General features: G+C 39.8%; 14 protein-coding genes across 26 annotated transcripts; 5 read left to right on the top strand and 9 right to left on the bottom strand.

The window, feature by feature from the left end:
* Positions 1-4,913: 4,913 nt before the first annotated feature.
* On the top strand, positions 4,914-7,800 carry tmdd1 (transmembrane and death domain 1). Its single transcript, XM_026154610.1, has 5 exons — positions 4,914-5,028; positions 5,400-5,591; positions 5,897-6,016; positions 6,858-7,001; positions 7,482-7,800. Exons 1-5 carry the CDS (start codon positions 4,959-4,961, stop codon positions 7,715-7,717), a joined length of 762 nt encoding a protein of 253 aa, XP_026010395.1. The 5' UTR covers positions 4,914-4,958; the 3' UTR covers positions 7,718-7,800.
* A 6,949-nt stretch (positions 7,801-14,749) lies between these two features.
* On the bottom strand, positions 14,750-23,893 carry LOC113013939 (solute carrier family 26 member 9). Its single transcript, XM_026155183.1, has 21 exons — positions 22,832-23,893; positions 21,847-21,973; positions 21,500-21,639; positions 21,264-21,374; positions 20,942-21,117; positions 20,675-20,839; positions 20,436-20,588; positions 20,224-20,306; positions 19,982-20,129; positions 19,783-19,896; positions 19,585-19,662; positions 19,383-19,478; positions 19,185-19,291; positions 19,028-19,097; positions 18,849-18,941; positions 18,621-18,758; positions 18,221-18,472; positions 17,645-17,699; positions 17,146-17,282; positions 16,341-16,400; positions 14,750-15,260 (listed from the first exon to the last, which is right to left on the bottom strand). The coding sequence occupies exons 2-21, from the start codon at positions 21,969-21,971 to the stop codon at positions 15,237-15,239; spliced, it is 2,325 nt and encodes a 774-aa protein (XP_026010968.1). The 5' UTR covers positions 21,972-21,973; positions 22,832-23,893; the 3' UTR covers positions 14,750-15,236.
* A 418-nt stretch (positions 23,894-24,311) lies between these two features.
* On the bottom strand, positions 24,312-27,804 carry slc48a1a (solute carrier family 48 member 1a). Its single transcript, XM_026155075.1, has 3 exons — positions 27,080-27,804; positions 26,364-26,531; positions 24,312-26,203 (listed from the first exon to the last, which is right to left on the bottom strand). The coding sequence occupies exons 1-3, from the start codon at positions 27,207-27,209 to the stop codon at positions 26,067-26,069; spliced, it is 435 nt and encodes a 144-aa protein (XP_026010860.1). The 5' UTR covers positions 27,210-27,804; the 3' UTR covers positions 24,312-26,066.
* A 1,510-nt stretch (positions 27,805-29,314) lies between these two features.
* Positions 29,315-56,693, top strand: rapgef3 (Rap guanine nucleotide exchange factor (GEF) 3). Of its 5 annotated transcripts, none has more exons than XM_026153143.1 (28): positions 29,315-29,422; positions 31,576-31,661; positions 35,992-36,036; positions 40,141-40,247; positions 40,327-40,448; positions 44,366-44,543; positions 44,694-44,778; positions 45,103-45,163; positions 45,508-45,584; positions 45,689-45,835; positions 46,003-46,109; positions 47,207-47,295; positions 47,404-47,482; positions 47,692-47,842; positions 47,960-48,039; positions 48,141-48,171; positions 49,318-49,393; positions 50,368-50,505; positions 50,723-50,820; positions 51,564-51,689; positions 52,454-52,635; positions 54,825-54,915; positions 55,024-55,074; positions 55,187-55,274; positions 55,359-55,423; positions 55,528-55,582; positions 55,752-55,823; positions 55,966-56,693. In XM_026153143.1, exons 2-28 carry the CDS (start codon positions 31,599-31,601, stop codon positions 56,082-56,084), a joined length of 2,583 nt encoding a protein of 860 aa, XP_026008928.1. In that variant the 5' UTR covers positions 29,315-29,422; positions 31,576-31,598; the 3' UTR covers positions 56,085-56,693. The 5 variants fall into 5 exon arrangements, with proteins under 5 accessions (XP_026008928.1, XP_026008926.1, XP_026008929.1 ...); XM_026153141.1 differs by lacking the exon at positions 29,315-29,422 and adding an exon at positions 30,960-30,999; XM_026153144.1 differs by lacking the exon at positions 29,315-29,422 and adding an exon at positions 31,343-31,450.
* A 27-nt stretch (positions 56,694-56,720) lies between these two features.
* On the bottom strand, positions 56,721-92,108 carry itga5 (integrin, alpha 5 (fibronectin receptor, alpha polypeptide)). The gene is made up of 30 exons (XM_026153140.1): positions 91,635-92,108; positions 80,916-81,046; positions 76,397-76,497; positions 75,715-75,838; positions 75,492-75,553; positions 75,349-75,394; positions 75,109-75,234; positions 74,978-75,022; positions 74,696-74,739; positions 74,425-74,481; positions 73,757-73,809; positions 73,464-73,669; positions 72,411-72,602; positions 72,273-72,318; positions 71,890-72,003; positions 70,504-70,559; positions 69,950-70,107; positions 69,622-69,759; positions 67,215-67,282; positions 65,654-65,804; positions 65,456-65,548; positions 64,815-64,894; positions 64,584-64,664; positions 64,376-64,481; positions 63,921-64,079; positions 63,219-63,326; positions 60,484-60,597; positions 59,776-59,877; positions 59,525-59,647; positions 56,721-59,398 (listed from the first exon to the last, which is right to left on the bottom strand). The coding sequence occupies exons 1-30, from the start codon at positions 91,841-91,843 to the stop codon at positions 59,315-59,317; spliced, it is 3,177 nt and encodes a 1,058-aa protein (XP_026008925.1). The 5' UTR covers positions 91,844-92,108; the 3' UTR covers positions 56,721-59,314.
* Positions 92,109-116,425: 24,317 nt separating this feature from the next.
* On the bottom strand, positions 116,426-125,650 carry csrnp2 (cysteine-serine-rich nuclear protein 2). The gene is made up of 5 exons (XM_026153895.1): positions 124,623-125,650; positions 122,947-123,120; positions 122,569-122,831; positions 121,402-121,692; positions 116,426-119,539 (listed from the first exon to the last, which is right to left on the bottom strand). The coding sequence occupies exons 2-5, from the start codon at positions 123,104-123,106 to the stop codon at positions 118,598-118,600; spliced, it is 1,656 nt and encodes a 551-aa protein (XP_026009680.1). The 5' UTR covers positions 123,107-123,120; positions 124,623-125,650; the 3' UTR covers positions 116,426-118,597.
* A 32-nt stretch (positions 125,651-125,682) lies between these two features.
* tfcp2 (transcription factor CP2) lies at positions 125,683-137,645 on the bottom strand. Of its 2 annotated transcripts, none has more exons than XM_026153896.1 (16): positions 137,227-137,645; positions 136,724-136,920; positions 135,630-135,781; positions 135,409-135,485; positions 134,619-134,724; positions 134,258-134,364; positions 133,830-133,982; positions 133,582-133,692; positions 132,983-133,071; positions 132,781-132,829; positions 132,218-132,311; positions 131,847-131,937; positions 131,615-131,727; positions 130,729-130,871; positions 127,037-127,088; positions 125,683-126,893 (listed from the first exon to the last, which is right to left on the bottom strand). In XM_026153896.1, the coding sequence occupies exons 2-16, from the start codon at positions 136,843-136,845 to the stop codon at positions 126,856-126,858; spliced, it is 1,497 nt and encodes a 498-aa protein (XP_026009681.1). In that variant the 5' UTR covers positions 136,846-136,920; positions 137,227-137,645; the 3' UTR covers positions 125,683-126,855. The 2 variants fall into 2 exon arrangements, with proteins under 2 accessions (XP_026009681.1, XP_026009682.1); XM_026153897.1 differs by having other exon boundaries at positions 131,621-131,727; positions 137,227-137,644.
* A 2,290-nt stretch (positions 137,646-139,935) lies between these two features.
* Positions 139,936-152,180, bottom strand: pou6f1 (POU class 6 homeobox 1). 4 transcript variants are annotated; one of them, XM_026154110.1, is made up of 11 exons: positions 151,812-152,180; positions 151,050-151,142; positions 149,926-150,118; positions 149,632-149,768; positions 148,852-149,077; positions 147,180-147,439; positions 146,965-147,093; positions 146,013-146,246; positions 145,736-145,871; positions 145,484-145,652; positions 139,936-142,385 (listed from the first exon to the last, which is right to left on the bottom strand). In XM_026154110.1, exons 2-11 carry the CDS (start codon positions 151,101-151,103, stop codon positions 142,040-142,042), a joined length of 1,884 nt encoding a protein of 627 aa, XP_026009895.1. In that variant the 5' UTR covers positions 151,104-151,142; positions 151,812-152,180; the 3' UTR covers positions 139,936-142,039. The 4 variants fall into 4 exon arrangements, with proteins under 4 accessions (XP_026009895.1, XP_026009893.1, XP_026009896.1 ...); XM_026154108.1 differs by lacking the exon at positions 151,812-152,180 and adding an exon at positions 151,442-151,645; XM_026154111.1 differs by lacking the exon at positions 151,812-152,180 and adding an exon at positions 150,456-150,535 and having other exon boundaries at positions 151,050-151,112.
* Positions 152,181-154,110: 1,930 nt separating this feature from the next.
* dazap2 (DAZ associated protein 2) lies at positions 154,111-157,765 on the top strand. The gene is made up of 4 exons (XM_026154112.1): positions 154,111-154,290; positions 155,776-155,894; positions 155,994-156,242; positions 156,344-157,765. Exons 1-4 carry the CDS (start codon positions 154,278-154,280, stop codon positions 156,470-156,472), a joined length of 510 nt encoding a protein of 169 aa, XP_026009897.1. The 5' UTR covers positions 154,111-154,277; the 3' UTR covers positions 156,473-157,765.
* Positions 157,766-160,466: 2,701 nt separating this feature from the next.
* LOC113013968 (glycophorin-C) lies at positions 160,467-164,989 on the bottom strand. The gene is made up of 6 exons (XM_026155240.1): positions 164,935-164,989; positions 164,529-164,563; positions 163,510-163,569; positions 163,303-163,362; positions 161,400-161,447; positions 160,467-161,300 (listed from the first exon to the last, which is right to left on the bottom strand). The coding sequence occupies exons 2-6, from the start codon at positions 164,533-164,535 to the stop codon at positions 161,128-161,130; spliced, it is 348 nt and encodes a 115-aa protein (XP_026011025.1). The 5' UTR covers positions 164,536-164,563; positions 164,935-164,989; the 3' UTR covers positions 160,467-161,127.
* A 9,223-nt stretch (positions 164,990-174,212) lies between these two features.
* bin2a (bridging integrator 2a) lies at positions 174,213-181,086 on the bottom strand. Of its 3 annotated transcripts, none has more exons than XM_026155041.1 (13): positions 180,877-181,086; positions 177,770-177,877; positions 177,581-177,661; positions 177,331-177,385; positions 177,149-177,243; positions 176,897-176,992; positions 176,624-176,731; positions 176,448-176,533; positions 176,238-176,313; positions 176,077-176,159; positions 175,140-175,728; positions 174,999-175,046; positions 174,213-174,862 (listed from the first exon to the last, which is right to left on the bottom strand). In XM_026155041.1, the coding sequence occupies exons 2-13, from the start codon at positions 177,851-177,853 to the stop codon at positions 174,842-174,844; spliced, it is 1,422 nt and encodes a 473-aa protein (XP_026010826.1). In that variant the 5' UTR covers positions 177,854-177,877; positions 180,877-181,086; the 3' UTR covers positions 174,213-174,841. The 3 variants fall into 3 exon arrangements, with proteins under 3 accessions (XP_026010826.1, XP_026010828.1, XP_026010827.1); XM_026155043.1 differs by having other exon boundaries at positions 174,971-175,046; XM_026155042.1 differs by having other exon boundaries at positions 180,826-180,888.
* Positions 179,726-182,503, top strand: LOC113013848 (uncharacterized). Its single transcript, XM_026155044.1, has 5 exons — positions 179,726-179,996; positions 181,094-181,199; positions 181,447-181,553; positions 181,774-181,946; positions 182,033-182,503. The coding sequence occupies exons 1-5, from the start codon at positions 179,840-179,842 to the stop codon at positions 182,309-182,311; spliced, it is 822 nt and encodes a 273-aa protein (XP_026010829.1). The 5' UTR covers positions 179,726-179,839; the 3' UTR covers positions 182,312-182,503.
* A 1,707-nt stretch (positions 182,504-184,210) lies between these two features.
* On the bottom strand, positions 184,211-193,975 carry racgap1 (Rac GTPase activating protein 1). 2 transcript variants are annotated; one of them, XM_026153720.1, is made up of 17 exons: positions 193,765-193,975; positions 193,341-193,448; positions 193,032-193,234; positions 192,771-192,913; positions 192,460-192,529; positions 191,400-191,453; positions 191,229-191,306; positions 190,921-191,038; positions 190,430-190,572; positions 189,714-189,878; positions 189,507-189,602; positions 187,997-188,195; positions 187,542-187,647; positions 186,154-186,286; positions 184,950-185,085; positions 184,738-184,837; positions 184,211-184,478 (listed from the first exon to the last, which is right to left on the bottom strand). In XM_026153720.1, exons 2-17 carry the CDS (start codon positions 193,423-193,425, stop codon positions 184,403-184,405), a joined length of 1,905 nt encoding a protein of 634 aa, XP_026009505.1. In that variant the 5' UTR covers positions 193,426-193,448; positions 193,765-193,975; the 3' UTR covers positions 184,211-184,402. The 2 variants fall into 2 exon arrangements, with proteins under 2 accessions (XP_026009505.1, XP_026009506.1); XM_026153721.1 differs by lacking the exon at positions 193,765-193,975 and adding an exon at positions 193,579-193,713.
* Positions 193,976-194,687: 712 nt separating this feature from the next.
* LOC113013101 (inactive dipeptidyl peptidase 10) lies at positions 194,688-220,694 on the top strand. Of its 2 annotated transcripts, XM_026153718.1 has the most exons (26): positions 194,688-195,574; positions 201,007-201,121; positions 202,453-202,548; positions 202,728-202,822; positions 204,356-204,427; positions 208,313-208,365; positions 208,962-209,043; positions 209,506-209,626; positions 209,706-209,860; positions 210,147-210,244; positions 210,412-210,535; positions 212,841-212,882; positions 212,963-213,067; positions 213,689-213,780; positions 214,599-214,646; positions 216,618-216,736; positions 216,829-216,876; positions 217,177-217,275; positions 217,356-217,409; positions 217,550-217,616; positions 217,753-217,947; positions 218,047-218,101; positions 218,196-218,295; positions 218,404-218,462; positions 219,202-219,274; positions 219,373-220,694. In XM_026153718.1, the coding sequence occupies exons 1-26, from the start codon at positions 195,323-195,325 to the stop codon at positions 219,588-219,590; spliced, it is 2,637 nt and encodes an 878-aa protein (XP_026009503.1). In that variant the 5' UTR covers positions 194,688-195,322; the 3' UTR covers positions 219,591-220,694. The 2 variants fall into 2 exon arrangements, with proteins under 2 accessions (XP_026009503.1, XP_026009504.1); XM_026153719.1 differs by lacking the exon at positions 217,356-217,409 and having other exon boundaries at positions 194,689-195,574.
* Positions 220,695-224,071: the final 3,377 nt, after the last annotated feature.

The raw sequence follows: 224,071 nt of genomic DNA on the forward strand, positions 1-224,071 counted from the left end.
GAACGAGTCACTCTGTCCAGAGCTATCTGGCCCACACCGAACACAAAGGTAAAACACGGCCTGTCTCTGGAGAACAACAGCTCATAACTCAAAGATATTGGTGTCCTTGTCAATAAAATCACACATAAAGAAGATTGGGCTCAAATGAATGTACTCTCCAGAGGAATATCTTGTCAGGTGAGGCATGGTGCAGCTCTCTACCTCAGGAATGTCTCAGTGCTGTGTTTCCTCACCCATCCCCCACAACTCTGCCATTGTGAGTTGAGGGAAGGAATGCTTTTCAAAAAGTTCACAGTGACGGATGGCTGGTGTCGCCCCGTTTTCATCTAAGGCTAAACGTAGGGTACGTACACCAAGCTAGGAATCTCTTGCTAAGAAATGCATGCATGCTATTCAAAAATTAACTAAAGTATGCATAGCATACAGTTGTTTTAATCATCTACTGTTTTGTGGTTCACAATGATCTTAGAAGGGACTGATCATCAGGAACGTGACTGTAAAGATATACACATTTAACTAATTCCAAAGGCTGTTTTTCTTTCTTGCCATAGTTGCATATTATAATTCAAATACTTTACTATAATGGCTCAGAGATGCTCTGGTTTAATGAAGAATGTGGTTTACTCTAGAGGGTGAGATGAAAATGAGCAAATTACAGCAGAGACTCATCAAATAATGAACACAAAGCCCTTAATATTACATGAAATCCAGTCTTTCATTTGTAAGTTTTTTTGCCTCCCTTGGGGGCTTCCTTTAAAGCCTTTGAAGTGAATAAGATGTTATGTCTATTATGTTAATAACGGATCTAAAATATGATGATTTTACTAATACTGTTGTAATGGTGTTCACATTTTGGATTTGGGAACTTTACTTTTGATTCTGTGTTATTATTTTTATTTGGTTTCTTTTTTTCTGTTCTGCTTCTTAACTCTTGGTAATACATTGTAGCACATGGCAGGGTGTGGCAGATTTTTTATGACTGAGGAATAGGTGGTCCTACTCAGGTGCTTGAATGTTATTGGTTGGGACAGTCCTCTAAAACACCAATACCTGGATCAGGTAGAGAAAAAAGTCAGAGGGAAGCCTAGTAGCTCTTTGTCAGCTGCACCTTCACTCCTTCCTGAAGACTTCTTTGAGCATTTTTGTTTGATTTGCTTTCCATTCACTGAGTCACCAAGGAAATGAAGGAGCAAAAGGGTGAGTGATGAGTTTAAGGCAAGGTACAGTATTATTTTATTCAATGAAAAAGCATTTTAAATTCATTTCATATGAATTTAGCTTCTACTACTGCATATCATAGCTAGTCGCTTTTACGTGCTTGTGGAATTAACCTGGAGACATCATTTGTGTTAAGGTCCAGCATAATCAGCAGAGATTTTTGAATATAAGAAGTAGTAATAAAAGTGTGCAAGACTAAGTGCATAAAAGAGAAAAAAAAGTACTATCAGAAAGCTTCAGGTGTGGAGAGTGAACACTCTGTTTCCCCAAGAGCAGGACTCTGAGGTATACAGATAGCACGGCTGGCCACAGTGGGCTCGAGGAGACCTGTGCTGCAGTTGCATCAATGATGACTAAACCGTCATTCAGCTCAGGCCTGTGATAACGTGCCAGAGCTAAGGATTTTAACAGCAGCCTGAAACCCTCGAGCCACAAAGAAGGGCAGGCCTGGTCTCGCTCAGGCTCAGGCTCAAACTTAAACTAAGGGAGAGGCCAACATCCAATTCCTGCCGCACTCATTGCCACCCCCTCAACCTCGGAGGCTTCCTCATAAATCTCACAGTCCCAATTGCATGCTCTGCACCAACTTCCAGGTTCTGCCTCTATCTTGAAGCTTAACAGTGAAAGTAAAGCTCAAGGCTTTCCTTAATGTAACTTAGGAATCAATGTTCCTGCAAAAACACACTGATTTTGGTATATTACTTTGGGGAAACGGATGAATCGGAGCCAGAAAGAAATTCAGAGAAGAAGGTTGAAGAAAACTGCGCAGTGTTTTGGCAATGTACATTTTTATCTTTAATTTCAGACGCTGCCAGAATATTCCATGTGTTCTATCCTTCATTCCACCGGAGTCTGTATCTGTATTTGACCAGATTTCAGTGGTGTGAAGTGTAAGAGACATGGAAATACGACTTCAGTCACAACAGCAGAAGGCAACTGAGTCATAGGTTATAAACGTGGCAATTTGAAGTTTCTCAGTTTCTACCTGCTGTTTTATGGTTTGCATTTTCAATGTTGGAAACTATTAATTTCTTCACAAGGTGCTTCCATTTATTCACTGTTGTATAGTATAGTTTATGTACTTTTTGTGTGAAATAAGCTATGCATACTTTTCAATCAATATATACTGCATTGAAAAACTGTTTAATATGAATAAATTTTCCAAACCTTGTGCCCAGTGTTTCTTTTTTTTCTAAAAGTGCAACATCTCAAATCATTACAGAGCTATTATACCACCCACACCCGAGTTTCCGTGGTTCTCAGCCCCAAAGCATGATTTTTTTTCATTAGCCAACATGGAGAATTTAAGACTCAGCCCACACAAACAACCTTTACTGTTTGGCAAATGAAGCTTATTAACAATTTAAAACATGCCCTCACTGTAGCCCACACATTAAACATGTTTCTTGGTGCTAGAGAGATGCCTCTCCACTACTCCCATCACACTTCTCTCCAGTAGCGCACATTAAAGGGAAAGGCAAAGATAATAGTCTTTGCTGCTTTACTTTTCCATTCCTGAGTGTTACTCTGTGCAAGATTTCAGCATTTTGTGATGCAGATTCCATGTGTGGGCTATGCTTTGCAGCTTTTATAAAGTCTATAACTACAGGGTTTTCTTCTCTCTCTTTTTTTAAACCAGACTTGGAGATTTTAAGAACTGTGTCATTTAAAATAAAGCATTGCATCTCAAGGTTTGTGCTCATCTGTCTTTATGGCAGGGGTCTGTCTGAAATAATAATAACAAAACAGAGCTAAGCAGCATGTTCTTGGCTCATGGTTATGCATGTGGGTACATGCATGTGAATATAAACTCAACAGTGGCTGAAGCTTTTCACAGTGGCTTGAAAAATATTAAGATTTTTTCCAAGTGGCCTCTAAAAGGTTTTAGACATTTGCACTACCAGGCTTTTAAGTGCATTGCTACAAGCAATGTGGGGGTTTTTTCAGACAGCAAACAAACACAATTGGGACAATAAAAAAATGTGCAAGCCCTGATGAAATGCCCCCAGACACAGACGAATAACAAATCAAAGGAAATTCATGAACTCTTGACCTTTACAGTGAGGGGATCCGGTTCCCTGTGTTTTGGTTTGGGGGCGCATCTCACTGGGATTTTTTTGGTTTCAGCATTTTCCTTTAGAAGAAGCATTCACACCTAAATCAATGCAAATTAGTTTTGAGTCAAATCCTATTTTCCTTTGAATAATTATTTTTATACTAATGGGAGTGGTCCACTCCAGGATGACAATGTCCTTGTAAACAGGACACAAGCAGTCTCTAAAATGTTTGATGTGTATGAAAATGGCAATAATGCAGTGGCTGAATCTTTTGCCTATGCACGAAGGCACGAACGACATGTTACACCATGCTCTCCATACTGATGTTGCCCGAGTCAACAGGTAAGTAATGTGAAAACACACCCCTTGTGTGAAGCATGCAGAATTCATGTCACTATGGTAACAAACACAGCTCAAAACAGTAAACCAAAGAACAAACTAACAATACTCACATGGCTCCTACATCTCCCCTACATCAGAGTTAAATCCTGTGAAATCTTGTGAGTCAATCCATCCACTATGTTGCTACAGGGAAGCGGCATCTCCTTATGCACGCTTATAAAAGAGAGTGGCCAACTGACAGTTAAAATCATCATAATGCGCTACATTTTTCAAATACATTTCAAGCAATTTGGGTTGTGATAAATGCAGGACATTTACTTATAAGATAGGATTATTAAGTTAACAAAAAATGTGTGATTACCAAAAACACATTTGGGGTTGGGGGAGGGTGTAGGCTTCATAGCCAGCTTGATAGGAGGTGTTCAAGTTGGAGCTATAATAAGTGACAACATCCATAGATACAGCTGTAACAGGACGATGTGAAGGGCCAGTGAAATGTCATCCTCTGTTGACCTTTTTACCAGTAAGAAAAGAAGTATTAATGTAGAGAGGAGGGACACCTTTTCTGTTCAGTGCTAGGACCAACTCCTCAAATCACTTCATAACAAGTGAGGTCAGAGCCACTGGGTGATAGTCATTTAGTCATTGTATCTTTTTTCAGCACAGTGCTTGTGATAGGGCTGTCCACAGGCTCTTGCTTCCAACAAGCCAACTTGTGCGACTGTCTTCCAATCAAAAGTTGTAGCCCTGAGTTTGAGGATGTTGCATGATCAAGGTTGTCATTCATTTGTAGCCATTGTAATAAGTTTTAAGTTTGTTTTTGTATTATTCCTGTTGAAGTTTGGAAATAAACTAAGATGGTTTTTAAGAAGTGGGGGGTATGTTTATTGTCTGTCCCAAATGGGAAACAAAATAAATGACCTGTAGCTGCAAAACACCTGAAAATCATGCCTAATAAATCTTCTAATAAATCGAAAGTATTTTTTAATACTCTTTTTTTCTTGTTAGAATTTTCCATTTCCCAAAATGATAAGTTGTTTTTACTATTGTTATGGTTGCCAGGACATCTTTGTAAAATAGATTTTGTAAACTCAATGGATATTTTTGCTGTTTAAATAAAGATTTTTTTAAAAAAGTTGTTAACTATAACCCTTGACATACAATAGATATATTACTAATCCAAAGATATTAATGAATGATTAACAAAAAATAGATTCCAGTCATATTCAAAACAAAACTGACTCAGCTACATTGTTTACATTTGAATTCTAGATCATTTAGACTTTTTGGAAATAAACATCCTTGATTGTTAGCAGCATTAAATCGGTCTACACAGCTGACATGGACATTTTGAAATTTTGTTTCTCTTTCTTCTTTCTGCTACACAGTTCAACAGTCGGAGAGGACACAGGTGAGAGAAAATGTTCTTATGCTGGGTTCGTATCCATTAGCAGACAGCAATACTGGAGCTGACACAGGAAGTATGAAATTTGTGATTTTCCTGTTCTCTGTTATAAAGTATGAATTATTGAGTTTCTATGCACTGCAGATGAGAAGGATAAAATGACAGTTTCACGCCATAAAAGCGGCACTTGTTAATTGAAAGCACAGCCGTGCTGCAGAAATGTTCTGTTGTGTCTGCACCATGCTTCATTAAGCATGACATTTAATGTGACAGCAGCTGATTTCAGTGTAGGGTCACGTTGCCATGTTGTTGGTTAGACTGGTGGTCTTCCTTGAGTTTATGCACCGCTTTTAGTAGTTTGTGTCATGGCTGTTTAGTGGCGGAAGACATTGATGTCCAACAACTGGAACGTTTAGTGGAGATGCTGACACCTAGGGAGTGTGAGGACCTCCTGTCTGCCCTCTCTCACCCAGAGGAAAACATATTTGAGCACCTTCAGCGCCTCTCGCCAGAAAAAAATCTCCTAGGTCTCCAGCCTCGAGCCAAGAGAGAGACGCCTTCTGCTCTAGGTTAGCTAAACTTCTACATCTGAGGACGACAGCAACACATAAGTCACAAGCTTCTTATTTATACATTAAACATTAAGTGTCACTCTTCATTTCAATGCAAAAATAAGTTATAGAACAAATAATGCAAAGTTAACTTTTTAGCGAGAGATGAAAAGATGCTATGAGCTGTAATAAGGTATAAAGACAAAGCGCACCTTGAAACCTGTCTGTTTCTCACACAGCCAGCTCAGCTTAGAGAGTTTCTGGCAGCAAACTGACAGTCAAAGAAAAGTCTTTCTGAGGGCTATATGTTTTGTGTTTACTAGATAGTGAAGCCCAGTGCCAAACGGCCCTGACAGACTGGCTGCTGAGGTACGGCAAGGAGACCTACTATGACAGGCTTTCACGTGCCTTGCATCACATCGGCAGAACAGACATCGCCACTGGTGAGAATAATGGTGACTCCTGCCTCCTGTAGCATGGAATCATTTATTTTTAAACAGAACAACTGTGTTGTGCTACTAATGTAGTGGTTTTCAAATTAAAATGGCTGACTTTTTATACACAGTACAGTGTTGTTGATAGGAACAAATCCCTATGAGCAGACATCACAGCATGTCCCTTGACAAAAGGAAATTAGAACAAAGCCTCATTTGGGTACATGGCAGTGTATTTTCAAAATTGGTTTATTTCGGTCAAGAAGGCCTCCTCAAGATTTTAACAACAGTGTATAATTGCTTCATTACTCTGAGATTTATTTTAATTGGAACTTCAAAAGTGGCATATTTTGCAGAATGCCAGTCGTTGGCATGTGTTGCAGTCCAGTGTGCACACAAGTCCACAGCCGAGTGGCGTTGGGTAGAGGGAGGTGTAAATGATCTGACAGAGGACTCAGTGGAGCTGACACCAGCCACAGAACAAACCATCTGCTCCTTTCATCAGCAGCTTTGGAGTGAAAAAAAGACAAGGAAAGGATAGGAAGAGATGAGCTGGAGTTTGGGGTGGGGTGGAGTGGGGGCCTTGATGGAAAAGCCTGGATGCAAAATGTAGCAATTATCTTACACTTGATTGCATTTCTGAAGAGATCTACTCATACATCGAAACCTGAGAGATTCATTTTGTTTTATTCTGAAGGACAGCAGGAGCTCTCCTGCTAGAAGTAATTATGGTCATTGCAAAAAAACAACAATCAAATCCAATTTTACAATCTTTTATAGGATACATAAACACATTTATACCTTGAGATGCAGAGAAATAACGATCGCTTGTGTTATTTTGTCTTCACAGAAGTGGGGAAGAACATCAACCAGGACAAAGCCCTGAGCCTGAAGCGCTATGTTGAAGATTATCACAAATATGTCAACTCTTTAAACTTTGTTTCAGACACAAAACACCAAAAGCGCGGACACCAGAGGGTCAGAAAAAGAACGGGTATGATCACTTAACTCAAAGCTTGAATTTTTCACTTTTGAGCTTGGTAGATCATAAAACAGGAAAACATGATAGACAACTAAGTCTTAGCATCTGTGTCCATGCTAAGCCCAGATCTGTGACTACAGATGTCCAAAGGAGATTTCTGGGTTATTCCTCTGGAGACTCCATGAATGACAAATGGTATAATGTTTCACTGAACCCTGAATCTATTAAGTGTTTAGATGAGATGACAGATTAGATTTGGTGGTCGTGGGCATGCTTCCAGCTCATTACTTCTCAGTATCAACACTCTCGCTATACAAGTAATATTTCCCAGGACAGTTAGGAAACCCAAAATGTAATTATCACCTGTCCATTTCGTCAGTCTCCTGGGTGCTTCATTCAAGTTAAAACTTGACAGAAATGCTCCCATAATCCTTTGAGATGGTAAGTGTGTCTGTCCTGTTTGTGCTGTGTGTGTGTCTGTGTGTCTGTTAGTTAGCGATCTGACATGGCGTGACCTGGATCTGATTGTGGAGCAGGTTCGCGTCCCTCCGTACCAGAAGGGGCCTTTGGATGTAGCTATGCCAGTATTGTACGGTCTTCTGTTGGGCTTCGGGGGCACCTTGCTCATAGGCACAGCTTTACTCCTCGTCATTGTCCACATTTCTCATGGAAGGCTTCAGAACTGTCACTCCAGAGCCACCAGCAGTTCCAGCAATAAAGCCATGTAGTTTGGGGAGCTTCTGGAATGTCAGATGTAAACATTCCAATTATCAAAAATGAAATAAGTGTACAAAAATAAAAGCTGAAAATATTTTGTCTTCTTTGGTTTTGCTGTTCTGGTAAGTCCTGCAGAGAAATATGCCTGAAACATTCAATCATCACCAGAACCAATGCAGGACCTAAATATCGATTCTAAATCACTACTGCTAATTATGATAAATGTGACAAGCATAATGTAGTTTGAGATCAAATAATTATCCTTGTGTGTATTGCTAGACTGGTAAGTGTTATTGTCTTGCCAGTGGGTAGATGACTGGTACTGTGACAGATGCGCTGGAACCCAGCCCTTACACCAAAGGTTGTTCCGGTGTTACTGTGATAGTGATGCCACCTTCCATTTCCCCTCCAAGTGACGGCAACGTGCCCGTCTGGCATCGAAGAACAACTAATTATCCAGCCTGGCGCCTGCTTCCCCGGAGCCTGCCGATACCTCCACAGGCAATCCAAAAGACTAATAACAATGACAATGCTAGCAGACAATGGAGCACTCGTTGTGATGGCAGCTTCCAGCGGGTGACAAAGCCAAACAGAAAACACAGGGCTATATTTTTTGAAAGTGTAAAGTGGGAAGGACTCTTAGCAAGCTGAAATAACTTGATATTTGAGATGCAGTAAGTCAGTCCAGAATTTGTATCGGAAGACCAACAAAATACAAATGTCTAATTTCAAATTTACTTTGTTGACATGTGCAAGTTTTAATTAAGAAAAGCATTTTCTCAGAATATTTTTTTTACTTACTCTGCTGAGACAAACAGTTTCATAATTGCAAGATAGAAAACAAGCTCACGGCGCTGGAGTACTTTCGAGCTTCTTGTTTCTTACTCTAACACTACTTTCTTCGTCATAATTGAACTAATTACTTCATTATACAAATCTGGCCTAATGTGCTTCAGGAGTCAGACAGCTTGGATTAACAGTGGCACTAAGTAGCAATTACCGACTATTAGTTCATAAATCAACATTTAAACAAATTATAGTGCCAAGCAAAGCTGTATGAGCAAAGCTCTAAGACCAAAAGTGTGTGCGGAGTTTTGTTGTATTACCGAAGCACTGGCCTAAAATCCTAGAACATCGTAAGGGTTCCCTTTACAGTGATGTCATTTGAATTCGAATCTTCTTGGTTTGCCATAATATTCAAATGCATAAGGCAATTCACACTTCTTTGACTTTGATTTTGAAAATAAAGATGCCTTACATTGCCAGAATGTAGCCTTAACCCTGTAGCATGCAGTAATGACATTTTGTAACAGTTTGTCTTTCTCGCCATGTGTCTTTAAACAACATTGTGTTTCACCTTCGTCGCTTAGCTTCCCAGGTGGCACAGTAAAACTCTTCATGACAAAACTTCCTCTGTCCTTCAGTTTTCCCCTGCTGGCTGTTAGGATCTTGCAGGTGCTGAGTATGACAGGTTCACCTGCTGTGGGCTCACCCGTATTTCTGTAACCAGTGGAGAGGAAAGCCAGAGTTCTGTATGCCTGAATGACTCACAGAAACAACATGTCACAAGGGGGCCTGCATCATAACTGTGACACTCTTTAGCATAGAGAAGGTCCCACCAGAAAGCTTAGTTTCTAGTTACTTTGTCAACTAAGGTTGACAAAGAAAGCTATGAGCACACCATAATCTTGTTGAGGCATCCTTCATAACTGTAAAAGGATACAATGTGGTGCACCATTTTAGATTCTATAAAGTAAAGCCTGATCATGTGATTGGATTCAACCCCATCCTTTAAGATTCATGTCATTTCCAGAGATCCGAAGAATAGGCCAGCGTTCATTTCAAGCCATTCTCATGCAAAGGATGTAGCAATCACAGATAGCATGGCTGAATAGAGAGAGAATGTGACATGAAATTGACATTTGCAGCCAAGACGATGCCAGCGTCTGAAGGTACGGTTTCCAGGCATATCCATTCTCATGTTAAACAGAAGGAGGGTTTTTTTCCTGTGGTTTCTTTGGGTTATTTAATAGTTTGTGGACCAGCTTATCAAACTGGATTCTCTGAGGAGGACACATCTGTCTCTTGTCATTGGCTCAGCTTGGCATAAGGAGTCAAGTGTTTGTCTGGATGAAAATGTAGACGGACTGGATGTAGCGCGTGCCAAGGGGACGCTCAGACAGAGGGCTGCGTCCTTGATGTGCTGAGGCTGAGCGTTCTGCACCAGGGCCTCTGGGGTGTGCTTAGTGTCACTAAAGGCTTTAACTTCCCCCTCCCTCCATTTGCATCTTCATTCATCTGCAGGGCCACTGAGGTGCTGCAGTCCCCACTCAACCATCACTCTGCCTTTGCTCAATATATATGGATCACAGGAAACAAGATCACAACACCAGCTCTTTTAAAGTCATACTTTTTTTAATCGCCTCGACTTCAGCTTTCACAACTTTACCTTTCATGGTTTCCTTGGGGGGGGGGGGGGGGGGGGGGTGTCTGAGACTTCTTCAAAGTTTCTTAGTGCTGATCAGACAGGAGGATTTTCTGGGTTGACAGATATAGCCACAGTGCCATCCTGTGGTTATGGCACGTCAATACAGGATTCTGCATGATCATTTGATTGCGTTTGTGAATGGGGTTGAACCCTACTTATGAGCAATTTTTAATGGCTATAATAAATGTCCATGTTATAAAAGCAGAAAATAATGCATATTGTCATTTATCGTTTTAAAGTGAGTTTGTATATTGCGTTTATTGCTTTAACTCCGAGAGCAGCCATAGAAAAGCAGTTTCACCTGCAGTTGTCATCTAATAAAATGCAAGAGAAAGGTGAACAGATGGTCATAATGTGATGCAGTTAGAGTTTTAGTGAGTCAGGCACACTGAATCACTAAGCAGTACTGTGTACTGTTGTCACAATAAAACGCCTCATATGCCTAAACATAGTAAATGGCCAATGCTGAAACTTCAACTTCCACCATAAATCTCCCTTTATTTTATTTATTTATTTATTTATTTATTTATTTATTTGTTTTTTTTTTGGGGGGGGGGGGGTGTTAAAGAATAAAAAATATCTGGTTGCACTATTCTACTGTATAGAATAGTGCATTGTGTGCAGCAGTTTACATGTTAAGATAAGCATGATGCTTTCAAATCAGGGAATGTTAATACATTTTACAACAGATTAAGTTATTTTAGCTCTAATTTAAGACTTTAGAAAAAGTCATCCCAAAGGTAGGTTGAATTCCCCCAAAGAAAGGTTATGAATAACCAAGAGGTGAGCAACAGCAAAGTCATGGTAACATCTGGTAAAGGGTTTTCAGTAATGGCTGCTTGGCTTGTCTACTTGTGGAGATAAAAGCAGAAGATTTCTCCTGTGTGTTTCTGACAGGTGTGTTTCCTCTGAGCCAGAGAAAGGCAGATTTACCCATGAGACATCAGGCATAAAGAGAGCAAGCCAAACTGGTCTCAACTGGTCTGGTATTGAAGCCCATTCCTATTCCTATTCCTATTTTTCCTATTTTCCCCCTTTTTTCAGCTTTCAGACTTGCATTTATGGAAAATTTTATGGATCACTTTCATGTAGAACTCACTGGGATGCTAATATGTTTGTGTTAATGATTCTGCTATATTATGCAGCTGAAGCAAGTGGCAATTTCACTAATGCTTATGCGGTTAATGGTCTCAGCATACTCCATGTGACAGGCATTTGTAGGCACCCAGTTATGCCTAGTGATGGTCTCTAAAGTCAAGTGTCTGTTGTGCTGAACAGTTCGGTTCTAAAAGTCTGAACATACAAACACTCCATCAGTGCTGATGGAGATCTTCTAAATTGGGCTGTGAGCTTATCATTCAATTCTCAAAATAAATGAAATAATTGTACAGCAGCGATTAAATTATCATTGTGTAATAACACTCATAACACCCCTGATGACATGCTGCAAAGCATCATGTGGCTCTGTTCTACACTCTGTGTAGTCTTCTAATGACTTCTCCCAGCATTGCACCACACTGCGTTGTTTTGCATTGTCTTGTCTAATTTCCCCACTGATACTGAAGGGCTCAGTAAGGAGCCAGAATCTATAGTCATCACTTGTTTTTTGGCAGGGGGAGGGGGTTGGTTTTTGTTGCGTTGTTGTTGTTTTTAATCTAGTAAGAGACAGGAACGCAAACAGCACCCCCACTCTGTTTAATGACTTGATAGGATGATAAAACACCTCACTTGCATACCTGTCCAACACAATAGCTGCAAATCTGTCTTGATTAGCAAGGTCAAATTTGTGTATCTCTCTAAAGAGTTATCTTCTTGTTGCAAGTTTGTTTATGATACTGTTTATGAAATTGAAATCACACAATTAAGTTGTTAAAAACAAAAAATAAAGCCAACTCTGAGTTTTCAACAGAAAAATTCTGCTGTTTGTAGTTTCAATCATTTAATGAAGGTCAGTGGCTTTTGAAATAATTAGTTAGCATTGCTTTTGCTTTTAATGCAATAATGGTAGCGTGTAAATTCAGTGCATCTACAAGTTGATATAGGAGGAAAACAAAAATGGCAAGAAGGTTGAACAGCATCTTCAATCAGATGTGGGGTTCTGGCTTAATTCAACTATAAATAATTAACCATCTTTCAGTTAGACACGCAGACTTAATGATTTTATGCCTTAATTAATCACAAGAGAACGTTCCATTGTTGGTGCATTTAGTTGCTGCTGAACTACTGGAATGAGACAATAGGCAGCATTAATTAATACCAGATATCACTGGTCACATTTGCTCTTTGCAACTCTGGAAACAAACCCTGTCCAAAGACAATTTGCTGACATTACACAATCAAGATTTATGATGCCCCAGCTTAAAACTAGTTTGTTAATGATGCAGAACAGATCCCCAAACACAGGCCTGTAAAATGCATATGCAAAGCACCAACTGCTGTCAATTGATCAATGTCAGACAACAATTATTTAAATTTACAGAAGTGATATGTTTTTTCTCCATCATCCTCATTTCCTCAGATGAGGCTCACAAGCCCACATCCAATTTGCACAACAGTCTTTGGCTTCCTGGGTCTTTATCCAAGCGCTCCAATTTTAAATCTGATTTTGAAAGGTCAGAACTAAATATTTTCTCAGGGAAGGCGCTTCATAAAAGTACACGAGCGCTAAATGACAAGGTCCCATAACTCAATGAGAAGATACCCTCTGACACCATGCAATTAGTCTCTATAGTATGAAACCACTGGGCGTGTAAACAAATTTAATACATAAATCTCTTGGTCTCAGATTTCTAAAAGGAACCTTGTTAATTAAACCATCATGGTCAATGAATGTGCAAGGGGTGTAAAATTAATTTTTATGTGAACTTGCTATTATAGGATTAAGAAGCTAGTCCATTATAACAGCATCTCATTTGAAAAGGGATTTAGCTGGAGGTATTTCATAGTTCAGTGTAATCATCGTTTGACCTCCAGAAAGGTTTGGTTTTTTTCTACCTATTGCTTCATTGATAAAGAGTAATTATGGAGTAATGTCACAGTATCAAGGGGGTCCGATTGAAAACAGAAGTAGTCCAAAGTCTGTTGTTCAATTTGAATACGTTAGAAAGGAATAAAATATGATGGTAACTGTAAAGTTGTAACAACACCAAATAAGAATAAACAGTTGCCCAGAATTCATGGGTGGGTGCATAGACGATGTGAACCAGTGGCTTGGGGGTGTTACAGTATTTTAATCCCTTTCACTCTGAACAATTCACAAAAAGCTGCAACCACACGATTTCAAAAGCTATGACTGACATGTTTCTGTGATCCATATATTTATTGCATACATTATTTACTGTATTCTGTTACTTTTGTTTTTTACAGTATGGAAGCAAATTAAAAGATTCTCCTAAAGTGCAAGAAACTACTGTGTATTAAGTCACCTGGTGTTTTTAAGCTAGGCCTGCTTTACACACAAACATGTGCATAGGCCTACAGTATTGTTACTGTAAAGTAATTTAATGCTCAGTAATGACCACTGAAATTTCACAATGTTACTGCAAATAACTCGTTTAATTTCATCGTTCAATCATTTCTTTTTGAGATAAAAATAAAAACAACACAAATGAAGTAACATATTTAACTAAAAATACAAAGAAAATTGATTTAGGCCAACAATCAATATTATCAAAATTTCTTAGCACAGGGAAGAGTAAGTAATGTAGATGCTTACTAAGTTTGGGATTTCTACATGAATGTGAGGGACTTGTCTTAACAGAGTGTTGTTTTTGTATTGCAATGAAAGACATCTTGATTCATACCAATAACTAATAACTTTCATAATATAACTGAAACTCAAAAACATAACATTTATAAAAAATAATAAAATTTAAAAAAAACATTAAAAACTGGAAATTAATTGAAAGTGATTGAAATTAAATACTACAGTAATTTGAAAAATAACATTTTCAAATGACTTTATGAAGTCCTCACCAATACTGGAGCTATAGGAATTAAGAGGAACAGCCAGGTACTGCTAATCAAATGCATCTGATTAACTGATGGTCAGTAAGTGTGACTGCCTCTATAAAAGAATACATTTTGGCTGTTTATTGGTTTATTCAGGTGTACGTTAACACATTGCCACAGTCTGCATGTCCCAGCAAATTCAAAGTCAAACCATTCAATGTTCAAAGAAAATGAAAAATAACATACCAAGACCTCAGTGAGCATGTTAAATGTTGAAGTTAATGACAGCACCATTAGAAAAAAAAAACTGAGCATGTATGTTTTGGAAAGGTTGACAGATAAGACTTGAGTAGATATGTTTGACCACAATGCAGAGAGAACCAGAGAACCACGTCTGGTAAACCAAACATAGTATATCAGCACAAATGGTAAATGGACTGGTTCTTATATAGGGCTTTTCTACTCTATCTGAGCACTCATAGCACTTTATACAGCTAATTAATTCGCCCAGTCACACAAACACTTTTTATAAGCTGTTAAGTGCTCACTATCTAATATTCACACACATTCACACTCTGATGGATGCATCGGAGAGCAACATGGGGTTAGTATCTTGCCCAAGGATATTTTTGGCATGCAGACTGGAGGAGCCTGAGATCGAACCATCAACCTTCTGGTTAGTAGCTGACCTGTTCTACCACCCCAAACAACCCACAGCCAAACAACCCATACCAACTGTCAAGGGGGGTGGAGGGGTGATGATTTGGGCGCCTTGCTGTCACTGAGCTGAACTCCTCTGCATTTCAAAGGACTGCACAGACTCCTTTGAAAACTTTTTTCTAATGAGTTATCACATGTACATAATAAAAACTGCTATACTGGCTAAAGTTAGTACAACAAATGAATATAGTGGTCTATTAGCTTTTGCTAGTGTTGTGTATGGAAAATGAAAAATGACAGAGAGATTGCCTTTTCTTACACAGTACATTGAAACATTTATAGTCAAGAAAAGTAGGACAATAATAGCTCATAACCATATGTCAAACAATAGTCAAACTAATTCTTTCAATCAAAATATCCCTTAATTTAAATCAAATCAAGTCCACACAGGCAGCCTGAAAACAATGAGGCAGAGAAGAAAGAGAAGTGTAAGCTGCAGGTGATGAATTAAACACAAACACACACAGACACTTACATGCATTAAGCGATGAAAGACTTTCCCAAGGCTCCAAATTAAAGCTGATGGCCATAGAAACCTTGTAATCACTTGTGGTGCCAATTTGCTGCAGAGACGAAGGGGAGCAGAGGAGCAGATGTGTGCCAGAATACCTTAGGATGATTTCTTAATAGCGTTATAAATCCATTCATGCATCACAGGCATACCAACACCACTGACAGCCTGCTGTTAGACTAGACACCACAGGCCTTTAAGCACCTGCTACACAAACACAAGTTATCTGGCCCACACATTTCTCTTTCTTACAGTTTATACTGGCGCAAGAGGCAACAATTAAGAGTGTTATTTGGTTGTTGTAGCTCAATTCTGCCTTATGGACAGTTATGAAGACTCTGATGCTTAACAGAGTTTGCAACAACAAAGCCATGAAACTGCTGATACTATGTAATCTTCCTTTCACTTATGTTTAGCCTTTTGCAGTTCCTTACCTCCACAGGGGCTTAGCCAGACTGCTCAGCTAGTTGTAGCTCACAGCTGTGGCCATGCACACTCTCATTTAATTAAAGGAGCACTTCTGTATGACTGCGCAGTCAGCAGTTCACTCCTCGGTTATTGTAAAAGGTAGGCAAACTGAGCCCCAGAGTTCCCTTCATTAGCACTTGCTTGTTGCTAGTGTCTCTTGCGCTAGTACGTGCCACCCCCTGCCAGTGACGTGAAGTACTGGATACTGCCCCTGATTACTGATCAAGGTAGAACATAGGAAAATTTTAGATAGTCGGATAAAAGATGAAAGTTTAAGCAGAGGACGGATTTTGGCAAGAACGCATTTCATAAATTGCAGAATAATGTCAAGATTATTGACAATATCTTCAGTATGTTTCTTCTGCTCTTGTTCACTTCAAAACATTTCCTGCAAAAGTAAAGTGACTCTTAGACACAGAATGTTCGCTACAGAATTAATAATAAGTAGGTGAACCTGTCATTTTGTATCAGGTTGTGCAAACAAACGTCCGTGTACCTGTTCCAGATCCTTCTCCTCATTAATGTTAAAATCAAGTCCGTGTTTTGCTCCCTGGGCCTGCAGCCAACAACATTTCACATATTTTAGTTAAACAGGCTTGTACACAATGTGATTCTATTAATACTGACACGACATGCAGTAAGACAGTTGGCATACAATGAAATCTCCTTTAACTGTGTGAAAGCAGTTACTCCAAAGTGCTCTTCAAAGACCTAGACTTTTGCATTACAGAACTAAAGTATACTTTAAAATCATTTGTTATCCATGCTAAGTAATATTTTTTTTATCAGTAACCAATTTTTACAGAGCTATTTTACTTTCTATTTAGAAATGTACAACATAATCTATTTTATTAATCTTCTGAATTAAAAAAATATTAACAATTTTCTACCTTTTCACCTATAATAATTTGCTATTGTCTTCCATGGTGTGTATGTCATGTTAGATTAATAAAAAGGCTGCTCTAGCTCATGTGACAATGAGAAACAATATGAGAGACTAAATCAGATACAGAGCATACAGCATGTGCCATGACCTTGGTGTAACGTACAGCTTTGTTTGTTGTGGCGCTTACTCTGTCACAAAACCCTGTGATATTTCTGTTTACCTTTGCTGAACCAGATAAGGTGACAAAAGCTGTACTAAGAAGAGGAATTTTTCACTTAAGAAAAAAATATATTTTTCTCCTCTGTTTAATCTGTCCCCATATCCCTAACCTTAGAGGCTTTAAACAGCATGTGTTTGTATGTGATGTTTTGAAAAGGATTTGTCTGATAAGGTTATTTTATGCAGAGAGGCCTACCTTTGAGTAGACTTCCCTCTCTCCAGAGGTCTGCTGAGCAAACAGAATGGCATCATGAACAGAAAGAAAGAGATTACTGCGGGCAATATTGCCATCTTCAAACGCTCCCCCGGCCTCCAGTTCTTCATACACCTGGGCTGAAAGTAAGGCAACTAATATTATACAGGGACAAAGACATTGTTAAACGTAGTGATTTTGCCTAACGCGCCTGTAGTATTGTAATTACAATTCTCTAAGGCAGGAAACAAAAGAAAATTTGCAGCTTTAAAGTAATCAAGCATGATAAACTACAGTCACTGTGGATCTTCCCTTTATCTCGCTGGGAAATTGAGATTACCTGCACAAAATGTTAAGCAATGTCTAACTTGTTTTCCTCTGACAGAGCACTTCACAGAGCTAATGGACTCAGTGCTTTATGAATGATTAGGTCTTTGTTGCCATGCCAACTGTACAGAGTAGCCAACAGGTGTGAACAAATGCAGGTAGTTTAAGATTTTACCTTGAACGTTAGCCAGGTACAGTTTAATGCCCAGCATCGTGTAGCCCGAGTTCATCTGCGTGGAAAATGAAAGAAAGAAAACCTGTCATGGACATGCACATACATGAACTTACAACGAAATCCAATTATTAATGCTCTCATAAAAAGGCTCGGCTGAACAGCATCTGGCTAACTGAAAATGAAATATTTGAGAAAAAAGTAAGGCATCCTTTCATGATTCAAAAATGTGTTCAACGCAGGTTAGAAGCTCTCTTTTTCTATTTGGACATAACTGCCTCAGTCTCTTTGATATGGGAATATCAAAATGAGAAATTCTCTGAAATTATAATTTGTGTTAATTAACTTAGCTGTTAGACATCCATTTTATATTATTAAACATAATAAAACCCCTTTCAAAAAACTTTTGCTGCCAATTTAAACTATTTTCCAATCTAAAATAACTGCATCTTTAATCTTTTATGGTTACTTTCTGCACCATAAAATTTTTTTAAAAAATTTAGTGTACTTATATTACATTACATTAATCCTATATTGTATTAATCCTGACTCTGTTAGCACAGGAGAGAACTTTATAACCTTTATCAATGCTTTTATGCCCATCAGGTCTATGAAGCAGACCCCCGCCATGTCGAGGATTAGGGTGTGGAAGGGCACTGGCTGAGGCTCCAGGGTGAGAACAGGGGGACTGGATGGCTCTTGGTCAGGCAACTGCTCACCAAGTTCAATGTCATTACAGTGGAAGTTGACATAGCTTGTAGGAAGTTCAGCATTGTTGGCACTGCCATCGTTCATATCAAAGTCATTTTGCAGTTCAAGCTGAGATATGGTCTAGATTTACAGGAAACAAATACAGAAAGGTACAGAAAGGTCACAAGTTGTACTTTCAGTGAATCACCTTTAACTCAGTGGGATATATATCAACAGTTGGATGGCCCGTAAATTACATGAGTCTGATGTCATATGAACTTGATCCTACCTGAGCTTTCATGTTAACCAAAGAGCTGAGTTTCCGCCTTCTTGACGTTTTGTCCTTATCTTGTTTCACTTTTTCCTTCTGTTCTTTGTCCAAGAACTTCTGCCTGGCCAGGATAAGTTTGCCAGGGTCCAGCCCAGTCTAGGTATACAAATACTATATAAACATTTACATGTCACATGAACACATGGCCAACCTTGCCTGACGGGAAAAGTGGCCATTTTGTCTTACCTTTTTGATGACTCTCTGGCGAAATATTTCCACATTTGCAAAGTAGATTGGTGAGCAATAGTTAACTATTTTCACACCTGTTACTGACATGACCTGTGGAGTTGTTACAAAAAAATGAGATGCAATTCACCCCAAGTAATTTCTTATGGTAAAAAAAAAAAGATATATACTTAATATACCTTGCTGTACGTCTTTGGATTTCTGTAGATATCTGTATCCTTAATTTGAACAATTGTTGAACCATTGCGACTGTAAGGAAAACGTAGTTATGAAAAACTAAAACAGTAGAGCTCATTTTTGGTTCAAATGTACTACATGTTCATACAGTTTACTCACAACTGTGTCTTGAATATAACTACCAGGATGGAAAAACTCACTCCGATAGCAACACCATAAGGCAAGCTTAGAAAGAATGTGGCCAAGAATGACACAACCCACACACACTAAAAAAGAGACAATAAGACATGAAAAAAATATAGTAAAAAAACCCCCACTGCATTATGCTTCAATATCATATCAAATAATTTAAATTACACAGTCCAGTTTGCTCTTCTTCCATAAGTAAAAGGGATCAGAGAGCTGTAGGAGCGTGTTCTTCAGGTTTACTGCAATCAACGCTCCAAGCACTGACTTGGAGAAACAAAGATAACTGAAGTTACTTAATATGTCTCAGTTGTTCTCTTACGTCTGTATGTTTTGTATGATATTTCAGGTTCACACTGTTATGTCCACTTACTTTTGGGAGTGGCTTTAGATAGATTCCCAGGGCGAGCATGGTGACCATTACTACTAGCATTACACACAGACTGGCAAACTACAAGAGAGCAGTAGTGCAGTAGTTAGGGGCTTTGGTAAACATTTGCTGTATTTATAGTCCATACTAAATCTTCCTCAGTAGGTTCTTAGTTATAATTTGAGTATGATCTGCACTCACTTGTGAAGTTCCTCCAGCACTGTCAACAGCCAGCGTTACAGACAGAGCACAGCAGATCACATGGATCTTAAAGAAAGACCCAAGGAAATTGCTGCAGCCTAGAGCCAACATTTCCTATTCAAAAAGACCATTTCAGTGTTGACAAAAGTGAAATAAAATACACTTCTTACATTTTTAAGAGAGATGCAGTTTTTCAAACCTGGTTGGGATTCACATCATAGCCATGCTTAGCTGCCAGTGTCCTGCCCATAGCTAAGTTGATGACGTATCCGACAATAGCCAGAGAGAAAGCTGTGCTCAACATGTCTTCCCACTGACTCACTGTTGGGAGGATCGGTGCAGGAAATCTAGAAAACAGAGACAAGAAACAAATCAGAGTTAAACATTCTTTAATGACTTTCATGAATAACAGTAGGACAAAAAAGCTGATGTCTGCTTTACCCCAGAGGAATATTGCCCACAATGTCCATGTGGTAGATCTCAGGAAGATGCAGCGGACCTGAGATGGCTGTGGCCACCACCACCTGTGTAAAACAGGAACAGAAATCACGCTACATTCTATTATATACTGTTAATTCTCTTATGTGCACCCAGAAAAACATCTGTGCAACAGCTATCTCAAATATCTAAAAGAAAAAATTTTAACTACTTACGACGATGATCTCAATAGGAATAGGGAAAGGAAGTTTATGACGAAAGTGGAAACCTAGTTCTTTCACCACAATCAAAACTGCACTGCTGACCAAAGCAAAGACTAAGGAGGCTATATTGGTATCAGGAAGGCCCAATATTATATCCTTGAGAGTCTGTTTGGAAAGAAATCATTTTCAGCAAATCATAATTTTGCAAAGTATCCGATCATATTTTCTTTAATAATGAATGGGTAACTTACATATATAACAGCCAGCGGACCACTGTAAGATGGCACTGTGATGCCAAAGATGTACTTGAGCACTGAAATTAAGATTTGCAGTCCTGCAGCAGTCATGAAGCCTCTGACAAACGACTCTGACAGATAGATGGCTACAAACCCAAACTGCATGAAGCCAAGACCAATCTGCACAGACATAAATCATACTCAGTGTGCCACCTTTAAACTATATCCCATATTCCTTTCAGATTTTACCTTAAAGGACTGAGCTTTTAGTGGTATAAGTACCTGTATGATTGCAGTGAGACAAGCCAGAGTACCAGATATAGCCAGACGAACTTCATTCATCCTGTCAGTGTCCACTACTGTGGCATTAAGAGTGGCATTGAAATGACTGAAATCCGACTCAGGGGCTAGCCTAAGACACACGATTCCCACCATAATGCTGAGAACAGCAAAAGTACCTAGACATAGAAAGTAGGGTGTCACATCTATTTTCCTTGCCATATTGCAAAGCGGGCAAAGTCAGGCTCAGTGCAGCACCATGCAGCTCTGGTAACTTATCACTGTCATCACACAAAATTGCTGTAGATAAATCATTCTGATTTACCTGGGACCATCTGGTGAGCAGTGCCCATGAAGAAATATGGGATGAGGGGGAAGAAAGAGGAATAGAGACCATTGACAGGAGGAAGATTTGCAAGGAGAGCAAAAGCCATGCCTGGAAAGAAAAGAAGCTGTCAAATAAATAATAAAAAATAACACAAAAACTGTTATCCACTCCACCAGCTAGCATCAGTCAAAGGCTGTTATACAGAGTTATCTGAGAGTAGAAGATTGACTGACCTTGGGGAACCTGAATGGTGCCGGCGCTGACCCCACTAATGACATCACACAGCAGGTTTTCTTTTACTTTGTACTTGGGAAGCCAGCTTAGAACCGGCAGGTGTTTAAGTAACAATCCTTTGAGCCTGGGTACAGAACATCTAACACAAAAAAACAAAAAACTGTCTTAGAAGATCTCTGGTTTTCTGCTTGTTCATTTATAAAAGTCAATAACACACATGTAAACTTGAGTTCTAGTTATGTATCCCCGTGCTTTTGAATATAATACAGAGGCTTATCAGAAGAGTTTGTGTGAGAGAAAAGCACGTTGTTCATGTTGACTGTGCAGTAAGATTGCAGTTCGGTACCTGAAGAGTTTCTTTACTTTTTCTCCAACAGGGAACTGTCGACTCTTTTTGTCAAATTCTCTGTCAAAGTCAGGGAGGTTATATGCCGGCCTGTCAATCACATAACGTGGGCTTTCCTGTTGCATGGCTACAACATAGCAAAATATATTAAGCAGGCAGATATTTTATGCAATGTCTTCAAAGTGAAATTTAACACATTAATATAGTAAGTCATTTGGTGTCTTTTTTGTTTAAATTTGTCATTAATTCATGAAAGTATCCATAAAAACTCAACAGCATACCTGGAACTTTATACTTCACCTTTCCCGATACTAAACCTGGCCCATATTTTAAGTGTAAGGTCCTTATCTAACCTTGATGAATGAAAGATCAGCCAAAACTTCACGGGACTAATAAAATGTTTGATCTACACTGGGTAAATAAAAGATCATGCACAAGTTTATTCAGTCCTCGGTAATCCTTTTCTCCATGCAGGAGAAAAACTTATGTTATTTTTCACCAGAATGACAATACAATACATTATGAATACACAGATATTTTTACTTTTTATATTGAACAGATGATCCAACAGCTGTCAGTTGTAATTGTTGTTATATTTTTATAAACTGTTAAACACTAAACAGGAAAAGAAGATTTTAAAGAAATAAAGCTAAAAAGAGATATAACTGCATTAAGAAAATGAAATTAGATTTAGCCTTTTTGTCTAATAAATAAATCTCCAATATGGAAATACTGTGTGAATAATATATCTTATCAATATCACAACCTAGGGATATTACATTACATCTCTTACATATAACCTGTTAATGTAAATAAGCGATTCCTAACAACTGGTGTATGCCTGTAGTGTGACTGATTGCAGCTGACTAAAATGCCGTGTGTAAAGGCAAACACAATTAGACAGATGTTAAAGCTCAACATAAAAAAAGAAATTTTGTTGTACAATGTTAAATAAAAAACAGAAATTTTAAGACACTGTACTTACTTTTGCCTTGCTTACTCTTGAAGCACGTCTGCAGATGTTTGACTCAAATGAGACTTGTTTGATTACTTTTGAAGTAATGCTAAAGACCTTCTACACCTGCTGGGTGGAGCTTAAAAGGATAAAGCCTGGTGCTGTGAAATACACTGCTCAAAAATTTAAAGAAACACTTTCAAACACATAATGAAATCATAAGGATGCCACATCATTTAATGAAAATTATCATTATCAAACCATAGATGGCTGAATTCAAAGACAACAAAAAAATCAAAGTGAAAAAATAATACAGCATGCAAGTCCATTATGCTGAATTTTCATTGTAGCAACTCAAAATTGTATTCAGATGTATGTGAAGGCCCAAGATATGCATACGTGACAACGTCAGGGGATGCTCCTAGCGAGACCATGGATGGTGTCTTCTGGGGATCTCCTCCCATATCTGGACCAGATGACTAAGCTACTGGGCAGTCTGAGGTAGCATAGAATGGACCAAAACATAATGTCCCAGAGCTGTTTTACTGGGTTTCAGCCAGGCGAGTGTGAGGGGCAGTTAGCTGTTTCAGTTCCTTTATCTTTCAGGAACTGCTTGCATACTCCTGCCACGAGGCCAAGCACTGCCTAGCCAGTAGAGGTCTGTCCGTCCATCCACAATCAAACCAGTCATGCTGAACAATGTTACCAGAAAAATAATGTTCTCCATGGCATCTCCTGACCTTTTAACATCTGGTCTCATCTATTAAAAGTACAGGAACCAGTGCTGGACTCCCAATTCCGGTAATATTTGGCAATATACTAATCAGGCTCCACAGTGTCAGGCAGTGAGCACAGGGACCACTAGAGGGCGTTGGGCCTTCAAGCCACCCTCATGAAGACTGTGCCTCATTGTTTGGTCTGAAACATACACACCAGTGACCTGCCGGAGGCAATTTCATAGGGCTGCAGCAGTGCTCATCCTGTTTCTCCTTGTACAAAGAATCAGATACTGGTCTTGCTAATGAGTTAAAGGCCTTCTATTGCCCAGTCCAGCTCTCCTAGAGCTTACATTCTCCTCCATGCTTTGGAGACTTCCCTGACAAAGCGTTCTAGCAATGTCACACACTGATGTGCTGTCCTGGGAGAGTTGGACTACCTGTGCCGACTCATGATACCAGTAATGATGCTGACTCTAGCAAAATGCAAAACCAGTGAAAAAAGTCATCAGAAGAGATGAGGAAGGAAAAATGTCAGCTTCCATCTATAAAAACATTCCTGTTTGAAGGCTTGTCTCATTGTTGAATTTCACTAAAACAAATTAAATAAAACTGATTAACAATCCCTCTGCTACTTAACTGACCACATCAATGTCCTAGAAATTTAACTGACTTGATGGTATACTCTGACTGAAGTGTTCCTTTAATTTATTGAGCAGTGTAGTTAAATTGGTTAAACTTCTGATTGCCAAATGTGCCGTTTCATCAGTGTGCTACCGAGCAAGGACACAAGATGTAATTACCAATAAATGTATTTTAATAGGTTCAGTTTCTATATACATGTAGCATCCTGATATTCATACTTATCAACAGAAACACACAAACAAAAATACTACTTTACATATGTTATGGGAAAAGGGTAGACATAAGATAGAGCTGGAACTAAACCAATTACAAACCAGTTTAATTTGGCGAATACAAGTAATCCTGCTAACTGCAACAAAATGATACATACAAACACCTTCTTTTCACAAAAAAAGGGTGAGACAGACATGACAATGTGTAACACATGATTTTGTCCCATTGTATTAGAATTTGTGTGCAAAACAATGGCATCAATATCATAGACTAAAGTGCAATTATATAGTAGTTCCATTTGTGTTTTCTCTAAAAGAGGAATGCCAGACTTCAGATAACCTCTCGACATAAAATGAAAGTCTCCCTCTGGTGGAACAAAAAGAAAAGCACAAACTTCACATGAAGGCATCGCCTTCAAGAATGAGAGAACAATAGAGCACTTCTTCCTTTCTTACAGAAGCATGAATGCTCTTAACATTTCACATGACAGAAAGCTTTCGATGAGAACACAAAACTTTATATCTGCAGCTAAATTTCCAAAAACATAGTTCAACGAATAAATTGACAATGACAGAAATGTTATGAGAACCAGTCATTTTCCAAACAAAAACTGTGAAAAGCTGAGAGTACTGTTTGTGAATGGTGCCAACAGTAGTAAAATGCTGCAAGTACTGGTGATACGTGGCTACATGTAGCAACATGTACATGGACTTGTAGGGGAAAAAATATAAAGAAGTGAGTGTATACATTTTTTCATGAGTCTGTATAAAACCAATGCCGCAGAGGATTTTCATCAAAAAGTAGGATGCACATAAAACATATTTAACTCATCTAAGACAGACATTTGTATCTGTACACAGAAGTGAAGGTGAACAAGTTTCAGTTAAGTTTATATAAACAAAACGTTCTCGATAATGTTGCCATTTTTGTTAGTGCACTGCAACAGCTTGATCTTTGTAGTAATGCTTCACACATAATGTTTAGTCGTGATACTAAAATAACAAGCGCCAATAGCAATAGCAGAGTAGTGCAGCAGAATAAAGAACTTGGTATTGAACAGTGGTATTGGTATTGTCTAGCAAATCCTGGACTATAATAACTATAAAACACTTCTCAAACATTAAGTCAGTGACTATCAGGAGATATGAGTATTCTGCAGTTGAGTGCTGACTGTTTGAGAGCTAATTTGGATGAAAACAATCACTCGCTGTCAAGCTAGTATAACTTTTAAGGTAAATGGTTTTAATTTTGGTTTCGATTTTATGGTTGAGTATTTTAACTTTCATTTGAAACACTAATCACTGGATTAAAAGCCTGTTATGGAGGGGATTTTCTGACTGTTTAAAAATGAAACAATCCAAAGATGTAGCTGTTTAAAACCACCTGCACGTCTCAAATGTCCTCCACAAATTCATTCAAAAGCAGCTGACGTTTTCAGAGGTTTACAATTTCTACAGGACTGTAGCACGTAGGCCATTAAAAGTGGGAGAACAGGTTACTATGCAAATACAGAGCTTGTTAAGCAAGTGCAGCAAATGCAGCACCATGTGATAAAAGTCTGATGATTTTTTTTTTTTTTAAATCTAGCCATGTCTGCTTTTCCTCTTCTTTATTATAAAAGCTCATTGTCCATCTCCCGCTGGCAGCCTAAAACCCCTTAAGTCCACCAAAGTCTTTAAAATGAGTACTGACTAAAAATCACTGAGGATGCTGATGTCCGCAAACTCCTGGCGGTAATTGTATGAGTAGTAGGCCAAGAGGGAAGACCATTTGAGGGTCAGAAAGCTCCACACACAGGAGAGGTAGAAGCTCTTCGGGTCAGTGAAAGCTGTGGGACAGAAAAAACAAGGTGGTTACTACTAGAGTTACAACAATCCTCACCTCTCTGAGTATTTGAATTGTCAGTCACTTATTTTAACATAAATGAACAACAATACAAAATTCATTAAAAAAAAAAAAAAAAACAGGAACAGAAAAGACAAGATTACATTGCTTCTGTGCGATGGCCATAGTTAGGAAGATAATAAAGGCAGCCACAGCCAAAACTGAGAAGAATACTCCAACAGCGATGAAGAATCTAAGACCCTTGAGCCAGGTTCGCCAGTAGTCCTGACGGTACATGATGTGTGTGATGAGAGCCCAGAGCGCTAAAACTCCTGTCAAGACAGAAAAACACAGATTTCGATTGAGTATGATAACACTGCAGCCTGAAGACTACAGAAAACCACCACGTGACAGTAATTTATGGAAATTACAGTGTTGTAATAGAATGTAATAGACTACTCCCATACAAAACAAGAAAAGACTACTATTTTAGAAATTTTCTGCAAAAAAATGTGTTTTAAAACAAAATTTACATGATACTCAGAAATGCAAGTAAATCACTTAAATTACTCAATTATTGAAGTTAATTAAAAAAGAACAATACGGTTTTTCTACTTGAAAGATAAATAATTATAATTTAGCATTAAAAATATCATTACAATTTTTTTTTAAAAATCATAATGTACCAATAATGCATTGTATCTTATAAAGATTTCAGTGACGGACTAAATTTTAAGAGTCGTTATATGATTATGGCGCTTAACTGTCCAGGCCTACATCGCGATTAGGATGCCTGACATGGCTAAATGCGCCGATATCCCGTGATAAAGTCATTAACTGTTTGCAGTGTTTTTAGTTAATGCTATGTGTTTCAACATACCTGACAGGCCTCCCATAGCCGCCGTCCATGGTTGTTTATATGCGATATTCCAGACCAAGAAAGCCGACAGTCCAAACACAGTACCAACAGTAGCATATCCTATTTTAATGTATATGTTGGTGACTCCCATGTTGGAATATTGCTACTGTTAGCCAACGTTAGCACCGTCGTCGAAGATAAAGGAGTATTTTTTTCCCCTCAAAACAAACTATTAATAGGTTAAACCACAGCTTACTGCCACATTATGCAATACCCTAAGCTACAGGAAAAGGACGAAATGAATTTCCCCTCCGCTAAAGAGGACCCAGGGAGAGACCGACAGCTATCCCTGCTAGCAAAACTCTATTTCGAAATAGAGATCAGTCACTTCATGTGCCTTGTACGTAATACAAAGACGAAAATGGCGTTAAGATTTCCAGCTAGCAAGCAACATCAAAATAACAACAGACGAGCTTATCCGATGTACGCCGCAAAGATGTTAGGCTATCATCGAGAAAACAAAACCACCCCGGAGAGCTGCCTCTTCATCCGCAGAGGAAATATTTATTTCAGTAAAAAACTTTCGTTATTGGTCTTTACCTGCCACTCGCTGTTACACGACAAAGGACAAACAAATGAACTAGCATTGCTAATTCAGGGAAAAAACGAATTTCTATGCTCTGTTTACAAAAATTTGCCATACTATCACCTCCCCTTTAAATATCTTTGTACAGAGGAAACCCCCTTCTTATCGACACACCGCCCCTAGTGGAGCAAAGAGAAACAGCATTTCTCTTAGACTTCTCTAATGGAGCTTTGTAGAATTAAATGTGTTGTGCAAAGTTGTAGGCACTGAAAACAAAATAGGAATTTATAAATTTTTAATTTGTTTATTAACTTCAACCCATTGCCTTTAGTGTTTGTGTGCGCTGCACTCTCTGGGACTTTTGTTTTGAGCACCTTAAAGACCTTTGCGCAACTATTCTGCAAATTTGAACAGCTTTAATGTATTATAATTTAACAAATGTCAGAGGTGATTTGTGAAAGAAGGACAAAACCAAGAGTGAAAGGGAGGGTTTACAAGATGACAGTGAGACCTGCAATGATGTATGGTTTGGAGACGGTGACACTAACAAAAAAGACAGGAGGCCAAGCTGGAGGGTGCAGAGCTTAAGATGCTAAGATTTTCACTGGGAGTCACCTGGATGGAGAGGATAAGAAATGAGGATATCAGTGGGAAAGTTTAGGTTCAACAGTTTGTGGACAAAGTTAGAGAGGCAAGGCTGGGTTGGACATGTGCAGAGGAGGAATATAGGGATATTTGAATATGAAGCTGGTAAGTAGGATGAAAAGATGAAGACTGCAGAGAAGGTTAATGGGTGTATTGAAAAAGTACATACAGGGGGCTGGGTTATCAGAAGAGAATGCTAGGAATAGGGGAAGATAATCCACCGTGGGGACACCTGAAGGGAGCTCCGAAAGAAGAAGTGTCATGATTACTTGATCAGGTCTCTGAAGACAATTTTATGTTGAATGCTTGATGCTTGAATGCATGATGCTTGATCAGATGTACTTTTGATAAATAAGAATGTAAGCATCTAAAATCCCTATAACTTATACAGTGCTGTAGTGCTGTTCATACATTTGCATTTTGGTCACACACAAAAAACTAACTGACCTGAGATGAATTTTTAGTTTGTCTCTTTTCTTTCTGTTTAATGCATTAGAAGTTTATGAGTAAAATGTCAAATGTTTATGTGGTCATAAGGTCAGACAAATATATCACAGTATTTTCCTGCACAAATGGACATGTGTTAATGCAGCTGCACACAGAAAAGAATAACACCAAAGACTGTATTCAAAGTAAATCATGGCTCCTGGCTAACAGTGGCAGGCATGAAGCAGTTTTCCCATGGAAAAACATAATGTATTTATAATCTCACTATGAATGGAACAGTGATAAGGATGTATAGTAAAGCGTACTGACTTTTTTTCTCAGAAGCTGAGCCTCATAGATTTCCTGTGGTTGTCTGCAGCTCGTCTACAGTCGAGACTGTTAAACAAGAAAACCACATAACCTAGTTCTGATGAACTGCAATTCACATTGCTTAGATTCAAATTCTGTCTTCATATTCTCACATACATTGCCATGTATCAGTGCTGTACTAAGCCCATGCCCCCGGGCACTCTTTTCAGGACCAATCAGAAAGACACAGGAAGCTGTGTCCAGTAGCACTCCCCGTAACTCACATAAAGTACCCTGACTGAGAGACATATGATAGAAGCGAAGGCTAGAAAAGGAAAGCAGACAAATTAAAGAACTGAAGTAATCAAACTGAAGAATCTTATAAGACTGCGACATTGGTGAGTTACTGATTGCAGAGGAAAGGATTGTGTGGAATTGTGGCAGACCATTTGGTTCGTTGTGCTAATTAATGAATATTATATGTCTATTTTAATCATAATATCTTGTGCTTTACAAAGCCCCTGCTGATTTGTCTGACAGGGTTTTAAGGATAATTTCAGTCTATAAAGGCACTTTTCCATCACAGGTGTTCAAATTCTAGTTTTTCTCCAAATAATATATTTAAATTGTTACTTTTTAGTATTTGAAACTAAGTCGGTAATGTAAATGTCAACATGTGACTGCACAGCGGGGATTAGAAGTGAAAGAACGTGGTTGACAAATGTGAAAGTGTTGCAGTGGGTGCAGAAATATTGTCTCCAACTGCTTTAATGTCTTTGCTTATGTGTGCTCTGCTTTCTGCTTCAGCCCTCAATAGACCATAAGGTCAAACAGATCAAACACGTATTTCCCTGTCACTGCTAACTGGCTTGGATAAAGGAAGGAAAATGTGTGTATGTGCACGGACATGTGTGTGTTTATGTGTGTGTGTGTGTGTATGGAGAGACACTAGACAGTCACAACAAAGACTACTGGCAAAGTACATTCCATGGGTGTGTTGCAGGAAATCCCACTCCCATTCCCGAAGGATCTAAATAGAAACACACGCACACAAATAAATACAACTTTAGAGATAGAAACACAGAGAGAAGCGCTGCACATAAAACAATCCATTATAGTTTGATGCTGTAATAAAATTAAGTCTATAACATTCTATAACTAATGCTTGCATTTTTTTTTTTTTTTTGTTTCATTTTGAGCATTCTTTATAAGAAACTGATCAGCGAGTTGCTCAATTTCTAAATACCCTGTGAATTGCTTTGCAGGGCATGTGCATCATCAATAGGGGGCAGCATTTATTTTCAAAGTGCCAGCCTGGAATGTGATACGCAATGCAGACCTGGGTCCATAAGAGTTCAAGGTGTCAACAGTCTAAATTCAGTCTACCTTGAAACTTGGAGCTTTTTGCTGGTTATATTCTCTGGAGCTAAAACAAGGTCACCTAAATCTCCAAACGAGTTAATAAGATTTGATTTCAATCCCTGGGCCAGAAAGCAATCGCCACTGCTGAATTATTAGGATTTTCAGGGTGAAAGCTGATCATAGTCTAAGTGCAGCTTAGGTCTTTTGATATTTGGTGCAAAACATCAATCCCCTGAAAGAATGTTTTCCCAGTAATATGTTGCTATTTACAGAAGACAATCAAGACAGTCACTTTTTCAGATGCTATCAACCAGACTGTAGCAATATGCTCTTCCTTATCAGCTAAACTATTGTATTTAAATTCCCCCAGGAGGTCATAAGAAGGAAAACCGGATTCCTTGGTTGTGAACATTCTTTATGTGGCATCAGAGAGCCCCTGTGAGCCATTTTCAAGACACAGAGAAACACACAGTTTAGTCAGAGAACACAAAATTTATCGACTAAACTTCAGCGGTAACTTCTGTTTGGTTGGGTTTGATTGCTTGGCTACTTTTAAGATTGGATTTTGAGACAATTGTGACTGTTGTCATGACTCGAAGGAGGTCTAAACATGGTAAGAAATCATTATTCTTTTGAACATTTGCAGCAAATGTGCCTCACGGTACCTTTTAAAGTACAGTTTTCTGTACTCCAAGAGCCACCGTTCACTTACCACACGATTATGTAACAGGGTTCCAAGATGGAAGCAGTAATGTCTACAGTAAAGGTCAGCAACAGGTGCTGAGCTTTTAATAAAAACATACAAAAGAGGCGGTTTGAACACACAGCTCAAATTGCAGCCAAGCATGGAAAACATGGATGCTCTGGTCAGTGTGTGTTGTGGAAAGGTTTGGCAAAGTGACTCAGACACTGAGGTCAGTACAGGAAGGGCTGCCCTGCACTAGAACAATAGCTGGGATTTAAACAATTCTTGCATAACTTTTCCAGCCTGCAGCACACAGACATGATCCTGTTATAACAGAACATGGGAAATTAAGTTTTTAGAAGGGTCTCCTTGTCCTTATGTAAGACATTGCAAATTTACATCTGCTTGTTTTGCTATTAACTGACAAGGGAAAACGCTACCTTCCCATTTTAGTTTCTCGACTGTTAAAGAATAAAATCATTGTGCTGTTTTTTCTTCACACAGATTTTGTTCAAGCTGTTTTCTTGATGGAGAACTACGTCAGAAACAGCAGTTTTCCACCAAGGCGGCGTACACCAGAGTTGGGGGACGTAAGTCACTTGCATCTATAAACGAACACAAAAAGCCAAAAGTGTGAACTACAGGTGTAAGGTTTGAATCACAGGAAGAAATATTGAAAAATCCATTCAAAACTGAACACCTGTTATGAATTTTATGATTTCATAAAGCTTTAATGGGTACATAACACTTCAACACCAAAGGAAAAACACCTGTGAACTAGAACTGCATAAACGCATTAAGTGTTGTCCTCAAACCTAAATTACTTTCTGCCCTTGAAGCAGTTTATCTCTGCCTACAGGCCCAGTTGAGCCAGGCAGCTGGATAACCTGATAAGTGTGTGGTCTATACAACATGCTGCAGCTTGTGTGTTTTCCTGAACTACTGTACTAAACAAACTTTATTATATAGTACCTTCATGCAACATTATACCTCCTTTAATACCCCTGACCCCAATGTTTGTGTGGATTCACCCATTTTTTTTTAACAGTTCAGCCAAGAAATGATGCAAATTTGTAACAAATAAGCCAGTTATTTTACAGAAAGGGTGCACATTTTTAGCAAATTACTTGTTTGACTAAGACTTGAGTAAGGTTTGACATCTTTGAAAATTTCATCTCTAGCATTCAAGAATGAATTTGAGTTGAAATATACACATCATATTTGTCTACTCGCTGACGTGTTTTAACAGAAGGACAAAATGTTAAGGTTCTACATGCACACGAGGTCAAGCTAAATACGTCAAACGCCGTTTTTAATTAGGTGGTAAAACTGCCAGAAGAGGCAGTCTCTCTGATGCAGTTTCTTGTGAAAAGCCAAAGAGCGCACACACGCAACGCAGCAACAGTGCGCCTGTGCCGCGAGGGATGGCTGAACAGTACACGACTCGACCTCAATGAGGCAGCAAGATCTGAGTTTGATGCAGGACCTGCCTGGAATTACTAGGAGGACAAAATGCGGAGTTATGAGTTCACATTGTCGCCGTGTTGAGTCGCCGCTGTGCAGTAATGAGTGTGAGACGGGGCTATCCAGATTACTGTGCCGTGAATAATGTGTAGAGCTGCCGAGCTGCAGATCTTCTGACTGGGAAACTTGTTTGTCGGTTGTTTTGATCCGAAACAAGATGCATCTCTTTCGGACTCACAATTACCAAGTGTTCCCGGACCGCTGCTCGGTGGAAAAACAGACAATACGGGGCATCAGCTGGGTATGCCTCTTTAATATTTATACATTTACTTAAGCGAAACGACTGCGGAATATTTCATGGAACATAAGCAAGAATTGCTTTTACTGCATGGTGTCACAATATGCGGATAAGAAGAGATGAGAATGATGACTACGATGACATCATAATTCACTGTCTTTTTATATTGATCCGTTCATTTCCAAAGTAACGTGACTTAAAGGCTTAGCGTTCATTAAGAAAAAATTAAATAACATAAAAAGCTTATAAATTTGAGGTGTTGGCACAAAATAGGGCTTCCAAGATGTCATTTGCTTTCTTGCTTTAGTTCATATGAAATCACTGCTGGTAGAGCTACTGCGAGGGTAAAAGACTGTAATCATAATTTGGTATGCAAATTGGTATCTCCTAAATGTCTGACACATGTTGCCTAAAAGGCCCTAAAAGTATCCTTTACGTTGCAAGTAAGCTTCGAGATTTGGTGCTGAAATAGGAAAGATGGAAAAGTGACAGAACATTTCTGAAGATCTGGGAGCAAAATGTGTGGTTGTGTGAACAGTGCATGTAACTGAGTACAGCCCAGTTTTGTGGCACTTCTCTGTTTATTTGATGTCACTATGCTGCCTTTCCTGCTCTATTTACTAGTTTTCCCAGCCTTACTTTCTCTGTATACTAGCCTCATTATAGAAACCACAGCAGAAACAATTGCAGCTAACAAGCCTACAAATTAGTTAGTTAGAGCAAATTAATTGACATCAGCATTTTCATGAGTCCAACTTTTCAAAATTCCCTCTGAATTATTATTATAGCTTGTTTTCATTGTTATTGATGTTGATGTTTTGGCTATTAAACAGACCAAGGAGTGTGAACCCTTCTCTTTTGGTTGTGGCTGAATGCGGTAGCATTTCTTGCCACTGTCTTAGTTTTTGAAAACCTATCATCAGTTGATTCCAGGAAAATAGATGGAATGTCATCCATTTAAGCAGCTGTTTTAGTCATATACAGAATAAATAAAATTAGCTCAGCCTTAACTATGTAAATCAGCTGGAGTCTCTGCATTTTGTAGATATTCAGGAACGCTTCCAAGTAGACTGAAGCAGGTTCCTCTATTGTTGTAGCAGTTGGCTGTGGTGACACAGGAAGGTAACAAAGCATATTTCATTATTATTATTTACCTCGGGTTATAAATAGTGCATTGTTTATTGTTCACGTTCCCTGAAACACCCTTGCTCAGTTTACAGAAGAGTTTGTAGAAGAATGCAAAATGAGGGAGGTTTCGGTTGCCAGGTCACAGGAAGACACATAACAGCGCTGAAAGTCTTCTAAATTTACCTGATTTTTAACTATCAGGGGGCCAAAGATAACGTGCAGAGACTGTGTCCCAAACTACCTGCTTTTACCAGCCAAATATCAATGTCATACTTCCGTGAACTAGTTAAAAGTTCTGCATGAACAGCAACAATTGCTTTGGATTTTTTTTTACCATAACACTATGATGCACAACACATTAATCTAGAAGTATAAAAGTATCAATCTTTTTTTGAACGTCAGAAGTATCGCTGAACCGGATAAAACCGAGGGATATCTTACAGCTGACAAATTACAGAACTTGAAAACATGCTAAATCATCCTAAATGCAAAATTGACAAATGCATGCATTCACATTGTGCATTGTGCATTTCAAATATTGTTTGTGCTATGCCAGCACATTAGTGGAATCTGACTCTGTAACAGGTAATAGCAAGCCTGTATGCTGTATTTGGTTTTACTCAAAGCTGTTTAGTTGTTTGGCAGTAGAGTGATATCCAATCTTTCTATTCATTGTCGTGTGTTATTAGTAATAAGCCCTGAAGGTTAAGCTAATTCTTTCTCTGAGCACATGAGGCAGATAAGAGCACAGCTGAGCTCATTTTTCTGTCATCATTTGCAGCATCCCTCCTGGACTTCTTGCTCCTGCATACCAGTGCTGACACATGGACACAATGCAGAAAAAATACCTCACATACATAAGGGTTCCTAAGTGTGTCTGTCGAACAGATATTGAAATGTTCTCCACATGTTTTTAACTTACGAGGCACGTTTGTTTTGATTGGCTCATAAATTAGCTATGCTATGCATAATGTTTCATGGAGTTACTGCCATTCAGTGGCAATTGGGTTACAAGCTAAATTGTGGTCCATTCAGGCTAATATCACATGATGTAGCTGCCTGTACAGCAGGCCAAATAAAACATGCCACAAAGTGTGTGTGCAGTAGAAGCAGAGAAACCGATGTCTATCTCCGATGTGAAGAATCACATCAGCTACTGTTTGTTTACATGTCTTCTATGTCACGTGAGTGCTCTGCATATTTACCTTTTTTTGTTTTGTTACAACTCTTACAATCCATCAATTCAGTAGAAAGAGAGAGATTTGTGTTAAAGTGACACTAGTAAATTATTAGAACTGTGACGCAAGTTGAAACGTAGTGTGTCCTTTATATTTTCAATTAGTTACACTGAACCCAATTACCTTGGGAATACAGACAGACAACAACAGCCGCAAGATGGTCATAAAAACATAAAATCTAAGCAACAAAGGGGAAGTCTGACTTGGGTCAAAGTACAAACGTGGGAATGTTGAATATTTTTACATGGTAGGACGTTAGAGATAGCAATGATTTGACTCTTTTAAGTGAGCATTTCAAGAGTGTAATGAAAAATCATCAATATTGTTTACCTGTGGCAGCTGCTTCAGTATTAATCTTTAAATGTTCAGGTTCAATTACTTTTTACATGAAAGGATAGTCTGTAGTTTAAAGCAAATATTTGTTTTAATGAAATTCAAAGAGTTTAACCATGTACCTTCTGTTGCCGAGGTCTAAATACTCTTTCCTCCCACTTCATTACACACACTTGACAACCACCCACACCATGTTGGAGACAATGGCACATCACAGGTTGAGATAATGTATCTGTAGTGACCTTCATACCAAAGAAAAGAAAACAATTTTCCGTTTCTCGATGGTCCAGCTTGGTTGTGTTTTTTTCAGACTAGCTACAACAAGATTGTCATCAACAACCAGCCCAGCTAGTTCCTGTGGAATGCTGCTCCCGAGCAATTTATTTTCTTTATTTTAGAGGTTTTAGATATGGAGAAACGGTTCACTGGGTATAAAGTATGTCTTTCTGTTTCTCCCAGACTCCACTGCCAGAGGCTCTGAATTCAAAGGACACTATGAAGCAGGTATGTGTGCCAACATTTAACAGCATTTCAGTGGTGCTTTGAGACTCTCACTCTGACCATAAGGAGAACCACAATGTGAGAGCAGAGGTAAGATTTAAAGCAGAGTGTAAACACCTTCACCCCTGTCCTGAAAGATAATTTAAGCACATGTGAGATCTATTGTTGGTTATCACTAATTAGCTGATTAAACTCTAGTTAGCCTTTGACAAGTTTGACTGCACTGGTGGCTTTAGTTTTACTGACCTCCAGTATAATTCAGAGTTGCAGAGCTTGCATCCTCTCAAACTGCTGAACTTGTTCTTTTGTTGTTTATAATATCCTGCATTACTACTCAACCGAGTTTTAAAAAAACACATTCCTTGCAGGGGCAAGCAGTCATAAGGAGTCTAAAGAGCACTCCAAGGCCCACAATAAATTGACCCTCCCCACTCTCCTGAGTCCTACCTAACTCAGTCCAGGCCCCTCATGTTGCTTTATCTCAGCTTCTTCAACAGCATGCCAAGTAGTGAACCTTTAAAACCCTGATAAGAAGAATTGACAGGGAAAGTGGCTTCTGTTTAGGTTCAGTGGTCTCCCTGCGACAGAAAAGGTAGAAAGCAGTACAGAGAGTGCATCTTTCAACTCCTACCCATATGGAAAAGAAATAGTAAAAACTTATAAAAGACTTGCATAAGATGTGGCCTACTTCATATAGTGAATCATATAAGGCTTATATGATTTACTCATGAAAGTGGCCACTTTCTCATTACTTTCATATATTGTTTTCATAAGTATCCAAAACATACAAGTTTCATTTATGTAATTTTTCAAGGGATCTTATATCTGCTTTTAATACAAGTTTCACACAAGACAGATACAAACTTTATAAGATTTATATATATCTTTTCCATATGGGTAAATAATCAACCCTGTGAATATTTTCGGGTTTGTAAAGACACAGAGGGAGGACAGAGCAACTGAATCTGCAGGAGACATGTGTTGCTAACCTCATTGGGGTTTTTTTTTGTTATTGTTGCTTAGCAAATGTTTGCTCCCGATTCTAAAAGTCAGTAGTGAGCATCATACATTATGATAGCACTGTACAGGATTGGTGTTTTTAATAAGCAAGGTTTGATTGTGCTCCAACATTTTCCAATTCAAACATGAAATGGAAACGGAAATCTGTCTGTAATCTCTGAAAAGCTTTTTTTTTTTTACCGTACATTTTTACCCATGTTTGTGGTATATATGTTTGCTGAAGAAGTGTGGCGTTGTTGTTTTTTCTCACAGAGAAAGAGAGGGGTAAAAATCAGCCCAAAGATGAAGCTGCTTGTCAACTCACTCTGTGCTTCTCACACAACACAGCCCACTGAGGTCAAAGAGAAAGTAGAGAAATGTCTCGCCTACAAAGGAGACATGCAGTGAATGCTGCACTCATCAATATTCCACTGAATGAGACAAAGGCATGAAATTAAACATTTTAAAAGAGCATGACTAATGGTTTTAGTCACCATCAGATTTAAGTCAAAAAGGATAAGACAGAGAAAAGATAATCCAATTGAGCTGTGATAAAGACAATTACAAGCTTTTCTCAAGCATCTAGCATGTTTGAGTAAACTGTACAACCTGTAGAACAGCTGTTCTTTGCCTGGTCCTGCAAAAATTGGCTGTAGTAATTTATAATCACAGATTAGAATCATTTCCTTGACAATTTGAGTATGATCTAGTATGGATCACGTGAGTATTATACTATACATATTCAGTCATAAATCACCTAATAATGTAGGTTCCTGACTTTAAAATTACCTAAACAACAGTATAGTGCCCTGTCATGAATATATTATGGCCGCCTGTCCAACTGTTATAGATGGCATATACATCACTGGAATATTTCTAACATTTCGAGTTATTTTCCAGTGTTAGAAAATCAGCACTGCTCAGTGTTAGCCATTGTTAATCTTCAAAACTGACTAGGTTACTTTTAAACATATAACACTGTCAAAAGTGTTAATTTAACACTCAACAGTGTTGTATTTAACACTCAGAGGTGTGGACCCATATAGACACTCTCCAGTGTTAATTTAACACTGGAGATTTTGCTGTGTATGCACGGGCTGAGTGTGTGTTGTACTCTGTGTCACTGACTGGCACACCTGTGGGAAAAATGTTTGCTCTTTAATTTCACTCACTAGAAACAGTTACATGTGTGTTGTAGTTCTCAGATAATGGGATTAGATGGCCTAGTTCAGGAAGCAGACTCAACCACATATAGTCAGCAGCAGAGGGCTCACAGTGATGTATGGCTTTTGATGTTGTTTTTGTAAGGAATGAGTTAGGTAATGGAAAGTCGCCTCATCAAGAAAATAAGTTGGGAGTTGACAGGCATGAGAATGTGACTGCAGGAGCCCCATGGGAAAATGGGCCTCTGGGAATACAAGTGACCTCACGACACACTAACTTCAGCAGGGCACAGCAGAGGCCTCAGGACGCATTTACTCTGTTGATGTCAGGTCTGGGAAGAGTCCAGTGTCAGGGCGATAGGTTAAAGTGTACACTGTGCCCGCAGCTGTTAATTGCAATTTTAAATTTGAATTAACAACTTTGTGTGAACTTGGATTTACCAAGGATGTGTTATGGCCCACTTTAAATAGGGAAAACCAGGGGCTGTGTTGGAGTCATCGAGGCATGATGTCAGCAGATAAGTCAAACAGTAGGTGTTTTTACATCCTGAATGAATTGCAGAAACCTACAGGAGACAGAAAGTAGTTTCTGTTGCTGGCTTCTTTGCATTGCATTCTTAAGAAAAGAATATAGGAAGTAATCCGTGTTGGATTTTGTGTGAATCTCCAGGTCACCACCTTAGACAAACAACAGTGTCTAGGGGAAAATCCACAGCCTGTGTCAAGCATGTAATCACAAGACCTGTGGGAGTCAACCAGGGAGGCGCAGAATTAAAGTTTGTGCGACTGTCAGTCATTGAGACAGTAAATATCGTTGGGTGGTAGTTTAAATCAATTCTTTTATGTTCAAAATACAAAGCATAAAGCATGAGAAGGTCTAAAATTGGAGAGCTGAATTTCAGCCACAAACAAAGTACATTCTTGTTACGTAAGCTTTGCCTCTGCATGAGTGGCTGGCAGGTTGTGCACCCTTGTGTGCAGGTCTTTGTGAGTTTAAGCCTGACCTCAGTGTGTTATGTGCAGCTATGTGTATTTGTATTACCAATATTGTTGGGACTATAGGGACAAAAAGAAAGCCCCCATAATCTCACTAAATTTGAAGATTTGGGTTTAGGTTAAAGTTATGGTCTAGGTTAATGCAACCCTTTATATTATGGTGTGTGTGTGTGTGTGTCTGGGTGTGTGTTTGTGTGTGTGTGGTCTGTTTGTCCCCATAACAACCCTTATAGGGACAAAATGCCTGTCCCCATGAGTTTAAAGGCATTTTTGAGACTCAAAATGTGGTTTTAGCGTCAGAGTTACAATTAGGTTATGGTTAGGTTCAGCCATTCATTTTTGATGGTTAGGGTTAGGGTAGGCGGCTATGGAAAGCATTATGTCAATGGGATGTCCCCACTAAGATATGAAAACAGGACTGTGTGTGTGTGTGTGTGTGTGTGTGTGTGTGTGTGTGTGTGTGTGTGTGTGTGTGTGTGTGTGTGTGTGTGTGTGTGTGTAGGTGTGCTGTTGAGAATGAGTAGTGGGGACATCAAAGCAGGTTAAAGGGAAACTAGTTCAGAGTTGTCATACAGTTTGTTGTTGCTCTGTGCTGGCCAGAGTCAGAAGCTGGAAAGTCAGTGAAGTTTCAGAGCATTTAAGTTTGCATCTTTAACACCTTTTCACCTCTGTGCAACCCCCAAAAACACTCCATTACACTTTGACACCTATGCAACCCCCACAAACTCTCCATTACACTCCAACACCTACAGAAGTCTCCACACACAACATTGTTCAAAACTGAGGGGGAAATTGTCTTCCTCACTTTCACAAACACTCGTTTCTTTTGCTGACTTCGGCCTTTCACCAACCCAAAAATTGGCAGAAATTGTGTTTATAAAAAACACTTCACCTAATACAGTAACTTTGCTGTATTTGCTAACTTCACCTATCTTTCATGTTTATCAAGTTTCTCTCAGATCGCGTGGTGAAGGCAGCCAGATCAGTATATAGTGTCATGATTGAGAAGAACCCTGGTCTGATCCGAGATAGAAAGCATCACCTCAAAACATACAGGTACCTATTCTGGCGATGTGCTTTAGTTCATGATTAAAAGTAACAGTGTCTCTTAATTACATGCAAATTTCTCTCATAGGCAATGTTGCTCCGGTAAGGACCTTGTTGACTGGCTGATGACCCAAAATGAAGGCCTCCAATCAAGAAGTCAGGCAGTGGGAATATGGCAGGTCTTAGTGGATGAGGGAATACTTCTCCATGGTAAGAACTGAAGAGCTAACTTTTGAAGAATTTAGTATCCATCCATCCATCCATCCATTTTCATCCGCTTTGTCCGGGGCCGGGTCGCGGGGGCAGCAGCCTAAGCAAAGAGGCCCAGACCTCCCTCTCCCCAGCCACCTCCTCCAGCTTATCCGGGGGAATACCAAGGCGTTCCCAGGCCAGCCGAGAGATATAATCTCTCCAGCGTGTCCTGGGTCTGCCCCGGGGCCTCCTCCCGGTGGGACATGCCTGGAACACCTCACCCAGGAGGCGCCCAGGGGGCATCCTTGTCAGATGCCCGAACCACCTCAGCTGGCTCCTTTCGATGTGGAGCAGCAGCTGCTCTACTCTGAGCCCCTCCCGGATGGCCGAACTTCTCACCCTATCTCTAAGGGAGAGGCCGCTTGTATCCGCGATCTCGTTCTTTCGGTCACTACCCACAGCTCGTGGCCATAGGTGAGGGTATGGACGTAGATCGACCGGTAAATTGAGAGCTTCGCTTTTACATTCAGCTCCCTCTTCACCACGACGGACCGGTGCAGCGTCCGCATTACTGCAGCTGCAGCCCCAATCCGTCTGTCGATCTCCGGCTCCCTTCTCCCATCACTCGCGAACAAGACCCCGAGATACTTGAACTCCTCCACTTGGGGCAGGAACTCATCCCCGACCCGGAGTGGGCACTCCACCCTTTTCCGGCTGAGAACCATGGCCTCAGATTTGGAGGTGCTGATCCTCATTCCCGCTGCTTCACACTCGGCTGCGAACCGCTCCAGTGCGAGCTGGAGGCCCTCACCCGATGAAGCCAACAGAACCACATCATCTGCAAAAATCAGAGATGAGATTCTGAGTCCACCAAAGCGAAAGCCCTCCGCCACTTGGCTGCGCCTAGAAATCCTGTCCATAAAAATTATGAACAGAACCGGAGACAAAGGGCAGCCCTGGCGGAGCCCATCACCCACCGGGAACGAGTCCGACTTATTGCCGGCAATGCGAACCAAGCTCTTGCGACGGTTGTATAGGGATCGAATGGCCCGTAGCAATGGGCCAGACACCCCATATTCTCGCAACACCTCCCACAGGACACCCCGAGGGACACGGTCGAATGCCTTCTCCAAGTCCACAAAACACATGTAGACTGGTTGGGCAAACTCCCATGCACCCTCAAGTATCCTGGAGAGGATAAAGAGCTGGTCCAGTGTTCCGCGACCAGGACGAAAACCGCATTGTTCCTCCTGTATCCGAGGTTCGACTAACGGACGAACTCTCCTTTCCAGCACCCTGGCATAGACTTTCCCAGGGAGGCTGAGGAGTTTGATCCCCCTGTAGTTGGAACACACCCTCCGGTCCCCTTTCTTGAAGATGGGGACCACCACCCCGGTCTGCCAGTCCACAGGTACTGCCCCTGATCTCCACGCAACATTGCAGAGGCGTGTCAACCAGGACAGCCCTACAACGTCCAGAGCCTTCAGGAACTCGGGGCGGACCTCATTAACACCAGGGGCTCTGCCACCAAGGAGTTGTTTAACTGCCTCAGTGACCTCGCCCCCGGAAATTGGCGGGTCATTCCCCTCATCCCCAGACTCTGCTTCCTCCTCGGAAGACGTGTCAGTGGGATTAAGGAGGTCCTCGAAGTATTCCTTCCACCGCCTGACAATTTTCTCAGTCGACGTCAGCAGCGCTCCGCCAGCACTATACACAGTGCAGGTAGAGCACCGCTTTCCCCTCCTGAGACGTCTGACGGTTTGCCAGAATCTCTTCGAGGCAGCCCGAAAGTCTTTTTCCATGGCTTCTCCGAACTCCTCCCACACCCGAGTTTTTGCTTCAGCCACTGCCCGAGCCGCATTCCGCTTGGCCTGTCGATACCTGTCGGCTGCCTCCGGAGTCCCACAGGCTAACCAAGCCCGATAGGACTCCTTCTTCAGCCTGGTGGCTCCCTTCACCTCTGGTGTCCACCATTTGGTTCGGGGATTACCACCACGGCAGGCACCAACCACCTTGCGGCCGCAGCTCAATGCAGCAGCTTCGGCAATGGAGACGCTGAACATGGTCCATTCGGACTCAATGTCCCCAGTCTCCCTCGGAATGCTGTTGAAGCTCTGCCGGAGGTGTGCGTTGAAGATCTCGCGGACTGGGGCCTCTGCTAGACGTTCCCAGCACACCCTCACTACGCGTTTAGGTGCACCAGGTCTGTCCAGCGTCTTCCCCCGCCACCTGATCCAACTCACCACCAGGTGGTGATCAGTTGACAGCTCAGCCCCTCTCTTTACCCGAGTGTCCAGAACATATGGTCGCAGGTCTGCTGATACGATTACAAAATCGATCATCGACCTACGGCCTAGAGCATCCTGGTGCCACGTGCACTTATGGACACTCTTATGTTCGAACAGGGTGTTCGTTATGGCCAAACTGTGATTAGCACAGAAGTCCAATAACAGAGCACCGCTCGGGTTCAGATCAGGGAGGCCGTTCCTCCCAATCACGCCCCTCCAGGTCTCGCTGTCGTTACCCACGTGAGCATTGAAGTCTCCCAGCAGGACAACAGAGTCTCCAGGTGGAGCACCCTCCAGCACCCCCCCCCCCCCCCCAGGGACTCTAAGAAGGCTGGGTACTCTGAACTGCCACTCGGCGCATAAGCGCAGATGACAGTCAGGACCCGTTCCCCGACCCTAAGGCACAGGGAACAAACCCTCTCGTCCACCGGGAAAAACCCCAACGTACCGGCAGCAAGCCGAGGGGATATTAGGATACCCACCCCAGCCCGCCGCCTCTCACCAGGGGCAACTCCAGACTGAGACAGAGTCCATCCCCTCTCCAGGAGACTGGTTCCAGAGCCCAAGCCATGTGTAGAGGTGAGCCCGACTATATCTAGCCGGTACCTCTCAACCTCACGCACTAACTCAGGCTCCTTCCCCACCAGAGAGGTGACATTCCATGTCCCTATTGCCAGTCTTGGCAGCCGGGGGTCAGTCCGCCAGGGCCTCCGCTCCTGGCCGCCACCCGGCACACAATGCACCCGACCCCTATGGCGCCTCCTGCGGGTGGTGGGCCTGCGGGAGGATGGGCCCATGTCTCCTCTTCGGGCTGTGCCCGGCCGGGCCCCATGGACTAAGGCCCGGCCACCAGACGCTCGCCCTCGGGCACCCTCCCCGGGCCTGGCTCCAGGGCGGGGCCCCGGTAACCCTATCCCGGGCAGGGTAAACTGTTCCCTCGATGTCCTTTTCATAAGGGTCTTATGAATCGCTCTTTGTCTGGTCCCTCACCCAGGGCCAATTTGCCATGGGAGACCCTACCAGGGGGCAAAAGCCCCCAGACAACATAGCCCCTGGGATCCCTGTGACACACAAACCCCTCCACCACGATAAGGTAGCGATTCAAGGAGAGGAAGAATTTAGTATTTTGATGAAAAATAGGAAGGATACTTGTCATGTGTTGGGTGAATTTAGGGCTTCTTGTGAACTGTAGATGAATGTGGAATAATGTCCAAACAAATTACTTTTCATGTATTCTGATGATAATGCTTTTGGTAGCACTTAGAAATGTCCCAGACATGCTCGAGTATCTTGAAATCTGGTGACCGAGTCTACCATGACATTTGTTTTGCGTTGTTATTTCAGTCAGTCAAGTGTTCACTAACCACTTAAGCTCTTTGGATGAGACACTGTCTTCCTGGAAGAGACCACTCCAATCAGGACAGAAATGCTTCATCATCAAATGAAGGAACTCACTCAGAAAGCATTTGCATTTATTTCCATATATCTAAAGTTTTATAAATGACTGGCATAAAACTTATCTAAAAATTTACTCATCTGCCTCGTTGTTGTTTCTAAAGCAACGTGTGTGTTGGAGTTGTCTAACCGCATTCTTGCATTTCATTTTAAGGGTTTTATTTTCTCTTCTGTGTTTTGTCTCAATCAAAGTGAAACACGAGTTGAATTTCCTCGACAAGGACACACAGTTCTATCGCTTCCAAGACTCCCAGTTTGGACTTAACCACATATTGAATGAGAAGGATTCAGAGGATGAACTAGGGGAAGCTCTGTCTCTGCTGTCTCAGCTTGGTCCTGATGCTCTGCTCACTATGATTCTACGTAAATGGTCAGTTTGTTTAGTTGTTACATGAGCATTTCCTCATGATAACCTGTATTGTTAGAAAGCTTCTTACAACAAGTTCAAGGTGCTAGCAAAGTTACTGTATTTTGTTTTGTTTGGCTTATTATGTTCTTCTTCTTTCCTTTTTTTTTACAGCCCCAGTCAGAGGAGTCCCGAGGACTTGGAGGTTATCTACGAGGAGCTGCTCCACGTCAAAGCTGCCGCTCATCTCTCCTCTTCAGTCAGTCTCTATAAACTCCCCTAACATTTTTAAAGGCTCTACATATTGATTTTTTTTTTAATGTGAACTGTTATCAAGTTTTCGTGATAGTTAACCATGGATTTGATCTGATATATTTTATTAAAATATATTTTTTTTAAAAGACACTATTCTACTTGCATACATCAACCATAATATTTTTCTTTTGTATTTTATGCCACATGAAAGAAATGTTAAAAATACACTGGAAATATGAAAGTGAAAATCAAGAAAAACCCATTTACAACAATGATAGCAAAAGGTATCAGTGCACTTCTGTCTGTTCTTGTCCTGCTGTGCCTGTAGGTGCGTAAGGAGCTGGCAGCAGTGCTGGTCTTTGAATCACATGCCAAAGCTGGAACAGTCTGTGAGTTTACACAGCTTCATTGTGTTGCTGAATCACACGATAATACGGTTCTTATGCACAGAAAATAGCATCTTTTTCTGTGAAACATTCATTGTTTCCAGAAAATAAGATTAAGACTATTCAGACCGTCTAATGTTATAATTAATTTCTTTGTTTACTGTGGATAAGAAGATCATCAGGTCTTTTTTCTCTTCAATCCTACCCATTTCTTTAATGTTAAAGCCATATTTAACAAAGTACTTTTAAGGAAGGTGCTCTCAAGGTGTGATCTTCTAGGAGTTGTAATGGTTAGAAAGATATATGACTGACTGATGTGGTTTCTTTCTGCTTGTTTTTCAATATAGTGTTCAGTCAAGGGGATAAAGGAACCTCTTGGTACATCATCTGGAAAGGCTCTGTAAATGTGATCACGCACGGCAAGGTAAAGCCAGTGGTTCCAAATTAATAAAACCCACTGTCTCTAATAAAACACGTTGCAATTGATTTCAAGTATGCTGTATAGCTCAGAGTATTGTGTGCATATAGGGTCTGGTGACTACTCTACATGAAGGTGAGGATTTTGGGCAACTAGCTTTGCTAAATGAGCAACCTCGAGCCGCCACCATCATCTTGCGAGAGGACAATTGTCATTTCCTTCGTGTTGATAAACAGGACTTCATAAGGATCCTCAAGGTTTGTTGGATTTCCTCTTACTGCATTTTTATCACCAGAAGTTGTCTGTCAGACATCAGGTGCTTACTGAACACATGTAGCCCCATGTGACAATTTAAGAGATGTGAGATTCACGCAAATTTTCAAATAACTTTTCAAACTGGTTGTCATCCTTCTCTGTCCTTCAGGACGTGGAGGCTAATACAGTGCGACTGGAAGAGCACGGAAAGACTGTGCTGGTGTTGGAAAAGAGTGCAGACTCGACTGAACAAGGAGGAGCAGGGAACAGCAGCAAGTAAGCGACTCTGACCTACTAACTTCTATAAAATACTGCAGTTAATTTACAAGTAGGTTTATGATCATGAAGACGCTTTGCCTGGGTGTGGGCTGATAATGCATGGCTCTAATACAAACACTGCATCACAATAAGTGATGATTACATAAATTTTTTTTAAAGATGTGGTTAACCGTTTATTAATGGAGTATTACCTAACACTCACATAATAGGCGGACTTTAACCCTGCCTTTCTGAGTGACGTGTTATCAGTCTTGAACCACTTTATCAAGTATGAAGGTCAATTAAGTTGATGCAGGACTCTTATTTAGATTACGTTTAAACCACTTTCTTCTCTTTACTTGTAAATCTACACAATTGAAAAGAACATTTATTCTCTGAACATTCAGTCCCTTTTTGTGCTCTCAAAGTTTTGAATTGAATTTGATTAATATAGCAATCAATTCAAAACAGTTCAAGGCACTTTATATTGCATTGTAGAGATCCTTTGATGTTGGAGAGAAAACCCAGCAATCAGACGATCCCCCATGAGCAAGCACTTTGTGATTATGGAGAAGAATAACTTAGTTTTAACAGAAACAGACCTCCAGCAGAACTATGCTCAGGGAGGGGCAGCAGTCAGCTGGCTGTGGAGGGGTGAGGGAAAGAAAAGAGGAAAAGAGGAGAGCATAAATAGACAAGAGCATAACAAAGTATGTGAGAGAGTACACAAAAGTTAATAACATGAGGTAGCGTCATGTAAAAGCATCATGAGCGAAAGAGGGGTGTGGAAATTAGAGATGTGCTGGAAGGTGAAGTGTTTTAAGCAAACACAGTAAAGCTATGATCTGAAACAGACAGAGCGCTATTGTCTACGCGGCTGTGATATACAGCTAAGAACTTTCAAAGTGTTGTAAACACAGTCTGCTAGACAAACTATGCAATGATTACGTCAAGAGACTTTTTGTGCTTCTTCTTTTTGAGGAGATAACAAGTCAACATTTACACAACAAATACTTTTTAATTAATTTATTGCTTTATTTATGTGGATCAATGTAAGGCAAACACAAGGTTTTGAAAGTTATTCTTTGTTTTTTTTTCTGTCTTGCTTTTTGCAGGTACACAGTTATGTCAGGAACACCTGAGAAAATCTTGGAACACCTACTGGAAACAATAAAGTTGGAGTGTAATGGAAATGATGCTATAGGTGACACTGTTAAGATTACAGATACCTGTTTTCTGTTGTTGAAAAATGTTCAGACCAAGTCAGTTACTTTGTAATCACTGTATTATGGTGATGATTGTGTCCCTGCAGATTCTTGTGTGAGTGACTTCCTGCTCACCCACAAAGTCTTCATGCCCTCCAGCCAGCTCTGTCCTGCACTACAGCACCAATATCCTACAGTGTCATTTATACTGACAACAGTGAAGCTAGTGTTGTTTATGAGAATTACTGTAGTCAAACAAAGCTGTATTATAGTGTATTTTTGTAATATAATGGAATTCTCAGTGCATTTTATTACCAGAATAAATTGTTATAGTTAATGTTGTTTTTACTTTGTAATTAAGGTCTTATGTGTTATACCCTTAACCAACATTGCACTTACCAGGCACAGCTTGCTGAGGGCTCAGAGCAGGAGAAGACTGCCTATGTTCTCAACATTAAGCAGAAAGTAGTAAAGTTGGTTGGCCAGTGGGTGGCACTGTTTGGCCTTCACCTGAAAGAAGACCCTATTGCCTTGGACTTTCTGGAGGTGAGATCTCAGCCCCAAAGTCATAAATTAAAATTTTAAACATATCACTGTGTGATTTTTGTGTCAGTATGTTTTTTTCATCAATCATTTTATTTTAATGTTGTTGGGTTGAAACAGAGATTAAAGAAAGATATGGCACCGAATTCACAACTGTTCAACGTGCTGAAGGACTTCAGAGAAAGGAGGAGGACAAAAGTGTACGCACTATCAGATCATGTTTCATATTTCTTAACAATTCACAAGTCATAGATATTCTTCGCATACTATTTAACACTTTAATTCTTCTATACTTTTTCAGGTTGGAGAATGGCTATCAGTCACTGAGCAGGGTAAGTTATTGAGTGTGTGGAAACAAAGTACAGGTTTCTGGCACAACTTCGCCTACTTCAAAGGTGCATGGAGAAGAGCAGATGTCTTAAGAGGCTGAAGCTCCAGCAACTCTTGTAGTATGAGGAACAACCCATTAAGTAAAGAAAATTGGCCCTTTTTCAGAGATATCATGTCCAAGAAAATTCTCTTACAGTAGCAACTCCTTAAGGTATTCCTTAACTGGATCATATTTGAGCACTTTTTAAATAGTATGTTTTCTATGGTTTTAAACCAGTTTTTTATCCTTTACCATATTTTGTCACAGTCCTGGGTCAGTGACCCAGTGTTTTGGATTTTGTATTGTTATTTTTTATTATTGTGTCTGAGTCTGTGTCTGGAGGGTCTGTCTGTGTGTTTCCTGTTTTACTTTGAGGGTCCGTGTCTCAGGTTAGTGTATTCTGTCTTGCTTCCCTTGAGCAATTAGATTCAGGTGTGTCGCCCTCCTGTGCACCACTTCCTTGTTACCAAGTGTGTGTATTTAGTGTCCGTGTCTTCTACTGCTCGTCGTCGCATGGTACCCTCACTCTAGCTGTGTGTTCTGTCTCCCTTACAGGTTTAGCTTATGTTTGTATCTCTCGGTTTAGTTCAGTTTGTGTCCAGCAATAAAGCTGTTAAAGCTCACATCTGCCCTTTTCGAGTCTACATTTGGGTCCTCTATCCCTGCCTGGACACAGCCATGACATATTTAATTTATTTTGAGGGGGGGCTCATAAGGTATAAGGCCCAGTTGGCCTTATATCTATTGGTGAATATGTATGCTGAATAATTTTCTACTAAAAATAAAATTTCCTCCCCAAAAATACACATTTGAGTGGATTGATGGATATGTATACCAGACATATATCACAGCTTGTCTTTTCTACTTAAACTCTCTACTTAAAATGTGTTCTATTTAAAGTTGTATCTGCAGTATATTTTTGATAACCCTGACAGAGGCTAAAGGCCAAAATGAAAGTTTTTCTTTATACTACAAGTCCTACTGGAGCTTAAGCCCTTTGGGATGTTTGCCAAAAAGTGTGACAGAGTGTAAGAAATGTCTTTCTACTGCCATTAGAGAGTTTAATGTCGCTGAAGTGTCACTGAGTCGCCTTTTATATTATTGGCAGAACCACCAGTTTGATTGGTTTTCAAACTTTGAGGAGTCAGTTGGGAGGGTTCAACCAATCAGAGCACATGATAAAGGTGAGTAAAGCTCAAACACTACAGCTGACAATAATCAAGAAAACCAAATCCCCATAATAAGGATAGAAGTCTAGTGGGGGATATTTAAATAAATGAAAAAAGGAAACGACCTGAAATTGATGGCAAATCATACAAACATCATACATAAACTTTTACATCTATCTTTACCAACAACTTCAAAATCAAACCTGGCTAAATTTGTGTCTGAAATATAGCTAAACAGTATAAACAGTTTTGCTAGATGTTCATGTTTAATGTTCACTAAAAATACTGAATATAAAGTTCAACTTGGTCACTATATGCATTAAATAGCAGTATGGAATAGAAAGCGTGGCAAGATCCGCATCTTCAGCACCAATGTGAAAGCAGTCCTCCTGTATGGGTCCGAGATACAGATACAGATTTTCATCAGCAAGTGCTTGCGACACATCCTTAACATCAGATGGCCTGAGAAGATCTCAAACACAGACCTGTGGAAGAGAACCAGCCAGAATCTGGTCGGTCAAGGCATCAAGTAGAGAAAATGGGGCTGGATAGGTCACACACTCCGAAAACCGTCCGACAACTTCACAAGGCAAGCACTGGACTGGCCGCCTGAATGACGTGAACCCAGCTGAAGAGAACGCCCCAGAACAGTCCGTTGGCGTGGTGTTGTTGCAGCCCTATGCTCCACCAGGAGTCTACAGGAAAATTGATTGATTGATGGAATAGTAAAACTAGTCAAAAATGTTTTAAATGCTAAGCTGAAGTCCATATCCAGGTTAGAGTTAGTTTAAATGAACACGTGAATGGCCATGATGACAGATGTTGGGAAAAGGGTTTAGAATCAGTGCTTGTGATGTGTGTGTCACGCAATATGTCAATAAAGGACAACAATCTCAGTATCCAGTAACTTAACAGGCACCATTAGTCTTTAAATTAATCACCAAATTAGCATGATGTGACATTTTATTTTCTGTCCTCTTCTGATTTAGTGTTGTATGAGATCTACAGGCCAGACAACAAACCTCTCACTCCGATGCTGCCGGTGAATACATCTGTACAGGAGATAATGTCAGCATTAGGAAAAGCTGGAGAAGATCATGTCCTCATCAAAATGAACTCCACAGGAGGTGGGAGGCATTAGTCATATGTTTTTGTTTTGTTTTCTAGAACCAACACTTATTTTTCATTAAAATAATCAGTTTTTTGTAGATTGCTAGACTAATGTACTAACAGATGAGTAATTCTGTTTGTCATCAAACCTATGTCGTGTTCACAGAATTTCAAATGCTCTCCTTTTTTTTTAATTACGGTGAAAATTACTCTGTTTCCTATGACTGCGCACAGAAAGAGCTCAGCTAAAGCTGGATGCTACTGCAGTCTACACCGCCCTGGGACTCAACGAGAGACTGTTCATCTGCACAATCAGCGAAGTGGAACAACTGGTGAGGATTTGTTTTCTTCCATAACTTCTTTACCATTTTTGGTCTATTTAGTTTATTAAAACACACTTATTAAAATACATGAACTCGTTGTCTGTCTGTCCACCAACTCCTCCTACACAATCAGGGGTTGAGCAACCAGACTTGGAAGACAGGTACATCCTATGTCCTTTATCTACATCAGATATTGCTGCCGGTTGTTATCTATGGCAGACATTATGATGTTGCCTAGCAACCAACTATCAACAGGCTAAAAGGATCTGTTTTCTGCATTTACGCATGTACAGCACCTATGAAAACATCCTATCATTTAATTTTGTAACAGTAACATCTCATTTATAGCCACAAAAGCTGAATCATACACAATATTATTATGTTTCATAGCAACTACCTAGCAGCCAAACCTAAAACAACCTATATTTTGCATTTATGTACCTGCAACACCTAATAAAAGCCTCATGTCATTTTCATCTCACAGCCAAGTTTCACCATAAAGTACTGTAGCATGGTCATGAACTAGTAACGATTAATATCATCCTATTCTATTTCATAGAAAATGAGGAGGGGATTTAACTCACGGGATATATTCTAAATATGTTTGTTGTTTATTATGGTTTTTCATATTATGGTTTTGTTGAAAGCAGCATCCCCAACTATAAGGCGAGTCATTAAATGTTCACCTGAACAACATTGTTCCTGATGATTTTCATTCTCTCTGCCACTGCGCCGTCTTCTCTCTCTGTCAGACACCTCTAAAGGAGCAGCAGGGTCCAGAGCAAGGAAGCGCTGACGTCCTTGAACAGATGTCTTCTAAAGACATTGCCAGTGAGCTCACCAATTATGACTGGGAGTTGTTCACTGCCATGCACGAGGTAACTTGGCGGCTATGATTGATGTTTCGTTTGATTTTACCAATCAACTACTTCAAAACTGCTTCAGAACACTAGAGTATTAACTAGTAATTAACTTTAATTGTATTGAATTTGATTTATATAGCATATTTTACAAAAATTGCTATTTCTGTGTACTTTATATTGTAAGATAAAAGCCCTACAACATTAGAGAGTGATACACAATGATCTGGTAATCCCCTTTGAGCAAACACAGCCTGACGGGAGTGAGAAAGAAGAAAGAACCATGCAGGAAGGAGAAGACTGTTTTGGTGGCGAGGGAACCTATAACAGCATTTCCTTTTTGGTTTTGAAGCCTTTTTGTTTCTCAACAGTGTATTTGCCTGTTGTACATTCTTTATGCATGTTCTGAAGTGTTCTGCATTTGTTTTTGTTTTTCTCTGAATTGTTGTTTTTGTTGCATTTTCTAAATGTTGTGGATTTCCCTTTGTAGTTGTGTTTTGTATCTCATGGCCACTACGCCCATAGCTGTTTATTTGCTCACTGACATACATAACCAAAGCTCAAAGTAGCATTCGTGCAACAAAGAACTTTGCATGACTCTCAAACTTTACCGCCTTTTATCTACCAGTATCATCTCTGCCATCAGATTATTTGGGTCATTTCCTGCATGCCTCACATTTCTAAAGAAACAAAAGATACCTGCAAAAGACTTCCTGTCTGCTTGTTTCACGGTGTGTTTAAATTATGCCAGTGGTTGTGACTCATTGTCTGTGTCTCTCCAGGTGGAGCTGGTCTACTACATTTTTGGGCGCCACAAATTCCCTGGAGCCATCACGGCTAACCTAGAGCGGTTTGTGCGTCGCTTTAATGAGGTGCAGCACTGGGTACTGACTGAGCTGTGCCTATGTGAAGACCTCGTGAAACGTGCTATGCTGCTCAAGAAGTTTATCAAGATCGCTTCAGTGTAAGAATTAATTGCATAAACCATACATTTAGCCAAAGCAGGTTGGCCACTGAACAAATAAGCATCTCAACAGTGAAACCTACTGACCTCACGCATGTCTTGCCTTTTTCCCGGCCCTAAAAGGCCGATGGGGTGTTGTCATCACCTTACCGGGTGGGCGGTGTGGACAGTCAAGTTTATGGTTGCGATAACTCAAGAATGACGCAATGTAGGATTTTGAGATTCATGCCATAGGTGCATCTACTATAAATCAAATCTCAGTTTAAATCTCAGTGACGTCAGCTTCAAGGTCAATGTCACATTTTAATGTAATGACACAACAAGGAAGTCATCTACGACTTTCAGAGTCATACCATAGGTGCATCTACTTTACCAGTAAGCAACTCATAGTTTAGACTTGTTGATTGAAACCTCAGATGGTTTGGTGCAAACGTTTGGCCACGGGCGACCGTGGCTCAGGGGGTTGGGAATCGCATCTGTAACCGGAAGGTCGCCGGTTCGATCCCCGGGCTCTCTGTCCTGGTCGTTGTGTCCCTGGGCAAGACACTTTACCCTACTTGCCTACTGGTGTTGGCCAGAGGGGCCGATGGCACGATATGGCAGCCTCGCTTCTGTCAGTCTGCCCCAGGGCAGCTGTGGCTACAACTGTAGCTTCCCTCCACCAGTGTATGAATGTGAGAGTGAATGAATAGTGGCATTGTAAAGCGCTTTGGGTGCCTTGAAAAGCGCTATATAAATCCAATCCATTATTATTATTTATGGTTCACAGACAAATGTGTGAAATATGTGCACATTGCTTTGTGCAGTGGAGCACAGTCGTGCAGGAACAGAAACAGGTTTTCACCAAACTGTTTTCACCAAACTGTTACCACAACATTCGAACCATTGAATTGTTACTAAGACATTGAAAATGTCTTAGTAAGCAGAAGCATTAAGGTTTTCATTCTTTGAAACTAAAAGATCCAGGCCAACTCATTTTTTATCCACTGAGGTGCGGCCCAATACTTTTTTTGTATATAGTATACATTTAGAAGAATTAGCATGGTCTTATACCAAAAAAAGAAATTGATACAGTAAACATTAATATCCTGCTTAATATCATATATTGTAATCATACAGGTATTTTCACTGTGAGTATCCGGGCAGGACCTTTGTACTTATTTCCCGGACTACAAAGCGCACCTAAATATTAGCCGCACAAGCTAAAATCAGGGGAAAATCCTGTTTTGTACATACATTAGCCGCACCTGGACCAAAAGCCGCAGGTGTTTCAATGTTGGACTTATTCATATGTAAGAGAATATGCACAAAGGGAATTGTCAGGAAAGAGATGGCTGTTGGAGACATCACTTTTATTAATATTTTGAAAAAACAAGTTATGGGTCATATTTGCACATGTAGTACATAACAATAACCTACAGCACACCAGAACAATAGATTCGGCCTACCTTTTAGGCTCAGGTGCAGTGACACAGCTTTAACAAGAAGAAAAGTCAGTCATTCACCATCTTTCTCTTCTTCCTACGCACTAAAACCACCAAAGTCCTCTTCTCCAGTGTCGGATACAAACAGGCTCATGATGGCTTCGTCATCCACTCTTCTTCTCTCCTTCGTTGTCACTTTCAAAACCAAGTCGAACACCCTCAGAAGGGCCGTGGCGGTGTCCTCCTCTCCATCATGCAGCAGTCCAGCCCTTCAAAATCCGTTGGTGATCGTGGATGTTTTCACACTATTCCACGCTGTCAGAATCCACCGGTGGAGTTGGGCATAACTTGCTTTTTGGGCATAACTTGCAAGTTTATCGCCGCTCATCATCCACGACTCCCGCTGAACGCGTAGCGCTACTTTGAAGTTTGTTTTTCGCGCTACTTCGTACGGCACTACGTTGCCTGGCGGACGGACATGTGACTAACATACCACTCTTGAACCCCGATCCTTCCGCCAGGCAACGTAGTGCCGTACAACAGCGGAACACACAAAACAAATCGTCTTACGATATGACAAAAATCACGGACAATCCATAGAAAAGCCGCACCTGACTAAAAGCCGCAGGGTTCAAAGCTTGTGCAAAAAGTAGCGGCTTATAGCCCGACATTTACTGTACTTACTTTTGTCCCCCCATCTTAAACTGTATCCATCCACTTCAAGGACTGCACTTTATTTACAGTCATGTGTCCTCTCCATCACAGATTAAAGGAGCAGAAGAATCTAAATTCATTCTTTGCTGTGATGTTTGGCTTAAGCAACAGTGCAATTCAGAGGCTTTACAAGACCTGGGAGGTGAGAGCCCCCTTGAGGCAGCAGGCATGATAATAATAAATGTTCTGCCACACTTATTAAACAAATACTTTGAAATTGACTTTGCAATCTTTTGCTGGTCTGTTACAGAGAATACCCAGCAAGACAAAAAGGATTTACTGTTCTCTTGAGAGACTCATGGTAAATTATACTATGTACTCAGCTTTGAATAAGTTTTATAAATGTCCTAAACAATAGATTTTCTTTAAGGTTTCTAATGGTCTGATTGTGCTATGCTCGCTTATTCTTTTAGGACCCTTCACGCAACCACAGGGCATACAGACTGGCTATAGCTAAACTCAGTCCTCCTTACATTCCCTTCATGCCTCTGCTGCTGAAAGGTAACAGACACCAGTAAATCGCAAATCCACTGGCAAGTCCTTATTATTAAGATACTAATTACTTCTGTCCCTTCCTATATCTAGATATGACGTTTATCCATGAGGGAAACGCAAACTACGTAGACAAACTGGTCAATTTTGAGAAAATGGTATGGAAAAGTTATTTTCAAATGTTGTTATGTAATTGTTTCCTTACAAATCATATCCTCAGTATAGACTGACTTGAAGAGTTTCCTTTCTCACCTTGTCGTAGCGAATGCTTGCCAAAACAGTGAAAATCGTTCGAGGATGCAGAAGCCAACCTTATGGTAAGTGATAGTTTGGCAGCAAAATGATCGGGCCCACTGACTTCATACCTTTGAGACTGTATGCATTCAGGAAAAGTTGGAAGTAATTCACATGCATGTTGGAGTAAACACATACAATGCAGTTTTGTGCATAAATCGGGTAAGATAATGTTTTATTTTCCCTCTGCAGTGCCTTCATCTCCACAGAGAGGCCTGGCAGATCGTATGTTTCTGGAAGGCGCTGCTACTCGCTTGTCTACATGTAAGCCACATCTCTAATGCCATTCGACAGTTTTTAATATTTTCTTCATAAGATCTATAGAAGGTTCAGTTTAACCTTGTTTCTACAAAAGTACAAAAACTTAAACATATGCAGATTCAGGCATGATTTTAATCTTTTCTAGATTCAGATCACGCCTTTCCTCTGCGGACTTCCACAAACATCCGGCACTATATCCAAAACCTGAAGGTGATTGACAACCAGCGCAAGCTTACGCAGCTATCGAGAACAATCGATTGCTAGGAAATATGACTGAAAATGTGCAAGGACTGTGAAACTGAAGCAAAATCACAGCCGAAAAATTAACTCTGTATAACGGAATAAAACCTCCAAACTCATCTCAATTAGAGGTGGGAACTGGACCTTTGGAGATGTAGCATCCCATGGAAATTCATTGTTACTTAAGGAGTTTGGACATTACTGGAGAAGCTTTCTGCACAGCAAAACATTGACAGTCAAAATGGGCTCTGTGCACAGAAATGAGCTCCAGTGGCCCTGACTCTGTGTTGACAGGACTTGTGGTTATTCAGAAAGCCTTATGTCACACTGGTGTCTAAACATTTCAAGTGATCCCTTCAAAAGGAAATGTTACAACATGATGTACAGTGAAGTATTCTTGTCTTTGGTGTCAAAATTCATTTTGTGAAGTTTTTTTATACTGCTGTCTGTGGAAGAATCACATTGTTTTTTCCACAAAACTGCCATAAGAACACAGACCTGTGCCACAATTAACCACTTTAGGTCAGTGCACAAGTGTTTTCACATTAAATATATTGTATCAGATCATGTTTGGCACTAACTGACATGCATAATTTCGTATATTATTTTCTAAATAAATTATTTTCCCACTAATGTGTATTTAATGACAGTACAAACATGTTTAAAAAGGAATCATTTTATTTAAAGTACAAACCGTAACAGGTAAAAATTGACCTTCAAAGAGCCCCCATTCCACCTGACATTAAAGGGTCTCCCCAATATGGGGTGAGGATATTCACAATTCTCCATCTTATTAATATTTACAACACCTTTTTGAAAGTCCTGGCTAAGACATGTAAATAACAAAATGAAGAAACCAGTGCTTTCTCCTGATGTAACTGAGGAGGAAGAAGTAAAATTATCCCATCATTATAAATAATGATTTTCTGTGTTTCGTTTAAAAAAAAAACAAAAAAAAAAACAATGTCTACTGACTACATTTTAGGATAAAAATAATTTTCCAAACGCAAATTTTGTGGACTATCTGGAAAATTGTATCTATCAACTACAAGGGGATTTATGAAGAGAATTTAATGAAGCAAACAAATGCATTGCAGACGGTCAGTATGATGCTGTTTGGACAGGTGCAACACCAGAGCACATAAATCACCAAACTAATTCAACATACCAGAAATGTGCTTGTATTTTTATGAAAATCTATGCTACAAAAAGTGAGATCAGAAAGGTCCTGCAGTGGTGAGTACATATGAAGTGGGAAAAATCCTTGAAAAACAAAAACTTTCACACCTGAAATAATGCTTAGTGAGAAAAAGCAAGTGAACCACCAACAAAGGATTTGGCTACATGTTCATCACCTTCACACGTAAAGGTCTGATTTATCACAAATCAATCACAAACAAAACATAAATCAAAAGAAAGCACTGTAATATTAAAACAAGTGAATATAAATATTGCACTTCCAAACAACATGTAGTTCCCAGTGCCTAGCTGTCATCCCTTTGTTAGAGGTATTTATGCTATCAATTTTAAAAGTAACGCAGAACTGGTTAAGCTCAATTATCTCAAGCTACTGATGTGATTGGCATAAAAAGGACTAGGCAGTGGGAAAGGTAATAAGGCAAAAACAAACATTCATAAATATACCATCCACACAAATGCATGTATTCATGAAATCTCGCATGTATACATGTAAACACACACAACTGGAACGGTAACTGACAAGCACTAAGTATTTACATTAAGGACACATTAAACTTATGCATATGTCAAAAGAAACCAACACGAGGCATTTTAATGTTGCGTCCCTGCAGCCTCTGGGTGTGGGATGGCTTCAGCTACTTCTCATTTTAAGCATGGGCAGCATTTACACAAAAAAAGAGAAAAAAAAAAGAATAGAAAAATACAGTATCTCACAGCAACACACATTTTATGCTGAAAAAGAATCATTCTGCCTTCAGCCTACTGTCGAGGCTACAGGATTGCTGATTGTCATGTCTTCAGTTTAAAAAATATATATATCATTATATGCTTATTTCCTCCACCGTAAGCACAATTTGCTTCATTTAGGCTTCCATCTTGAATGAACCCAATCCAAACAAAGCAGGAGTAATGACATTAAAACTAAATCTTGAGAACACTGCGTTTTGACAGAAGCACCACACTGCTTCAGGCCTTACATGAGGTTTCACAGGTCTGTGGTGGTTCCAGTCCCATCCCAGTCGACTACACAACAATGACATTGCCAGCACTGGTAACTCTCGACTCAAACATACAGGATTTAAACAAAGTGATCAGTAGGAGTCAAATTCAGAACTCAAAGGAAGGTCAGTCAGTCTTTGGTGTCTTTGGAATAATATCAGTAGATTTCCTTTGAGTGCAAAAACAACTTAACCCGGCACTGTCCACCAACCTGAGGCAGAGAGAGATCAGTTCCATGGTCGGGTGAGAAATGTCCATCTATGCATTTTTTAAAATTTCCGGAGTGGTGGAGTGGTGGAGCATATCCCAGCATGCACTGGGCAAGAATCAGCACCTCTGAATAGTTGGGATTTAAAATTACTTAAATTTTAGCAAAGGAATTGAATTACAATTAGCTATGAAATCTGAGCTTTAAAACAGGTTTTGTTGTTAAATATTTGTCGATGTAATGTAGCCTTTACTAAAGGCAGATAAACAGTTTTCTTACTTTTTGTCAATTAAATGTGTTTAGGAGATATCAGAATACTTTCAGGCCTCAGCAGGCAGCATAATTCACAGCTCCTAGATGCCACAAGCAACATGTGGCCATATCCTGTTAGAGGCAGCAATCATATCAGGTCATTAGCACCAATATAAGGCAGTTACAGGGAAATAACAAAATGATCCATACCAAGAATCCATAAAATTAAACCCATCTTCCTGCATCTGCAGGTTGACGGTAGCCTGCATTTCTTCTGCAGTCGTTTTTTGTTGTACAGTCCAATGTTAGCCTTATGCATTGACACAAGTTCCATTTGATAACAGTCCAACCCTGCCAGCAAAAAAGACATAAATTAAAAATAGAAAAAGAAAACATTCATTTGGCTTTGAGATCTTTGGAGTTTTGTCTTCCTCTAGTGCAGCACAGTGGAGTTCCAGTAGTCTTTCTTTCTTGTAACTCTTCAACTGCTTCTGTCTTTCTTTCTTTTTTTTAAATCCACTCTACATATTCCACCACAATTCTCCGTTGCAATCATATGGCCAGGTACTGTGGTTTTGGTAGCTTTGGTGGTCTTTTAGGCCTCAGAGGCAGCCTGCGGTTTGAGTTCCGCTTTCTCCATGGCAGTGCCGTAAGGGTCAGATCGTTTGAAGAAGCCCAACTGCAAGAAGAAAAAAAAACATTTCAGAAATGCAGGAAACATAAATGAGAACAGAAAACCAGCCCATTAATTGATCTTTCAGATCAAAAGCATGCTATGATTCTTTTATATCACAGCAGTACTCACTCTGTATAAGATGTATATGAGAAGAGCCAGAAGCAGTAAACCAGCCAGAATAGCCAAGATGATGATCCACAGTGGAACTGAGTTCTCAATATCCGGCTTGTTCCAAACCACTGGAGTCACCACCTGAGGATGACAAGACAAGATGTCTTCTTCCAAACTACAACAATACAAAAATATGTACTAAAAATATAGATTTGTGTGAAATGAACAAGTTCTAATAAATTGAATAACTTAATAAACACATTAAATACCTTTTTGTTTCCACTGGGAAAAAGTTTAGGCTGGATTGCATATGGCATCTTCTTCACACGGTATTCTGCCAGGCACTCCAGCACATATTGCTTATAAGCTCTCTGAAGAAGAAAAAAGAAATTACATTCAAAATGCATATAATATACTAGTTATACACTAGGTGGCGACATTGACCATGTGCATCTCCCTGCTTAACACCCTTTAGCATTCCTACCCTATGAGAAGCTGTGGTAACCAAATATTAAATTTTCAGTACATACCACATAAATGGGAAATAATCTGTGTATTTTAGACATGACAAACACTGGTAGAAGCTGCAGTATGAACACCAGTGTGGAGCAAACTGCATCCTCAGAAAGCAACTGTTGTCTCATTTGTTTAGGCAAATATGCGTAACTGGTAATACTGTTAACTGATTCAGAGCTGCTGCTGAGTACAAATTGATCACAACCAAACATGTCTTACTGACAACTCCAACTATTTGCCTTTCCTAGCAGCACATTTGAGGTCGAGTCTCAGTGTTGTTTTAATAACGCTTTAATAAAAATGGCTTCTTACTTCCTCCCAGAGCCTGACATGAGAAAATATACAGCCACTGGTAGGGGAAGATCAATTTATTACTGTATTTTGTCTTATGTTTGGAAGATATGTAAAATGTACAGTATGTGTGTGGGGAGTTTGTATGGCAAGGTTCTTCCCCCACAAACCTCAGTGAAGGTCTCAGCCCAGACACGGGATCGCATTTTAAGGATAGCTGTAGTCCCCTTCTGCAGAAGACCCACATTGCATTCAACTTTCCAGCAGTCCACAGTAGAGCAGTTCTGTGCAAACAGAGAGAATGCCATCATTATGATGTGGTTTGCGATGTTAAATACATTTCAAGCCATTTTGTGCGAGAATACCATCTGAAAAAAAATGTATTCCCACTAAACTTAAATAATATGACAAAGCCTAAATTCAAGTGGAAGTTATTAAAGCAAATCTAAAAACTAGCAGAACAGATAAATAAAAGCCGGTGGAACAAATATACAATATAACAAAGAACCCAATGTTATGATCCCTATTGCACGCCTGCTTCGAATTAGATTGAAGGAATGTCATGAGACTGTAAAAATGCAGCATGCACCACTCGCCACATTATTGCCCAACCACTAAAACCAGCCCATTTTTCTCAAGACTGTAGAGTACACAATCTTAATTAGATCCCCATAGTGCAGCTTGATACATTTAACATTTTAAAACATGTGCACACTCTGTTTTAAAGGTACTGTAGCCAGACCACCCCTAGACTGAGAGGTTTCGGCGGGTTTCCTGCGGGAACCCATTAGTTTACTTATTACACAGAGAAAGGCAAAAGTAGGAGAAGAGGGTACCCGCCTAGTTCCTTTAGGCTCAGTCTTAGACAGTCTTAATAATTATTCAGACAGACAGAGAGCATATCAGTCTGTTTCCGTTCGGTAGTCATGCTTGATGCCCAAGGGCAGCAGGGCCTCAAAGGTTTGTGAAAATGACATGCACATGGTCGAATGCCAAAGATGCCTCAGACCCAGTTCCCACATATATCCTCACTGGCAGGATTATGTGGTCAAGAGCTGGATCATGGAGGCATGGATCCTTAATAAAATGACAGTTGAGCTTGAAAACACAGCTACTGTACGGAAGCGGTCTGTGAAGTTTTACAATTACGCTTCAATGGTGCTAATAATAAATTAGGTGGTTTTGAATCAGAGTGTTGATCAGGTAAAACTACTGTTAACTGCAGCCATATTTCAAGTAAGATAATGAGAGCATTTGGTAAGGTAAAACATAACAGAACTATCAAATACGTGGAAGCCCTTTTTCATATATGACATGCTTGATGTTAGATTTATAATTAGTTAATCTTGAAGCTGACAGTTACCGTTGCTGGTTCATAAATATGGCAGTCATTCAACATTAATAAGGACAGAATTAAGACTAATACGTGTCTACAGTCAGTATGTTAATAGATTGTTAATAAAGAGGACTTTGGTTCAGCCCCTGATAAAGATAAACATCTGCCAGGTATCCCAACTTGGTAAACCCATGAGGTTTTAAAGGCCTTAAACATACGTGTAAAGCGCTCGGCCATTATTAGCCTACAAATTTTTTCCATCCTTCCATTTTCTTAGCAGCTTGTCCAATTCAGGGTAGCAAGGTGGCTGGAGCCTATCCCAGCTGTCATAAGACGAGAGCCGGGGTACACCCTGGACAGGCTTGCAGTCCTTTGAAAGGCTAACACAGAGAAACAGGCATTCACATCTACGGACAATTTAAAGTCACCAATTAACCTAACATGCAGGTCTTTGGACTGTGGGAGGAAGCTGGAGTGCCCAGAGAGAGCCCACACAAGCACAAAGAGGACATGCACAGAAACACCCCAGTCGTCTGGTATCTTTGAACCAAGAAGTCCTGCTTTTAGCAAGCAGAAAAGTCTGTAAAGTGGTTTCAAATGTATTACATGTGCTAGAACAATAAGATATACCACTATTATCTTCAAAGAGCTCCCCATTCAGTGCCACTGAATGTTGCATGTCCCACAACACAATGAAAGTGAGGCCATTTTAAATCAAAGTAATTTGGAAGTCTTTTGAGTTTTGGTGCAGTTAATCCCAGTCCTTCAAAAACTAAACAGGTCATCTACAATTCTCACCATCTCACCTTCTCTGACCACAAAACAGTAATGCATTCTGATCAAGACTCGTGCTGAATGGAGATGTCTATTCTCTCAGGCATAAGGAAAAAGTGCAGACACAAGAGAAACAGGAGAAAGGGCTGCTTCATACTAGAGTGTCATTGGACATGCTTGATAAACGACCACAGTTAGGAGAGACGGGCACAGAGACAAAGACTTCTTTGGTAGAGGCAGGTATCCACAGAGAGGGAGATAGAGCAGCTACCTACAGCTGGGTGGATCAATAGGACCAGTGTGTGGGGGCTGAGCAGGCTTATAACACCCAGAGCCAAAAATTAGAGACAAGTCTGTGAACTAAGCAGTGCATCACAGTCAAAAAGCCTCCCATGCCTTTTTCCCCACCACTACTAAAGGCTCTTTAATGTTAATCACCACAATGGGACAAGCCTGTAACCTCTGACCCCTCCCTTTTAACGACATCATAACCTAATTTCCCGTCCCCAGAGCTTCATGTAGGAGCAGGGCCAGTGTCACCAAAACAGGGTCGCACAGAAAAGCATCAAATCTATAGTTTCAAATATAAGTTTATGTGTGGTGCAAAAATGAATTTACTTCCATCATCATACTTACTCCAAACTACAAACTAAAGCTTGTCATTCCTTTGCTTTAAAGACACTATCACAATCAGTCCCCGACTGCTAGACTCCACCCTTTTGTCCGACAGGGTTCATTCATGCATAAAACATGTTGCTCTTACAGAATGTGACAATTTCCCGCTAAGTGCCTTACCAGGTTAGTCAAATGAGCAAGCTGATTCTTGTGGACGTCCCTCCTCTCGAGGCGATGCTCATGGCCCTTTAGCGCCAGAATAGGTGACTCCGTGGATGAGCGCTGGAGCTAAAGGAAAACAGAAACACACCAGCCACCCATTAGAACAACACAGATACTGACCTCACTAGGCAAAAAAAGTGCACCACCCTTTCTGTCAATATAAGACCTAATGTTAGCATGACCCTGAGGCTTTTTGTCATTAATCAGAAGCATGTGAGCTCTACTCCTTATGGATTCCCATGGAAATACACCATACTTAGCAATTCACTAGGGGGTGGGAAAAACATTAGATCACAGCTAAGACAGATGACCACTCACAGCTCTGCTCAACATCTGTCAAACGTCACATGTAAACACAAACAACCACACTAAAATGTTTTGCCCACAAAATCCCCAAGTTACAACTTAGTATGAGGGGGTGTTGTAGATGAATGAGTGTGTTGCTGGGTGAGGTGGTTCATCAAGCTGTGCTGAGCATAGGGAAGAGTTTGAACTTCAAAGCAGTGGTGGGGAAAGTGTCCTGGGTGGAGTCGAGATTCAGGGTGGAGAAGGTGGGTGTGGGCCAACCGTTGGGAATCACACAGGGAAATGATGGGAGATCTTCACTCTCTGACTTTGCCTCATTTGACCCTGAGAGGTGTTCATCTGAATGTCACTCACTTTAAGGTTTCGGTGGTTCATGTTTTTGTCAGCTGTGCAGTTAATGGGGCCTTCAGTGGAGAACTCCAGAGGGTAAAGGAGAGTTTGACCTTGGACACGGAAAGGGCAGCGCAGCTCAAGTAGGGTGTGGCTGATCCTACTAGGGCCATTGTTCACAAGCTGGAAAAAGGAGTGAAAAAGAAACATTTTACTATATCAAACATTAAAAAAACTGTAAGAGTCCCCTTAATTTTTTCATTTGTTTCTCCAAGCAGTTTCTTTCCCATGTTGAAATATTAATATCTGGTGTACTTTTTTTAATCCACAAATCCATGGATCTGCACTGGCGCAAATCCCACCGTGTGATCTGGTTTTCCTCCTCTGTCTTCCTCCTCCTTTTTTTTTAAAACTATAATATCTGCTTTCCAAACCAATCTGCTCAACCCCACTGAGCATGCACAGCTAACATCGATTACCTCATAGATGTGTTCCACGGCAGGCCCAACGTCCACCTCCACGTTGTAATTTTTGGTCAGTTTCCAGTTGGCCGGCGGAAAGAAGACCTTATCTGGTCGAGACACACTTAAAATGGGAAGGAGGGGTATGAGAGTATGTGTAGGGAGGCACTAGGGATTTAATGAAGTCACAAAAGCACGAATGGGGGAATTCTAACACTCAGCTCACCCCTGTAGAATGACATCAGCCTTAACAATCACCTCCAGCTTGGAGGCTACAACCTCACTATGGGAATTATTCTCATTTTTGCTGTGGAAACAGAGAATGGAAAAAAAAGAAGATCTGATTAGCTGATGTAATTTGAGAGTTGTGAAAATCAGTACTATTAAATCAGAAGTAGTTGATATTGTGTACACTTTTGCTATTTTTTCCTGTGTTGGTGATCACATGAAATTGTACCTGCGGATTTGCGCCTCGAACTGAATCGTTTTGTGTGTGTCCTTCAGCCGCGGCACTGTGAAACGTAGGCCTGCCCAGAGCTAAGGAAAGGAAGTTCAGACATATTAACATCCTCTGAATTTTTTCTCATTACAAGTAACAGAGAAAAGGAAAGGACCTAAAATTACTGACTGACTGCTTGAGCATGTTGCAGCACAAAAATGTGACTTCTTGTTCCTGTGCTGCACATTATTAAGGGGTCATTCAGTCAGATCCATTTACAATAAAGAAGTCTTTTTGTCGCTTTGAGTTAACATGTAGCCAACTGTCTTGCACCGCAAACCTATTAAAAACATGCTGACTTGTGACTCAATCAATAAAAAAGGGAACCAATAGAACAAATGTAGCCTGTACTTCCTGCCACACCATTTCCTGACACACGTTGACTTTTCCTGTGCTGTCCACACCCAAAATGAAGATCGCATCACTTCCTTTTTTAGTTTCTATGAACTGATAACTGATACATTAAATTTCAGATACTATTTATATGTCCTATGTAAACAAAACAAGCAAACAAACAACCTTGTTTGTGTCACAACACTTAAACTTCTTAAGCACTGAGCTAAAAGAGAAAGACAGCCAAAAGACAACATTGCTCCTACATTGGTGCCCGACTTCATTGGGTTCCCCAAATCACAGCTGAGGTATCGGGTCTGGTTCTCCGTCTCATAGCTGCAAGTCAACTGGGTCAAGGTCTGGAAAAGAGGACAGACTGGTCAAACCACATCGAAAGAAAATCATCAAGATTAAAGTCCCAATAGTCCCAAAATCAGGGTGTCAGTTTGATTGTTTCTATTCACCTCATTATTGCGGGCAATGCCAATGTAGTCAGCTTCAGGGGGCAGCACCACATACAGGTCTGCTTCATATGCCCCTCCCTCACCCTCATTCCTGGCATTGAATGTCAAGGTCAGTGAGTTGTCATCACCAAGGTAGACTTCCTTCCTGTCACTGAGGACCCAAGGAAAAAGAAATACAAAACAAAGAAACCCCCAAATGATTAGTTGGGTCACTAGATAAATACCTCCATAAATAAACATGGATTGAGTTGTTTTCCAAGTAAACAAGGGCATTCTTTGTTCCCATTTGCTGGCAGTGGAACAGGCAATAAATTGCAAATTGCTCTAATAAAACTAATATAACTGCATGCTCTGTGCTTATAAGATCGATTTTATTTAGAACCTGGCTGCAAAAATGCAACAATTAGATTAATCTCAAAATAGCCCACTTTACATAATTTTTTTCCCCATGTGATATTAAAGACATACAAAAGGCGCAGAATTATAAAGCATCTCCCAATTATTGCTTTTTCTCACTCCCTACACCTTCCTCCAAAGCTAGGCACAAAGAGAAATTCCACAAGAAGGGCTACAAGGGCACTTTTAATTAAAGTCTATTCTCATAAAAGCAAGAGACAGCAAAAGGGAGACGAGTTATAAAGCCGATCCTCTGCTGGCCAAAGATTCAGCTGGGGCCTGATTTTAACTGACATGGCACTTTTTAAAGCAAACAAAGCCTCAAAATTAGAAAACACCACAAAACCCTAAGACTTCCCTGAGGGACCCTTGGTCTAACAGGTTATGTGATTTGGCAGCGGAATAGAAAAAAAAACATCGTACAAATGTTGGATACATTTTTCTCTGAAATTCCACTAAATCATGACCATCTGATCACCCCCTCCAACAACTATTAGGCTGCCATAATTTACTGCAGAGCAGACGAAAATCAACAAAGTATAATTTTAATTGCACTAATCACACTTTCTGCGTCTGGGTTTCTATCGGATGGGGCGCAGCAGAATCCCAGCAGGTTGTTCCATATGTAATAGATAAGTTATACATTGGGAAAAATGGGGTCAGATGGTAGATAAATATAGGAATGTGAAATCAAAATGACAGAGCAGAGCAGGGAGTATCAGGGAGGCAGTTATTTTTGAGAAAACTGCTAACAGATTTCTCGAATCAAAGTGTAGCGGGGATGGCGATGAAGACAGGGTTGGGCCTCTTGCAAACAGATTCCTTTCATCTTTTCTGTCTTTCCCCCTTTAGCGTTTGTCACAGCACCTGTGGAGCTGAGCTATTTCCTGCTTTGTTTTGTTTTTAACGAATGGTGCCCCTACTGTACTTCAAAATTGTAGCTATTAACACTCACACTGTGGTTTGTTAAACTAAACAGAAAGTAGAGAACAACAATAACAGCTGTTTTTATGCTTTAGGGTCTCTTTTTGCATAGCGGAGGTGAAAATTTCAGTGTTTGTAATCCTGTTCAGGGTTCACTGTGTAATATCCATTGAACTTTATTCTATTTTCTAAAACCTATATGCTCTGGGATTTTTAGCAACAGCTAAGGAAAAAGACTCACCCGCTAACTGCCAGCTTCAAGTCAGGAACACAGATGTTGTCCTCTCCACAGTCCAACAGAATCTGTGCCTAGAAGATACAAATTGAAGATGATAAAAGTCTGAATATAGGGGTGCAGGCCAACATCACACAGTAGGTTGTGACACTTATTCTACACGTGAAGAGAATTAGGTACACAAGATAAATCACAAGCTCTGTTTAAGGAAGAGAACAAGATGAGTGTAGCAAGATGCAACATGCAGTATGACTAATATATTCCACCACCTGTCTCTGGACCACCACCCAAGATGCACACACACCTGGACTGCAACCCCTCTTATTTACAAGACATCATCACTACACATCAGACAGCTAAAAACACAGAGACAATAACTGCCTCAGTGAGGTCATGACAGCAACAGACAGCCTGATGAGCCAGCTGTCCCGGCACGCACGTGCTTTCTGTTTGCAATGTAAAACTGGGGGAGATTATAAACAGGGTGCAGATCAGAGCCTGTACAAAAGAAGATACTCCTATGGAGCTGAGCACAAAGCAGCCAGCTCCCAACTTTAACCAGTGTCCCACATCACAGCGCTATGTGGTAAACCGCGCCTTCACCACACACTACACCACTGTGGAGCATGATCAAATGTAAAGGGAGAAGCCTACAGCCTAAAGGAACTTGCTGAGACATAAGATATCTCTGGTGACCTGACAGCAGGAGGGATGGTTCAGAGATTACAGTGGAGGGAAAGACAAGAAAGGAGCAGAAACACTGCCGGATAAGTGGATGACCGCTGAACGTGTGGCAGGGAAAGCCCTGTGGATTGCTAAATTGCATCTCGCCGCGACTATGACAGTGTGATGATGTTCATGATGATAAAGACAATAAATAGAAATAGAGAAGAAGATTAAAGAGAGCCAAGAACCCCCCTTGTCATTACACCATCTAGGAGCTCTAATTATGCACACCATGGTAACCACCATGCTAACTTGGCCGCATGTGCACCCCAGCTCATATGTCTGTTTGGGGCAGGAAAACAACATTCGTACCACCATTACTGTACTTAAACAACATCAACACTGACATCAGCATGTGACATAATGAGTCCAAGTATCATTTGGCAAAAACAAAACACAACCTTGGCAATATGACTGGAGCACATTCATCAAAATCATATTCAATTGGTCAGACGACTTTGTTTTAAGAACAAGGAGGGCATTGATTCACAATTTCAGCCGGTTCCAAGTTCTCCAAAGGTGGCTGCAACTTGAATCTTTACTGGCATGCATACAAATGCATGCTATGTGCAAGACGAGCGATGCGATAGCAATTAATAGATCCATCATAATGCCACAAATCTTCACAGATACATGTGGAAAATGTTAGGGTGAGAGAGTGAGACTGCGCTCGGCGCAAAAGCTGCCTTTCATTCGCACTCCAGCTTTGAGAGAGTACGAACTTGGCAGAGTCTATGAACTGTTATATCGCCTTCCACACATTCTCAAAGCATGTGTGGAAATCAAGAGGGCATCATGTATCTATTCTAGGCCAAGGCTGTGGTATAATAGTCACCATACTCTGTTTGTATACCGTTATATTCATACAGAGTAAAGCAAAATTAATTAAATTTGTTGGCAGTCTGACACCACTCCTACTCTGCTTTTATACATTCAAAGAACGGATTCAGGTTTATGGCTAATTCTTTCTCTCAGGCTTGTCTCAAGGTCTTGGTACAGCAGTAGACCACATCTGTTGGAGGCCCAAAAGCTTTGATATTTAGGAAAGAAAAACAGCAGTGACAAGGTCCAAAAGGAAAAAAGAGAAACACACAAGGGTAGAGAACGAAAAAGAAAGAGATGGAGATCAAACTAGACTGATTGCTATTCCCCTAATGCTCCAATCTGGTGGCTGTTGCTGAATTAAACATATGGTGCGTGCTGTGCCACAGCTGAAAAGATGCCTTCATGTAGAAATGCTGAGACACTTCAACCAGAGGGGCCAACATTCTGTCCGTGCCCCTCCCTGAAATATTGACCATCCTTCTCTGCCTGCAGCTCTGAAAACACTCACCTCAGTAGCTAAGCAGGCCAAGAGCTACTCCTGCTGGGACAAGGAAACACGCCACTGTACATGTGTCTCACATTTTCATTTTGAAAACAACTTTCCAGACACCCTGGATCTCTTCCCAGCCGACAAAGAAAAGATTCACACTTTCATCATGAACGGAAGAGTCAGTAAGGAGTTGGCCAGTGATTACTGAATGATGGCGGAAAGTGCAATCGAGAGATCAGAAAGAATGAGTTGAAGGAATCTCAGTCGCACATGCAGATTATTAGTGAACTTACTATATAATAATTTAAACAGCTCTGTAGATACCCGGGTTAATTAACCTAGCTGATAGAAGTGTAGTTCACGTCAAATTACCTTTTGCTCAATTACGTGTGTGGTCTGATAGTTGAGGATGGGCCGCAGGCCGTGGGAGTCAGCTGCAGCTTTTGGGTCCAAGCTGAAGTTCAAGGCCACATAAATAGAGGAGAGTTTATCTCTGAACTCCTTCTCATCCTACAGTGAGAAAAACACATTTTGTGTCATACCACCGTGCAATTTGGCTGTTCAAAAGTGACACAGAAACACAACTATAAAATGACTACAGCTATTAGTTACACTTCACTTAGAATCATTATTGAAAAACTGCATATAAGCATTGCACAGGCTTAAATGTCATTTTTTGTTAGAGAAAGAGAGGACTTACTCTTAGGTAGATTCTTTTATGCTGGCACACTTGCTGTCCGTGGTTCAGCCTCACAGTCATCGGGAGCAAAGGCTGCTGGGAATCCAAGAACAGAGCCCTCTTCACTGCACCTTTCTGCTTGTGCTTATGACTATCAAGCTGCACCTCCACCTGGAAATCTGGAACGCATAACACACACAAATGACCATTCATGGTGTGATGAATGTTCTAGAGTCACAAAGTGACAGGTCTGAAAAGGAACTCCGTAAATACTCTGAAATACACACAACATAGTCAATGGCACATAGAGCTGTTGTGTACTGAGGGGGACTAATAAGAGATGATAACTAAGAGGTAACGAGGAAAAATGTTGAGGACAGAAGAGGTTAGATCACTCAAGGTGGATCACAAAGGACATTTGGCATGCTGCACTCCCTTTTTGTCATAACAAAGTCTGAAAATCTGCATTAGCTGCCAAAACACTTTAACCTACAGACTGTTATGGATTTAAAACATTACCACTGGTGGCTATTTGACAGTTTGTAATAAAATGCAGATGTGGAAAATTGGCTCACCTAAGTTCTTTGGAAGGTGTTTCCCATCAGCAGATATGCAGAAACTCAGGTTGACACTGTTTTGGGAAGAAAGGACAAGGACATGATGAGAGAAGCATATCCATTAATGGCAGAGACTCTGTGTAAATACTGTACACATAAGACACCTCAGATGCCCTCCCTTGTTCTCTCGCCTTTTCTCATGGGTGACTTTTTTTGTGTGTGTCAGCTCATTACATGGTTCACATTACAAGGCGTGGAGCACACTGAGCTTTCAGTGAATATTATGACAAAAACCACACATGTTTGGAGATAGGCTGGCATAAAACTACTTTTGCGGGCCAGGCTGATAAATCAGTGTGTCTCCGCTTTCCACCCGCAGCCCTCCCCACACACAAAGAAATAGCAGAGTTAAGAAGGGTGAAATTGAGCAACGACTCAGGTTTCAGTGCTGACCAGTGAGTGGCTGTCTATATAAGCCTGTAGCTCTCTCCCATGACATCAGCCACACAACATGCCGCCGCTGTCCAAGTCTGCAACCCCAAAACCCCCAACCCCTATCACTAGTAACCCCTTGAAAGAGTCACAGAAAAAAAATAATGCAAAAGAGAAAAGAAAGATGGATGGGCTTTACCGAAAAAAAGCAAAGTAACAGGAAGAGAGGTGAAAAATGAGAGCAAAAGACAGAGAAAGTGCAAAGCCTCCTTTTGAAGAGTAGCAGTAACTTCATATGAATGCTCCTGTGTCTGCCCTTTTCGGCACAACTGTGTGCGCACGCTCACGGGAGTCTACGTGTCCTGATGTTTCCCAGCTGTGTTCCACCACCAAACAATATCTCATTCAAAGCAACTGCAAAAACCTTCCAGCCCCTCCCCTCCCATTATTTCCTCTGCTCTCCTCCCCCCGATCACCAAAATCTCCCCATCACCAGGCAACGTAGCACAATCAAGACATATGTGTATACAACAGTTTCCTTTATGGATCAGCATGTAGAGAAGGGGGGGAAGCTGAAACAGGAGCACAGTGTCAACCGTGTCGAGCAGCAAGCTACCGTGGTCTCCTTCCTCTAGGGTTTTTCTTTTTTTTTGGAGCTGGATACTTTGCACAGTTAGATCAGGCTGAAAACTGCAAACAATGCTTCTATTCAACTTTTTTTCTCTCTCCACTCCACAAAATAAAGTGTGTTATATGAAGACACTCTGAAAATAGGTCAGATAAGAGCAGTCCTCAGAATACCATCACTGTGTAAAGGATATTCTTTATCAAAACTTCCTATTATGATAGAAATGTTTATGCATGGGGGAAATGGGGAAGCCCATGTCTCTGCAGTTGGGTCAAATAAATACCAAAAGTGAAGAGCTGCAGGAAACAGAGTGTTCTGTAATTCTGGACCGTCTGAATACTCACCAGGAAACGGGAATGCTGGAGTTTCCAGTGGTGAGAATGCAGTTCTTCTCCTCAGGATTAATCATGGTGGGGGAAACTGTCAGCGAGGCACTGGTGTTGACTATCGGCCGGGATCTGTAGGCAACAACAAGAATGCTGATTGAAGACACAGTCATCAGATATTACAGTTTCCACTTTAAGTGCTTCATAGATTAGCTTCAGATTTTGGAAACTCTATTTCTATGTCTTTCCTTTTGTTTTGTTCTTACACTATATCTGTAGAGTGACCAAACATTTATCTTGGCACACCAGGCAGACGAACACAGCCATGCTTTTTCCCCCAGACTTAATTTTGGAATTTGACTTTTCGATCAAGCAAAAACATACATAAAAATAAAACATACCTATATAGAATAGCCTTATTAATACCAAAAGCTCCAACAATGAGATCTGAGGAAATTAAGAAAGATAAATTAAACACACACAAAAAATAAATAAATAAACCGTTAATGATGCTCATTACAAATTTCATCCTCACTTACCTGGGTATCCGTTCATGTCCAGGTCCTTAGCACCTCTGAGAGCAAATCCAAAGCTAGCAGGAATAGTCCCTGCAGCCCACTGCCCCCTAATCACCTGAGATGGCTTTTGTCTGAGTCCTTCTGAGTATCCATTGTAAATATAAACCAGTCCCTGCTGATCTTCTCCTCCAAATGGACAGCTGATAGCCACATCTTGCAGGGGGAAAAATTAACTTATATTACCGTTGAGATTTAGAGAAAGAAACTAAAATCCCAGAGCACTTTATTTATAGTTTCAGCTGTTTTTCACTACAAAATTAATATGCATGATTTACTTAAATAGCCTACAGTATGTAGGTTTCCTTGCTCTACAAAGTGTTGCTAATGTTTTGAAATTGCACAAAGAAGCAAAACTTTTTTTCTTTGACATAAGGACACAGGGGTATTTAGAAGTCAACCTATGTGATGATGCTCTGTGTGATCTACATAATCCCCAGTTATGTAGGAATGAAACTTCCGGTCCATTTCTGTGATTAAAGCTAAAACTGAATCCTAGCTGATAAGCTCTCATGTTCATCCTCTTATACCAAGATCACTTAACATACTCATCATTGTATATACTATATCATTTATTGACTATATGCCTTACATTGTGACATAAGCAGCAACACTTAAAGTTCATAACCAATAACTGTTTTATCTTTTAAGCTAAACACTTAGTTACCATCCATAACAGTCTTTAGGTTTAGCATTATTAGTCTTCTAGTTTGGTTCATTCATAAAGTGAAATGTATTGTAGGCTATAAATATTGTTGAAGTCACCAAAGCTATTCGGCTTCATTCTTTAGAGACCATAAGTGGTTCAAGCAAGCACATTTCTACAGAGCGTCATTGTGTTATAGCGTAATCTTCGATATTATAACAAAGCATACAAGCATTCTCAAAGTGTAATGAGAAAAAAGTAGCATCATAATAGATTGTTACTAAATTTCTTTCTTTTAAATTGTCGCCTTATATATCATTTCCCCACATTACCAATTTCTGTCCTACCATATTATAATTCCCTATTCTTACCATTGAAACCATCCAAGTTCAGATCTCCCAAGGGTGCAATGGTGCTGCCAAATCTCCCAAACACCTGAGTGCCTGTTAGAGGTAGGCGGGACTCTAGTTTCAAGGGGCTACGCTGGAGATAAACGTAGACTTGGCCCATCTCTTCCAGGCGTCCATGAGAGCTTCGGACCATGAGCATGGGAGCTCCCACCAGCAGGTCAACCATCCTGCAGACAAAACAGGAACATCACAAAAAAGAAAAAGAAAGATGCACTGAAAAATAAAATAAAGAAAGACAGACAGCTACTACTCACCCATCACTGTTAATGTCAGTTGTGGCCACTGCATACCCAAAATATGAGCCCATCTATTAAAAAAAAAAGAAAAAAGAAAAGGTGTTTCCATGACTTTAAACATCACAACAACAGAAGACATGATTACAATTTAAGCAGTCCAAAATCCCAAACCCTCACACTGTTAAACTAAACTTCAGGCGTGTTTTCTCTGTTACTAGAACAAAAAAAAATCATAAAGACTCAAGAAATCACAAAGGCTTGATGGGTTTTACAGGTTGGGTCCAGTGAAGGCCTGTCGGTTCCATTTCTCGTTCAGTTTCTGTCACGATTTTCAGTCTACAAAGCACTGCAAAAGCAGTCTCGCCGTAGTGTATGCAAATTCGCTTGTGATTATATTTGTTCAGCTGAGTCAATCACCAGTGTTGAAATAAGTTGATTGCTTTTCTATTCCTAGAACCATTTGCACAAATTGCGACTGCACTTTCCCCCCCAAGAACTGAGATTTGCAGTATTGTGTTTGCTAGATTTTTGTCTCTATTGTGGTTTGCAGTAGAGGAAATTATTTATGCTTACTATGAATCAGCAAATTAAGAGCTCTCATGGGGAGCTGAGCAATAAAAACACAGAGGAAGTGGAGCATTACAGAACTTTCTGTAGTTGGCTCAGGTGGGAGTTTTTGGACTCACCTGCTCTCCAGTGTACTCAGTCATGTTTGTCAGATCTGTACCGTTCAGAATAGACACCTGCAACACAGCAAGCACATATGGGGAACTTTTATAGGGTCTAATATAAGCACGATCCATGGAAAGGAATTCACTGCAAAAATAATCCCCACTGTGACAATATCGCTAAAGTTGTTTTCTTTCTTGTATCATTCCCAAGTATAAATCCCAGGCTTCCCATTCTAAAAGCGCTTAAATGAAAGCCAAAATGAGAGTGATGATTAAGCGATCTTACCGAACCATAAAGCATGTGTCCTTTTGGAACCCCAGCAACAAAATCTGTGAGACAAAGCAAAGATTTAAAGTGGGAAAAATACGGTTAAAGCCCAGTCAGAGGATAACAGAATTTACTAAAGACATTTCCAGCTCAATAATTATGTAAAATATTGTAAATGATTTATGTTTATCTTACTACAACTATAACATTCATGTTGCTCTGTAAATGTCTTTAAGTGTTTCACTATTTGTCAACCTCACCTAATGCTGGCAGTGTCTGCTACCTGATTTGTTGACTTACCTTCTACCCCATCACCACTAAATTCCCCAGCTGCAACAGAGTAGCCTGTAGGAAACAGAAAAATTAGCTTTCGTGGCAGGTACATGACGACATGTGATTTAGCAAAATTTATAAAGTTTTAATTAGCTTACCTTGATAGCTGTCATCTTTCAAAGAATGGGCCTGTTTGGTCTGGATCTGGCCACTCACCGCCTGAATAAAATAGCCTGGATAGTATGCTCTGATAATGTCCTCCTTAGCTGCAGAGATCACTTGACCTAAAATACGATAAGATAATGATAAGAAAGAAACTTGGAAGGACATACTGAGATTTCTGTGTGTGCGTGTGTGTTTTTTGTTTTTGACTTTTGATTGATGCAGGTCCTACATACCTTGCCAGAAATAACTGCCTGGTCCTCCCAGCACCACTTTGCCATCCTAAAAGAAAAATAACACCTGTGAATTACCTCAGTGGGAAAAAATACAACTATTCAAGAAACCCGTGTTGGTTCACTGACAGAAAATGTACATTTACCTTTGTAAATTCGGCACTGAATCCTCCCTGGCAGTAACCTTGTCCTGATGGACCACTGATTTCTGAAGGACAAAAGGAGCGGTGTATCATGAAGGACTTACTGTCAGAATAAGTGAAGCATCATCAAATGATATCCAGAAACCATCCAGGAAACAACCATTGGTGTTATCCTGATATATTAAAGCATCCATGCCGATAAGATTTGAAGAGAGGTGATGATTACCTGTACGACAAGGAGCATACTCCACAAAGTTGGTGAAGTTTTCGACAGAGAGGTAGCAGCTTCCTGTAGCATCAGAATGGGGAATATCCTCCTTAGTTCTCCATGAGTAAAGTGGGGCACAAGCCTGCAGTTCACAGGAGTGGGAATGACAAGTAAGAAAAGTGGAGGATTAACAGTGTGTTGATGAACAGGGTGAGCCATTAGGTGGGAGATGTTTTTCCAGTTGTGAACCCCCCCCCCCCCCCCCCCCCCCCGTTGAACTCAGAATGGGTCTCAAGCTGAGGTCAGTGGAGTGTCTTGTGTGGGGGTAACCATGTAACTCAACCCAGGTCACAAGCCGTACAATCAGACCAAACAACAGGCAGCTAAACTTTGATGTCACATGGTGTATGTGTGTGGCTGTGAGTACAGTGAGTTGAGACTAGGGGTGAAAAGTGGACCTGAATGACAACAACTTAATGGGCAATAATCTAGCCACTTCTCCTAACTTCTAACTAACACAGGATATGTGCAATCACCCAGCCAAGAGAGTGAGTCATCACTCAAGTAAAAAGTTTCTCACAGTCGTATATCAGGCTAGTCTGAAATTCCTGATCTTAACAGCAGAAAGCAACAGCTGAGGTTTTCATCCCTTAAGGAAGATTCTATCATTTTAAATGCATCTCTTTGAAGGCTACCTTACCAGAATTGTGTCACCATGAGACCGGACAGTGGCACCAAACCATTGGTGGGATTTGAAATCAGCTTGGTAATTTGTGTCATTGAGCAAGACATTGCGATCCCCTGGGGAAATAAAGGAAGAGAGAGAGAAAAGAATTTGAGTTATAGCAGCATGATAACACATGCATTCCTTCAGCTGGACCTCAAGCATCATAACGCTGCCTGCCCCTCCCTTCCAGATTCTTGGAAACATCTGTAAAAACTGGCAGACAACATGCATTATGTTACACTTTCTTCATACAGAGATGGTTAGACTTGAAAAGAATGTTATTTCCTACTAGGCCAGTGTTCTACAGATAGTAGTTGTGTTAGCTTTTGCCAGGTTTGGACTGGACTGGTGTGGCTTAACCCTGCTGACCCTTTGCCCTGTTTGACCACCTGGACAGTATCACTGATCTCCCACTTTAGTGCTCTGACAGCAGCAGGTGATGCGACAGATGGTCTGGGGAGTCCAGTTTAAACACAACTTTATTGGAAAACAGATGCTACATCTGTGCTGCAATAAAGAACGAAATCTGAACTAATTGATTATGCAAGGAAGACACATACCGCTCATATGAGTGTAGGAGCTGACATCTGTAAGGGGAAGTGCGTATAAGATCAGCCATTCCACGAGTCCTTCACTCATAATCCCCATTCACTCAGACTTCTGCAACCACAGGTGTCTTTCTAAAGAACAGAGCTAGTGTCTGTCAGACAGAACTGGGAGATACCGGGAAAGATCAAGACCCATGTGGATGTGAGGAAGGAATTGTGTATTATATTCACTCTGTCCATGCCTGTCTTCCTCTAGTCTTTCTTTCAAGCCAACTAGGCAGCCTGGAGCTGAGGATGAAGGCCTGCACCATGTCTTTGTGGAAACAGCAAAGGGGCTGGGGTCCAAGGAAAACACACTCTGGCCTCACTTCCTCACAGCAGCTCCTCACTCATCTCTATTTAGGCACCCACTTCACTCTCCCCTTCTCTGTTGTCAGTTTCAACATTATCACTATTTTCCTATTCATTTTTCTTTCACTATCTCACCACAAGGCTCCTCAACTGCACAGCCCCTTCTCCCATCTGTTTCCAGGGAGTGATGCCTCCCATCACCCAAGCAGTAAGCAGAGAGAATATAGTTTTATAATAACCCAAATATATTTCTGTTTAATCTCCATCTCTGGGGCTTTCGTGCTAACAGTATTCATCATGGGCGAGCAGCAGGCTGCTATGATTCAAGTGTTCAAAAGAGTGATAAGAAGTGCTTTTGCTGCATGGGCAAAACCCCAACCAGTACTTCAAACAGCTCCTTGTTGCTTTAACTAATCTGCCTTAGCTGCATGGTATGTTTTTTTTTTTTTAACATTTTCATAACAGAAGGGTTTGTTTGGTCAAGGCAAATGCTAATCGGCCAGGTGAAGTTTAAGACTGACCAACATCTGTGTTGGTTTGCGTTAACTTCCCAAGATAACCAAGAGTAGCATTCAAAAAGGTGGTCTTGTAATTCATACTGTCTAACTATGCTCAGGTTATCTTGCAGGGTGACAGAAAGGAAGCACCTCATAGTAAGGACCCAAACAAGGTTAGCAAAGTCTTTATGTGGTAGCCATGGCTCTGTGTCACTATAATGAATGATGAAAAGCTCTTTTTGTTGTCTGTGAGGCGACGGAAGGCAGCCAGCTGTAATCATGTGGAATTCCTTTAAGATGAAAATAGAGGAGATTCACAGGGGAGATAAAGGGAAATCCAGAGAAGGACCCACAACAAGATGTGATCCGACCAAAGTCCCCCTGGGAGGCTTGATAGCACGGTGTGCTGATGTGATGTGGTGCCAGTCTCTCCAGGGAGCAGAGGGGCAGTGAAGGTCTGGAGTGCATACAGACTCACTGTCTACTTTGAACTGTGGGTGAGTGGAGAGCCATTAGTGTGGTCAGACCCTCTCGTTTTAAGTGTGTAAGTGTTTTGCTGTGTGTCAGTGAGGTAGAAGACAAATGGCCAAATTCACTCATCACATCAGCTGCCCCTGTGGGAGTACTGACAGCAGGAGACGAGAGGGGGACAGAAGAGAGCTGGTCTCTGGTTTCTTGGCCTTTCCTCTTTTCTCTCGTTCCCTGCCTCCCATCCTGTATGTGTCCTCTCAAACAGGATGGGAGTCTCTGGCCACTTTGACCCAATTAGTTAGGCTAATTAAGAGGTTCTGTGGCCTCTGGGTCAGAGCTCAAAAACACCAAGAAACAGGCGACCTCTGACACCACTTTGTTTCAAGAATATACAAGACACTCTAGAGCCATTTTCTTTATTATTCATACTGAATAAATTGCGGGAAAAGAAAAAAAAAATCACTAAATGTCTTTTTTTATTGCACTAGTCTTTACTATCATGATTGGCAAAGAAAATACAGGAAAAGCTGCAGTAAATGAATTGCAGCAGTAAATGTCATTCATGTAACAGCTGCTTGTCATAGCCATATTTGCATGCAGATGTTCATGGACTAAGCGTTCCTCCACAGCACTGCAGTTTTACTCTGATCCAGATGTGAGAGCTGGCACTGGCACTCTAATCTGCTCTTTCAAAGCATTTTCTAAATATGAAGGACTCTGGCAGCCCAGGAGACTAACCTTGACCGTGAGGGCTCATTGAATGTGCATGATATCACTCCGCGTGGCCTTTAGCCAGCATCCATGGCTGCACGACGCATTTTATGTTGCAAGAAAAGCAGTGCTAAAATAGTGGAGCAAAGGGTACCAAGCAGTGGCGTCCAATAGGGGGGAAAGGGGCTTGTGAAACATGCAGTGGAATATTTCTCCACTTTGTCAATTAGGGAGAATAAATTTAAGTTGGATTTCCCAGGAAAGAAGCCAGAAGTGATGGGATCCTCCTACATGTATGAGTCATACTGTTTGTGTGTTTGTATAGGAGTATGTCTTTGCTACATCATTTATAATTTGACCTGCTCATTCTTCACTTCGCCGTGGATCCATTGTGCAAAACAGGGCTTGTGGGCACTCTGTCAACATACTGAAACATGAATCCACTCTTAAGACAACCTCACACGCTTCCTCGTGTTCTTCTAAACCACTTTACTTGATTTTGACTCAACTGGAGCCTCTTTGTCAAGACTAGTAGTGTCTACCTCACCTGTCATACAAACAGGATATTTCTTTGTCCGACCTATTTGTTTATTGGTTGCTTATCTCCGTATACCTCCCGAGGCCAGGCAACATGAACATGATCTGGAGGAAGGAAGTAGTACCCTTCAAGAACTCTTTGACACCTCATTATCTTTTTATCCCTGAAGAGAAGACAAACAGGAAAAAAGGAACACCCAAAGTCCAGGAACTAATGTAGCCAACAACCACTCAATGGAGTAAAACAATGATTCCTTTTCCAGAAAGAAAATGCTCCGATTGCCTCCAAATAAATGGGCAGAGAAACAACAATACTGAATAGTTTAAGAGCAAACAATATGTCCCAACAAACAGGTTAAAGGAAAAAGAGAGTGTAGTTGCATTGCACAGATAACAGGCAGGATTGTGCAAATAACCTTCTATGAAGTAAAAAGCTCCTTTTTTTCTTTCATTTCTAACTCTGCATTATGTCAGTGAGAAACAGCTCCAGCTTTGAGCCTGAAAACACAGCACATCTTCTGATCAAACCTCATGGTTGAACAGAAGAAATTTGACATAAAGGGAGGGAGAAGGCAGAAAAAAATTGTTTGTTTCTGTCACGGACCCAGTTCCAGGGATTCGGGGTCCGTGAGCAGTCTGGACTACTATTGTAGTTATTATCATTATTATTGTGGTTATTGTTATTATGGTTGTGTCTGCTGTCCTGTTTTCCGTGTTGGTGTACTGTCAGGTGTTTATGGGTGTGTGAGGGTGCGGTCGTGGCAGGCACTTCTAGGCCTGGTGGGTGTGGCCCTGCCAGCTGACCGGTCCCACCCAGGAATCCACACACACCTGGCGCCGATCAAGCCTCGTCAGAGGAGCTTCAAAACAGTGTGGCTGAGAGCTCCTCGACGCTGGATCGTTGAGTGACTTCCCATCAGTCTTAGTTTATCGTGCAAGGTTAGTGCAAGTCTGCCGTTAGGTTTTGTACTCACGACTGCCTTTTGTATGCGTGTTTCCTCAGGAGGAATTGTGGCGACCAGGAGGCAGCACACGGACAGTACACAGGGAACGGAGACAGAGCACGGAGCACGGGATAAAGGAGAAGACACGGAACGGGAGTTGGGATCGCACGGGGAGTTTATTGTTGTTTGGATTGTCACCACTGTAAATAAACGCACTGCCTTCAGCGCCAAGTCCTGCATTTTGGGTCCTCATTTCTCACATCCCCACGGTCTGCCAGCCAGACCGTGACAGTTTCAGAGAGTGGATGAACTGATTTGCAGCATCAAGGCCCCGTGGAGAAGGATTTCTTTTGAATTGCAAAGCTAGAAAAGAGCATAAAACTTCTTTGGCGCTAATGAAGCCCAGAGTGTAAATATCAGTCATAAGACTTACCTTCAAGGTCAAATTTGATGGCGTGGCAGTCGGTTTGGCTGGAGCTCCATGGACAGTAGAATACAGACCCTCCCTCTGTAACGTTGAACTGCTTTGTTCTAGCCTTGGGGGCTCCAACCAGCACACTTGCACTGCAAAGAAAAGACAGACAGGGTGGGTGACTAACAGATAACCAAGCATTTTTAAACGTACATTTTTTTTAATCAAACCACGGTTTGTAGCTCAAAAGTCATTTCACACATATGCTACACCCTTTTTTAATCAATCAGAGGTGCATGTGAGAGTGCAAATGTACCACACAGATACAATGTTTCTGTTATTTGAAGTTGCACCGATATGAGAACAGCATGGGTACTTTGCTTTAGGTTAAGGTGTCAAACCTAAAGTAAAGAGAATATTTCCAACACAGCTAAATGCCAGCCATCTCCTGCTGTGAGCTACATGTGAGAAAGGAAAACTTTCGGACACTGTCCCAACCTAATTTTTTCCAACATTTTTGGGAGTTCATGTGTGAAAACATCTCCAGCCTGACTTCAATTAAAAACTGCATTCCAGACCTCCCACCTGAACAGCTTTAAGCATGATCCGGCGCACGTTTTTTTAAACATCCTAACAGGTTGCAGCACTGTTTTACATAATCCCCTACAACCACTGCAAGCTGCAGCAATGTTGACAGGCACATTCACTCCCTTTGTTTACAGTAAGACACATACAAGGGGAAACAATTGCATGGTCACACACGCTCCCCTGTGGGCCAGATTCACAAGGAAAACAAAAAAGCAGACAGGCTAAGTAGAGTCACTCTCTTGTTTCTACAGCTGTGATACTAAACATCAGTGTCCTTGGAGCTACACTGTACAACTACAGAAAGGCAAGTCACCCGTGAAGAGGCACAACCAGTAGACACGGAAAGAATAGTGAGGTTATAGGTGAGTTCCAAACAGAAATAAAAGAATAAAAGCAGTAAGGGGGTGCTATGTAAATTGAGACAATCAAGCCTTAGGCAAGATTTGGGGGGGGGGCTAGATAATGTGCCTAAGGGTTTAGCCATTACCTCATTCCTGAGCCACTTGACCTGACAAGCATCACAGACGTATTTGGGATTGATGTGGGTAGAGGAGGTATGGGACCAATGAGACCAGACAGTGTCCAGGGAGCTTAAAAACAGGAAGAATACACCCTTTCCTGCCCTAGATCTACCAATAGTGCATGAAGGTTTACATTGGGGCTAAACTTAGTATCATGGCCCGAAGGGTAACTACTCAGTAGGGTCCAGAAAAAGACAGGAGAATCAGTATGAGTCAAACAGCAGTTAAACGGTGGAATATTCCAAGGATGGTGTAATCCACTGTAATTAATCCTCCTGGAACATGACTGTAGATGCTAAGATGCAGAAAACCACAGAGAAAAAACCTCTAACAGCGGTGGGGCAGGGTCTACTGATGGTCAGCACAAAGCTTTGAAATCCTCTCAGCATCTATGGTTATGAAAACACATATGTGGGAGAACAAAGAGAAGGTCACGGTCACACTGTTACTGTAGCCTGTACCTCATAAGAATGTGCAATGCCAGTTCCAAATCCAGAGCAGAAACTCCCGTTGGAAGAGGAACAAAGAAGCAAACCAATTCAATTTGGAGAGGAAGAACCTGTGTCCCCCCACCCTTTTATTTTTGATTGTATATGCAGACTCAGGGATATCCCAGTAAAGCAGCAAAGACCTGCATGTTCGGTATTGTAAATCACAGCAGGATTTCCTAGTTATGAATTCTCACAATAAGACAGATAGAGAGCTTGCTTTTGCTATCTTTAAATTCAGATCTGAGTTTAGAAGTAGCAGAAGTTTCTCACCAGCAGACCACACACTTCATGTGTGCCTCTTACAAGTCCTCCAAACCTATGCGAGAAAAGTTCATTGAGCACAGTTTCCTTTGTTTCAGCCAAATGCTCTCGGACAACCAGGATGAGCAAATGATTTTTTGGCAAAATAATTTAAGAATTAATCTGCAAGCACATGCATGCAATAAATGACACAGCTGGAGGAACATGTACACAATAACAAGGCAGAGGAAACAAAGCTCCAGCATCTTTTGTTGAATCAGATCTGAACAGAGTCCAGCCACAGTTGGCCATGGCAGCTTTTCAAAGAGAGGAGGAAAAAAAAAAAATCAGGAAATAACCAAACAAGCACATCATGCTTTAATCAGCAAGCTGGCAGTTGAAGGCAGTTTTTTTGACTACTTTACACTGATACATGCAGATGTGCAAAGACGCACACACACAAAGTTCTGCACTGTAAAGCAGGAAGAATTAGTATTTAATGGGTCTTTATCTTTGGATGATCTGTCAACTTCTCGTTGGCATTTCCCCACCCTTATCTTATAGCTGCATGCTCAAAAGAAAGAGCTTTTGCATAATTAGCATTTAATGAGGCTCAAACATCAGTCTGCTGAGTGCGACTCATCAAATTCCTTGGTAAAAGTAGGGGCATGAAAAGTATGGGCAGAAATCTGTGCCATCAGAAACTGAATTTGAATAAGTTAAATTTGAATTTGAATTGCTCAGATTGAATCTGAATTGTAACTTGAATAAATGCTTTTGAAAATTGAATTTGAATTAGTCTAATTTGAAATTGAATTTATGGTTTGAAAATGATCATCACTAAATTGAAATTGAATTTTATATTTTGAAAATGAATTGATTTGCTTTGAAACGGCATTTTATCCTTTAAAAATTCAGCATCTCGGATAATTTCAGTTTCACTTCTCACCATTCAGTTTCAGTTCTACAATTCAATTTCAGTTCCAAAATTCAGTTTTTTGGAACTTCCATCCGGTTCCGGTTCAAGCGCAGATTAATAGAACTACGTTTTACTAGCGGACCGAAAGTGTTACTGACGGGAATCTACAGCGTCTTGAGCTGAATTAAGACTTCAGAAGTCATTCGTCATGTCGAATGACCAGCGGATAAACTCTCAGGTTGGTGATAAATGTATTACATGTATAAGAACAAGCGTCATGTTAACAAATGATAGCCGTACGGTAACTTTTATGCTTATTGTAGCTGCTAGCTAAAAACGCTAATTTAGCATAGTTTGCCCTGAATTCAGCTTTGACAACAAATATGATCGACTGTTTCTAGTAGAATTCCAAAGTTGTCATCTTGGACCCTCTCAGAGTACCCCCTCTGTATGCTTGCAGAGACCCCTACAGTAGGGAAACATGCAAAACGGTGTCCAAACCTTTGTATTTTAGCTTTATTTATGTCTTACACAGCATCCCAACTCTTTAGCTAACTTAATAACTTTAGCTAAAGTGAATAGTTAGTCCAATTCATTAGTGCAGCATTACTGGATCACCTCTGTTTGAAGTGATATAATATGATATACAACTATCACTGTGTTTAACTACCATAATAATTCTACTTAATTAGATTTTTTTTTTTTTTTTTTTTTTAAACATACTGCTCCATTACTATGTTTGACAGGCTGAAGTTGTCGGGTCACCTCCTAAATCGACCATCTTTTACAGGTGTTTTGTGCCAGAAATGGAGTGTCCACTGAAGACTGAAGATACTGAATCTCTACGCCTTGCCATCCATCCCTCTTGTGCCTTCATCTAGACAAGAGACAAACTTAACCACTCTCATATGCTCTGTACCTACATCACCTTCCCTGGCAGTCGTAGCTTGGCTCATCTGAGGGTGAAATTATAAGAATGTGTTATTTTGCAAAGTGCTCTCTAGGTGATCCAGTAATGCTGCACTAATGAATTAGACTAACTATTCACTTTAGCTAAAGTTATTAAGTTAGCTAAAGAGTTGGGATGCTGTGTAAGACATAAATAAAGCTAAAATACAAAGGTTTGGACACCGTTTTGCATGTTTCCCTACTGTAGGGGTCTCTGCAAGCATACAGAGGGGGTACTCTGAGAGGGTCCAAGATGACAACTTTGGAATTCTACTAGAAACAGTCGATCATATTTGTTGTCAAAGCTGAATTCAGGGCAAACTATGCTAAATTAGCGTTTTTAGCTAGCAGCTACAATAAGCATAAAAGTTACCGTACGGCTATCATTTGTTAACATGACGCTTGTTCTTATACATGTAATACATTTATCACCAACCTGAGAGTTTATCCGCTGGTCATTCGACATGACGAATGACTTCTGAAGTCTTAATTCAGCTCAAGACGCTGTAGATTCCCGTCAGTAACACTTTCGGTCCGCTAGTAAAACGTAGTTCTATTAATCTGCGCTTGAACCGGAACCGGATGGAAGTTCCAAAAAACTGAATTTTGGAACTGAAATTGAATTGTAGAACTGAAACTGAATGGTGAGAAGTGAAACTGAAAGTATTCGAGAGCTGAATTTTTAAAGGATAAAATGCCGTTTCAAAGCAAATCAATTCATTTTCAAAATATAAAATTCAATTTCAATTTAGTGATGATCATTTTCAAACCATAAATTCAATTTCAAATTAGACTAATTCAAATTCAGTTTTCAAAAGCATTTATTCAAGTTACAATTCCGATTCAATCTGAGCAATTCAAATTCAAATTTAACTTATTCAAATTCAGTTTCTGATGGCACAGATTTCTGCCCATAGAAAAGACACGTAATTAGAGGCAGGCACAAGATTTCTCAGCTGTTCAGGACAGAGATACTCCTGAGATGGGCTGTATTAATGCTTCAATGGCTAAAGTGGAGACTAGGCAAATAATTCCTGTAGTGCCGTGAAAACAGCAGTACAGTATCCATCTGACAGGCAATAAAAAGGTCAAATGTGATCATCTCAAACCGATCGGTCTGCTCATTTGGTCATGCTGCTATGAACAAATGGCAAGCCAATTTCACAGCACACAAAGAGATTTGAGCAATGTTTTAATGGGAAAGTCAGGGCAGATGAAAAGCATTAGCGGCTTCTTCATGTCCCACCAACTGCCTTACAGCAGCCACTAATGATGCGCACCACCCAGCTGACAATTAAGCATTAATTAAACTAGTTTAAACGATTTAGGCTGCAAGTAAGGAATGTGTAAACAACAGCTTCACTGTAACCAAGTACTGGGTTTGTCTCATTAGAAGGTCAGAAATCAGGGGACATTCGACAAAAAAACATTTCACCACGCCATAATTGCCAGACTGCAACCACTATTTTATGTGGGGTTGAGAAATTAAGGGTGATACAGAGTGCTGGAACTTGCTGATGTGACACAACAGTGCGTAGCCGTAACTAATACGCTTTATGATGAGGTTACAGAGGGAAGTTGTCAGCAGTCAAATGCCTCTGTTACCCCCCTCCTGTTCAGCACAGCATTTTTTCCCCCCATTCCACATTTAATTGTCTTCCACCCAGCTGCAAGGCTGATGTCACTTGAACACTATTAAAAAAAAAAAAAAAAAAAAAAAAAGGATTTAAGCTCGAAAAGGGAAAAATTACAATCACATTTTAAGCCTCCAGTGCCGGCTGCAGTCACCATCTGCAGTCATAAACACGGCTCAACAAATGCTACGGTTCTTGTGCACAAAGAGGGCCGGAGAAAAGAACCAGCGTCCCTTGAACCTTAGCAACACCTAAGTAAAACACATGTGCCCCAGAGTTTGCACTAACCTATTAGGATATGGTTAAACACTGGAGTGGTTCCATATCAGAAAAAGGATCTCGTATGCAGTGATCTGATCTAAGCCAGAGACAGCTCATGACCTTCGCTGCTCTCATTCCTTCAGTGAAAAAAAGAGATTTAAACGTCCCTCTCATGAACAGTTTGAATGAAACCTGGATCAGCGGGAGCAGAGACAAAATTTCGAAATCAAGTTCAAATGTGGAACACGTATAAGAAAAGCTGAATGATTTCCAACTGTAGCGTGACTGACACTTGAGAAGTGAGATCAGCTGAATGACAGAAATGAGAGGCAGTAGTGTCTGATGATTTATTGCAGATCACATGGACCCATACAAATAGGATAGTACTCTCAAAGTCAAGGCCAGACAGAAGCTGTTTGAGTCCTTACAGCTGCCATATGGACGCTCGTCTAGTCACACACACACCACATACACACATGTTGTCAGTCCTGCTGTCCAGGAGCCTGAATATGATGAGAGTAGCAGTGTTTGGTTGGCGCGTGCTGACTACAGTGAGTCTACTACGCTGAGCAGAGGCCACCTTTTTCTTAACAGTCAGATGTTACTGTAAGTTGCAGGACGGGGAACAGATCTATATGTAGCTCTAAAAGCCTAGAGCAAGTTATGTCCTTTTTTTTTTAACAATTTACAGACATTTCCAGATCCCAGCACTGACTTGAAAAGAAGTCATTAAGATCTGAAAAAGCACCCACCAGTGATGATAAGATAAACAGCCCAGTCTCTCAAGGATCTGATCCCATATCACAGCAAAACCATTTCCTCTGTATCCTCAGAAGGATAATATAGCCGGGCAACAGGTGGCCTGGAAATTGAGGCACTGCTAGCTAAGGTAGCCAAATAATGTTGTTTATTGTCACACAGGCAAAATGTGTGCGCATCCAAGCAGATGTCACAACCAGAAATAACAGCTAAGGCTTCAATACTTTATGCTATTCAGCAGCTGACTCTCTTCACAGCTCTCAACCAGGAGCTGTTACGCGGATCAGCAACTTGACAACAAGTTCATTCAGCGATCATTGCCTTTCCTTCCAACTTTTCAACAAGCAGCAATCAGTTTGAACTCACTAGAGTGAATGTGGGGAAAGCATCAGCTGTTTTGTTAAAACCGTCGATGTGTCAAGTTGTTTCACAAGTGGCAAGCAAGACATTTAAAACACCCAGCTACTAAGAAAAACATCCAAAATGACTCAGATTTTCATCTTTGCATTTGTTCATACCAAACTGTTGCCCATCCCCAACCACGATCACAGTCTCTTCCTCTTTCACAGTCCTCTGCAGGGATTTTACTGCTGCTGGTTCACACCTCTCCACAATGGCCACATCAGGGGGTCTAATGCTCTCACCTCAGAATAGAGAAGCTGTTGTATTAAACATGGGGGATTGCAGCTGTTGGAGCACTTTGCCTCTCCACCCCTCTGACCCCTGCTGCACCCACACATGCATATACAGAAGCTCACATTCATAGGCAAGAAAGGCTAAATGTTACTTAAATATTCCTAAATAATAAAACTGATTCCAATTTGAATTTCACAAGAGGACAATGGCGTCATGTGCTTATTGCCATATAAAGGACAGCCCATATCAGATTACTATAGAAGTGAGTCATTTCATGATTCAAGGTAAAACAAACCAGGCTTGCTGGCAGTGAGACATTAAATCTGAAGTATCAGTCCGGCCAGCCCTGACCATTCCAGAACCAAAGTAAACCTGACATCCTCGGGACATTGCTAATAGAATAGACATTACAGTGGGGTCCAGTGGCCCTTTAAAGCCATCATCACCATCCACGTTGACATCTGTTTCCACTGCAACACACAGAGACTCAGTATAAAAAAGTATCTTTAACTAAAAGAAAAACAGCAAAACTTAGAAAGAGACTACAGTGTAACCTCGCTAACTATTCCCGCCTGACTTCACAAAAACCTGCATGAATATTTCCCACCTACTGGCCAGTAGGTGAAAACAACATTTGACAACAGAAGATTAAAGCTGCTTTTTAAGGCTAATAAATTAAAAAAAAAAGAAATGAGTCACAGTGAAAGCTCCTCCAGTGGAAAATGGTAAACAAATTCTGCCATTAGACAAAGGGCCCCTTTGTCTGCACGTAACAACGAGAACCTGGATGAAGAAAAGCTTGGCAACCCAAATATACAAGCTGTGCTGTGCTGCAGCTCAAACACTTACTGGTTTGATTTAGAACCAGGTCTATAGAACAGGACACCAATGAAAACAATAACAGAAATAAGACTGATCATATATGGAGAGCGACCCCTGCATAGGCACAGAAAAAACACTGCTGCATTAGCAGCCAGTCCAGTGTCAATATTAGTTTAACTCTAACACTGTTTGAGAGATTAAACTGTAGGAGAGTTACCAACATGGACTGGCTGACCTTGCCATGTGTTTGTCACGGCCAAACCAGGACAGACACAGGGCTAAGCTAATCCATATCACCAAACACATCACTGAAACACATCAACCTGTCTCTTCTGCTCATACACTCCAGGCAAGGTATGTTATTGTTTACAGCTCCTGATCTTTAACCTTTTCTATCTCGGTATGATCCACTCCCTTATCCATGCCAGGCACCAGAGAAAGTGAAAGAGCAGTCAGTTAGTGGTTGTGATTAAGTGGTTGAGGAAAGAGTAGGCCCTCCAAAGTCCATGTAGAGGAGGGTACACAAGGGGACTGATGTACACAGAAAACAGCAAGCCTGTGAAATGTCCATCTTCACTCAACATGGAGAAACATGCTCACACAACAGGGAACCATATATCCTCTTGCTCTTCCTGCCCTGTTCTGACAAGAGCTGTCACACATAGTTCTATCCTCAGGCGTCCTTCCATGGGGGGCCATCCACAAATGTCTAAATTTAACTTTATTATGTCATGCCAAAGGGCATGGCAGACCCACATATATAAACTAGCTGTCAAGGATCATCAAACTGGGTGAAAGCAGCCCACTTCTTTGTTGACTTGACAGCAGCTTTATTGATAGGAGAAAGTCTCAGTCTCTGAATCCACATCTGCAATCTGCATGGATGAAAAGCAGCAATAATTTTACCTAAAGGTTGGAGCCAGGCTCACAGCAGTTCATCCTGACAAGAAGAATCTCTTTGTGCAACCCTCAACTGACCTCACAGTGGTTCCAGATACTCCCCCACATCTTATGGCTCCAAAAATTGTGGACGATGATGATGTGATGGCAAAACAAGAGATAATAGGAACTCATTTCATGTCACTGCTGATAATGTTTGATGTGTACACTTCTAAGAAAGTGTGGATGAAATGTGGCAGATGAATGTGGTTTGCAGATAAAGCGATGAGTAATGGTTTTAAATGTGCTCTCTCAGACTTTCGTTTTATTTGATGTCTGCCTTTTGAACACAGATCACCAGGAGGAAAATTACAGGGCAGTGTGTTTTAGGAAACTACATTTAAGCAATATCCTTGTCCTGGACATATAAACCATTGTCTCACGTCCGCTTCCAAGAGCAGAGCGACTCAACTGTAAAAAAGTTCAGATTAAGTCATCGGTAAGATGACGTCTACAGTGTCTGATACTTAATGGGACTAGGAGTTATGATGGGGAGAAAGGCTAGACAGTGGGGGAAGGTTTAGGCGATGGGTGAATTAAAAAGCCTGCAGAATGACATCAGCATAGGAGGAAATAAGGAGGGGAAAGCCGGAGAGGGGGAGAGGGTTCTGTGCATGCAAGCTTCACATTCTAAATCATACAGCTCTCCTAAAACCCCTGCTTCCCAGGCAGGGAAATAAAAACCAATAGCAGAAGGAGTTTAAAGAGACAGTCAGGGCCATAGAAGAGGAGGAAATCTGTTCATGTCTGAGAGTCTGCCGTCCAGGGAAGTGGGGAGGAGAAACAGGGAAACTAAAGCTGATGCTCGCAGCCCACTCGGCACAAAGCCCGTTCTCAAATCGCTGCATGCTGGCTGCTTGAACAGTGGTCTGAGAAACTGTTCAGCAGACACATCGTCAGCCAGAGAGTGTGATTACATTGGAGTGAAGTCCTGACTCCAGCTGTATAACCTTTTGTTAATGATTACTGCAATTACAGGTTTGAGTGGACTCACCAAAATATAGTGAATGGTCAGCAACACAAAAAACAAACACAAATGCAGAACTGTCAGGAACTAATGTAATCTATGTCTTATCTTTTCCTGCATTCCAGCTGGTAGAAAGACTATATGATCCTGGGACAGAGCATCCCCCACCCCACCCCTTATTTATATTCCCCACAGAATACTGGAGTATAAGTCCTGGTAACAGCCATGCCTGCCAAAGTTTTACTTCCAAAAGTGACTGATGCCAAAAACCCCTCGGGAAGAATACTGAGACGGTCACTGCATGCTAAGAGTCACTGGGATCACATCTCAGATGAACCAGGAAGCATCAAAATCAGCCACAGCATTTAATACCGAGATTTGATCGCTAAAGGTTGCAGTGAGGTAGCATGTTCTGGGGTTTCGAGGCAAGGGCGGATTAAAAGGTCATCTTAATTTTGTAATTTGGTGGGACAATGAGATTAAGCTTTGAGGAAGATTTCCGAATGTTCCGATCTTTGATCTTCATCTCAATATAAAAGACTGAAGCTTTCAGTCTTTTATATTGGAGTTATGTGGGCTTTATTTCAGAAAACACTTACAACAAAAAATCAAATTTTCTGGATAAATTCAATTGCAGTAAGTTGTAGGCAGACTGACCGTGTGCGCTCTGTGCGCAAGGCATGCGTCCAGGAAGCACAGTATACACACAAAACCCCGATTTTCCGAGCCAAAACAACATCCCACAAATGAAATGTGTTTCCTATTGGAAACTTCTGACTTTAACGGGTGAGCTGTAGATGGCTGAAGTTTGGCCAGAAGTTCCGAAATACTTCAATGAACACTGCAATCTGTGCGCAATATTTGCGTACAACTGGGAAACTTGAATTGCCCAGATAAACCTCAAATGTTTCAGACCTTATACGGAAACTATGTTATTTATATTTTTTATTTTATTTTTTTTACTACATAACGTTCTGCAGTTACATTTTCTGTTTTCTATATTAAGCACACTTACCTGCCAGAATCAGACAAATAAAAGTCAACTGCATATCCGAAGTAGCTCCCATTGGGTCCGCTGTAAACAGCTGGGTTCTCCACATCCAAGTTGAAAGCCTTGCAGGCAGGCTTAGAAAAAGTCAGTAATAGCCCGATAATACAAAGGAATGAGCGTGCGAGAAAGGCTACTATCCCCGGCGTCTTTGTGAGAAATCTCACCAAGCCCATTTTTGACAATAAATTAATCCACTAAAGTTAGTTTTGAATGGCGAAATTGGCCAAATGTTTTGTTTTCTAGTCCGTAGATGAAGCCTGTAAACAGTGGGGAGTAAAACTACAGTTGCATCCCTGTAACTCTAAGCGGCCAATATCTCATTAATGCTCCGTCAGCTCCTCTCGGCGTCCCCGCTCTTCTTGCGGCTTCTCTCTCTCTGCCCCTCTTCAGACCCACGCCTCCTCTGCTCACCTAATCAGGATACATACAGCAGGGAGTTCCCAGACCCGTAACAGAGTTTAGAAGAGGAGGAGTTTGTGATTCCCTAAAAAAACGAAGAGAGAGAGGGGAGAAGAAAAAAAAAACTTCGAAGAGGGATCTTCTAATCCACTAACCCATATGTTTACTAATGTGATAGAAATGCTTTTATCACTCACACTAAGACTGTTAACAATGGACCTTAAAGCCTCTTTCTGATTTTATCTCACACTTATCGTGACCCTTTGAGACCAAATTTGTTGGCAGAGAAGGTAGGCTGCTAGGTGATTGAAAGGTCAGTGAAACGTCACTTCACGCTTTTTTTTAAAACTATAAATATAACTGCTTCGCTTTCCAAATGCAAGACTCCCATGTGCCTTTTCCCCTTCCCTTATGACCTATTTGCATAAATCTGTACTAATTATACGTCCATCAGCCACTCTTGGATCTCAATGTGTGATCCATATGTATTTCTATCTAATTACAGTGTGGATCTGATTTGGGCATATGATGTCTTCTGGGGAGCTTAAGGGGGGGTGTAGGAAGATTATGTATTTCTGTCTGAGTCACACGAGAGAGGAGCAAGGAAAGTGGTTAGGCTGTGGAAAAGCATCTACTCACTGCAATGAGACCTTTAATAAACCAATCCAGGCCGACTGGAATTAGTGACTGTTGGTTTAGCTGATTCATCTGAGGCCTCAGGGATTGAACACAGGGGCCAAATTTGGCTGTGTGGCAGTAGCAACATGAACTCTCTGTCAAGTGCTGCTCATATTTATAACTCTTCTAAGTGCTCTGACACACAGAGCAGAAACTGATGGGAGTAATCCAGAGGGTCGGGGGGGGCAGTTCACAGCTGTCGGGGGTGCTCGATGGTTCAAAGCCTTAATCCCAGAGAGGTCTCATTCTCTTACTCTGTTTTTAAGTCCCTAAGATGAGAGTGCTGGTTCATTTTGAGCCAAAGCACAAGGTGTGGTTAATAGACAAACGAGCTGTACCCATAAAAAACATTTGTTGTTGAAAGTTTTCAGCTGAGGTCATGGTCTGTTATTCAGAAACCCCAACACACGATGGCTCTCAAATAACAAGATAGTGCATCTTCCAAAGGTGCACTGCTGTTTTATAATGATGCTTCTGGATGTTCTGAAATCTGAAGCAGTTGGAGGTAGTCATGGTGGTGCAATCAGAGTCCTATGACCTCATGCATGAGGTTAGACACAGGGTATAATAGTATCAGCAAATGATAATCAGCTCTTAGTCATCACGGGCTTCTTTTTTGTCTACTTACTGACAGCCATAGGTTTCGTGCTATCTGTGCACACACATTTATCTGTGTGACCTGTTAAAGCATCAGAGTATTGGTTACATTTTCCTTTGAAGTAATTCCTCCTCTACTTCTTTTCATGCATACCTGCATGTACGCCATCAAGCAGGAACAAGCCAGTGCACAAAGCGTGCTCCGTTATTAAGTATGTTCTGTGCCTAAAACCAGAGTCTCTTTTGCTTTCGGTGATGTGTAATTGGGTCTGGCTAACTGAACAGTATTTTCCATCTTGTCTTTTCGGTTGAAAAGGGGGTGTGGTTTTATTCCAATGCCTGGACTTTGACATCATCACTCAGCCTCTATGGCAACAGATTTGAAGTGCTGCAAAACACTTATAGCACACTTCACAGGACTCAACACAGCTGGTCAACTATTTTAAATATAGAACTGACATATTGGCACTGTGGTATAGCCTCTATGCAGTACGTACATGTATGCGAACCCATGCATACACACGTATAGTGTCTCTTGACTCTTTCTCTGTAATAACTGAGGATATGCTTTACAACAAACAAGCATCTATCACATGTTAGGACAGCTATATCAAGATGTGAAGGTGTGAAATCATGCTTTCACATGGGTAAGTTCTGTTTCTCGGTTGGTTTACACAGTGCAACAAGGTCGAGGTCTCCCCCCAAAGGCAAAGAAAGAACAGACATCGTTTTCAATTAATGATTAAGTTAAAATAAATCCAAAGAAATTTCTGATGAAAGGTTAGTCTAATAGCATCAGAAAACTCTCACTTTTTATTCTCCTTAAATAAATCACATTTGTTCTGGTTATTTTCACTCCTTGGTATTCAATGACCCCCTGCAAAGACTATGTGACCCTCCAGGTGGGCTCATCCCCCAGTTTGAAAACCACTGTCTTAAGCTAAGGGTGTGGTGGCCCCAGCTTAGATATAAGACTGTTACTAATAAATAACAGTTATTTCTTTTGTTCTCCCTTTTAAAGTGGATCTGCAATAGAGCAGTGCACTTCAACTGTAAAAAATATATTCACAGTGAATAAAATCATTTAAGCTTTGTTAAATAGAGGGAGCTCTGTGAAGAGTGCTTTGGGATGCAAAGACTAAACTTTACATTTAAAGATGAAAAATGTTGGAGTGTGAAGTGAGAAGGAATCAGGCTTCCCAGACCTCCTAAGCAGTTTGTGTCTACCAGCTTAACACTACATTAGTTTCTAATACCACAAACACTCAAATCCCCAACCGAAATTAGGTTGTACTGTAGGTGTACTGTGGCAAAGAAGACAGTTTTGTAAAATACTCGAAGTTTCAAAATATAGGTAATCTCCAGCTCTAATTCAGCAAACAGTCATTACCAGCTATTAATCTTTGTTCCAGAAGACACCGACCTCCATCCCACCTCCTGATCTCATTTCTCTTTGTGTCACCAACTGTGAGATGATACTGATAGGCTCCACGGGGCTGGAGAGACACCCTGACGGTAACTGTTTTGCTTTTAAGTCACAGAGTAAACACCATTTTACCACCGGGAAACAGACAGTAAATAAAGGCCACAACAGATAACTCAGTAGTTCAAACCCAGACAGGTCACGAGTGACAATGATTAAGAAGTTTAACTTCTGTTTGTTTCTTGTGTTTTTAACATTTAGTGGAATTTTGCTCAGAATAAAAAGTTTTTCTAATCAAGAAAAATGATGCCAATGATGGAGAATGTGGTTTTTGAATAGAGGGCTATATTATTGTGTAAAACCTAACAAAGACTTTGAGAGGAATAGGACACTGAAATTAGATTCTTCAGCTAATGTAAATGGTAAGCCTAAAAGCTGTCTGTCTGTTTCTCCTAAGCAGGAGAAACACAATGACACACATCTTACAGGCAGGAAATTCCTCTAGTGTAAAAGCCTGTCTGGTTTTCCTGTTTCACTGGGTTCATACTGTTCACTCTGTTACACTTCACTCGCAAACACACCTTGAATATATGCGCAGTCAGTTCCTATCAGCTTTGCTTTCCCATCTGCACTCTGTAACATTCCCCATGTTTATAATAGAAGGGTGGTGAGTGTTGCTGATATCTCCCGCTAGTATGAGACACTTCATACTGGATGACAGATTTGTCATGATGGGGTGGAAGTCCTGAGCCGGCCCGTGTTGCTGAGAAGCCTGTCTATTGTTTTCAACACAAGCTCTTAGCAACACAGTGGCTGAATCATATGATTGTTTCAGATGTTGAAATCTTTCCGGAGGCTCCTTACAAGGGAAAGTTTACCCACCCTGGTGCATTATGGTTTCCTCTTATGAGCTTTTACTGTCAATACAAACAAATTGAGACAACTTGTGTGGGTAGTAAGATAACTCAAACAGTGTCCGTTGTTTTGTTGCCTTTTTTAAAAGAGTCATAAAATGGCTGAAAATGAGCAATTTTGGTTTTTATGTGCATCTGCAAATCAGTTTAAGGAAGCAGGGTACTAAAGCGGGGAAACGACCCCACTATCAACTCCACCAGCCTTGTTCTACGATCCATAACACACACACACAAAGCCTCTCTAACCTGCCTGCATTTACAGCTCACTGCGCTTCATGGAGTGTTTAGTCTCTGTGGTCCCTCAATTGACATGTTTGCCTAAATACACAACTTTTTAAGAGGCTGCATAAAATACTTGACATCCTTTAGAGAAAGGTCACTGATTCAGAGTGTCCAGGCTGATAAAGTGAGACAAAATGCCAGCACCTGGCTATGGAGCATTGAACAAGACTGGCAAGAGAGTGAAAACGCACTTTAATACTGGTATCAGCAGTGAAGCTTAATAGTGCTTAAATACTTCAAGCTGGACTCAGGAAGCAACATTTATATGTTATTACATTAAAAAGAAGAAGACACTGACTGTTGAGGTCTCAAAACTGCAGAATTTGAATTAAAACACAATATTGAACAAAAAAAAATGTGTGCACTGCCCTTTGGACAATTTTGCATTCACGTTCAGGGTGTCATGTTTTGTTTGGATGGTCTATTTGTCTCACAGAGTAATGATATGTCCCCTGACCCCCTTCTGTGTTTTGCTATTGGGGCAGGCGCACTACAGGGCTGCCGCCAGGCCCCTGTGCGAAGGAATGCGACTGTTAAAATGTGTGGATCTGGGGGTACAGCAGGAGAGGGCACTGAATCAGTGTGAGCACTGAGAGAGCCTCAGGGTATTGTTTAACACACACACACACACACACACACACACACACACACACACACACACACACACACACACACACACACACACACACACACACACATAACCATTCACACATTCCCTCCGATTTGCTTCCCACACCCACTCCCTCGGCTAAATATGTTTGATAGAGCTCATATGGAAACAGACGCACCCGGCTTTGCGGGAACAAAAACAAACTGCACTAGAGTAAAAATCTATCTATCTCTCTCTCTATCTCTCTCTCTCTCTCTATCTCTCTCTATCTCTCTATCTCTCTCTATCTCTCTCTATCTCTCTATCTCTCTCTCTCTATACATATATATATATATATATATATATATATATATATATATATATATATATATATATATATATATATATATATATATACATACATATATATATATATATAGAGCTACGGTTTCTTCTTTTACTCACAGACAAAGAAAAAATATGCTCATTTTTTATAGCCTCATGTTACTGTTGCAATATCAGGAAAATTAAGAGCACCCACTGCCAGTTTAAGCGCGTGCATAATCGTGCTTTCAGATACTTCATTAATAGAGACATCAGAACTCTTATGCATGACACTCTAATGCAGTGACATTCAGCACTTCTTCAACTTAGTGAAGACATGTATTTTATTTCACTGATGGAAAAATTCTAAATACAACTCGTGAAAATAATGAAGTTCACATCGTTTTGCTTTTAATTTGACAGATGAAGAATACACCAAGGGTGATCTTTACATTTACTATCATCATCTACACCAATATAAGGGGCAAAATATGTTCATAGTTTCCTGAATGTTTCTGGTTAATGCTTTCAGGTTGGTGCTTCCTTCCTGAAGTGTAAGCTCACATTTATCACTCTCTTTACACAGAACCATGCAGTGCAGAATCATTAAAACAACCTCCTCTGTGCTTATAGCATTTTAACTGTTGTCTTTTTGATTCATAGCAACTAATTTACAGCTCAGCAGCTCTGTGAGGCTTCACATAGACACAGCAGTGCTTGTTTAAAATTTTGGCTCAGCAGATATAAGGCTGATTAATGATTTTTTTTCAAAGGCTACTGTGTATATACCCAAGTGCAATGTTCACTTGATTTCTTCACGAATAAAATACCCTACTAAATATGTTTTAAAATACTAAAATGGAAGCATATATGATAAGTTTATGTTTTTTGTTGATATGTGGTCATAAATCAAATTATTGGACAAGGAAAAACGGGTCTTAAATCATGAGTGATAAGAAAGTTTTCACAGGTTTCTACGCAATCCTGTGAAAAACGCACCTCTATAATAACCACCTCTATAAAAGCTGAAGTTTTGGCAGTTTGCTGGTCTGGAGCATTCAGGTTTGTGTTAACAAAAAGCCACAGTCTTCCCAACAAATTCACCCCGACGCCAGACTGCAACTCCTGTGAAATTGCAAAAAGGAGCTCCACTCAGACTAAACAGGCTTCAGTTTGCATGATAAATGTTCAAGTTCATTACAGTACAATTAGAATAGGATTGAACAAGCATGGGTTTTTTTGAAGAGGTTACAAGGAGAAAGCCTTTTCTCCCTAAAACGAACATGGCAGCACACCTAAGACTCGCAAAGCTGCATCTGAACAAGCCACAAGAATTCTAAGAATTCTGGAACAATCCTTTTGGATGGACAAGAGCAAAGTGCAGATTGTGGCCATAAAGCAGCACCGCATTTGACAAAACAAACGCCCACAAACACCTCATTCCAACTGTCAAGCATGGTGGTGAAGGGGTGATGATTCAGGCTTGTTTTGCAGCCACAAGATTGAATAAGTTGAATAAGTCTTACAAAAAATAATTACCGTTATTATTGTTGCTAAAGGTTCTTCTGAAACTTAAGTAATCACCAAACTAGTAAGAAATACTTATTTCACGGTGACACAGGAGGAAAACCTAGGGGATGATTCACATCCGTCATGTGGATAACATGAATTTCTGCTTTGAGATACTTTAGAATAGATTAGCTTTTACTCCAATATGGCCAACATTACAGTTTTGCCACTTGCCAGGGTAAAATGCCATTAATTCTACCCTATCTGTCATCTCTGTCAACTTCCTGATGTATTGTGTGTTATTTCCTGTGCAGACTTTGCTTACTGGGGCTGATGAACAACACAGTAGGTCGTAAACTATGTGGCGGCCTCAAAAGAATGTACCATATTTCAGTCGTGTCACCCTTTGGAAACCTTAAGAAGACACTACTCGGTATGGTGACTAATAAATGCCCATTTATAATGTAGTATCCCTTGACTCCCCTTAATCTGTGCGGCTCCTCCTTATAAGTCAATGTTGATGTCAATGCTGTGCAGACCACCGAGGTGTCATGAATGCTTGTGCAGCCTTATATAGAAGCCCTCTGAGGTTTATGATCAGTGCATTATTAGTATCAGCTGGTCTGAACCAACATGAAGAGGGTATGCTGTCAGCTTGCTAATGTACAAGTCAGAGCAAGGTTATGTGCAGTGTGTCTGAAGCTCTTTAGTAATAGCTCTTACCCTTATAGGAGTAAAGGAGGCACAGGACGAGAGGTAATGGGAAACCCAATCAGCTTTTGGTGCTTCTATTGATGAGGAATTCAATGAAATATTTGGTGGAGGGGATACAAACAAACCAACCCGTGCACACAAGCAAACAGAGTAGAGTAGAGTGGAAATGAAGTGTCCTCTCTAATGAAAGGATTCAGGGTTTGTAGTAATATTATGGTTCAACTGCAGGTTTTTCCTCCAGTTGAAATCTGACTCGTCGCCAAAGTTTATGTGTTATCATTTAAACATCTCCACCTGTTCTCTGAGTTTATTTCTTCAGTGATATGATAAGCCTTTAAATAAATAAGCAGGTGTTGTAAGCAGCAGATCACCGCATTGTGAGTCAATTCAAATTCAAACAATAGCACGTATCAAAGAGCAGGAAAAACCACACAGGCAGGTATTTTATTGCTGCTGCATCCCGCTCTGGTACATTTCCATGGAAAATCTTTTTTTTTTTTACAAAGGCCTGCGCTTTTAAGACCATCACTGAGACTTGATACTGAATCTGCCACAGCTTGTATGATGGGTCTTTAAAGAATCCATAATTCAAACAGCGTGCTCTGGAGTGAAAAAACAGAAAAATAACTTTTTCATTTTGCCTTTTGTTTTGCTTAGAAAATACAGGTTTATCCGTTGCATGAAGCCTGGTTCTATGTATTAGCATAATTTGTGTAAATCTTAATGATTGTTACATCCTGGCACATTTTATCAGGGAGTTTGTGTTGCATTATTAGGAGAGTGCCAGGTCGCCAGCACAGTCAAGCATTGAAGTCAAACAATTCCCAGTCTTCCTGCATTTGTCTTAAGGAATGTTGCTTGTTCGTGCCGCTAATGAATCTCCTTCACCTCAGGGGAACGGAGACTCACTTCACAGCTTACTTAACGTCACATGTTGTTTATGCAATTGTGTTGATGTCTTCATTCCTGTTACTGAATCTGAGACCGCAATGAATTCTGTCACTATAAAAGCACCCATTTTACTTTCATTTGGAATTTATGTAAAACCCTTGTTATTACATTAATTGCTTTATGGCTAAAATGCATTTTCCTGGCCACACATAACTGTGGCCTGACCAGTAATGGAATATAACGCAGCTCCGGGCTTTTAGAGAAAGACCACCTACTCTCTGCTACAGCTGTAGCTTCTGCCCTGTGGGGAAAATGACAAAACATACATTTTTAACAACAGAGCTTCAACTCTTATTTCACTTTAAATAAATTCTTTATAGTGGAACACCCAGGTAGAAAACAATTGGAAAACATTATCTTGCCATTTGCCAACCTCTCGTAAAAGTTCTCATAAAACAGGAGACGGAAGGCTTGCATCAGACAGCTGAACAAACCATTTTGTTTTATTAATTTTTTAACACTTTAACGGATTTTTTTTTAACACAGCAAAACTGCAAAACTTTTTTTTTCATGACATCTAACAGGGATAAGTTGTACACCTATTGATAGCTGTTAATGTTATTTTTGGAAATACTTGGACATCCTTGTTAAGGAGTATGAGCTTTAAGGTCTCCTCTAAATGAAACAAACAATGTTCTGTAAATAGTCTTTCTCTAGTTATTGTGGTTATGGGTTCTCCAACATTTTTCCAGAGAAACATGACAAACTAAGTACAGCTGTTTTTAATAGAGCCTGATTTGAAGGGTCACGCCCATTTTTGATGAGGTAACTAGAATAAAAAGCTAATGTCTAAATATCTGTCATGATGCTCATTTATGAAATAAAACAATAATGAAAACATAAGTTGAGGTTATGTCTCCTCTACAGTTTCATTTCAGTTCATATCATTGTCCAATGAAAAATTCACTGAAAGATGACTTTTCCATTTCCAGCATCCTTCAGGAAGTCACAGCATTGTTCTAAATGCTGATTCATGTTGAACAACCTGGAGACCAAATGTCTCACTCTAAGGAGAGACTGACCATTCATGGTAATATCGAACTCACGCAAATTCTACTGAGCATAAACACCAACACCTTGTGTTTGTATAAAATGCTGATTCATTCTCTGTAATGAATTCCCTTGGGAGAGACTGTGCCGTCAATGTCTTGTGACTCAAACTCTCTTCCAAGTACAATTCTAAATAAGGCAGCAGACTTCTGTGTACCATTCATCACACAGTACTAGTACTCAGTGTTTAAGCTTATGACCTGATTTGAGTACAAGCTAAACTAAAGTGGAGCCTCTGTTCTTAGTTGCCCGATGTCTCACACATGACCAGCAGAGGAGGGTAAAAAGTCTGGTGGTCTTGATAAAACTTCTGATTCACAAAACTATGATGATGAATCACCTAATCTGAGGTCTCAGTGTCCTAAATTACCCAACTATCCCACCGTTTTCCCCTCTTTTTCCATTTCAGACAAAATGATTTAAAAAAAACAGTATTACACCATTCTTAGTTTTTAACATTTTCTCAGCACTTGCTTATCTTCTAAAATATTTCTGGCAGCGTTTCAGTAAACTGTCAGTGAGTTCAAAGTTGATGCTGGGTGGTTATCTGTGTGTGCACGCATGTGGTTGCAGTTAGGTGCTTTATCCATTAAGCCAAATCAATAAGATGTCAAGCGGGAGATAATTTTCTCAAAAGTGCAGCTGGCTCTGTTTTAAAGAATTATCTCAGTAAAGTGTTTTGCTGACTTTCCTCTTATCAGTCAGTAGTACTCATCTTGCGAAAGAATGGAGAAATCCCAGAAACAAATAAGGATTTAATGCTTGCATAGCTCAGCCTGACTACACGGGGCGTATAATGGTTAAAGTTTGTTATCTCTCCAGATCTTGGGAAGTTTTGCCTACATCCCACCTTCTCCTCCTTTTTCTTCGTCGCTCTTGCTGCGCTTCCCTCTGGAGTTTTGCGGTGAAAGCCTCACTCGTCATGCACCATGTGCCTGGCTTTTATTAGGGATTTGGCACAGATCACTGTGCACATTTTGCCTAGGTAAAGGAGCTGTTATGAGGACAAAAAACTCTCTTTTACAAGAAATCCCTCTGTCTGCCTCTGTCATTTTGACTGATGCAATTATAGTGTAAAGAATGTATCAAAGCACAGCTACCCCCCACTGTCCCACCCCTGTAAGAAGGAGAAGACAACCCGGAACATTTGAGTCTTGCAGCAAAGTTGTGTGTATTAACATGTTGGTTTCCATGAGTAACAAGAAGAGCTGGATTCTCTGAGGAGCTGCTGTCATGGGCGCGTCCAGCTTTTCTGGACAGATCCACCTCCGTTCATCAGGACCTGGCAGAACCACAGTCACTAAGGAGTTGGTTTACTTTTGGAAGAAATAACTTGTTGACTATGTAATACCCCATATGAATGATAATGACCTCCGGCTGGGTGGAAGGACGGAGTAACAAGAAAGAAAAGCACTGATACGATGGGAGGATCACAGGAAATGTTGCATTGAGTGGTGAAAATAAATATCATCAGGATTCAGAATTAATTAGACGGATAAAGACCACTATAAACTGCATATATTAACTATAAACTAATTACTATAAACTGCATATATTTCACACTAGTGCTGACCATTTATAAAGTATTCCAGTTAGTTTTCTTTTTGCACTATGAACAACCTTTAACCAAGGCAACACACTGTTAACCAGTCTGGTCATGCAAATATTACAATTGACTGGTTTGGAAAAATATATTTTAGTTGCATCCAAACTGCTCTGACATCCGAGAATTAACTCCTGGAACTAAATTCAAAACCCCAGAAACAAAAAGTTGTAAAATCTGTAATCTGGTGATTTCTTCCATGAAAATGTTTTCACAAAGAACCTAGGGTTTTGAATCATTACATGCAGAATGGGTCTCTCGCCCACTTTAAGACACACTTTGAAAATGAGAAAGCAATCATTTAAAAGGCTAAAAAAAAGTACAAAAACTTCATATATATACTGTTGGTATGGAGCAAATAAACAGTCCACGTTGATAATGTTAGGAGGCATCGAAGAAAACAATTTACATTCAACAGATTTTGAAATATTCTGACATTTAGTCAGCTAGTCCAAAAATGTAAAGTCCTGATTCATTTAATCTGATTGCAGCTTTCATTAAACGTCTCTTTACTACTCCGTCTTTTTCCCCAAAATCCATTCCCTGGCTCATTAATTGTTTTTTCCGTTAACAGTCTTAAACCTAACCCATAATGAGACTACTTTCTATTACTTGTGAAACTAATATGGTTCAGAGTGTTATTTAGCCAGGAATGCAGCCCAAAAGCATAATTTTGAGCCAAAATAATTCTAAGAATTAAATATGAATCAAGTCAGCTTGTCAACAAGTTTTTTTATGTCTTTTCCATGTGGGAATTTCTACTCATTTTTGGAATAAGACATCCATAAAGAGTTTCCGTTTTCCTTACACCACTCCTGACAGCAGTGATCAGTTTGCTTGCAAGCTAAAACAGAGCCAGTGCTTGTCTTAGGAAGCTCAGACTGGACTTTACCCTGCCTATACAATATGTTTCTGTGCTTGCTGCTAATTGCTTCCATGTCTCTCAGTTGTGGTGCAGGCCATGTAGATGATGTTAGTATGAGGTGCAGAGGGGAGTTTTTGGATAAAGACAACAGAGACCAGCTGGGTGGAGTCATTTACTGGCTGTGGGGAGCTCATTCTCTCAGCTGAGTTGCCTGCTCACTGATGACACAGTTACTGAGACTTCTATGTGTGCGCTGTATGAGTAAGGCTTTCCTTTGCTCGTAATGTGCTATTTCCACAGCAGTCATGTCAGGCGAACCTCCTGCAGCCAATTAAAACCACCACACGCCTAGCAAAAGAGAAATGAGATAAATTCAGAGCATGCAATCTATTGGAGCCTTTTAACTGTAAAAGATGAGATATTTTCATACAAAACACATTGGAAACTATTCATAAATCATTATGTTCTGAGTTAAAGAAATCTCTTTCATCCAAGGCGCTGATGGAAAACTACAGAAACTTCTAAAGATGTGATTTTTTTTTTTCACTTCTCAACACATGTCAATCTAATGAAACTTCAGACCAACAGTCAATGCCAGATATTTTCTGGCAAACACTGCAATTCTATGCCCACACTATTTCCAGGTGTTTGGAGGGTCCACAACCCTATAGCAATGGAAGAGGCTGCACTCCACAAGTACCATCTGGTTCCTCTGGTCTCAGTCTTCCAGCTGCTCGCATCCCTCTGAAGATCTCAGTGAGCAGAAAACTGAGGTGATATCAGGACAAACATCTGTATATTTATATAGCAGCAAAAATGAATATGAAATGATTCACAGGCAGCAGCCTCTTTCTCACCCCACATCACAGAGGAACTGAAGGCAAGTCTAGCTGTACTCGTGAGAACAGCAGCTGATTGTTCTCCAGCCCTGGGATCCAAATCTTTATTCATCATAGTGGAATTATCTGAGGGTGGCCCACTCTTTTTTTTTTCTTCATCTTTACCGCAAAAGTTTCACATTTACATCATCTGTTAATGAAACAATTGCATGTATTGTAAAGGGCTTTCAGGCAAAAAGAGTCCTTACAAATGAAGAAGTATTGCTGTAAAAAATGAAGAATTGAATCTGTATCTTTAGTCGGTGACTCAACCATGCAAAGATCAAGTTCGGGAGACATCTGTTCTGTGGGGAGACTGCTGAGTCGGACATCGGTGATGCAACGCAAACAAGCTGTGGTTTTACACGGAGTTACATGCTGTAACTATTTCCTGAAAAGAGATTGTAATTTTGAGGGGTTTGGTTATGACTGCTAGACTGCAGCTTTTCTTCCATTCCAGTTGTCTTTAAAACATACTTGGCAAAGTCTTTAGTCATGGAAAATGTTAGAGAAAAGATCAAGTGATCTGACAGAAAGGCATTCCCACATAAGATACACATTGGTGCCAAAAAGCATCTACAATGCCTTAGTGGGAAAACAGCGAGAACTTATCACCAGTATGTGTGCACAGGTTACTTAAAAGAATAGTCACATTTTAAGAAAAACACAGATGTTTGCTATCTAACCTTGAATTGATAAGATAGATGCACTTTAATGTTTAGATGTGCTGGTAGGCAGCCTGTGTCAACTTTATTCAGGGCCAAGCTCGAGGTTTCCAAACATTATTCTAAACTTGTTGGCTGGAGATTTCCTGCAGACATCCTACAGGCATGAAAGTCATACTGATTATTTTATTTGACTCAGTAAGAAAGGGGATTGAATATGTATTTTTGAAAGTGCTGTTGCTTTGTAGGTGGTTATAAGCACATGTAAAAACTGAAAAGCAATGTGTTGTCATTGTGGTTTATAGATAAACAACAAAACCTGTCAGTGTGTGGAACAGCTGTGGGAAATGTCAGTTTGAGGTTTTCACACATCTTGTTAAGGAAACATTTTGAAGAAGTTGTAAATATAGCAGTTTCTATTGACATGTTGCTACACTGAACAAAGGATTAAGACCTATTCGTGCCCCACAGTTCATTATTTTTGCTTAAAGATATTTAAAACATTTCCCATTATCTGAAGACATCAAGAGAAAATGCTGCAGTAAAAAAGAGCTCTTTCTTTAGAATTACAGATACTTAAATGTAACTCACTACACTGAAATTTACATAAAGTGAGATAAAAATGCAGTGAAGCTTATCTCCTGCTGCAAAGTCACAGATTGAATGATGGGACTTTTATACAGGTTTCTTTATATACATATACAGTAGCTAAGGAAGTGAAGGATCAAGAAATACCCAAATGACATTTATTTAAAGTACAAATGCAACAATCTGGTGAAAGACTTAGCTTTCACAAAAAGAGTTAGACAATGGAAAACAGCTAGCCCAGCTTTGCCCATATAAAGAGAATAAAATCTAGGCCATTACTAGCAGCTCTAAAGCTCTACATTAGCTCAGCATGATAACTTGTGTTAATTATTTACCTTTAAGAATGCTTTCCCCCCTAATTTGTGCAAATCTGAACTAACCAATAGTCTCAGCTTCCTTAATAGCTGCAGATAAGCATTAAAAGTCTTTGACCCAACCATCCATAAGTTTGTGCATGATTTCTTTCATCAGATGTGGAACCTTTCTTCTTAGTGTGACTTTTTCCACTCATATCCAGTAGACTTTCTGACTCTGCAGCTCCATTTTCCCGCAACCTCCCCCACATGCATATGCATGCATGCTGGGATAAAGCAACAGGTACCCTTATTAGCACAGCTTGGGGCTATAACATGCCTCCTTCATTAACATGGGCACACCCTGCTCTAACAGTGAGTTAAAGCCAAGCGTTAACTCCAAGGGCTTCCACATTATCATATCACTTTTATCACACATCTCCACCCATGTCCTTCCCCCATCCGCCCCACCCTGTGCAGCCCCCACAATTCTTTTATCATTCTCTTAAATGTAGTCCTGTTCATTCAATTTATTTAGGAGCTACTTATTCTAAACCAACAATGATAATTCTCTGATCTTTTTCCCATAATCAACCACAACAGAAGAAAGAAGAAGAAGAAGAAGAACAGGCCTTCAGGTGATTTGACAAAGAGTGTGTTGATTCACCTGCCAGCTGCTGGTGAGGGGGTCTCCCTGCTCAGAAAGGGAGATAGTGATTAGTAAAAAGCTGAGAGACGACCTCCTCTCCCCGGGTGAGTGCTCACACTCTGCAGGAGCCTAATGAAGGGGCCTGAAGGCAAAGAAAGCCCCACAGGGTCAGAGGCTGATGTCAATGAGAAACTACCCTACCCTCTAATTCGGTGACACCCAACACAGAGTGTAGGAGCCCAGAGATTTGTGTGTGTATCTGTCCAGGGGGGTGTCGAGTGGGTGTGTGGGTTTGTGTGAATTTGATTTAGCTGAAGTGCCTCTTAAAAGGTTCACCGTAAATACACAATGCTGTGTTTGCTTGGAGTCAGAAATGTCAGAAATGGACTCCAGGACTGGAGTCACTTTTGGATCCTCTTCATCAGTTCATTCTTTTTACTATGCCAGTGCCAGCACGAGCAGCAGGTCACGTGAGACTTTCCCACTTTAAAAGGGTACTCTGAAGCCTTTAAAGAGGGAAGCACTTCAGTAGTGGAAAAACAGGGGGGAAATTTTGTTGGCTAGGGATATAAAATATTGGGTTTACCCATCACTCACTGGGATGGAAGCCATGGCGCCTGCTCAGAAAAGAGTCAGCATACAGTACAATGAGTGTATCCGCTCACATACAGTAGCCAAAACATCCAAGAGAAGTCGGTGCCCACAATGCACATTTCGCTTTGTTTCATTGTGCCAGGAAGACGTACATTGATTGCATCTATTTATATGTCTTTGTTCTGTCAGCAGTTACTCTCAGTGCCTTAGTTTTGACCAGAAGGAAAAGTGGTGGCCTGTGGGAAAAGGCACTAGAGAGTGAAGTGAAGCGGATCAGGACATATTCATTAACCATGTCGCTGCTCTCCAGTTCATGTTACTATGCCTAGGATTTATAGCAGCTAGAGCTCCTTGTGTCTTTCCATACATCTTGTTCTCTCCTCCCTGGAGTTTAATCTCAGGGAAAGGCATTTTGGGTTTCTACTGAAATATTTTATCAGCTCCCAGGATGCTGTCTGACATGGGAGTGGAGTAAATCTGTACCAAGATCACAGAAGCATCCTCTGATGTTTTTTTAGGAACGCCTCATCAGTCTCTGTTAACTCTTACAAACCCAGACAGATGAAGATCCCAGTTAATCTGATTTCTTTGTGATTCCCTTCAGGGGGACTGGTGGGAAAGCCATCACATCTCATGGAAGTGCTGAACCATAACATTTTCTCCGGGAGCAGCTGGGAGTGTGTGGTCATTAAAGAGAGAAGCAGGAGATCAAATTGACATTCAGCACTATTGTGACCTTCTTAGACTACCCTCTTGATGGTGCATCATCTTCTATCTTTGCACAGCTTTGCACAGCTCAGATGACGCAGCATGCTTGCACTGAAGTCTTTTGAATCTGAATCCTAGGTTAAATGCATTTTTTCTGCCTGTCCTGCTTCTCAGTGATTTATATGGAACATGAACTTGAATGAACATGAACTAAAAATAATCCAAAAGGAAGGTAGGACAGAGTAAACAAAACTCACTCCACATTCCAGAGCATTAGCCAGCTTAACCTCATGTTCATTTGGTTGAACTGATCTGTTATCTGTTACTGATTGCCAACATTTAAAATTTGACAGCAGTTCGCAGATGCAGAGCGGGTCTTTAAAGAGTCAAACTTTGAATGACCTCGCATTACTTTATTTAGCCCACAAGTCAAAGGGATGTCACTCAGTGTCCAGTGGAGCAGCTCTCTGATACTTCCATTCTTTCTAAGCAGCTCCCCTTTCCACTAAACCCCCCAAGATGGGCTATAAATAATCATCTGAAGTCACCCCTGATGTGTAATTAATTTCCAGGAGAAGGCCTGCAGTGGTGGAGCACTGCAGTGTTATGACAAGCCTTTCCATCAAGCCCATCACCTGTTGGACTCATACTACACTTGTTTTCCCAGCTGTAACTTGAGACCAAGTCTCTATTCCCAGCACACTCTGGGGCACCAGTAAGACAGGAGGTTTATTTAAAACCAAAAAAGTACATATTTTTATATTTAGGAATGTTTTTTTTCTTTGTCCCAATTTCTTTAAAGCAGTAACAATGCAACAAAAAAGCAAGTGGTGTTCACAATTAATATCATACTAACAATCTAAAAGGTCTCTCAGTCCTGTCACTGTCGTGACAAGTCTGTGCATGTGTATTGCCAAGGACCTGAATAATTTTGGATTTATACTTCTGTATTAAATCTACACCATAGGTGTGTTGTAATTCCAAACCTTTCTGTAATTCTACGCCATAACTGATGCTGTAACCTAGACCAACCTGGAAAAGTAACTCCACATTGCATCGATGTAGCCGGTAATAACTTTAATCAGCATATCTATTTCTTTTTACTCCTATGGGCAACCTCCAGAGCTTAAAAATGAGTCTACGGATCAGAAAATGATTTGATCTCCTGTGGATTGTTTCCACTGCAAACATCTTTGAGTGTGTTTTTAATAACTTATCCAACTGGATAACCGAGTTGGGGGCGTTGTCGCACTGACTGACATGAATCCTGACAGACAGCTGAAGTTACTCTGTTAGGCCTCATCCACTATTTTGAGTCATTAAACTGGACCTGTGTCTAGACTTTTGGTGCCTTTGGGAGAATTTTAATGGATTAGCTTACTAATATATGGCTTGTTGTGTGACACAGACCATCAAAAAACTTTGTGCTTCAGTTTTGGTATTTTAAAAGTCCTTTACTTATTACTTACTAGTAATGTGTGTCTGTATGATGCACTCACATAAATTGGGAATTCAGCATCCTAACAAAGCTAAAAGTGTTAGCTGGGAAATGAGTATTCCACCCTTTCATGCATAAAGGTAATTACTGGTCCCAAAAAGCAAAATGATGTCTGCAAAAATGCTAAGTTTGAAGCATTAAATGCGGAGTCCAAAACCAGTGGGCGGATTCATGGTGGTTATGTCAATCTTTTTATGCTTTCTATGTCTCCAACTCATTCTGTGTCTGGTTTTTTTTTTTGTCAGCTAGAAAGCATAAAATGCATTGCTGATTTTCAAGTTAGATGAGCAATGTTTCCCCCAGAATGACTGCTGCCCGCTCCACCCTGTATCCATCCATCCAACTATCCATCTTCTACTTATCCAGGTGTGGGTCATGGGGGCAGCAGTCTAAGTAAAGACACCCAGACCTGCCGATCCTCAGCCACTTCCTCCAGCTCTTGACCATGACAGACAATCCTGACAGAGTCCAACACCAACCAAGAACAAATCTGACTTGCTGCACTGCAGACCAAGCTCTGGCAGGATCTGTACATGGATTAGATAGTTCACAAAAATAGGCCAAAGCTCCTTTTTGTGGAATGCTGTTGAAGCTATGCTGCAAACACTGTATGTTTGAGTATGCCAGGCCTGTCCAGCACTCTCTGCCCACCACCTAATCCAACTCACCTCCAGGTGGTGATTAGTTTGCAGTTCTGCTCTTCTCATCATGTGACTGTCCAGAATGTACAACCACTGTCGCACATAGTCTGGCCCTTCACCTAGAACAAAATTGCCTTGAAAGAAGGGGTAAATTGCCCTCAGCAACATAGATCCTAGAATCACTGAGGTACAAAAATGCCTCCACTGTGATAAGGTGTTGAGTCATGGATAGGATTTTCTGTGTGATGGGGCATAAATATACACAGACATGTTTATTTGGCTGTCTTTATGAGGACAAGCTACCCAAGTCTTTAAAGCCTTTTAAGTTTAACCAACAAAACTAAGGGCCAAATCGTTATCCTAAACAATTTTAACCCGTAAAAACCAAGACTTAAAAAAACTGTTAAATACATGCATTCAGTGAGTGATTCCCTAAATCTATCCTTTTGTCATATAGGAACTTAATGAATGCCTCCAGTGATGCATTTAGGAAACACTTGTAAATTGTAGCATGTGTTGCACGTTACTCAAACAGGCACTGCATTAGTTGAATATAGCCCCTAACAGAATCCCTCCAATAAGTGTGTTGGGGGGAGAAAAAAACAAAAAACAATCATATAAAACATAATATTTCTTATCAGTTTCAAACTCAACTGCACCTGCAACCCCCTTAATGCAATATGTTTCCTGCAACCCTGCAGATTATTCCACATTGGAAATCACCCTCAGTCCTACCAACATCACTGCCCTAAACACACACACACATACACACACACACACACACACACACTCCACACTGCACATACATAGCTCAGCACACACAGTATGGAAAGTCATCACTGCCCTAAACACACACACACACACACACACACACACACACTCCACACTGCACATACATAGCTCAGCACACACAGTATGGAAAGTCTTACCCGCAGAGGCAGCAAGGCAGCGCATTGTTTTTACAGGTAGGCCAATGAACCCCTTTGTTACAGGAAATGAGGTCATTCGATTAAAGCATCAGTGTACAATACCACTACTGAAAACTGAGCTGCTATAAAAGTCAGCACAGCCTGGCCCCTGCTGAGGATGACTATCATTGCTAGGTTTTTTATGAGAATGGGAGAAACACAAAAAATATGAAGTTGGGGCATGGTTTTAATTAAGCTAAGTGACTTGGCCGCTGTAATGGGGGTTAGACATTTGCCACAAGTGGGGACTTTTACATGATTCACTTAATTGTCCATTAGGGAATAGGGCACATGGACAGGAAGTGACTCTGTATCCTTTCCCAGATTTCTGAAAGCACAGTTATCTCCTGTTCCCACCACCTCTGTGAAACTAGGACCACCCCAGCAGATTGTGTCAAGTCCAGTCAGTTTTATTTGTTACGCCAGTAGCAAATGTAAAGGTTCAAAGGGCTTCATGTGCATAAAAATAACATACTAAAAACAGGGAAAGTCGTGTATTAAAAGAGAAAAAAGGGTAAAACAACAAATATAAAATCAGACAAAACAGAGAGAAAGAGAAGAAGTTATGAAGAACACTGAAATAACAGGAAGACATAAAGAAGACATGTATGTACCGAGATTACTACATGTGGCTTAATCTACCAGTTAGTACAGCTGTACAGTGCAACTAGAATCAGTTGTCATTATTAAGTAAGTACTTTAAGATTAAAGAAGTTTGGACACATATCAGCAGCAATCAACAGATGAACAGAGCCACAACAGTACTGATAGAAAATGCATGCTTAGAAAAGCGTAACTTTTTTTTTCATGCACAACACGGCATCATTTTGGGCCTCTCGTGTGTTACATTACATTTAACTCTCAGAGCGAAGCTGTAATTTTCTTTTTTTTTTTAAAAAGATTTTTCCAACATGACAAACTATTTATAACAAAAAGGACGCCTGGCTTTGTGACACATTCATATTTGCGACGTTTCATGCAATCCATCAAATTAGTGCTGATATATTTCAACGTGAAACAGCGTTATGGGCCGACTGACACTCCCATCCCCAGAGCCGCGGTGTAGATGTGGCTAAAATGTGGTTTGATGGGTCAGAACCTTATTTTAACGACATATTATCACACACAAAGACGATGTCATCATTCACCAGACATTCCCTGAAACTTGCGTTTCTCTCATTACCATCAACCACTGCGACCATTCAGCTGCCTCTCGAGACTTGAAATAAACATGAAGAGAAGTCTCAGCAAGCAAAGACACTAACCACCAAAATTGAGCACCACTTTTACCGACCAATTAACAACAGGCAATTTAAAGGCCCCTTTTTTGTTTACACAAATTGAACGCATCCTGACAGCTGCAAAGGTCAAGCCAAGAGATTCCTCTTCCTCCAGATGCCTCTGATATGAAGTCACCTCTTATTCCTCATTGGGTAAAATAGAAAACATTCAAATGAGGTTATCCATACTGGCTTTTGTTAAGAGACTTTGTAAGCATATAGATATTTATTCCACCTCGAGGGAAGCTGGGCATGCCACCAGGTGCTTAGCTAATGGGATGGTTTTTATTATAAGACTGAAAGGAAGGAAGAACATGGAACATTTAAGAAAAAACAAAGGGAAACATGCACAAGACTGAAACTACATGCTGCTATTTTTTTAACTTACTTCCACAATTTGTGGTGTTTTAGGGCTGTTGTTAGGGAAGTTGGATAGCTATGACGAACATGTCCTTGGGGACCAGCAGTCAGTGCAAGACAAACCATATTTCACACAGCTGTGTGTCCACAGCTGTTTTTCTGGTTCTGGTGAGAGTCGTTTGGCTTTCGTCGACTTGCATTGTTTTGTTTTTATCTGCTAGTTCTGTCAGTGCCATCCCATACCCAGAGCTTTGGGCTGCTGTGTTTTTTTTCCAGTACGACAAAGTCAATTACCAGAAATTATTAAAACACAATCTTTTTACAAAAAGAACAACAGAATTATAAAGTAATGTATACATTTTTATTTTTGTTATTTCTAACTGCATGTCAACTGCCTTGCTAAATTTAAAAGGTGACAATACAAATGTATCATTTATTATCTTTCATTTATTGTTGTGTTGGCATCGTATCAGAAAAACAGGATTACTCTCTGGTTCCTGCAAAAGTAACATATCAGCTATCAGTACCTTTCAGCAGTACCTTTAAGTTTAAAAAAAAATAAGGTGTTTAAAAATTGAAGTTGTTGCTATATGTCCCAGGAGTTTTCAGATTCCTTGCTTTTGGGGGGATTTTGTTACCTTTAGGCAAACTTACATTTAATAAGAGCTTAACAAAATATATAAATATATGTATAATGGTAAGTATAGAGACTGGAGTTTCTAACACATCAGCATAAAATGCGCGACAAGTTCGGGAAGATGGGGCAGCACGGTGGAACGGTGGTTAGCACTGTTGCCACACAGGAAGAAGAAGAAGGTCCTGAGTTCAATTCCACCATCAGGCCAGGGTCTTTCTGTGTGGAGTTTGCATGTTCTCCCCGTGTTTGCGTGGGTTCTCTCCGGGCGCTCCGGCTTCCTCCCACTGTCCAAAGACATGCACTTAGTGGGGATAGGTTAATTGGTTAATCCAAATTGCCAATAGGTGTGAATGTGCGAGTGAATGTGAGTGCAAATGGTTGTCTGGCTCTGTGTGTTGGCCCTGCGACAGATTGGCGACCTGTCCAGGGTGTACCCCGCCTCTCGCCCTATGACATAAGCGGACGCGAATGGATGGAACTTCAGGAAGATATATTGTATTTTCACCAGTGGGCAAAGAGGGAAAGTTTGAGCAGCCACAGTATTGTTTTTACCTTCACTGCCCCCATTGTTTCCTTCTTCCTGCATTCAGAAGGTTATTGCGATCTTCTCTCCCGAGTGCACAGAATGAACTTTGCACAAGAGGGTCTGGATTTCCCTCTTCAGTTCAGCCAGCATGTGACGAGCGGGGCAGACTAGTGAAAATAACATGAGCCAGTTTTATGAATAGTTCCATTTAAAACGGACCGGTTTCGGTGAAGGACTAATGATGCCATAGCGCTGGCGTCACAGACGGGGGGGGGGGGGGACAGAGAGCATTCTTTCCAGGCGCTGGAGCAGCACTTTCAGACTGGGAGGCTGGAGTGAGATGGTGTGGCAATTTTCCATGTCACATACATCACTCATAACACCCAGCTGCTCTTCATGGATCTGTCCAGTCACAACAGTAAAATTAAAGCCTAGATAAAGCTGGCGATTTAGCACATATGTCAACACGCTCTGAGATGACTGTGGGAGTGATTCTCTCTGATTACAATGTTTTTTTAACTGTTTTCTTTACGTCTTTCCACAGGCTCATGATGGACTCCATCATCATCCTGAAAGCTATCAGTTCTTCCGGCCACTGGAGAAGTTCAACAATGCAAAGCCAGAGGCCGGAAAGGCTAAACAGATGATGTATAGCTCTCAGAGCCATGGACCACTGCCACAATTGTTCCCGATGTAATATGCTTGTTGTTTTAGTCTCAATCCTGGATTCTACACATAAAAACACAAGCACACAGTGACAAGCACAAAAAGAGGGGAATTTATTTCAGATAAATTGAGCATACCACTGATTCTAGCAGACCTCAGCAAATCACTTCATATCAGTTCCAGCCCACATTAAATAAAGGCTCAGCAGGTTCTCTTTTATGCATCCAGCTATTCAAGTTGCCTGCTCACAGTTGTGGCCAAAATAATGAAAAAGAAATACAAATATTAACAGTAACTTTGTAAATCTGTCCATTTTCTGAACTGATTATTCATTCCAGGGTCACAGGGGCACCAGGCATAGGGTAAAACCGAGGTTTAACCCTGGACATGCTGCCAGTCTATTTCAGGGCCAACACACAGACAGACAAGCATTCTCGCTCACATTCACAGCAATAGCTGATTTAGAATCACGATTTAATTTAGCACTACTTATAATTACTTCATAAGTAATTATAAGTAATATCTTGCTGCAGACGTGCACATTTAATTACAGGCTATGTTTTAAAGTTTTATCACTATGGTCACATAATGTTAGTCTTGGAAGTTAGGGTTATTTTCATAGACTGGACACACCTCTTGTAGACCTGCTGTTTTCACAAGCTGAGGAGTAAACTCAACTTGAAAATGAAGTTCATGTCTAAAAATGGAGCTGTTTGATATATAATTACATTATAGCAATCTTTGAAAGACTCACACAGTCACTGTATGATTTCTGTCTGCACCAGAGTTACCAGTGACTGGCTTGCAGAGCTGTTTGCCAGATAGTGAATGTAAGTGCAGTGGCATCCTGGATCCCAGAGCAAAGACCTCAGAGCTGTACACTTGCTTACACTTGTATCCGTTAGAAGAGCTTATTATATTAGCAGCCAATGGAAAACAGAGGCGATAGCTTATCTAGCTCACATTTTCCTGCAACTAAAGATAGGAAAGGGCAAATATTTTTTGTTCCACAATTGGCTGGAACATCCACTGAACTGTAAATGTAAGAAAACGTCAAGAGGCATAGGCAGGGCAATGCTGAAATGGTCAGTTTGAATACTTAAACCCGTATCAATGACATTTAAAATAAAAAATAACAATAATAATGATTGTAAAAGAGGAAACCCGTTAACCTAGCTGGCATACTTATACATATATGTTTATATATCTGTTAAGTCGTTTAAAACTACAATTCGGAGCCATAGTTAACATGTGGCACCTTAGATTTCTTAACGGTAACTGCAGAGAATGGAAGCCGTATCACAGATACTGTACTGATTTTATGCCGCCATCTAGCGGTGACACATCATATTGCACCGTGGACACCCATAAGTCGTAACACTTAACTAAATGAGAAGAAAGGCTTTTCGTTTTCCACTTCTACTTCATTTTCAATAATACATATTACGACATATTACCTGCTATTTTCACGCATTCTTCAGTCATTTTTTTTTAAATATAACAATGGTAAAGGCAAAAAATTTAAAATAGGCACTAATAATGAAATCACTCAATTTTGCATTGCAAAACAATGAATGAACTGTGTTTCATTGAACCGTAGATTTTTTCAGTGCAAAACTATTAAGAAAAATGTGATATACTTAGTTGTGTATTTCTGTTTTTACAGTCATGTCTGTGTTTTATGTGCATGCAACAAAAATTAAGTATTTAAAAAAATAAGTAAAAATGTATTTTTGTGAACTAAATTGATACATAATTGCGTGCTGATAATATCAAACCTTTCATTGTGTAATATTTTTATACTAATCGATTCTACATAATCTGTCTGAATTACTGCGATTACAAATACTCAGGAATGATAGGAGACTTATTATTCTTTATTAAAAAACACACAGAAACATTGATCCTTTTTGCAATGAGTAATTTATTGTTTTTACTTTTGTATAAAATCTTTTGTGTCCACTTTAGGCAACAGTTAGCATGAGAGTAGTTCTCACAGCTGTTAGATGAAGTCTAAACTTATCAGTCTTCTCAACAATCACACACCCCATTCACGCAGAGAAAACACACAATCACATAGTGTACTGGAGTTAATTCAGTGCAGTGGTCCCAAACCTAAGTTTATTAGTAGAAAGCCGAGGACAAAAGCTCAACAATAGGCAGCTTGTAATCATCATCACTTCAAAGATGGTACTATATCAAGGCAAGTCACGCAAACACAAAGAGCCACAATAAATCTGCAGCCTCACAATAACTAGAGGAGACTGCTTTGTTAGAATCTGATGGATGAAAGCATCATTTAATTAGGTTTGATACCACTGCTTTGGTGCAACTTGTAAGCAGATTTAGATTAAGACAATTTCAAAACAAAAAAGGCAAAGAAACACATCAGACATCTGATACACGGCAGCACATCCTGTGTTTGGCAAGCAGTTACACAAAGCAACAGCTGTAATTATAGGCAACAAAACAAAGGACTGATTTTGTGTAAGAAGAGTCGGCACGCTTACGCAGATCAGTACTAATCAGACCGAGATTAGAAAAAAAGACACTGAAAGAGCAGAAATGCGGTACGATTGCATTTACATAATCATGAGACACCTCATTCCATAATCACCACATTAATGATTTTTGCAGTGCAGTAGCTATTGCATTCCTACGAGAGGCTCTCTGGTACTTCTTACATCAATCAAGTGGAGAAACATTGTTTCTCGTGGTAATGGGGAGGAGATCCTGTAAACTGTAAATCTGTAACATCAGCACCTGTCATGAATGAAATGCGTGTCCTTGCCAGCACCTCCCAATCTCTAATACAGTACATACCCTCCTCCCTCACTCAGACGTACAAATGTAAAGTAGATGTACACACACTCGCACACATACAGACGGAACATAAAACACGCAGATTCAGGTCGATGTCAATCTGATCCATAAATTACTAGCATCACATTGTTTCATATAATAACTACTTCCAACAGCACAGGCCTCAGTTTGACTTTGACTCTTACTGCTGTTTTCTTCTTGGGAAATTTGACTTGATTCAAAATCCTCGCTTTCTTATAGAACATCAATTAAAAAAAGACTAGGAAGCGCTATTCTGGCAACTCATCATAACATGACATTATAATGTAGCAGTATGAAAAGAAATTACATTTCCTTTCATTCCCAAAGAAAACGAACTGCAACGACTTCAACTTCAAAACCAATAGTATAGTATCCACAAATGACACATTACTCGAAGAAATAATGTCATAGGCATTGCAACTACAAGTAAACTTTTTTTTTTTGTTTGACAAATCGACTGCATTTGTACGAGCAGTCCGAAGTGAGTAACAACTACAGCCAGTGCTAATTTCTGCTCTTTTTTAAAATTATTTTTCCTCCTCCTCTCAATGCGACAGAGCCACGACGTTTGCTGCCCTCATTTCGCAATGTGCATACAGATCAAAGAAACTTCATCTCTGTCCTGCACATTGCAAATGCATATACAGTACACAAAAACAAGTATTTCCAGGATTATTAGGTCTATTTTCAGGGGAAGGTTGGATCGGAGGCCTTCATTTGGCTTGATTACAGTGTGAGATTGCTGTAATGGAAAGTGAGCCGGTAAAGTATCAAAATACACCAGCTTCCTGCGCGCTGAAAAAACAATTTGTGTTTAGTGTTGACACCTTTATACATCACAAAACAAAAGGCTTATGTCAGCATTCACACACTGTATTTTCTGTTTGCTGCGCTGGAAATGAACAAAACACTACTCGCTGTACTCCTAATCGACTCCTACGCACAAGTGTTTCCGTGTTTTTTTCCATTAAGGCCGCATTCATCACCCCCAACAGAATTACCTACAATGTTGTCTTTGAACTGCATCCATATTACTTCTGGGGAGTGATCTGTATGTGCTTTCAGCATCTCTCCTCCTTTGTGTAACACTCAAGCTCATTCTTCACATATTTTATTGACACTCACTATAGGAGACCTGTAGTTATTTATGATAATAGCAGTAATACATGTAAAATGTGTAATTTACTCATCTTAGATGAAGCTATTGTGCAAATTATCTGCAGAGACGCTAGTACTAAACTTCAGGAGGCAGTGGATCTACTTCTTTCTTCATGCACGACTGCTCTTGGCACTGTTCTTCCGGGATCTTCTGCTGAGGACTCGCAGGCCTCTCCTCCACTGCTGCCACGCATTCCTCTGAGCACAGAATAACATCGGTCAAAGGCTTGTCTTCATGCTTATCTTCCTTCAGCTCCTCTCCTCCTTCTTGTTTCCTTTCCGCAAACTCATCTTCTCTTGCATCTTGTTCCCTCACCAAAGGCTCCTCCTGTTCAGCTTCCTCTGTTCTGGGCAGCGTCTCAAAGGCTCCAGGCTCTATGGGACTGAGTTGATAGTAGAGCAGGGAAGAGGAGTCTTTGAGGAGGTCAGAGGGGCTCTCCTCCTGGTTGTCAGTGATGCACAAGACCGTAGCCCCTGTAGGGAAAGGCCCCTGCAGGAGGACCTGCTCAACACCTGGAACTTCTGCCTGCTCAGGCAGCTCCCCTCCCAAGGCACTGGGTAGGAGGCAAAGAGGCTGCTCTGTGAGCCCATCAGCACTCAGCTCTGGCTGCACTGCTTCCCCTTCAGCCTCCTCCCTCTCCCTCCTCTCCTGCTCCTCTGCGCTCTGCAGGTGCAACACGGCTGTCTCGTTCTCCCTCTCCAGTATATCCTGCTCCGCCAGAAGATCCTGAACCTCCACGACCGACTGCACTTCGCTCTCCTCCAGCTCAGAGTCCAGGCCAGCGACTGAAGAAAGGTCCGGTGAAGTGGGACACGTGGAGGAGGGGGAAGACAGCGGGTCTGATTCAGCATACTGGTCTCCCATTCCTTGTATGAGCATCCTCCTCTTCTCCACGTCCAGCTTCATGATGGTGTGCAGGTAGTGAGTTCTGACACGTAGAGGGTTGAATTCAATACGACCTGCTACGTTGCCGCAGCCATCCCTAGAGCAGCCACACGGGAAAGACATTCGATCCACCTGAAGAATAAGGCAGAGGTAGTTTACTCTCATTTCATCTTGAAAGTAAAATGCTTAAATACTGATTAAATTTACATAAGTTATGAAAGTGTTTACGGTTGTTCAGGAGATCTAGGAAAATCTAGGAAATCATGGCAATCAAGAGATAATCTGGTTACTGTGCAACAAGTCAGGCTGAGACAGAGATGTACTTCCTCCTAACAGGTAAAAATATAAGCAAATGAGACAAAAGATTCAGGTTATTATTTATACACCAGGTGTATAAATAAATGATAACACAATGTCTGATTTACTGCTTCATTCCGATGTTTTATGAATTCTGATTTCACTGCACTGATCAATAAAAGCGTGCAGCCGGTTCTGGATCAGATAACAGCATTGTAATAGTGAGGAAAGAGATAACAGAGCAAGCAGAATAAAGCATCTGCCTCTATAAAACACATCAAGTGAGTAAATTCTCAAAACTTTAACAAAGTTGCTCAACACAGCTTGCCTATGCATTCACACTGTTTAACTTGCTGCTTAAAAATGACCAAAGAATAAAGATATTCTTATTAGAATCACTGAACTGGTTTATTTAGCTGACATATATCTGCTCCCCAATTAAACGGGACCTTCCTTTCCCCGTGTTCCATCTAACCACCAGATTTCATGAAAAGTGCTAGAAACTGGCTTTGTATTTTGTTTTTTTCATGATCGTGCTAAAAAGAAGAGAAGATTTAAGAAAAAACCCCCAGCTCTGATCACATCTCTTCGCCTCAGCACTCGCCTTAGCCGAGAAAAGAGAGAGAAAAAAACCCCACATAAAATCAGATGAATAGGCTTTTTTCATAGCAGACATTTTAAGCTATCGTAGGGAGAGCACCAGTGTTATTAATAATATTAACAATGGCTCTGTTATACTCGAGAGCCCCAGAACGCCATGACAATGTGACAGCGAGCCGGCACGCAGCCTTCCACGAAACCAGCACACTTAAACAGAAGCAACAAAACAGGAGTCAGTCATCATTCGTTTCTATTATTTATTTACTAATGCGCTTCCCTCCCCCTGTGAAATGTCAAAACACCTACAAGTGAGTGAAAAACAAATTGAAAGGAAAGGAGGTTGAAGTCATCTGACGCCCTGTCTTTGGCTTTTTTGTGGGGAAGTGTGCGCTGCAGGCTAACAAGTTGTCACAATCTTCTCTTCTGCTACTGCGCTACATGTTTTTTCTCTGACAGACATAGGCTGAAGTCTGCCGGCAGAGAAACAGGATGACAGGAACTAGCGTGGCCGTAAATGAGGGGAGACACTGTTACGGAACAACCAAATATTTTGTATTTATTGTTATTTATTTTATCTTAGGGGAGAAACACTGAAAACCAGCATAAACTGTTTTAGTCAATTGTTGGGCATCTACATGCATCAGTGCTACTGAACTCTCCTGAGGGGATGAACACCATTCTTCAAAAAGATATTCCCTCATTTGGGGTCATAATGATGATGATGGTGGTGATGCTCTGCAACACATCTGACCAAAATGTCCCACAGGTCTGCAGCTGGGTTGAGATCTGTAGGCTGTAATGGCAACAGCGTGTAATTGAACTCAAAGGGGGCCATTGTAATCATGGAGGAGACCACTTCTCTCAGGATAGAAATGTTTCAGGATCACTCAGAGCAACTTTGGCTTGATTTGCAGTGAAACTTCCCTCTTAGCGTACAAGCAGCAAAATGTCACTCACAGTTTAATTCAAGAGTTCAATTCAAATAAAAGACAATTCAAATACTGCAAATGTGTTTTTGAAGTTTTTAGTCTCAGCAAACTGCAAAGAAGCTCTCCTCTTTCTGCAAATGCACCCAACTCGCTTTCAACAGCTCTTACCTGGCACTTAATACCAGCCTGGCTGCAGCCACAATGGCGAGGGTCACAGTACAAACGGCAGTCGCAGCCGCATTCCTCCCGAGAGAGGCGGATAGCTCGGAGCTCAGCTTTCTCACGCGCATCGATGCGGGTGATGCCGGAGGCTCGCAGGAGGGCTCGACGCCGTTTGGTGGGCAGCGGCTGAAGGAAGAAACAGTCGTCCACTTCCACGCCGTCCACGTCCTCATCCGACACATCGTCCAGAGTCAGCAGCTCCGCCTGAGCGCACTCCACCGTGCCGTTCCTTGTCAGCTGTGGACGACAGCGTGGAACTGTGAGCTGAGGTGAAAAAGGAACTGATTGCCTATTTTAAGCTCAAGTGGTAGATAAGTATCCTGAAGAGTGATACTTCAAAAACAATTATATTTGCAGCTGATTTAGCATTTTGAACAAAGGGTTTTCAAACGGAGAATGGTGAAGGAAGTACTGCGATCTTTATTTAAGAAAAGGCCTCAAAAAACTAAAACTCCTGCATAAATTAAAGGACACAAACCCAGATATGATTTAATGAAAATAAGCTATCATGAGAAAATTAGTAACTACTTGCTGTATTACATTGGTTAAGTGTTACATACACATTAGCTTGTATGTAAGCGTCATTTTACAGCTGGTCCAAACTGAACTCCTTTTAAATACTTTCTATTTTGGTAGTTTGGTTCACTGGTTCCCAGCCTGGAGGCCGGAGCCCTCCAATGGGTCACAAGATAAATCTGAGGGGATTATGACTTGATTTGTGGGGGAGGAAAGAAGAAAAAACTAAGTTTCACTAAATAAACACATATGCATCTTTTGTATCGCTCTTTAATCTGTGTGAATTTGTTTGAAACATCAGTGGCCTCAAACAGTTATTGAAGTAAAATTGTTTCAGGAGTTTAATGGGGGTAATTAGTCTTCAGCAGGACACCTAGCAACTCACAGGCATGGGAACTGTGGAAAGGGGCCCCAGCTCGACTGTTTTTGTACGGGGTCACAAAGCAGAAAGTTTTGTAAAGTCTTGAAGGACAGAGCGGAAGTACATGTACTGAGTCACTACTGCAAGTGGAGACATGCAAAGTGCCCACAGCTGGAAGATACTACTGTGCCTTGAATTTTGACCCTCTTGGGGCACGACTGATACATCTAATCTACCTTCATCTTGCGGGCATTCAGCTTCTCCTGGCGCAGGTGCTGTTGCAAAGTGTGCCGGTGACTGGTTTCCTGTTCGCGTGCAAACTCCCCCAGTGTGTAGTGTCTGATGGAGGAGTGGTGACGGGCCATACCCAGGGAGCTGCCCCCTTGGCTGGGCACGCTGGTGAAGCCCTGCCGCCGGGGGAAGTAATACACCGTCACCAAATCAAAACGTACACGTTTCCCCCCTGGTGACGGCTTGTGCTGCCTGAGGATAGAGGTGGCTAAAGCGGGGAAAAAGGGAGAAAGATTTTCAATACAGTCTTACACACCAAATACTAAATACTTGCGTTGATTAACTGTTCAGTTTCTTTCGACTTCCTTTAATGAGATTCTTACGGGTAAATGCAGTGCTAGAGGGAGGGTTGAGGCTGTCACAGCTGTCAGCACTGTCACTGCTGGAGATGTCATCGTCAGAGTCCTTAGGTGTAGAGAATGGAGAGCTGTTGTCCACCTCTTCATATCTTCGTTTGAGGCTGAGGGACGAACCTGCCTCCATGGAAACTTAAGTATCTGGGGGCACAGAGGAGCACAAAAAAACATACCCGGCACCAGTAAATGTGTTTCAAAAGATGTGAACACATGACACATTGTGATTTACTACCACAGAAACAAAATGCTCGTGTTGTCACTTAGAGAATGAGCTAATTTTTTTATCAAACTGTTCCTGTGTAAGGTCAGCCCTTGACAACACAAACAGAACAAAAAGGTGACATCTGCTCGCTCCTGCCTCCTTTCATCTGTATTCCAGCTCCATCATTTCGTCTGTGTGGCTCCCATCTCACATGAAATCCGACTTTGAAATTATCAAGTCTGAAAATGTAACCATGGCAACTAGGCAAGCACAGTTTATGCAAGCAGCCTTGAAGCAAATAATGTCTGTGGCTTCACAATCTGTTTTTACCCCTAAAGAAAATCTGCTATAAACTGAGTGTAGGGGGAGGGATGGATATGGGTGAATTTGAAGGAGGGAGCTGATCACTTGCATCTGTAGGAGAGGTCAAACAAGGTGAATGAAAGCAGCTAAATACATGTCTGATGTTACACTGTGTTATGTCCTGTGCATTACACAGGCATCTGCATTCACACAGATACATTCCAAATAATTATACATCAATATTAACACCGATGATTATGTCCCATAGACACTATATCCATCTACCTTAAACCTACCATATTACTACCATACATCCTATAGTGTGAACCAGCTACTTCTCAAGGTAATTCATATTTTACTATGCAGCATGCTACTGCCTGCAACATATTGTAATGTCATACCAAATGGAGCAACTCCCATTCTGTAGTTTTTCATTCAGTTTTTTTTTAAGTGCTTGCAGGAGAATGTTCAAACTGACACGTACATTTATAGCATAATTTATGTAATAACTACACAATTAAATTTGTCCTTCAGCTAAAAAGAGAAAAGGGATGTGCTGATACCAAAAAGCTGCTCAAATGCAGTCTAAGTGATCTTTCCTGGAACTACTTCTGAGGGGGGGAAAAGTCCAAAATTATCTAATCTATGTCCTAATAATAATTATGACCATTAAAGACTAATACCTTGACCTAATTTCAACAAAATTACCCACCTTGACGGGCTGTAAGGGACAGGGCCTAACCTGTAAAGATGCAGCTGTGGTTATGACACCAAATGTGTGCCCTTTTTTAAAAACCAGAGTAACACATCTGACATTAAATGTTTATTTCAGTTTAGGAATTTAAGGCTTTTCTTTCAGGACTTAAGTTTGCCTTTGACATGTTACAGGATGTTTACCGACAGGTGTGACTTCACGGTATATTACCCGTCAGGGACACGCAGTTTAGAGGAGCTATTTGTTTAAATGTGGACATACAGACTGACTGTGTTGGGGGAGGTTAGATATTGCCAGTCTGACAAGGCAAGGCTCTCTATCTGTCTCTCTCTCTTTCCATTTCACACACACAGAGAGAGAAAAAGAGCCACACAGAGACACAATGGCAAACCGCCCGGTTAATGAAACACTAAACCCACTTACCTGGGGCAGAAACAGGGACCCTTATTCCAACCAACTCGTAGGTCGTTTCTGTTTCCAATAGGAGCTGCACATCAATCTTTCAACGCCCTATGAGACGCTCTTTTATGCCAAAACCGAGATCCCTGAACGAGTATCCAGACTGCAACCGTGGAGCCGAAGTAATCTGGATGAAAGCTTGCGTGATTGTCAATTTGCAACACTTATATTTGGCTATTTCAGGCTACTTAGGCTTCATGCTCATTGTTCTGCACACTGAAAGATGACGAAGAAAACGGGAGCTGTGCAAGACCGGCGGGTTTTATTTAAATGATGCATTCCTATCTATTTAAAGGACAGACGATAGGAAGAAGGGGCGTCATAGGGTTAGCTGCGCTTTATTCTCCAACATTTTTCGGTGCAGCATGAATAATGTAAGACCCTCAGTGTCTTGTCTTCCTGATGTAAGCCTTTAAATGGGTGTAATGGAGAAATCCGCTGACATCTGTGTTCGTTTATCCTTTTCTTCTCGCCGGGGCGGGTTCAGTCGTCTGGGCTTACTTCGCCGTCTTCTCGCAATAACGGTGCGCTCTGCTCTTTATCGTTTGGTGTCAAAATCTTGCAGGTTTTCTAGCGAGAAGACGCCTTTCTCCCCGCTTCGCCCCGGCCCCGTTTGTTACAATGTAACAATGGAGGTAGAAATTCTTCCCTGTAGCTGTATATATACTTATTGTGACATCACGGGCATGTCCTGCGCCGGGGTATGCTGGGAAATGAAGTATCTATTCAGTTTTTTTCCTGTTTCTTTGTTCATATTGTGCAGAAGCAGATGTGCAAAGCACGAAACCGTAGTGCGCTAAATTAACCTGCATTTAAGCTTAATTTGGTTAACAGTATATGACATGCTAAAGTCTAGTCAAATGTAAGTGACTAGGCATCCACATCTGTACACCAAAGGGACAGATGTGGAGCCTGTGCTAGATAGTGCCAATAAAATATCATGTCTCCTTTTTTAGGAAAGCTTCAAAACATTTAGTTTAACACTATTTCATATTTTTAAAGAAAGACAGCAAATAGCAGCCAGTACATGGTTAAGTTTTAATAATGCCAATGAGATGAGGGGCAAATACGGCTATCGAGCCATCAATTCCATTTACAAAATACTCAACATAAACCATATTATTCACATTAAGCTCTGTCCTGCCGCAAAACTTATTTATTAGCATTTGTAACATCCAAAAAAAGGAAGCAGAGTAGATGTAAGTACGTAAAAAATAATTTTTTTAAATGTCAAAAAAAACATGATTCATTATTTTTAAATTATTTTAAAACAATGATCTATTTCAAAATTATGATGGAAATGACCAAAAAACAAACAATAAAACGCCGGTGTGCTAAACAAGCTCATAGATACAGGAAGCAGATGGAGACAATTTGCTGGTGTTACCACGGAGATCACTAACATAGACAGTGCTTATCATCTTTTAAGACGATTAAGTAACAATCACATGTGCCAGTAAGCATTCTAAACAAACTGTGACAATCTAACAGTGTTTAGTAGCCTTTTTTTCCACAGAAGTAACAGGCAGACATTGTTAGCTTTCAAAGGAACCTCGGATATTTGGAAGGGCAGCTGGATTCTAACGGTTTCCCTTAATTGTCCAGTTGTTAATTTTAATACCTGTTGTACTATGATTCAACTGAGTGGTTGTGTTTCTTGCAGACTGGCTTGGATTCGATAAGGCAACCGCGCATGAAGAGGAGGACTCATGCTGAATTGCAGGCTGAAAGTCAAGTACTGTCATCTTAACAGTCATCATTTCTTTTGTTTTTTTTAAAGAGAGAACAAACGGCTGAACTCGAAGCAAAGAGTCTTGGCACGCCAGATGGTCAGGTAACAAACAACAGCAGATGTAGTGCCATTAACCTCCTTCTTGAGATGTAACCAACAGAGGGAAATGCAACCATTTAAGTGAGCAAACGGCAGGGTAAGACTTCACTGTGGAATCAGAGTCACTCCCTCAAAAGTCAGACGATAAGGTAAAGTTAAAAGAGGGGCAACTGCTTCAGTCGCATCTTCCTCCTAGCTGCCTCACAAGGTTTTTGTTTTGGGGTTGTTGTTTGTTTGTTTTTTTTGGGGGGGGGGTGCATCTCCATAAAGGAACAGCAAAAAGTACAAAGCTCTAGAGCTCTAGAGGGGCTGACTGAACCAGGACTAAACAAGAGAGAAGGACTCAACAACTCTCCTGCCTGGGATTCACTTTAAGATTATATGGTAGCCGTCACTTGTGTCATCTGAAAAAGAAAGGAATAGGAATCAAAATAAAAATAAAAAATATCTGGGAAACATACTAAGATAAACTTGCAGCAAGACTATAACGCTAAATACCGTTACACTACCACTACCACACTATCATTTTTTGCTGCCATAGTCATACCTTTCATTGTGTCCAAAACAAAACAAACTTCATCTTGGAAATTCTGAATCATCTGTTGAGAGGAGAGGAAATGATTATGCAGGTGGGAAAACAACAATATCGTTTGCAGGTTTATGCTTGTGTAAGCTCTTGAGACCGTAAGTTGACCATATTTCTGTCTTTCTTTGAAAATCTTTTAAGACATACAAAAAGCTACAACTGACAAGTCGTTAGCCAACTGTTTCAATTGGCTGTTTTTACATATGTACTGCCTGGCTCCCTCAACAAAAGGGGGGAAAAAGTCATAGTCTAAAAATGAATTGGGCAACTTTTAGCTTTTATAACGACACATATTTACTGTGGTATCATTTCGATCGGGTTAAGTAATGCAACATTTAGTTTTGTCCTGAGTTGGATTCATTTTTTTAACTTGTATGGATGATGAGAGAGTCGGACCGCTGTGTGAAGTCTTCCCCAGCATATCCCAAAGATTCTCACTCGGGTTAAGATGTGGATGAGTGTGAAAATGATGTGTCACGCTGCCTGAACCACTCTTTCACAATTTGAGCCTCATGAATACTGGCATTGTCATCTCAGAATATGCTGTACTATCAGAGAGATGAAAAAACAAAATCTGCTGATGAAAACAAATTTAGTCATTCAATAGATTCAGGTAGTCAGCTGACTCTGGACCTAAATCCCAAATCCACAAGCTTGTAATGTAGGCACTAGTCTTGATCGGTGCATCACTTCATCCACATGTCTTCCTACCAGGTTCATTGGCATTGAGTACTACACCATCTGAGAAACTATGACATAACAGTCTTTTCTAATTCTGTTTTACTAGTATTAAGCACAGGAGTATAGACGAGTTTGTCCTTAAAAGAGGCTCGTGCACCTCTCAAATGGCCGCATGGTATATCAGCTGCAGCTGAGATCATCATCTCAAAAACAAGAGCAAGCCTCACTCCAGATCATGTCCACTGCAATCATGAATTCATGAACCGAATCATCTGTAAACTTGGGAAACTGTTTTTTTGGACTGGAAAACAAACTTTTTAATTTAATTCGAAGCTTTATTTGAACATATAGACTGAAGCCAATTTTAGTTTAGTTTAGTGGAGATAAGAGTTATAATCATTGGCTAATTGACTAATTAAAGAAATTTGCAGATTAGTCAACTACCAAAATAATCTTTAGTTGCAGCCCTACTAATTAGCATTACTACTGAGTAGTTATTTTAAGGCTACACAGCTGTTCAGTTATAACTCCTTGAGTTCTCTTTGCATTGTGGGAAAATGCTTTTACTTTCACTATTAAAACATAGCTGTCTATTCCACTGCTGTTTTTCCCCCCATTGATCTTCAAACATTCAGGATTTATTCCAACCACACTTCTTTCTCCAAGATGGTGGTTCACCACTATCCTTCCAGTTTTTAACAAAGCGTTGCACAGGTTTTAACCCACTTTTAGTAGTTTAAGCAGTATCCTTGGTTGTTTTCTTTGTTTGCCAATAACGTGATCCAACATTTCCTAACAAATTTCCATAATAACAGGATGTCTTCTAACATGGGGTAAATAACCCCATGTTGAAACTCACAAATGACTGTCGTTTGAGCCAGGCAGCATTAAAAAACAAAAAACAAAAAACTGTATAAAAGTATGAGAACAAAAACTTTAAAGAAGTTAACAAGTCGTGTTATTATCTTCTGGTTCTTTTCTACTTTTTTAAAAACATTTGCCTGTCCTGTTGATATCGATCCACTAGAGCTGGGCGATATGAGATTTTTTCATATCACGATATGTTTTTTTCATTTCAGGCGATAACGATATCTATCACGATATAAGCCAAATAACTATATTTGTAAGATTTAAATGTGCCGTTGCTCACAAGTAAAATGTGAAATAATCAGCAGCTTGTTTTTATTTAAATATTTATTTCCCATAATAAGTTCAACAGGGTAGATGTACTTAAGGAACATGAGACTTTTTCAGATAAATAAAGGCAAATATTGCAAACTACACAAAAGGCAGCCGCTAAAGCGTTTAAGTTTCAAAACAGAACAAACAAAAACAGACTAAATTGTCAATTCCACTTAGAAACAAAATATTAATTCTAAAAATAAATCAGTTTGTTTTACAGAAGAACAGACAAAACTGACTAACTTTTGTCAATACCAAATAAACTGAGAACTAAAAGGAAATTCTCAATCTCTCCTTGTAGTATAGCTGAGCTTTTCAAACAGTTTTAACAGTTACTTTAGTCTGACAAAAGCCGAATGACGAATTAGCGCTTCCAGTCAGAGACTCAGGCTACGTCCACACGTACACGGGTGTTTTTGAAAACGGAGATTTTCCGTTTTCGTTTTAAAAAAATAATCCCGTCCACACATAAAGGCAGAAATGAAGGAAAACGCTGCTATGAACATGCCAAAGCAGCAGGTGGCGCTAGATTCCTAACCGTGCAGAAATGTTGGCCAATCAGAAGTCTAGAAGCCTCGGTGGGAAAAAGTAAACAAAGCTGGGGCATAGAAGCAGACCCGAGTCGTATGTGTGGAGGGACAGTAACTGTGTGTATATGTAAGCATTTAAACACTGCAGAGTAGAATTAACAGTAACAGTATTGTAGAAATTCATTTCACCGAAACAATAACGTGGCGCACAGTGTGACGCATGCACCAGTTTATTGTATTTCCAGACTTGCTTTCGGCACAATTTACAGTGCACGCTACTCTGTTTTTTGTCAGACTTGAAATAGCCGAAATACCTTCAAACTACGGAACTTCTATGGCTCTTCCCTTCGACAATCTCTCCAGCATTGGAACCGTCATCTGTTTTCTCTTCGGTCACGTTCGGTAGATTTTTCTAGTCGGCACACTCATTTCCTCCATTACGCGCTGGCTCCATTACGCGCTGGCTCCATTACCCAGGGCAGCTGTGGCTACAACCGTAGCTTGCCTCCACCAGTGTATGAATGTGAGAGTGAATGAATAGTGGCATTGTAAAGCGCTTTGGGTGCCTTGAAAAGCGCTATATAAATCCAATCCATTATTATTATTATTATTATTATTATTATTATTACCCACTGCCTGCTTCCCAAACAAACACACGTGCGGCTTGGCACTTGTGCTGTACGTAACAAGTCACGCGACGTGACGCTGCGGCTGTGATTGGTTCGGCTCTGCGCTACTTAGTTTGGATTGGCTGACCTTTTTTTTTAATTTTTATTTTATTTTAAGAGGACAAGAGCGGCGAAGTCTATCGCGATAGCTTAATTTCTCTATCGAGTAAAAGTTATATCGCGATACATATCGTTATCGTTCTATCGCCCAGCTCTACGATCCACTAATTAAGGGAGACTAAATGTGATTTGTTGCTCTCCTAATGGTGTGTGCATATATATTTTCATGCAGGAAAACTCCTGCATCCTCCTGTTCCTCTCTCCTGTGAATATAGGTACATTTACATAGCTCCACTATTCTGTCTGTGCAACTGCACTATTAGCAATTAACATCAGAGTTAGCTACATGGATCCAGTGCAACATTTAATTTTACCAAATCAATCCACCCAACCCACCCCAGGCGCAAGATCTACCAGTTTTCCTGGGGAAACCCTGTGCTTGAATTCATATATAATAACAGCAAGTCTCTACTGATTCAAAAAGTGCAAATCTTCAACTCACAGTAAGATCATAAGAGGGGGATTGCCTTACCTCATCACTAACCAGCACATGGATGCCAGTAGGGCCTTGTTTAAAGATCTGATTGATCTGCCTAGGTGAGATGCTGAACAGATGAGCAATTTTCTCTGTCAGTTCTGTAACCGTGAGTTCCTCCAGGTAAATGGCGTGATATACTGCAGAGAGAGAAACAGAAAGGTTAACACAAGCTAAACAACAAAGGACGCTTACTAGATATTAGGCATACTCAATTATAGCGAAACTAAATCATAATTGTTGCTTAGCCTTCAGAAGAATAATAGTGCGGGGCTATTTCCTGGCTGGGCACCTGTGAATGGTTTAGATCCTTAATATTAGGCTACAGTCACTACAGTAGACTAGAATAACACTGGACAGACATGACCAAAAGTTTTGTCACCACGTGCAATCAACTTATCAGCCTGCTTATGGAAATGGTCATTTTGAACAGACAGACCAGGTTTGAGATCACTGTGTTAGCATTCTGTCTGCATTTAAAATTTAGACAATTTTTTGCACATCCTTGCCAATCTTTAGAGACTCTCCAGTTAGTATGAGTCCGACAAAGATGGTTTGGAAGAAGGCCTCCTCCCACCTGGCAACATTTCCATTTGCCTTGAATTAAAGTGGTCAACAGTTGGTTGTGACAACTACTTGCAACAGTCCCAGACATAAAAAATTTTTTTAATGCAATCACTCGCCAACCACCAGTTTTTCCTGTTTACAAGGAGGTTGCAATCCTAGCTTTACTCTAGTGTGACTGAGGCCCCTCAAAATAAAAATTAAAAAAAGAGAATAAGAAAAACTTTATTAACCCCAAAGGGAAATTCATTAGATTAAAAAAAACGTTTGGACGTCAACAAAGATAATGATTAAATTAACATAAATTAAATGAACATACACTGACCAAAGAAAGCGCTGGCAGCAGCATCTCCATTTTCATGTTTCGGATGCTGTTCCCGCGCCTGCTGAGATTCCTGGCAAACATAGATGGTGAGTCTTGGACGTACCACCCTGAATTCAAAGAGAGAAACAACTAAAATGCAGATGCCTAAAAACATTCATACTCTTTTTTTTTATAAATTAGGTAAATTATATATCCTAAGAAGGTAGGAAAATTTAATATAACCCACCGTCCTTTAAGTGCATTGAAGAGTCTTATACCATCAGCTGGCCCACAGATCTGAATAACATCCTCCCTGGTCAGCTTCAACAGGTCTACCCCTGGTACACAAAAGCAGATCCTATTCTCAGTCTCTACAAACACACGGTTGCTTTTACATAATTCGTTTTTAAATCAACGAATTATGATTCAAATTTGTCTTGTCATCTTTTACCTGATTTTAATTCTCATGTCTCCTTCAGTAAAGCACTCTGAATAACCTCTGGATATAACAAGGTGCTACTTAAATAAATGAGTACATTTCCAGAAAATATCTTTCTAGTTTCACATTAAAGTGCAGCCTTTTATCTTATGATATGGCCAAAGAGGTAACCATATTACCTGAGAAGTTAGTGAAGAGTCGACAGAAAGGGGAGAAGCGGTTTCTATGAAGCCACTGTTGTGCATCCTGTGGTGTTGCTGTTGGTAACAAATTCTGAAAAAGAAAAAAGAATTCATCAAAATACTCTGACATAAGCAACCGTGTCAGAGACCGTGTCACCATGGTTACCCCATCAAGTCAATTTGTAAAACATAAAAAATATTAAAATTGTAAACACACATCAATGAAGATTATCAAGAGCTGCTGGATTTTACCTTAAAAGGCAGGATTTTAGAGACAGGTAAAACTCATTTCAAAAACTATTTCGATATAAGCACGATGAGCTACATCATATCTGAATCTGACATATATATGACTCAAATCAGATATATATCAAATGCATTCTAGTTACACACTGAGTCATATTTTATACTTGCTAATGAATCTCATCCCAGGCAGAAGTTTAACACCCAGATGTCAGCTTTGCATTTGAGCTTATTAAAATGCAGTTGCTTGGTGTGGCGGGAGGTAAGCAGCCGGTAAAATAAATCCAAATAAATCCACAAACTAAAAATGAACTTACATCTGCCACCTGAACAACAGGCTCAGGCTGGTGGTTTGGTGACCCGTTTCTACAAAGGATGAAAAATTTATCAGTTAGAAAGAAGCAATAACAACAAACTCCACATTAAGAAAAACGTAGACCTCATGTGTTGCCCTTACTAAACAAATAAGGCCACTACATGGATTTCATAGTGATTTTTAAAGTAATCCAGGCAGCATACCCTTCAGCCACTGGAAAGCTGTTGTGGGTGCTATTGAAGCCAGGAGATGGGGAGTTGTTGACATATGTGACCTCAGGCCAGGGAGAGCACTATAAAAGACCCAACATTTGTGTTACTGTAGCGTCTACATACATCACCAGTATTTTTGCTGCCAGTAGATTTGATCTTAGGTTTCAATTAAACTGAATTTGAGCCAAACTCCTTAAGTGCTTAGGAAAATGGATTTAAAAGATGGATGATTCCACATCCTTTGTGTCTCGCTGTGTCTGCGTCTCTTCCGCAAGTGTCAAATCACCTGTTATTTCCTAGTAAATACTTTTTAAAATCTGAGGTTAAAATGACAAGCTCATTAGTCACTTCAAGAAAAAAAACAAACTAAGAGTTATTTCTTTTGATAACCGATTTATCACAAAAACATTCTCTGGTTATGCTTAGAAAAAATGTTTTGTTACTTTTTTTAAAATAAGTACATAATATAGTTTGACAGTAGGCTAACATCAGCAGTCTAGTTAATTAGATTAAGTTAAAATTCATTTTGATTTCCTTTAAACTACTTTTATCCAAGCAGTGATTACTGCTTTGAGCTCTTATATGCTTACCTCTGTCAGGATTGTGGTTTCATAGGAAGGCTGGTACTTTTCCTTTTCCTGTGGCGCCCTCTTCTCCATCTTCTCCCTGTCTGTCTTCTGCTTTCTGTCTGCACCTTTAGGCTAGAACACGTCAAGTGGAGGAAATAAAGATGGTGAATATGGACAGTACTACCACAGGGACCAAATACAACATTTGCACTGGGGTGCATTATAGATTTTATTTCAGATTTTCTCTTTTTCCATGTCATTCCTCTGACCTTGAAGACTTTGACCTGACAGGAGGCAGAGTGAAGATGTTCTGTGTACTCTCCATTCTCGTTCTCCTTAAACGTGTCAATCTGGATGCGGAAAGGCACGCCCTTTTCTCCGCCATGCTTCCGCATGGTGAATTCTGTGCTAATGCAGTGAACCTAAAAAGGAAAGGAATATGAAAACAAAATCTACACAAGACTGATGACCTAACTGTAATATCAACAAATCATGCCAAAAGTGTAACATTAGTAAGTGCAGACTGACATTCAGTTTACTTGTGCAATAAATGAGTAAACCAAATGTAAATAGGCTCATCTCCATCACGCCAAAGCACTCTAAACTGCCTCATATCACTATTGTTCATTTTAATTTAATAATACAGAGAATAAGAATTAATGACACAATCATTACTATGTGTTGCCCATCAAGCTACCTGGATAAAAACTGAGGTTCGTTTTGATGGGTCCCAAAGGAACTCCACCGTGTTAAGCTGAGTGGGGTTAGCCCTGGGGTCAATTATCCCCACTGACATCGGGATATCTGCAATGGATCAAAGCAAAACAAGCAGTTATCAAAGATGCTTTTGATATACACCATCTTCTCGTTATTGCAACCATGAGTATGAATTTCCGGTTTTGGTTAACAGTTGGTATCCTGAATTTACTTTCTGCAAAAACTACTTCATTGTTAGCACACATACAGGGCTACACAGCAACCACCTTGCAAAGCACAAATTCAGTATAATAAATACCTGATCTTATTGTTAGCTTTTTAAAAATATTTTTAATGCTCACCCAGGTCGAGAATGCGATCCCCTGGCCTGTTCCAGCGCCAGCCTTCCAGCTGCTGGTGCTCTGTGTATTGAAGTCGTCGGTCATGAAACACCACACGAATTATGCTCTGAAATTCAGAGAAAGTAATTTTTACTGAAGGATTAAAGAGAACATACACTATCGTTACCCTGGTACCCCAGCACAAGGGCTTAGTTCAGCCTTGCAATAAAGCGATGTGATTAGCTTGCCTAACTACTACACAATATAAGATTCTGAGCAATTTACAAAAGGCTGGTGTGAAGGAGATTCATCCAGATGTGGTCTTTGTCCCAAAACCTTTCCCTAGTGGCCATTTCATTCCCCATAAACACTTCAGCAATAAACAATAAAACAGATCTTAGCTGTTAGACTGTTTTTAATCTCTAGGTATAGTTTTAATGCTAAGAAAATGTCTTTGAGACTTTTGAGACTACAGACAACTGGCTGAGAAGTTGGCTGAGACACACACAATCTGTATTTTACACCACTGAAGAGATGCTTCTGACACACTGAAGAAACCTTCAAAGTAAAAGTTGATTAAAATTCATATTACACTGAATATAAGAAATGTAATCACACAAAAATGAATCATCCATTAATTTCATCTAACCCTGGAGTTACTTATTCCATTCTACTCGCAGCCCCCTGGGATTTTGTGAAGCATGGCTGGATGCAAGATGAGCCATTGGCTGGAGCTTTTCCAATAATATTTATACAGGTTTACACTAGCAGCTGCTGGATTATGCAAATATATTTTTAAAGATTTTCTTACCTTCACCATTTTGCCAGTGATTTCTGGAAGTTCCCCAATTTTCCGATTGTCAAGCATTCTAATTTCATAGGATTGCCCTGCAATGACAAGTCCACATAAAAAATAAATATATATGTAGGCAGCTGAATTTTCTCTCAGCAGCTTTTGACTTTGAACTCTTAGATATCATTAAATTTGCACAAAGTTGAAAAGTACACAGCAGCTGGGATCCTGATGCTGACCTTGGTTGAGGTAGGTGAGTGTTTCATCATGCAGTTTAACGGCTGGCGAGGTAGGTGCACACAGAACATACTGAAAGGGTAGGATCTTGTTGTCACTGTCCGGTGGGAGGTTGGACTCCTCCTGTTTGAAAATGGGAAGGGCAAGTACATCGCTGCAGAGACAAAAGAAAAACAAACTCGGTAAGCCGCCAAATTCTTATCACTTCATTATGCAATACAGAACATCTTTTATTCAAACAGGGCTTCTTTCAAAGGTTTTACAGAAAACCAGTCTAAACACTTATACTTACTGATTCGATACGACCTTCAGCCTCATGATACAAAAGGTCTCCCTGTCATTACTAGACAACACTTAAAACTGGCTGGAGAATTATGGTGTTCTCTAGCTTCACAGCTCAGTAACTACAATGGAGGCAACACTACCAAATACCAAGGTATCCAGTCTACATGTCACTGTTCCTCTCCACACAAGAATTTCTGAAACAAGCCACCACTTTCAACAGTTTTAATGAGCCAGAAAAGCATACAAAAACAGATGGGGGTTGGTGCAAAGTACTTCAATCAGCAAAAAATATTTTCTTTAAACTTTTAGATGAGCTACAGCAAATGAAAAAGCACAGAAGTGTCTGCAGATAATTACACTAATGAATTCAGGATATGCTACAGAGTGATAAGATAGATCAAATGCCCCAGGGAACTATTTTCTTCAAAGACTATTAGACTCCAGCTAATATTCTCCAAGTAGTGTTTTGGCTTTTCACTTTATCTGCACATGGCATTTAATTCGCACGTCTGCCAGCATGAAGAGATTTTGCCACTCAAACTGCCCACGTAGCAGTCAGAAAATGGGAAACACTGCACATAATGGATGCACCTAATCACTCATCTTTAAATTACGCAAAATGTCCAAATGAATTTGACATGAGCAGCTGTCTGAAGACAAACTACAAGATAGCTTACATCTTTAAAAAAATAAAGAAACCAAAACACTGTTCAACACTGTTTAATCTAATAAATTACCATATGGCCCATTATAAATGTAGCACTGGCTGCATTCAGTAAAAGGCCTTACCCGTCCAAAACTCATACTGTACCTCATACTGTACGCCCCCGCACCGAGTTCCTGGCCAATGCCGGACAGACTGGCATCAAAGTCCTGGACCAGTCCGGACTCAATCACTTCATCCGTGAGAGGCAGTTTCAGAGCCCACGCCATGGTGACGGTGTGGAGATTTTAACGGAGTGCAGTTCCGGTTGAAACTCGAGGCAAACGTTATCAGTTTCTCACAGCCTTTCAAGATTTAGAAGAGAAAGTAAAAAAAAGCGTGAGTGTGGCTCTGATGTTTAAAAAACAGTGGATATTTCTGTGTTTATTAGCAGGACATTCCCCCAAACATGTTAAAAACACGAACCAGTCAGGTGTCATTAAGGAAAGCAGCGTTCCCGTGGTTAAAGATAACGGTAGTCGTTAACACACGTTTTATGTAACTGTGTATTGCTTACACACACAAACTTGTGTCACGCTAAAATACACTTTATGTCTTTACCTTTTTTTTTATTCACATAGTAAGTAAGTCATTGGAACTGCAAAGCTTACCTTTAGGTGGGAAGTGTGACTATTTGGTAATAACTGCAAGTTTTACGCCATCATGTCACGCTCCTTCGCCCAAGCGCTAAAATAAACATGTCGAGCTAACACCTTAGCTGCGTAGCCTGCCAGTTCGTTCAGCTAGCAGGATGCTAGAAATCATTAAAACGTCCCGGGATGCTAGCCCTTCTCTAGCTTATTCTGTGGTTCGGTTTATTTGTGGTTAGCATATCTATACGTAAAAAGTGGTCAAAATCGCACGAGATGTTTAAATATATGTATTATAATGTCTTGCTTTTGTTTGTTTATCTAGCTTCCTCGGGAAAGGAGCTGCCGTAATTTCCGTTCCGTCTCCTTCTTTGTATCGTCTCAGAGTGCTAGCAAACACCGTTGTGACTCATTACCGCCACCCTCCGCTGAGGTCATGGCTGAAATAACCAATGACTGTTGCTTATAACGTGTCAGTGACGACAAATAATGCTTTTCTTCTTTTACTTTTTTCGGCAGCTCCCTTTACTGGGGCATTTTCCTTAAAATAAACCATATACAACAACCAGAATAAAACATAATGTCATTTACCACACAAGACCATTCCACTCAGCTGGATTCCTAAATGACAAATATCCACAGGGCATTTCATCCATCTTTATGGTCTAAAGATTTTCCTTTCACCAAGAATCTGTTTAATTACCATAGCACTGTCATAAAAGACCTGATTTAATCCAATGGCTTGTGTAGTTTTCTTTAATTTAAAGCATACAACACACATTATCAATTGAAAAGATGCTGGCAAATTGTTATCCAACAAACCATAAATTAGAGATTTATAATTCAGGTGAAATCTTACACCAAAGTCCCACATTGTTATCCTGAACTCTGAAACAGTCCAATAAAATATGCTGTTGTGATTCCTCTTCACTGCAAATATGGCACTATAGCACGCTTTTTAGCTGTCACATAACAACTCCAAGGCAAAGTAGCTGTCACCAGAAGTTTTCTGAGAGAGATCAACCACCTCCTCCACTCATCTCTCATCTCCTTGGATATCCTTTTGTTTTTAATTTTTTTGAGCTCTGCAGGATACCCATCACCAGTTTTTGTTTCTTTTTTTTCTCCATATTTAAAATCACTCACCAAATTAAAAATCATTTTACTTGACCAACCACACCAATAAATTCTGTCACAAAATCCCCAAGGATCCTTTTCTACTATGCGCCTCATTTCTTTTTCCATAAAGAAAGGTCTCCAACCAAGCAAGCTTTAAAACAAAAATCATTAATTAATAATTAATTAAACTAATCAACAAAATTATTTTTAAAAGCGGGAATAAAGGTGGTCACATTCAGTTTGTCAACCTGTCCAACACAGCAAGAATATGTTTATTGAGGCTGTGAACAAAACCTTCACAGAGAATTAAGCTTCTATTGTAACATGTAATCTAAACTTCCTAAATTTTGCCCTTTGTTCATAGCATCCATGTTATACCCAAAAAACTAAAATGAATACATAAACTGATAGACTGTAACATCTACTGTAACTATCCATTTTCTGTTGTTCAGTCTGTGTCACAGGGATCCAAAGAAAACCTTTTTAAAAAATTGTATATCTCTGTTGAAAAGCACATTTCATCGTTCACATTCAGCTACCTAGAAAGAATATGCACTGCTGAAAAAAATAAGGGAACGCGTCATTTTCACAGTATAACACAAATTCAGTTACATTTCAGCCATATAAGTCTGTCCAGAGAGTAAAAACCACTGTGAATCAATTTCACCAAAAGAAAGTCACAACAGGTCCTCTGGAAAAACAACAACAAACCAACTCCCCAGAAAATAAATGGTTTAACAGGTGATCTGACCAGTGTCCTCACTGATTTTGGTCTAATTTTGCTTTTTGTCAGTGTCCTATAGGTATTGTCTTGTTTCTGCAGCCTATTCAAGTTACACAGGTAGTCCAGCTCCTTTAGGATGACACAGCCATCTGTACCACCATAGGAAAGTTTGTTGTTTCCCATCATAGTCTGAAGAGTGTGGAGGACATAGCTGGAAATGGGCCACTTCACAAGGACAGCTCAGGGCTGAATAAGCACATCAACCCAGCAGCAGGACTGGTATCTGTTCCTTTGGGTGAGGGGGAACAGGAGGAGAACTGCCAGAGCCCTACAAAATGACCTCTAGCAGGGTACTAAGATGTATTTTTCTAAGCAAACTGTCAAAAACACACTGAGTATGGCACAGAGGCCCAATATCCTTCAGTGAGAACCTGTGCTATCAGCCTAGCACCATGCAGCTTAACTGGCATTCACTCGAGAACATCAAAACTCGCAGGTCCGCCACTGGTGCCCTGTTGTCGTTATAATTTAGAGCAAATTCACACTGACCACATGTAATACACATAATAAAGGCTGGAGACACTGTACTGAATGTCATGAACTGTGGTATCAGGATGAAATCCTCAGGCCCACTGTCAGACCTTTTGCTGGTGGAGTGGGCCCCGGGCTCCTTCGGGTACAGGACAATGCTCAGCCTTCTGTGACCAGAGTGTGTGGGCAATTCTTGGAAGATGACTGGCCCACAATGTATATTAATAAAGGCACTCTTTTTCTCCTTTTTTGAGTCATGTATATCAGCAGACAACAATCAGTAAGTAATAAAGATGGGTTTATTTATTTGACAAAAAAAATTATATATATAAAAAAAAAAACACAACAGCTTCCAATTTTCTTTTTCCCTTATCCTCCAAAAACACAAAGCTTTATGTTTGTTGTTGAATCAAATTAATATAACTTTCATATTATTAATCTAATTTATCTTATTGGACAACTTATATTAATCAATATGATATATTGCCTTCCCTTTTTGATCACCAAGGAAAACAAAACCTTTGTAATATTTATTACTTTATGGTTAGGTACATGTCCACCGCAACAAAGGCCTTCATACCGTCATTCAAAAGGTAAATATTAGCTGGAACATAAAATGTATTATTCGTTTCACAAACTCATAACAGAATAATAATAGCCTTTATACTTTGCAGTATTTGACATTTTATCTGCATAAAAAGGAAGAGAATCTTAATAATAGATGTTGCTTGTCAGGTTGATGGCTGCACTGTTGCAAGTACTGCTACATTTTGCAAAGCTTCCTACTGTTCAAGCACATTAAAAAGCAAAGAGAATTCTTTCAAAATCAAAACTGAAACCTTGACGGTAGATTAACCATTCATAACCCTTCACTGTCACTAAAGTGCAAAGAATCCTTGAAACATCGGTACAGAAGGCGCCAACTGTTTTTCTTTGTTTTCTTCCAATCAGAAAGTAGCTTTATACTGCATGTGCAAAGTGTTCACAAAGCGCTTAGGCTGAATATCATAACGCACCAAACCACAAACTGCTTTCCTTCACTGAACAGTTAATTACACACTTTTTTTTTAAAATTTACTTAATCAATTTGATTGACATTAGGCTTATTAAGAGTGCCCAAAAATGCTACTAATGTTTCAAACGGCATGACACCGCTTTAAATCGACTTCATAATAGACCAATTAAGCTCCCATTTTCCAAATATACTTAATCAAACTCAAGATGAAAAATGTAACAGTCAAAGCAATGAGCAAAGAGAAAGCAAAAGACACTCAGAGTAATATGAGCACCTAAAAGCCGAATGAAAAAAAGAGTAAAGAAAAAAAAGTTTAAAAATAGGTCAGACGATCGTGAATTCACATAGAAATGTTATGAGCATTTGCACAATCAGTTAGTCACAAACAAACAAAGCGTCACGAAAAAAAAGATGTTTACACTTGTGGCACCATAGATGACTGCTATAATACTAGTTTGATAACTTAACTTGTTACCCATGGACATGGAGCAGCGTCACACACTTCACACAGGTGCAAAAAAGAAAAAAGAAAAAAAAAACTTACATCCATTAAAGACAGGATGAGCACAGATTTTAAGCTCACCTTTATGATGAGCAACTAAATATATCAAAGTTATGATTGTCCCAAAACACAATCAGGAGTCAGTAACTTTTAGGGCTTATTGGACCTAATAAATCTGATGAAATTAATGTTAATATAGTCTGTAAAGTCTTATAGAAAAAGAAGCTACTTTCAGCCTCTCCTTTACTCACAGGAGGTCACCTAAGCAAGTAGCTCCACGTGTTTGATTTGGATTTTTCATGCTGGATGCCCTCCCGATGCAACCCCAAAGAGATCTGTGTGTCCTCCTTGTGAGGACTCCGGATCTTTCTCCTGTTAGGCAAAATGTGTAAACCACTACTCTGCAGAGTCCTATGTCAGTCAGTCAACATTGCATTTATGTTCGCAGAGCTGCTCATGCAGGACAAATACTTTCTGGATATAAATTAATGCAGCTAGAAATTTCACATTATCCATTCTGACCCAAGCATATTCGTATTCAAACATCAAGCCATTGTCGCAGCGTGACATACATGTAACTAAACTCAATGTGACTTAATACATAACCACTTAACATAAGTCAGAGGGATAGCCTATAAAACCACTTGTATAAAAGTTCATGAACTGTTTTAAATATAACATGTTAATATCACTGTATAAGGTAAGAGGACCATGCAGTTTGACTTAGTATGCACCACACAAAAGTAGTGTAAACAAGTAGAACACAATTATACTTCAGTTTTAACACTCTTTCAAAAGATCTTTGTAATTTCTTAATTTTCTCAAAAAGTTGCTATTCTTTCAGTCATATTTACAACACAATTCACTTCTGTGCTGCTGAATTACATGTTCAAATTCCCAAAAGGATAAAAGATCGGTTAGAAAATCTCCCAGAATGAGGTCACTACTGAACCTGGAAAACGTTGATCTTGCTTGTGTTTTTCAGTGTCTGTCTCCGGTTGCAGAACCATACACGCACAACCTCTCGGTCATAGTTTAGCTCTCTTGCAATCTCTGTAATCTCCTGTCCTGTTGGCAGAGCATTCTTCTCAAAGTAGGAGTTGAGTACTTCTATTGCCTGAGGTGTGAAACTAGTACGCCTCTTGCGTTTTTTGGAAGGTTCCCCACCGACAAACTCCATCAGATTTTGCTGGCCTTTCTGGTTCCAGTGCTCGGCTTCAGCCAGCCACTTTTCCAACACAGGCTTTAGTTTCTGAGCGCTTTTAGGGGTGATATCCAGCTTTTCAAACCTGCAAAAGAAAAGAAAGTTCAATCTGAACTTTTTCAGAGGGATTAGGGATGCAAGAAATGGCTCAGACATTATCTGAATGTGCATGCACAAACAAACCACTAAACTGCACATGCCCAAACTAATTAGTATCTCCAAATTAGAGGCCCTAACATGCATTGCCATTATTTCTCAGTGGGATATATATGTAAGCCTGATGATATGATACAGTAACATTTCAAAGACATTTGGCTGGTTTCAAATGAAAATAAATGGAGCCATCATCATTAATTATGTATTATATCAACCCCCTGCAACCCATCTGCTGTTATTGAGAATGTTAATTTTTATCCAATACACAAATTAATTACTGTGATCATCACATCAGTAATGGGAATACGTGGTATGTTACGCAGCTCCACGGTAAACCTGGATGCATGCTTAATGAGCTGTGCATAAGTCCAATTTATGCACAAACAGACCTGTGCCGAAGCAAATGGACAGGTATAATTCAGTTACCTGTAATAATGGCTTTAAGATTTGCAGGGTGTTTGTAGGTTTTTTTTTATTCATGTCACATTGGAGCGGTTAATGTTGCTGTGTGAATGATCCCTGTCATTGATTCAGCAGTGATATAAGGTGAAATAAAGTATTTTTACAGTACTCTACAGGGGTAAAATCCAGAGGTAATATATTTGAGGACAAATTAACAAAAGACTTAAAAGCCCTGGAGACAAATTTATGTTTAGGATTGATTGATTGATTGATTGAATCTTTATTTTGAACATGTTGAAAAAGTATAAAAAAAAAATAGAATTAAAAGAGACAAATGAACAAAGCAAACAAAAGGAAAACGAGCAACCACAACTCCAAATAACGTCCATGTTCAAAAAGGAGCAGGAAGAAGCATAAGCTTATTTAATCCCACCCCTTTTCCACTATCTAGTATCAATAGACTACAGAAATACCTCCTTGCAATTACATTATATGTTATGTGTAATTTTTTTTTTTTTTTTTTTTTTTTTAAATATATACACATATATGTTTCTATCTATCCATACATACGTATATACACACATACGCACATATACACATTTTCAATAACCCCATTAACACCTCAAGGATACACAGCCTACAATTATATATATATATCCATACCAACAAACCCGTGCATGCGCACACACATGAAAATATTAGACAAGAACACCCTATCAAATCTCTACCTTTTCCCTGTACCCTGTAAAAACCATATCCTTAAACCGCTTTTTAAACTGCGCCATGCTTGGACATTGCTTCATATCTTTACCTAGTCTGTTCCACAGCTTCACTCCACACACAGAGATGCAAAAACTTTTTAATGTTGTACGGATACGAGGATGTTTTAAATTTAATTCCCCCCTCAAATTGTATCCCCGTTCCCTTTTAGAAAACATTTTTAGAATATTGTCAGGAAGCAGGTTATTTATTGCTTTATATATAATTTGTGCTGTGAGAAAATGAACCAGATCTGTGAATTTTAGAATTTTTGATTTTAAGAATAGTGGATTTGTATGATCTCTGTAACCAGTTTTATGGATTATCCTTATGGCCCTTTTTTGTAATATAAAGATTGATGATAGCGAACATTTGTAAGTATTGCCCCAAACCTCTGCACAGTAATTCAAATACGGTGCAATCAGGGAACAATAGAGAATGTGGAGTGATTTGTGGTCCAGAATGTGTTTTACTTTACTCAAGATTGAGACACTTCTTGAAATTTTGTTATGTATATGAGTTATATGAGACTTCCAGTTTAATTTATCATCTATAATCACACCAAGAAACTTATGTTCAAGTACTCTTTCAATTTCCACACCATCTACATGAATCTGCACTTGTGCATTTCTAAGGGAATTCCCAAATACGATAATTTTAGTTTTACTTAGATTTAGCGATAGTTTGTTCCTGTTAAACCATTTTTTAATTTTGCACATTTCTGAAGTAATTGTATCCAGCAGCTCCTTTAGATTCCCCCCAGAACAAAAAATATTTGTGTCATCTGCAAATAATACTAATTTTAATATATCAGATGCCTTACAAATATCATTTATATAAATAATAAATAATTTTGGACCCAGTACAGAGCCTTGTGGAACACCACAAGCAATGTCCAAGCATGATGAGGAATGGACACCCAGCTTCACAAATTGTTTCCGGTCACTTAAATAATTTTTCACCCATTGCAGTACAACCCCCCTAATCCCATACCGTTCCAGTTTATTAATTAATATGTCATGATTGATTGTGTCGAATGCTTTCTTGAGATCCAGAAATACTCCAGCTGCATACTGTTTCTGATCTATAGCATTCGTAATCTCCTCAATTATGCCGACTGCAAGCCGAAAAGCCATTACTCAAACATGGCAGAAGAAAGAGTTGTAACTGACGCTGAGAACTGAATAAATGTAATGCATAATATACTGTGTACCTCTTAGCGAAGCTGGCTATTTATTGCAGACTGCAACCAGACAAATTTACTAGGTTCTTGATAACCTTGGTTGACTATATGTACAGTAGTGTTAAATCTACCCTCATTTTTTTATATTTTGTTAGTAAAATGGAAGAGAGGTCCATAAATTAATATAAACATGTGCAAACAGACAATACGGGTGTAAAAAGAAAACCAAGAAAAATGAGTGTGAGTTGTAACGTTGTAATGTCCTGTTCTATTATATCAGAATATAATAGATATATCAGACTGCAGGACTCTCCATTAATATAATTAGTTTTCCTTATTTATATAACAATAATTATAATACCAAATTATTATTACTATTGTTTTTCTTATTTAATGACTGTTGAAAAGCGCGTTGACAGATATACTTGCAACTTTCTAAACAATAAAGTGTGAGCATATATATTAAAAGAAAACTGCTTGTATGTAGTTAGAATATCAGGACTAATTTTACTAAGCGTCTTTGCTTTTCCCTTGTAGTTACATTTTCATTTCTCTTACATAAAAGACAGATGAGTGAGCTGCATAAAATGAAGGCTGCAGATGAATTACAATCACAAGAATTACAAAAAAGTAGAAGAAAAAAAGCATCTGCGTGGAGAGCAACAAAAACAGGAGGGTAATACCTGCAAATGGCAGACTGGCTGTAAGCTGGACCTTCAGTTGCAGTGAGAGCCTGCCCTACTTGTGTCTGAGTAAGCCCCAAGGACAGCCGACGGATCTTGAAATTCTTGGCAAACTCTCGAATTTCCTCCAGATTAATGCCCTCCTCTGTGCTGACTGCCTGCTGGGGTTCTACAATTCAGAAGAATCTGGTTAAAAATATCTACTTACTTAAAACAGATCAGTGGCTGGGAAGGAGAAGCAGGTGTACATACTGCTGACAAGCTGGCCCACTTTTGCTGTGTCTCCACAGGTGATGGGAACTGAGGGGGAGAGTGTGGTGGCGGTCTTTAGTACAGTTGGCTGTGGGGCAATGACAACCGGTGACTGGGTGACAGTTGTTACTGAAGCCTGGGAGGATTTTTAATAAAAATAATTGTTAGATTCAATGTGTTATAATCCAATTTTACAAAAACAAATCCCCAATATTTAAATGTTCAACAATATTTTAATTTGTCATAACCTCAAGCAGTACTTTTTGTTATTTCCTACCTGTGTGCAAGGTTTGGTAAGTGTTGGAGGAGCTGTGGTTTTAGGCAGAACTGCTGCAGAAGTTGCGACTGCAGCAGGACCATTCCCTACAGTGGCAATGATTTGTCCCTGTGTGTTAAAAAGCAGCTGTGGGGCCACAGTCTGGACCTGGAGACCCTGGAGCGGAAGCGTGGGAGTTGCAGCTCCTCCAGCCAGAGAGGCTGGATTCACTAAAAGTGGGAGTGTCCCTATGACCTAAAAACATTGTTAAAAATGAAATCCAAACAAACATTTAAATATAAACTTCTCAGCTGATTTTCACTTAAATCCGCTTTTAGGACATTCAGTATCCTGATATGCTCGTGTTTTTGCTACTGGGGAATAAGTACATCCTATTAGAGGTTCTGTCACAGAAGCCTTGTATTTTTCAATATTAAACACTACACAAGTCCGAAAGGCTGCAATAATGGTGGGAGTGAGTAATGAAACTATTTAGAGGTCAAGCAGTTTCAGTTGAAATTGTCTGATGCTCTACTGCCTTGAAATAGCACTGTGAACTAATGTAAACTGGAGGCTGGATGCAATTTTTCCATAACAGACATGCATGAAAACAATATAATTGTCTTTGGAATGATTATAGTTCACTATGCATCATTTTAAAAGTTTTGCAAAAGTGTGAGCCACATTAAGTAAGTAAACAACACTGTCTTCCAATCCCTTATTTGTCTCATTTCTCTTTTTAATGGCGTCCAATATGTGCTCTAGTCTGCGTTTTGTCTAGCTCCTACTGCAAGGACAATGGTGTTGCTGCCAGGATTGCTTTCATTTTATTAAAGGCATTTTCCTGTTAGCTGAAACAATCAAGTAGAGAGAAGAAAGGCGGGTAACAGGATGAGAACAGGACAAGGTCATTACTCAAATCTAAGCTCACTGACATAATATTATTACAGCAGCAGTATTTTATGGCACTCACCTGGCCCTGGGCATTTGTGATGATCTGACTGGTGATTCCAGCCATGCTGGACATGGCACTGTTAATGATGGGAGTGGATGTAAGGGAACTGAGGAACTGTGGTTGCGCTCCCAAGGAAGCAGCATTGATCTAGGCACAAAGATCATAACATGTTCATTGTGTATTTGAAAGATGACAAATGAAGAATGGTATGAACAGAGGAAGAGATTTCTTACAATAGCGGGGTTAATGGAGAGTCCTGCAGTCTGAAGTGCTGCCACTGACAAGTTGGACGGAGAGATGGTGTTGGTGGCAGTGGTCGTCTGGGCTGTTCCCACCTGAGCAACAGAAATCTGTGCACCGGTTACCTGCGGTGCCTGAGGTGTCACCTGCTGCATGGCTGCTTGCACCTGCTGAATGGGTGCTGACTGAGACTGGAACACCGCCTGTGCATTGGCTTGCAGCTGAGGCTGGACTGAGTTCAGGACAGTTGCAGCTGAGAAAGATATTATGCAACATTCTAATGTTCTGCAATGAAGTTTAGATAGATAGATAGATAGATAGATAGATAGATAGATAGATAGATAGATAGATAGATAGATAGATAGATAGATAGATAGATAGATAGATAGATAGATAGATAGATAGATAGATAGATAGATAGATAGATAGATAGATAGATAGATAGATAGATAGATAGATAGATAGATTACCAACAGTATAACAAGTAAGTTTGTGGAATTTCTGCCCACCTATATTCCATGATTATGTGCAAGGGGTATAACTGCAAAGATTGACAACCACAGCAGCTCAGCACAAAGTTGTAGACAAGGTAAAGTTACAGTGTGCTGAAGCAAATAGTCAATAAAGGCAGCCAGCTCTTTGCTGACTCAGTAACTGAAGAACTCCAAACTTCCTCTGACATTAACATCAGCATAGAAACTGTGCACTTGGAGCATCCATGGCAGGTAGTGCAGTACTTTTTTACATATACAGTATGTTGTCAAGTCTACAGCTATACTAGCAGCTCTGTGTACTTAGTATAGTCCGATGTAGCAGCTAGTAATGGAAAGTCAAGCCAATGCAAAATTGCCTTTAAATCTGCAGTCTTTCTAGTGGTCAACAGAGGGCGACTGTGCTTGCAAAAATTAGTGTAGTTGCATAGGATTTTATGGGAAAACAGCCCTGTCATGATCTATGGCCTTGATTTAGACTTTCCTGATAAGTTTATCACCAGATACAAGTCTGTCTGAACACAGCAAGATTATCATTTTATAGATGACGTTCCAAAATAGAGTCAAAAAGGAGGATAGAGCAAAGTATGCTTAACTGTATCACTGACAAGTAGTTAACCAATGAGCATGCAGTTTCCACTGGTTTGCATCTTATCTGTATTTGTGATGACTACTTTAAAAAAAAAGCTAAGCTTGAGGAAAAGAAAACTTTCAGCTTGATACTTCACAATGACACTACTTGGGTTAATTGTTTAGTGTTTACCACACCAATTTATAATAGCTGATGGAAAATCTGACCTGAAACATCAATTACACATTTACAAGTATAATAGGAGGCCATAGATGTTTATGCCGTTTAGACAGTTTACTTCATCAGATATATTAACTTAGTAATTTCGTTTTATTTCATTCAAAGAGGCTGAAATCACAGTATAGGTCATTACAGAGCATATTTCATTGAGCTGAAACTCAACAATTCCCTTTAAGCAAGCACTATTATTCTCATATCACAATCAAATGTACAAAAGGTCATAAGATTCAATAAAAAAAGCTGGTGAAGATAATGATGTCTGCATTTGTTGTTGAATTTTTTAATTGTAATCTTGTCAACACAAATGCAGACATATTGAAGATATAGGAGGTCAAATAAAAGCAGGCATTCACGTTGTTTTACCTTGAAAGCCAGCAAATGGCAGTTTGAGGAGACTTCCAGCTGGGTTAGCCGCTGTGAAACCAGGGAGAGTAGCTACATTGGTGGTAGGAAGAGTGAGAACAGCCAAACCGCCCTGGCCACCGATGGCACCTGGCATGCTGAGAGGAATGAGCAGCGGCTGACCCAGTGACCCCGTCTGTGCCATCATACCAGTCATCAGAGTGGCCAGACTTTCCTGGGTCAGCACCTAGTGAAAAAAATTCCATCAACATTTATGCCTGCGAGGTATTCAATGTGCTTTCAGTGGACTATTTTGTCTCCTTATTATTTTTAATGTTGTGTTTTTACACAGTGAAACTAAATAGTCATACTTCGGTTACTGTGTGTGGACTGAAAACTCCACTATTAAGCTTTTTTTTTTTAAAAAGCATGTTAAGGGTTTTACTTTTGACTGCTGAAATTGCTGAAAATGTTGTGCTAATAGCCTCAGGCTATGTGTTCAGCAACTTGGATTAAACTGCTCATCCTTTTTACTTTCACAGTGCACAATGACATCGGTATACAACCTCACTAAATCACCTACAATGATTTTTTTTAATGTAATAATACTGACACTTGGCTCTCTGGTGCATTCGTTTTCTACAAGAATAATATGTAAAATGAGAAAAATCCAAATGGCTTTCCCACCCACTCTGAGCTCTTTCTACCGACCTTTAAAATCAGACAGCAAAACTACTTTGTTTCTCAGATGGTTAAATATGAATATGAGGTGCAGTGTGTGTGCATCTCAAAAAGTCAGACCTGTGGACAGCCTTGCACAGTGATGGGCATGGCGGCCTGGTGCTGGGGCAGAGACACGCTGATGGGAACAGCAGGGGTCAGAGTTTGGACCGTAGGAGCTGGAGGCTCCACAGACACCACCTGCTGCTCACCCAGCACTGCAGGAGCACAGCCAGAGTTGGTTATTAATTACATTTTAAGTTGTTGATTTTTTTTTTAAATCACACAGATGTTATTAGGAATTCACTACAAGTCTGGATATATGAGAAGTGAGTTCTCTGCTATCCAGCATTATCAAGGATGACAATGATTTACCTACACCACCCCCTGTGCTCTGGGGCACTGTGGGGCTGTCCTGGGTGCTGCTGGCGTCAGGTTGCTCTCCAGCTTCAGCCACGCCCTCATCAGTTTTGCATTCGCTCTTCCCATCAGCTGCTGAAGAGGCTGAAGACGCATCGACTTCTACTTCTAGCACTCGAATGGTTTCATGGCCAGACATCACAATGACCTGCACAGCGATCAGGATTTTAATCTAAGAGGACTCAAATGCAAAGAAGGCCTCTGCTTTTCTTTGAGTTTGTATTAAAAATGTAATAAAATAGTTATGTGCAATTATTTTATGAAACAACAGGAGATAATTCTCATCTGACCTAGCACCAGAGGGGTGTAAAACAAAAATTCTGTAAATTCAGTATTTCTCCACCTTGTCAATTCCCTCTGGAAGAACTTAGCTGATGACTCATGGTATGCAATAATGACAGACCTAGTGGAGGGGCAGCAAGACAACCTGGGCTGGAGGACAAGGTGCAGAGAGACAATGCAGGAAGAGAGAGGAGGATGCATACCTGGTTGTCTTTGGCAGGGAATTTCAAAGTGCAGGATTTAAATGGCTGAAAAAAGACTTCTGCAGTCAGACAGTGAATGGCTAAGGAGAACAGAGAAGCCGAGCACATGTTAGGACAAAATGAACCAAACAAAAAAACAAAACAAAAAAAAGAGACATAAATGAAAAGAGCATGAGTACACATAAACAATGATAAGAGTATCAGCCAACAAGCAGTTCAAGCAATGCTTTCTTAAAGGTTGCCTTTGTGCTTCTGTGAAGAGCATTGCTTTTGTTTGCTGACTATGTCTAGACACAATGTTACTAGAGAGAGAAAAACCACAATTAATTATTAAGCATGGCAATTCAAAGACTGTTTCCAACACAAGCATAGGTATTATTAGTCTATAAAACACAAAAGTGCATCGGGATCTCAGTGATCTGCTGTGTGACTGTTAATCATTCCATTATGAAGTGGCACGATGGCGCATGGAGGGTGACAGGAGCAAACAGCAGCAAACAAGTCGAAAGCAAAGTTATGTTTAGTTAAGCTCACTGCAAGAGTAGGTTGGGAAGGGGGGGGTCCACTTCTCCCTAACAAACACATGAGTGTTACCTGCTCATTGACAGTAAGTGGGGCATCTTTGGCAGGCAGATCCTGGGAGTTCATGGCTTGCTGCACCACCACAATCACTGTCTTCCTGGCATTCTGGGTTAACAAAAAAGAAGAAAAAAAAGTGATTTAAAAAATGTAGAACCATTTTAGAAATTAAAATATGTATCAAGTTTCCCGGATAAGCCCACAGTGTCTGCACTTTAATGACAAACCCAGCTTAAACAGAACCAAATGCAGAGGACAGGGTTTTTTCTTTCTTTTCAATTCATTGCTATTATAGTCATTGCACGAGTAGACTATTTGAAAGGGGCCTGTAAACAGGCCATACTGTTTTGCACTTAAGCAGCAGAAAACGTGATCAAACACGCTGGTCGTGGACGTTAAGTGGTTACCCGTCCACCACGGATCACAAAAAGACTCGAGACGGTGCGTTTCCTGCTGCAATGCCCCGTTAGATATGAGGATCTGTCAAAAACTTCAGCGGGTGTTGATGGGCTCCCCACCCCCATCCTGGCCAATAAAAGTCTCGCCGCGTCGGCCACTTTTGAGGACAAGCAGCAAGCACGGAGCACAGGCGACGGAAATCATCTCGATCCGTGCCAAGAGACCGAATATTATGTATTTCCCTCTCTTTATCATAAATATATAAATTATGCTAATTACGAACATTGCATATTAACCAAAACTCATTTCCTCTCGCCATTTCGCTGCTATGCGCGAAGCGCAAGCCAGAATACGGTCCGGTTATTATATTCAACTTACCGCGTATATGCAGCTTATTTTCTGTAATCCCCGGCTCTTAAAAGGGTCCTTGTCACAGTTTGTTTCAGTCACACATAATTAAAAATTCATCTCAGCTCCCAGACAGGCGCTGTGACTGCACACAAAAGAGGTATTTGCATTGATAAGGAGGCTTGCAATGTTAGGATCTCCTGTCTCTTAATATTTAATGACGATGCCCTTTCTGCAACAGTTCAGATGATCAAAAATCCTTGAGGTGTCTCACAGAATCCTATTTGAGCTGTAAAGTCGGACAAAATTGCTACAAAATTGGCCTTTTGCACTACGTCATGAACATAATTTATGCAAGAAAAAATCTTGCATTGAAAAATGTCTGCCTCGACTTCAGAGGTGCCATGGTTCTCTTAAAGGGGAAGTAGCGCACACAAAGACGAGCAATGGAGACGCTTTCATGAAACACTGTGCCGATACGTTTCAATTTCCCAACACCGCTGTTTGTCTGTAATATCACGATATTCGCATCGTTTTTGCGTTTATGTGAACGAGAATTAAATTATTTAATATAGCAGAAATAATTATGGAGACTTGTGGGCTCTCTTCTTAAAATGACGTAGATATGTTTTTTGTGGTTGCTTTATATGTGTTTCTCACTGGATTAAAACATTTCTGACTGATGATTGTCATAGCATATTTTTTAAATTGGAAGATAATATATAACCTTTGATCATGGTGTAGACAGTCGTGCTATTTTGAATAATCCCGTGTTAATTCTGAATGTGATACATAAGGAATGAATGTGTAGTTCTGAGATCAAAGGTCATCATTTAGTTGATGAATAAATTAGTTGACTCACACAAAACTAACCATTTTAATAATGTAAATTTTTAGGTAACCCATCAGGATAAACAAATGCCGAAAATTTATATTTTTTATCGGCTTGGTTTGCCATCCCAATGATTTTCGGGAGTTTTACTGACTGAGATTAATTGTATACATACACACATACTCAGAAGGCTAATCGGGACAGAGTGGAGACACCTGGGGAAAACAAGCTAAGGGTGCAGATAATCAAGATCACTAGACAGGGGAGGAAATAAAACTTAAAATAATACCTAAAAGACAACTAAATATAAAAGTAAAACAGGATTTAACTGATAAGAGTTAATTAGTAAGCAAGTTTTAGTAAACACTCTACACAAGACAGCTTGTGTAGAGTGTTTCATGTTTATGAGCTATTCATGTTCATAAACATGAACATGAATAATGTTCATGTTTATGAACATGAATAGCTGAAATGACCTTAACATAATTGATTTATTAATTTTTGTTGATTTGTTGATGTCTTTATCTGGACCAAATTGTATATGAGGATGCTGTATAGGACGTGCAAGAGTATATTAAGGACACACAAGAAAATAGCAATGATGGTGTTATAATATTGTATATTTCTGTTATATTTTACTGGCCCTAAAGTACATATGTCAAACCCAAGGTCCAGGGCCCTTTGCAAATTGTGCCCAGCAATAAATGTAGATTAACCTGCATAAATGTCTATGTCCATATATTTTCTTATTAGAAGGCAGTTTACATGTGGTACATGTGAACTTCCCAAAGATTAGATTTATTTTTATTATTGTTGTGATTGATTAAACGATATAAAAAGGAGGTAAATAGCATGAAATTCTGCTGATTTTTTTGAGGCCTTCATGCGGACCGAATTGTGTTTGATATTACTGTATGGGACATGCACCAGCATTATCCAGGATAATTTTATGGTAGGATTGATTGTATGGCAAGAGTGACTGATGGGTTCAAGGTCAGGGTAGGATTACATCAGGGATGTATCAGGAAAAATGGTTCATGTGTTTAACTACCTTGAGTCAACTATCCAAAACAATGCAGTGCAGTGCAGAGGTGAAGAAAAGAGTGCAGGTAGGGTGGAGTGGGTGGTTTGTAAGCTGCCAAGCAGGAGGAAAAGAGGAAGACCACAGCGGAGAGTCATAGATGTAGTGAAGCAGGACATTCAGAGGGTTGGTGTAACAGAGGAGGATGGCAGGGACATGGTGAGATGGGGGCAGATAAGGTGGTGTCCAGCTCGTACATCGAGTATCCCGAAGATGAAAAAGAAAAAGAAGCAACTAGGTATGCATGACCCTTGATGTGAGCCCAACTTTATCAGTGTGGGCGTTATTAAAAGTAAATTTGACGCCCTCTGCCTTAAAACCAAGACAATCATTTTTCCTTCCAGCTGGCGGCTAACCTCTGCTCCATTTTTACCAGTAGGGGGCGCGGGCGTGCACGTAAAACCGTGCGTGCAACCGCAGATAGATAGAGAACGGGTGACGTCACCACTTCCACAACAACAAGAAGCTGAAAAACAAGGAAGTGGACGATTGTGTGAAGCCGTGACCTGAACTAAGGCCGTGAGAAGATACGCAGAGCTCCGTTTAACCTGATATTCTTCAGCTTCTGAATTATAACACGACAATGAACAACAAAGGTATTTCTCCAGACCTCGTTTAGGTAATTAGTCAGCTGTTCGCTATACGACGCTGACGTGATTAACTAGAGACGAAGAGCTGCCGTTATGGCTTTCCGAAGCGGACTTCACGTTTAGCCACGTACATAACAATAACCCGACGCTTCCTGGGTAACAGTGTGGCTCCTACTCTGAACCAAGGCGGCTATATTGTTAGTAGTGAAGCTGTTTACAGTGAAATCTTACATTTACTGTCTCTCTATATTCGTATACCATTAGTGGGCAGGTCACATGTTTTCTAGGTAGCTAATATCTCTGTAGACAGGCACATTTTAAAGGCACAGCTGACGTGACTCTTTCCTTCTCTTTTGTAGGACCCATCATATAAATATAATCGTGAGGCTCATTTTAGTAATATTTGTTTTCTTTTGTTGACAATTTACGTATTATATCCTCATATATTATTTGACTATTTTATTTAAACACATTTCTTTTGTCCCCAGTTTCGTTCGTATCTGTACATTTTAACTCTTTAGCTTTTTGATGGTTATGATTGTAGTTGACTAAAAAGATGTATCGGCCATCTGTATCGAGGAAATAATATGTAATTGTGTAATTTAAGAGGAGAACGATAGCGACATCGGGGGATAGGAGGATTTCTTTTTTTTTTTTTCTTTGTCCGGAAAAGTTACAAAAATAACAACAACGATAAAAGCAAAATAAATGAATAAATTCCAGTCAGACAGGTTTTTATTTTCCGTGTCTGCGTTTGTATTGGCCTAGAGTTTCACAACAGACATACATAAAGTATTTTTAATTTGCCTATTATTGCCTTAGTTACAGTTTCGGTTTAAGAAGAGCAGTAAGTATGAAAAAAAAAATATCCACCAGTCACACTTGTTAAGTTAAAACTGGAAAAGTGCAGTTCTTACTTTTAAATATTATTTTGCATATCAGAATTAATTAATTCCCTATTGATTTACTAATTGATCACTTGTAGTGTCCCCCCCCCCCCTTTTTTTTTAAATGGCGTTATTTTTTTTCTTTTCTTATAATAGTAATAATAAAACAAATTTTACTTAACATAACTTGTGTAGCCAAGAAACCCTGAATCTTATTTTTTTATATATTCATTTTTCTCCTGTGTACTGTGAGTTGTTATAATCTGCTCCCGAAGAAACAGTTTGTTGGGGGTTTGTTTTGTTTTTTGTGGTTTTCTGTGATTATGAATATGTAACTATTGGGGAAAAAAATATATTTGGGGAAATTTACATCTTACTAATAGGCTCTCAGGAGCCATCTTCAAGTTCACTGGACAATGGACATTGACCCCATAAGCAAAATTGAATGTGTTGCATTCCTCTATTGTCCACATTTAAACAAAATGACATTTTTATTACAGTAGAAAATGTATTAATACCACTAGGCACGACAGAGGAATGTTTGGTCCCTAAGAGTTTTGTTCTTTCTTAATTATTTCCTTTAATGTAAAATCTTTTATTGCAGGTTCATATCCACAGCAGGCTGTGTACCCTCAGCAGAGCACTGCACCTGTATACCCTCCTGCTATGCAAATGTCTCCTCAGGCACCTCCTTACACAGACACACCACCTGCATATTCTGAGGTAACCAATCCGTATTTAAGTCAAATGATGAGCAGAGTTAAAACTCGCACTTACATTTATAAACAAAAGAAAAATCTGTTTTGTTCTCTGTGTCTCCAGATATACCAGCCCAGATATGTGCTTCCACCTCAGGTGCCTGGTCAGGTGCCTCAGATGTCCTCTCCCTATCCTGGTGCTCAGGTGTATATGCCCATGCAGCCACATATGCCAGTTGGGCCAGTGGGCCAGAATGTCCCCATGGCTTATTATCCAATGGGAGCAGTCTACCCGCATGGTTCAACTGTGATGGTGGAGAGCGGCTATGATGCTGGTGCTCGCTTCACAGCCGGCAGCAGTGTTTCCATCCCAGTGAGTGTCCATCCCAAGAAGTCATATCCACCTTAGATGAGATGCACTTTAAAATGAGGAACTCTTTAACTGTGTTTGTGCTTGTTTCTTTCCTTTTCTAGCCCCCACCTCCTGGACACCCCCCTAATGCCGCTCAGCTGGCTGCCATGCAAGGTGCCAATGTTGTAATGACACAGCGCAAGAATAACTTCTTCCTGGGTGGATCCAGTGGAGGTTATACCATCTGGTAACAGCAGCTCCTTCATGCCTAAACCATGTCCCCATCCCAGATGATGCCCCAGTTCTTCCCCATCCCATATGCCTCCCTCTTCAGGCTGCTTGGCCATGCCACAATACTGATATCACCTAACGGAATGTAATATTTTAGAGCCCTTGTGAAAGGTACAGTACTCCACTTCTGACCTAGAGATGAAATGATAAACTCCATTGCCTGAAGAGGACAAGTGAAAATTGTAATGTTACAGAATCCATTCCATAGTTCTTCATTGGGTCTAACCTTTTTGGTCATTCCAGATCTGACCTCTTTCAGGCATCTTTATTTGTCAACAAGATCTTCTCTTCTTTGATTGAATGGTCGCAAATTACACTGAGATGTTCTTGTACTCCTGTAAAAATACTTTAATGAAATATTGAAATATCAGACCCGCATAAATATAGTTTAGCTGCTTTATGGTGAAAGTGAAACGCAGTTACAAAGTTGCAGTAAAAAAGAAGAAAAAAACATCCACTTGTCTTTTTTTGAAACTTTTAGTGTAGTTCAATTAATAGGTGTCTAGTAGTTCCATGTAAGTACCAGTATGATTATGAGAAATTACATCTCAACTATTTAAAAAAAAAAAAAAGGAAGAAAAAAAAAAGTCAGCATCCTGGATGCTTTTAGCTAGAAATGTCTTGTCTTTTGCACAGTATCCAAAATACCACGGAAAATTTGTTGCACAGTGAACTTTCTGAGAGATTGTTCTATTTAAATCACATGTAAATTAAAGAAATTAAAGCAAAAAGAATAAAAAAAATCAAAAGATTTACTGCAATATGAAAGTGGTTTACTGTACCTTGTTGGGCAACTTGTAGATGAACATAGTCAAGTGCCAAAGAGCACTGGGGATAGCCCTAAATTTAAGCAAATTAACTTCAGTAAACTTAAAGGAAAGAAAAATTAAAGTAAATCCAAATAGAAAGATGGATGGGAAGGGGTGGTTGGTGTAACATTTTAGCTTTTTTGTCTCCTGTTTCTATTTCACAGTCGGATACCCAGAGTTTATACACTAAATGTTTTATTGTACAGATTTAAACTACTTTTCATTATTTCCTTTTCACGCAGTATATCTTAGATCATCAAGTATTTATTCTCCACAGAAAAATGTCACCTTTTGTGATAGCGTTCATTTCTAGGTAACATTTTCAGCAAAGTTACTGAGACTTATATTTCAGTGTTTCTTTACTTTTCCACATTTAAGTGACTTACGCAAGTAGTTAGGCTAATAAATTTGTTAGTATAACCAATGAGCTGGTTGTACCAAAGATCTGGTCTACAATGCACTTATGTTTGGTTATGACGTCATATTTGAAATGTCACAATTTAAAAGCAAACTTTTCCTTGGACAAGAATTTGTGACACTGTTGGCCATTGGAACCTTTGGTCTGATGTGACTGCAATTGTTAGTTAATGTGGGTAAACTGCATCTTTGAGTTGCTGCATACTTTTGCACCTTTGCTATGTACAAGTTAGATTAAAATACTTTTTATCTGAAATGCACTGCTAAGCAAAACGGAGGAGTTGCAGACAAGGGGCTTTTTTTTTTTTTTTTTTTAAATCAGTTTTCATGCTTTTAAGAAAGCTGTGATGTTTTGGGGATTTTTATTTTTTTTTTTTGTGTGGGTGGGTTTTTGTTTTTGTTTTTTAGCACTTTTCACATTTTAAAATTCATCCAGTCTAAACAATTTTGAAACTTTTGACATGTCACATTGTTCAGTTGCCTGCACGTGTATGCAAACCTTTTGCAAAGAGGCTAAATGACTGTCGGCATAATGTTTAATTTCCAGGATTTTTAAAAAGAAAAAAATTTAATGCTGTTTAAACTCGTTTCCTTAGGGTCGTTACATCTTACATAATCTGGCAAACTGAAAGAAGACTGCTAAACATAGGCAAGTTGCCTGTATGGATACCATCAGCTAATATTTGTAGACTTGTTCATTTGTGTCAAGCGTCAATGTGTCACTGGGTATCCGACATAGCATATCAAGTTTTAACAGCTGTGGCCGCCAGAAAACAAAACCTGTTTTCTTGTCAACCAACATTTAGTGTTTTCAAGTGTTATTTAAGTCAGAAGAATCATCTGTCTGGAAACCTGCATCACTCTTCTAATAAACCTCTCCTCCGCAGCTCATACATAAAGCTGCAGCACCAGATGTGACAGTCATCTCCATGTCCATTTATTTACCCGCTCATGCTGTCATTTCATACAGCTTCATTGGAAAAGGAGGCCACAGCTATCAAAACTTAGAAACTGTACAAACGTTATCTTTTTTTCCCATCTATTCTCTGATTGTTTGTAAAGCAGCATAACAGTGGCTTTGTCCCAGCAATATGAAGTACTGTAATTTACAGCTGACCAGTAGATGCTATGCCAACCACAGCCAGCAAAAGGAGCACTCTTTGTTGAAGGATTATGGACATTTATAGTTCAGGGATTCTCTTTACAATATTTTCTAAAATAGATGTATGTACTAAAGTGATGTGATGGACTTTGGTACACATTCTATCTTTTAAGATTACTAAAGGAGATGAGTGTCACTACAGTTTGCTGAGACATGTCAAAGATGGAATACTTTGAAAAAAGAACTTAGGTGCACTTAACTTTTTTATACTAAACTTAAAATTTAAAATGTAAGTTTAGAATAAAGGTTATTTTGGAAATTTGAAACATAGCGAAGTCTCCCTTTTGTGCATCAGTCACTCCATTTTCTGAATCGAAGCAGGCTAACCAGAGTATTCCAGATGTTCTTCTCCCCGCAACATTTTTCACTTCATCTTCAGAGATCCTAACACGTTCCCAGATCAGGTGAGATGTATTTTCTCTCTAGTGTATTATGGGTCTCCTACCAGCTGGACGTACCAGGAAATCCTCCAAAGCAAGGTGCCCAGGAAGCATCCAATTAGGTGTTGCGATCAACTCGCTCCTCTAGTATAAGTTTGGATGTCTGAGCTTCTGATCTTATGTCCAGGACCAGGCACCCTGCATAGGATATTTGATTCAGCCATGTGTCCACAACCTCATTCCTTCTTTTGATACCCAGAGCTAATGGCCATAGGCTCAGCTGTCCTCACCATAATGGTATGGCGTACTACCTGCATTACTGCTGATGCTGCACTGATCCACCTGTCCATCTCATGCTCCATTTTACATTACACACTAACAAGATCCCAGAATACTTAAACTCCCAAACCAAAATGAAGCAAATCCACTGCTTTCAGTTCATTGTTCTTACACATTTATGATGCATTACAACATCAGGCCAATTATTTCTGTACTGTCCTATAAGAATGGAAAATATTGCGATTCTGGTTATTGTAAATTAAGAAATACGTCTGTGAAGGTTCTAAAGTCATCCAGGTCATCGTCGGCTAAGAAGCTTAGGAAGAAAAGTGTCTGGACTTCTTTAAGTTGCTTGAAAACGTTTCACCTCTCATCCAAGAAGCTTCTTCAATTCTAGGGTCAAATGGTGGCGAGTCCCAGATTTAAGCCCTATGGGAGTGTTCCCCCAACAGGGACATGGAGCCCTGTTGATCCTCTTCCTAGTCAAACGATGCAAGATGTGAAAACGGGTGTAGGTCACAATCAGCCAAGGTAAGGTTTCGGGTGAACCCGCTGTGAAACCTAGCCCCACCCTATCATGTGATTTCCTGAGGTCAAAAGGCCCAGGATGTGAGTGGGCGTTAAGGCGTCTGGGAAGGGATGTTAAAACTGGATTACAGGTGGCAGACAGTGTCGTAAACCACCCTCTCTGTTCAAAGATGGTCGCTCACAGTGGACATAGATGGCTTGTAAATTAAGGAATTTCTTTCCTGACTAAACAGCATAACAACATATTGGTTTGAGCAGGTTTTACATTACATTGGATGTAGCCAAGTGTACCTATTCAGTCTAATGTGCAGTGTGCTAGTGCATTGTCTGCAATGTCAGACTGGGGGCAGCAATGCATTAAAACATTCACACACTGTCACACGGTAATAAAACTCGTCCAAAAACAAGTTTAATTGACTTCCACATTTATCATAAATAAGGAAGTAACCAGCAACCATTTCAGGTATACAAAACACAACCAAGAACAAGAAATATTGTGTAGCTGTCCTGTTCTATTGAAAGATAACCACTTTCTTTGACCAGCTTATAATAAAAGAATTGCATAAAAAAGTATTTCTTAAAAGCAAATGAATATGAAAGTAACAGCCCATAATAGCACCAGAAATCATCTTAAACATAGTTTGAGAAAAGTACGGTAACTAACTGAAATGGCAAATAAAGAGAAATTTAAATGTGGATGATAAATATTACATTCAAGGCGCTCCTTTGATTTGACTGTTTTGCATTTACTGATCATGTAACTATGTTGTGCTTAGCTCTGCTAACCTGTGCACAACTTCAGCTTTCACCTCCTTCAGCCAATCAACATTCACCCTCACAGTGGTACTCTTTTCTTTGGTTTCACTTGCATTTTTAAAGAAAAATATCTTCAACAAGGTGTTTTTTTTCTCTGCACAGTGTGCTGCCAGTAACGGGTTTCCCTCAAAACACACACGCAAGGAAATAGTTTTCCTTCTTATCACACTTCCACAGATCATTTTCTTAAGCTCAACTAACTCGCTATAAGTCTTCCACCAGGTTCATATAAAGTATTCCTTCTTTTCGGGTGCAGGCTTGTTATTGTCCTCTTCATCAGGGTCCTCTCCTGGAGCCAGCTCCCCTGTCGTCCTGTAGTCCCCTCTGTTGTGGTACAGATACCGGCAGAGCACAAAGCTCAAAGCAGCTAGTGTCAGCAGAATGAGAATAACAACAACTGTGGGGGGGAAAGGCAGGTTTAGAAGACACTTTGAACTGCAGCAAAAAAAAAAAGAAGAAGAAGAAATAAATCTCAAGATAAAGTGCAAACAGTTACCTGCAATAACTGCAGAGTCTGAACTTGTGGGAGCAACTGTTGTTAACACTGAGGGAAAGAAAATAGAACATTTAAAAAGAGTTTACCAAATACTCTGAAAATCAAATGTACAATAGTAAATACCAAAATAAATACAATTCAACAAATTAATGCTACTAAAGGAATAAAAGTACAACAGAAATACACAAAACTTGAAAAAAAGGATAAACAAATGCTTAAAGAAGTGTTATAAAAAGCTGCCACACAAAGTCTACAAAAATGTATTTTCAGAAGTGATCTAAGAAGTCAAGAGACCCCTAAAGCACCATCAAAAAAAAAATAAAAATAAGCAAGTATGTAATAAGTTACATCTGCTTTCATTTCTAAGGTTTTACGAATCAGTACATGAAACACTATGTAGTCCTTACAAGATCTTTAAAAACAACCTGTGAAGAACAACACATGACATGTTACACCGTGTCAGCATTTAGCATAAACTGAGCCAAAATGCAGAAGCAGTATGTGGAAGAACTAATTATATGGCATGCGTGATTCATCGGTTTGTGGAACAAACTTTGGCAACAATAAGCAATTATTTTTTATTTCACTGTCATTATCTCACTTTTGGCACAGTGTTGCTTCAGTTCAGTGTTGGGGGTCTCTTAGGGTCCCACCATAGCGTTTCATTTGGGTCGAGGTCTGGACTTTGACTGGGCCACTGCAACACCTTGAATCTTTTCTCTTTCAGCTATTTCTTTTGTAGATTTGCTCCTGTGCTTAGGATTATTGTCCTGTCGCATGGCCCATTTTTGGCCAAACTTTAGCTGTCGGACAGATGGGCCCAGATCCTGTGGCTGTGTAACAAAACCAAATCATCACCCCCTCCACCACCGTGCTTTACAGCTGCTATGATGTGTTTGTGCTGATATACTATGTTTAGTTTTCACCAAACACGGTGCTCTGCATTATGGTCAAACATACTCAGCGTGGTCTTGTCTATCTAGAAGGACACCATTTCAAAATGATATGGGGTTTGTTGAGAACTTTGCAAACCTAAGCTTTGCTGCCATGTTTGTTTAGAGAAAAAAGGCTTTCTCCTGGCAAAACTTTCAAAGAAGTCATACTTGTTCAGTCTTTTTCTAATTGTACTTTCATTAACTTTAGGGTGCTAACTGGAGCTTGTAGAATCTGGTTTGTTTTCTGTAGGTTTTCTAATCATTGCACAGTATGACGGTGAATTTGGTGGGATGTCAACTCCTGAGAAGATTGGCAGCTCTCCCCACACACTTGCACACACACCTGAATGCTCCAGACAGCAAGCTACCAAAGCATACGTGTTTATATACGTGTCTAGACTTGCTGATGAGCAGTTCATTAAGCTGCATTGTCTTCATCAATTTTGGAACAGCCAGTAAAGCCATATTGGAGGACCTAAGGTCCAGAACTGGCTAATGCAGAGTAAAATCTTCTATGCATTTTGGGACCAATAACAGACATATGTTAAAAAGGATCAGTAAAATCCTAAAACCAATTCTAAAGTATACAGAGAGCCCAGGAGATTTTTTTTTCCCCTTCGGTTTTGAGAGAGTGGATTTTTATTTGAAAGAAGCAGAATTGGACAGCTTTTTTTATGTGTTGTTTAAAGGTTGGGAGGGATTCAAACTGCAATAATTTCACGCTGAAGGCATCAAATTAGCAGACAAGGAACCTAGGGCACTTTCAAAATGATTTGTACTACTGAACAGTTCGATTCTTGATTTTGAAGTATTTCGTTGAAGAAAAAAGTCACACAACAAGAGCTAAGTAGACGTGCATCACCAGGATATACTTCTACTTTGAGTAAATGTTGTCATTTGTAATGCTGTGGGTTCAGAAAGAGACAACCAGTAAAGGAAAACATAAAACAAAAAGCTTTCGAGCATACCCTGAATGGTAGTGGATTCTGTTTGTGTGGGAAGTGATTCAACAAGTGCCACATCTGGGGCTGAAAATAAATGGGGGAAGAAAAAAATATATAAACATTATTTATTAAAATAAGAAAAACTATAACTAAAGGTCACAATATCAGAACATTTGTTGGTTGTGTCTAAGCAAAGTAAAAACAATCGTAGTGAAAGACAAATGTACTTACACACTTTATTGCTTTTATATGTGGTGGTAAAGGCTGTTGTCAAATTCTCGCTATCTGTATCTGGAAGATAAAAAAAGCATGTTAAAAATGTCACAGCGCTCTATCTTCAGCTCCCAGTCTACTGAGAGTGGCTTGTGTAACACCACAGCTGCTGGCTGAGGAGGGAATATTCACTGTTGAGACACAGTAATCTGATTATTATTAAGGGCTGGGACTGAAACAAACCTGTCCAACTCCTATTTTTCTGAATAGCTGTGATGCAATGGTATTAGTCAGAGCACGGAAAAGAGAAACACGTTACTAGTAACTGTAATATAAAAACTCAGAGCTGCAACAATCACAGATTTAACAGAAACAGCAAAAGCGCCATCGCTTTGGGCCCCCTTTTTTTTTTCTTTCCGAGCTTTGCATTGCAGCAAATTTAAATTTTGTGGTTAAAGCAAGACAAATAAAGATGTCATTTTGGGTTCTATGTTATTACAGACTTATAGGCAGCTTTAATCAATAAAAGTTTATAGTACTTGTGAGAATGGTCAGTAATAAAAACATAAAAAAGACATATATGGATTTTTATATCTTGTAAAAAAGAAAATACAAAGAAACTATTAAATGCAGCTTTACTATATAGTTATTTCAATAATACTTTCACATTTAAAGAAGACTTTTTAAATTCCCATTACACATGGTTTGTTTCATTCAACAAGTCAAAACTGAACACAAAGAATTTACAATATAGTGTAATATAAGACCAGGAAAAGGAAAGCAATCTTGTATTTACATAATAGCTGCCAACTAACTTTCACTGAAGTGATCGGTTAATCGACCAGAGTGGAAGCTCTACGATGGTTAAGTTGAAATGTTAGCCAACAAGAACTACTCGAGTAAAAGTAGATTGAAACTTTACTTCTCCAAAACGCAACAATATATCAAACTGTCAGATGACACCTGTAACAAAACAGGAAGAAAACAATAAAAGGCTATATAGTACAAAAAGAAAAGAAAAAAAAGATAGAGCTTACGATTCATGGTTGGTTATTGTTCTCACCGGTTATACCTGAAAGAAAAACACAAACTGTAAAAACAGACAACGAGCTCATGGTGATTTCCGCTCAGAGCTTTTCCAACATGTTGATGTGAATCTGTCACACATGTTTTCTCAAACCGGTCAACACCTCGTTCCTCGGCTTTGTTACCAACGCGTTTCGCAGCCCAGCTGTCTTTTTTTTTTTTTTATCACAGTCAACCATCTGACTGTTTTTTAAGGAGCCCTCAACTGAAAATGTACTTGTTTGGTACAAATCCACTTAAAGCCCGGGGCAAAAACCGACGAGTGAGTAACACACACTTCCAGAAGAAGTTTTTACACTTCTCAAACTCGAGCTGATCAATCAGGCATTGTTCATCGCAGCTGTTGAGTGAGCTTACCTGTCTGGGCGCAGCGCAGCGGAGGAGACTTGTGTCAAGCCAGCCTCCAATTCGAGACTTGCAGTCAAGCCAGCCTCCAGTTGATTTTACGTTCCCTGTGTATTCAAAGTATTACGGGAATGGATGTGGAAACCAGATTTCAAAATAAAAGCCAACTTCGAGTGAATTAACAGATATGTTAAGAACATAATAACATATAATTTAGGCTTCTTTTTTTTTTAGAAACTCTAATGTTACATCTACATGACACAGCCTTGTACCCTAATTGTGCCCTGTCAAGGCCATCTTATTTTGGATTTCAAAGTAAAAGCCCTGTGAATCTTCATTTTTGAACTACTCTTTCAATGAATTCATAATGCTCTTAAAAGCAAAAGTCGTATTTCCAAATACTATTTGAACTTTGTATCAACACTTTCCAACCGCAGTCTTTTTCACAGTAATACCATATCAAATAAATTCTTTCTGATTTTGCTTTTCATAGTAATGGCCCTTTGAAATTGCCGATATTTGACTTAATCTTCTAACGATTCAAAATGCTCTAAAATGGAAAATTCCTGTTTCCACAGGGTAATTCCACCTTAGATCAACAGTATACAACCCCACAGTGATACCATATCAATATCAAGTCATTCTGATTTTGCTTTCAAAAATAAAAGCCCTTTCAAATTGTCCATAATTGACCTAACTTTCAGTGATTTCAAAATGCTCTAAAATGGAAAATTCTTGTTTCCACAGGGTAATTCCACTTTAGATCAACAGTATACAACCCCACAGTGACACCATATCAATATCAAGTCATTCTGATTTTGCTTTCAAAAATAAAAGCCTTTTCAAATTGTCCATAATTGACCTAACTTTCAGTGATTTCAAAATGCTCTTAAATAGAATTTTGCTGTTTCCACAGGGTAATTCCACTTTGGATCAATAGTATACAACCTCACAGTGATACCATATCAATATCAAGTCATTCTGATTATGCCTTCCAAAATAAAAGCCTTTTCAAATTGTCCATAATTGACCTAACTTTCAGTGATTTCAAAATGCTCTAAAATGGAAAATTCTTGTTTCCACAGGGTAATTCCACCTTAGATCAACAGTATACAACCCCACAGTGACACCATATCAATATCAAGTCATTCTGATTATGCCTTCCAAAATAAAAGCCTTTTCAAATTGTCCATAATTGACCTAACTTTCAGTGATTTCAAAATGCTGTAAAATGGAAAATTCCTGTTTCCACAGGGTAATTCCACTCCAGATCAACAGTATACAACCCCACGGTGATACCATATCAATATCAAGTCATTCTGATTTTGCTTTCAAAAATAAAAGCCCTTTCAAATTGTCCACAATTGACCTAACTTTCTGTGATTTCAAAATACTCTAAAATGGAAAATTCCTGTTTCCACAGGATAATTCCACCTTAGATCAACAGTATACAACCCCACAGTGACACCATATCAATATCAAGTCATTCTGATTATGCCTTCCAAAATAAAAGACTTTTCAAATTGTCCATAATTGACCTAACTTTCAGTGATTTCAAAATGCTCTTAAATAGAATTTTGCTGTTTCCACAGGGTAATTCCACTTTAGATCAACAGTATACAACCTCACAGTGATACCATATCAATATCAAGTCATTCTGATTTTGCTTTTCATAGTAATGGCCCTTTGAAATTGCCGATATTTGACTTAATCTTCTAACGATTCAAAATGCTCTAAAATGAAAAATTCTTGTTTCCACAGGGTAATTCCACTTTAGATCAACAGTATACAACCTCACAGTGATACCATATCAATATCAAGTCATTCTGATTTTGCTTTCAAAAATTAAAGCCTTTTCAAATTGTCCATAATTGACCTACCTTTCAGTGATTTCAAAATGCTCTAAAATGGAAAATTCCTGTTTCCACAGGGTAATTCCACTTTAGATCAACAGTATACAACCTCACGATGTTACCATATCAATATCAAGTCATTCTGATTTTGCTTTCAAAAATAAAAGCCCTTTCAAATTGTCCATAATTGACCTACCTTTCAGTGATTTCAAAATGCTCTTAAATAGAATTTTGCTGTTTCCACAGGGTAATTCCACTTTAGATCAACAGTATACAACCCCACGGTGATACCATATCAATATCAAGTCATTCTGATTTTGCTTTTCATAGTAATGGCCCTTTGAAATTGCCGATATTTGACTTAATCTTCTAACGATTCAAAATGCTCTAAAATGAAAAATTCTTGTTTCCACAGGGTAATTCCACTTTAGATCAACAGTATACAACCTCACAGTGATACCATATCAATATCAAGTCATTCTGATTTTGCTTTCAAAAATAAAAGCCCTTTCAAATTGTCCACAATTGACCTAACTTTCTGTGATTTCAAAATGCTCTAAAATGAAAAATTCTTGTTTCCACAGGGTAATTCCACTTTAGATCAATAGTATACAACCTCACAGTGATACCATATCAATATCAAGTCATTCTGATTTTGTTTTCAAAAATAAAAGCCCTTTCAAATTGTCCACAATTGACCTAACTTTCAGTGATTTCAAAATGCTCTAAAATGGAAAATTCCTGTTTCCACAGGATAATTTCACTTTAGGTCAACAGTATACAACCTCACGATGTTACCATATCAATTTCAAGTAATTCTGATTATGCCTTCCAAAATAATGGCCTGTTGAAAATGCCCATAATTTACCTAACTTTCAGTGATTTCGGAATGCTCTAAAAAGGAAATTTTCTGTTTCCACAGAATAATTTCACTTTAAATCAACAGTATACAACCTCACGATGTTACCATGTCAATTTCAAGTCAGTCTGATTTTGCTTTTCAAAATAAAAGCTTTTTCAATTTGCCCATATATGACTTACTCTTGGAGCGAATTCAAAATGCTCTAAGATGGAAAATTGCTGTTTCCACAGCATAATTCCACTTTAGATCAATAGTATCCAACCCCACAGTGATACCATATCAATATCAAATCAGTCTGATGTTGCCTTCCAAAATAAAAGACTTTTCAAATTGCCGATATACGACCTACTCTTTTAAAGAATTCAGAACGCTCTAAAAATGAAACTTGCTCTTTCCACAGGATGAATCCATGTTAGATCAAAAGTGTACATCCACACCATGGTACTACTTCAATTTCAAGTCATTCTGATTTTGCCTTCCAAAATAATGGCCTGTTGAAAATGCCAATAACTTACCTAACTTTCAGTGATTTCGGAATGCTCTAAAAAGGAAATTTTCTTGTTTCCACAGAATAATTTCACTTTAAATCAACAGTATACAACCCCACAGAGATACGATGTTAAGATCAAGTCACTCTGATTTTGCCTTCCAAAATAAAAGTATTTTCAAATTGCCCATAGACGACCTACTCGTTTAACGATTTCAAAATGCTCTTAAATTGAAAGATGCTGTTTCCACAGGATAATTCCACTTTAGATCAACAGTATCCAACCCGACAGTAAAACCATGTAAATTTTATGTTGGTCTGATTTCGCCTTTCAAATTAATGGCCCGTCGAATTTGTCCATATGTGATATACTCTTTCAATTATTTCAGAATGTTTTAAAAATGAAAATTGCTGTTTCAACACATATTGTGTTTTCATTTTGAAAAGCAAAATCAGACTCAATTGATTATGACAGAATTGAATCATAAAGATGATGTAAAAGGAAGCTGAAATTGCCACTAGGTTGTAATTGATAGTACGTTTATATTTTAAGTCTGTGGAAAGATGTCATGGTTGGTTTGCAAGCTGTTTTGTAATTTCTTTATTTAGAATGACATCTTTCATTTTTAGAGCGTTCTGAATTCTTTAAAAGAGTAGGTCGTATATCGGCAATTTGAAAAGTCTTTTATTTTGGAAGGCAACATCAGACTGATTTGATATTGATATGGTATCACTGTGGGGTTGGATACTATTGATCTAAAGTGGAATTATGCTGTGGAAACAGCAATTTTCCATCTTAGAGCATTTTGAATTCGCTCCAAGAGTAAGTCATATATGGGCAAATTGAAAAAGCTTTTATTTTGAAAAGCAAAATCAGACTGACTTGAAATTGACATGGTAACATCGTGAGGTTGTATACTGTTGATTTAAAGTGAAATTATGCTGTGGAAACAGAAAATTTCCTTTTTAGAGCATTCCGAAATCACTGAAAGTTAGGTAAATTATGGGCATTTTCAACAGGCCATTATTTTGGAAGGCATAATCAGAATTACTTGGAATTGATATGGTAACATCGTGAGGTTGTATACTGTTGACCTAAAGTGAAATTATCCTGTGGAAACAGGAATTTTCCATTTTAGAGCATTTTGAAATCACTGAAAGTTAGGTCAATTGTGGACAATTTGAAAGGGCTTTTATTTTTGAAAACAAAATCAGAATGACTTGATATTGATATGGTATCACTGTGGGGCTGTATACTGTTTATCTAAGGTGGAATTACCCTGTGGAAACAGGAATTTTCCATTTTAGAGCATTTTGAAATTGTTCCAGGATCAAGTCAGATATGGGCATTTTGAAAAGTCTTTTATTTTTGAAAGCAAAATCAGAATGACTTGATATTGATGTGGTAACATCGTCCGGTTGTATACTGTTGACCTAAAGTGAAATTATCCTGTGGAAACAGCAATTTTCACTTTTAGAGCATTTTGAAATCTTTAAAAGAGTAGGTCGTATCTTGGCAATTTGAAAAGTCTTTTATTTTGGAAGGCATAATCAGAATGACTTGATATTGATATGGTAACATCGTGAGGTTGTATACTGTTGACCTAAAGTGAAATTATCCTGTGGAAACAGCAAAATTCTTTTTAAGAACATTTTGAAATCGTTAAAAAAGTAGGTCGTATATATGCTCAATTTGAAAGGGCATTTATTTTGGAAGGCATAATCAGAATGACTTGATATTGATATGGTATCACTGTGGGGCTGTATACTGTTGATCTAAGGTGGAATTACCCTGTGGAAACAGGAATTTTCCATTTTAGAGCATTTTGAAATTGTTCCAGGATCAAGTCAGATAGGGGCAGTTTGAAAATGCTTTTATTTTTGAAAGCAAAATCAGAATGACTTGAAATTGATATGGTAACATCGTGAGGTTGTATACTGTTGAACTAAAGTGAAATTATCCTGTGGAAACAGCAAAATTCTGTTTAAGAACATTTTGAAATCGTCAAAAAAGTAGGCCGTATATGTTCAATTTGAAAGGGCATTTATTTTGGAAGGCAAAATCAGAATGACTTGATATTGATATGGTATCACTGTGAGGTTGTATACTATTGATCTAAAGTGGAATTACCCTGTGGAAACAAGAATTTTTCATTTTAGAGCATTTTGAATCGTTAGGAGATTAAGTCAAATATCGGCAATTTCAAAGGGCCATTACTATGAAAAGCAAAATCAGAATGACTTGATATTGATATGGTATCACTGTGGGGTTGTATACTGTTGATCTAAAGTGGAATTACCCTGTGGAAACAGGAATTTTCCATTTTAGAGCATTTTGAAATCACTGAAAGGTAGGTCAATTATGGACAATTTGAAAGGGCTTTTATTTTTGAAAGCAAAATCAGAATGACTTGATATTGATATGGTAACATCGTGAGGTTGTATACTGTTGATCTAAAGTGGAATTACCCTGTGGAAACAGGAATTTTCCATTTTAGAGCATTTTGAAATCACTGAAAGGTAGGTCAATTATGGACAATTTGAAAAGGCTTTAATTTTTGAAAGCAAAATCAGAATGACTTGATATTGATATGGTATCACTGTGAGGTTGTATACTGTTGATCTAAAGTGGAATTACCCTGTGGAAACAAGAATTTTTCATTTTAGAGCATTTTGAATCGTTAGAAGATTAAGTCAAATATCGGCAATTTCAAAGGGCCATTACTATGAAAAGCAAAATCAGAATGACTTGATATTGATATGGTATCACTGTGAGGTTGTATACTGTTGATCTAAAGTGGAATTACCCTGTGGAAACAGCAAAATTCTATTTAAGAGCATTTTGAAATCACTGAAAGTTAGGTCAATTATGGACAATTTGAAAAATCTTTTATTTTGGAAGGCATAATCAGAATGACTTGATATTGATATGGTGTCACTGTGGGGTTGTATACTGTTGATCTAAGGTGGAATTATCCTGTGGAAACAGGAATTTTCCATTTTAGAGTATTTTGAAATCACAGAAAGTTAGGTCAATTGTGGACAATTTGAAAGGGCTTTTATTTTTGAAAGCAAAATCAGAATGACTTGATATTGATATGGTATCACCGTGGGGTTGTATACTGTTGATCTGGAGTGGAATTACCCTGTGGAAACAGGAATTTTCCATTTTACAGCATTTTGAAATCACTGAAAGTTAGGTCAATTATGGACAATTTGAAAAGGCTTTTATTTTGGAAGGCATAATCAGAATGACTTGATATTGATATGGTGTCACTGTGGGGTTGTATACTGTTGATCTAAGGTGGAATTACCCTGTGGAAACAAGAATTTTCCATTTTAGAGCATTTTGAAATCACTGAAAGTTAGGTCAATTATGGACAATTTGAAAAGGCTTTTATTTTGGAAGGCATAATCAGAATGACTTGATATTGATATGGTATCACTGTGAGGTTGTATACTATTGATCTAAAGTGGAATTACCCTGTGGAAACAGCAAAATTCTATTTAAGAGCATTTTGAAATCACTGAAAGTTAGGTCAATTATGGACAATTTGAAAAGGCTTTTATTTTTGAAAGCAAAATCAGAATGACTTGATATTGATATGGTGTCACTGTGGGGTTGTATACTGTTGATCTAAAGTGGAATTACCCTGTGGAAACAAGAATTTTCCATTTTAGAGCATTTTGAAATCACTGAAAGTTAGGTCAATTATGGACAATTTGAAAGGGCTTTTATTTTTGAAAGCAAAATCAGAATGACTTGATATTGATATGGTATCACTGTGGGGTTGTATACTGTTGATCTAAGGTGGAATTACCCTGTGGAAACAGGAATTTTCCATTTTAGAGCATTTTGAATCGTTAGAAGATTAAGTCAAATATCGGCAATTTCAAAGGGCCATTACTATGAAAAGCAAAATCAGAAAGAATTTATTTGATATGGTATTACTGTGAAAAAGACTGCGGTTGGAAAGTGTTGATACAAAGTTCAAATAGTATTTGGAAATACGACTTTTGCTTTTAAGAGCATTATGAATTCATTGAAAGAGTAGTTCAAAAATGAAGATTCACAGGGCTTTTACTTTGAAATCCAAAATAAGATGGCCTTGACAGGGCACAATTAGGGTACAAGGCTGTGTCATGTAGATGTAACATTAGAGTTTCTAAAAAAAAAAGAAGCCTAAATTATATGTTATTATGTTCTTAACATATCTGTTAATTCACTCGAAGTTGGCTTTTATTTTGAAATCTGGTTTCCACATCCATTCCCGTAATACTTTGAATACACAGGGAACGTAAAATCAACTGGAGGCTGGCTTGACTGCAAGTCTCGAATTGGAGGCTGGCTTGACACCAGTCGGAGGAGCGCGTCACAAAACCGGACAAATTCACTGAGTTTCCCCCCCTCCTGGGAGAGCTTTTATGGTGGAGAAAACTAACGCCCACTGCCTTTTTTAAGTCTGGTAATCTAACCGGCGTGCGGCTCTGGTAAGGGGTCTGAATCTGCGTCTGTTGAATACAGTTAACTAGTCACAGTTTTCCTTCCAGCACTCGTGAGTCATAAAGCACACGCGCTCAGTTTCCGCCTCCCCTCCCTTTCCTCCATGTCAAAGATCGTCTCTCATCAAGATGTATCACTTCCACCACGAACCCCTTTAATAAGGGTAAACCGATGATAATGATGACTAATTACTATGGTTTAATAATAATTACTTATGCAATGGGTTACATATGTCATTAGTTATGAATTATATACAGCATAGTTTTGTGTATGGTGTCACAGATGACAAGATATTTGGTTTAGTGTACGCGTTAACTCGTGGCATTTGAACGTAAACCACAATCCTTTGCTAACCCAACCAAAGAGTAAGTGAAAACAGAGTCAACAGTGAGTAGGAAAGGACACAAACCAGCTCTCCAGGTTTACGTGTTTGATTTGCAGCTTCAGTCGCCTCCCCACCGGCCTACTTCACACTCCTTGCAAACAAGATTTATGAGCATTACTTTCAACTTAATAGCTAGCCACGCCTGTAATGTTTATGGCTCTTTATGTTTATGGTATGTATTAATCATTTACAAAGACTTTATAAATGACACACTATGACATTATCAAGTGTTTTAACTTTGCAGACAGTGTTCTAGTACATAGCCAACAATCAGAAAATAACTAATAGTTGAAATAAATTTAACTATTTCATTATTACAATGGTATTATAAACTATTACCTGTTGAAATACATTTGGGTCATTATTATTAGTAGTAGTAGTATTAGTAGTAGTATTATTTAACATTGTTTTAATTCTTAAAGAATGCCAGAATATACATCGATTAAGTGAAGTAAAAAAAAAAAATTCTTATGACAACATGTACTCTAAAAATATTTTACTAATCCTGAACATAATTTTACTTGTGACAAAGATGGCCTTGGTTAGCTGGCCCTAGTGTAGAAATCTATGTAATAAAGAATCCTAGTTATGTCTGGGGTTCTTTATTACATAGGTGTAGGTGTATCTCCTTAAAGCAATTTTATTTTACATTATGCATAAATATGGGGGGCTGAGTCATGACAGATTATTTAAATATGTGACAAAGTTCACATTGTTTGCACATACAGCAGGAACAATCTTAAGCTGAAATAGCCAGATTGAAAACCTCTGTAGATGTAGTTGCGCTTGGTAAGCGTTCTTACACGTAAGCATTCATTTGTCATGTGTAACGGTCACCAGTAAAATCCAGTAAGTAAGTTAGCAGCTGTCTAACTGAAAACAAAACTGCTTGTCGTTCCACATCAAGAAGTGAGACACACATTGGGCTCAGATGACCACAAGAAATTTCAGGAAGCTGTCCCTTCATGTTGTTTCGTTATAATAAAAGAAACATAAGCTAAAACGTGTGTATATATAATCAAACCTTTCCAATACTGTCTAATCAATTATGTTATTTCACAGATAATTTGTCATGACAGTCAAATCATTAAGCAAGCAATGTTGTATACATCTGATGAGTACTGAAGTCCAGGCTGAGTGAGCGCTCACCATTTTCCACCCCATCATCTTAAACATCTACTAGCAGAGAGACAAAATGGTGACATTACCCAGTTTTTATTGCCGTTTACACAATGTTCTTATATCCTGTGCACATATACATCGAATAACCCAAAAATTAAAAAGTCAGAAATTCAGCTTTAGTATAAACAAAATTTGAACTATGTTTATTTTTCAGAATTACAAAGTTTGTCCTCACACTGCAGGCATAATTAATAAAATCTAATCAAAAACAAATAAAAAGAAATAATAAAACAGACTAATAGGCTAAAATGATTAAAACGCCTCCTTGTTGGTTCCACAATAAGAGTGGAATGGCATTCTCTTCACGTTTACACAGAGACAGAAACATATCATATCTGTGTAGATTAACCATTCTGTGGTCAGTATCTTTTTAGCAGTGTAAACCTATGTAGAGCTTCTGTCTTTGCTAGCATTAGTTGTATAAATCCCTCATTTTAAAATGTATTTGCTTTAATAATGCAGTGAGTGAGTTTATGAAAATATAGGTTTTCCCAAAGACACCAATACATATGTAAAGTTGATTTCCTTAAAAGATAAATAAGAAAACTAACAGCAACAGTTCGTCAGTTGTGAAATCACAGTTGAACTTGTCAGTTGCAACTGTCGCCCTGTCTTTTTTTCTTTCTTCTGCAGCTGTTGACTTCAGTCAGTTCGGCGCTGTTTGGTTCTGGCGTTCAAAGGTTGATGATAAAGTGAGCCAAATGAAGAAACGCAGACAAAGAAAGAAGAGAAATAATAATATGGCATCTTGTAGAACAAAATGAAACACACAAACCTTTTGTTTTATTATGAAAACTTTAAACCATTGTGTTTTTTGAGTTCGAGGATATCTCTTTCTCTGCAGGGACGTCCTACATAGCACACCCAAAAAAAAAGAGAGTTATGACACAATATGCATAAAAAAAGGACAGCTGCACAACATGTGTGCTACTCGAGTGACAAACCTTCTGAGGAATGCTCAGATCCTTGGCGTCAGAATTCAAGCCAGAAGCGTCACCATTCTCCAGTCTGTTCAGTTTTGGAGTTTCAAGGGTTACCGGGCTGTCGTCCGTCTCTTCAATGTGCAGTGGGCCATTGTCTGCTGCAGACAGCTGGAGCTCCAAGCTATCTGATTCATAGGAGTTATTTTGTTCAGAGCTGCTTGCACTTGGTAGATCTTTTTTTCCATCTCCTTTATTTTCCGATTCTACGGGCGGCTTGGGCTCTTCTTCTTTCACAGCCTTTTCTCCTTCAACTTGATTGTTGTTGTCTCCCGACTTCAGCTCACTTCCTGATGCACTCTCTACAGCATCTTCCTGTGCAGAAGGGCTGTGGACCTCACTTTGGTACGACCCTACATCCAGTTCCCTGGACTCGACTAAAGACCCTCTAAGCATGCTGCCTTCTCTGGACAAGGTGCTGTGTCGAGGTTTTTCCGGGGATCTGAAACTAAACCGCTGGCTCGTTCTAGGACTGAAGCTCCTGTGAACCTCAGAAAAGCTGGCCTTCCAAGCCTTTGGAGAGATCAGACTTCGTCTTTTCAGTGAGCCATACCTGGAATATATAGTGAGAGAGAGGGAGTGAGATAGAGAAAGATCAAATCATGGAGATAAGAATGCAGTTCAGTACTGTGGAGTATTGCCAGAATATGGTGGAACAAATGAATAAATGAATGAAGCTTTATAACAACAGTGCATTTAGCCATAAAGCACAATTAAATGCTTTCTGAATCTGCAAAAGTAATAATTAAAAGAAAATGCTGCTTGTATTATTACTCTAGGAGAAGATGTGACTATGGCGGGTAATTTCCACATTTTTCTGAAACTGTAATGAGAAATTAAAAATGTTTTTCATTTGGAAATTGCCTTCAAGCTTTAAAGTTAAGAATTAAAAAACTCTCACCGGGACAATCCCTTTACAGCAAATGCTTTGTCTGGATGCTGAGCCTGCAGCTCCTTTATCACATTTTGTAGATCTTGATTGAGCTAAAATAGAAGATGGATGGTTAAAACAAAAAACTCAGGACAATCAATATTGGGTCACACATAAGGGAGCAAACATACTGTACTCATTTCCTTGTGGAAGATGTCTCGTAAATTTGACACAGCTGAGAAGACAGCTACGTAGCATCCAATACGACTAAAGGAGACAAACATTGACAAGTAATGTTTAAAAAAAGATAAATTGTTGCAAATTCAGTGAATATTTGAATAATATGCAATACTGAATAATCTTCATATTCATTCTGACAGAATAAATATATACTGTCAGACCTGTCAAAGAGAACTGGGAGCTCCTCTTTCAGATCGTTATTGATCCCCTCATAGATAACTTTGGCAGTATTCATCTCTTCTTTTGCCTGCAGAATGACAAAGCAAGTCAATTTCAATGCATGTGTTATAACAAATTAGGGTTGATTACAAAGAGATATTGATGTTATTCTAATTACCTTGCTTATCTTGACATCATCCCTCTTTTTCGCAGTCTGCAGTGCCTCTAGCTGGTGAAGGGAGGAGTCGTAGTCAACCAGCTTTCTTCCCCTCTTGGCAATTTTGTCCTACAGTTTTTACAATGGAGCAAAACAGAGTCATACATATTGTCTATGTATATGTAAGTGAATTATACTACATGTTTGTCTTAACTTAGTTTTGTGCATTTGCTCTCAGGCTCTTTGTCTGTCTGCATATTGACTTATGTTTGCTTGCATACTTGTTTGCCTTACCCTAACATCAGGGAATTGGCTCACGTAGGACTCCATGGTGCGCACGGCCTGGTCTAATAGCTTCACCTCGTAGTCATTCCACAGGAGGTCCTCCCCCTGCATCACAAGTACAGCATAAATATTGCATTAATTATGCATAACAAGGGGAAAAAATGTGGGGTCTTGTTCCCCTGGTGATGCATGCATTTCGCTGTTTTTGCACTTGTGGAATTAAAATGTGCTGCAATAGGTCTTTTTTTTAGTACCACTGACCTCAACAATGGCTCCTAAATCTTCCTCTCCAGCCCAGTCAGATTCATAAACATCAAACAGAGACTGGGAAAGGCGTCTTGAAGCTTCACGCATGTCTGTATAAAGCAGAATCGACTATTTGAGACCTGCAGAGGGCACAAATCTACAGTTCTACAGCATCTTCAAACAAAGACTATTTTCACCTCTAACTGCATTAACGTAGACCCTCAAGTCCTTGTATATTCGGTTCCCATCAGTCTGCAAATAAAGCATAAGTATACACGTGATTATCTTGCTTACCTTTATTAACTTTTATGATGTTTGATTCACTGCTTTTACTCAATAACCCTGTGTTTGCATATACTGCAAAATGTGTTAAGACACATATGAAAAACTTTCTGCTCAAAGTCTTTTTCAACTCCCATAATAAAAACAATGCTGGGGGATGATTACCTGCTGGTCACTAAAGTTTTGGAGACAATGTTCAAAAAGGTCATCTCTGGTCTCCATTGACTTTCCCAGCCTTTGCATTACCTGCAGATAAAGCACAGAAAAAAGCTAAATCTCAAAGTAACAGCAATTAAATGGCAATAAATTTGTCTTTCTTGCCATAGGGGAAACAGGAACTTGCAGACTATGTACCTTTTCTTTGCCTCTGCTCAGCTGTCTTTGGACTTTTTTAGCAAAGTCACCAGAATTGCCTCTCGGACTTGTCTTGTCTGCCATATTTTGTCTTGTCTGTGTTTATTCCTAAGAGGAAAAAGAGAAAAAATATCACAACACTTTCCTGCAACATCACAATTACTAGGTGTACTTCTGCAGAATGTCTGGTTCAAATATATTTTGCCTGAAAGCATTGTTACCTTTGTGGCTGTTATATCACAGTATTAATTTCAATTTGTTGCACCTTCCATACAAATTAAATGCAATTCAAGTGATTACAAGTGATGGAAACACACAAGATGGAAATCACAGGTTGGGAAATTAATGCACACCAATATAGTATTAATATAAGAGAATAAAATAGGTAAAATCAGGTTTAAAATGTGCATAACTACAGTTAATAGAATGATACAGGATACATTTAATTCCTAGCCGTATTTGTAGGCAACACACACTGATGACACTTGCATTAGTAACAAGAAATCAACAGACTAAATGTGGAACAAAGACACAATGTTTTATATTGTGTGGGACAATTAGTTAAACATTCATGCGTTGTCTTCTTTTTTTTAAATCACAAAACAGCTGAAGTACTGTTATTTGGCACTTGGCAGATTACTCTTTAAAATTACTGTATGTATTCTTCCTTTTTATGGCCTTATGTACAAGTCTGATGTGCCTCTGCAATTTTTTGTTTTAACAGATCATTGACCATGTGCCTAAAACTAAATTGCAGGACCCTTGCTGCATTGGCAGGAGCCACATATAAATAAAGCTACTGTATATATGTGTGGCGGCAGGGTGTGGTTCTGGTTTTGGCTCAGCTGTGGGGGAGAGATGAAGCAGGAAGTTCAAGGTTCACTGCAGAGGAGAGGCTGACTGGGACAGCTGTTGCACATGGACTAATAAGTCTTTTCTACTTATGCAGCAGCACGCTGGCACCAACGCAGGATGGAAGCACAGACAATAGCTGGAAACCAACTGAGAAATCTAACCCTGCACATGGCAGTGCAGGGTTGTCACAATGTGCACGACTGGAAAAAAAACCCCACAGTGCTAAAGTGCGAACAGTTTTTGCAAATAAACAATAGTGGCCAATACAAAGCTGAGTCTGTGTGTCAGCAGACAGAGCAACAAGTCATTAAAATAATCTCCAGATTAGCGGCATTTAAGTCACATACACATAAATGTATCACGGTTTCCAAGATATAATGTTTAAATTCTTTGTGACAGTAAATACCAATAACAGCTCAAGCTGATTTAATGTTGGTGAAAATTGTGTCAAGGTCACAAGCAACGTGAAAATGAGTAAAAACTTTTAAAATATCTTCAAACTTCACAACAATATACTAGGCCTTGGTGATATGAGTACCTAGGGTTAGTATTTTACCTTCACCTTCATTGTTAGCACTTAAGGTCAAAGTTGACCTTGAAAAATAATCTCAAGGAAATGTATTGAATATGAAAGGGCATGGAGAGAATAAAATGCACTTCGCATTTTTCCAGTCTGACACCCTGCGTCGTCACAAGTTGACATCATCGTATTGTAAAACTCAACATTTTAGTGTTTAGTGTTACCCTTCGGGGGAAGTTGTGCTCTCTGAGGACTCTTGACTTTTCTGGGCCTTTTGAAAAAATCCTGGAAACGCCCCTGATTCCACTGGGGGATTATAGAAGGCCTCAAGTGACAAAATGAATTAAATAAATGCATTTAATTCATACTAACTGCGTCATTATTAATTGAAATCAGAAATAAATAAATAACTTGTGAAATGATTTAAATAAATTAAATTGATATCTAGTTAACATTGTATATAACTAATTTATTATGTCAAATGTAATTAATTATTTATTAATGCATTGACTTAACTTGTTTGGCACTCGGAGTCTTCCATACAGGGCAGCAGCTTATGGAACTTGCTTACATCACCTCTTAGAACGACAATACCCAGAAATCCCTGCGGCAACCCACTTCCAGCAGTGTGATATTGGTGAACTTTCGCCTACACGGAGTGTTTTTATTACTTTTGGCGTAGGAGGAGTGGTCTTATGACAGAGTCGCGGATTCCCTTGCTACTCGCCGAGCTGCAGGACATGATCATGGGGAGCGTTCTGGCCAAATGTGCCATCACCGACCTGGGCATCCAGTGGGCTGGCTGGGCTCTGGCTGCGGCTTTCAAAACCGAGAAGTTTTATGACTTGGCAGGTAATCTGAAAACCCGTTTCCTAAACAGTAATTTACGACCCTGTACTGACTGCTTTTGCAGCTTTGCTTGTCTGTCAGTGAAGAACTGCAACTAAAAAGTGCTCGAACTCGACTGAAAGCGAAATACATCTAAAGGGGGAACAGTCGATATGTCTGATCCGTGTAGACTGATTTAATCTGTAAAAGCGTGTTTTGCACTTAAAGAAGACTGATCATTACAAAACCTGCATTATCTAAAACAGCTTTGTTGTGAAACAGCGCGGAAGGAGCTCCTCCTTCGGCTTAACAGGCGCATGTGTCAGCAGGGGCGTGCACAGCTATCCTGGGTTGAATCAAAAAGGGCGCTTTTTAAGGGCCCCCATTAAACAATTTGTAATTAGTTTTAATCATGCAGTGGTTAAAAGAGAGAGAGACAGAGAGAAAGCTTAACAGCATTTCATATGGCTGTAGGGGGATATTAGTGTCATATTTAATCATTTTTGCATTTTGTTACTGCACAGCTGACAGAATTACCCAATGAGTCAGTAAGCTAGTTTACAGAAAGAACTGAATGTTATTGGATTTTGTGCAGGTTAATACAGCATCATGTAGCCCATATTATTATCAATAACACACATTACAAACTTTCTACCTGAGAAAATAACTAAGATGTACAAATTATTAAAAAATAAATGTTAGTTGCAGCCTGGTGTGACTTTGAATCTGCCTGTGATATCTATCTATTAAAAAAAAACGTAAGCTCACAATCAATAAGGAAGTATAGAAATGAACATAGTCTGCCTAAAGTTAGTTCTCAAACATTTGTCAGATATAGACTGACGTTGCTTACCTGTTCACGCCAGTGACTGAATTAGAAAAAAAGAAATCCCAAATTAATCACCTTGACACTTCTCTTTTACTCGTCTTCTTCTGGTTTTCCAACTCCGCGCTGTTCTCTTGTGTATTTGTACCCTTGAACTTTGGAACCAATTGTCTGCAGTATCCTGAGTAAAAGATTTATCGGACACACCTTAGTCTGCAACAAGTACAGCCACCAGCCGTGCCCACTTTCAAACCACCCTCACTCTACAACTCTGTCTCTCTCTACAATTTTCCAGGCTCTGGCACATTTATACTACTTGCACACCTGAGTCGTATCTGGGGAGGGGCCAGTCATACCCGGCAGAAGGTGCAGACAGGGTTGGTAACAGCATGGGGACTCAGGTAAGGCAGTCAGTATTGATGCCAAGTGCCAAACACCTCTTGACCGCTCTGCTACGCTAGAAAACTAAACAGAGATATGAGCAGGTTATATGTTTTTTTTATCAGAGTTTTGTGTAATTTTAGTCCTAGAGGGTCATTGGTGAGGTCAGAGGAACTAATGCATGTGAGATTTTAAAGCCAGGTAACTCAAGTTAATGAATAATGGCTTGGTTAATGTGAAAAGACTTTAAGTATGTTTTTTCTGCAGGCTGGGGACATTCCTCTTCATGCGAATCTTGAAGGACGGTCATGATCGCAGGTTTAACAATGTTAGAGACAGCCCTGGGACATTCTTTGTGTATTGGACTGTTCAAGGTACTTGGAAGTAATGTAAACACCTCTTTCTTGTTACCAGAGTCCTTGACCAACTGCACCCAAGTGAAGGGAGACTTTGCACAAATAAATCACTGTCTAGTTTCTGGCTCTTTATATGTATTTATTCTAGGCAAGAGCTGTTGGTTACAGTCACATTTATTTCATGGAAGTATTAAGGTTATGCTGTTTGAAAATCATATTTTTTGCTCCATTCTTTCAGCTGTGTGGGTATTTATGACCCTCCTGCCCACCCTCATGCTGAACAGTGAGAAGCGAAATGTGCCTCTGGGAACGAGGGACTACATTGGCTGGACCATTTGGGGCCTTGGCTTTGCTACAGAAGCTATTGCTGACCAGCAGAAATGGGTTTTCAAGCGTGACCCAGATAATGCTGTAAGTGAGGATAACCCTAAACTGTATTAATGTCTCACTCACAGAGTGTTGTAACTGTACTGTCCAATTTACTTTCTCACCTCCAGGGGAAGTTCATCCAGAGTGGACTCTGGGCTTACAGTAGACATCCTAACTACTTTGGAGAAATCCTGCAGTGGTCAGGTCTCTGGCTCTCAGCCTCCTCAGCGATGCAGGGTTCCCAGTATCTCAGTGTGGTCTCCCCTCTATTCGTCTGGTTCCTGCTACGTTACGTTAGCGGTATCCCCATCTTAGAGAAGCAGGCCATGAGGAAGTGGGGATCTGACCCCGCCTTCCAGAACTATGTGAAAAATACCCCCCTTCTGTGGCCACTCCCTAAATTTTGATGTCACTTTTATAATGTTTGAACACTGAACAAGAGTTACCTCTCACAAAGAAGCTACGCATGTTCAAATCACTGAAAATGAGTGAGGTTTTTTGTAATTTACTTTTGGTGTCTGCAATTTTTAAATGTAAATTTTTCACATACACCATTTACATAAAAGTCACATTAAATATTTTGTTGGGGCTTTGATCAATATCTGAATATATACATTTTTGTTGAGTATAAAGTCACCTCTGTTTTTACATTCAATGTTTCTACTTTGAGTGCTGGTAATAATTTTGAGCTATTCAGGCGTTATTGGCATTAAGAGTGAAACATGATAATGGGCATCAAAGTGGAAATACCAGGAGGTGGTATCAGTTACAGGAGTTAGAATTTTTCTTGAGGTTTCCCGATGTTTCTCTTAAGACTTAAAATCCAAATATGGAGTCCTCACATTAGCAATATTATTGGTTGCAACAATACAAAATTCCATCCATCCATCCATTCACTTCCGCTTATCCTTTTCAGGGTCGCGGGGGGCGCTGGAGCCTATCCCAGCTGTCATAGGGCGAGAGGCAGGGTACACCCTGGACAGGTCGCCAGTCTGTCGCAGGGCTAACACACAGGGACAGACAACCATTCACACTCACATTCACACCTAGTGGCAATTTGGATTATCCAATTAACCTATCCCCACAAGCTGCATGTCTTTGGACGGTGGGAGGAAGCCGGAGTACCCGGAGAGAACCCACGCAAACACGGGGAGAACATGCAAACTCCACACAGAAAGACCCCGGCCTGACGGTGGAATTGAACTCAGGACCTTCTTGCTGTGAGGCAACAGTGCTAACCACCGTGCCACCAATACAAAATTTAAAAAATAAATAAATTGGCTCTTAGTACACCTAATCATCCTAACGATGTGAGCACAAGCCTCTCCAGTGGCTTTCGAGAATATGGATCACATACTCAACCAGCTTTAGCCCTCCCTTCAGGATGATCCCACATAATGATATTAAAGTAGACTAAATGGGATTGCACCCTCATTTACTGATTAATTTTCAAAATGTAAAGAAGCTACACAAAACAGTCACAGGACAGGAGACATTTTTGTAAATGTATTTTATATGAAATTCAGATAGTGTATTTTTGTTCAAACTGCGTGATTATAGTTTATCAAATAATGCCCCAGTAATTCAACAGGCTAATAGCCCACTGTAATTGCCTTTTGTGCAGGACTGCTTATAAGCAACCTCCCACAGTACAAATATTACACAGATCAATAAACACCAGAGGGTCTGGTGCAGCAGAGGCTACAGCCTGCAGCACAAACCAGTGACCAAAACTCCTGGTAAAAGCTTTGTTGCCTTTCAATGACAATGAGATCATTGACATTTGCTAAAACGATCCACACCTAGTGAAGCTTGTAGACGATGACCAAGTAGATCTGGTTGAAAGTTGAGTTCTTATTACTACAGTTTGTTATTAAACAAGAAGGAAAAAGGTATGCACACTTCTAAATTATATTCACTAAACAAAATACTGTGGGACAATTCAAATTAAAATAAAAACAAATGAAATACAAACATCAGCCACACAATCAACTACAACCTAGAATGAAATACCAAAAAAAAAATAATAAAAAAAATAAGTTTCTCAACTTCTGAGTGACACATGAGCTGAAAAACTATTAAAGGGAAACAATTACATTTAGAAGCGGGTCACAATAAAACTGTTCATATACAGTACATATTTTCATCTATGAGCACACTTATCTAAGAGTGAATAGACAGTGCATTTTCGTGTGTTGTCATCTGAAATGAGAATGCCACACTGGACATTTATTAGGAGCAACAGTCCTAAAGACACAAGTGTGCACAGACAGAAAAAACTAGTTGTTTTAAAAAAAAAAAAATCCCATTTTACAAATGTTAAAAACAAAACAAAAAAAACAAAACAATAAAAACTAACATTCAGAAACAGAATTTTTAAGAATGCAGAGGAAGACTACATTGGAGGTGTTTATAGATGCAATTAAATGTTATTCATAAAACAAACTAGTCGCTGTTATTGCAGTAAGAATAAAGGATTAAATGCAGCTGCTTTGATATTATTTGAGGAGCGGAGAAGAAAAGAACTTTCCTTGGCGAGAAAATCCCACTGCCGATTTGCTCTTTGACCCAAATCTGCAACAAACAGCATACATAAAATTTTTTAAAAAAAAAACATGATGGAATTATTAATTAGGAGCTATAGTCAATAAAACAGAGCTGATGAATGATAATGAGATATTACACAGTAGATTAAGTTATATGAAAGTCAGAAGAAGTCAGCATTTATGTAAATTAGGAGAGAAAACACTTTGTAGCTTTATCTTCTCAATTAATCATGAGATCATTGATTATAATGCCAGCAGGGCCGGGAGGACTGTGCTCATGTGATTACCTGGGTGTCAGAGAGGACTTCATGCGCTGAGACAGAGAGCTGGAGGAGGGGGTTTTATTGAGCTGGTACTCCGGAGTGGTCAGAGGTCCCAGTATGCTCACTGAAATATCACAAACAGTTAACATTTACAATCTCAGCCTCCCATGAAATGTCAGGCTGTTGAAACGACTGCGCCCACACTCATACGGCAATAACAAAAAGTTTTAACAAACCTCCAGCTCTCTCAGGGGTGGCGTAGCAGTTTGCATTTTCAATGATCAAATGCTCCAAGTTCGGCTGCTCGTGTTCTGCTGCCATCACAAACTGGGCCCAGAAATCCACCGGCAGAGCCAATAGACGCTCCACAACCTGAACAGAAAGGGATTAGTAAAAAATGGAAAAAGATCAGGGTTATTTCAGAGTATTGCCTAATCCACTTCCGCCCGTGCTACGCTAGTTAGGTTTGCCTTAAGCAAGATTGAGGGGAGTTACTAAAAAAAGAAAAGAAAAAAAAGAAAAAATAGAAAAAAAAATAATGGTGTTATGCTCTTCTTCTGTGCAATATTACACTGTAAGATTTTTTGTGGCCTCCAGCTGTTGTGTGTGCTCAGTCTCCTAGATTTAGCCATTCCACATAATGTATATTAAATCTGTTGCCAGACACTGTCATCCTGATAAATAGCAAAATGCATCAGAATTAAGATTTTTTTTAAAAAACAAACAAACAAACAAACAAACAAACAAACACTTTAATATGTTATAAATATTAGAAGTAAATGTTTAAGAAATGGCAGCTTTTGCTGCAAATTCTAGTGAAAGTATAATGCATTTATAATCTGTGAGATTTAAGACATCTTAAAAATTATTTATGCATTCTTTTCCAGCACTAACTATTAAACAATCTTTACATTGTGGGGGTACATCTCTATATAATAACAGCTCACAGGGATTCACAGGAAACCTGCATGTCATTTTGTGTCATTGAGATAAATTTGTGATTTCATCAACTTGGTATTTCACATTAAAGGTATTCAACCAGCAAATGTGGAAGGAGACTCTAACCACAAGTGTAATGAAGGGAACAGCTGCAAGAAGTCTGGCTACCCCTGGGCAAATTACACGTTTTGTTGATGCCTGCAGCGAACACATTAAAATGAGCCAATTGTGTTTGCCACAGACTTGGTTTATTATGGTCACTTTTGTCAGAGAATCAGTTATAAATAATCCAAGAGTAATTGAAAAAGATGAAGAGCTGTTCTCAGCATTTAAGATTGCTTCAGTTTAAGGCAAAGGAAACTGTGCAGTTGTAAAGTGTGTGCAACTACACCTTAAAGAGAGGCATCCGCTGCTCTTCTTTAGTTTATTTTTGCAGCAGGCGCTCAACAAGTGCACACTAGGACAGGTATGCAAGAGCTGCGTCTCATCTTCCAAGCTTACCTTAGGCTGTCGTTTGGTATCCTGTAGGATTGTCATAGGGTCAGGATTGGGAACTGCGTGTCCCACAATTGTTGGACCAAAAACTCGGGACAGGTTACTGATGTCCATCTTGGTGTCCAAACTGTCAGCAACTCTGAAAGAATTGATTAGATTCAGTACTGACCAGCTGATGTATAATCAACGACATATGAAATATATATATGAAAATAACTCCCGAGAGATTACACTGATATTTTAAAGAGGGCCTATAATGCCCATGTCCAGCTCCAAAATGTTAATTTGGTGCCTGCAGAAAGTTGTTTTGCATCATTCACTGCTTAAAATAATCATTTATAGTATACAGTCCTTGGAGCAGCCCCTCTCTGCCTTTAAGCCTTTTGACTTAGTTTAGAAAATGTGCTGATTTGAAACATTTTAAAAAATGAGCATCCACCGGTTTTTGAATAAATATAATAAAAAGTAAAAACAAGAGCATCCTTTAAAAAAAAGTTCATTTTAACAGCAGAAATAAATATAAAGTAAAAAGTTCAGGTTGTTTATGCAATTCTGCACTTTTTTTCCTAGACGTAGCTCGACCGATATTAGAATTAGAGAATGCATATCGATATTCTATAAAGGTGAGGTACAAAGAGACTAGAGTTAAAATGTATCTACCAAAGCACAAATACAGTCGCTTGAAAAGGAAATTTACCACAGGACTCTGAAAGCCTGTGAAATACTAAGTATACTCCATAATTCAATATCTTGTAGAATCACTTTTAGCAGCAATAACTTAGAAGTAATAACTTTTATCAGGCTCTCACACTATTGTGGAGGAATTCTGGCCAACTTCTTACAGTGCTGCTTCAGTTCATTGAGGTTTGTGGGGCATTCATTTATCCGCAGCTCTCAACATCATGCCACACCATTTCATTTTGGTTCAAATCTGGACTTTGACTGGCCCATTGCAACACCTTGATTCTTCTTTTTCAGCCATTCAGTTTTAGATTTTTTTTGTTGTTGTTGTATTAATCAATTTGGCCCAAGCTTTAGCTGTGGGGCAGAATGCATAACATTTGACTCTGGAATAACTTTGGTATAAAGAGGAGTTTATGCTCCACTCCATGCTGGCAAGGTGTCCAAAACGAGTCTAAATCATCAGACATCACCCACAGTGCTTCATGATGTATTTGTGCTGACATAATTTGTGCTGTTTGGGTTTCACCAAATGTGATGCCGTGCATCATGGCCAAAAACTTTGGTCTCATCTGCCATAAAGACAGATGATGTTAAGATGCAACTTCGCAAACCAAAACTGCGCTGCTATGTTCTTTTTAGAGAGAATAAACTTTCTTTCTTTTACATGATGTATATATGACTTATGCGGTGAGAGAAGAGTAGGTGCAAACCTCTGAAGGTGAAGGATTACGAAAGCCAGCGTGTCTCTGTTGGGCTGTGGCAGGTCACCAATGGTTTGGTACATCAGAGCTATGCTGTTGTCGTCATCTGAAATCTCTGTGGGAAAACAAGGAAAACACATTTTTTCAGTACAGACCAAGAAATAGGGTGTTGTGACTTCTGTGGATTTATTAGCGGCTAGAAGGAAAATGCATCTGACTACAGTAGAAAACAAACACTAAAAATGCTAACAGACTTAGAGATCGATCCTTTGTTTTTGTTCCAGGCAAATTCCCACCAGAGGTTTTCATCGCTCATCAAAACAAATCACAAATGTAAAGCAAAAGCACTTATGAAACCTGTATTTAATCATGTGTTGGATAAATTGCTTAACTTTCAACACTGCAGTTATTTCAAATAGACATTGCTTTGTGCCAAAACCCTAGACTAGTAAACACACTCTTACCAGCTGCGTCCATGAAGGAACGGTTGAGGCGGAAGGTGAGAAGAGGCTCCTTAAGGTTCCTCAAAAAGTCCTTGAGGAGGCCAGTGACGGCATGGATATCATCCACCTTACTGAGCACAGGAACAGTTTTGCTACGGAGAAACTTTTCCTTCAGCTCCTTCACAGTGCGCTCAGCACCAGAAAGACGGTACAGTCCAGCCTGAGTAAGGGGAAAAACATTTTTTTTTTTATCTGAATTATACTGATATTGTTTCTAGGGAAAATTACTGTAGCTGTTATCTGTAACGTACTGTTTGATATGAAGGGGAACCTCTGCAGCAAGGTACTAAAATCCAGAAACAAGAGGTCTGGAATATTAAGGCCCCATCTTATCTTAGACACCTCATACTACCATATAAGCCCAACAGAGCACTTCACTCTTATACTGTAGGCTGTTATGGTTCCTCGCGCTGGGAGGAAAAGCCTTCCAGGCCCCTCTTCTATGGAAAAGCTTCCAGTCTGAATTAGGCTTAATTTTTTTTTGATAGAGCTGATAGTTTGGGCTGGATCAGGTGATTGAACTCTCCCTTAGTTATCCTGTCTTCCCCCATCACTCCCAACTGCTCGTGTCAGATGGATGCCCCTCCCAATCCATGATTCTGCCTGAGGTTTCATCCTGTTAAAAGGGAGTTTTTCATCCCACTGTTGCCAAGTGCTTATTTATAAGGCAATGTCCAATTGTTGGGGATTTCTCTCTATTATTGTAGGGTCTTTATCTTTCAATATAAAGTGTCTTAACTCTGTTATTGCTGTGATTTAGTACTATGCGAATAAAAAAAAATCCAATATCCAAAAGACAACATCCCCAGGACATTTGCTAGCTCTGATTCCCTTAATTTTCTGCCTTCCTCTTTCACCCTTTCATAGAAATGGTTCAACTAAATATTTACTGATAAATAGCAAAGAATAGCACATTAAATCACACAGAGTAGCTACAAGCAATAATAATAATAATAATGATAATAATAATAATAATAATGCATTTAAATGAGAACAATAACAAAACAGCTTAATCAGCTTGCATCAGCAGATCTGTCAGTCAGTCAGACTTTAGCTCCATTTCAACATTAATTTTAGCAAAATTTCTGCAAATAAAAGGGTTTGATGAGTCCACAACTCATCTTGTTAAGATAAAGGATATCTAATAAGAACAGAAAAGGCAAGAAACTCGGGTAGGAAAACTCAACAATTTTCACATGAAATTGAGTTATGCACAAAAAAGGCAAGTAAGACAAGTGCTAAATAAACAACCCAGAAAGAAGAGATGGCATCAAAGTCAAACAGCAATCAGCAGATCTGGAGCCTTTCCATAGCCCAATTACAAACTTAAGCTCCCAGTAACAGATTGTAAAATCTTAGTTACAGCTCTGTCTCAGCTTAAGGGGAAGACATTAAAAATAACTACTGGGGCTTGAGGCTTTACTGTTCTTCACATTTCTGCATAATATTAGGACAGTGAAATAGCACTCACTTCATGCAGTCCCCTTTGCTCGATCTCACTGATACAGTGGACCACAATGGGAGGGATCATGGGTGATGTGTCTGGGACGTAGTCTGCGAGAACACCCTGGAAAAAACAAAACAAAAACAAAGACAGGATATGGGTTAAGCAGCCAGAACTGTGATTAAATTTCAGTGGATCCACCTGCACATGAAGAGTAAAAATTGTATTACATACCTCCCCAATTTTGACTGGTGTGCCACCCAGGTTGGGGATGCATGGTAGAGGGCAGCGCTCACGACACTCGGGGTGCGAGACCACCCTGCAGTCCCTGCACTTCAGTGAAATCTTGCCAAACTTGATCCTCTTTCCGCAGGGCACACAGGATTCAGGCTTAATGACCTATAAAGACATTCCACAGGAGACTGTGAAGTTATCTACCATATATATGCAGCTAAAGAAGCAGAGACACTTTGTTTAATAGCGATACAAATGAGCAAACAACACTGTCAATATGGATGCCAACATTTTTTTTGAAGCGCAGGGCTGGGTAATTTATTTCCCATGGGGCCGCAAGAGAAACTGGGACTATTGTTGAGGGGGGTACCAATAAGCTGAACTCAATTCTGTTCAATATTAATTTTATCTTTTCACAATGTTAGTGGAGGTCACCACAATAGCCCCAGTCTCTCATGTGGCCCCTTGGGGAAATTAATTGTGCACCCTTGCTATAGCAACACTAAATTAAGCCAATAAAAAAATAAATAATTTAACATATTCAATTCTTAAAATATATAAGTAAATATCCCTTTTACTTTTTCAGCTATTGCTGTATAATGGCAAAACATATTTAATTTGGAGATAAAGAGAACACTCCTTTGATCTGAAAGGAAAATGTGCGTTTCTAGTTACATTCAGTCAGTGCTGTTCTTTCGCATTAATGTCATTCTTACAGTTTTGGAGACAAACTCATGAAGGCGGACGCCTCCATTGCTTTGTGGAGTACTAGGCGCAGCTTTCATCTCTAGCTCAGGGTTGGCAGGCTGCTTGAAGACATCCTCAGACTTGACAGATTCAGAGTCACATTCCATAGCAGCTGAACAGGAGAGATAGAAAATAAATACCTGCTTGTAAAATAGCACAAACCTTCATCGTGCAGTTCTGAATCACTCCTACTGCATAATGAAGTTTTTTTTCCAACACATCCAACATTGTTTTTCCATTAAATTATGTGTTATTACTTTTGCTAAAACCCAACAGAGCCCCATGTTGTTATCTTGTTAGCCGAGTAGATGATTTTACTTACTGAAGAACAAAGTTAGCTGGATGAAACTAAGAACAATCATTTGAGCAGGCTGGAATATAACTCCAGCATAGATAAGCCATATAAAAGCAGCGTCCACAGATATTTTAGCTGTATACTACCTCATAACAGACATCTTACCAGTCTTTCTCCTGCTGCGGGTCCAGTATGGAACAGTCTCAATGGTAGAAACCGCCTCAACAGATCCTCCATTTGCAGGAACAGTCACTGTGGTCTTTGTCACAATGGCCTCATTTCCCTGTCACAACACATAAGAACAGTCAGAATATCCAAATACAGCCAAACTACATCAGGGCACAGCAATGAGCTGCAAGACTTGGCTGCAATCTGCCATCAGCATTTGGTTGCCAAAGCTAACAAAAATGATGAATGATTAAGATCATGTATGATATATGAAAGCAATACCCAGAGCTAAATAAATAACCTACCATCTCTGAAGTTTTTCCTGTTGATCGAGACCTTTTGGAGGCAACTGGAGGACCATCAACATGATTTCTCGAGGAGCGCTAAAATCAAAACAGAACTTTAACACTCTCGTTTCCATTACATATAAAACAATGTCATCACTTCTCAAATTTGAAAGAGCAGAAGTAACACACCCTTTTTTCTCGTTTCTTGAGTCGCACTGTCCTCACAGTGGAGGAATCCCAATCCTGTCAAGATCGAGCATGTCATTAACAGATTTCAATTATTTTCATTGATACCGACAGGGACAACATCCACAACAATCTGGTATCTACAATGTATTAGTGTATGCAATTTCTCAGGAAACACTTCACCTTATATTTCAAAGTTAAATGGGAGAAGGAAGCAAATATAACACCAACAAATGAGGATCGCTAAAATATATGTGAAATAAATGTCAGCACCTCCAGTCGTAGCCAGTGGAGAGAATTCTCATGGACCTGACAATGTAATTATAAATTGGCTGACCACTATCTTGGAAATGTCCAGCAGTCCAATCTTACTGCTCAGAGATAGTATCATAAATTGAAGACACTAAATTTGAGAATGTGGCTGGCCTTGTAAAAGAAATGAAAAGAGTTTGTAGAGATACATTTCAGAAGTATTAATTAAAATGGCTGTTATATATGAGATAAGGAGAAGACTGACTGTTAGACAATTCTTCCTGTGGTAACCATAGTTTTGAACATTGTGCACTGATCATAATCGATTTTTTCATGCGTGAACATCTGGCTTGATCTGGGGTCTGGAAGGACTTGATGGACTAGTCTGGACTTCCATTCATTTTCTTTTGTTGATTTTCCACAGCTGCGTGGGTAGACCCCTGGGATTAATTCAAAAAACAATCACTATCGTGTACTTAACTAGCCACTGTGTGCTTCATGTATTACCCCAGGTGACCTGTTTTGATCTGCTCTGTCTTGTGAAATCTGTTTGCTTCTTTGAAACGCAATGATAAAAATAACGTTCAAAAAACAATAAAATAGCACAGTAAAGCAGTAATACAATAAAGTACACAGTAACTGTGTGCTTTATTGTATTACCTACCCCTTGTGACCTGTTTTATTTTGCTCTGTTATGTCTGCTCCTTTGAAACAAAGTGATAAAAATAAAGTAAAAAAAAAAAAGTTTCAAAATTAAAGGGTTTTTTTCCCCATACATTCAAGTTCTAACTTGTAAAAGAGAAATACTTACAAGAGAGTCATCTGTTTTGTCATAGCTGATATCTGACAAGATGGAGCCTGATTCATCTATCGTCATCAGTCTATCAAGAGCAACAGAAAATATGCATCAGATCAGCTAATGCTGTTCTTTTACTCACATGTGTCCCACCTAACTTAATGGCTGATTCAAAACTCTAAGTAGTAATTCAGTAAAAAGGCTGAAATGTTTAGATGTACCCATGTGTAAGAGAAAGTACCTTAAAATCAAACAATCAGTAATCAGAAATAAGAGCTTTACATTAAACAGCTTGAATTTAACATAAAACATCTTGAGTTACTTACCTTCGGCTGGTATTAAGGTTGGTTGTTGCCTGACAGTTTGTGTTCAGGAAAGCCAGAGCTGAGCGCTGTTCTGCACTCAACTGGATGCTGTTACTGGATCCCTCACAGGTCAAGAGGTCCCGGATCAACTGAATTTGACGGTCCTGTATCATAGAAATCCAAGCACGACACAAAAATGAGTCAATTGAAATCACACTGTAGCCTAAATTGACACCAACAACAAAGAAGGGTTGGCAATGAGGGTCTAGTCATCCTTCCTACCAGTGTCTCACAGTCTGCCTCAGCCTTTTGTCTGCGCCGTATCTCCACGTCTACCTGGTTGCGGGCATGCTTCAGTTTGACCTCCAAGGCTCCCCTCTCAGTCTCCGTTTTTCTCAGCATCTCTTTGCATGACCCCAGTTCATGCTCAGTCTTTAGCCATTTGCGACGGCAGTCATCAAAGTTTTGTGCCATCTGAATAAAGTCTAGGGGGGAAAATGGGAGCATTAGTATAGTCTATAGGGGCCTGAAGTGCCTGTGTGAATTAACAGAAGGTAAAGACAACAGAACCTGTAGCCATGATATACTCACTGGGTTCAATGTTCTCACTGAGAAGGTCAACTTGCGTCCTCATCCTTTCATATAAGCTCTGGAGGTTCAGCACCGCAGTCTCCATGGTGTCTTACAATTTAAGGCCCTCTGAGAAGAAATACATTTTAAAGTTCAACCACACAGAATACCGTGGATTATCTAGATTTTTTGCTAGCCGCCTTTCAGTTTTGCAAGTATTTTAACCAAAACAGATAACTTGCTGTATTGGTATGCTCACGCAAATATGTGTTTGCCGTTATGTTGAACACGCTGGCTTATTTTGCTTTTCTTCTGACGCCAGGAAAGACTAAACGCTCTATTAACCGCACACTGCCTAAACAACATGGCGTTTACGATGGCTCTGAGTTTAGGTGGTGTATCTCCTCCATTTGCAAAATTCAGAAAGCAACAGTTACCTACATACCTGGAGAGGCGTTGTACAAAAAAGCCTTTCGGTGATATTTAGCCACCACACTGCTCTTTTTCCGTTTCCTTTTTTTTTTTTAGCTGTTAGTTTTTCGAACCTTTGTCCACATCCTTCGGCAGCTACTGCCACACTGAGCGGGTTGCATTTCAAATTTCACCGCTACCCAATGAGAGATGAAGACGGCTCGGGTGTGAACGCAAAAAATAGATGCAACTTCCGTGTTTGTATTTTCAAAGTAAAACCCCCGTAACGGCCAGTCGCTTCACAGGTAAGCGAGTAGATTTGCGTCAGAATGGGTAGAACTGATCCAGTGTTAACCCTAATGATAATACATTTAATATTTAGCAATCAAATAAGCGAATAAATTTATAACAAAGAAGAAATGAGAATAAAAAGTAATACTTCCGGTCATATCTTTCAAAAATAGAGACCCGTGCTTTTTCCCAAGAGCACGTAAGTGGAAAAATAACGACTTCCGAGTTTGGACTGTTAATGCCGTTATGCTGCGGCTGTCAAAACACAGACACTCTATAAAACATATACTGCTCATGCTAGCAAGTAATATGGCCAGAATCTGCAGGGCCACGGATACACCAAAAACTATAATTACCATCCTTAACCTGTTTGTGTCCAACAGAGGTCATAATTCAGTTAAAGTTTTGTTTTTAATATAGCACCAGTTCGCGACAAGAGTCGCCTCAAGGCGCTTTATACCGTAAAGTAAAGACCCTATAGCTTTCTGGAGAAAATCCCCCAAATCAGGCAGCCCAATTTGTGCAAGCACTTTAAAGAAAAAAACAACAACTCCCTTTTAACAGGACGAACCCTTCTGCACAACCAGGATCACAGCAGGGCAGCTAAGAATTTTACACTGTATATCAAACTCTTCCGTGTCAATTTTTGATTATTGCTTTGCTTGAAATTAATTATATATTTTAATGTTTTTAGAGCATAACGTCCCAAAGGGCTTTCGCTTAGACTGTGTTTATTAATTTTTATGCATAATTTATTATTGAAATTTTTTTTAAATAAACCTATAAAAATAACTATCTTCACCTTATAATATGGGTATGTTTCTATTCGACAGGAGTGCAAATAGTTTCCCTTTTTCCATAATAAATGTGTTCTGTTCGACCCCCTAAAACACACATCCTTAACTTTTAACTTTTCCAATCATACTTTTAAAGCAATACTATTCTTCTCTGGCCATATTATATTCATAATTGTGTATGAGCTAATCAAGTCATGACAGATGGGCTAAATGTGTCTATAGAAAGGTCCTTGCCTATTGTGGTTCTCCTTATATTAAAATAGGCGTTCACTGCGCTTTAATTTACTTATAGAGGCAATAGTCACGCTATTAAATTATAGCACTAACCTTTACCTGTGCTTTTACGTTAATCTGGCTTATATCACCTCCAACATGTTTTATTGTTTTATAATTACGCATTTTAAAGGGGGACTGGAAAAGCTGAACAGCTGGAGTCGCCTACGGTTGTATTTACATGCCCAACAATGTTTTATCATGATTAATAGCCTAAAAACAGATGAGTGAATGAACGAAAGGCACCCAACCAGAGAGAAACTGAGGCGGAGAGAGACGTTTAGAGGGAGTGGGTTGGTTGAGTGTGGGGAGGGGGACCACCAGCCCACCGAGGACAAACTTGCAAGAAGCAGAGGATACAGAAAAGGCTCCGCAAGACAACAGTGCAGCAGCTCGGCGAGTTTTGAGGCTACAGAGGCAGAGCAGAGCTTGCAGCGGATAACAATGATTGCAACAACTCAACAAAATATGACCACGGATCTGGTATGTGTGCATTTTCTTTTGTTTTGTCCGCACTTTTTTTTCTTTCTTTTTAGATTCAGAGCACGTGTATGTGTGTGAGAGAAGGGGGTGTTTTGTGATGTGCAGTGAGGAATTGGTGTTTTTGCCTTTTCGCCCGTTCACACTTTTCTTCGTTAATATCCATCACCTGGACAGGCTTGACTCTGTGCACTGCGGTGCAGGCTGGGCTAACGTCCGGTCGTTGTCACTCCTACATTGTCTTTCTGTCCCATGCAGACTTTTTCAGCAAAATATCTGCACCAGAAACAATGCCCATTCCTCCAACAGTCAGACGTGAGAATTTGTTCTAAGAGACTGTCCCCTCCAGCGTGGACCTGCACAGTGATAAAGAGGCAGGCTGCGCTGTATGATTGATCAGCCCTCTGCTGCATAGATGTGTTGTCAATGAGCAAAGATTATGAGCCAATATCTTCTTTTTACACTTTAAACCCTTGCTAGTTATGGCACATACTCCATAATATCTGTAATTCTGATTCCATACAGATTCCCTATTCAAATGTAACATTCATGTATTTTCATGAGTAGACAGTTTTGCCTCTAAACAACTTGTGAGCTCACTGATATGCATTTACATGTAATGTTATTGCACAGGATGTGATCTGCAAGATTAATTTCTGCCTTTCATTCACCGATGGTGTGTAAGTGTGGTTGCATTATAAATGGTTTAATGTAAAATTGAAAATACACGTAAGTTAGGTGGCATCATTTGTAAACTCTGAATTTAACCCTTAAATTAAAAAATAAATCTTGAATTATTCAGGAATTTTTATTGGCTGCTCTTCAGCAGAGTCCATTTTTAAATCTTGGCAAGTCAAATAATGAACAGGTCAAACTGTCACTCTTCTTGGGAAAGGGTTTCAATCAAGTGGTCATTAGAACAGGGCTACCCTGAAGGTGAAAGTGTTCAAGAGACTAGATTGAGTAGTCTAATTATATCTAATTAGTACGTAGCCTATTTGTGATACAGATCACAGAGATGTCTGGCATTAAATGACACACTAATATTTAAGTCTTTTACTTACAAGCTGATGAGAGGAAGTATTAATGAAATCATAGTCTAAAAGAATCTTTTATTATAATCCTTCTGCACTTTTGTCTCTTTCAGAGGGCCACAAACGGCTGTGAGGCTTATAAATATTCCATTAGCTGCAAGTGACACAGCATCTCAGTGCAGTCTCCAATCAATATGCGAAGCAATTAATGAGACAATAATATTTGTTCATTTTCAATAAGAGGGTTTGTTGCTGCTTCACTGGGTTATAGACTCTCACCTGTCTCAAGTCAGCGAAGTTCAAATACTATTGACACTATATAAAGCCTAGTATTACAAGACTGCAATCTACAGCCTCACGAGGCACCACCTGTCTCTTGGCCTTTGGACCAGAAAAGAAAAAAGTGAAAATGACTTGTGTCGTGTGTTGGTGTGTCAAAATATTAGATAGAGAATGTACAAAGTGGATTGTGGATTCCACTTAATGTGACAATCATCAACAAAATAAAGCATATTTGTGTCAGAAAAACACAGCGCTTTGTTTGTGGTTCAGTAAATCCCTGCCATTAAGGAATGCAACTAGCAGTGACAGCAATATTTTTTATCCTTAACGCTGGTTAAGTGCCAGCATGACACTGGGAGCTCTTACACTGAACCTATTACGTGTATATCATTTGCTGGTATCCCTTTAGAGCTTGCTAAAAAATGGCATGTTCGTTTTTTTTATTTGTACTGTAACTCTATATCTCACCCGTAGCTCTCCCACATGTGTTTCTACTGATGCTGCTTATTTCCTAAGGCAGGAGCTTGGCCACTTTGAGTGGCTGGACACGCTGAGGAAAAGCTCCCTTGTACAGCAACCTTTTGTACAGTAATTTTCGTGCGTGTGATGGGGAGCATGAAAAGAAGACAGGGCAGCCTTGCAGCAGTAGAGGCTAAAGCAGCCTTTCATTTCACTAAGGCTTTTGCTGCATTGTCTGGTAATAGCCTCGAGGGCAAAAAGAATTGCCCTGTTCCATATGGTGTCCTACCACCTTCTGTTTTTTTTGTGGGGGTTTTTTTGTGGGGGGGGATAAGAAACTAAAAATCATAATTCTGGTGCAGTGAGTTAGAGCACTGAAGTTCATGAAAGACAGCCTTAGATACGGATCAGTCTTGATGTCATTACTACAGCAGTTTGGTTACCATTTATTCAAACTATGCTAAAGTTAGCAGTCTGCTCTAATGATGACTTTCATTTTTAATGAAGGGAAGGGGAAATATTGACAAGATAATGCATATGTGGGTTATCTGCAGATGTCCCTTGCAACCTGTTATTGTGAATCCTTAAAATCAGGAAGCTTTTGTTTATATCGAGGGCTGTATGTGACTGCCAATACATCTCTCCCTTTTATATGTTGGTAGTTATTTCGTTGATGCCTTCTCCAATGTTTTGTGTGCAATAAACATTACTGGCCAGTATTAAGGGATGGGGTGGAGTAGGGTGGGTGCCCGGAGGTATGCAAATCTACAAGCAGAATCCCTGAACAGCCTGCATTGGTTTCTTCATTCCCCTGCATGTGATTTATTGTTGGATGCCGCAAAGACACAGAAGATGGAGTTAAGGAGGTCTCCTGAGCCTAATTTATGAATTCTGAGCGCCGCCTGGATTCTGCGCAACCCAGTTGTGGTGCATGGCTGTGCAGACTGAGTAATTGTGTTTGGCGTGACTTGCTTTTGTAGTGTGCAAACTCGATCAATACAGTTCAAATTGTCTGATTTTGTGTGCACTTCATTGAGGAAAGGGGGCCAGTTTGTTTGTGTGCAGGTAAATAAGCAATTGCTTCTATTTAGTGTAAATTCTAAGTCAAAATGGTAGAAGGCACAAAACAGGCTTAGTTTTTGTGAGGTTCTTCCACTAGGAGCTGTCATATATTGCAGGAAACAGTGTTTAAGGAAGAGTGTCTATCTAAAAGTTTTCTCAGTGGCTGTATTCCCACTGTTAATTGTTTCCCATTGGACCTTGTACACATTATTGATTCTATGATTTGGCTGAATGAAAAGCCTGTGGCTCTGCTGGCAAATGTAAGACCTCTCTCTCTCTTCAAATTCAGTTCTGCATGGTTCGCCAAAACTCCTCTCACGGGGATGCCTTCAGGATGAGTTATCCACAGAGGTATTGCCTTTGATTTGCAATCTTGCACCCTCTGGTGTTTGACTGACACCACATCCCGGATTCCACTCCAGCTCGTGTGGGATCACGCAGGCTGAATAAAAAGACTGTCTATGTGTGATTCAGTTGTGGTTTGGCTCAGCAGAAAACCCACATGGAGATATTTTTGCTTGTCCGTCAGGGTGCTGACTGAGATAAACCTGGTCTGTCATACAGCTTGTCATCTGTTCGACTGTGACAGCAGTTTGTGCTGCATTAGGTTCCCACATGCTTTGTGACCAGCAGCCAGTAGGCACTAGCAGCTTCGCCAATGTTCACTCTGGGGATTCTGCTCAGTCTGTCTGCTCTGTACCTCATTTACAAGCGTGACAAAACTCCTTATATACTGAAATCTGGGATTCTCCCTGTCTGCCTTAACAACAGCGCGACCTTAATTGGAAGTATAGCTTAATGTCTGTGCTCAGGAGAATAATAAGAGCTGTGCATCTCATTAGGCAGATGTTCCAGGTCTCATATTGCTCATATAAAGAGAGAAAGGACGTGCAAGTGTAGTGGTATCAGTTAAGTGAAGACTTTAGTTGAAAATGCCTGTTTTGACTGAAATAACAATGCAGTTTTATTTTATGCTTAATAATGACTGCATTTTACAGCATATCCACTGTTTTCTTATAGACCTTCAATTTTTTTATAGCAGTTTTTCAAACTTTTAGCCAAAATTGCTAACTGTGCAATATGATTCAGTAACTGTACTCTACCAAAGTCTTCACATACTATAGGTTTTTTATCTACCAGAAGCAGACTGGGGAGCAATTGTTAACCAAGAGGGCAGGAAAATGTGATAAAACAGTGTTAGACCAGGCAGGAGATACACAGCCTTCAACATTAATCTCCTAGCTCTGGCCTGCACAGAAAGTTCAAACATCGCTTACAAGTTGTCCCTTCAGGTGTAACTGGTTTTAATTTTGAACATGTTACGATACTGCAGCCGAGCAGATCTATTAAAGATGAGACCTTGGCAGGAGTTTTGTGCTGGCAGGCCCTGAGTGTGAAAACATGTAATGTTTTAGAAAGTGGTAAAAAATGTGTCTCAGAACTAAACTTTTGATGCAGTTGGACCCATAAAGAAACACACATGGAAATGAGTTTTTCCAGACATTTTAACTCCAGCTATGTAAGTACATCGTCAGTTTTCAGCAGTTTAATAGACTAAGTATCGGGGGCTTTAAATCAGACAGTGAAGAGAGGTAAGGGCACATGTGTGGGGGAGAGAAAGTACTAAGATATTAAAGGCTGATGTCAAGGATAGTATGACACAGAACTGGGGCATCTGGTGTCATGCAGGGAGCACGGAAGAGCAGCAATCTGTTGACCAGTGCACCCCATATGCCCTTCTTCCGCTGCCCTCCTCTTGACAGCCTGGTGGAAAGTGATCAGGACCAGCGAGGTTTTGAGGGCCAAGTCAAAGGGGTGAACAGAAATAATGAAGCCTGAGTTTTATGGCTGCTTTGTGACTGAACTTTCACACTCCAGCAGACGCGCGGCTCCAGCAGTGCCAGCAACTCATTATGAGGGGAGCAGGGCACAGCCTGGGAATCACACACAATTGTGTTTAATTGTGACTGATACTGATGCAGGCTCATTCTATCAGTTTCCCCTGATTGCATTCGGAGGGTACACGAGGACTAGAATCTAAAGTTTGAAATTTTTTTCTCTTGGTAATTGCTTGTTGTTTGTTGCTCATCATATTATCTTCTTCTTCCTTTTATTGCCTTTTTAACAACTTCATCCAGTGCTGTTGTTTAAATCCCGACACACAAAGCAGCTCTTTGGAGGTGAAGTATGAGATAGCTTTTTTTTTTTTCTATAAATGCACACAAGAACAACACATTTCTCAACAACTCTTTAACTCATCCCCCTCTGTTTTAGCTGTACCACATGGCCCATCAGTCATGTAACAGGTGAAATGAAGCAGAGATAAAAAAAAAAAAAAGAAAAAATTACGGCGTGGCTAAAATTGGTGCCGCAATTAAAGACATATCTCTCATATGCAGCAATTTTGTGCTGTTCTCATATGGAAAATTGGTGTAATTCAGTGAGAGCCCTACGATGCTGAAGGCTGGTCTTAGCCCCCTGAGCCTGTCGGGGAGAAATTTCTGTGACTGTGGAAATGAAGCAGCACTAATGTCCTCCTCCTCAGCTGTTCTCGCATTCATCACAGTGTTTGTGTGTTTGTGTACTCTTCAACATAAGGACCTGGGCAGTACAGATGGTCCTCCGAGGAACTGGAAGGGCATAGGGATCGCCATGGTGGTGATCCTAGCTGTTATGTCTCTGGTCATTCTCTCCGTCATCCTCCTCACACCTGGTAAGAATGTGGACAAAGAAAATGGTTAAAATAGTGGGAAAGATGTTGGGGAAAGTAAAAGTATCATAGCAGAGAGGAGATGTTTTAAGGAGCACTGAAGAACCTCTAATGCAGTGCTGATTGCATACACTCCTCATAAGTCTATAGTAGGGCAGGGAATATATGAGGCCAGCAGCCAGGCAGCTTAGCTTAGTTGCATAAAGACTGGAAACAGAGGGAACCAGCTGCCTTCTTTCCAGAAGTAACAGGATCCTGCTACCAGCACCTCTAAAGCTCACTAATTAACGCTGTCTCTCCTGTTTGTTTAATCCTGACAAAAAAACACAGTGTAAATACAACCGTTTATGGGCTTTTAATCTAGGTGACAATTTCTTGGCCCTGAGCAGTTGCCAGGCAACCAAGGACAAATTCAGGAAGCTATACAGCCAAACTAGAGAGAACATAAAAACCTCCAAAAGTGACTTCTTGGGTTCACATTTTAGATTCAGTAAAGATTAAACAAACAGGATATATTCTGTTAATTAGAGCTGCTGGTAGATTGTTATTGTCAGGCCAGGTTAGCGGTTCCCCCAAGGCTGCTCAGTGAATATAAATTCAGATCCAAGGAGTCCAAAAAAAGGAAAAGGGCGTTGTTGTAAATTGCATTTTAGTAGTGGTAGGTATTTAATAACGTGGAAAATGTTTAATGGGAAATCATAAAATGAGTTGACTCAAATGCCAAAATATCCCTTAAAGCACCGTGCTATGATTTAAAGGTCCGACTTTGTGATGGTTAATAATAGATTAGTTCACACACTCAGATACTGAATTCAATGACTGAGTGAGGTGGCTTCTTTGGGCTACTGACAGTTCTGCGTGGACAGCTCTGGAGTCTCATGAAACTCTTAATGTTCTTCTTCAAGAGAGGAGAATTATTATTAAATTTAAATAGCAACATGGCTCCATAACTGAGACTTATGTGGTAATGAGACATCTGCCCTGTGCTCATAATATGGTAATGACACGTACAAATATTAAATGCACCAATGCTCCTGTAGCTGTACTGTGCTTGATGCCATACTGAGTCCCTTTAAAGAACTGAGATGTCTGTTTTACTGCTGATAATTTTAGGCAAGCTCGCAGTGGTACTCCCCCCCCCCACATCTTTACATTATAGAAAAATATTCCACTGAGTGTTGCAAAGTAATAACAGTAACTTTGAGTATGCAAAATATGAATCCAAGATGAAGCAGGAATGTAGGCCAAGTTGCGAAAAGCCTCAGACTTTGCATTTCTGTAAACAAAGGAGAGTTTTTGATGTGCTAGTTATCGCTGTCTCTTTGCTTTTAAAGACGAGTCTCACTTGTTACTTCGCTCCCATCTCACGATGGAGGACCTCGAGAGTGAAGAATTTAAGATTCATAACCCCTGTGTGGCATGGCTGAATGGTAAGGATCCATATTCTCACTCACAAATCACTCTTCATTGATAAAGTCCTCATAACAGTCTGACGCCTCTTTAATGAGGTCACCTACGACTGAGCCACTGGTTTGCAGCAGCAGCCACTGGTTCTGTTCTTTCATTCTAATAGCACAAGACCTTCTTCTGTGAACTCAACCTTTTTTAGAGAACGAAGTTGCTCTTCGCACCAGAGAGGGACATGTCCTGTCGTTCAGCCTCACCAGCAACATAACCACAACTCTGCTGGACAACAGCTCCCTGGTGAGTAACAGGAACACTAAACTTTTAGAGAATAGATTTCAGTATACACAATTGATCATATCCACAGAGGCCTGGGCACACTGATGCTCAAATAGACAGATTAAGAGGAGTATGCTGTATTTCCCACTGCTCCACATCCCACACTTCAGACAAAAAAAGATTTGGAAGAGTGACAGCATCGTCTAATTTCCCCCCCAATCTGGCTGCTCTGTGAGCCCTCAATACGAGCCTTCAAAGAGAATTTCCCAAGCAGGGGCATCATTTTGAACGCCGCCTCTGCACGACACTGACAGACTTATGTGGGTCATTGCCGAGGAGCTTAAAGCAGGGCTGTGCTGTCAGGTTGAGAAGTCACTCCTCGGTTTTGGGATAGAGCGTTTTTTCATCTTTGCTGCTGTTTCCAATTCCAGAAAAAGATTTTTTTTTTGGTATGAAGAAGTATACAGGATTTCCTTAAATAAATGAATCGCTGAGACAGATCCACCTAAATATAGTGTCTATCCTTAAGATAAAAAATTCACATTAAATCAGTAAAACTTTATTTCCAAGAGTTTCGTACCTGTATAAGAGACAATGAAGAACGAGTGAATGAAGATTTTAATGAAAGCAAAAACATGGGAAGCAAAAGCTAGATCACCACAAGCCTTAAACACATGGCACATGTTCTCATGACACAAAACTGGCTTGTAAGAGGGATTTTTAATTAAGTCATGAATTATGGAGGAAGTCAGTAATCTGAAGAAGGAATTAGTGTGACATGGAGTTTTAGCTAGAAAATGTCCTCGAGAATTTTAAACTAAACTATAATCGTCCCACAGCTACTTGGTTTAAACTAGAATATAAAACATTAAAACTGTCGAAATGTGAAGGAGAAGAGTAGATTAATGTTTGAAGGTATGTAGCTTTTTTATAGCACTGAAGAACAAACAGTAGTTTTGGTTATTTGTGAGTTTTCTGTGTATATCTTGTTACACACTGAATAAAAGGACTGAAGAAATCTTTGTTTTAGTGAATACCACAATAGTGAAAAGAAGACTGATATTCTGTCGGCAGTGATTTATATTTGATGGTCTTTGGCTTTGTTCTGGATACATGAAAGGCTGGAGACCCCGTACACAACAGAGGAAACAAAAATTACAGGATATATGACGGTTATTAAGTTTAATGTGTGTGTGTGGCTCAGTTTATTCAATGTCACTTGGAAATACACGTTATTTCCACGTTATTTACATCATATTCTTTCCTCTGTGACTTTATGTGGCATTTGCAAGATGTGCAGAAATCACAAAATTATAAATGCATCATCGGCATCATAATAATGGGCTGCTTATGTTTCCAGTAAAGCAGCTATAGAAAGTACAAGACAGACATGATTCTTGAGGAAAAACTCGACATAAGAGAATAACAGTCACAGGCTTTATTTGAAATGATAGAAGGCAGTTAAAAGTGGAATTATCATACTAAATATTCTAAAACATTTTGGAATGAAAAAGAAGATTTTCTAATAAAGCGTTGTTGTCTTTTTTTCTGTAGGACCTGACCACTACTCAGTTCCAAGTGTCTGCAGACAAGAGGTTTGTCCTCTTGGCATATAACATTCGACCGGTAAGTTGCCTTTGAATGACAAGTGGGCTCAGACTTCCCCAGAAAGAATCATCAATCTTATCCAGAAATTATCCAGGGTCATGAATTATCCACTAGTATCAAAGACAAGCTGTTATGACTCACAGACCACCATATGTCTGACAGGCCACTAGTGACAAGCAAAACAATTGTGACATGCATCCTGATCAGAGCCTCAATGAAAAAACGAGGAGAAGAGCAAGAACAGAAGGAGTGTGAGGAGAAAAGAGCGTGTGAGTGAGCTCATTTATGCAACTGCAGCAATCTTCAGCTCCATAACACCACTTGCTCGATGACTGGGTTAACATATGAGGGGCTGAATATTTAAACTGGCTGATGGCACGACGTGCAGGGAGTTGACGAAAGCTTTGAATGTGATTGCCGTGAAGAGTTTAGCACACAAGTGCAAATGGGGGATGGGGAGATCAAGGAGATGAAGAGGTGAAGTTGGAGCTGCAGTAATGAAATCACCTCTGCCTGTTCGGGGGGGAGAATTTTAATGAGAATCTGACGAGAATCTCGATTGCAGGTGGTTTCAGATCAGCGCTGGGGTGGAAAAAACACAGATCTTTTGCTCACTTTACTTTTAACACCGCGTAGCTCTGTGTCTCCACCCCCCACCAGCCACCTCGCTCTCTAAATGCCCTCATGGTTAATAAATAGGTGAATCTTTCTTCAAAGGGAAGGCAAGTTGTGTAATGTGCAAGTAATCGATGAGGCAAGAAAACAGAATTAGGAGGAAATGAAGGCTCTCAGCACATTTCCCTGAGTTTTTATTAACAATCTTTAAACAGATTTTTATGCTTTCTCGGTCTCTTCTTTATTCAACCTCACAGCCTTTTCCATTTCTCTGGGTTTCCTTTAGAGACCTGCTTTTGCTCTAATCACTGCGTATCATATTTTCTCTGTGTGGGGGGAACGAATGAGCCTGTTGCTGTGTTACAGCATCATCACAAACACAGTGCATCCATTCTAACTAAATTATTGAGCGGTTAGTGGGGATTCAATCAGCTTTCACACATTTCTATAGAGAAAGGGCTCAGATCCGTGCCCAGATTGTGGGTTGCTTTGGTTGATCGTACTCTATGTCATTAGCATACTTCCTTTGATATCAGCAGGAAATGTCCTGTCTAATCTGTATGCTCAGAGTGTGCGCATACTCGAAGAAATCAGAGACAATAGGCATGGCACCTGGAATCGTTTGTTTATTTAGAAATAAATTTCTGTGTTAGCATGGCTGGCATATTGTCAGTGTGCGCGGGGGCTATTCCTCCTCCATGCTCCTCTTTTCTGTGGCTGCCTCCTTCTTTCTCCTGCTTCATCTTCCTCACTCTCACTCACTTTTTTCTGTCTATCTCTGGGGGGATTTGTGCTGACTGAAGCAGTTTGCGCCAGGCAGCGGCTTTGCCGTTCAGAAGAGCAGATAGTGGTAGGGAATGAGAGGAAAAAACACAGAAAGCAGTGGGGAAAGGCAGTAACGATGGAGGAGTTTGCAAATGGGATATGCATCGCTTGACCTTAGATACAATGCCCAGTTGAAATTAGTCAGAAAGAATACCCAAAAATGTCCGAGATACTAGAAGGAGAGAGCTGTAGTAGAGAGAGAAATGTGTGTGCAGGCTATGTGTAAAGTTAAAAGGCTTCTTTGGATTTTGTACTACCTCTAGAGGCTTTAGGGGAGAGTTGTGCCCCGTGAGTGAAAATAAATGGATTTTGATAAGAGAGTATGTGCATAAGTCAGTTAGGGAATTTTTCCACACATAGGAACAAGAGAAAGCAGGTTTCCTACAGGAAAATATCTTTTCTTAAAGCTTATTTGAATTAAAGAGGTTTGCCTTAAGAGTTTCTTTTCTGTGTGTGTGAGAGCAGAAAGGCAAAAAAGAGAGGACGTACATATTTTCAAATGAGTGATGTTGAAATAGTTCAGCGGCGGTGGAGGTTACCAGGATTGATGAGCGGAGGCAAATGAACCGGTGCCTGCCAAGACAGTGTAGTTTCGGGACAAATAAAAAGCAAAGGGAGTTGGGTCTGCACTCTGCAGCAAACCCTGATGGGTGCTTGTATCAAAGGCAGCGCATTGTGGGGCTGCTAAGTAATGCATGTGAGGCAGGAACAATGTTGAGAAGGAAGGATGCTATTATCTCCGCATTGTGAGTTTTACGTAGTACAAAAGCCTCTAATAACTGTGCTCCTGCAAAGGGTGCTGTAATCTCTATACGCAGTCTTTGTCACATTATCCAGCAATATCTTCTGAGAATGTAATCATGTGTTGTGCCCATACCCCCCTATTTGGCAGCATGGAGGGGGTGGGTAGTAAAAGGGAGGCTGACAGGCAGCACGATCTGGAGGATTTATGATATGTTACTGGCAACCACATTAGAATTCACTCTGCCTCTTTATGACAGATGCTCTCACTCTCTCTTTCTATTTATCACACAAACACACAATAACACAGAATCTGCCAGTGATGTTAAATCACAAGCAGAATCTTTTGGTTTCTAAACAAATCACAAATAGCTGATTTGGTATGGTGCTGACAGCAGTGCTGCCCCCTTTGGTCTTGAAGACTGATACCCCCCTTTAACGTCCTGTCGCGGCTCCTTTCACTCTATCTTCTTCCCTCACTTTCCCTTTTGTGTCCACCACTTCATGTTATCCTCTTCCTTTTCTTGCTCCTGTTTTGTGTTGTGAACAGCTCTTTTTCTGCTCCACCTAATGCATAGCCCCTCATGCGCAGCCGTTATGCTACAATCAGATTTCGATTTCATTTAGATAGCCTTAAAATTTATTTCCACTCCTTTATCCCTGCAGCTTTAGCGCTGTGTCATTCCATTCATGCATTTTCTAACAACAGACAGCACTGAAGAAGGGGGGAAAAAAAATCCAATTTCACTACTAAATGTGTTGTATAGAGGATGTGACATTTAATTTCTTTAGGGATTGGTTTTCCAGGTGGCTGGGGCCCTTAGTGGCCAGTGGGCAAATGCTGCTTCCAACTCTTTGCTTGAAAAAAGAGGTGTGCAAATCAATATTTTGCCTTGAATTCATTAGCTATTGCTTTGATCAGTTGCAGTTAAGAGACACACTTACATGCACAAATACGTTCACACACGTGTTAATTTAATTATTCAGAGCTTCTGATGCTTTTCTAAGGTTTGCGACACAGCTGCCAGCCACTATAGAGCTCAGTGTGAAGGATATTAACCTTAACGATGCTGTTTAATGGGAATGTCTGTCTTCATTTTTTGTGCTTTTCTTTCACATGCCATGTCTTTGGTGTTGTCTCTTTTGCTCAGTCTTGAAGGTCCAACTTTCTCTTATTCACTTGAGATCTCAGTTATGATGTAATATGGATGAAATTGCTGCCAGTAGTTTAATGACTCCTGCAAATTAAGTCCATATCACTAAGACGTAAAGATGTGATTGGCTCAATAAAAAGTAGGGGAGTGTTAAAATACCATCTACTAAAAATGATTGCATATGCAAATACTTACAGCACGAAGCAATTTTCCACTTCCATTCTAGCTTAGGTGAAAGAATAATATTAAATATAACTATTATCAGTGAAATATTTATAGGCTCACTAAACCTTTACCTTTGTAATTTTGGAATAAAATTATGCTGCTCCTTTTTGCCAGGTAATAAGCCACTTGACTCAGTCTTTGCAGTGATTTCAGAAGCACTTAGATGATGCAAACATAGCTCCTTGTTGCTTACGCTTAACTGTAAAATTTTTTTGTCATAATATTTGTCTCATTTGCATTTAACCTTAATTGTACATGCTCAGGTGCATGTGTGAGCACTAAAGTATGTGTTTTCATCTATGTGCGGCACACCTTTGTGCATGATATCCTCTACCTTTTTCAGGTGTTCTCTCAGTCCTTCACTGCCTCCTATGCTATCTACAGTGTGGCTAATGGGTAGGTGGAATCATCACTGCTAATGCATGGGCTGCACTGGGCATGAGCGTTACCAATGCAAGCAGACCTGCAGATTGGAAAAAAAAAAAAAAAACTTTCCCCAAAGCGTGTTTCATTTGAATCAGTATTTCATGTTTCTTTCAGACGTCCATTCATTTGTCAGTGTTCTTTCCAGGCTCTATAAGGTTTGTATTGTACTTCAGATTTCACTGCCTGAGAATCATATTCAGCATTATCTCTGGGAAAAAAAACTCTTTGGTAGCTGTGAGTGATCCCTTGAAATTCTAAGGAGTTATTCTGAAAAGGATTTCTGGAGGACCTGCAATATTGCCCGAGTATGCCTTGGAGAAAAATGTTTGCCTGTCCTAAGGAAATAAAAAAAAAATTGTGGCTAGAAATATAGAAAAAGAAATGTTGCACTCTTGCATGAATCAGCCCCGTTCTCTGTTTCATTTTCCCTCTCTGCATCTTGCCCCTTTGTTCTCACAGTGCAGTAGCTCCCTCAAGGGCAGGGCTTGGATGGACCTTGGATGGCTTCAAAGAGGAGAGTGTTCCCTAATGGAGGGCTTATGTTTGAGTTTTTGTGTGTGTTTCAGGGATCTGCTTGAACTCAGCCCTCCAGAGGGGCAGAAGGCAGCATTACAGTACGCTTCCTGGGGACCTCAGGGGAACCAGCTGGTAAGTGAGGGCCTTACTCATGTGTTGTCATCTGCATCAATTAAAACTGTCAGTATGGTGGAAGTGTTTATCACCCTTTAAAATCTATAATAATGCTGAATGCCTCCTCCATTTGACATAATTTTATTCATCATAACGTCAAAGGTACAATATCTTATACAATGAACTCCACCTGAAGTGGCTGTCGCACTGTAATGGGGTTTTGTGCTCATAATACATATATAATTCGTCTACCTGACCTGCAATGTAATTGGCTTTTGCTGCTATGTCAGTGCTCATCTGCAGCTTATTAACTGGCAAGTGAAGATGTATTGGCTCCCACCCGTGTGTGTGCTAGCCAATGATTCATTCATTCTTGGAGGGTGTCCGCTTCTCGAATCATGGAGCCAGCAATGAAGTCTGCAACCTTGCTGTCTTTGATAATGGATTGGCGGTGCTTTCTGTCTGTGCTGCTCATGCCAGGCCTTTGTGTTTGACGGAGATATCTACTACAAACCGAGTGTGACCAGCGAACCCCTGCGTCTTACATCCACTGACCAGGAGCAATACGTGGTGAACGGCCTCTCTGACTGGACTTATGAAGGTAAAATGTAGTTCACCTGCTGACTCTCCAGATTCATACTTTTACTTTGATATTACAATAGTTCTTTCTTCCAAAACAGAGGAGGTGCTGCTACAATATGCCACCCACTGGTGGTCTGTGGATGGTGCCCGCCTTGCATACCTCAGCATCAACAACTCTGTTACACCTGTGATGGAAATACCTCATTTCTTAGGTGGTCTCTACCCCTCCAATGTGCTCTTCCCTTACCCTAAGGTGAAAACAGCTAAGCACTTTGCAGTCACCAAGTGTAGGCAGTTTAGAAAAATGCCACTGTTTCATCATTTGAAGTTGAGTTCGCAAAACTATAAAATAAACTATAAAGGGGAAAACAAAGGGTCTTTCTGAAGCTGCTGTGCCTCAGCCTGAACCAAAATAGCGGACTGACAAGTAGTGCAGTAGGTCTCTTGCTGTTTGCATGACTAAAAAGATTTGCTTTTATAAAGAGCATTCATTTCATATTTTTTAAGTTTATTTTATCTGGGGGGGGTTTTCTTCACAGGCTGGCTCAAGTATCCCATCAGTCAGTCTGTTTGTGGTGAATCTGTATGGTCCAGCTCACACTCTGGAAATGATGCCTCCGGACTCCCTCAGAGCCAGGTAGCACACCTTCGTAAATGCTGAAACAGAATAAGCCTTAAAGGATTCAAAGCACACCTGAAATTACTACACGTGTCCAAAGTTTTCTTGCTTGTTTTTCTTTTTCTTTCAGTTTCTTCGCACCACTTTCTAATACTTTCTTCATGTATCCTTTTTTCTTTCTTCAGAGACAACTACATATCCATGGTGACTTGGATCAGCAGCACCCGGCTCGCAGTTCGTTGGCTGAATCGTGCACAGAACCAATCTGTGCTCTGTGTTTGCGAGGCTACCACAGGGGCATGCTCAGAGGTGAGCGGTCATCACTTGTTCCACATTAGTAATCTGAGCACCTTCTGCTGCAATATACAGCTGTAATAGAATTTTTTGCTTCATTTACACAGTGTTGGGAGTTAAGATTGATTTCCTTAAGCTCCCAAATCTCCACTGACTGGATTAATATTTAAGGTCATTTGCTGCATGAGAAGAATTTTCAGTGATGTACTGCAGTATTTTAGTCCTGCTGCTCTTCTATAAATCCTCACAGATCTCACTTCAATATTCCAAAATATTATATTAAAAGGGACCTATTTTAATATTTCCTTCTTGTCATGTATACAGTACTGTGAAAAAATGTTAAGCGAGGCCTCATTTTGCTTCCAAGGCGCCAGACTCGCTTGTAACTTTTTGAAGAGGTCTTGAGCAAGAGTTCTCCAGGTTTTCAAAGTAATGTCTTTTAAAGTTTTTCTTTGGACATTGGCGGCTTTTTCCCTCATTTTCCGTTCGATCCTTGTACCTGACCGTTTTCAGAAGAATCTCTGTTTGTTTGTTAAGGCAAGTAACACAGAACGATGAATCATTCGAGCATAAAAGCGGCATTTAATTCAAGGGATGAACCACTGCTGTGTCTACACATAGCAGACAACTTAGCAAATAAACGAATTTACTTGTATCTCTGGGGACTTTCCTACTAGCAGCCTGTCCCGAGAAGCACAATTTGTTCTCATTTCCCATCTACAGAAGATGAACAGAAAGTCATGTACTTAGGAAATTGTGGGGAAAAATCCAGCAAACTCCTGACACAGGACTTAAGAGATCTATCTGGCCCTTCAGTTCATCCATCTACTGTTCACTGAAGCTTCATCAGAAATGGTCTCAGTGGAAGGGTGGCTGTCAAGAGTTTTTTTTTTAAGGAAAGGAAACAGAAAAAGAGGAAAAAGTCTGAGGTTTGTCAAGTTACAACCAGTGGATTCGATTTTGAAAATTTTGGTTCAAATCATCATCACTACAGTCTGATAGTTATAGAAGAAATGGGACTCACTCCCAAGGTGTAATATAATGACGATTTGTCACGTCCCGTGGTGTTCCTGTGGAACGTGAAAGGTGTCCGTCCGCGTTCTCAGGCTACGCGCCGAGTTATGGATGTAATCCAGTAGAATGACACTCCGCGGTAATATACGTTCCAGCCATGTATTCCAGCCCTTACCATAACCTTATCCCTAACCTTAAACAGCACTTTAACGATGTTAGATAGTGTTTCCCAAAGCCATTTAAGTAAAACAAACGTAAATGTGTAGATTCATTCCAAGCGGTTCTCATGTTTCCTCATTTTTCCAGTCACGTAATCCAGGGACGTGTTGGGTGGCCAGAAGCGTAATATATTGACGATTTGTCACCTAGCGTAAAATGTTAAGCTTTGGGAGTGAGAACATGTTGTGGACTGATGAAGACAAATTCAAAATATTTGGTTTGTATTGTCATCAGTATGTATAGAAGGGGTCATGTGAGAGATCAAACAGTGACTGTCTGCAGCTATAAAACACAGTGAAGGCCTCGTCATGGTTTTGGGCTGCCCTTCAGCCAGGGTTGTTGGAGATCTTATCGAAAATGAATTATGAACACAGAAAAGTACAGATTTTGATCCACCATTTAATACCAGAACAAATTATGTTTTTGACATATATACTGTATTTCTATTTATGTTTGCATGTTTCAGTACATTGCTGCATCTATTTCCCATTTTCCCAGAAAAATATGAGGAATTGAGGGGTGGCTCAAGACTTTTGCATAGCCCTGGAAGCCAAATCCTGACGTACTAGAGTGCTCTAAATGCTTGGTTTCTCGAAGTTTTTTTTCTGTGTGAGCACAAAAGCCCCGCCCATACAGTTCAGACCCTGTGTTTGTGAGGGGCAAGCAATCAAAAGAAAGCTGGCTTAAAGGAAGAGGAAAGGGAGCTAGAATGACTTGTGTGTGACAGTCAGACGATGTGTTATCAGAGGTTGCGCTAAAGCACATTAACAGAATTGACTAATCCTGAAGGCTAAAGAAAAAACATTAAAGAAAAAGTAAACATTAGAGAAAAGTTGAAAGAATGTAATCCATATTTGTTCAGTGTTTACTGCCCTCTCCTCTACTATTATCTATCTCTAATACACTGAGAGCCTCGGGTAACTCTATTCAATTAAAAAGTCTAAAGAATAAAAGCTGAACCCTAACCCACAACAATTTCTATTTTTACGCTATTTTCATTTGCTTTAGTTCACTTTTGTTGGTATAAAGCACTTTATAACTCATATAACTAATGTTTTTCTACCTTATCTGAAATTAAAATTCACAGAAACACAAGATGGCCATGGACATAATGCAAAACCAGCGACAGGTATGTTGTTCTTTTGTCCTATGAAATCTGTTCACTCCTCTTCTTCTGTCTCTCTTTTGACTGTGTCCTTTCCTTGGCAGGATGTGCCACTGTTTTCAGCAGACGGCTCTGTTTTCTATACCATCCTGCCAGCAAAACAAGGTGCTCGTGGAGAGTTTCGCCACATTGCTGGTCTTGCAGCCCAGGTCAGTTTTGGGAGGTTTTTAAAATAAGCTGTTGTTAACATTTTGGGGGAGGTCACATAAACGCACTGTGATTGCTAATCTCTTCAGCATAGAAGCTAAAGTGTGTTTTTCTCACCGTCTCCTCCATTTCTTTCACAGGCAAAGCTATTTGATTGCATTTATTTTCCCCCTAATTATACAAACAATTGAGTCTTTATCCCCGGAGTGATTTTGCAGATTAATATTTTCTTGGTCCTTCGCTGTTTTTATCTTTGCAGTTTATTTCCATTTTACAGCTCATTCATCTTGAGCAGGGTAATTAAACATGTTTAATGATGCTTTATAAGAAACATAAACTATGCAGGAGAAAATGATCTTTTCAAAGTTAACACCTTTGTAGTTTTTGGGCTCATATTCTGAGGTTTCTCTCCTATATCTCTTTAACTTTAGTTCCCCAAAAAAACGTAATAATTATAAGTACTCTGCCTGCACCTCCCTCTGTGTCAGTTTCTTCGATTGAACTTCATGACCCTTTCTTCGTGTTTGTTGTCGTCTTCTGGCGCATTCTTGCTGTATCCTTCTGCCTATTTTTAGTCAGCGAAGGTGTCTACTTCTTCATCTCTGTGTCTCTGTCTAACGCAGCTTGCCATCCCCTCTGTCCCTCCTCGCTTCTTGACATCAGGGAGCTGGGATGTCACCGTGCTCTGCGCCCTAGACGAGAAGGCTGGAAAAATGTATGTGTGAGCCACAGTGTGTGGTGCTGGGGCGAATACGGCTTTATCAGTGCTCTGTTTCTTACCATGAACACACAAGTGACAGCGGGTATAGTAGAGTCGAACACTGGCCATAATTATGCTCTGTGAGCTGAGAATAAGTTCTAGATGTGTCAACCTCTGGGGAGCAGGCTCTTTTATCAGGCTAAACACACGTGATTGTAATTAAAAATAACTAAAATGCCATTTTAACATGTAGGATTGATCTCGGTTAAATACCCCAAAGGAAACAGCTTTAACTCTGACTTTGGAAGGCATTGCATCGAATCTGAAGAGCGTAAAGGATTACTTAGACTGGACCAGAGCAGATTATGGCTTAAATCTGTCTTTATCCTGCTGGGGCCAGAAACCCCACATGAGCTGATTGACTGAGGTGTGAGCATGGCAGACAAGCAAAGAAAGGCAGTTATTTTCAGTCTCAAAGCCCCCAGGTAGCTGCTTTGTGCCTGAAGACAAGTAGTTCTGACTTACAGTGTTCTACTTACATTTGACACAAGTGTACAATCCTATGATTACATTTATACAGGAGTGGATGGTAAGCATGAGAAATACTGTACTGTGAGAAAAATCATCATTTCTAATTCTGCCTTAGAAAATAAATATGGCTGATTTTTTATTACATGCTGGAGTATGTAAATAGCTGTAAATAGATTTTTGTCATGAATTATTGATATCTGGAATAATTAGGATGAAGCAGGGGCTCTCAGATGTTATCTGCAGTGCTAGGACTATACTGTGAGTAACGTGCTATAACTATGATTTGTTTTTGTCCTCCTCAGCTATTTCCTGAGCACAGAGGAATCCAGACAGAGCAGACACCTTTACAGGTAATGTTTGATCTGAAATTGTAATTATGGTTTGTAATGGATTATGATATATAATGGTTTGAATGGGGGTAAAGGCCCAGGGACCCAAAGGGTAGGCAGACCTTGATACGGAGCCTCTGTTTAAAGTGATGTTTGAAACCATTGAAAGATGAATGAAAGATTAAAAACCACTCCAAAAACACAAAGAGTAGTTCTCAGCTCAACTACTAATTAGAGATGTACTCCAAAACCAACTAAAATTTCGCAGCCTCACTTCTGGCTGTTTTGAATAACCTGCTTTTAACATTGTTTGTTGTCTCATGCCTTGTGGTGACCTTGGCTACCATTAATCCTTTGCAAAAAAAAATATTTTCATTTAATGAAAATAAACTTATCAGTTGTCAGAATCATTTTCTTAGCTTCATTTCCTTCTCTGACTTTAAGAAGGTGGTTCCCTCATTCATTTCACACTGGCTGTATAATTCTTTATGTACGTGGCAGCTAGTCTTTGCAGTCACCTAAAAAATGCATATTTAATTAAGACGTATTATCTATATTCACCTCTCTGCATTTCCTCACAGGTGATCTTAGTATTGATGTAAAGATTTTATTGCCTGTTTGTAAAATCACTGTATGAATTAGCACCTCCTAACCTCTCTGATCTTTTAACTCCCATCAGACCTTTGTTTTACTTTTTTCTTATTATTCATTACTGTTGCTCTTTCAGCTGGAGGGCATATTGGTCAACTTCTGTTGTTTTTCAAAGTGCTTAAAAATAAGTACCTGACTCTTGACCAAAGACCTGTTTTTCTATGTCTAGGTACAGAATGTTAATTCAGGATGTCGAAAATACACCCAAAAATACAAAAGTTACTTTACAGTACTTTATATTGCTATAGCAAGTCATGTTATTGTGGAACCTTCAAGATTAAACGTTGCATTAGGAGAAATGCAGTTATTGATACATAAAATGAAACTACAAAAAGGTCACTTAAGTGTTAAAATTGCTTGTCATAGACACTGACCTGATGCAGATTTTGTGCAACATTGTGGCAGTAGTCAGGGTAATTAGATATTTAGCTTATTAACATTACTTGTTCTAACATATAATTAGACCTATAGTCTGCTGCTCTGTTAGCAGCTCTGTGAGGCTGTTCTTATTTGCTAACATTTGCTAATTAGAAGATAACACAAAGTGCAGCTGAGGCTGATGGAAATGTCATTAATGCTCTGGGAACTTGGCCATAAACCGTGACAGACTTAATTTTTTATTTTTGCCTCAGGATGTTGCTAAATGAGAAATTAGAGGATGACCAAAGTAATTTTAATTTATCTCAAATGCAACATAAATGTCTAAGCCAACTTTATCACAATCCGGGCAATAGCTGTCAAGATACTTTACTTAAAACCAAAGAAAGTGGTGGGAATGTTAGCAGGATATCATGTGGGGGTCATTAATGTTTCTATAAAATTATCAAATAAAGCTAAGAAAGAGTAGCTGCACATTTTTGCATCAGCTGTATATGAGCCACACCAGCTGCTTGGGCCAGAGTCATTTAAGACAGATGATCTCACCTATGGTAAACCACTTGTCTGTTCCCTCATCAGCCTCCTAGCTTTCATATCTTTTTTATGAGCTTACATACCTTCGGGCTTGGGGAAATGCTTCACCATTATAGAGAAGGGAAGATGGCTTGCTTAAACTTTGTCTATGATTAATACTGTATGAAATTTGTAAGCACTGTGGTGGAGAGACATTTAGAGACTCAACACTGCCTAACAGAGCAATCTGTATAACGACTTTTACGTCTAACCTTATTGAACCCCATTTGTTTCTGAAAAGTCAACTCTGTGAACAGTCTGTCTCTTGACATTGACATTTTCCTTTATATTGCCCCAGTCATTTGTCCCACTCCTGGAGCAAATCAAACTGCTTTAGACTTTCCTGTTCTTTTGAAGTGTGATCAATAATCTCTTCTCTTTTTTTCAAAGCGTGGACTTAGATGGAGTGTTTCAGCGCCAGTGCATTACCTGTAACCTCATAGATGGATGCCGTTTCTATAAAGCCGTTTTCAGCCCCAATCAAACCCACTTTACACTCTACTGTTTGGGTAAATCACCCACGCACGTGCATATTTATACACATACAGGCTTGCATTGCTCAGACAGTTGGTTTTATAATGTCAATTTGAAAAATCCACAGGCCCGGGAATCCCTAAAGTGACGGTTCACAGTACAAAGGAACCCTCCAGTGAGTGTTAGATCTTCTTGTCTCAGTAATGGTAAAGTAATACACACATATACACATACACACCGGCTGTCTGCAGTTTCCCCAGACAGCCTACAGAGAGCAATACATTCAAGCAGAGCCTAAGTGTAAATCCATTACTGTCATGCTTGTGAACACTGCCCTCTGCTTGTGGCTCTCAGTTAGAGCCATTTATGTGAAGATGATATGGAACCAGGTGGCATGCTGCGGCTGTCTTGATGGGGGAAAAACATTAAGACAGTATTGGGGGGGGGGGGTTTGTTTGTCTTTTAATCTCCACAGGGTATGTCGTCTTGGAAGATAACAGCCGTCTGTCTAAAGCTCTGGAGGACAAACGACTCCCTGAGACTCTGTTCAGGACACTCTCAGCAGATAACCATGGTACCGCAAAGACACCGCTGCACTTATTTGTTAAACTCTGTTTGAAGAAGTATACTTAAGCAATCAGTTAATATCATTAGAAACAATGGAGCACTGGCAGAACAAGAATCTCAGCCTGGAAGGGACAACTGTAGTTAAGTATTGACCAAAGCAGTAATTCGTTTTAATTGTTTGTGAGTGATAGTAAAAATGTCCTTCGGTTGGGATGTAATTAGTAACTAAAAAAATAAATGCAGACAAATGTGTTTCTTCAAGCCCCGTTTCCTTTCTGTAGATCTGCACCTGAAGCTATCTCTGCCTCAGGGGTATGAGGCCAACCTGCACCCTCTCCTCATCATTGTGTAAGTATCATTAAACAAGCTTGATAAATGTCAGCTGCCATTTGTTTTGCAACCTGTGACCCCTAATCTTTTGATCGCTCGTCCGAGACTAACAGATTTCGCCACACTTGCTGATCTTATTCCTCTTGTTGTTCAGAGATGGCATTCCTGGCAGTCAGTCTGTAACGGAGGAGTTTGCCCTCGACTGGCCTCAGGTCTTCTCCAGCATGCACAATGTGGCCTTGGCCCGGGTGGATGGCAGGAGCGGGGTTGGCCGTGGACAGAAGACCACTGCTGTGGATCCGCGCAAACTTGGCTCAATGAGAGTCAAAGATTATCTGGCAGTTATAGAGTCAGTCCAATTATGCTAAAACAGAAGCATTTATAGATTAAATATAAAAACAAATCTTGGTAGTTGAAAAACTAAAGGTCTTTTACGTTGTTTCCGCAGGTTGTTAATGCAGCTGCCTTATATAGACGATCGCCGGATGGCCCTCTATGGAAAGGTTATGGCACTTTTCATTTTAGACATTTATTTCCTTTGGATGAAACTCATCGCAGATATAATTGATGTTAACACGTTTCATTTTCTCAATACAGGCATTTGGTGGTTATTTAACTCTCAAGATGTTGGCAGCAACAGATAAGCTCTTCCAGTGCTCAGCTGCTGTGGCACCAATAACTGACTTCAGGCTTTACAGTGAGCAGAGATCTTGTCATTAACTATTCATGTAACCGGGCTACGAAAATTGTGTCACAGCTCAGAGGCTGTTAATTTATCAGAGAAAAAATTTTCTACTGTTTGAAGGTGCTGCATTCTCGGAGAGGTACCTTGGACTTCCTGCAAAGGAGGAACATGCTTACTTGGTGAGACTCTAAAGTTAGTCTAGAACTGAGACATTCAGGAGTCTCAGTGTGTTTTGATGGGTTAAGAGATAACTTGAAGTTGATTGCAAGTTAATCACTAATAACTAAACCATTTTACCAAGTTGTTAATAACAATTTATGGTCATTTTTGAGACTTTAGTTTGCAGAGCTGTTGAATTGTACTGTGTTCCCTCACTGATTTATGAATGGTGCGAAATATTATAAATACATTGATGATAGAATTGTCCTGAACAAAAAACCACAGCCTCATGTAAGATTTCAAACTTGAATAACCACCCTTTAACTTTTTACCCTATTAAGACGACATTTAACGACCTCACCAGTAACCTTAATTATGAGTTTTGACATTTCAGTATATGATATGTATCAATAAATACATGATTTGATGACCATTAGATTAGTTTTTACTGTTTGTTTTTTTCAAAGATAGCCGTCAAGACCACCCTCACTTACTTCTCATATAGACACAGTAATTTTGCTATGTAAGCAACCCTGAAATATGACAGAAACCCAGAAACTGATTGTTCGGTTCAGAAAAGAGCTTAGGTCGTTTAAGGGTTACTTCTAGTCTACTTTCAAGGGGTAGAGAGTTAAACCAATACTAAACATTGAAACTTTTTTTTGTCAAGGAGGGATTTACTGCGGAGCCAGTGTGTTAGACTGCTATTATTTCGCTTAGGTGTACCCAATATCTCATCCCCTTTTGCAATCTTTTCAGACTGCCTCCATGCTGGAGGAGGTTAACAAGCTGAAAGATGAGAACTTCCTCATTCTGCATGGAACTGCAGACGGTGAGATCATGTTCATTTTATGAAAAATGTGACAGCTATATTTTTGAGGGGTAAATTTTCCTTACATTATTTGTGGGTTTGTGTGTATTCATCCAAAGCAAGAGTACACTTCCAGCACAGCGCTGAGCTCCTGAGCCGTCTGGTAAAGGTGGAGGCCAACTACTCTCTGCAGCTGTACCCAGATGAAGGCCACATCCTGAGAGAGCCCCGCAGCATCAAACACTTCCAGCGGACAGTGGTGAACTACCTCCAGACCTGCTTGAAGCACAGGCCCCTCCTAGATTCCATAGAGGATGAAGAGGAGGAAGATAACTGAGCCCAGCGTTCCCCTTTCTTTCTTCTGAAGGGACACTCTAAGGATTGTATGCCATCTAATGCATTACCTTGAGTCGGATATCAGGCGCAAGAGCACAGGAGTGGGGACCAATCGCATCAGATCACCTCTTATAACTTCTGGAAACATTGATGTACTGTATAATGTGTTGCACAGTTCCTGCTGTTTTAATGTATGTTTGAGGCCCTATTTGTTTACAAAATTCACTTTAGAAGATGTGGACTACTAGACAGCTAATGATTCTGCTGAGAGTTTACAAAGATTTTAAAACATGCATGTCGTAATGGCTGCATGATGTGGATTAGTTTACATTGCATTTTGGGTGTTTTGCTGATTTTAAATCTTGCCTGCAAAGGCAAAATCTGCCAACAGCCGGGAATACACGACGCACTTTAAAGGAAACTCAGTGTAAGAGATGAATCAGCCTTGCATGTTTAGTGATTTGCATAAAATGCCGTTAAAAGGCTTAAAATCACCCCATCTGAACGAGTCGAGTCTTACAAAACCAAATATTTGGGACAGCTGTGATGCAAGATGTCTGCATCACAAAAGTTAAGTTACAACACAAGCTGTCACCACTGGTCACTAAGCTATGCATACTCTGCACAGTATTTGAGGTTTCACTGTAAAATCAGTTATTTCAAGTTCTTTTTTTATGTAGTGTGTTCCCGGCTTAAATAAACTAAGATAAGGATCATTTTTAGTGTGCCAAATACATTTTGTGGACTTTATCCACTAGTTTTGTTTGCATTTTGTGATTATGAATGACTTTGAGGCTGAGCGTATTTATACTAAATGCTCCAGTTTAAGAATGAAAACAACTGTAGGCCTGTGTACTGTATTTGGAAGTGCAGTACATTTCTGTTTTGATACATTTTAACCATTTCTTGTGTATTGCACAGTTAAATTATTCCTTGAAACAAACTGTTGAGCCATTATGTCACAGTCCACAGATGCTGGGCCTGACCATCAGTCTGTCAACCATGCATGCAGTTGGTATGAAAAGAATGCCATTGATTGTAGACAACCAGCTATTCCTTTCCCCATAAATCCTTGAAAATAAAGTTTCCCATTTTACAGTGAAAATACATTTTTCTTTCTTTGCTAGTAATGAGGAAGTAAGGGCAGCAATAAAGGGGATGAAGAGTGGAAAGCAGGTTGTTCCAGATTACACCCTTTTGGGGGTATGGAAGAAGACTAGGAGAGAGCAGTGGACCTTTTAACCAGATTGTTTAGTATCATGTGGAGTATTTCTAATGTTAGGGAGTGAGAGGATCCTGGAGGAAATGAGAATAGCTACTGTTATAGAGTTTAAAGAACATGGATAGTGTAGTGTATTGTAAAGTAACTGCGGAGGGATAAAGCTGATGAGCTACACCATGAAGACATGAGAAGGCTAGATTTAGAAGAGAGGTGACGATTAGTGAGCAGCAGTATGGCTTCATGCAGAGAAAGAACAGTACAGATGACATGGTTGATCTCAGATTGTTGCTAGAGAAGAATAGAGGAGGTCAGAAGGAGTGCTTTTGTGAATCTGGAGTAAGTATATGACAGACAGGGACTATGGTACTGCATCTGGAAGTCAATAGTGGGAAAGAAGCATTTGAGGGTGGTGAAGAACACATGAAGACAGCGAGACAGTGGTGAGGTATGTAGCAGGAGTGATAGATAGTTTAAGGTGGGGTGGGATTACTTCAAGGATTGGCTTTTTGTTTGCAGTGGTGTTGGATAGGTTGACAGATGAGGTCAGGAAGGATGAAGTGGGAAGGATGGAAGCAGGAAGGGTGTTTGAATTATGATGTTCAAAGACGACACTGTGATCTGTCTTGAGAGTAGTGAGCAGGTGGAAGAGAGCCTGGAGAGGTGGAGGTATGCCCTGAAGAGAAGAAGAATGAAAGCCAGTATAAACATGACAGTATAGGTGTGCATGAATGGGAGGGTAACAGATTGAAATTTAAAGATGCAAAGAGCAGGAAGTGAAGCTAGATGAGTTTAAATAACTTGGGTCAACCACCCAGAACAACAGACTGTGCATGAGATGGGTGAAGAGAAGTGCAGGCAGGATGGAGCAGTTGGAGATGAGTGTCGGGATGATTTGTGACAGAAGAATAGCAGCAAGAGTAAACAGGACAGCTCAGGTAAAGTAGTTCAGAGACAAATTTGAGAGGCAAGGTTGAGATTATTTTTTATACACCTGTAGTGAGGAATGCTGGGTACAGTGGATAAAGGATGTTGAAGATGGAGCTCCCAGGAAGGAGGAAATGAAGAATACCACAGAGGAGACTCATGGGTAAAAGGAGGACATAGCACAATGCTAGGGTTGGGGTAGCTATAGGTAGATGTGGGAACCTTTAAAGGAGGCAGTCAAATGAGAAAAATCACACTATGTTGCTGTTGTCCTTTTATCTGAATACCACTTATTAACATTGTGAAGACTTAAATGTTAAAGTCAAAAAGTCAAAGTCAACTTTATTTGTCAATTCTGCCACATGTACAGGACATACAGAGAATAGAAATTTCGTTACTCTCAAACCCTAGATGAAATAGCAATGAACATTTAAATATAAGAGAGTGATTAAAAAATGCAAATAAAATAATTAAAAAGTAAAAATTTAAATAAATACAATACAAACTAGAAAGTGCATTTTCTGAAGAAACTGCAGTGTGAATGCTTGAATCTGAATGTATGCACTGAAATGAATTAATTGCTGAATTTTGAGTTAAAAATTTTGAATGAGATAAAAAAAATAAATAAAAAAAAAACCAGAATTTAACCTGAAAACAAAAGTGCTGAACTGCTAAAAGCTGAAGGTTACACAGAAGAAGAAGTTGGAAAAAAGCTGAAAATGTTTTAATTGTAAATTAGAAAACCCTAAGAAATGAGAAAAGAACATTTAGAGTCAGAAAACATCTGAAAGAATATTAAAAGGTCATATTCTTTGAATCACTGAATGACTAAAATGTGATCCCTCCACTTGGACCCACACAGTTTAAAAAGTTTACATCTCTGAGCTTTGAAAGACAAGATGTTGGAAAAAGAACAACGATGGCGACGTTTTGAGGGTAAAATGATGGCTTTAACACTGTGGACACAGCAGCAGTTGAAAGAGAAGTGTTTAAGATGAATTTTGGCAGAGTGGCAGAGAGAGCTCGTTAAGCAGGCAGGTGTGAGCCTGGTTGCTATAGTGACCGCACCCAATGGCTCCATACACACGTACACAGACATGCGCTTCACTTTTGCTGCTTAAAATGAACAGAAAAGTCAGGCCGAAACAAATCGCTCCCAAATGAAAAGTAAAAGTCGTATTGACAAAATTCTTTCACCGTGAGCGACAGCAATGTCTAGTCTACCTAATTCTCAGTTTTCATGCCTGTGGAGCTTATTATATGGACGTGGTGACAGTGGAAAGACACCATGCTCTTCTGATTTTCAAACGAACCTTCTGAGCCATTTTAACATTAGAGTCTATGGAAGAGTTGGAGGGAGGAGGCTGTGCATTGGTGACATTTATGAAAGAACCATAACACCTAGGACAATAGTAAACACATTGGATGAAAGAGGACAGCGATGGCTACGTTTTGAGGGTAAAATGGCGGCTGTAGAGCAAACGCTGCGGACACAGCAGCAGTTTTAAAAAAGATTTTAAGATTAATTTTTTTGCTCCTCTCACTCTAGCAGTTGAGCTCTCTCACTCTAGCCCCAACATTCCGTCCCATACACACCCATTATAAACTCTGAAACGGCTGAAAAAACATCATGAAACTTAAACTGGAACTGAAGAAAAAGTATAATAGATATTGAAAAGATAAATACAAGTTGAATAGTTGAATGTCTTGTCTTCGTTTTAAAGTTTGAATGGTGGCTCTATGTCAATGTATGTGGAAGTAGATACAGTTTAAAGAGGAGGAATTTGAATGAGAATTTGAAGGGTCTCCCCATTGAAATACATTATAAATTTTTGTTAAATAAAGTTGAATAAAATAAAAAATATAAATGTTAAAAATGAGAAAAATAGAAGCAGTGTTGTCCAAAAGAATAGGAATCTAACGGTGTTTGAATGGTTTTTCTAAGTTGAACGGTTTTGAAGGAGATAGATTACAAAAAACGTACGGAATACAGAATAATAACTAGAAAGTGCATTTTCTGAAGAAACTGCAGTGTGAATGCTTGAATCTGAATGTATGCACTGAAATGAATTAATTGCTGAATTTTGAGTTAAAAATATTGAATGAGATTTAAAAAAAACAAACAAAAAAAAAAAACGAATTTAACCTGAAAACAAAGGTGCTGAACTGCTAAAAGCTGAAGGTTACACAGAAGAAGTTGGAAAAAAGCTGAAAATGTTTTAATTGTAAATTAGAAAAACCTAAGAAATGAGAAAAGAACATTTAGAGTCAGAAAACATCTGAATGAATATTAAAAGGTCATATTCTTTGAATCACTGAATGACTAAAATGTGATC

Source organism: Astatotilapia calliptera, chromosome 20 (assembly GCF_900246225.1).
Source record: "Astatotilapia calliptera chromosome 20, fAstCal1.2, whole genome shotgun sequence".
NCBI lineage: Eukaryota > Metazoa > Chordata > Actinopteri > Cichliformes > Cichlidae > Astatotilapia > Astatotilapia calliptera.

What these genes read in the sequence shown, in the direction of transcription:
- tmdd1 (XM_026154610.1), top strand. Translation starts at nt 4,959, where the DNA reads ATGGACATTTTGAAATTTTGTTTCTCTTTCTTCTTTCTGCTACACAGT. An exon ending in AGAGACGCCTTCTGCTCTAG is followed by an intron (nt 5,592 to 5,896) that starts GTTAGCTAAACT and finishes TGTGTTTACTAG; the next exon opens with ATAGTGAAGCCCAGTGCCAA. An exon ending in CAGAACAGACATCGCCACTG is followed by an intron (nt 6,017 to 6,857) that starts GTGAGAATAATG and finishes TTGTCTTCACAG; the next exon opens with AAGTGGGGAAGAACATCAAC.
- LOC113013939 (XM_026155183.1), bottom strand. Translation starts at nt 21,971, where the DNA reads ATGCAACAGGAAAGCCCACGTTATGTGATTGACAGGCCGGCATATAAC. An exon ending in ATCCAAAGACGTACAGCAAG is followed by an intron (nt 18,942 to 19,027) that starts GTATATTAAGTA and finishes ACAACTCCACAG; the next exon opens with GTCATGTCAGTAACAGGTGT. An exon ending in AGAGGGAAGTCTACTCAAAG is followed by an intron (nt 16,401 to 17,145) that starts GTAGGCCTCTCT and finishes TGTTGGCTGCAG; the next exon opens with GCCCAGGGAGCAAAACACGG.
- slc48a1a (XM_026155075.1), bottom strand. Translation starts at nt 27,209, where the DNA reads ATGGGAGTCACCAACATATACATTAAAATAGGATATGCTACTGTTGGT. An exon ending in GGCTATGGGAGGCCTGTCAG is followed by an intron (nt 26,532 to 27,079) that starts GTATGTTGAAAC and finishes CTGTCTTGACAG; the next exon opens with GAGTTTTAGCGCTCTGGGCT. An exon ending in GGCCATCGCACAGAAGCAAT is followed by an intron (nt 26,204 to 26,363) that starts GTAATCTTGTCT and finishes TCTGTCCCACAG; the next exon opens with CTTTCACTGACCCGAAGAGC.
- rapgef3 (XM_026153141.1), top strand. Translation starts at nt 30,975, where the DNA reads ATGACTCGAAGGAGGTCTAAACATG. An exon ending in GTTCTCTTGAGAGACTCATG is followed by an intron (nt 55,075 to 55,186) that starts GTAAATTATACT and finishes TTATTCTTTTAG; the next exon opens with GACCCTTCACGCAACCACAG. An exon ending in ATGCAGAAGCCAACCTTATG is followed by an intron (nt 55,583 to 55,751) that starts GTAAGTGATAGT and finishes TTCCCTCTGCAG; the next exon opens with TGCCTTCATCTCCACAGAGA.
- itga5 (XM_026153140.1), bottom strand. Translation starts at nt 91,843, where the DNA reads ATGGGCTTGGTGAGATTTCTCACAAAGACGCCGGGGATAGTAGCCTTT. An exon ending in CATCAAATTTGACCTTGAAG is followed by an intron (nt 76,498 to 80,915) that starts GTAAGTCTTATG and finishes TTATTTCCCCAG; the next exon opens with GGGATCGCAATGTCTTGCTC. An exon ending in TCATATACATCTTATACAGA is followed by an intron (nt 59,399 to 59,524) that starts GTGAGTACTGCT and finishes TTCTTCTTGCAG; the next exon opens with TTGGGCTTCTTCAAACGATC.
- csrnp2 (XM_026153895.1), bottom strand. Translation starts at nt 123,106, where the DNA reads ATGGAGGCAGGTTCGTCCCTCAGCCTCAAACGAAGATATGAAGAGGTG. An exon ending in TGAATGCCCGCAAGATGAAG is followed by an intron (nt 121,693 to 122,568) that starts GTAGATTAGATG and finishes TGTCGTCCACAG; the next exon opens with CTGACAAGGAACGGCACGGT. An exon ending in AGGCTGGTATTAAGTGCCAG is followed by an intron (nt 119,540 to 121,401) that starts GTAAGAGCTGTT and finishes CTTATTCTTCAG; the next exon opens with GTGGATCGAATGTCTTTCCC.
- tfcp2 (XM_026153896.1), bottom strand. Translation starts at nt 136,845, where the DNA reads ATGGCGTGGGCTCTGAAACTGCCTCTCACGGATGAAGTGATTGAGTCC. An exon ending in GGATCGCATTCTCGACCTGG is followed by an intron (nt 134,365 to 134,618) that starts GTGAGCATTAAA and finishes GATCCATTGCAG; the next exon opens with ATATCCCGATGTCAGTGGGG. An exon ending in ATGTGCTGGTTAGTGATGAG is followed by an intron (nt 127,089 to 130,728) that starts GTAAGGCAATCC and finishes TCCTCTCAACAG; the next exon opens with ATGATTCAGAATTTCCAAGA.
- pou6f1 (XM_026154108.1), bottom strand. Translation starts at nt 151,558, where the DNA reads ATGGGGGTGGGGAGCCCATCAACACCCGCTGAAGTTTTTGACAGATCC. An exon ending in TCTCCATTAACCCCGCTATT is followed by an intron (nt 147,094 to 147,179) that starts GTAAGAAATCTC and finishes CTTTGTGCCTAG; the next exon opens with ATCAATGCTGCTTCCTTGGG. An exon ending in TCACAAATGCCCAGGGCCAG is followed by an intron (nt 146,247 to 146,964) that starts GTGAGTGCCATA and finishes CAATGTTTTTAG; the next exon opens with GTCATAGGGACACTCCCACT.
- dazap2 (XM_026154112.1), top strand. An exon ending in CACCACCTGCATATTCTGAG is followed by an intron (nt 155,895 to 155,993) that starts GTAACCAATCCG and finishes CTGTGTCTCCAG; the next exon opens with ATATACCAGCCCAGATATGT. An exon ending in GCAGCAGTGTTTCCATCCCA is followed by an intron (nt 156,243 to 156,343) that starts GTGAGTGTCCAT and finishes TTCCTTTTCTAG; the next exon opens with CCCCCACCTCCTGGACACCC.
- LOC113013968 (XM_026155240.1), bottom strand. An exon ending in ATATAAAAGCAATAAAGTGT is followed by an intron (nt 163,363 to 163,509) that starts GTAAGTACATTT and finishes ATTTATTTTCAG; the next exon opens with CCCCAGATGTGGCACTTGTT. An exon ending in AGACTCTGCAGTTATTGCAG is followed by an intron (nt 161,301 to 161,399) that starts GTAACTGTTTGC and finishes TCCCCCCCACAG; the next exon opens with TTGTTGTTATTCTCATTCTG.
- bin2a (XM_026155041.1), bottom strand. Translation starts at nt 177,853, where the DNA reads ATGGCAGACAAGACAAGTCCGAGAGGCAATTCTGGTGACTTTGCTAAA. An exon ending in CTCCCAGTTCTCTTTGACAG is followed by an intron (nt 176,314 to 176,447) that starts GTCTGACAGTAT and finishes TGTCTCCTTTAG; the next exon opens with TCGTATTGGATGCTACGTAG. An exon ending in CGAACTCAAAAAACACAATG is followed by an intron (nt 174,863 to 174,998) that starts GTTTAAAGTTTT and finishes TTTGAACGCCAG; the next exon opens with AACCAAACAGCGCCGAACTG.
- LOC113013848 (XM_026155044.1), top strand. Translation starts at nt 179,840, where the DNA reads ATGACAGAGTCGCGGATTCCCTTGCTACTCGCCGAGCTGCAGGACATG. An exon ending in GTAACAGCATGGGGACTCAG is followed by an intron (nt 181,200 to 181,446) that starts GTAAGGCAGTCA and finishes TTTTTTCTGCAG; the next exon opens with GCTGGGGACATTCCTCTTCA. An exon ending in AGCGTGACCCAGATAATGCT is followed by an intron (nt 181,947 to 182,032) that starts GTAAGTGAGGAT and finishes TCTCACCTCCAG; the next exon opens with GGGAAGTTCATCCAGAGTGG.
- racgap1 (XM_026153720.1), bottom strand. Translation starts at nt 193,425, where the DNA reads ATGGAGACTGCGGTGCTGAACCTCCAGAGCTTATATGAAAGGATGAGG. An exon ending in AGGCAGACTGTGAGACACTG is followed by an intron (nt 192,914 to 193,031) that starts GTAGGAAGGATG and finishes TCTATGATACAG; the next exon opens with GACCGTCAAATTCAGTTGAT. An exon ending in CACCCCTGAGAGAGCTGGAG is followed by an intron (nt 184,838 to 184,949) that starts GTTTGTTAAAAC and finishes GTGATATTTCAG; the next exon opens with TGAGCATACTGGGACCTCTG.
- LOC113013101 (XM_026153718.1), top strand. Translation starts at nt 195,323, where the DNA reads ATGAACGAAAGGCACCCAACCAGAGAGAAACTGAGGCGGAGAGAGACG. An exon ending in TGCTGGACAACAGCTCCCTG is followed by an intron (nt 202,823 to 204,355) that starts GTGAGTAACAGG and finishes TTTTTTCTGTAG; the next exon opens with GACCTGACCACTACTCAGTT. An exon ending in TAATGCAAAACCAGCGACAG is followed by an intron (nt 212,883 to 212,962) that starts GTATGTTGTTCT and finishes TTTCCTTGGCAG; the next exon opens with GATGTGCCACTGTTTTCAGC.